Below are 257500 nucleotides of genomic sequence, written 5' to 3' on the forward strand. Positions count from 1 at the left end.
TGTTTACATCGTTCACGGGTCCTTCTAGGGTACCGGAAGGTGGGTGTCGGTGGTTGCCTATAAGCAGTTGGACGACATGATAAAAGGCAATTGCTTCACTGAATCATGTGCGACGGTATGCCGAGAAGGGTACAAGTTTCCTGGACCACATTGTTACTGGCGATGAAACGTGGACACTGTATTTCACGCCGGAATCGAAGCAGCAGAGCATGGTGTGGAAACATCTGCGCTTGCCTGTGACAAAATAAATCCGTTCATTGTCATCTATTGGAAAAGTGATGTTAACGGTCCTCTGCATGGGATCGCCGAGAACCGCTCCTGCTGGATTTCATGCCACAAGGTGCAACCATCAATAGCGACAGTTATTGTCCCACACTGTCACGCCTTCTGGCTGCCATAAGGCGAAAACGCCGGGAGATTTTCGATCTGGACAACGCTTTTATTCTCCACGACAATGCGAGGCCACTTGTGGCAATCAGAACCGCCGACAAGCTCCGGTCATTTCAAAGGAAGAGTCTGCGCCACCGAGCATATAGTCCGGACCTCGTCCCTAGTGATTTCCATCTTTTCAGTCTGCTGAAGAACTTCCTGGCAGGACAGCAATTCACTTGCAACGATGAAGCCAAGACAGTAGTCCGACGATCGTTCCACTGTCAGCCGGACGAATTCTACCACAGGGGCATCTCAAATTTAGTGCTACGATGGGACATATATCTGAAGCGGTGTGGCGACCATGTGGAAAAATAGTGTAAGGTACGTAGAAAAGTACGTATATTTGTAATTACCTGTATGTACCTTATTTTGGTTAATAAAAAATACGGGAAAAGGCTTTCTTATTCTCCCTCGTATTTTTCCAGAAGTGTATCTTTTGTGACAGGTAATGTATCCCGTTGTCGGCAGCATGCTCTCGGTATCAACTAAACTACAAATATGTTGTGCAATATTTAATTCCCACCTAAGCTATTGTGCATTGGTCTGGTGTACAACTACCAAAGCTAATATAAACAGACTTATTACCTTACAGAAAAAAATCATACGTCATATCGCAACTATGGGACCATTATCAACGACGAGAAATGCTTACTAATTGTTTATAATCATTGGAATCGAACGTAACTATATGTACCGTTTATTATATAGGATGCAATTTTCACACACACTTCTAACACATTTCATTGCACATTTAGCTTGTTTAGAATACTGTCAACGTATTGTCAATGCAAGAAATCTCCATAAATTGGTGATCAAACATTTCCGCGTATTGTGTTATCAACACTAGTCACTACCCTACAATATCTGGGACAGTGGCGTATCAACTATTTTGAGAGTAGGGGGCAAGCCCCCCCCCCCCTCTCTCTCTCTCTCTCTCTCTCTCTCTCTATATATATATATATATATATATATATATATATATATATATATATATATATGAAACATCCTTTCTGCCTGGGGTAGAAAGGATGTTCGACATCCGCCGCCTAGGTTGGTGACTGGTGGCGCTGGCTAACACTCCCAGGGTTAGTTCTAGTAGTAAAACATAAATACCCCAGAAAGTGGACGGGAAAACGGCGCCGCGGTCGCTCAATTGGTAAGAAGAGCATCGCAAGCGTAATGCGAAGACGTGGATTCATATCCCACCTGCGGCCTGTTCTTTTTATTCACTTTCATTTCCGTTAATTTATCATTTCTTTAATTCAATAAGTAAGCACAATTTCCCCTATGTTGTCCTTGGTGTCGGTCTGTTGGATTTTTTGCTATATACATGCGTGGGGGGGGGGGGGGGGGGGGGGGGGGGGGGGGAGGGCGAGACTAGAGGATTAGTGTTGTACGAAAATAGACTGAAAATGTGTCAGTGAGATTGCTCTTTGTCATTGAGAGATCTGATTATCATCATCATCAGCCTATTTTTATGTCCAGTGCAGGGCGCAGGCCTCTCCTTGCGATATCCAATTACCCCTGTCCTGCGCCAACTGATTCCAACCTTGCGCCTGCAAATTTCCTAATTTCATCGCCCCACCTATTATAGTTTTCTGCCGTCTTCGACTGCGCTTCCCTTCTCTTGGCACCCATCTTGTAACTGTAATTGTCCACTGGTTGTCCATCGTACGTATTACATGGCCTGCCCAGCTCCATTTTTTTTCTCTTAATGTCAATTAGAATATCAGCTATCCGCGTTTTCTCCCTGATCCACACCGCTCTCTTCCTGCATCTTAACGTTACGCCTAAGGTTTTCGTTCCACTGCTCTTCGGGCGGTCCTTAACTACTTCTTGAGCTTCTTTGTAAACCTCCACGTTTCCGTCCAATATGTTAGCACCGGTAAACTGCAGTGATCGTACACCTTTCTTTTCAATGGTAATGGTAAGCTCCCCGTTAGGATCAGGCAATGCCTGCTACATGCACTCCAATCCATTTTTAATCTTCTGTAAATTGCTTTCTCATGATTAGGGTGCCCTGTGAGTAATTCACCTAGATAAACGTATTCCTTTACAAATTTTAGGGGCTGTAAGGCGATCCTGAACTCTTGTTTTTTTTTTTTTGCAGTCTATTGTACCTTTATCTTCTGCATATTAATCTTCAACCCCACTCTTACATTTTCTCTGTTAAGGTCCTCACTCATTTGTAGTAATTCGTCCCCAATGTTTTGAACAGGACAAGGCTATCTGCAAACCGAATGTTGACATATTCGCCGTTCATCCTCACTCCTAACCCTTCCCAGTTTAATAGCTTGAATACTTCTTCAACGCATGCAGTGAATAGCATCGGAGTGATTGTGTCTCCTTGCCTGACCCCTTTCTTGACAGGTAACTTTCTACTTTTCTTGTGAAGGTAGCTGTGGAATTTTTGTAGATATTTCCCAAGATATTCACGTATGCATCCTGTACTCCTTGATTACGTAATGCCTCTATCAGTGCTGGTATCTCTACTGAATGAACTGCCTTATCGTAATCTATGCAAGTCATATAGAGAGGTTGATCGTGCTCTGCAAATTTCTCTATTGCCTTACTGAAGACATGGATGTGATCCATTGGAGAATATCCCTTCCTGAAGACAGCCTGTTCTCTTGGTTGACTGAAGTATTGACCTTATTCTATTGGAAATTATCTCGGTGAATATCTTATACAATACTGAAATCAAGCTAATGGGCCTATAATTTCTCCATCCTTTAACGTCTCCTTTCATGTGGATTAGTATACTGTTGGCATTCTTCCAGTTCTCTGGTACACTTGAAGTCGTGCGGCATTGGTTATAAAGGGCCGCAAGCTTTTCAAGCATATCTACTCCATCTGAGATTACTTCAACTGTTGTTCCATCTTCTTATGCCGCTTTTCCCCGGGTCATGTCTAGCAAGGCCCTTCTAACTTCATGGATAGTTATACAAGGAGCCTCTGTATCCTGTTCATTACTACTTCCAATGAAGGTAGCGTGACTGCTCTGGGTACTGTACCAGTTAGTATAGAATTCTTCCGCTGATTTTACTATATCTTCGAAATTTCCGATCATATTACCCTGCTTATCTTTCAGTGCATACATCTTGGCTTGGCCCATGCTAAGTTTTCTTCTCACTGATTTCATGCTGCGTCCATTTTTCATTGCTTCATCAGCCTTCCTCATGTTATAATTTTAAATATTCCTTGCTTTATTTTTGTTGACCACTTTTGACAGTTCCGCGAATTCTGTCTGATCTCTTGAGTTGGGGACTTTCATGCTTTGTCGTTTCTTTATTAGGTCCTTTGTTACCTGGGAGAGCTTACCTACTTGTTCCTGCCTACAGTTCCCCGGCAATGGAAGTTAAGTCGGCTGGTACCTTTACTAAAGCCGGGAAAATCTCCGTTGGACTTGGCATTATATCGTCCTATTGCTTTGGCCAGCTGCATCGGAAAAGTTATGGAAAGGATGGTCCTTGCGCGTCTAGAATGGTATCTCGAGCGTTACAATATCTACCCCGCTTCCATGGCAGGCTTTCGTCGGGGTCGTTCCTCAATGGATAGCGTCATTGACCTGACAACGTTTGTGCAACAGGAGAAGAGCCGTGAGCGCATATCAGTTGCGCTCTTTCTCGACGTGAATGGCGCGTATGACAACGTTGCACATGACGCCATCATCAACTTCCTGGAATCTATAGGAACCGTCGGGCCGCATGCTTCGCTGGTTATCCGACGACGTAACTCGCCGGTCGTTTTTTGTACAAACATAAGATGGCCCCACAGCTGAATATTACACCTACTGCGGCGTGCCTCAGGGAGGAGTATTGAATCCCACGTTGTTCAATGTGACACTCATTGGACTAGCTGAAGTTTTTCCTAAAACAACCTACGTCTCGATATACGCCGATGACATCTGCCTTTGGACTTCTGCGGTAACTCGCCTTCAGGTTCGCGCGCAAGTGCAGCGGGCAGCAGCTTTGACATCAGCATACCTTCAAGCACAAGGCTTGACTGTATCGACCGAGAAATGTGCATTGATTGTATTCACACGTAAACCTATGACACTATACCTGGTCTCCATTAATGGACACACTATCACCTATAGAAATACCCATCGATTATTGGGTGTAATAATCGACCGAAATCTTTCCAGGAGCCCTCATTGCACGTACCCGAAGAAAAAACTTGTCGATTGCCCAGATACTGAGATTCAGGTGCGGGAAAACATGGGGCACACCTGTACGCTCCATGCTTCAGTTGTACCGAGCTCTATTCCCAGAATATCTACATTACAGCCTTCTAGTGTTATCTAGTACGTGCAAGTCAAATTTTCGCTCATTCGAGAGCTTACAGGGCCAAGCAGTGCGCACGTGTTTAGGACTTCCTCGCTGTGCATCAACAGCTGCAACAATCGTGCTCGCCAAAGATCATACCATCCAAACATACTTTGCTGTGGATTGTCTCAGGACGCATACCCATCATCTTTCCCGCGTCCCCGATCATGGCTTGGCGTTCATGCCATCGCATAGACCTGGTGCGACGTTTTCTTAAGTTATCATCCCCTATACAGATTGTGTTCCATTGAGTACATGCCAGCAGCAAGGCCTTCATTGCCCTTGTGGTGTCTCCAACAGCCTCAGGTGAGCTAAAGTATTCCGGATGTAAAGAAGAAGGCCAATCACCCAAAGATAGCTCTGAAACAGATGCCGCTGTTATTAATCAACGAGACATACATACAGCGACCGAATACACATCTGTACCGATGATTCGGTCTCATCTACCAGCTCTTCAGGTGCCGTTGTCATTCCGGCTACGAAAACTACAATCAAATTCAAACTGTCACACATGACAACATCAACGATGGCAGAGCTTGCTGGCCTGCGTGCTGCCGTCAAATAACTCCTGCAAGACACACCTTAGAAATGGGTGATATTTTGCTACTCGAAGACAGCTCTTCATAGCCTGCATTTTGGCCCATACCATAGGACTCGTGAGCAGCTGACATGAAATAAGAGAAGATCACAATCTAGCTATTGCTAAAGGGCATGAAATTATATTCGAGTGGCTACCTGGACATACTGGCATTGCTGGTGATGACCTCGCCGACGAAGCCGCCCGGTCTGCCCATCATGAAGTCCGATCAGTTCCAATCCCCTTATCCAGAACCGACGCTGCAAGAAAGCTTCATATAGTGGCTAAAGCTATGACACACAAATAATGGTCTTCTCCCAACCTCCCGAAATGTCATATCCATAGGCTTGATCCATCCATAAAGCTACAAGTGCCACAATGTTTCACATTTTGAGGCGACAGTATTGTGCCGCCTCTGGCTCGGGGTGGCATTTGCGAAGGCATACTCGTTCTGCATTCTAATGGCGGATACGCCCACATGCGACTCTTGTGGAACTATGGAAACGATTGAAGACATCCTTTGCCTCTCTCCCCACTACGACGTAGAGCGTGAAGCTCTCCGGACAGCATTCAGCCAGCTGGACTCTAGACCATTTTCGGAAATGAAGATCCTTGGACCATGGTCGTACGCGTCGATGGCACAGAAAGCCACGAAAGTGTTGTTGAAGTACCTCAAGTCGACAGGTCTTCGCAACCGTGTGTAGACTCGGTGCGAATCTTCAAATGTTCGCGAAACTGTGCTTTCTCTCTTTTTTTTCGTCCCTATACCCCTTTCCCCAGTGCAGGGTAGCAAACCGGACGTGCGTCTGATTAACCTCCCTGCCTTTCCTCTCTTCTATGTCTCTCTCTCTCCTACCTACTGGTTGCCATGGCGCCTTACCTCCCACTTCAAGTGCTGCTTCTGAAACCAGCCTAGGTACGGTTTCATTCATTACCTCTATGTCATCTTCATCTCTCTGTTCTAAAGCTGCATATTTGTTTGCAAGCACCAGCTTGAATTGGTTTGCTTTTGTCCTTACTGCGTCTAGGTTGGCCTATTTCTTCTTGACTAATTTTACCCTTTCTCTCTTCATGTTGAGGGAAATCCTAGACCTAATTAACCTATGATATCTGATTATATTAATCATATAGAAGGAACGTTTACAGACAGTGTTGCCAAACCGTTTTGAAGCTGTTTCGATTCCTGGAACAATACGTATCCCACATATTTGCAGCTGTTCATACTACCACAGACAAGAGTTTTTAGAATCATGACGCATTCGAAATACACAGACCCGAGCAGACTTGCGCTTTACTCTTCCCACATTTTAACTATCAAATTTGTCTACATACTACAAGTAGAATTACTGCGAGTCCTCGTGTCCCCGTCCCCTTTGTATTTTAGTTGCAATGAGTAGCTCGCATGATTCACCATGAACGAAAGTTTAATTCATCATCATCATCATCAGCCTGGTTACGCCCACTGCAGGGCAAAGGCTTCTCCCATACTTCTCCAACTACCCCAGTCATGTGGGCTAGGTGACAGCAGTACCGGCAAGATGCTCACCCGAATATTTTTCTTCGTGCAGCTTCTCGATTGCCTGGCTGTTCCCGTTGAGTGCTGTGCTGCTCCCTTTGGCTGCAACATTTCTTCGTGTCCAGCTGGCCTCTGCTCTCAAGGTCGGCATGTGCAGTGCACCGACGATGCGCGTCTGAACTGCCCTATCACCTTGTGTGATAGCCCTGGCCCGTTCATCGGCGTATCTGGCGACCCCCTGCACGCCTTTGCCTACGCCTCGCTGGATCAGCCGGCTATCAGCGGTCTCCGCGCTGCTATTACGTCATCTACCGAGGATATAAAAGCGTTGCCCCCAGCGCCCTTCTTCAGTGGGCTAGGTGACAGCAGTACCGGCAAGATGCTCACCCGAATATTTTTCTTCGTGCAGGTATGTTACCGCAAAGGCGCCCATTGTATTAGATCCGACGATCGGTTTCTACTGCTGTTCCTATGCCCACATGATGTTGTTTCCTGTTCTTCACAAATGATGTATTGCTTGAGTCGCCTTCTGTTGAGCGGTGACGTGGAAGTGAACCCTGGCCCTCCAAAGAAAAATCCTGGTCTTCACCCTTCCCCCAAAATTCACATTGCTTCGAGTAGCCTTACGAGAACCGCGGCAGCCGCTGCTTCCACGTCACACGCCGACGCTACGGCTGTTGATGCTAATGACGCTGTGATTGCCAAAATGCTGTCTGAACTGTTAGATGGGCAGAAGCGATTAGCTCGTGACATAGCCGACATAAAGTCATTCCAGAAAACTGTCGACCAGCGTTTCGAACGTCTCGATTCTAGTGTGACTGCGCTTGAGTCTTCACCACCGGAAAACTACAACGTCTTACGTGCTCAACTTGATTCCTTGACTGTTGCTGTGGCGCAGCTGAGTAAGAAAAATGATGACCTCGAAAATAGATCTCGTCGCAATAACTTAATCTTGTATGGCATCCCAAAAGACCCAAATGAAGATGGGGACGACTTATTAAACAAGGTGTCAAACGTCATCTCAGAGAAATTGTTGATCCAATGTCCAAGAATCGAACGCTGTCATAGGCTTGGTAGGGTACGCGAGGACCGTCCACGTCCTGTTATTCTGAGAATTTTGGACTACTCCGAGAAAATAGCCATACTAAACAACGTGCACAAATTTAAAGACACTGGCTACCATGCAACCGAACACTTCTCCTTTAAAATTCGTGCACTCCGAAAAAAACTTTGGGAAGCGTCCCAGGTATATCGCAACAATGGCTCTGAGGTGAAGCTCTAAGGATGCCCTTGAGAAAGAACACAGGCAGTCCCTCAAACGCAAAGCCCGACATTCTACTACGCCTTCTGTTTGACGTCCTAAGCACAGTCATGAAAAGCTCTCGATTATGAATATTAACGCTAGAAGCATTATAAACAAATTTCCTGACTTCTTGTCTCTTGTGTGTTCGCACTCCCCACATATTGTGGGCATTACGGAAACGTGGCTTCACAATGGCGTCCATGATTCTGAATTCACTCCCCCAGGCTATGTGGCGATACGAGCAGATCGACAGAATAGCAAAGGCGGAGGGGTTGCTCTTATCGTTCGATCTGACATTAAGTTCTCCGTTATGAAGGCGCCAGCAGAAATTGAATCTGTCTGGTGCAAAATTTTTCTTAATGAATAGTCTATTGTAATCGGCATTTTTTATCGACCGCCAGGTTCATCTGTCGATGTATTACGCATCCTTAATGATTATTTGAACATACAAACATTCAAACTGTCTAATCTTATTTTGATGGGCGATTTCAACGCACCATGTATCCATTGGCCATCATTTACGTTTTCTGGTCGGGATACATCCATCTGTCAAGAATTGCTGAACATTTCCTTGTTCTTCGATTTAAAGCAAATTGTTAACGAAGCAACAAGAGGTGACTCGCTGCTTGACTTGGTCTTTCTCGGTTCAAATATTTATCAGTGTGGTTTTGAATGTGATATTGTTGATGGAATTTCGGACCACAAGGCTGTGGTAGTTACTATTAACTGTCCTGTTGTCGCGCCGCTGTCGACTTTCCCCACATTTCCTGATTTCGCTCGCGCTGACAATATTGCTATCACCGATTTTCTTGCTTCTTCTTTCGATGCATTTCACACGATTAGTCACATGGGTGACATCAACGAACTAGTCAGCAAATTTGAAACTATTGTCAGTGACTGCATGCAACGTTTTGTTCCGCTAAAAACAAAGAAAAAGAACCTCAAAGTACCCTGGATGACACGTGATATCCTTCACGTATCACGCCGCGTTGGACGCCTCAGGCGCGTGAAGCGTTTATCAGACCCTGATAGTGCCATCAGGTTTCGTAGGGCAAAGGAAGAACTGCGAGTAATTACAAAATCGGCAAAAGATCGTTTTTTCAACGTCCAGTTAGGAAATCTTCTAAAAACAAATCCTCGCAAATTTTGGCGCTCTGTCTTGCCACCAGAGTCTACATCGGCATCTATAATCGTGAATGATGAAACAACTAATGATCCGTTAATAATTGCTGATGCTTTTAATGCCTACTTTAAATCTGTGTTTTCATCAGATACCCACGAAGTTCCATCCTTTGACCCTCCTAAAGTGACAACTCCGATTACTGATATCATGATTAATGAGCATGGTGTACTAAACCTAATACTACAGTTAGACACTAAAAAATCAACCGGTCCTGATGGTATACCCAATTCATTTCTCGTTCGTTATTCATTGTGGGCTGCTCGCTACCTAACCATCATCTTTCAAAAGTCCCTCAATACCGGCATTGTTCCATCCTCATGGAAGCTGGCCAAAGTCCATCCATTATTCAAATTTGGTAATAAGCAGCTCTTATGTAATTATAGACCTATTTCATTAACATCATATTCATGTAAGATGCTGGAGCACATAATTCACAAACATATAGTGGAATTTCTGGAATCTAATAACATGCTTTCTAACTTTCAGCATGCTTTTAGGAAAGGTTTCAGCACCTTAACACAACTAGTAGAATTCTCACACGACATGTTTCTCGGAGAACATAAACATATGTTCTCATATGAACATAAACATATAGCACCACTACAGCATTTGCAGAATCAAGCCATCCGGATATTGTCATTCAGCTCATTCAACTGCAGTGCTTCTGATATGCTTTTCAACCACAGAATACTTTCAGTAAAAAATATTGTTAAATATAAATTAGCCATAACGTTATTTAAGGTAATACGTAATCCTTCTCCAGTAAATATATTTTCTGTGGCTACTTTGGTTAACTTGAACCGCACAAGGTTTGCAGCTAACAACAATTTCTTATTGCCACTAATACATACTAATTATGGAAAACAATCTGGATATTTCGCAGCATTATCCACTTGGAACAGCCTCCCATTAAATGTCAAGCACTCTTCGTCTTTGAGTTTCTTCAAGAAAACATTATTCACTTTTCTACTAGATAGCCAAAATAATCCACATATCTAAGCTATTCACTTCACTTCTGCTCATTTCCTTGCCGTTTTTTTCTCTTTTTTCTTTAGATTTTTTTTTCTCTCATTTATAGCCTTTATAAGTATTTTGGTTTGTTCTGTTGCGAATGCCTTAAACTACTGTTTTAATTGTACGACTAGCTATTGACTTTATATTACTTTACAGTTTGTACATATACTTTGAATAATCTTCCTCATTGTGACTACTGTATTGCTGTTTTATGCCTTGTATTTCCTTTAATGTATATATTTTCTGACAGGAGGTCCCCTTTCAGTCACGTGCTCTGGGACCTCCTTCTGTATACTTATGTAAACATGTATGTCTCCTCCTTATTAAAGAAATAAACTGAAACATCCTCTGCGCCCTTGATATCGGCCCCAGGTCGACACTATATTTATAGATTTTTCCAAGGCTTTCCATACTGTACTGCATTCTAATCTCTTAATAAAGCTTAACATGATCTTGAAAAATTCTCACTTGGTTAGTTGGATTGCCAGTTTCCTTTCTCATCGGTCACAATTCGTATGTTATAATTCAACTAATTCTTCTTCTGTAGACGTGTCATCTGGTGTACCCCAAGGGTCGGTTCTTGGTCCTTTACTATTTCTACGATACATTAATGACTTACCTCGAAACGTCACTTCACACATACGCCTTTATGCGGACGACTGTGTTTTGTATCGCGTGATTAACACACCAGAAGATCATCTTGCACTAAATTCCTCATTTGTCAGCTTCTGTACCTAGTGCAACACTTGGCAGATGAAAATAAATTTTACTAAAACTGTGATAATGTCATTTTCTAATAGTGCCTCTCCTTCATTGACCAATTACACTTTCAACGATTTATCCTTGCACAGGGTCTCAGAATACAAGTATCTTGGTGTCATATTTACCACTAACATGTCCTGGTCAAAACACAATAATTTCATTTGCACTAAAGCACTCCGGAAGCTCGGGTATTTGAGGCGCAATTTTAACACTTCTCCAAAGGCAACTAAGTTACTAATGTATAAAACTTTAATTCGCCCAATCCTAGATTATGTTTCTCCTGTCTGGAACCCTCATAAGCAGTGCGACATTAACTCCATTGAAAGCATACAACGAAAATCTATTCAGTTCATATATCGTCGCTATGATCACTATTATTCACCCTCTCGTGCCTTATCTTCTTTGAACCTAACCCCTTTATCCATACGCCGTCACATTGAGTCATTGAAGTTTCTGCATGGCATCGTCAATTTTTCTTATCGTGTCTCACATCCCATATATATTCCTTCAGACATTCCTCGGTCAAGTAGGAGTCACCATAACCTTAATATTAAGCCTTACTTTGCTCGATCTAATAAATTTAAATACAGTTTTTTCCCACGTACTATTGAATTCTGGAACTTAATTCCCGGAACAATTAGGTCACTGCCATTAAATGATTTCCTGTTAAAAGTTAACCACACCTGATTTTATGTATTTTTTTGTTGTTACAGTGTATTGACTCATTCTTGTTTTTGTACTGACTCTTAGTGTTGCTGTTATTTTGAGTTTCATTTGTGTCATCTGCCTTATTCTTGTGAATTTTTAATATGTTATTGTTTACTTGTTTTCTTGTATGACTTATTTTTGTCTAACCCACTCCTGCAATAGCCCCATAAAGGGGCTGCAGTATGTATAAATAAATAAATAAATAAATAAATAAATAAATGTACTAATTGTGGCCATGTCGTCCCTGCAAACTTCTTTATCTCATCCGTCCACCTAACTTACTGCCGCTCCCTGCTACGCTTCCCTTCCCTTGGAATCCATTCCGTAACCCTTAATGACCATCGGTTATCTTCCCTCCTCATTACATGTCCTGCCCATGCCCATTTCTTTTTCTTTATTTCAACTAAGATTTCATTAACTCGCGTTTGTTCCCTAACCCAATCTGCTCTTTTCTTATCCCTTAACGTTACACCTATCATTCTTCTTTCCATAGCTCGTTGCGTCGTCCTCAATTTAAGTAGAACCCTTTTCGTAAGCCTCCAGGTTTCTCCCCGTACGTGAGTACTGGTAAGACACAGTTGTTATACACTTTTCTCTTGAGGGATAATGGTAACCTGCTCTTCATGATCTGAGAATGCCTGCCAAACGCACCCCAGCCCATTCTTATTCTTCTGATTATTTCAGTCTCATGATCCGGATCTGCAGTCACTACCTGTTCTCAGTAGATGTATTCTTTTACCACTTCCAGTGCCTCGCTACCTATTGTAAACTGCTGTTCTCTTCCGAGACTGTTAAACATTACTTTAGTTTTCTGCAGATTAATTTTCAGACCCACCTTTCGGCTTTGCCTCTCCAGGTCAGTGAGCATGCATTGCAGTTGGTCCCCTGAGTTACTAAGCAAGGCAATATCATCGGCGAATCGCAAGTTACTAAGGTATTCTACATTAACTCTAATCCCCAATTCTTCCCAATCCAGGTCTCTGAATACCTCCTGTAAACACGCTGTGAATAGCATTGGAGAGATCGTATCTCCCTGCCTGACGCCTTTCTTTATTTGCATTTTGTTGCTTTCTTTATGGAGGACTACGGTGGGTGTGGAGCCGCTATAGATATCTTTCAGTATTTTTACATACGGCTCGTCTACACCCTGATTCCGTAATGCCTCCATGACTGCTGAGGTTTCGATTGAATCAAACGCTTTCTCGTAATCAATGAAAGCTATATATAAGGGTTGGTTATATTCCGCACATTTCTCTATCACCTGATTGATAGTGTGAATATGGTCTATTGTTGAGTAGCCTTTACGGAATCCTGCCTGGTCCTTTGCTTGACAGAAGTCTAAGGTGTTCCTGATTCTATTAGCGATTACCTTAGTAAATACTTTGTAGGCAACGGACAGTAAGCTGATCGGTCTATAATTTTTCAAGTCTTTGGCGTCCCCTTTCTTATGGATTAGGATTATGTTAGCGTTCTTCCAAGATTCCGGTACGTTTGAAGTCATGAGGCCTTGCGTATACAGGGTGGCCAGTTTTTCTAGAACAATCTGCCCATCATCATTCAACAAATCTGCTGTTACCTGATCCTTCCCAGCTGCCTTCCCCCTTTGCATAGCTCCCAAGGCTTTCTTTACTTCTTCCGGCGTTACTTGTGCGATTTCAAGTTCCTCTAGACCATTCTCACTCCCATTATCGTCGTGGGTGCCACTGGTACTGTGAAAATCTCTATAGAACTCCTCAGCCACTTGAACGATCTCATCCATATTAGTAATGGTATTGCCGGCTTTGTCTCAACGCATACATCTGGTTCTTGCCTATTCCTAGTTTCTTCTTCACTGCTTTTAGGCTTCCTCCGTTTCTGAGAGCATGTTCAATTCTATCCATATTATATTTCCTTATGTCAGCTGTCTTACGCTTGTTGATTAACTTAGAAAGTTCTGCCAGTTCTATTCTAGCTGTAGGGTTAGAGGCTTTCATACATTGGCGTTTCTTGATAAGGTCTTTCGTCTTCTGCGATAGCTTACTGGCATCCTGTCTAACGGAGTTACCACCGACTTCTATTGCACATTCCTTAATGTTGCCCATAAGATTGTCGTTCATATCTTCAACACTAAGGTCCTCTTCCTGAGCTAAGGCCGAATACCTGTTCTGTAGCTTGATCCGCAATTCCTCTATTTTTCCTCTTACCGCTAACTCATTGATCGGCTTCTTACGTACCAATTTCTTCCGTGGTGGTGGTGAATTGTAGCAACAGGCGGGTTTAGCCTGGCGAACAAGGCCGGCAATTGCTCCGCCCGAGCGTCTCGCACAATACCGCTGAAGGGTTTCACCATATGTCCATCGAACCAGTCTCTCTTAAGAATTCGATGAGGAGACGTGAAGTTTCTTTGCGGGCTATAACTGATCCGTCGGGAAATATGAGGTGTTGCAGGCGCGCATGCGGAAGGTCCTTGTTTTGCAGATTCTTCAGGAGAGTGTCTCTTTCATCTTGGAATTGCTGGCAGGGCCACAAAAAGTGCTGAATGTCTCCTGTCTCGTTGCATGCCGTACAGTTCGGAGAATTGATTCGCCCCGTTTTAAATAACCAGGCCGGTGTATTAGCAGATCCTGTCCTTATTCGATATAGAAGTGTGGCTTCCTCTCGGTGCAATCTCTTGGTTACGCAGGGCATATGCGGTGGAACCCAAAGCGACGCAAAGTGATCTCGAATGTCAGATTTTTGCACTTGTTTACTCTTTGGAGCCTTGATTTTGGGAGGATAATAGAGCGCTGCGTATGCAAGCGCATCAGCTTTTTCGTTTCCTGAGATACCAATGTGGGAGGGAATCCACTGAAATTTTACTGTGAAGCCTTTGTTGTTGAGTTCTTTCACGATGGCTAGTGATTTGAGTGGGAACTTGAGGGATGGCAAACCACGGTATACTTGTTGTAATGCGGCCTTGGAGTCCGTAAGGACAACCACATTCTGCGGAGGCAAAGTCTTTAATTTGCGCAGAGCAGAAGCTATTGCTACGCCTTCCACAACTGTCGACGAGGCTATACAGTCCAGACGGCCAGACCATGTATATCTTAGAGAGGGAATATAGAATGGGGCAGCTGCACAGCGGTCTTCGTCTGCCTTGACAGAGCCATCTGTGTATACTTGAAGGTGATTCGGGTAAATCGTGTTCAGGTATTCCAGGACTAAAGACTTGGCTTCTGCAGATGGAATGCAGCTCTTTGATTGCAATCGTGGTACACTTAAGTTGCATGTGATGTCCTCGAATGTCCAGGGTGGTTCTATTCTTTCCCTCTGTCTCGAGCAGCGCAATCCTAATACGCGAAGCATGTTCAATGCTGCATAAAAATGTGAGCGCGGCCTGTTACCTATACGTCGTAAGAGGGCTCTACCGGGCGTAGGCTCACTCAATCGCAGGAGCTGGATCATCAGAGCCTGGGAAGCCTGAAGTCGTAGAGGGCGTGACTCAGCTTCCTAGAGCACTTTCTTGTTTGACGCTGGCTGAGGGACTCCAAGGCAAAGCCGGATACCTTTTCTGTGGATGGCTTCTAAGCGCTCGTATTGGCTGTTTGAGGGTGACATCAGAGGTAGCTGATGCAGGATTCGACTGGTAACCAACGCTGTATGTAGCCGTAGCATCGACGTCGGGTGGTTGCCACAGCGTATGCCAGCGACTCGCTTGAGCACACATGTAGCCTGGGTTACGATGACGCCACAACGTGGTCAACACCGCGGCGCCAGAGTAGCCTGTGGTCTAAGGTAACGCCCAGAAATCGGACGTTGGTGACTTGTCGAACCTGGTATCCGTCCAAATTCAGCGTCAAGCGTGTAGATTTTCTTTTCACTCCAGGAAATAGTACAAATGATGATTTCTCTGCTGATAGTGATAATCCAATCGTTGCCAAGTGGCCCTGAATGGATTTTACTGCTCCCTGGGCTATTCGTACGAGGCGGCGATGCTGGTAGCCGGAGACCCATATGCAGATATCATCGGCATATATAGATATCTTCACTGGTATTCGATGGTTTAGTACTCTTGGGAGGCTACTCATGGCAATGTTAAATAATAAGGGAGATAAAACACTCCCCCGTGGCACACCGCGAAATATACGTATTTCATCGTTCAAAGTGTCGCCAAGACGAACTCTGATGCGACGATCATTGAGGAACGTATGTATGAAGTGCAAGAGATGACCCGTGACACCTATCACTTGTAACTGGCTGATGATGGCTCTTTGAGACACGTAGTCGTAAGCCTTAGAAACATCCATGAAAACAGCAAGTGTCGACAGGCCATCCGCACTGTAATGTTCTATGTGGCTTAGCAGGTCCAGCACATTGTCTTGAGCGCTTAGACGCTGTCGAAACCCAGTCATGCACGATGGTAGTTTTCGACCCTGCTCGACATACCGAGTCTTGCGCACGCCATCTTCTCCATTAGCTTCGCTGCGCACGAGGTCAGTGATACCGGTCTGTATGAGTCCAGAGCTGCAGGATTCTTTCCAGGCTTCAGAACCGGTACCACCCATGCTACCTTCCATAAATGTTGTATAGCCCCACTGGCCCAGACTTGGTTAAAAAATTCCAGCAAATCACGCCGTCTCTCAACCGGTAGGTTAGTCAGCATCTGATTACTGATAAGGTCAGGTCCCACCGCACAGTGACGTCGGAGGCTGCTCATAGCTAGTTCCAGCTCTCTGAGTGTGAAAGGAGCATCCATTAGAGACGACGATAGCGGCGGGGGCGGGTTGGTTGTGCCGGCTGACCTGCCGGAAGAGTATATTTCAGCGAAGGCATTCGCAAGACAAGCGGGTGTCTTGCCTAACTTCAATCCTAGGGCTTCAAATGGCTTGTTTGGTCGAAAGTTTCCAGCAAGGTTATTAACGACCCACCATATCCGTGGAACTGGCCTGAAGACCGATAGGCTTGCACAAAATGGTGCCCATTGATCTCTTCTTAGTTTCCTTGTATAACGTCGAATTACTGCGTTAATCCTGTTATATATAGTCTTCATTGGTGGGTCGCCCTTCGTCCTCATCAGCCTCCGTTTCGCTCTTCTACGGGCAGCGCATAGATTTTTGAGCTTTAGATCCGGAGCGGGGAAGTGGTCGGGTAGCTTCAGCTCAGCGATAGCCAATCTCTTGCTACGTAGCATGTCCGCGAACAGGTCTCCAGATGATTCGCTTAGGCCGTCCCTGTACGTATCCCAATGGGTCACAGGACAGGATCTTCGGCCGTTGGTTCTATATCCAGCAATGCATGTTAACGAAGACAGGAAAATGATCACTGCCCATTCTATCTTTACTAGTCGTTGACGATGCGAGGATGTCCGTTGAGTGTAACGTCAAGTCAATGACACTGAAAGAGGCCAGTGGTCGAAAAAACGTTGGCTGTTTGTCATTTGCCACGCAGAGTCCCTCGGTGTTTAAAGCACTAACAATTTGCTTTCCACGTGCATCAGTCGCCTTGTCGCCCCAGAGAGTATGGTGCGCGTTGAAGTCCCCACATCTAATCCTAGGAGCTGGGCAGCGGCTGCAGAGGTCTCTTATAATTTCTCCCATCGAGACCTTCAGGCGAGAGCTCACATACACGGAGGACACGCTGAGGCTTCCGTTTCCCAGCCGCACATGTACAGCAGTGACGTCCAAAGCACTGCTGCAAAGGTCTTGAACTGGTAGAACGTAATGTGGTATTTCACGTCTCACATATAGCATGGCGCTTCCGTTCGGAAATGTCGGAATACTTTGGTTTCCATGTGCGACATAACCAGCAATTGATCTGGAACTTGGAAGACCAGCCTCGGACAGGGCCAATATTGGCACAGGCATGTTGCGTAAGAAAAGCGACAGTTCAGGTAAATGGCACGCAAGACCCGCACAGTTCCATTGCATAATAAGTGGCACCGGTGGACGAGATGGTGAACATTGTGTCCTGACCGCATCCATATTGCTAGATGCTTTAAAAAGAGGCAGAGCTTAGAATCACTGACTCGAGAGCCAGGACTACTTCGAGCATTTCCTTCATCGAGCTCGCCGGCATCTTCTCTATGTGTGATCGCAAGGCCTTGAAGAGAGCACGTAGCACCTGCTGACAGTCCTCCTGTGGTGTGGTTTCATCGCAACGCGATTGGGGTCGCTGCAGTACAGGCACATAACTTCGCTGTTACGGTTGTTCAGCAGTCTTCTCGTCTACGGGGCTTCTGTTCATTGATTTGACTGCTTTAGCCGGGCCGCTGCGCGATGGCACCACTGTGTCCTGGATTCCTGGAGAAGGCTTCAGGCTTGGAAAATCAGTTTCACTCTTTGAGCTCCATTTCATTTTGTCTGACTCTCTGTGACTTTGTCTTTTTCTTCGTCGTATTTTTCTCATCGTTTCCTGTTGGCCCCAAGATAAACGTTTTCTTACGCTTTATTGCCACCGCCCGCGTAGGACACTTAACTAGCTGGATGACCACCACTATAGTTTGCACATAGAAAGTTCTCTCTGCACGCGCATGTTTTGAAATCGTGCGGTCCTCCACATCTCTTACACCGCTGCTCACCACGGCAGTACTTGGCCACATGTCCATAGCGCTGACACTTGAAGCACCGAGGTGGTGTCTCAACGTAGTCAATGGTCTCGTGTCTTGTGAAGCCCAAGTTGATCTTCTCTGGACAGTCTGTATTTGGAGCGAGCGTAAGAACCACGGAGCTGGTTCGCCTGGACTCCCAATCGGTTTCGGAAATTTGGACGCGTCGCGTGACTCTCCTTGCATGGTAAACTCCTTGTGGTTTTAGGTATAGCAACAGTTCCTCGTCAGTGTACCACTTCGGTACTCCTCTAATAATGCACGTGTTTTGCAAGTACGAATTGGGCACTCGTGCTGAGATTACAGTCCCTGAGATTGACTTGCAGCTGAGAAGGGAATTCACATGCTCTTCTGTCTGTACATCTAGAAGCAGGGCTCCTTGAGCAGTAAATCGGCTCCTAGCTGGCGATGCGCCAAGAATTTTTTCAATTTCCGTAGACAGAACAATGGGATTTACTTTTTTCAAGTCGGCTCCTTCTGTGGCAGGCCTAACAATCACTGGGATTCCGACGGTCCTCTTCTTGCGGTGACGCACAAGCCTGAAGCCTTCATCGTCCAGATCTGTGACGTCAGCTATGTCACAATCGTCAATAAGCGTAGACTGGTCGTCTGTTTCAGTAGCCTTGTATCGCTTACAGTCACGGTTGCTCTCAGGGTCAGTCGGTGGCCTCTGGCCCGTTGTCAGGTCAGGCGTAGTCATGACGGAGCTCTCGCCGCTACCAGATCGGGCTCTTCTGCAGGCCCCTATTGAAGCGACGGGAGGCGAAGGCCCCCCCCCGGCCTCCGGTAGGGAAAGTACCTTGGCGAGTCGTCTGACGTTTTCGACAAATCTATTTGACAAAACGTCGAAAAAATTCATCACACTAGGGAGCGAGACAGCAGTGCGACTGTGTCGAACCAAACTTCATCTTCTTCTTCTTCCAATTTCTTCCGTTCCCTCCTCAAGTCTAGGCTAATTCGAGTTCTTACCATCCTATGGTCACTGCAGCGCACCTTGCCGAGCACGTCCACATCTTGTATGATGCCAGGGTCAGCGCAGAGTATAAAGTCTATTTCATTTCTAGTCTCGCCATTCGGGCTCCTCCACGTCCACTTCCGGCTATCCTGCTTGCGGAAGAAGGTATTCATTATCCGCATGTTCTTCTTTAATTAGTTTAATTACCCTATGTCTAATGGTGTCTTCCCGAGAGAGAGAGCGAAACAACTTTACTGGCCCATAATGAAATGGAGTGCGTTAAAGGAGTACTGACACAACGAAAAAAATCCACGTGGTTTCTTCTGCTTTAATAAGTAGTTAATGACCCAGTAATCACGGCACGAAACCTCATTTACTTCAGAGCGCGACAGGTAATTATTTGCAATCTTGTTTGTAGCGACCAGTCCAAGTTTCGGTTTCAGAGAGCAACGAGACAGGAGAAGCGGGAATGTAAACAAAGTGGTCACGTGTTCGCAAAAAGCCATGACGTATGCTCTCACGTGCAGCCAGCGTGCGCACCGGCGCGCGAGCTTCGTTTTGCTAGTTCGTCTGCTACGCCTGCACGTGGCTTGCCATGTCCTCGCCATCATCGTCGTCGTCGCCCTCGTTTTCGTCGTCCAGCGGCGACGATTTCCTGCATGTGGGAGTCGCCGCCGTATTAGATGTGGCCAATCACTTAGCGACTCGGATATTGCGGCCGGCGACGGCGAGGACGAACCTCAACAAAACCCTCGCATCGGCCACGTTCAATGGTAAGACAACAAATCGGCGTTGAACGTTGTGGCCTGCACGGTATTTAACCAGTAGCGTGTATATATTCGTGCGGGGTCAGTGCAGCGCAGTCAAGCTGATAGTGTGGGAAATATCCCGATGGACACGACAAAAACTGCAGTTGCAGCGACACGGAGAGCGTCCCACTACAAGTACAGCAGCTAGAACAAGCAACAACAGAGGAGAAGAGCACATGTTAGCCGCATGGCAGCCAACGAAATTCCTTGACGTAGCCACATGACGTAGCGTTTTCTTGGTTATTTACAACCCCACCATGATATCAATGTCGCGAGGTGCTCCGTTTTGCGGTTGGCTGCGCGCACGTACTTTAAAATTGATTTTAAATATGTTCTACGCTATATTCGCCGCTGATATTCTATAGACGATGTGTGTGTGATCACCTAAATCGATCTCACAAGTTATCTCGACTACAAATTTTTGTGTCAGTACTCCTTTAAGCGTCTGATGGGGTGGCTCCCTCTTCACGGGCTCCATATGCTTCCAGGGCCGCCTGGCCCCTGTGGATCAGTCGGAGCTGGTATTGCAGGGCGGGGATGGACAACATGATCTCCCATCGCTTGTAAAGGGTGGGAATAGCAGGGGGTTAGCTACGGGTATAGGTGGGGGGTGGTCTTTGGAAAAATTGCACTCTCCTATGACGTGCCGAAGGGTGCCTAGTGCATTGCAGTGAGGACATGTGTTCTTGTATCTTTCTGGGTATATTTTGTTCTGGAGGCAGGGGTAGGGAAAGGATCCTGCCTGGATTTGCCTGTATATTGTTTGTTTGGCTCTGGTCAAGGAGTGGTGGGGGTGCGGTAATGTCTTCCTACCGCCCCTGTAATACCTGACTATATCTATGTAACTGGTGACGGGTTGTCATCCCCTTGCCTCCTCCTCGGTGGCCTGGAAGTTGAGCGCTCGGGCCTGTTGATGAGCATATTCGTTGCTCTCAACTGAGGAGTCGGCCGGGACCCAGTTAAACCAGTTCGATTGTTTGTTTATGAGGCATAGCTTTTCCGAGGATTTTTAGTGCCGCAAGGGACACCCAGCAAGATCTGTAGTTCTTGTATGCAGCTTGTGAGTCCGTGAGGATCTTGGTGACGTTAGGGTGCAGGAGTGCGAGGGCTGTCGCCGCTTCTTCTGCTACCTCCGAAGACGGAGTGTTGATTGATGCGCATGTGGGGGGACCAGCTTTTCTAGCCCGGTGACCACGACTGTTGCCCTCGTGGAGCGTTTGGTTAGAGAGGCGTCTCTATGTAGGACAGTGCCGTCTTCCTCCAGAGTCCTTGAGGTGGCTGTTGGCCGGGCGTAACGCAGTCCGGCGTGCCTTGTGGGATTCATCTTACGCGGTAGTGGTTTGCATTCCAGCTTCTCATTCCAATTTTCGGGTAATTGGCCGTGGCGGGTGTAGTGTCTTCCCGACACTCAAAAGGAACACAAGGGCTGCAACAACTAAGGTTTAACTAACCTATATGACGAAATACTTAAAATGAGAGACCACTTGAATTTTGTGGCGCTCTCGTATGGAATGAAATTCCCGATAATATCATGTTCAGTAAAAATTTTGAGCGATCATTTAAGCGTTATTTATTAGACCTGTGAAAAGCTAGGAAATTACTTAACGAAATAAAAATTAGGATTTTTCACTTATTTAGTGCACATCTTGAATATTTTAGTTGTGGAACGAAGCCTGAGTTTGTTTTCCTCGCTGGATGTCCAATTATTTGGTGTGCATGTCGTGTCTATTCCAGCCCTTTCGCTCTTTTGTATGCCTATTTTGCCATGCATCACCTACTAGTCTTATGGATATGGGTAGACACTTGTATGTTCTAATTTTGTGCAAAAATAAACAATACCCGCCGTGGTTTCTCAGTGGCTGTGGTGTTGGGCTGCTGAGCACGAGGTCGCGGGATCGAATCCCGGCCACAGCAGCCGCATTTCTATGGGGGCGAAATGCGAAAACACCCGTGTTCTTAGATTTAGGTGCACGTTAAAGAACCCCAGGTGGTCAAAGTTTCCGGAGTCCTCCACTACGGTGTGCCTCATAATCAGAAAGTGGTTTTGGCACGTAAAACCCCATAATTTATTATTTATTAAAAATAAACAATACTAAAGTCTGAAAAAAAAGAGAGACAAAAATTATGCTACAATTCTAGCTAAGACTGTCAAGTTGATTTTAAAACATTTAGACGTTTTGGAACACTATATTATAGGCTAACGTCAACTGAATAATTTGTCTAGTAGTTTCATGTTTCTCTACTGTGCGTGCAGATGACGATGAAACAGTTAATCTAGCAGGAGGGTGTAGAGGGCTCTTACCTTGCTAATATATTTTGATAATGGATGATGACAGCTTAACTTATGCGTTTGCCTTCAGATTGTAAGGTTAAAGATACGACGCGATCCATGAGAACACAAGTAACCTAGCTTTTCCAGCACAAAAAAAACACTTAGTCTACATTATCCCTCAATTATTCTGGTTCATGAACGTTCGTGGCTGAACTAAATTTTGCGGAACGCGCTTCGCAGTTGGTTAACACGGCTATGACAATCACGCGAGCTTTATACAAGTTAAATACTTTGCTTCCGCCCTTGATCCACCTGAAAGACGCTGTGTAGTATTGATTGGTCCGAAAGCCGTGAGAAACGGAAGCGATTTGTCCAGATTTGCGTAAACGAGCTCAGCCGCTCCGATGTCTACGCCTTTCTATGCGGCCGATCGGTGTTGTTTACCGGCTGCGTTCTAAATATGAACATCAAATTTGCTCCAGTTGGTTTTGGTCAATTAATTTACTCCTACGCTTGCGAACGTTCACCGGTCGACTGCATTTGGTATATCGGCCGCCAATAAAGACGCGGACAGGGGAAGAGAACACAAAGCGACGACACGGTCGGTATGTCGTCGCTATGTATACACGGTATATACCACCCGTGTGGTCGTTCGTGTTCTCTTCCCTTGTCCACGTCTTTATTAGCGGTCGATATGATATGCAGTAAGCACCAACAAGGCCAAACTCAAGTTCTTCTTATGTATTTAGTGATACTGCAGAACCCGCAGCGTTTACACCCATTCAAATCGGTTTTGTAACGAGTAAAGTCAACATGAATTTCGTGAGCGCAATGTGAAGTCTGTGATGTGTTGTGAATTGCACAAAAACGTGAAGACTACCACAATGAAGGCAGCCGTTGCTTAATCATGCACGGAGCCTATGCGTCGTGCAGCAAGTCACAACTTCTTACAAGTAGTTTTTGAATAATAAAGTGCTTTCTAGAAGGACATTTTTCAAGCAACTTTCCTACCTTCGACGTCGCTAAAATGTCGCCAGTGGTTCATTCAAGTTGCTAGAAAGTCGCCGGTCACTAAACCAGAAAACTTTGCCGCTAACAGAACGAAAAACGTTGCTAAATGTAGCGACAAAATTGCTAAAATGACAACACTGATCATTACAGACCAGTAAATTATCAAAAGTAACGCTGATTTTGTGTTTTCTGAGATATATAGGTTAGGTTTAGTTTCAGCTGTTGTTTCGTTGGATTTACCATGTGCAGCCGACAGTGCCGCCTTCAAAAGTGTGTGTGGGGGGGAATGGCATTCTTTGCCCCCCCTTCCCCGCTTTCAGAAGTAAATCTGTGACCTATGATCTATGACCTATGACTCCAAATAAATACCCAGAGGTTAGAGGATAGAATCGAAATCAACTTCGCTTATATTTTGTTCAGTCATGAGTTTCTTTAGCAATTTCTTCCTTTTTTAAGCTGAATCCCACGCAGATAATTTGGTGGCACTGTCCGCCAGCAAGTCGCGAGCGCTGTAACATACCAGCACAGCCTCACGTTGAAAACGCACAGCTGTGCACCCTTAGAAATAAATGCTGTAAATGTTCCAGAGACTCTGTCCCTTGGCAGTCAACGCGCTGATTCCTGGCCGGAAGGCTGTGCCGTAATTTCCGCGCTTTCATCCACATACAGCCTACGCGCAGCCTCAGCAATCACCCATGCTGCGGCCGTGTCAGCGAGCGCGCACCGATGGCCTGCAGTGAGTCGATCGCCGCGCGCGACGCAGTGGTCGGGTTGTTTAGGCAGCAGGTGACTCCGGATGGTGAAGCGCATACTTAAGCTCCCCATCTCTTCTCTTCTCTTTCCCCATCTCTTCTCCCCATCTTTCATCACCCCCATCCCGCTCCCATGTGTAGGATAGCAAACCGGTTAAGCTAAACTGGTTAACCTCCCTGCCTTCGTTCTCCATTTTTTCCTTCCTTCCTTACGCTCCCCATTGCGACATTGCTTGGCGGGAACTGGTGAGCCCTGGTTTCGAGCCCGTCAGCTGACCCCGCAATGGCTTAGCACCCACTGCAGGCGGACAGTGGCCCTCTATTAAATCTGTTTATGTGTGTCGTTTCCTTACTAATATTCTGTTTTGTGTCTTTGTCGCAGAATGAGCTGTCTTTCAGCTGCCGGTTATCTCTCCTCTTTCCCTGCAAGAAACCGTCACCCTGCAGCCTGCCTATTATGGAAGGGCAGCCCCATGCGCGTCCTCCTGACGCAGCATCGTCCGCGGCGGCCTCCTCCGGTCACAGGAACGGCGACGAAATCAATGACAAAACTGACGACAAGGTCTACTCGGTCGACAGCGCTTAATAATCCGACGACAACTACTAGGTTGTGCTGAGCCGCAGGGCAAAGAGAAGAATGATCAACGCGCCATTACGTTCGAGTATATCTTATCCTCAGGATGTGTGCAGAAAAAAACGTTGATACGTAGTGGAATGGGTGCGTAGTGGATACATAGCATTAGGATGCGTTTCACAGAAGAAACGATGCGCTGGAATAATTCTTTGGTTACCTGGGGAGTGTAATTTGAGCATTGTTTGCGCGGGTGGCTGCATGTATATGAGCGTTGGTTGCCAAAGGAGAACGGGCGCGGCACGAGAGAAGTGGTTCTTGTATGGAAAGGAGGAAAGGCTGGCACTATCTTCTGCAACCCTTGCGGGAGCATGGCTCAGCGCCAGCAGGGGGCCGGATATAGGAGTGAAGGAGATAGAAGGAGGGAGAAAGGTAGAGAGTCGCCATGACAGCGGCGGAGCAGTCCGGCCTGGAAGGCCCAGTGGCTTCGACCGGAGGAGTGGACTGGTGATAGACCATATGAGGTGGCCCAGCAAAAGTGAGGTTGAGGCGGATCAGGAGGCCCGAGGTGGTGAATAGCCGTTCGGCTATTCGTCTTTGAAGAAATTTCCTAGAGTCTCGCCGAGAGCCCCGACAAGTCGAGGTACTCGATGACGCTTAGCAAGGCTGGTAGCTGATTACGATTGGGGAAGAGGATGTCTTCCTGCGGTGAACATGGGAGCCCCAGGCGGGAGAACTCCTGCAGAAGTCGGCCCCGGTGCTGCAGGTGAGCAGGGCAGGCCAGCAGAAGGTGCTCAAGAGTCTCTGGGTCACCGCAAGAGGCACAGGCTGGCGAGGTGGCTTTCCCAAGGCGGTGCCGGCGGGCTGCTGTCCAGTAGTAGCCAATGCGCAGCAGGAGAAGCAACGAGGTATCCCTTCGTGGGAGGCCGTGCTGTGGAAGAGGCCGTGGAGGCCGTCCCAGGGATACCCGTTTATCCGGATGGCAGGCGATGATGTGCCGGCGCAGCCTGTGTCTTGTGAAGTCCGCGGCCGTTACAGCAGGGCTGAGGGGGACGCTTGGGTAGTGGGCGCTCTTTGCGAGAGTGTCTGCCTCTTCATAACCCGGGATCCCTACGTGCGCCGGTAGCCAGTGCAGGGATAGTGAGCATCCTGCATACTGAAAGACCGCCAGTCTTGAGGAGAGCAGTGCAACCCCAAGGCTAGCCTTGTCAGGGCTCTGCAGGCAAAGCAGCGCCGCCTTGGAGTCGCAGAAGATAGCTGCCGGAGTCGTTGGTAGCTCTTCTGCCAGTAGGTCCACAGCAAGGTGGAGTCCTGCTAGCTCTACTGCGGTAGAGCTTGCATGTCCCGGGAGACGGCACACCTTGCTGTTTTGTAGGGCAGGTGCAACGCAGGCTGTTGTGGATGAGCCCGTCTCCGGTATCACGGATCCATCGGCGAAGATGTGAAGGTGGTCCCCAAATTTCTCTTGGAGGAGAGAGGCTGCCGTCTGCTGTAGGGCACATGTTGGGGAACGGTTCTTTGAGACACCTGGCAGCTCCGCCGAGATAGGGATTGGTGGTCGGTGTGGTGGGTGAGGCTGTACGGCGTTTGCAGGCGTGTCCCCTATGACTTCCTTATAGATGCCACACGACAAGCAGCGTGGCGGATGGGGGAGCCGGGATTTACGGAGAACGCGTAAGCGGGCTAACTGAGGCGGGGCTTCCGCCATTCGGTTCCCGGAAACAGTGCCGTTGCTTCGCTTTGAAGTCAACTTCAAAGCAAAGCATTCAACATTCCGCGAACGGGCCAGACGCGCCCACGAGCGTGAAAGTATTTTCGCTCGGAGTCTATGTCTTGCGAGGCGGTGAGTGAAGAGGCCCACTGCACAGCAAGGATTTACGACACTGACCTCGAGACATTGGAACTCCGCACAGTGTCACCCTGGAGCCCCGTTGTGTACACGCTGCGTGCACCGCAGTGTGATTGGACGAACAATGGGGCAAGGTTGGTGTCGGGTAAGCGTTTTAATTACATGCAGAGCAGTTGGAGAGGGATTCGGTGGAGATTCGGTTAATATTGGAAGAAGACCAAAATTGTAAAATGATTTTAACTTATCACTCGTAGTCTTAGATGTCTCTGTAAATAGTTTCCATTATATCGCTTGAAATATCCCATAATAATAAACTACTAACCCCCTGCAATCAGCGTGACAGCCTTGCCTACTGTAATATGACCTCGCTACATCTACAATACCTTCAACTTGACCTCACCCACATCGAGGCGAATATCAACTTGGGGGCAGTGAATAAAATAATCTTAAATATAAAGGACGAGCACTTCTGCGGCGGGAAGCGAGCAAGGGAAGACACAACCGGGTTTTTAAATCTGAGACACTTGTGTTATAGGAGTAGTCAGAATGAATAAACCTGGCAGCTTGGGTTCTGAACCGGTACAATTAACATAATCTTATTAACTTGTTGGTTGTCATAAATAGCACAGGGATATTCTAGTTTAGATCGGATTAAGGTTTTACTTGCAAGCAATTTGACTGAGGGAGATGGTTGAAGACAAGTTACGGCGTAGATAACCTATAGTAAGCGATTGCAGGAATAAATTAACTGATTAATATGATGGGTACACATGATTAATAAGATGGGTACACATTGTGTTAAAGTACAGTTGATGAGGGTGTAGGAGGGCACTATACATACGAGGGAGAATAAGAAAGTCTTTGCCCCTATTTTTTTAGTAAAATTACGGTTGTATTTGCGAAGTCAACATATCCATTCCCAGAGGTGGACCTCTCTTGAACCGGCCCTGCTTTATCTGCCGGTAACTCCGCTGCTCGGCGCTGCTGTCAGTTGATGAAGATGGCGGTCGTGCTTCACACGTCCACGGCGTACAAGCGACGAAGTGTGATTCGTTTTCTATGGAGCAAGGGACGAACACCCATCGAAATCTACAGGGAAATGCAGCCCACGTATGGGGAAAGGTGTCTCGCTTTTAGAAGTGTGAGGGTTGTGTTGTAAGTTCGCAAAAGGCTATCCTCCACAACAATGCGAGGCCACATGTGACAGTCAGAACCGCCGGCAAGCTCCGGTCATTTCCCTGGGAAAGTCTGGACCACTCACCACACAGTCCGGACCTCGCCTGTAGTGACTTCAAAGTTTACGGTCCGCTGAAAGAGTTCCTGGTAGGACAGTGATTCACGTGCAGCGATGAAGCCAAGACAGCAGTCCGACGGTGGTGCCACAGTCAGCGGCACGAATTCTACCACAGGGGCAACTCAAATTTAGTGCTGCGATGGGACAAATGTTTGAACCGGTGTGGTGACTATGTGGGAAAATAGTGGAAGGTACGTAGAATAGTACGTATATTTGTAATTGCCTGTGTGTGCCTTATATTGACTAATAAAATATATGGGCAAAGACTATCTGATTCGCCCTCGTAATTACGACGGCGATGAAAGGACATGCGACATACGCTGCACCATGCCTGCATTTGCAGGAGGTCATCCTGAAGAGCAGAGCAGCCTAATGCATTTGTTATTGGTAAATATAAAACGAAATCATCCGTAAAAAGGCATATTATAGTTATTAAGCCAGTTATAGATGCAGCTGCATGTTATCACCAACGATTCCCACATCGGCAAGTCACGTTGCGTGAAGGTTATACTCAACAGTGAATCGCTTAGATAGTTCGTCTTTTCATACGAAGACCACTCCAATGCAGGAAATGCATGAAGCTCGGACACATTAGCAGTGTGTGCACAAATCCGACGGCGCGCTCCCGCTGATCCGAGCCTCACCGGCGTGATTGCTGCAACGTCACCCCTCTGAAGTGCCCTGTCTCGGACCCCATGATATGTCTACGAAGAAACGTCCCTTAATTCAGAAAGAAATGGCCATATTGTAGCGGGTGGTGTAGGACCACTCGTTTCACCGCGAAGTTACCGACATTGTTAGAAAACCACGCCGACGACGCTCCCATCGCCAACATTCATCAAGGACCTCCATAGCTTCTGCTTTACGCATGTCACGTCCGTCATCGCCCCCTCATTTGCCACCCAAGCCAAGCGGAATTGACACCAAGGATAAGGATGCCAAGGTGCAAGGGAGCTGCGGAGAGTGCGGCTGCTTATTCTTGGCCTACACTACCAGGGAGCCATCCATCTTCTGACTTGCAAGGCACAGCGCAGCATGGAACTGCCCATCAGTTTCTGAGAAATTGCCAGAGCAAGACTGGCAGGTCGTCGTCATGCTATGCAATCACTGGTTGATGGTCTTCGCATGCTTTTTACTAAGCTGCAGACATCGTCAGCTCGTACCGCCTTACAAGTACTGGATGCCCTGCATCCAGTGCTTGCGCATGCCTTCAGCAGCCCTCATGACTTGTCGTAAACGATGATCCATGACCCATGGCCGTGCGCGCCACTGGCGCAGAAAGCGACGTTAACAATCCTGTAAAACCTCATCGACAAGTACCTTCGACCGTATATAAACTTGCTGCGCATCTTTACGTGTGCGCGCAACCAGTGCTCTTTCTCTTCTCCCTCTGACTTTTCGTCCCTACATTCCCTTCTTCCAGTGCACTGTAGCAAACCAGACGTGCGTCTGGTTAACCTCCCTGAATTTCCTCTCTCTCTCTCTTTCTCTCTCTCGTATATGCTATTGGCCTCGAGCTCCACCACTGGAAAAGCTGGCGCCACCGTCGGCGTGACGTGCTATTAGGGATCACGTGGACATAGCGGCCGCGTCGGCTGCTTCGGGAGCGCCGAAGCGAGCTGAAAATGAGAGTTTAAATTCCCTCGTACGCTGCGATCCTCATTTAGTGGCGAGATTTTCCCGCTTCGAGTGTCTACTTTACAACGCTTGAAAGCACTACAATAGGTAGTGGCTGCCTTTGAAGGCGCGCTACATGGTAGGTTACTGCTCGGTGCCGCAGTGCCGGACGTACGCAACGGAGCCCGGTGTCAGCTCTATTCACACGTAGCCGCAGGACAAGAAGCTGCGTGAAGCTTGGCTCGCGAAACAAAACCGGCAAACAGTCATCGGCTACAACTCGGGTATGCAGCAAGCACAGACGCGAGGAAGATTTCTGCTACGGTGCCGGGTCTGCGATGTTCGGAAAACGCGCACTGAGACGCTCGCCCGCGTCCGCTGCCCGACTAATGCCATGACGGTTTGGTCTATGAACTTGCCGATGCTATAGATACTGGCAAGTTCACTGGAGTGGAAAGGGAGCGGTAAGACGCACATTAAAAAAAAGCATGGCATATGGTCATGTTTGTGTTATGAATTAATGCACTGGATTACAAAAAAGAAGCAGCGGGAAATCGCACGCTGAGAACACCGATAAGCATACAGTGCGACGCAACTCGAGAAATAATATTGAAACGTCCAAGAATTTAGGATAAAAAATAGATTGAATCGTCGCGACGGCACATCACAGTCCCCGTAGGCGTCGAAGTCTCTACAATGAAATTATCTTTGAATAGCTCTGATAGCGCCCACGCAACAATGGTTGCTTGTATACTGTCAAATACTCATATTCTGCCGCCTAAAGCTCATGGCACGGTGCGAAAACGCGCACGCGGCGAAAGCGAAACAGTGCGCGGACAAGCGTGCAGACGCGCAGCCGGTCGCTGCGAATCTGTGCAATCGCTGCATTGAGGCTTCATTCTATTACGCTCCATTTACTTATACAAACACGATAAGAACATATTTCAGATAGTTTGCTCTCAGTGTTTACCTACCTTTCACGCAAGAAGCCGGTTCGGGAGACTCCATTGCGGCGACCGCGCGCAGTGGCGTTCACTGTACGTATTCGGCAAAGAGATAGCGTCTGTAAACGATTCTGTGCTTTCAGTTTGCCCAAGATTATTATTTAGACAGTAAAAAACTTCTCTCGTTTCGAAAGTACTTACAGAAATGCCCGGGAGAGCTCCCGCGTGGTGTTTTCAGTGAGCGCTGACAGCAAAACATAGAAGGAGCGCGCCGCGTGATCCCTCATACTACGCCAGAGAGGCGCTTCCGATAGATGGCGACTCCGTAACTCCTTGCCGCCAATACCTCGTGGCATCAAGACTGCCAAATTCGGAGCCCTCGTTGTGCAATGAGCGCGAAGAACAAAGGGATCCGAGGGGCTACTTGTTATGTTAGTCAGAACCATACGAAGTGATTATGAAGCCAGAGAAAGCATAAGCGAAGCGTGGAGCAAAATAGTATGCGGTACGCATATGGCGTGCGAGAGAAACAATGTGGCACGATGTTCCAACCGCAGATGAACCGCGAAAGTGGAAGTCCCTTAAAAAAAACCGCTGCTCAGACGAGTGACACGCAGGCGACTACAAATACTGCGTGCGATGCCTGAGCGAGCGACATGCTACGGGTCACAAGGGCTCCTGCCAGGGGGGAGGCTTATGGGGCTTCAGCCCCCCCCCCCCCCCCCCGAAATTTTTTAGTGCTGTGATGCACCGCACCGCCGACCAAACAACCCCCGGCGCCGGAAATCATTCTGGATTTTGTCTAGAATGTATTTTTCACGCTCGAAAAGTCATTTCGGCGCGAACATTGTGAACTCGGGCTGGAGATCGTGGCAACGCCCATACACCTGGAGTCACATAACGCAAAGATCCCCATCCCAGCACAGTTTCAAGGGCGCTTTGATGGCGAGCGGACTCGTCGCGGCATCTCGCAGAGGCTGCGGTATCTACGGACAGCATAGGTTTCAATTCCGAAATTTTATGGGTATTAAGATCACATATCTTTTGATGTGAAAGGTTCATTGACATTTCCAAAGTCGTGCTTTACATTTTCAATTCCGGATCTTTGTGAGTTTAATGTTCTTAAAAACATTTGACGCAAAGCTGCATTGACTTTTCTAAAGTCGTACATCGGACCATATATAACGAGGCAAGCCAAATCAATGCACTATCACACAAGTTGACAAAGCACACAGCGAGGTCCTATGAGACGAAGCGTTGTGATGGTTCAGTTGTGCCATCATGTCACAGAAAAGGATGTCACCATTTTTTCACCTGCACCAAAGCGTCCATGCCAAGACGTTAAAGCCAGCAAAGGTAACTGTGTTCTTATTTATTTTTTCTACTTTGACTTTTATTCGCGAGGACACATTGAGCCTCTTCAGTTTTCTTGTGCTCGCTACCCGCGGGCTGCCAGAGCCAGACAGAGGTCATGCGTTTTTCATGTGTTGCCCTGACAGCCGCGCGGCGCACTTTGGTGCGCGTTCGTTTTTCTCTGGCCGAGTGGATTTTAGCATCCGAGAGTTTTGGTCGCTTTGTGGCTAGCAGACGACAAAAAGAAGCAGTGGTCGCTCGCCGCCACCATTGTGGGGACTCGACAGATTGCAACACGTTCGCTTGAGGGCGTCACCATCATTTCGATGTTATCGCAACGTCTACGGAAATACTTTTATCTCGCCAGTGTATGATAACGAGCAGCATGCATACGGTTCTCTGTGTACCACGCATCTCAGGATTTCTTCGATATTCCTTGGGTAGCTACATTAGGTGCCCCAAGTAGGCATTCGATTGTGGCCAACATGCTTTCCTTTGCGTTTCTTCATTTCGATGATGTCTTGATTGCACTGCTCCCAAGCGTTCCGCGCACAAACAGCCATAGGTGCGCTGCCGTTTAAAAAGTGACAGGGCAGCGACACAAGCGTTGGCTGTTCGATTTAAGCTAGCAACCATTATCTCCTGCGCTGCGTAAAGCGACTGACGGACGTGGTGGTGGTGATAGGTGGTAGTTCCAGACAGCGATAAACATACTATCGTGCATCGGCTGTTAAAGCGCGATCAATTTCATGATGCCTTTTTCCAACGAAGAAAAAGCAGACATTATCCTTGCCCTAGGAGCTGCAGGCGGACAGAGACAGCAGGCTGCAAGAATATTTCGAAGCTGGCATCCGGGTACGCGACCGAGCTCGATGACAATATTCAACACCTACGAGTCGCTGAAGCAAGCCGGCAGCTTCACAAGAAAGAGGCAGAGAGCTTCACTCAGAAATAATGAGGTTCGCTCCAACGTTTTGTCTTTCATGGCAGCTAATCCACATGCCAGCACGCGCAGCGTGAGCGCACAGCTCCGTGTGTCCAACTCAACTGCCTGGATGATTTTGAAAACAGCTGGACTGCACCCCTACATCTTCAGCTACATCAATGCCTGGAGTCAAGGGATCTCCAAAAGAGACTCGACTTTGCGAATTGGATTTTGATTCAGGAGGAGCAGGGTTCTGACTTTCTCACCAAGGTGCCCTGGACTGATGAGGCCAACTTTTCCCGAAATTGCCAATATCCACAAAGCACACTAATGGAGTGAGCAAAATCCCCACTGGCTAGGAAGATCCCGCCACCAATACCAGTGGTCTTTTAACGTTTGATGCGGAATATATGACAGCACAGTCATTGACCCAGTGTTTTTCAACAACACTCTGACGGGCAATAGGTATGTGAATTCCTTAAAGGGCCGGTTGAAGACTTTTGCTACAACATGCCACTAGCCCAGCTTTACGCAATGTGGTATCAGCACGACGGAGCCCCAGCCCACAACTGCAGTCAAGCACGAGCATGGCTTGATGTTACCTTCTCATGGCAATGGATAGGGCGAAACGGGCCTGTCCTGTGGCCTGCAAGGTCACCCGACCTCAATCCTCTTGACTTTTGGTGTTGGACATGCTGAGCACGAGGTCGCGGGATCGAATCGCGGCCACGGCGGCTGTTTTTAGATGGAGTCGAAATGCGAAAACACCTGTGTACTTAGATTTAGGTGCACGTTCAAAATCGCCAAGCGGTCGAAATTTCCGGAGTCCTCCACTACGGCGTGCCTCATAATCCGCAAGTGGTATATTAAGGATCACGTATACACGACGGAAACGACGACTCCAGAAGCCTTACAGGAGAATATAACTAAAGACTGCTACAGCATTTCACCGACGGTGCTCAAGGCAGCGACAGCAAGCCTTCTCAGAAGACCCCAGTGTTGTATCGCTGCAGAAGGTGACCTCTTCAAGCGCTTCCTGTGAAAACGGATGAAAAATAAACGTTAATTCAGTGAAAGACTGCGTCTGGTAAGTTAGGATACTCTTATTCTACCATTTTCAGCCTTCTGAAAGCTGAGTTTTTTTTTATTTAGGGATGTTAAACTTGCTTACAGCTATCGCGAAATGACGGACCTGTTACTTCCGGCTGCACAAGCGATAACCGCTGTGTATACTTAACGCTATAACAAACTTTCGCGAGGGGAGCACATCGCTGGCGTAAATGGCACAGCCAATGCCTACATCGCTGCCCTGTCGCCTTTTAAGCGGCAGCGCACCTATGGCTGTTTGTGCGCGGAACGTTGGGGAGCAGTGCAATCACGACGCGCAAGCGGGCATGTCACGTGGTGTTTTCTATTTCGCAGGCATGATCAGTAAGCTGGAATACACTAATACTTAACAGATAAATAGAAAGACAGAAACTGTTTATTCGGACGTTTTGCAAACCACTCTGCAATTTTCTAATTAGATTTTTTTCCTAGCTTCGTTACTTCAGAAGTTGGTTTAGTGATCTTGACTAAAAATCTAATTAAGCAAAATACAAAAATAGCATGACACACTACATACAAAAGTGAGCAACATGCACTTGGTCGCGTCGTTATGTTCTAGCCACCATAGCGTCGTCTTAGAGTGCACCGGCACATTTTTTAACTTTGGCTAAATTTAGCTGAAACACCTTGTAGTGACTTTTGCTTAGATACGTAGATTTATTGGACACTTATACGTATATTTAAATATCTTGTTGCGAGGTTTTGTGAATACATGCAGTCAACTTTGTTTCCAGAGACACTTTTTTGCTTTTTATCAAGTCTTATCTTCGCATTCGTGTATTCCATTGTACTTCGCGTGCTTAATGCATATTTTGCAGAACTGCTGCTTTTTATATGTGATCTCTTTTGCGACTACAATTTCGGTGCAATTACAAAACACGACCGGTGACAGCTGCTCCTCCGTTGCATATCTACAAAAATGTGAACAAGGTTCTTGAATGACAAAGTTTCATTAACGAGAAGAAAGGGGGTTAACCGAGGAGCCTGATCTTTATTAGTCATATCATAAGAAGCCAATCAAACACTTAATTAATTAAATTATGGGGTTTAACGTGCCAAAACCACTTTCTGATTATGAGGCACGCCGTAGTGGAGGACTCCGGAAATTTCGACCACCTGGGGATCTTTAACGTGCACCTAAATCTAGGTACACGGGTGTTTTCGCATTTCGCCCCCATCGAAAGCCAATCAAACACTGACACCAAGGACAACGTAGGGGAAATTACTTGTGCTTAATAAATGAAAATAAAGAAACGATAAATTATTGGAAATTAAAGTGGATGAAAGAACAACATCAAACAACAACAGTTGTTTTTTCATCCACATTAATTTCCATTAATTTATCGTTTTTTTATTTTCTTTTATTAAGCACAAGTAATTTCCCCTATGTTGTCTTTGGAGTCAGTGTTTGTTGGCTTCTTATGATATGACTAAAGTTTCATTAAGATATTTGTCCTCGACTTGTTCATTTCACGGCCTTTACATTTATCATATAAGCGGTATGCACTGCTTTGCTGGTTTCGCGCTGATATAGTTCTAAAGCTTGTCTGATATTTTCTTTCTTATTAAACAGACAAAAACATGGAAGCATTGATATCAGTTATTTTCGGCACAATTTTTGGAACATAAGAATATATTATTTTATGAAAAAATACACATTTTACTTGTCTTGACGGTGCGTAGCTTCCAAGAATTCGTTTGCAGCATATTTGGCAATGACAATGCAGTTATTATTCATGTACTTGATCCCTCGGCAAATTCTGCGAGGAGGCCGAGCTCCAACGTCATCTGCGAGAAACATTGGACGCCGGTGACGCGGGAAAGCGTGGTTGTGGCGCTAATAAATAGCCTGCGCCCGCTATGCGCCGAGCGACTACGATGCGATACGGAAGCCGCGGTTTGTTGTACCCGAGGGAGTGCATGCCATCTCACGTAGAGCTGCAGCGCTTGAGCGGCGCCGTGGGAACGCTCCCTGAAGCGCCCATCAGAAAAAGTGCTTGCTGCCGGTGGTCAGCTATAAATGTCCGTGTGACATGGGCCATTGCGCTCTCAGATACGCGTGGGCTTCTATGGGATAGATCGCCACCCCATTATCTGCACACACGAGCACACCCGTGCCTTCGCAAAACCGCGATTGCCGTCGACGTCAGCCGCCCGCTACGCATTGCACCAGCGCCGAGCATGACCCCTAGGCTTAGGGGCTCACCGTTCTCTGTCGGTTTTGTGCGAAAGCATGCCGAATCATTGAAACGCCTATGACAATATTTTCAACTTTGGCGCTCGGCCAGCTTCAATTAAATAAAAGGAAATTTGCGCCATTTTGCTGTCATTCAAACAGCTTTTCTTCATAACACTTCGAAACAAAAGGAATTATGACGCAGTGGCCACTATTTAAATTTTGTCGTGACTTACGATGCTATACGACTGACAAAAAGCACTGCCGCGAAATAGTTGCACCTACTTCAATTTCGGAACGCGTTCGCTGCGAAAAAGCTGAATTTCTTTCCTGTCTGGGCATGGCAACCACATATCTAGGAAGGCAAGCACTGTGGACTGTCTGTGTTTGACCTGGGCATTGACCAGCGCATATTTCGTTGGTGAGTGGTGCCCGTCATTGACCAACCACGTTCACTAATACTCTACGTATGTCCGACATCATGGCTGCCCAGACGAACAATTACGACTGTTCGAACATACGAACAATAAGACTGCCCATATGCTAAAACTGCTCTTACGAACAGATTTAGTGTAAGAACATATTGCGGGGGTGTGAGAATATTCGAAATTTCAAATACGAATCTAATGGTCTTTGCTATCCTATTCGATTTGTATTCGATTCCACAATTCACTAATCGAAGTTGTCCAATATTTGTTCCGTTGGCATACTACAAGGCGCAACAGTTCTTGCATTCTACAGGGATAAAGATTGGCGCGAATGGAGACCCGTCTAAGTGATTCTGGTGCAGGAGAACCGCGACTGTTGCGCAGACGATCTGGTTCCTAATAAACACATAGAGGAGGTCGCTTTTTTTATTTAAATGAAAATAAAAGAAAGGGACGTAGCCACCTTATAATGGTGACGGCTACTCCTATTCGCATAGCGGAAACAATATAAAAATTGTATGTAAGAAAATTAAATGAAACCACGTCATACGGTCAGAAATCCAAAGCATACAGTCATTTATTTATTTATTTATTTATTTATTTGTTTGTTTGTTTGTTTGTTTGTTTGTTTGTTTGTTTGTTTGTTTGTTTGTTTGTTTTCGTACTCTCAGGACCCGAGGGTATTACAGGGAGGAGTGTTCTAACAATAAATTGTTAATGGCAACTTTAAAGGCAGCAGAGTCTGACTGCAGCGATGGAGGCGGGAAGGTGGTTCCAGTCACTGCGTGATTGCGGCAAAAAAGAAGCATGGCAAGTGTTAGTGCGACATAAAGGAATTTTAAACTTGAGTTTATGATCTATCCATGAGGACACGTAATCTATACGGAGGAAAAGATCATTTTTAAGTGTTGGGTTAGTGTAAAAAATTTTGTGATAGAGGTTTAAGCGGGAACACTTACGGCGTGACCGAAGTGTCGGTAGATCTAAATTAGCTTTCATTGAAGAAACGCTGGCATAACGAGAGTAATTAGAGAGCACATATCGGGCAGCGTGGTTCTGAACGGATTCAAGGGCGGTCATTAATGCGGAGCTAGATGGGTCCCACATAGAGCAAGCACATTCTAATTTTGATCTAATTAGAGTTGCGTACAATTTAACCTTCAAAGCGGAGACAACGGAGGAAAAATTTCGGCGTAGAAATCCATGCATGCGATTAGCGTTGTTAATTACATGTTCAACGAGTATATTCCATGAGAGGTTGTGAGTTACATGCACGCCAAGATAGCGGTAACTAGTAACGGGGGTTAAAGCGGAGTTATTAAGGGTATAAGCAAAGTTGTTAACTTTATTGAGATGCATTGCTCTCATGACCTTACATTTTGAACTATTTAGCTTCATAAACCACTTGTCCCATGAACATATCACCTATGCACAATAGTTACCAGTCGTTGAGTAAGTATGACCGAGATTTTGTAGCGATGCTTTTCGCTTGTATGCCTCTCTTATCGTCTACCTTTAACGACGGGCTAACTTCAATGATTACGCGGACGGAGCGTCGCTCTGACCACTGACGAACTGCGAAAAAGAATAGCATCGGAAAAATCATCGCTGCAAAATCACGGCCCGTCGCCTTTGGCAGCCTACGACTCCGCTGTCTCTAATTAGACATAGTAATTTATTATTTGACCAGTCTCACCATGCTTGGATTCCTTCAAAACGATGCCCAGTGCTGTAGTATTAGCCTTGACTCCTTAATTCAACAAGTACTACAAACTACTTGATGTATCTCTATGAAACGGGCCTGGATGCTTATATTTGACTCCATTATGACGTTATGCCGCGTGGCAACCCAAGTGAAATAAAAGAAAGCATCTCGGACGTGCTGTCCCTTTTTTTTCATTTGTGTCTGTCACCGTGCAGCAGATATGATCGTACTTTGGTTTGGTTCTCATTTACAAGTTTTCCACTCGACCAGTCCAGTTGTTACACTGTATTACATGTATAAAATAACGTAAACAAGTGTTTGTTGCCAAACACACTCCACAGATACCTTTCAATTTTCTTTAGAAATTGGGAATATTCGATATTCGAAGGTCGTACTTTTTTTCGGTTATTCGTTTCGATTTGAAAATTCCGCTATTCAGAACACTTGCTTTTTTGTGAATACGGACCCCAAAATCCAGGCTTACACAAGGAAAAAGCATATCCACCTAACGGCAGCAAAATGCTGCAAAAGGAGATTTTGCATTATCTTTTCAAAGCAAGTTAGTTAAACATTTGTAGGGGTGGGTGTGCGAATATTCGTAATTTCGGAATAACGAATCTAATATTGTCCTATTATATTCGGCTTTCGACTCAGATAGTCGCTATTCGCAAATTCCAATATTTTCCGAATACCTTACATTATTCTATAAAGCATTGTGTGTTCGATTCGATTCACTTCTGGCACTATTCGACTAGGTCTCAATAATTGTACTTCGTACACCCCTAAAAATGTGTCTTGGGGTACTATTCTGGACACTGTCAAATACCGCCATGTTTGCTATCTGAGCCAATCAGAGGATGCGTAGCGCCCTGTGAGCAAATGGGGAGATGGCGAATTTGAGAATATTGCGGAATTTGACGGTTTCACGAATATCGATCGTGATACAAACATCGAAAAAGGATCAGCATCTTCCCGAAAGTCGCTTTAATGTTTCAGCTAACAAGGAGACAAGCTCAAGTCAGTACGAGAGTAGCCGACAACTCGAGCAGCTAGAAACAATCTTTCAGCACTTTGAGTTGTTGGCTATATACTGCGGCCTCGTGTTGGCCTGGGCTAATCCCCTGATTAGCTGAAACGGTAAAGCGATTGACCCGGGTGACGGTACACACTAAGAAAAAACTGCACCGTTAAGGGTGTAGTTTCTCGTGTCTATAACTCACCTTTTTACACCCACAGAAAATAGTGTTTAGACGGACTAATAAACTCATTTGAAAGGGCGATTATTTTTAATTGCACCCTTCCCCCAATATGCCGTATTGCCGAAATGCACATTACGTTTTATTTTTAAAGTCATATATTTTCTCTATCGCTAGCTTAGTCTTTAGGACGTCCGGCGAAGTAATCCCGAAGTGTTTTCGGAAACGTTTATTTAAAACAAATAACAAAAAAAAAAGGCACCCAGCCTGGATTCGAACCGTGGACCTCCAGATTTGCAGTCGAAAGTGTTAAATCTCGACCGCTCCATGCTCCTTTCTCTATCTTTTTTTCAGTCACAGTAAGACACACGATCACCAAAAGACAAGACCAATAAATTGATATTGTTTCCTCTCGACTACTTCGCCGACGTAACCACTATACAGCACCTTAAGAGTGCAGTAGCGCCTCTAGCTCCTTGGATAGGTTGACGGCACGCTCTTTAGTGCTTCAGTTAATCTATAAATCAGCACCAAGGTTAAACAATGTAAGCTAAGCTAGCACTAAGATGTCAAAGGCAGGAAGGCGAGAAGAGGACTGAGTAGTCGTGTCTTCCCACTTTACGACGAAGGCGCGCCACCTCCACAATAAATGACGTTTTCTTATCGGTAAAATATTGCTCTGCATGACCCGCCGTGGTTGCTTAGTGGCTATGGTGTTGGGCTGCTAAGCACTAGGTCGCGGGATCAAATCCCGGCCACGGCGGCCGCATTTCGATGGGGCTGAAATGCGAAACCACCCGTGGTACTTTGATTTAGGTGCACGTTAAAGAACCCCAGGTGGTCCAAATTTCCGGAGTCGCCCACTACGGCGTGCCTCATCATCAGAAAGTGGTTTTGGCACGTAAAACCCCGTAATTTTTCTGGTCTGCATGCATCTGCGAATGTTCATTCCAATCAATATGGTATGAAAGAGCGCTAGAATTACTGCGCATAATATTGCCTCGGACCCGTTGCTGCAGCAAAAAGATGCGCCTGAAGAACTATGATTGGCTGACGCGCTATGATTCACTGACGATTGGCAGCAGACAAACAAAAGAACACGGAGCTGAAACAACTTAAACGAAGCTAGTGATGAAAAGCTAAAAAGCGACAGTCAGGGTAGAAAAGAAAAGCTATGTTTTTCCACTTCACCACCGGAGACTCCATGCAACATGAAGTAGCAGGGGCCCTATAATGTAAAACTATTCCAATCTGCTTTTATTCCAATCCCCTGACGTCAAATTTACGTAAGCACCGACGCAATCATCGGGCGGTAACCCGCAGCGATGTTTGAAGAGCCCAATTAAACGCTCTCCTCGTTTATAGAGGTCACATTTGTTTGATTTCAAAGCAAATAAAATTGCCTACGTGGAGCGGTTTGTCTTATCTAATTGGCTGACAAGAGGCGAGCGGTACGCAAAAGTGGAGAGCGTTTTGGTGGGGCTGAGCCAGCGCAGTGAAATTAGATAACCGCATGAGGAGGATGGTGCCGGGGTCTGCGACTGGTCCGCTTCTTAGCTTGCGGTTGCTGGTCAAAACTCGTGGCGGCGTGCAACGGAAGGGTACACATGCCGCTAAAATGGATCCTCAGCGAAGAATTGGCAGAGCGATGTCGTATACGTGCCGAAAGGGCTCGATAACGTTATACTGCTATGCAATTTTCTTCATTATAAGCAAATAAATCCATGCGCCCCGGCAGGTGCGAGTAGCCAGTGCCACAGCATTCGTCGGGCAGCCATCTTCTGTTCCTTTCGGAACGGGGTAATTTCTGGATATTCAGAAAAAAAATCAGTTTCATTCGCCATATTAATGCATCTTTAACGCGTACACGTCACTTCTACGCACTGAGCTTTCGCAGTTTTGTGATGTCGCGTGACAGACAGGCAAAGCGGGCGCAGCCGAAGCTTTTGACTAATAGCAGAGGGCTCATCGTAAAGAAGGCGTCAAATCAGAAATAATTACTTTTCTTTTGTTTGGTCTAATCAGGCATAATCAGTATGTACACGTCATAGATACAGTTCTAGAAGCAATAGAAACAAGCCAGCGTATCGTTATAGCACCTCAGGTTGACATCCATAGCCTACTGTTACCATATGACTTGCTTTAATAATGATTTGGCGCCAACTGCTGGAATATAGACAGTTACAGCTTTTTACCTGCTTGAAACATTGAAGTGTCCGAGCACCCTTAAATTCTGCAAGATGATTCGCATAAAACACCCTGTTAGCGCCATAAAGTTAATGAAAAGGTACACCAGGGGTGTTCTGTTAACGAATGCGCCCGTTTTTTAAATATTCCACGGTAGATAAAGTTGGCCCGTTGTGGTAGCGTAATGGCTTTGGCGTTGGGCTGCTAAGCACGAAGTTGCGAGATCGAATCACAGCCGCGGCGGCTGCATTTCGATGGGGCGAAATGCAAAAACGCCCGTGTACAAGCAACTCGACAAAACGCAAGCGGTCACGTTTCGGCGACTTCAAACAAACACATACCCACACCCAAAATACATTAACAAAATCACAGGGGGCAGGGAAAGCGACAAATGTAGGCTCTGTTCAGAAACAGGAACACTCACACACATAATGTGGGAATGCACCTCGCTCCCGTTCTCTCATCCCCCCGTCAGCAGCGAGACTGACTGGACAGCCTGGCTCAGTTCCGGGGACGTCGACCGACAACTTGAACTGGTGGACTGGGCGGAAAAGGCCAAGCAGGCCCAGGGCCTTACTTGAGCCCTAACCCTCAGCCACGTCCCTCTTTACCCTTCCCCCTTTCAATAAAGTTTATCACCACCACAGTGCATTGGGTGCACGCTAAAGAACCCCAGGTGTTCGAATTAATCCTACGTACCCACTACGGCGTGCCTCATAACCAGATCGTGGTTTTGGCACGTAAGACCCCTGAATTTAATCTGAAGTAAGATGCAAAAAGGGTGTTTCGACATGCAATCGACCCTGGAGGGTGTAATTTTCCCGAGTAGGGCATAACGATAGTAGTTTCCAAGGTTCGATTCAGCGTTATCACAACAGAATTATGAAGAGGCTCGCGGTATTCTGTCTCTTTCTGTCTGTCTGTCTTTTCGTTGGGGGGGGGGGATGCGTGAGTGTGTGTGTGTGTGTTTTGAGGACGCGAATGTCACTGCGCGCAAGCGCCTTGTCACGTGGAGCTTTTTTTTTTTTTTTAGATTTCTTTTGCTTGCTTTGGAGCCCGAAAAACTGTAAACACGACAGCTATCTTCGTTAAAAAGATGCAATGGAACATTTCTAAACACGCCCTACAACTTATCCATGAAATCAACATCTTTAAACGGAACAGTGCGAAACACGGGACAAGGCGAGTGTCAAAAAACACGCAGAGCACTGACCCTCTCTTCCGTGAGAACACGGGAGAACTCCCGTCCACCATTCGTGCTGCTCTTCACTCTTGGTTTAGAGTTCTGTGTGTTTGTCTGCCGCTCGCCCTGTCCCATTTTTTGTGCTGTTCAGCTCGAAAATGTTGCCTTGACAACTATCTCGGATTCAGAATCTATAATTAGTGAATCAGTAGCTTAAAAATTAGTTAAATTTGCTAATTAATGACTCAAGCTCACTGTAAAAAATGCCTTGCATTGATTAAGAGGGCAGCCAACAACACTGCGTTGGTTGTATTTGCGTAGCGCACACCTGTTGCTTTTTTTTTTTTCTTTTTTTTTTATGGATTGGCACAAGTTAGCTGAAAGCGAAGCTTTCTTTTTCTAACAACCCCCCTGGCTACATCCATGAGGCCTTGCTTTAGAGGTGGGAGCATTTTAGACATGGAATCGGTATCGGTGCTGATCTGTGCAAAACTAGAACAGCCTCATCGTTGCGTCGATATCGGAGACACGCATATATATGTTAGTACTGTCTTGTTAGTAATGTTGCGTCCTCGTACAGTACGAACTGCCTCCTCGTTTCCAGCGCCGTTTATCACTAAGACGACCATCGCAAGCGCAAACAAAAATAAACGAAAATACTCTGACAACAGGGGCCCTTCGATCAATGCGCATGCATCGAGGCCTCGGTGCAGTGCTAATAGAGAGAGAGAGAGACGAAAAGGGAAAGGTAGGGAGGTTAGCCAACGACGTGCCCGGATGGCTACCCTACACTTGGTGACGGGGAAAGGGGAATAGATAAGAAGGAGACAGAAGCAAAATAATAAAGAGTCAGTCATTCACAGAGTCAGTGGCAGAGGAATGTCCATGGTCTCAAGCGCTCGCACAGTCCAGTAGCCTTCAAGATGTGCAGACGGGCTTTTGTGGGCTTTCGCATGCAAGAATACACAAGCCATGGTCCCAGGACCTTTTTTTCCAAGAGCATTCTATAACCTAAAAGGCTATGTTTAGCTTTTAGGGTACGTCGTTGAGGGTCAAAGAATGGGCAATGACACAGAAGGTGCTCTGGCGAGTCTCCTCGCACCCGCACATATAGCACGCCGCAGTGTTGTTCATTCATATTAGCAATGAATAGACATTTGTGAATGCGACGCCCAACCACAAGTTACACAAGGGTTGTCAGGCCATCTGTTGCCAGGTGAAAATATATTGCAGCAGAAAGATGTATCTGCGATTCTGCGTAGCCCATGTTAAGCAATTCAGTTATGTTAAACACTGTTTTCAAGAAGGCGAATGGGATGTATGCAATCATTAAGTGTTAAGTGAGCCTTATTATAATAGTAGCGATGGAGTATATAAGGCTCTGAAGATTCTTTTGACATTCGTTAGGCGGGCTGCTGCAAGCGCAAGGAATGGCTTTCTCACATAACAAAGGATGGCAAGCTGGTGGACCTCTGCGCAACTCTGCTCGCCCGCAAACCGACACACACTCGCGCACACTAAATTTTTGAATAGCCATCCTATCTTTCTCGGAAACATATAGAACTAACTTTGCGTATACTTTACATACGTGTACAGTGCTCACGGAATGAAACGCGTCAATTTAGGGCTAAGTAGTGCGCATACTTTCGTTTCAACCGGCTGCAGTTCGTGTCACATCGAAGTAATTTTGGCGCGAACGCTTACACCGGAGTCCTTGTCACGTTTGGTGACCAAATTCCTAGCGACATGACATGGTGCTCTCGCGTACTTTGCACATATGTAGGGTTCTACTAAATGCTCCGTGTCCTATTTCATTCCGTGAGCACTGTACATGCAACTTCATTACAAGGCTAATGTTTGCAAAAAATAATCGCAAAGCCACGATGCGACTCGCAACCGCAAGTGTGCTGCCATTACAGCTGCTTTGGTACAACTTTTTCGCCCAGCAAACCCTCTAGGTTACTCGTCGCGACTGTGTGTGCATAGGACAATTTAAATACAATCTGAAGACCAGGAGCTGGTCAAAAAAAGTGATATTGCTGTGGTACGTCTTCATCATTATGCTGATAGTTGAAAGGCAAGACGAAAGTCAAACCACGCACAATATATAAAACGAGTTTGTATTCTACTCGCTAACTTAGGTCATTTTATTTCAGGAAAAGTGGCCCGCCAAGCCAAGAAACGACGAAAAGAATGTCAAGGGCGCAGACAAGGTAGTGAAATAAAAGTGAAAATTTGGCCTTCGAAGTTTGGTGCCATAGGTATTTTTACTACGGAAAGAGGGGGGAGGGAGGCGGTAAGGGGGCATTTCTCCCCCACTGTAAAACGTGGAGAGCGGAGGGGGGGGGGGGGGGCAAAGTATGCCATCCCCCCCCCACACACACACATTTCAAAGCGGCCACTGTCACTTGCACGCTGCCGAATCCAACAAAACAACATCTGATGCCGTCGTCTTTCAGAATAGCGGCCACGTAAGTAATGCTTTTTATTGCGAGAGCAATTATAGGGAAACTCCACATCCGCCGTCGTCATCACCATCGGCGTGAGATTCCGAATAAAGTCCAAGTGCAATAAAATACTATGGCGCCTCGCGCGCCGTATGCTGTAGGTGCGAGGAAAAGCGTGCGAGGGTTAGGTGCAAATGATGGCGGCTTGATCAAGTAGGTTTTAAAAAATATTGCTGGAGTAGAAGCTCCCGCAGCTTCTTATAAGTGGAGGTGAAGCCAGCGCTTGCCCGTACTTCTCCTCTGAAAAAGAGCGGTGTCGGGTTGGGTTTGCTTACAGAAGTGCGTTTGCTCTGTTGATGCAACTGCTAGGTTAATTAGAAAATAAAATTTTGTTGGTCCCGACGACAGTATTATCTTTGGCTTAACCTCGATAATGCGAACAAGAAACAGTAACACAAAGATACACGTCGAGCAATATGTGTGCGGCAAAATTAGCCATAATAAACTCGCGAACAGAGTGAGAAAAATACTTTTATTTTCCATTTCGTGCACCTGTTTGCGTAACACAATGTTCTATTGTTCAATAAAAGGTCCATTATTTACAAGCTAATATTTGATCATTCCGCTTCTAAGATGGCGACGGTTCGGCCTCGCTTTCGGGACATCATTTCCACTCCAGCAAATTTTTTAAAACCTCATTCGGCTTGATATGCGCGTCGTCTTGCCGGTCGCCCAGTGTTGTGCACGCAAAAGGGGGCAGATGACCACGCGTCTACCCTCTTCTAGGCCGGCTATAATTCTAGTACACTTTAGCCCGCCCTGCACATGGTGCGGGTGAGCACGTGCCCGCGCGCCCTATCTTGGAGGTAACCTGAGGGGCTGCAAGCAATAGGCGAGCTGAGATGGCTGGTAGCTTCGTATGCGCTGTGTCTTACGCACCTAGCGTTACAAGCCGCGTAATGAAGTTGCGGAGACGCGTTGAAGCGAGAGGCAGTTCGCTCACCGCTGCTGAGGCGCATCGTTGACAGCGTCTGTCCGCGGTCATGAAGTGGGAACTGTTGTTGCTTGCCACTCATTTAATTAGTACGCGAATATTCACTGCAATTCGTACAGTTGATAAATCTACGACCATTACATCGTTAGTAGCCTAATACTTCGCTATCGCTATCTATGCTTCGCCGTTCGGGCGAAACTGTGACTTTCTTTAAATACATGCATATGCCGTGTTTCTGCAGCGAGAATTGTCTTTCGTGCTTGGCGGCGACATCACTTGCGTTTCTTGTAAAATAAATATGATTGTACATCGCCCTATTTGTCAGAATTGCGAGTTTTCTGGGGACTTCAAACCATTCCTTTCTTTCTTTCTTTCTTTCTTTCTTTCTTTTTTAAATATTCAAAAAATAGCGTTGTTGGGTCTAACCTAAAAGCGGGGGATGGGTTTGAATGAAGCCTTCTAATTTACCGGTCTCTAAGGTTCATCATCTTTAATCTAAAAATATAGTATTCTAGGTGTTTACGTACAAAAAAAACCACGATAGAATAATGTATATATAAATAATGTGAATACCCAGAACCCTATTACACGCCATCCTACAGATGAAAAGACACCTCAAGCCAAATTTATTGACACAGGTGCCACATAGTAAATAGGCTGTAGTGATCACTTGCATGTTCAATAGAACTACTAACTACTGATGTCTACAAAGCTTGCGCCTGTTGTGCAAAGCAGATGTGACCACATACTAAAACACAGCAGGCGCAAATAACAATGAACAACCCATGCTCTCGTTACATAAAACAATAAGGTGCTCTCCTTTCTCTCTCTCTTTTTGGAAAAAGAGTTTATTTATTAACTCCGCAGGTCTTTGTCACAAATCTGTGATCGCGTGTAGCCATACTCTGTATTCTAAACTGAACTATAGCCACATTTGGTAAGCAGAAAGCTCAAATGACCTGCAGCTGAATGTCTGTTTTTTTTCCTTGAACCACTATGGCATACACAAACCTGACTGGAGGGACTATTACAAAGACCCATCCTTCAACCCAAAAACTATATAATGTCAAGACTGTCAAGGCTCTAAAACCTGTCACTGAAACCCAATTAGACCACGTAAATGCAGACATAATGTTCACCTTTATAGTGAGTGAGTCAACCTGTGATCAGATTTGGTCACCCATTCTTCACTACATTTATTATTGCAATTCCCAAATTTCGATCTTGGAAAATGAACCAGCCATCACGAGACATTCAATCAGACTGGCAGATGTGTTCTTTATTTGGCAATATTGCAGATGTCACAATCTTTTTCACACACCTTTAGGCTGTCCGAGTCCTGAAGGTGAACAGGGGCAGCAACACTACTTTTACTCTTTCATATACCTAGACTTATACTTTTAGCTTACCCTGCATAAGATCTCGCATAGTAAAGAAAAGAAAAACAAAATGCACTAAACAAAAGATGCACTTCTCAAAGAAAGAAAATATTTGGCAGAATGAGACAGTAACAGAGCAACCATTGTTCAGAGCATGATGAATGTTTGAGATAATTTATGTACTTGCTGCAAGTACAACTTTGCACCACACCAGGCTCTGAGGAGAAGTAAGTGATGCTACTGGCACTGAAGTTGCAGGAAAAATTGCTCTTGACAAAGCAAAATGACATTTTTGTCATCAGAAGAAAACCTAATACTGTACATTTCAGTAAACAAACAAAAGGACTTAGGAAAGCCACAGCTTCTCTCTGTGCAGGTGTGTATGTAAAATGGAACACAAATGTCTCCTAGTATATGTTTATACTGTGGCCACTTTGGCGCAAATCAGTTGCAAGCTCAGCTTCTACAGTGGCAGTCGCCGTTGCAAGACAGATCTATCAGTCGATGCATGACATAGTAACTGCGAGAAGACACTTCTTGGAAAATAGATCACAGGGGTTTCAGAACAAAAAACAAATAAATAACCTTTCTTACTGTACAAAAACAAATTGGCTAACAAAATGCACCTGGCTTAAGTAACTTCACTTGTTCTTGGCCAAAATGTGCCATGTCTGCAAACAAACCACACAAGAGCTGTCTTTGTTTAGAGTTGCACTTCATCTTTACAACTCATCAACAACATTCAGCCTTGGAGAACAGGAGGGCAAGAATATAAAGATATGGCAAATAGAAGCAAAGTAGAGAGAAAGAAACTTGGCAATCACTAGACTACTCAGTATAGTACAACATATTTACACTGAAACTAACACATCACATATGGAGTGATTGGTGAACCACAAGAGTATGTCTCACTTGCTTCTTAGCCTATATGCTCTCACATATTCTCCATGTCTGCTTCTAAAAAAACATCACTGAAAAAAAAAAAAATCCTACAGACTATGTGTCATCAAAGTACTCAGATGTGGCCAAGAAGGCAATCTGCATGTGAACACTGTAGAAAATCGAGACGACACACATGTCACACTCTAAACAGAATTGCAACTTGAGCACCACAGAATTGAAAAAAGCTGATATCACACATATTCTGTCACTTCAGCACAAGTGTCAATTCATGCCTCAAATGAAAAACTAAGCATACATGTTCTAATCTGATCACAATACCCCTTACAGTCTCTTAACAAGTGATATCCAATCTAAATGACAGAAATGTCCCACTACAGTGCCAAGGGGAAAATAAGGCAACATAAAGCTGCTTACAGCACCTCTTGAGATCAGCTATTTTTTGCTAATTCTGTCATGCTAAAGTCATTCAACAGTACTGCTTAGTGTGAACACCTCCTGCTACAGGGGTCCAAGAATGAAGCCCACTAAGATGACATTGCAGCCAAAGAACGTCGCTCATCCTCGGAAAGATCCAGCCCACTCTTTAAGGTACGGCGAACTGCATATGGTAAAGTAAAAGGAGGAGAAAATAGCACTATTAATGCTCCTAGTTCTCTATCTGCTGAAATGCTACCACCATAAAGTACCATAAAGTACCATTAAAAAAAAGTGAGTTGAAAAGTTGCTCTTCATGAAAGCAAACAAAAACAATTCAATCTAATCACAACTAAATGAAGTTGTCACCAGTACTGTGCTCAATGAAATTGAGCACAGTACTCGTGCTTGTTTGTAACACATCGCAAACAGATGAAAGCGACGTATTCAAATGTGCTCTACAAACCTTATATTGAAATTGTGGACATAAAGTAGATAATTAAAAATAGTGTGAATTAATCAGTAATAATTCCTCTATTGATAAGAACAAAACATACTAGAGGTTGCTCCAGAAGGTTGCTAACATATAGTGGGTTCCAGACACACGGAAGGCATTGCTTTTTTTTTTTTTTACTTGCTCCATGTTAGTTGGGGCACCGGGTTAATGAGTAGCAAAAAGGTGTAATGTTCCAATGGCCTATTTTAATTGCAATGAAGCTACATAATGAGCTTTACACAAATCAATAAAGTATATATATATATATCAGGGTGTCTACCAAGCTGACGTTTTCAAGTTCCCCGAGTGCCTTTGCAAAATTCCTCGAGTGATACAGAACTTTGTTTTATGTCAAGACAGGCTGACACCATGTCACCCGATGTAACTCTCTAGTAACTATGCTAAAAAATCTTTAAAATAACTTAATCCAGTTTGCATAGTAAGGAGTAATGTTTACATTATTCAAAAGAGAAAACTGAAGGGAGGGGGTTAGTAAAATGCACAGCGAACAAAATATATTAAAAAAAAAAAACGGTAAAACTCATTGCAAATCGAGTCAAACATTTTCAAATACAAATAAAAAGAGATGCATACAGAAGCAAATATTTTCGAAAATGAGCTACTTCCATCAATTATTCATAGCAAGCTCATTGGTATTAGGCCTGAACTTTCTCATAAGAGATTCTCTCAGCTGCTGGAAAGTCAGCCTCAACTGTCCTGACATACTCTCAGCCCACGCACAATGCATCAGCGTTGCGTTTCACTACTTTAAAGAGTTTGTTTTGGCTTGGATGAGGGTCACCTGCATCTCGGCGTCAGCCAACACTTTCCTTTTTGAGCTCAAGCTCCTTCAAAGAAGAAGCAGCACAGTTCCTTCCTTGATCATTCCTCAATGCGACGGTTCTTTCTGTTCTCGTCCTCGTTCTGCCGCGCGTTCGCCCCACGGACCATTTGAAGCATCTTCTTGGTCAGTTGTACAGTCAACGACCGATCTTTCGGACTTCCTAGAGGCCGCTAAACCTTCCGCAAAATCGGATAGTCCGAAAAAATGAATGCATGTCTTTTACTGCCCTTAAGGGCTCAAATCGCCACAGGCACATCCGAAAAAGCTCTTAAGGCCTTCCAGTACACTTATTATGCATATCGGTGCTCGTACTATGACCGGAGACGGCGGGTGCGCACGTGTATAATCAGAGAATAAGTACTGTGTCCCGTGACAATTGCCCCTTCCCACGCTGGGTAAGCTTCACCGCAATACTTAACATATGCTTCACCGCGTAACATTTCTGTGCTGAAACGAAGCTGCCTTTCGGGAACCGGCATTTTGCAACGCGTCGTGCTTTCTAAGCTTCCAAGCCAATCACGAGGACTACAGAGGCGGAGTCGATGCCATTCCTGGCAGCGGCGAGTTCTTTCAATTAAAAACACGGCACCTAACGGCAAGAACCTTAATAGGGAACGTTAAAGCAGTTAGGTTCCGCGTTGCCACGGTGGCGGCCACGGCTGCCAGCGGATATGCGTGCGAGAGCGCCGGTTCGAGGAAGCGAGATAATCAAAACGGCGGTGTTGGCTTTGATTATTGCTGTTTCCGACCTGCGGTCGCGGCAAAACGTCCGGAAAATCGGACGGCGAAGTGTTCTTGTGTCCAAAATTTCAGACGTCCTTACATTGACTCTAGGTATGTGGTGGTGCCGCGAAGCCGTCAGCATAATCGGGTATGTCCCAAAAATCTGGCGTCCGGTAAATCGGTCGTTGACTGTGCACTGGCAACCCCACCAACCGTCGACATGGCTTCAAAGAGAATTCGTTACGATTCCTCTCTTTTACTCGAGCCAGCATTAGGGTGACTTTCGTCCCCTTTCAATAAAATGACAGCTAATTTATTTTCCATGATAGAAGCACAAATTCCCTGAGTTTTCCCTGAGTATTTCCAGGCAATTCAATATCCCTGAGAATTCCCGGTTTCCCCGGTTGGTAGACACCCTGATATATATATATATATGTTGTGAACACACACTGCTCAATGCACAAGTGAAATGCAGCTTTGATAAATGTAAAACATACTAATGCAAATATTAGTCAAAAGTAGCTGTCAATTACTTGAATAGCAAAATAATTAAACATGCTGAGCGAAAGATGAAATAATGTTCAATAATTTTCCTCCTTAACATGAAAAATGTAGCACACAGTTTTCTAGGTGTCTTGTTCTAGTTGATTGTCAAGCGTAAATATCTTGTAACTGCATTGGGCATATATATTTTGTACTACAGTTTCAAGTAAGATACAAACAAAAAGCATTTGGGGTATCCTCCTAAACAGCGAAATCTGTAGAACTAACCTCTACACGACACAAAAGGCCATCAACAAAATGTATCATGGAGAGACATGACAGCTCACTTAGTGCAAAAATATGACTGAAATTTGTTGTTTGTCTTGAAGCAGTAAAATAGTTTACACCAAAATCGCAACATATAAAAGACTTGTGCTGAAAACAAAGATAAAACTCTAAGTGCCTGCACATCCAGCTTGTCTTTTACACTACACGGCCAAGATTCGACACTTATAAGCACATGCTCTCATTAAAGTTTGCAGATTGTAGTACAAACATACAAGCCACAGGCCTCAGCACTGTGAAGGTGCAAGACAATTTTTCCATGGATAAGTGATGACACAACGTGACAAGGTAGGGGTGCCTATGCCCGATCCAATTAATAACATGTGCATGGTACAAGATACTGTAAAACCCTATCATTTTGTGATACCAATTGTTCACAAATTGGGCACTTTGGCATATTCACAGCTCCTACTTTTTGCAATGTTCCATGCAGCTCCTGTGGGTCACGAAAACTCCGTGCTTTTGCACCATTATTCTCTTTTTTTAAACAGTGCAGTTTGTTTAGCCTTCTACATGAAACTTCAGTCATATGTGTTCTCCATGCATGACTTCTCATGAATCACTTGTTGTCCAAGGGCTTGTCTGTGCTAAATTGATTGTTGTGCTGCACACACAATCTTGTTTCTTTTGTGCACTATCTTGTTTATGACATAGCAAAAGCTTGTGCAGCCAAGTAAATTGAATGCACCGTATTCCAGGAGGTACAGCCAGGACAACTAGCCGGCAAAATAAATTTACAGTTTGCAGTATAGTATCAATATTTGTTCCTAAAAAATTTCATATGCCCTTACATTTTGCAACATTTTCGAAGCGTGAAATTCGCACAAATTAAGTGTATGCAAAGATAAAGGCTTTTACAGTATTATCAAAAGGTATCTGGCTAGCAGCACTGATTTAGTGCATCTTTGTTTCAAGTGATAAAACTTCAGGGGTGCATGATCACTGGTACCACTTACGTGACTTTCTATCACCGTAGCGAGCTTTCTTGCGAATGCGTGGCTCATTTCGTGCAGGCTGTGCTGTGGCTGTTTTGACAAGGCTCTCTAAGATCTCATCATCAGCATCAGTCAGGTTATCATCCCTTGTTGGAGTACTGTGCCGACCAAGGGTCCCCCCAGGGCCTGCGGTACATTAGGTGTTATAGTGCTGCTGAATCCTCATTTCACAAAACTTGATATTAGAAGATCTACAGACAGCAAAATTTGATTTCCCAAATAAAAGCAGGCCATTGATTTCGTGTAAACGTTTTCACAAAATCAATATAATGAACCAACGGTTATTATATGGAACTGATTTTACAGAGTTTTTGGTAGGAAAGAAAAACGAAGTGCAAGAATAATACACAAGTATTTATGTACTACATACATCAAGGAAATAAAACAAAAACACACGACAGTACAGGCAGCTGCAGAGAAAATAGCACTTAGTCATGTTTTTCTTTTTGTGTTTTGTTATATTTACACTGGAAATACATGCATACAGCCAAGTTACTCTGCAAACTGTGATAACATTTCACAAGAGATATCTGTTTTCCCCACCCAGGCACATCATTGCTTGCCTCACGGAATCCACATCGTCTTGTGATTACATGTGACACAGCATAGTGTGTACAATCATAATCATAGCAACTCTTTCATGCAGGATCTTTGATGTACTGCTCACACATATGCTGTCTCTAGATGCTTGCATATTAGCACACAGGTATTGCATACATGCGTGCTTGATTTTTTTCTTTTTGAGCAACAAGTAACCTTCCAAGAGGATTTCCTCGGTGTCATTAAGCTTCTAAATTGCCTTGAACAAGTTTCATAATGTCAATCCTGACAGACTGCACAAAAGATATACCTAACTCACATTCTAACTACGAAGCAAAACATGAGACAACCCATTGTTTTTCCATTCGCAAACTTATTTATTTTATCAGACATTTATGCACCCAGTGACATTATAAAATTCAATATTTACTGTGTTTCACTGTTGTATGGTTGTATGGTTGTAGCATGTATGGTGCAAATGCTATAAGTACACTAGCCAAAAACTGAAAGCCCACTCTAGTCAGGGACTACCACTTCGAGCCGAAAAAAACATCTTTTCATAGGGCATCCCTTGTAACATTCCAAACAATCTATGGCAAAAACGAAAGGATGTCCAAATTACTTGTTCTAAATTTAGCCTCATAAAGCATAACTTGTGCTTCCAATCGTTTTTGAGGCATAAAAGCCATCATAAAGAAACCATTTCAAGGAAGTGTAAACTAGATGTTCATAGTAGTTATTCTTTACAGAGCACAAGCCATTACCTCAGGAAAGCTGCCAACTGAATTTAAATATGTACAGTGCTCAGCGACTGAAACGCGATACTCAGACAGTGTGGCAGCCGGCACTTTCTGCACCACCGGTGATCGCTGAGGAAGCCGAATGCAGTTACAATGCATCAAAAAGATTCTCGCTTTCATTTGACACAAAAATCCATAACCTCAGTGTCGCCAGCGCCCACCGGTGGCGCAAAAAAAGTACCGGCCACCATGTTGTCCGAGTATTGCGTTTCAATCGCTGAGCCCTGTACATATACATGTTATACTAATTTCATTGCAAATGTCACGTGTAGATTATGCAAAGGTCATCGCTAAGACTAACTAGATTCAGACCAAACCTAAAATTCTTTATCATTTCAAAGATGTAAGCTCAACTAATTACCATCAGCTACAGAAAAATTGCATTAGAAAATGGCACTGACATGGGACTTACCTTGCGGTATCCTTGGCCGAGCCCGCATACCAGGCACAGTTCCCCATTTCCCTCCTTTGGGCTCTTCAACATCAGAGGTTCCATTTCCAAGGAGCTGCCTCAGCTCTTGGTCAGCCTGCTGCTCTTTTGTCTTGAACTTGTCCATCTACAATGGTGCATTCAGTAACCATAAGCAAATGGTACTGAGAAACCCAAAGCCTACAGATTCCTGCTGATTCCAATGTATAAGTATACTAGAAACGGTTACAGTCTACGCTCATTACAATGGACCCGTGTACAACACTTTCGGATATAACGGACCATTCTTCAACCTTAGTTTGGTCTGCCTATTTTATTAATGCAATGAAGTTCGCTTTTAACAGACCACACTACAATGGACTATCGGCTACAGCAGATGAAATTAGTGGCAATTTTTGTCAAAATCGGGCGTATAAAACGGACTTTTGCCGTGCTGACACGGGCTGACTTGCAAGAGTCAGCCGACAATCGCGGCTCAATATCTTGCGTGCGAGGGAGGGAGGAAAGCGGGGCGGAAGCACACCGTCTTTCGCTGGTGAGGCAAGGGTGGGAGGCGAGGGAAAGAGGGGCGGTTCTACTCCGGTGGCTGCTGTTAATGACGTGGCCGCACGGGCACCGTATCTTGAAAGCGATCTGCAATATGGACAAGTGCATGCCCGCATGGTAGCTTAGTATGTGCTGTGCTTTCGACGTTAAGTTCGCGTTGAAGCGAGAGACAGTATGAAGGTCAATTTGCTCGCTGTTGCTGCCACACTTATCTCAATTTGCTATCGCAATCGATGCTTTGACTTTCGGGCAAAACTGCGACTGTGTTTGTTTTTTACCTTAGACGTTCGCACTCACTCTTTGCAATAAAGTTGTTAGACATTGCAACGAAAGTTTCGGAAGTGAGGCATCTCAGATATTACGGACTCTGGATAATATAGATGCTTTTTTGTCGGATTATCAGGGTCTGTTGTAACGAAAGTCGACTGTACTGTATATGATTTTGGACACCCAAAATCTCTGTGCACTTTCTGGTTCACGAAAAGGGCATGCTTTCTTCCCAATTATATGCTGGAAGCTTTTCAGACGTTCAGCTTATTAGAGGAGTCCTGACTTTTTTTTTTTCTTTGCGTTATATAGTACTAGCTCTCAACTCAGTAATCATGGTATGAAGGTTCAAGTGCTCCAGTGTGCAAAAATATGATCCTTCAATGCAACCAATTCAATATGCAAGCCAGCACTAGCACAGCTTTGAGGAACTCGACCACATGACAGTGATAGCACCTGGTGATCATGTGGTACCCCAGACCACTGGTGCCAGCCAGCAAAATATGAGTATATACTAGTGGCTTCAGGGCATACTGTGTCACTGAAAGCAGAATCGGCCCATTCCTTTCAGCCCATTCACTGAGTTTTCAAATTCTACATGTGATAAGCGTGGCTAAGAGGTTTATCCATGACTGCATATTGTATCTTGCCTCAAGCACTCCCTTTCACATCAGCTCCTCTGGACACAAAGTGAAAGCAACATGCTGAATGAGGCCAGAAAGACAGATTTTGCCCAACAGAAAACAGCTTGAAACACTAAGCTTCCAGTGGTTAAATGTGACAACCATGTAATATTGGCCGTATAATATTACATAATAATACTGACCATGTAATATTAGCCATTAACATTGCTAGCATCACTGTGACATGGCTTATCTTCCATGATATCACATTGAAATTGGCCCTCATTTTGAAAATGACTGGACTATGGGATGACATACTTATAAGTTGTGAGTAAGAAAAGCAAATACAAAATACAAGAGTAATACAGGAATGAATAATGAGAACAGATGTCCAGTAAACATCGTTATGAAACCGAACATTAAGGCATGTTAGACAACAAGGTAAGTGTAAAACAAACTGCGCGACAGACAAGGTACTATCGCGCTCAATATGAACTGTAATGCAAAAGCGTGTGACAAAATGCTCGCGCATTGTAGCTCATACTGAGCACAATAGTACATCATGTAGTGCTGACTAGTGCTGCTTCATGGAACTGGTCTAGATTAGTGATGTTTACAAATTCGGCAGACAAGTGGTTTCAGTCATGACTTGTTTTTAGCATAAATGAGCGGGAATAAGTGTGTGTTTTTTGAAGTGGTATGTCGACATTATGGTAATGATCTACATACTGCGAGATGTGAAGTGGAGATCTTATCCAGAGTGACTTAAGATAATGATTATGGTGATATATTTTCGTAAGTAAAGACAACCATGATATGTAATTTCCTGTGAATGGTTAGAAGGGCAAGGCCTAGAGCAACTTTTATGCTGGTAAAACCGGCAAAGCAGTTATTACTACCTAGAAATTAACCGTGGAAAGACCATATTCCGCATCTTCCACCGATGCTACACTTGCAATATTGGCGTTAGTGGAATAGTATATGTTCTGTAGAACTGACAAGGATAACAGGGCTAGCTACTTTTGACATGAATGAATGTAGCAATATATATATTTTTGTAATCATGATATACACCATGATGCTTTCAAGTAACATTACATAATTAATTGCACCAATGAGAAAGAGAGCTATTTTCCACCAGTAGAGCTCCAGTAGTTGGTCCTCTTGTTGTCCTTATATTGTTACTGATGAGAACAGTAAAACAATGAGCAAAACTGGTGTGGCTTTTGGTGTCAAATAATTAACCATTAAGGTTAAGTCTTAAACCTTGCTGAAATGGAATGCAATTGCAATGTAGTGGGAGCTGCCACTAGAATGTGAGATCACCTCACCTCAGTGATCATTTTTCCACGAGTCTTGTTCCTTTCACGGTGGTTTGCTTTCTTCTCAAACTGTTGCTGTACACGTTCCCTTGTCGTGCGATACTCCAGAGCAAACTCACTGATGACTTTGCATACTTGCTGTGCTTTGGTTTCTCTAATTGAGTGTGGTGGGCATCCCAAGTACACCAGCAACTTGTGAAATCTGGAGAAAACAATAAGTTTTCTATTTTTGATGCCATTATAACTGCCGCTAAGATTGCTAAGGTAAAATACATAAAAGCGCTTGCTGACAAGAGTCAATGCATTATATCTACACAAGTCCTCTGAAAATCATGAACTGTTGGCTCAAGTTGGCTTTGGCATACCAAGTGTCTCAGCGAAAATTTAAATTTTTACAGGGGCCCTGAACCACTCCTCGGGCTTGGTGAAAAAACACAGTCTACGGATAGCATACGCTGCTGTGAATATCTCAGCCAAATTTTGCAGTCATGCATGGCACGTGGATCTAGCAAGTGGAGGGAAAAGTCACCTTTCTCTTAAATGCTCTCTTTTCAACGGTAGCCTGCTCCTCACTCTTTTCTGGACCCTTTATTTCATAATATAGCAGATTCCCATGCGCGGCTGCTATCGGCCAATTAGCTGACATCAATCAAGAAGGGTGTTTGGCTCAGTATGCTTCTTCCTGCTGTTACTGTGTATATTTATCGGCTTAGGTTAGCTTAATAAATAGGCTGAAGTAAACAAAAATCTGCTTACGAATTTCGATAACAATTGCGTACTTCCAGAAGAAGCCGACTATCATCTGCTCAGGTACACTCGGCCGCGGCTGCCTGCATAGGAATTAAACTTTGGCCATCCTACTTATCAGTGTCGTAGCCAACGGGTCTCGCTAATTTCGACTAGTTTTGAATGCTGAACTAGCCTCGAACCACGCGAAACCTTAATGTTAGATCACACGCACACTTAGCGCACACTCACTCCTGGCCGCTCCTGGTTAGACGCCTTGGCAGACTAATTCATAGAGCTTCAAGATGCGTAAGTTGGATGTGGCTACTATCCGTCGGTCAAGGTGGTGTACAACAATGTCGGTGCGCATCAAATAGCACATCCAGACCGGAACATATGAGCACAAGCGTGCACTCTAGCCCCGTTGTGCACTAAGCAAACGCTGCAGTTTAATGTAGCTGCAGTCTGCTACGTAGTGCAGTTACCATGGCCGCTGCAGGATGCCGTGACGAGTCCACTGGTTGAACACACTGAGGCTCACTGTGGAAAACCATAATTTCGCATGTCATAGGTGCCAAAATCCGAAATATTGGTGTCTACTTGAACATCCAAAATCAAATTTGAACTGCGCGCCATGGTGACGTTCAGTAGGCAGAGTATTGTGGGCACACCCTGATCCGCTGTAGCCTTCGCAATGCAAACCATTTAAGAAGGAGCGGAAGCACTGCAAATGGTATGTTTCATTACCAATAACTCCACTTCTGCTGAACGCATTGAAGAACTTTTTGCAGCAAAGTATTTCTGAAATAGTCTAATTTAACTTCAAATGCATTTCTCGACTTCAATAAAAAGTGGTTCAGGGCCCTTTTGAGAACAGTACATTAAAGATGAATAGGTTATTTGATGACAATCCATTATTTGCACTAGCCAGCATAGAAAATTTGTGATAATCCTCCATTAGTAAGTGCTAAATTAACATGTAATTATCTCTGTCTTAGAGAATGTGCTGCAATTGTGGAATTGAAGCCAGTCAGGCTTTGAGGCATGTCCGCTTAGTAGTTATCCCATAAGTAACATCAGTTTGTTTGTTTATTTTACCTTCAAGGCCCAAAGAGGGCATTACAGAGGAATGTGCTACAAAAATACAATCAGAAACAGCCAATCAACAAATAAGCAACAGATTACAATACGGAATATGCGAGAATTATTGACAAAATAAGAGAGAGAGAGAGAGAGAGAGAGAGAGAGAGCAAATAATATTCAGGACAGAACAGCATAGGTCTTATAGCATGACTATGTTTGGCTGCTAAATTTGGAAGTTAAAAACCTTATCTACACAACTTGTTATCACAAATGGACACCAGTGGCTTAAGAATACAGTTTGTGCAGTTCATGGCAAAAAAGTAATGACAGAATGTGTAAGTGTTGCAGAAAACTGGTCTGACATCATGACGATAGCCTAGGTATCATGACGTGTATGGCAAGCTAGAGAGAAGCAAGTCATGGAGTGCACTGTGCTAAAAAATTTTGTGAAACCCACATAAGTATTTTATTTGGCATCAAGGCAATAAATTCAGAAAGATCAAGGTTCACTTCTTGTCAGTTATCTTATGCTAGCTCGACAGTGATTGTCGCTGGGAATAAATAGAGACATACCACCGTATTCTAGAACATTCCTCCACTAAACACTCCACCTCAACTCAAGAAAGTAAATAGCAGTGCCACCCCTTGACATAAGTGATCACTGCACTTCATGATCTACGGAAAATCTTGAGAAGTGTAACATTTTCATCAATCTGTGTTCAACTCGTGTTCAACTCGTTGAAGAGGGGAAAGAGCTTCAAGTCGAGGGTCATTTGAGAATACTACGGGGAACACTTCGGTACGAATTCAACTGCCAAAGCTAGTGATTCGAAGCTGCATATTCAAGCTACACGCAAACAAGCATCTCATACAGCTGCAGGTAAAAAGGAGCACTGACATAAAATTTCAAACTTGAGATGCTTGCATCGTTCATTGCTCTTTATAAATGGGTATCTCTGACTGAATATTGTTGGTAAAAGTTACTGATAACCCATTTTAATATGAAGTTAACCCTTTCAGAGTCGGCTTTTTTCGGAGCTGATGCGCCCCCAGTGTCATGTTTTTCTCTCAAGTATTATAAAATGAACACATCAGTTTATTTTGGGTTATTCAGAAGGGAAAAAATTATGCGGGTAATGGCAAATGCATCCTTAGTAAGGTCCTCACATTACTATCTTTGTTTTCAATCCTCTCCTGCCTAATTTCATTCTGATGCACGGAAGCGATAGTGCCACTCTATCAAAGTTTTTCTTTTTAAACCTTCCAATTGTGGATGTGTGCTCTCTGCATGGAGCAACTGTGCCCACAAAGGGGCGTGTTCCACAGAGAAATAACAAAAACTTGGAATGAGCAAATGCAGAGGGATGAGGAAATATGCTTCTAAGAACATGCAACAGATGGTGGAACTACCTCGGAGCTCACCAACTTTGTATTACTGTGCACATCCAAGTGGAGAGAGCGCAGAACGTACGGGTACATTAGTGCCATGGTGGGACAGAAACACGGAAACATACTCAGTGACACAGAAAGGGTTATGCACCACATCGGTAGCTGACATTAAACTGAAACACCTTGCGGCATTAACATCAACTTGACACATTCTGTGGCTCCTAAGCTCTCTGCAACATCCGAAGAAGATTGCTGGCTTCACTGATCGGTGCATGGTACTACTCTGTCCCTTGAAGCAAAGGGATGGCACTGTAGTAGCATGGTGTTTCATTTGTTTCCCCATGTCAGGCCCCAACAGCAAATGTGCATTGAGTTCTTTGCAACAGTGAGTGCAAGGGATGCACACTGGGGAGGTGCAGCTGTATTTAATTTTACAGCAGCGTATTACCAGAAGGGAACAGTGCAGAAAATTTAGTGGCCACTTACCTGTTATGAACACGCCGGTGAATGATGCCTAGGATGACTATCCTTTCTGCACAATCGTTGAGGAATTCAGACAGTCTGAAAAAAAAAAATTATAAGTTTACCAAGGTAATTTCACAACAATGCATGGAGAAAATGCATTTGATGGGCTCTCTTTAAGTCATGCTGCAACACAGATGCCTTCAATGACACATTCGAGATCAAATAATGAGAAGTATGTAACTACAACACGAAATTATGTACTGTAATAGCCTCATAAATGGGAATCCATTAAACAGAATGGCCACTTAAATGAGACAACACGGTGAGAAGTAGTTGGTTTTTATATTTAGGTAATGTATGCCATCCTTGTCGCCAATTGTGGTGTTTAACTTGGTGTTCAATGCTACAGATCAAGGGAGGCCGTGGATACCATCATGCTTTCCAAAACGACACTGCCTTTATTCTCTCTTTTTGTCTTGTCTTGAATTACTGCTGGCTTCTGGGTTGTCATGGCTTGGCCCACTACACTATAGTAGGCAAATAAAATTATATGGCAAACAAAACTAGAAGGCAAACAAAACCAGAAGGTACTCAAAGGTACTAAAAACAGGTGCGCCTTTTTAGTGCCATTGTGCTTGAATTTAGCATTATTTATTGCACTGCATTTGCATTGTTCTAGCTCTTGGATTCTTGCGTTCCTTTCACATATGCAAGTTGGAAATTCTGGTGTGTGTGTTGGCAAGTCTGGTGAAGAAGCACAGCAGTGACTGCATTATGCATTTTTGCTGAAGATGTTTTCACCAGAATGGTGCATGCAACATGATACATAGCTTTAGAGCACAGCACTGTAAGGATTCCCTCAGAAAAAGCTACAAGGCAACTAAGTTGCAGAGCAATCAGTTCCATTTATCGCATGTGGAGTTTGGCACGTTGGTGCCCCCCAGCTTGCTTCATCCTTGAAATAATAATTAGATGTAAATTTACACCTTATTAAGTCCTGCGCATGGCCAGATTTCCAGATGGCTTAAACTGAAACATTAGTTTAAATCTAAAATTATTATAGACTTTTAACAATGGGAATAGCAATCCAAAAGCTATCACCATCATCCGTTAGTGCAAGGCAGCATTGTACCAATGATGATGACTAGTGTTTTGACTGCTTTTCTTCAATGTTTCAAACAAATTCAGTCATATCCAATAAGATAAATGAACATGTAGGGTAGAAAGTGTACTTACAATTAAAACAAGCCACATTTTTAAACTGCTCCTTTTGATGAAACATTCCACTTTGCTTTCAGCTATTTTCTGACACACCATGCCATTTATTTGGATTTGCTTTGGAAGGGCTAGCCACCTATTGGGCCAAAATTCATGCGTTCACTCTGCTAGGAGGCAAAGCAATGAATTGTTTTGGCAGTTCAAGATGTTGCTTTATGTCTTACAGGTTGTTAGTTTATGAGTGTGCAAAGATGGATATGGTTTCTCTCTTTATTAGTGTTTGCCCTTATTTTATACCCTAAAATCCTACACCTAATATGTAACTGTTCCTCTACCCCTTCCCACCTTTCCAGATTTTGGCACGTTATATCTGCTTCTTGTGTTATATTTGGGTGCCAAAGTTTGTAAGGCAGATGGGGAGGGGGGAGTGTTTTTTCTTTTTTGTCATACTGTTCCTGAGCAATTTTTTTCATTGTATTCTCTTCTCAGAACCTCAAAATTTACCCTCGTATTACAATCAGGTTTGTAATATATGCAATCTTTTACTGCACATTTGCAAATATTGTGCACTTTAGAGCCTTTTTGTACGAAATTCTGTCAGAAATTTAGCTTTCCTTTAAATAGAAACAGTGCTTATAGTCCAGCAAGGTTGCATTTAGCAAGATTCTTACTGTACACACTTTCACACCGGAGGCCTTGTGAGCTTGCATGCAAATGTTAGTTCAAATGGTAGCTAAAGCAAGAAAGCAAAGGTCCACTTTAATCATGAATAAATAAACAACTCAAAGAAGCTCCATCACCTTCGCATGCTGTGATACAGAGTGTATGCAAAGAATATTGAATAGATTTCTTGAACTTACAAAAAAGATGCCTCAGAAAGGGTGAGACCTCATCATTAAAGGGGCCCTGAAACACTTTTATAATTAATCCTATAATTACCTCACTATTAAAGGATGTTGTCTAATAAATCTCCTGCTACGAAAACTTTTTGAATCCTTCAACTATAAGTGGAATTATCGCCCTGATACCTGGCTTTCTCTCTCTTTTCGTCTCTGCTAACACACTGGAAGCTACACAGTGGAGAAGTTGAGAGGGCAAAGCCCTGCCCAAAAGTTAAGAGCCATGGCGACAAAAGGGCTTGTCGCAGAACCCTGTGGTGGCTGTGATAGACTACACTACGCAGCACAATGCTGCTTCATTTCTTAGTGCTCTCCTTTCCATGACTGATTTCTCCTTCACTCTTCCAGAAATTGCAATGACCATTAGCACTTCGCTTCTGTGCTTAGCATATACTTACTCATGCCATTACAGCAACAAACCAACAACCTTAAATTTTCCTATGTTATTGGGCAATGCAAAATCAGTAGGGGAGTTGCTGCATACAAAAAAGCAGGCTAACATTGTAGTCAATTTCTAAGGTCTATGCTCTGCATAAAAAAGCACATAGCCATAAGCTCAAAAGGCTCATGGCTATCTTAGTCTTTTTAACTGCTATGCTAAAAAGGCATTTATGAAAGAAATGCCAGTAAATAATAGTGGCACTGCAATGCAGCCATGATATTATTTTGTGGTTAGTACTAGTACACTAACATGGTTTGTGCCAGCCACTAAATTATAATAATGGTGGAACTGATGGGAAGTATTATTGGTGAAAAGGATCCATGGTGTGCGCTAGAAACAAACATTGGTTCCAGCCTAGTATGCTTACTCTTGATAAAACATGCTTGGCATGCTTAGTTTCACAACAGTTTATTGGTTACTGTGGAAATATTTCACAATGTGATGTAGCAGTACACTCACTTGGCTTTCATGGCTGATCCATCATGCTTAGCAATAACCTTCAGGTGCTCCCATGACGCCTTGCAATCACTTTCCATCTTGCTCAAATTTTTCGCAACCTCATCATAGTCAACCTGCATTCGTACATCAGAACCCGTACATTATATACATGCAAAATTTTCATTTGTACAGTTTTTAATTAAAATGCTGCATTATTTTTCATTCTTTATAGATTCCTTGCACATTTGCCTTCACAGCTGTCTTTAACTTAGCATTTCATTTAGTGCCTTTAAACACTCACAGCGGTAGTAGATTTTTCTATATGAACCAGTTTACAAACAAAATTTTATATGTGAATTCAGAATTATCAGTTATTTTCAAAATTTTGACTTACTCTTTTTGGCACTTATTCAGGTTTTCCGTGCCCCCAAGCAACAAAATTCTTCAATGGGAAGCTTGTTGGTGTGTTTTTTTTTTTTCTTTGAGAATATTTGTTCACATAAGGGCATAAAAACATAAAAGTGTTTTTGATCAGTTTCAAAAGTACTTCCCATTAGTGTGATAGCTGCCCTTTGCATCTTTTTATCAGTATAATATTACTGTAGTAATTAAAAAAGAAAGTGTAGTGGATTTGAAGTGCCACCATTGTGGACCACATGCAACCATAGTATGTTCCGCCAACCAATTCAATGAATATCCAAGATCTGGCAACAGTGTTGCCAAGCAGCAACATGATGACTACAGTGACCAGTAGTATGTCTAGACTTTCATTAAATGCAATAAAAAGTTCAGGCGATTATTTGCACTGCCTCAACTAAACCGTAACTGGAAAAATCAAACATAAGTGGTTTTAATTTTTATTTCAATCACAACCAATTTATACATGTTCTAAGCATAGATTTATCGACATTATTGCCAATTCTGTGCCACATATGTAGTGTTTCTATGCTATAACACTACAATGATAAAATGACAATGACTGGTTTATAGTCACCAAACAATCCCTCTAAAGCACTAGAGGAAGGAAAATTAAGGAGAGGCCCCAACAATCCTACATGCGTCACGAAAAGTGTGGCGGAAGTGACGCATCATTTATAGCACAGATAGCAACAATGTTACTTTTGCTAAGGGAAGCAGTTGCTCTCTGTGGCTGAAATAACATTACCATGACTAGGGTGGATGTTGTAATGGCACTTGCTGTGACAGCCAGGGCAAATGCCATACAGTGATCAGTGTATGGATGTCAACAAAGAACCTGACCAAACAAGCTCACTGTGTAAGCAAGATGCTCTAGACAGGAAGCTCTGCTCCCTCTAGCAGCATTCTCCCTAGCAACACTTAGAGCCTTTGATGGCCTTGGTTAGCAAGTGTGGAGGATGCCTGCTAAGAAGCTGGCAGGCGAGGAGAAAAGGAGCTGCCTTGCAAGCATGAGTGCTTCAGTGCAGCATTGTGGACAGCAACATCAAGGGCTCGCCTCAGTTTTTTTGTTCCTCCTTGCTAAAGCAACATTTTTAAACTTGTACATGTACGTGAGTGATTTCACTTCCAAAAGTGTCAAAAATACCAAAGCTGATTCTATCAGAGAAAGAGAGAAAACAAAGGGGTCATTCAGCAAGTAAAAAAAAAAAAATACCCCATAGATATACGTGGGGAAGTGGGGCAGCCAACTGAGATCTGACCATCTTGATACAGATATCAATGATGGACTTTTGAAGGATATCTAGGGGATATTTATTAGCGAAAATTTTTTTGGTTCAATATATAATGAACATCCTTTAATGAACGTTTAAGTGTATACACATGTATATGCAAGTATAAACTCTGCTAATTAACATTCTATTCTTGACAAGTGCCAATAAGATATGAAAGGTAAAACTCAGCAGCAAATATTTATGTACATTACACACTGTCTTCTTGAACACAACACGCTATGGGCAGAAGCTTATAAATCCTTTCACTCAGATACAACATCAAAAAGAGCAGCCCAAGTGACTCACTTTAGAACTTCTCGTGACAGCTCCGATCTCGGAGTATAGATCAGTAGTGTCTGGGTGCTTTTCCATGACCATATGGCACAAATGATGCAATAATGAGTGCTTGTGAACAGTGTCCTTTACTTCAGGAACTTTGGCCAGGTAGTCAATCTGAAAGCCTTTCACCTAAAATAAACATAATTCAGTTTATTTTGAGAAGGTGTGGTGTGAAATGACCACATCACAGGTGCTGCAAACCATGCCACTGGGATGATACGTTCAGCTGAAGTACATAAATATATCACCTAGTCACACAACAAGTCATTACCACATTCCAGTACATCCACAGTCATCCCCGTGCAGACATATCATTACAAGGGTAATGTATTTAGATTCCCAAAGTCTGAAATTGAAGAAACATTAATTCTGGTCTGGTGATTAGCTTACCACAGAATTACTGGTCAATAAAATAAGATTATAGAATTGGAAAAGTGCATTAGCACATAAAATGTTCCTTCTCAAAAAAGGAAACAGAAAAAAATGGCAGAAAGAAAAATTAGGCAAATGGTACAATGTGTCAAAGGTCACCATTGCAAAATCAACTTGTGAGGACAATTTACGTCATCACCGGCTTAACTCTTTCTTTCCCTTACCCCAGATAAACAGCAATGATTTGAAATGTCTCTTCAAAGTGCGGTGGCCTGAAATTATATTTTTCATTTAATGACAATCTGCAACATCATGCGAAGGCAGAAGGTTAATGCGCATCTTTTCTCCTATACTCCAGCTGCAGCACCAAAGTGTAGCTTATACCCATGCCACGCGGGCGAGGTTAATACCATTAAAAGTTTAAGACCTTAAGTTTCTTAATGTCATTATATTTTGGTCACTGCTACACATGCATACTTAATGACATTAAATGTTGCGATGGCGATAGCTGCAGTGAAACGGTTGAGTTTGCTTGCCAATCGTAATACAATAAAAAAAACAGTTATCTAGGGAGTAGATATTTAAGAAATGGCGTGAGAAACATTAACAGGCGTAATGTATGTAGTTTACTTCAGGAAGGTCATTGTTGCACCCAGCCGTAAACTGTTTGAAGCCAAAGCTAGCTCATAGCTAACCCATAGTGTAGCCAAATAATTGAAACTGGAAAAATAGCGCTCACAGCTTCCAAGCTCTCAAGCAGCGATCCTGAAGAATTTGACCATGTGCTCCAGTTTGTTCTGGCGTATGTGCTTCTTCAAGCCAAACATAGTCCAGAAATTCGAAAGCTTCAGTACGAGGCCAACAAGGCATGGAGCCACCGCCATGCAATCGAACAGCTTCTCCTGGCTAACGCGCTCACACTTAGTGCTCTAGCCATGCGTAGCGGCAAGATCGCCTGCTGATCTCTACGAAAATAAAGAGCTCCTTTTAAAAAATTGAAGAATACATTAGTTGTTTTTATCTACAAGTTCGCTTAATATCGTCAAAATGTGGTCACCACGGCCACGGCGGGGACATTGGAAACGAAAGTACGCATCCGACGGTCAAGTGAGTTGTGATAATGGTAAGAACGCACTACGCCGCAAGAAAGAGCAATTTTTTAAAGAAAGTGATGCATATATTAATTGTTATTCATTAAGAATCCGTTTAGTCTCGTCAGAATGTGGAGACATTGGTAACGAGAGTACGCATTTGATGGCCAAGTGAGTTACGAGAACGCACTACGTCGTGAATGGCATTAAGCTTTAATGCCATTAAGCATGTCTGTGTGGCACCCTGTGAATGACATTAAAGGTTAAGGCATTAGCTAGTTAATGTCATTTTCTGTGCCCGTGTGGCTGGTGTATCAATCGCTGTTTTTTATTTGATAAAAGAAATTTAGATTTATTCAGTCAGGAAGCTTTTAAACAGTTATCTTCTCAGATTAGCAATGGCAATTCACACAAAAAGGTATCAAAAAGAGGAATCAGATGTGGTTTTAACTTCTGTAAGTTATTCTGCACTAATATTTTTTTAAAATCATTGTTGCTTTCAATGGGCAACAAAGTTAGCCAATGTGATGGCTGTGACCAGTCGTCATTCGAAAGGTTAGGCGTAGAGGGCATGCACACAAGAACAAAAAGGACAAAATAAATGCGTTGTCCTTTTGGTTCAGAGCATAGCTTTTATTTTATTTTGTATTCCATTCCTTAGGCTTATGATTCGGTTACAGTAAGCGTGGAATGCATGCCTAGTCGTTCTCTGCAATACAGTGTCCCACCTAACATGCAGCAGGTTTAAAGAAAGTAAGATTCTAAGCCTTTTATTCAGATGTAACAAAGTGTAAGTTGTTTACAGCCAATTGAAGAAGCCTTCAATGTCTTCTTCATGTTCTTTGTAATTAAATATTTCCTGATTAAATAACTTCTTAATGATTAAGTTTATGGCCACTATGTCAATACTAGGCTTTTAGAGCACCTATGAAAACCTTCGTTTCACTTCTTTTTGGTGCACTACCTTCTGTAAAGCTTCTTTTTCTAACAGTGCAAAATTCTGACATGACAGCATTAAATGAATAATTCAAGGGTGATTAATGGTGTAGGTTATTATCAAAAACAGCTGGGTGAGAGCGAAAGGCATGCAGACGTGAAGAAAATATGTCAATGGAGGAAGAGGAGTGCAGAACCAGAGGGTAGGCGGGCGAAGGTGACTACGCCAGTGTCATATGAAAAAGTGCAGCAGTTAATTATTTAGTACCAATAATTTCATAAGAGGGCCCCTCACCAGGCCCTATTACAAATTTCATTTATTTGACGGAAGTTACAACGCATTGCCTAGAGAGTGTTTTATTCAAATAATTTTTAAGATCAGTTCATTATTGGAAGAGATAGATGAAAGTAAACTTCCTGTTACTGTGTCACCAGGAAGCAAGCATCACTGTAAACACACATTCCGTCCCTTTGCCTCGACTAGCATCTGCAAACAGTGTTCCTTCCCTGCCTTCTCCCATACCGAAGCCAAGGGACTACGTTGGCTTCACGTGATGACTCCCGCCTCCTTTTTTTCTTTTTCCTTTTTTTTTCTCCTCTTTTTTTCACTGGATGATTAATCGAAATCGTGTGCCACAGCACAGTGACCTTGCAAGGAGTGCGTCTTGCAACAGAGAAATTTGTGCATGTGACCTTGACTCTCTCACTCAAGAGCGAGGGCATGCAGCCTTCTGTTTGAACTTTCAACCCTTTTCAACCCAGCTGTTTCATACTTTGCAGATGTGATAGCCATCTGATCCATGAGCCACACTTGTTTGTTTGTAATGCCCAAGCCTAGTGAGGGGCCCTTTAAAAGCAAAAATACTCAAGGCTATTTCAGGTGGCTGCTAACAACATATGCTAGTTTATTTCATCTGCATAGAAGGCTTCCCTTGAGAAAAAAAGAATGTTAGCTTATACATCCTGATATGCTGAATCAGTAACTCTCGGCAGGCAAGTCTAGCCTGACAAATTGAGCTAAATCAGAAGGTTCCAGAAATTTATATGGAAAATGAGCATGATCATTTAACCAAATAATGAGCATGACCATTTGCGTGCATAAATAAACACAAATTCAGGAAAAGAACAAATTTCTTGGCAAGTCATTGTGGAGAATCATCGTACATGAAGAACAAGGCTTTCATCCGGGCAATATTGTCACACAACAAAGCATGTTCATGTATATTTGTTGTCAGGATACTAAAGGTTAAAGCTGCACAGTGGAAGCAAAAATGAAGCCTGCGGTCAGTGTCACTGCAACATAAAAGGAAAACTACACCCACACCTAAGCACACATTGATAATCAAGTTATTTCACACAATCTACTGAGTCTCTGCTGCTGCTGTCGCTAAAAAACTTGTATCCAAAGCAGCTGAAGAGCATGATCTGTGCCATTAGTCTTGCCAAGTGTGACACATGCTAGAGGCCATGTTTCACAACACTTCCACTTTTACTATCAAGGCTACGCAAGTTGTTAGAAAATGACTAGGGGTGTGCAATTATTCAAAACATTTGAATAATGAATCAACTATTGTCCTATTTGATTCAGTTCTCAAATCAAATAGTCAGAACTCGAAAATTTGAATACTATTTTTCAAATATGTTTCAAAATTTTACATCAACTGTACACAATCAAGCATGAAATTAAAGCAAAAATGCAATAACTCTCATCCCATCCATAGTGGACATAACGTACTAGAGCATGCATACTAGAGCCAGTCTTTTCCACTTAAACACGATCACTCACAATAAAATTCTGTTTAGACACGGCATTTGGCAGTTGGTAATATTCGGTACTATTTAAAAATGCAGCACCTGTGTCCTCTCGTCGGATTAAACAAGAATACCTTTCACTGCAACATACCTTATACAATAGCGGCACCATCTGCTGTGACCATTCCAACTAGAGAACAAGTTTTTTTTTTTTTTTCCTCCCTATGCTATTGCTGCAGACGACACGTATGTCTGGTGTGGTCACGAAGGTATACACAGATAATAGAGCCTTCTAGCCTGTCCGCTATTGCGGTAAATGGAAGCGGTTTGGGCGGATTGCCGGATTTGCGGGGCGTAAACGTGAGCGGCCAGAGCAGCGCAGCCGCCTGGTAGCGTAGACTTCAACCAGACAAACACAGTGCTAAAACTGCAGTAACCCACTATATCCTGCTTCGCTAGTGGTGCAAATTTTTGGCAGCGGCGTAATTGTGAACACAATTATGCCACTGTCAAAAATTTACACCAGCAGCTAAGCAGAATATCATAATTAGCTTTGTGTTTGTGTGGTTGAGCTTTGCGCCACCAGCTGGCACCACCAATCTGGCCACTCACGTTTACGCCCCCGCTAAACCGGCAAACCATCCGCGCTTGCCGGAATACCGGACACGCTAAATGTCTCTGTTAATTGGCCCGCAAAGTTACTTATAAACTTTATATGATAATGCATGACTGCGTATACTCCAAGGAGCTCCAAGTTTGCACACAATCTACTTAGTTTAATGCTCTCTTTATGCTTTTAATAAAGCAGGCTTCATAATGTGCAGTGTAATGACAGAAACTTTCCATTGTTGTGAATATCAGGATGTGAAAATTGTTGGTGAGAAGCCTGTACATTATTCACAAGCTGTTTCAAAACATTCTATATTAGATTTGATTCGATTCACTTCTGTCATTAGTCGATTCTCAAAAACTGCTGTTCGCACAACCTTAAGAATGATAAATGTGACAAAGCATAAAGGAAAAGCTTCAAGCTATACAAGAGATGGCCACATGGTCAGTTTGACATATCTTATGTGTTGCAGTAAAAAAATAATGCCAATACTTTTTGAGCTACTTAAAAAGCAATGGCATGCAGTACCCTGACATCAGTTATTTTATTGATGTGAGAGAACTACATGCTATTGCATTCTTATGTACCATGTTATACTGCTCTGTGCTGTTCTCTTAATGTAAAACTTATGCTGCACTTGATTCTTCTTATAAATTTTCCGCTAAGGATGGCATTCATGAAAGCATTAGAAATATTATTTCACTCTCTCCACACAATTTTCCAGCACATTGTACTTACCTCCGCACCATTGAGAAAGTTTCCTATGGATAGCAATGTGGCCAAGATAACCCTGAATGTCTTGTTTGTTTCAATTTCCTCAATTGCTTGCTTTAAGTCCATAAGTGGCTCGGCAACTTCCTGCAACATATTATTACAATGGCTTAAGCAACCTCTACTCAGTAGAACAACTGAATAGGTTGAAGCTAACTGATAAACAGCATGCATCAGTAGGATAATGTGTGGACAGGAAGAAATGATTATTTTAAAATGTTGCGCATGTGGTAGTTGCTGCATGGCTGCCCCATGCTTTAAACTTCAAGCATGATCACTGCATGCAATCACGAACACTATAGGAATTAATCAGCATCACTATTCCTTTGATCCTGAAAGGCCCCAAGAGGAGTATAACATAAGGATAAAAAATTCAGACAAATCGAAAACAAGAAGGAAAAGTACAAAGCAGGGCAACACAAGCAAATGAAGAGGGAAGACAAAGCATGTAGCATCATAATATTTGAACAATCTGGCATTATTAACATTCGGAATAGCTTGACCAACTTTATAAATCTCACAGTGATGCATTAGTGCTGATAAATAATATACCATTTTGTAGCTAATATGATGAATCTTCTGGAATTCAGCTGGATTAAGAATTAGGAATTTCACGAACCTCTCAATAGTAACAAAAAGCTAACTAACCCGCTCCATAACATCATAATCCAAGCGGAAAGCCCAAAGCCTGAGTCGAGCTTCAAGTTCACTAATGGATGCAAGTGTCAGTAGGAACTGTTCTGCATTGCCGAGGGGAACATCCGGGTTTGCCATCTGTGCTTCCATGATTTTGTTCTTCTCGTCTTCTCCTGGCATCATCGTTGTCAATATTTTCTGAAAACATAAAATCAATAAGGCATCTCTTAGGCATGTGAATTCTACTGTTTGTTGCATGCCAGCACAAGTCATTCTCTCTCACGTTGCACATACACAAGCTGTTTTACTGATCTGACATAAGTATAGGTGTGCCCACATGAAAAGCCATTATAAGAAACCATTGACCTTGGCAGTGGAATCTTTATTATGCAAGCTGTCCACATATGGAATTGGCAACAAGGAGTGCTGTTAATAGTCCAAAGGCTAGGAAACATTCTTTTCAACAGCAATAGGCAGACGTGCATGGTCCCATTCTCTTCCTCTTGTGTGTCTGAATCATGCTGTTCAAAAGAATGTACAGAAAGCCATACCAACACTTCAACCAACAAGTTCATTTGTACACACAATAACCATTTGTACGCACAATAAACACAGTTACATACACACATGTATACAAGTGCCCTAGGAACTAGAAGTGGGGACATCTGCTGCCATAGCTCAACTGATAAAACAGTGCAAGTAATGTATGAAGGTCATAGGTTCAGTTTCCACAGCCAGCAGAGTGTCTTCCTCTAATACAAGTTTACTCTCCCCTGCAATTACTAGGCATTTTAATAATACAAAATCAGTTCATTTCCTCCTATATTTTCCTTGGCCTCAGTGTATGATGGCTGAATTTTCAGTCCAGAATACTATGAAAAGCACAGTACACTAACTCATTTGAGGGCTATGAAGCTTCTGAAGCAAGTAACAGAGCCTATCGAAGCCTAATACATGTGAAAGCACAACGTTGAGAGTTCTGCTGCTCATTTTGTACCCACCTCAATGCCTTCTTTGTTCATAATGGTGCTGTCCATCTTTAGGATAGCTGTTTTGATTGTTCTTGGAGGTGGAAGCTTGGTCATGCCAATGTTAATGGCATTGGAGCGTTTGGCATCAAGCACTATCACTTCATTCTTCTTTCCTTCTTGATTTTTCTGTAACCGCCATAGCATAGAGCAATGAACAAAGTAAAAAAAAAGGAGTAAGCTTGAAAGCTTATTTTTAAAGGTTACAACAGCAATGTTGAGAATTGATGTAAAAATGAAAACCCATTAATTTCATTTCTGTATGAAAATTACAGATTTAAGCCAGTAACTTTGCAAAGTGAAAGAAAGCACTTGTCTCCGTTGAAATTCAAGGTCACAACATTTAATTTCAGGAGAGAATGGTGTCAATTGGTCAGATACCCTTTCTGCATGCCAATGAGAAAAAGAGAGGCCAATAACAGGGTGTCTACCAAGTTGACATTTTCAAATTCCCTGAGTGACAAAGAACTTTATTTTATGTCAAGACAGGTGGACACCACGTCTCCCGATACTGTCACTCTCAAGTATGCATTTAAAAAATTTTTAAAAAAAAACAATCCACTCTGAATAGTAAGGATACAGTAGTGTTTATTTCATTCAATATAGAAAACTGAAAGGAGGGGATAGTAAAATGCACAGCAAATAAAATATCTTCGAAAAAGAAAAACGGTAAAGCCCATTGCAAATCGAGTCGAACATTTTCAAATACGAATAAAAAGAGATGCATACAGCAGCAAATATTTTCGAAAATGACATATTTCTATCAAGTCTTAGCAATATCATTGGTATTAGGCCTGAACTGTGTCACAAGTGAGATTTTCTCAGCAGCTGGAAAGTAAACATCAACTGTCCTCACATATTCTCAGCCCACGCACAATGCGTCTGTTTTGCTTTTCACTGCTTTCAAGAGTTTGGTTTGGATGAGGGACACCTGCATCTCGGCATCAGCGAACACTTTGCTTTTTGAGCTCAAGCTCCTTCAAAGAAGAGGCGACACAGTTCCTTTCCCGATAATTCCTCAATGCGACGGTCATTTCTGCTCTTGTCCTCGTTCTGCCGCGCGTTGGCCCCACGGACCATTTGAAGCATCCTCTTGGTCAGTTGTACAGTCAACGTCCGATTTTTCGGACTCCCTAGGGGTCACAAAAACGTCCGAAAAATCAAATCGGGCAGTCCGAGAAAATGAATGCATGTATTTAACTGCCCTTAAGGGCTCAAATCGTCACATGCACCTTCGAAAAAGCTCTAAAGGCCTGCCAGTAAAATTATTAAACATATCGGTGCTCGTACTGCGACAGAAGACGGCGGGTGCACGCGTAGATAATTATGGAATACGTACTGTGTCCCGTGACAATTGCCCATTCCCACGCTTGTTAAGCTTCACCTCACTACTTCACGTGCGCTTCACCGCGTAACAACGATGTGCTGAGGCGAAGCTACCTTTCGGCAACCAGAATTATGCAACGCGCCATGCTTTCTAAGCTTCGAAGCCAATCGCGAGGTTTATAGAGGCGGATTCGGTGCCATTACTGACAGCGGCGAATTCTTTCAATGAAAAACACGGCACCGAGTGGCAAGAACCTTCATAGCGAACGCCGAAGAAGCTAAGCCTCGCGTTGCCGCGGTGGTGACTACGGCTGCCAGCGGATCTACGTGCGAGAGCGCTGGTTCGAAACGGCAAGATAATCAAAACGGCGGTGTTGGCTTTGATTAATGCCGTTTCGGACCTGCGGTCGCGGCAAAAAGCCCGGAAAATCGGACAGCGAAGGGTTCTTGCGTTGTGCCGCGAAGCCGTCCGCATTATCGGGCATTTCCCAAAAATCGGGCGTCCGGAAAATTGGTCGTTGACTGTACATCGGCAACTCCTCCACCCGACGACACGGCGTCAAAGACGATTCCTCTCTTTTACTCGAGCCAGCAGCAGGGCGACTTTCGTTCCCTTTCAATGACAGCTAATTTAAATTTCCCTGGTTGAAGCACTAATTCCCCGCGTTTCCCCTGAGTATTTCCAGACTATTACATATTCCTGAGAATTCCCGGTTTTCCCAGTTGGTAGACACCCTGTAATAACCTGAAAACATGCCAATAAGCTAAAGTAATGTTGCAGAGCCTCAGAGAGAAAATTTCAAAAAAAAAAGGAAAGAAAGAACGAGAGAGAAAAGCAAGATGAAGAGAAAATGCGGAAAAGCTTTGTACTGGCAAATACCAAATGTTTGAAGAACACTTTCAGTACACTGCTGAAAGACGATATCTACGGCCTGTGCATTATATTACAATTAAGCACACAAGCTTGCAGAGCTAATACTAAAAAGGCCCCATAAAACCACAAGTATAGTTACATGTAGCCATCTGTGCTTTAGGAAAAATTAAGGCTGACCCACTCAAAGCCTAAATCAGCAATTCTATAGAACTGTAACAGAATCACAGAATGTTAATCAACATGTTGAACAAACATTAAAAAAAGCTTGAAAGGATTGCTTATTGAAAATAAGATATTTCACAATGCTCCTAATGACAAGAAAGTGCATGCCATCATTCTATTTGTTGTATTGCACAAAATAAGTAACAAAATTTCAGGCAAGAGTTACTTGAGAGACAAGTCCACTTGTCGAAACGTTGGCTTCTGCTTTCATCTTGTGCTAGTTTTGCTAATCGTCTAGAGGGAATATAGCAATACTGTTGGTAGGAGCCTAAAATGTGGTAGCTCATTCACAAGGGACTACTACACTAGTACATCGATTTTCTCGACTTGCATTAAAGTTGGCTTTAAATATCCTTGTGGCTTCTTGTTAAGTGTCTTAAAGCCAATATTTAATCATAAGATCATCACATGACAATGATCAACTTAATTCAACCTTTGCAAGCTACCGTTTAAGTGTCTCCAGAGCTTCCCACAGAACAAACTGTTTAATGCATGGCAAGAAAAATTTACCCATGTTGTTTTACAGCCCAAATATCACCTGTATTCGAATAATACATGCAGTAAATAGTCGTCATTTACTGGATGTACTGAAAATTTCATGACACAATAGTTTTTAATGTTACACATTCAACTGTTGTACGGGAATGCTAGAAGACAAAAGATTTGATACTGCAAGAAAGAGTACTTTAAGAAAGCCACAAGTACATTCTCCATGAATATTATCGACAAGTGAACAAAAAGTGTAGTACTGCACATGAGTCTCATGGTGACCGAACTGCAGTGACAGAATGCCCTAATATTGTAATGTTGTAGTTTTCGGCCACAGGAAAAAGATAAACTATGTATGTGTGTCACTAAAGTCATTACATGAAACTGTAAACAATTAGTAGTACAAATAGAGATTTTAAATTTTAGGTATTGTTCCTAGCCACATAGGAAATTTCACAATGTGAAGTAAAATCTTACAACTCAGATACAATTGATGCAATAAATTTCTCTTGTAGTTTTTGTTTCGTGTCATGAATTAACCAGAATGGTACTGGATCATTAGAGATCTTTTGTGTTCACAGCATCCAGTCAGGTGTGATCATGTTTAACTGGTTAGATGGCAAAGGCTGGTACAGGCAAATGCCAGTAAATATAATGGGATAGTGTGCCATGTCAATTCAATCACGTGTCTTTTGTTTACCACCAGTTCGAGCAAGTGCACCAACTTTTGTTGAATTCATTCTCCACATGAGGCCTTGCAGAAGGGGCTTCACATAAGAGCTTAGCATCAATTAAAAAGGCTGATTCCTGGCAAGACAGTCACGGTACCATTTGTAGCCCACATCATAAATTGTCACTCCTCCCTTTGCTAGAAAGTAAAGCAAGTAAAAAAACTGCTCATTAAGCTTTCTTGCAATCATGTACTGGGTTATATTCTTTCTTATTCTCATATAATCCAATATAGGGTGCCACATTCTGTGGCATCAGTCTGGGAGCACCATGGTCACCAAGCTGTCTGCAGTATATGGTATGATGCAGACGATGCCCTCCCCCCTCCGTTCTCTAATCAATCGGGGTGTGACCAGCGTACCCTCCCCGTCCATCTATTGAACAATTCCATCCACCGATAAAAATATTCCTCCACATTGCCCAACTGATGCACTACGCATATGATAGTGTTCTGTATGTGTTAGCCAGCCGTCATGGTATGCAAGATGACTAATTGTAAACTGAGCCGGTCATCCAGATTATGCATCAGCAAGAGGATTATTGTGCGCTCAAAGGTGTGTGGTTATGCTTGCAAAACTGGCTTTGCCCAGCAGAAATAAAGAAAAAAAATGGCAGCAGGAAATGTAACCCTGCTTTATTGATCCTGGTGACATGCGAGGCAGCGGAGAAGATAAAGAACAAAGCCTGTCATAGTTCTTACCTCCTGAATAGAGCACAGATTTCCATTGCAGGTCATCAGCCCAAGCAGCAGCAAGTGTGTTGCAAGGAGAGACGCCTTGTGTTAGCAAGCATGCATACCCCGCAAGAATGAAACCACAGCCCAAACCTAAGCCTTGAAAGCCCAAATCACTTGAGTACTTTAGTAATAAAGAGTAAGAGAGGACAGTAATAAAGCAAATGGCAACTGTTACAGAATGAGCAAGCTCCATAAAGCTGTATCCTTTAGAGAAAACCGAGAAAGAAAACAGGAGCTGTTCTTTTAAATACAAATGATGAAGGCTTCATTCACACAGTGATGATGCTGCTTGGTTACATTATTAAAAGCATTCTAATTATTATTTTACTACCATGAATGAAGATTTGAGCTTGCCATGCCTGAAAAGCACATTTTAACATAATAATTTCTTAAGCAATCTAGTAAGTATAAACTAGATTATATTTAATGCTAGTTTCATTGATGACCGCAGGCTAATCTTGCATGAGCCTGCAATATTTTGTTACTTTTAATGGTATAGAGGAAATGTGCAGCAATCACATATTTCATAGGAGAAAGAAAAGGGCTGCAAAGGTAATGAAAATTACATAAGCTAGAAGTGTTGCAACCTGTGATACAATAACCCTACAGGTAGCTCTTTCATGTTCTGGCTAAAGTAATTTTTTACAGGCATGTGGAAGGGAGAAAACTGCAACAGGGTAAACTGCTTACTCCAAGTAAGAAAACAGAGGCTAATCATACAAGTTCTTACACTTCTTTCTATTTTGTAGACAAGAGGTAAGAGATGTGGGCATCATAAGCATCATTGTTTATCCACAACAATTACTCACAGCAGAGTTCAAAAATGCAGGAATAATAAATGTTGATAGAGAGAGGCTCAAAGAAGCATTCCTTTTATTACTACAAATTTTTCACAGAAATTGTTCATAAACAAAGTGATCTATTTTGTTTATTGAAATCTTAAAGTTTCATATATTTATCACCATTTCTGCAGATATGCAAAAGGCAAGCTTTCTTGGTGATTTCTCAAAAGTACATATTCATTAATTTCCCAGGAATACCATATATGCTCTCTGTTACGATACAGGCAACAGGTATCCTGTTTCTACACATGCAGCTGCATAAGCCCAAAATGGTCGTCGCACAATCAGGTCACCAGCAAAGGTGCAGCAAGGCATTAATATGCAATGAAAATAGAATGTCATGTAGACTGGCTGGCTTACCCTGTTCAGGACTTCCTTGGCCCTGCTTTCAAACAGGTGTTCCAGCTTCTGTGTGTCAACATGCACCCTGTTGAGTTCATCCCAGATGGTCTTCTTCTTGGCCATCTTCGACAACATCGCTGGATCTACCTTCACTTCCTTCCAAAAAAGTTTCACTGTCTTTTTGCTCTTTGGAGGAAGGGCATTGAGGGCTTGCTGCTGTGCCTGCTGCTGCTGCTGCCGCTGCTGCAGCCATGATGGAGCAGCCGGCGGTGGTGGAGCAACCTTTGTGGGCCCACCAAAAGAAGGACCCCCCATAGGTGGTGGTGGAGGAGGTGGCCCTCCCATGGGAGGAGGTGGCCCTCCCATTGGAGGTGGTGGTGGAGGAAGTCCCCCTGTGGGTGGTGGTGGTGGTGGTGGCTGGCCAACACCACAGTTCATTGGCTGGAGCACATCTGCATCATCATCATCCCTTAGGTCTGTGAAATCAAGGTCATTGATGAGGAGTGGCCGCCTGATGGACCGCACTAACTGTTCCCACTGCACATCATTGTCAGCCTTCCACAGCAAGTCAGGAATTGAAGATGAGCTCGTCTGTGGAAGTAGTGATCGGAAGTCAGATCGTGAACGTGATGCTGCAAGCCCTTCCTTTGCTCTACTGACAGCACCAGCTGTGGAGATGTCTGTGGCTGGGCCGTCTGTTGTCCTTCCGCTGATGCGATCTTGAAGCTCTCGAAGACCATCCTTTTTAAGCTGTTGCGGTGGTCGAACTAACTCCTCCTCACGTGAGTTCTCCTCTTCCTGGTTTTTCCCATACATCATGGAGAGCATCCAAGACTTTTTGCTGGGGTCCCTTTGTGTTGGACTCATGTAAGGCTGTGGTGATTTGTTTGGGCAGACATTGAAAGTCTTTGGTGGTTCAACATGCAGATTCGTAGGCCTCTGAAGTGGGGAGAAGTTAGGAGCTGCAGGTGATTGCTGTTGTTGCTGCTGTTGTTGAGAAAGTTGTTGATTTTTTCTATTTTCGTCTTCAATGCGGCTTTCAAAACGGGAACGGGTGCGTTCGATGAAGGATGGTCCTGTAAAATATATAATCAATTTTCTGGGTAGCAAGAAGACTAATCTTTCCTACACATATAGATATTAAAAAAAAGTATACATGTTGGACTGTGGCTAGGCATAAAATCAAGATGCCTATGTGGACACCTGGATATTATGACTTAAATAAGTTATCTTGTGCAGTTCCCAGAAGCAATCTCATACCACATGGTCTCATGTCTCATATATAGGGTGTCCCAACTAAAGTAGCCAAACTGTTAAAAGAAAAAAAAGGAGAAAAACACACTGTGCAAGATATGATTACAAGACCTACTGTGTTTAGTAGTCAGAGGTCTGATGACCGAACATCGCAGTCTTATAATTGCATCTTGCACCATGTTTCAGAGCGCAGCTCTTAGGCAACCGTTCCTGCGAGCATCAGCGTTGTCCCTCGTAACTGAGCAAACGAACACAGCAAAGGATGAAAATGAATGCGGAAGGCAGTGGGTGATGAAAGACGGCGATAGCGAAGAGAGAGCAGGGAGGAAAGTGGAGGAGGGTGCAGTGGAACCATGAGGTGGAAAGTGGAGAAGGAGGGTATGGCAAATGTGTGCAATGAAACACTTAGTGCCGCGCAAGGCGGGCTTTGCAGCGACGATGGCTCAAGATAGTGGCAGAGTAGTGTGCGCCATCGGTATGGAAACAAATGCGCTGCACGAGCAAAGGTCTGTCTGCAGCGGCTGCTGTGAGTAACACCTATCTGTCACCCATGCACTGCCTCTCACGATCTCCCGATTAGCGAGGCAGTCGTGCGACACTTTGCCCCGTTTGCAATGTGCCGCATGAGACATATTGTCCACACCAGCCAATATATCGCGAAATGAAAACACATATATAGAGCTACCCTTAAATTTCAGATTAGTGAGTAGCATATAATCGTCGGTGAATTTCTTTTTCTTCATTTCTTTCTTTTAACAGCTTGGCTAAGATTAGGTGGGACGCATGGTATATGTACCATACAGACAGTAAAACGCCTATGTTTATTGCTACATGATATGCAAAGGCAAACTGATCATGCTACAGCGCAGATGAATTTAGGCATGAAATTCAGATAGGTGCTCCAATGCATACTGTGTTGTCCTAGAAGTATGGTCACATTCATCATAATTTATTTAGTATGCATAATATGCTTGATAGTGCTTGCACAAAAGTTTTTATGAGTAGGGCTGTATATAATTAAAAGACAAGTCATCTCTCTTAACTCTTTCTTTACCACCAGAAATTTGCTAATTTCCTGTGCTTTGATGTTTTAACATTTTATTTCAAGACATATTAAAGGCAACATATACTATGACACATGAAATTGTACCCTGATCGTTGCTGTTTTGAATGGAGGTAAAGCTGAAATAATTGTTCAGAGCTTTTGAGAATTTTTATGTGAAGCTTTAAAGAAGCACCTCAAGGAGCATGAAGTAATAGCTGGCTACTTTTAGTGTAAGTACTAAGAGTAAAAGATATCCAAATAAATTAAAAAATATGCACCTTCCTCCTAGTTCCCAGCTTCAATAAGCTGGACCCCGCAGAAAAATATTATGCAGATTTGGTGGCATGAATACTAGCTACAGTGATGCTCATGCATTGCGGGAAAGCCTTGGGCTCTCAAGAGTATGTGAAAACGAAAAAGCGTCTATTGTGCCAGGAACATTTGCTTTTCCTCATTCCAGCAAGCACCTGGTGCCTTTTTTCCTGTATTCCTTAGGCTATCGAAGCAATAGTTTTCAGACTGCTAAGCATTCACAAGCCTCCTACTTGAAAATTGAGTTCGATAAGTTTTTCTGTGCAAGCAAGCTAGTCTACTCATGCACCATGAACTGGCACTGGAGCTGTCACATGCTTTGTAGAGTTCTTGTACAGGACTGTACTCTCTTGCACAGTGTTACACAATAATGAACAAGGGCATTTCCACAGGCAATGTTCAAAAAGTAAGAGATTAGACTGCTAGTCAAGCTCCTGCTGAAGGCTGTTTTGAAACTGACTGCATGCTCTCGTCCGAGAGAAAACTTTACACGAAAGAAAGGATTGCGTGTAATAAGTTACGTACACTGTGGAAACGCTGACTGATAAAAGCAACCCACCACGGGAAAAAATAAAAGTTGCACTTGATTTAGTCAAACAAAATTTTCAAAACAACACACACTCCTAAGCATGTAGAGGTGTTTCAGATATTGGTAAAATAGCGCAGACACTGGATAAGGAAATTAGAAATCCTGATATAAGCTTCTGTGGCTTTACTGCTGCTGTCATTTAAAAATTATGTTGCCGAGTCAACCAAAGTGCAAATTTTGCATTGTTTGATTGGAGAATTGCTAGGAGGACTGGGGGCTAGTTTCGATGATGCCTTTTTTCAAAGTTCTATTTTTCCAGACTCTTGAGAGAGCCAAAAATTATCAAATCTAACGAATAGTTAGTGTTGTCATCATTTCATATGGTGCCTTGCTTGTGGAAGAATTTCAACGGCAATGTTTAACACTGTATCGAAAAACTGTCAATCAAATCGATCATTCTCTTTCTCATTTTTTTTTTTTTTAGCCTGGTAAGGAAAGAGTTACGTCCCTGAGGCCCTACAATGATGCTTGTTTCTGACAAGCACTGTTGCTTGCCAGAAACAAGCATCCACTTTCTAGTCGTTCCAACCAGAACATATTTTGTATATTTTGATACTGAAAAGTAAGTTTGACTCTGTGAACTGTGTCATAAAATATTTATTTTTGGTGTTCAGAACTGTTGCTTCACAGAGTGTGAAATTCATGAAGGGATTCTCCAGCACATAGACTGAAGTTTATGGAGCATTTTATGGAGTAATAAACTACATGTTTTCAGCTAACTTTGTTTCATTAACATGTAGTGAATTTCTGCTGGTCTTGTCAGAGAAATGAAGTGTGGTCTATCCCCTAGCTTTCCTTCATAATGAACATTTATCTCAATAAACTTTGATTTCATTGATTTGTGAATGAAAGCACAGCTTCTTATTTCCTTTAGTGGAAATCCTCTGTCAAATGTGCAGGACATCTAAAAGAGAAATAAAACTCTTGTCTTTGATGAAGCAATTCTCACATACATAATTTTCGCACAACTTCTCGACAAAATTTATATGAAAGGAGGTCACCATGATCAACCACAATGCCAAATGCAATGTGCACGATCAAGTGAACCACTCATACGGTGTCTTGTTTCTGCATAGAGCCACCTCAAACCGTATGAATGGAAGGGCTATGAGAGAGACTGCAGTTGAGGGTTCCAGATTATTTCTGACCACCTGGGATTCTTTAATGTACACTCGAAGCACGATGCATGAGCATTTTTGCATTCTTCCCCCATCAAAATTAGGTAAAACATTGAGAACACATGTTTTAGTGGCTTCCAATAGATAGTGCCACAAATCCAGTGAGAAGATAAATGGTAACTTCATGATTAAGAGGCATTCAAGAGTGCATGGCTTTGCTGACAAGATATCCGATTGCAAACAGATAACGGAAATCCAATGTCATGCCTGCTAACAGAAACGGACATAAATGTACTGCTACAACGAACCTTTACAGCGTGCTCAACCTTTGCTAAGCATATCAGTACATAGTAATTTTCTGGGACTAAATGCATCTTTTTTGTGCAAGCGTAGTTTGTAAATGGCCAGGGCTCATGGATTTGCCAATAGCACACAAGACAATAATGCAACAATAGCCAAGGCATCAGAAAAATCTTTAAAACTACTGAAGTAAGCTGGCATATTTTGTGACACTGGCCCCTGCTCTCTAGGCAGAGAAAAATATACATGACTCAACAGAAGCTCATCAAACTCATACAGGAAAGAAAATGGCATGAAAGCAAAATTTAGCACACAGTAACATAGAGAGTGCAAAAAAGACTCTTTAGAAAATAAATCTACTTGATTCACATACCTTTCTGAGGCTGCTTCTCGGTGAAGTTTGTAGGTGGAGATGGGACAGGTGGTGAAACGGTTGTCTGATGATCACGTCCATTTTCCTCCTGTTCTCTGATGAGGCAACGATTACGAGCATCCCGCTCTCGCCTTCGCCTTAATGCAGGAGTAATGCCATTTACAACATCATCTACAACAGCACAGAGAAAAGAGAGGTAAGTCATGTATATTTGTCACTACAACAACATTCCTCCATAGAAAAGGAATTAATTCAGCTAGAAAATTACAGGAAAATAAAACGATGCCAGTCTCTTTGAAATTCCATAAGTCATTGTAAATGGTTTGCATTACGGAACCACTACCTTTCAGAGGCGGTATCAGACAGATGATGAATAACACTGTGTGAGGTTGCCTTTTTTTCATAAATGAATTGTTTTGCAGTTGATGAAATTTATTAGTACATAGCTGTGGTTCTGTAACATCTCCTTAAGTGTAAACGAAGAGTTTTAGGAAAAGGTGTCTTTCCTGGAGGCGTGTTGCTGGGTGGCAGTAAAATATATCGAAAAAGTCAAGTGTAAGCTTTTCAATGCGCATTCTGCACATAAAATACTTCAGAATACGACTCAAATCTGCGGTTGGAGCAAGTTCTAAAGCCCCATATTGCATATGCACAACGTTTTTGACCTTATCAATGTCAGATAGCAAGACCAATGCAACTGCACTAAGGTGGACACTAGAAAAGCAAGGTAAGCACTTACAACAATAATGTAATGAGCAATCTTATGTCACCTTAACTGCCTCTAGTTATATAAACAGCCATATTGCAGTGCAATGTAGTGAATACAGTTCTCACACCATAGAACCAGGTTACATTAGTACAAGCCCATATAATGGAAGTCAGAGGAAACTGACGAGTTAGTCTGCATGTAACCAAAGATATTCTCTTCTTCTCTGTTCCACATCCTATTTTCCTTCACAGATGGATGCATCGACCAAGCCTCCTGTGCTAAGAGTGTGCTACAATGCCCAGCAGTTAGCAAGCAATTGGTGTTCAGAGGGCAGTAGTGCCCCAGCAGCTGGCACACTGTGCCTGTGGTTCTATGCTGACTAATGTTACACATGCAAAGTTTTGCACATGTTAAAAGCTTAACCTTAATTTATCTGATAATGTGCAGCAATACACCACCATGAAACTACTTCACAATGCAAATAATTGTAATTAGAAGGAGAATGAGCCTTTATGGGTAGCTAAGTGAGACCTCACGTTTTGCACAATGTTACCATGGGCAATTTCACCCTTAAAGTAGCATCCAGAAACTGTGGGTGTAACTGTTTGCTGCTGGTTATTCAAGAGTTTCATTTATTTGTTTGTAAAAACAAAATTAACACATATCACGAATCCATGCAAGATATCATTCGAATCATAAAGTTACTGGCACATGTGTAATGGTAGAATGCAAGCAGGTTTATTACAGGTGAAAGAAAACAAGCAAAACAAGCAAAGCTACAGCCTTGTCCCCTTCCCTCCCAAGATAAAAGCGCCGAACTGCAGTTTTTAAGTTGTAAATATGAAAACAATATTGCACAGCATTTTTTACCATTTTATTAATTCTAAATGAAATTGAATGTCTATGCACTGCTGTTCAAAAACAGTAGGTCAACCTCAAAATGTATGTTACCTAGTACGTACTGACATGCTTTCACAGCTAGATCACAACACTATAATGAGATAAGAGAAGTTTGACCCACAAAAGAGATGAATTTCTTTACAGCCTGAACATGCAGCCTTTGATCATGAAAGTTCCGGTCAGCAAAATTATATGTGCAGTCAGCGAATTGCATCTTAATTGTAAGCTGTGCCAACAAGCTAAAAAGGAAGCAAGTTTTACAGAGCTATTAATTTGTCTTTGATTGCATATGTCCACATACAACTGTGCATCTTTACATATTCTGAAATGCAAAAAGTAATAATTATGCTTCCAGGGCAGTTGTGCACACAGAAGGCTCCCCGGAATGACTATTGTTTGTACACTAAAGATCTTCATTCTTTGCACATTTAGCAGTTCCCAAAGTTATGCTGTTCACATCATGCCCTGCGTGCTTCATAATGAAATGAACCAAAACATAGTTTATTTATGCAGAAGGAACAACCAAAAACTCTGTTATTCATATTTGTTAGTCTAAGGAGTTAAGTGTACACTCAATTCACCTATTTCTGGGGTATCAACATCATTGTGAGCAATCCCATTCTTTCCATGGTCAGGCGTTTTTACTGGCTCCTCATTTTGGTTCACATCCCTGCAAGTACCAGAAAATTATTCATGTCTACATCGTGAAAACATGCATAAAAGTGCACCACAGCATAAGTACTGAAACATGAAGTCAAGCAAGCAGTAACACATAGACTACCTTAAACAGCACACTTAACAAAGGATCTTTCAAATAAAGTTATCATTAAATAAAATTGATAGTTCTATGAGCAACTTTCAATAACATTTAACACAAGCACATTTCTAACTTCAATGATCCAGTTCACCCTGATGGGCTCATTTGAACAATATTACGCCATGTGAAAAACTGGCACAATATACTCTAAGCCATGCATGGTGATGTTTCCCAATCTGGAATCGTACTGAGCAAGGCAAAGATTAAGTACACAATCTATTACTTTACTGAGACAGGACGTAATAGTCATTAAGATGACTATCATAACATATGAGATCACTAGTCAAGTAATCTGTTCTCGTTATTTGCCATCTGGCAATAAATAGGCTGAGGGTTTCAAGTAAAAGTCTATCTCTGACTTTGACCTGATATACTATGATGGAACTTGATGAAGCAGTTTCCACTGAAAATTTCCCTTTTATGGAGGCCACCATAGTGCTTCTGCCAAACAAAAGGACAGTATGTCTAAAAGGGGCACTACAATGCATCTATCCAATTTCATAACCTCACCTTAGAACTGTTTTTCTTGGCGAAGACCCATAAGCAAGAGATTCCTTTTCGTGCTATGGTGTCAGAGAAAGGGACATGGCAGGTCTGTGTGGCTAGTTACCTACAGAACTGCTTAACTTCACTAGTTCTTTCAGACCCCTTTCGCTTGCGTAACTCTCAGGCACTAGATCAGTTTTTAACAGAGGAAGATCCTGGTGATTGTACAGCTTTTAGTATGGATATCGAAGACCTGTATTACTCCTTGCCGCATGACGGGTTGCTAAATTCTGTAAATGAGTGCATTAAAGAACAAGTACAAGAGTCGGCTTTTATAGACAGATGCGGTGTTTCCACGGGTACTTAAAGTTGACGCTGGTTGGGTGGAGAGATGGCGCGTTTCTGCAGAAATCAGGAATTTCTATTAATTCAAAGGTTGCCCCTATTCTTAGTGATATATACCTGAGCGAGATTGACAGCTGCTTAGAGAAGGCCTTAGGCAATTGTGTTATTAAGGTTTTTCGTTACGCTGATGATTACCTGATTTTCTGCAATAGTGACGAATTTGATTCTGCTGCTACCTCTGTAAGTGAGCAATTTAAACTTAATGGAGGAGGATTAAAGTTTACGAAGGAATTTCCACAGGAACACGTAATATAGTTTCTAGACATTTCCTTGGTCTTCAAACAAAATCATGTGTGTTGGCAGTACTCCCCTAGATCTTCGAAGCCATTGTTAAACTTTCAATCCAAGCATTCCAAAGTAGTAAAAACTGGAATTGCCATGTCGTGCCTTAAGTCTTCTCTCACCAGATCGTGCATGCGCAAATTGAGTGCCAGTTTTAATGCACAGGTCCGGCGCATATCAGAAGCAGGTTATCCTAGCGTGGCAGTGACTACTGTGGTTAGCCTAAAGAAGTCGATTTCTAGGGGAACGGACGTGATTACAGAAAGCAGCAATAGCAAGAAAAGAGTAGTGGCTATTCCTACATTCATTCAGTATCGCACTGGCTTAAAAAAGTTGCAAGTAGATATGGTGTTAATGTTGTTTTCACTGCTCCCAATAAGATAGGTACAATATGCGCTGCACGCAGAGGAAAAAGGAGAAGGTGAGAGGCAAAAAAAGAAAATATATTCTTCCGGTGAAGCACATCAAGAACAATTTTACTGGCTTTCGTATGGGTGTGGTATATAAGGTTCCCTTTAGCTGTGGCCATTTCTACATAGGGCAAATGGTGCAGTGTATCAATCAGAGGCTAATGGAACATAAAAGGTTGTTAACCGGTGGATCCCCTTTTAATCTTTCCTTACATTGCCAAGACTGCCAAGATTGTAACTGCACGCCTGAGTTAGATGAATGCGCGATATTGTATAGGCATAGGAATGAAGATATGCGTCTTATGGTCGAGGCATGGCATATCAATAATGGTGGAAGTGCGTGCGTGAGTCAGCCTCCGATTAACTTACATAAGGAAGAGATCAATTGCCTCAACAGTTATCTCTCACGTAGACCGGCTTTGTGCATACGATCGACACGTAGTTTTGTGTCTTCTTTCTTTTTTCGCCTCAGTGCTTCCTTCAGTTGATAGTCGGCGTTTGTGTTGTCCACGTCTCTTCTCTTGTGTCCGTGTCTGCAGGCCTTACCCTTTTCTGCATTACGAATCCTTACCAACTAGCTCAGCTCTCTGTCATTCTAAATGAATATGTTTAGCTGTACATACCTTCTCCTCCATTGTGGAAATGTGCTGGTGGCTTCAGGTGTCTTGGCAAGTGGTGAAGGCCGCTGCTTGAAAGGACTCGTGCTATTTGGAGCAAGGTTTCCCAGCGAGTGGCGTCGGCTTTTCCGCCTCTCATTTTCATCATTACTACTTGACTTGCGACTACGAGGAACTTGCCTGAGTTGGAGAAAAAAAAAACTACACGTAAAGGATGCCGTCTGGTACATGCACCTTGTCTAGGCAGGAGTCAATATGACAAAAACCAGCATGGATGTTAACCTCATCTGGCTAGTTGTCATGGTTTCATTAAATATTGACTCTGATCCCTTAAATCAGGACAGATGCTCAAGCCAGAGAAAGGTGCTTTATAACATTCTGTGTAGCCATCTGACCACAACACGCCAGTATGTCACCATGTATCCTGTGCAGAACAACAGCACATATGCAACTGTATCTACTCATGTGCGTAAATTTTAAGGTTCATGGCTGCGAACTAACCATTCGAGAAGGTATGAGAAAATGCAAGACGGTACCCTTTCTAACTTTCCACACCAACGTACATATTGCAAGGGAAACAAAGAGTATATAAAGGCATTTGTTTGTTTGTTTGTTTGTTTGTTTGTTTGTTTGTTTGTTTGTTTGTTTGTTTCAACATACTGCAGCCCCGCAGGGCTAACAGAGAAGTGGGGAGTAGAAAATACAGAGGTGGCAAAGAAGGAAAAGAAAAAAGACAATAAAACAAGATGCAATAAAAGTCAGTGGTTAACAATATACAATATGAATTTGGTAGGTGATGAAGATCGATCATGACCGGGTAAAACATTCTACAGTTCCATAGTGTGGACAAAGAAAAAACTGTAAACTATTTTGACACTTGACGCCATTCGTGTTTTTAACAATACCACTGATTTCATTCTGATCAAGAAAACAGTATGAAAGTATTCTTGAATGTTCTCAGAACACACACAAACACTTAAATGCAATTCAAAGAATTTATTTCAGCAAACAAAAAAGAATGTTTAAAAGAAATTATAGTGCAATGCAATTCAAAGTTACATAGTTAGATGCCAAGAAGAAATGGAAATTTAGCTTTTTTTTGTGTTGATAGTATACAAGCACAGAAGCATACTAAACAAATCTAGCGGGAGCACTACCCATCCAGATAAGTAAATTTTCTCCACTTGATCCACTTTTTAAACAAAAAAAAAATATAGGGTTTTACGTGCCAAAACCACAATCTGATTATGAGGCACGCCGTCGTGGGGGACTCCAGAACTCTGGACCACCTGAGGTTCTTTAACGTGCACCTAACTCTAAGTGTATGGGTGTTTTCGCATTTCGCCCCCATCGAAATGCGGCCGCCATGGCTGGGATTCGATCCCGCGACCTCGTGCTTAGCAGCCCAACACCACAGCCACTACACAACCACAGTGGTTTCAACGAAAAAAGGGATAAGAAAAGATATTCTGAGTTCAGTGGAACAATGTTAAAGTATAGGTGGTGGAAAGACAGGAAAGAATAGCTAAAATGTGCATGCCATGGTTTAAAAGATCAAATTAAGAGTTGAGAAAGTCAGGAAAGGGATATTTTTGCATTGAACGCTAAGCTGTGACTTACATGCCCACATAATAGTGAAGCTTTACTGCAATGGTAATGACAAATTCAAAACACATGAATCCAGAAAGGTGGCTATGACGTATGATAGTCTGCAAACCATGACCTTAATATTAAAAGAGAGGCAGTGGGTTGAGAGTCATACATCAGGAAGTGTGTTTATGCCTGTGTTAAGTGACATGGAAGTTGGAGCTGTTCCCACACATCTTCGTTGTACTGAAAGCACAAGCAATACTATAATACTATAGCAGTCACCAGCTGCACTGTTAAAGGAGATTCCAGATAAAATAAAGGTAATGGCACGATAACCAATCAGGATTTGAAAAAAAAAAAAAAAAAAGCCCAAGGACACCTAAGCATGTCTTATGAGTTGTGAGTGCGAAAGCACTAATGCCAAATTGAACGCTGCTGAGCGGTCCTTTGAGATATGAACTCCTCATGGGCAAGCGAGCGCGTTGAGACACCTGGTGCATGTTGATTTGGGCCTTACCGAGGCACAGTTAGAATGCAGGTGAGAGCTTGCTCACACAAAGAATGCACAGATAACTTTACAATGCAATAAACAAATAAAAACGTGAAAGGATGAAAGAAAGTGAATGAATGGATCAGTCAGTAAGTCACTCATGTATTTTAAATAGAGAAATAAACTGTAAAATCAGATAAAATAAGGTGGATGACAATGCCAAAACCTATTATGCTTTACATAGCTGCAGCAGCCACAGTCTGATGAAAAAATACTCATACACTAAGCATTAGGCAGAGATAAATAAACTAGTTGGTCAAAATTAATCTGAAGCACCCCAATATGGCATTTCTCATAGCCACGGCATTCCTTTGAAACATTAAAGGGAGAGAGATAATGAAACAGCTTAAACTGATAAAGCATTCTTTCAAAACACCATTTTACTTAAACTTGCAGTAAGAGGTTGAATATTATAAGAAAAATGAAGGTAAGAATTCTATTTCTAGAATTTCATGCCGAAACCTCAGCATCGGCACACAAGTGTGACGTCACAAATTTCAAACTATTTTCTCCTATTTCAGCTGTTGTGGCGTATAAATGCTCTCCGAACTTTCTAAGAGCAGTCTTTGAATCTTTGCAATACAATGCAGTCAATTTTTACACACAAGAACTTAACTAGGCCCAAGCAGAAGCCGTCGAAATCCATCATCATGGCTGGATGATGCGAGAACATCAAGGCGGCAGTGTTACCAGTCTTTTGTTATCATGCCTTTTCTGGTTTACCAAGCCTCTTCTCACACTAAGAGCGGCTTTTTTTGGCATTGTGGAGGGATAATTTACTACTACAGCTGGAATTATTTTTCTTTTTAGTGCCCTTTTAAACCACCGTCCAACAATCAACCATCTATCAATTATGCTTTACAGATGCTGTCCCCCCCCTGCCCGCTTGGGTTGCTACACAGCATAATGTCAGCATGAAACTAAATATAAGCATGCAGGCCCCTTTCATAGAGATACTGCGTACAGATGCCGTTACACTGAAGGCTTCTCCTCCACAGGTGATTTTGAGAACTTTGACATAATAAATACCTTCAGTTTAAACCTAGGTTCATTTCAGACAGAGGGTGTAAGTAGCATATTGCTTGTGCAAAGTCACGCAAGACACGTGAGTGTTTGTATTTTTTTTTGTGGTGCAGAAGCTACACACCTTAGCCGAACATCAAGAGGCAGAGCTTTTCCATCCCCATCTCCATCTTCGTGCTTGAGAACAGCCTGTGGAGCAACAACATTAGGCACACATTTATGTGGTATTCTGCAAGATAGGAAACAGAAATTGACAGCTTTGTTCTTCTTCATCACGTGAACAGGGTGATTAATAGTAAAGGACTGAAATGCACGACATACTTATTTTTGTTCTCTCAAAACTGTATTCTGTTTACAAGTATTAGATATCAGACACATTGCATAGCTCACTCATAAAACAGGAGCCACCAAACCAACTTGAAAAATCAAAAATGGAAGAATGCAGCCGCAACCAGTCCACTAACATTCAAAATTCTGTATTTCCTCAAACTGGAATTTAACTGAATATAAATTGAAGCACCTTGCACCTTGAACCGAAACCCAAACTGAACCAGTATGTTTATTTTTTGGTTCTAGACTCTGCATACAACACAGCCTAGTAACCCCACTAAGCATTAAAGATTTAACAGTTTACCTGTAATTACTATTAGGATGCAAGTAGTATGCATTTTGCATGCACCTGAGCACGTAATGAAAGCATATTAAGGTACACGGGAAAATGCGACGGTACTTGACATTACATGTTAAAGATGTGGAGTAAATTATACGTACCTCGTATATTCGAAATTGCTGAAGCAAATCCAAGTCGGTGCCTTGCTTGGACATGTAGTACTGTATAAGTCGTTCCATTCCCTGCTCTTCTAGCGAATCAACAATATCATAATAGGTGTCCTGGTCAGGAATACCATTGAGAGTCTAGAAAGCACAGGTAAAACAAGCATCAGTATCACAAGTCATGTAAACAAAAATAAACAGCTTTTTGAACAGTAGTTCTCAACCACAGAGGAGCCACGAGCCCTATGTACATTGTAAAGCTCTAAGAGCAGTGATATCTTGCTAAATAAAATAGTATACCTAACTCCCTTACCGTGCTGACAGAAGCTGAAAGCCATTAAAATGTATTTGTAACTTTTCTTGCAAAGAAATAAATGCAGGAGTGTGCAATTACTCAAGAACTTTAATGCATTTTTCTTTATTTATTTCTTTTTGAGAGATACAACACACATGCACACACATGCACACACACAGATACACACAAAGAAACAGTATAATCAAGAATGTCAATTGGTATCAACATCATGAGATCCAGCAGTGCAAGTTTAATGCATAATTATAAGGCTACAGGTATGCACCTTGTTGATGAGTGTCATGGAGTACACCAACAGCTCCATGTCTGCAGAGTCCCTTTCATTCAGCAACATCATTATGTTGGACCATGGTCTTGCACCTAAGGATAAAAGTATTAAACTATTAAGAGCAAAAGTTTTGTTCTCTCCATAATGAAAACTATAGGGCGAGTTGGCCTTCAGTCAAAGGATCAAGTAGCTAAAGAAAGGAGATAAAGTTACACACAGCCAGCTGTTGCTTTTAAACTGAAGTGTCAGTATACTTAAAGGTATACATAGCAAATAGTCCCCCTCAGACAAAAGCTCACCAAGTGTGTGTGTATAGAGTTTAGTATTCCGATTTCATTTTTAATGCGAAAGTATTACATGACCCACGAAATGGAAAATCTGGCCATTAACATCCGATGGTACCAAAACCCACATGACCAAGTAATGACATCACATTCCCTGCACTGGAACTTCTGCGGCTCACGCTGCGAACTCCCACGGTGAACAACCATGGTGGCGGACGGACACCGTGGCCCACAACCCAAAAAACTTTACTTTGCCCAATTCAAAAATTGAGTTTTACCATGTTCAAAACCAAGCTGGCCCACTCCCACACTTGACCTGGTCCACCCCAAAACTGACTTTGCCCAATTCAAAAATTGAGTTGACCAACGTTCAAAACAGACCTGCCCCACCCCCAAACTTGGGTGGCCCACCCTCAAAATTGACTTTGCCCAATTCAAGCCCATGACCAAGTGAAAAGTATCACGTGGAAGAAGCGTACTGCTTTCATATTCAATGCACATAAGGAGACTTAAGAGCCTCGGTAACATTTTTGAAAATCAATGTAATTTTAGCTCCTCTTATTTCAAAAGAGAATTTTTGGTTGTTTAGTCAATATTTGGTCAAATGCAAGCTGACCAGATTTCCCATAGTATACGCAGCACACATAGTTTGCTTGGCACATGTAACCCTTCTACTTCTAGCAGCAGTAAATTCCATTGGCTTCCTCCGCCTACCAGCACTCAGACATCAGTTTAAGAGTGATGCTGTCATAAGAAATGTGCCACTGCTATATCAAAATGTGCCAGTTATGCAAGTAGCTGGTGGAACCAAAGGTACATACAAACAACTACATGTTTACATGGAGCATGCAGGCAGTGTGCTGTGGGTTTGATATAACTGGCCTCAGATCTCGTGCAACAAAGCAGGTATCTTTCCTGCACCTGGCCAGTAGCAGTTCCTACCCTTCCCCAGTGCCCAGTGTCAGATACACAACAGAAACGGCAAAAACAGCCATTTGCATAATGGCACATGGTAGTGTTTAGCACAACAGAGTGTATATGTGGCAGCCAGCTCTACACTGCCGTACCTGCTAATGTTTGCTGCCATTTTCCTGCAAAAACATTTGCCCAGCTAGACAGGAAAGCTGCACTGCACCATAAGAGTAGAAACAGCGCTATGAAATCAAAGAGTAGGCCAGGAAGTGCCTCCTTGCAGTTTAGCTGCTCACAGTATTGAAGCCAGTACTACATGGCAGTGTTCACACGACAAGTACCACACAAATGACAATCGCGTAACTATGCTAGAAAAAATTTTTATAAGCAAAATGAATCATCTTGACACCATCAAAATTAACTTATGAGTTGGCACAATGACTATTATATAATGCATAATATGATTCCTTCTATAAAAATTCAATTCTCACCAATTTCATCTCTATTTCACTGCTTTCATAATCTTAACTCTAGATCATAACTTTCATGCGTATGACTTCCTGTGCACTGTGCATCCCATCATAACTAACATTTTCCAATTAAAACTAATATTTCATAAATAAGTTACACATACCTTTACTAATATATTTTGCAATTCTGACCAGGAATGCTCATTGTACACATGTGACATTGCCACAAACCAAATAAAGATGAATATTAGCGAATGAACAATACAGCAGAGCTTACCTCTTTCATGGTCAACTACATTGACAGCATTCATAAGCAGTGCACTGTTGTTCTCTGTGTACTCCACAAAGACAAGAAGAAGTTTCAGAGCTGTCTTCACTACCAGACGGTACTATATGTACAGAACAAAATGGATAATATCAATGATAAGCCACTGTGCAAACTAACAATGCAAATGCGAAAAAGGATAGAAAGCACATTTAGGTGCCTATGATAAGAACCCCAATACAGAAAAATAATACAATGAAAAAAAAAAGCCCTTGCCATAACAACTTGAAAGAGCAATGCAATACTATATGCTAGCATTCATTTCAATACGCTACAAGCAGTTCATATTTTTCAGACAGTATAGATAGTCAAATGTGTGCAATTTCAGCCTAAACAGAGTGCAACAAGAGCAACAAATGGAAGAGAAAAAAAAAGGGGGGGAAATGCTTGAAGTTAAAAGGGAAATCGTGGACAATATATACATGTGTAGTTGCTCCTAAAGAGGCAGAAAATACAGCCTGCTCCTACATGTGGCCACACAGGACAATTACTGCCATCAAATACTCTTATACACAAAAAAATTGTGTTGTCAAGCCATAAACAATGACTTTCTTATTCAGAAATATCAACCTTAATACTTCCCATAATTGATTTATAGGATGGCCGTGGGTGTTCTAAAGCCTTTTATTTCGTGAGCCTCAAATTTTTGTTAATTTTGCCAAGTTAATAATTTGTGACACATTAACGAAGTATATCTGAAATTCTAATGACACATTAATGGAGTATATCAGTAAATCCTAACACTTTATGCGAAGGAAAAGTAAAAACTCAGTAACCACAAATATGTATGCCCATTTCACACATTTGGGCTGTAAAATTATAGGGCTTTGGAGAAACACATACAAGAGCAGGTAGCAGTCGTTTCAAACAGTACCAGCAATCTAGACTCTATGACATGCAGTGTATCTTTTTTTTTTGCACAATGTGCCTAAGATGACAGTGCACATGCACATGACTAGAAGGTGAAAATGTTGATTCTTGCAAAAGCAACAGAAACGAGCCCTACTTTTGTGCACACAAATCCTATGATATTCAAACATTGCAGAAACTGCATGGCAAGCAGAAATAATGAAACATGAGTGGCACAAAAATGCTTGCAGTGGTATTGTGTATGGATCCTCACAATTATGTTGCACATAGCACCTCCAGAGTGCAGCATTGCCTAAGGCTTGGGCAACTTCGGTTAGCAGGACCAGCAGAGTGCACAATGAAGCCCTGTAAACCATGTGCAGCCCACAGGCTGCATATTTGAAGGCCCTACTCTACATACTCTAGAATATGTGCACTCACTGTGTATTAAGCTGTTAATTCTATTTGGGATTATTCACATAATGGAGTACTATCAAAACTAAACAATATGACTGAAAATCAATCAATTTAATTGATTTTATAAATGATTAGAGTTGCCTACACAATGTTTGCAAGAGTGAAAACACTTACATTTTGTTAAATATTTAACTTGCAGCTCCCATAGGTACTCTAAAGCCTCTATGGTGAATATGAAACCTCTGATATTTTTCTTGAACAAAAACATCTGAATCACAGCCAAATGAATCCAGCATTGCTATGATGCCAACTACTTGTGAAGTGCCTCAGCTTATGTGAAGAGCATTTGATGGTAGCAATGAGTTTGCATAGTGGCAATAAGCATCACATAGTGGATTCTAATAACTATGGTCAGGTGCAGAGCACACATAGGTGCAGATTCCAGTCCTCGCATGCTCTTTTAGGAGTGTGCCAAAACCGTGAACATACAGATTTCATTATCCATTTCTATCAATCATTTTTTTTCCTGTCTACACCTTTAGCACAGATATTAAATGTAAGCGGAATGTCATTAAAATTAAATATCCCATTCCTTTCCTACATTCCATCCATCCTTCTTCCACCTGTTCATGTCAGTGCAAGTTTGCTGAAGTTTAGAATTGCGGAAAAAAAGAAAAGGAGGCGTGAGGTAGTGTGGCTAACTGTGCCATTAAGCTATAAAAAAGTGGAAATCAGCACATATACAAACAGCGCATCATGGCTGAAGGAAAAGACGATAATTTGTATGCAGCAATGATTGTGCTTTGCGTGTGCAATGCCCCAGCCAAATGACCATTCACAAAACAACTACACGCACAAGTAGAAAAAAATAAAACCACAAAACCACACAAGGATAATGCCAAAGCACTGGTACAGTACAAATAATGACACACACGAAAGCAACCAGCACCAACAGCTCAGTTTGCATTTGGCACAGCAGTGCAAGCAGCTGCAAGAAGGTCAAGCCACAAGACCCGCCAGGAACAAGCAAACGAGTATAGCAGCTGCACACCCAAGATATGTGACACGCATGCATGTGACACAATATGACAAGAGCATAAAGGGACTCACCCATCTATAGTACTGAAAAGTGTTACCAAATGTCAAAGGAAAAAAATGGGGGAGGGATGGGCACAGGGAAGAGAACAGGAGAGGCTCGTTAGTGATGCATGTTCATAGCTCAAGCATGTATGCATAGGACTGCTACATGCTTTGCACATCAGCCACAAGATGCCAGCCCACTCCACTCACTTTACAAGACCATGCACAAAAGGAAACGAGAAGGCCACAGAAACAGAGACCGGCAAAAACTTACACAGTTGCACTCACTTGAAGTGGAGAGTTTTGCCGATTAGCTCAATTCCATTGGCAAGCAGCATAGCCCATTTTCCTGGTTGTCATTTGCTATTTAAGTCTTATCTCACATTTTACTTTGCAAAACAGCTTAGTGCAACCATGAGGGAGGTTGCTCACGGTCTTCTTGTGAACAATATCTATTATTATTGCCCTTCAGATATAAGGGATATATCCTGATTAAACTATGTGTCACTGCGCCAGGGCAAAGTGTCACAAGATACTAGGTTTCATACAGCACTTGGCATTTGGTCTTCTCTGCTACTAGTTAATTTCCTTGCTCAATGCCGATACAGCAAATGGCATGGCATGAAAAAATTTTTTTTGCTAAATCGAGTCCATATGAGCCTAGCTTTAAGCTACAATATCTTCAAGAAGAGAGATCAGGTAAAATGTATCATACCTCAGTCACAACCAAATTCAGATAACGAGAATCAGCACTTGAGATAGAAAAAGCGTTATGGAAAGTTGGAAGGAATATTGTGTTCATACTTATAGAATACATATACAAAGAGAAAGAGAAGTCACAGCACGAATTCTCTTAATTTTGTTGCTGGATTTTCCTAGCGAATGCTCATCAAATTGTGCCTCCTGCCTATATACAAATTAGATACACAGTCCTCACGTAATATCCTTTAGTCTTTGTGCTTATAAGTTAACTATAGCCATCTGGGACTGCCACGCACTCTATATAAAAATATATACATAATATTTGGCTAATAATATGGCTCTATACATAATATTTCAGTCTGGAAAATCTATTTGGTTGAGCCAGTCCCAGAGCACTGCTACTGCATATATGCGAAAAAAAAGTAGTGTGCGTGTAGTGTATTTCTTGCACGTACACAACGGATGCACGTCTAGAGACACGGTACAACAAATTTTGGAAAGTGAAGGCAGGAGATAAAGAAACTGAGAAGCGGTATCACACTCACGCCACGGTGTAAGAGGCTAGCCTTTCTTTTTTTTTTTTTTCAGGGTGGCCATTGTATATTGTTTACGTACATGCTCATGGCACCAGTTCAGGCAGGAGATGTATCTGATGAAACTACAGTGCATGAATTTAAGAAATACAAAGCAGACATAAAAATTATGCAGATCCCACGCACTGTGGGAATTGATGTAAGCGAAGCTTTCTGTGCTGTTCGCTTTGATTGACGATAATTAGCACTCATCTCGACAGCGAATGTTTAATTTCTTCAAGGTTCAGTGCAACACAAGAGTGGTGAGTTGATGTTAAACAGTACCTTGCGTGCACCGCTGCTGTTTATCTCCCAGTACACAGAACACACAAGGCGAGGTGTTTGCTTGACGCATTGCTGTGCACCATATTTCATAACCTCCGAGAGGGTTGAGCATTGCCATTGCCTCACATGGCAGAAGTTATTAAACATTAATTGAATTATGGGGCAGTACGTACCAAAACCACAATCAGATTATGAAGCATGCCGTAGTGGTGGACTCCAGATTAATTTTGACACCATGGTTTTCTTTCACGTGTCCCTAAATTCAGTGGTTATTTAGCGGTAAATGCGAGAGAAATGCATTAGACATTATGTCGCACCTCTTTGAGACCCCGGATCCATAATTTAAGCTGCATTCACCACATTGCAGAGTATTGTTCAGGAGCTCACTCGACACACGTCCTGCCTTTTCGAAGAGCTAAGTGCAACTGACAGTGGTCCGGAGCAGAATACCGTCAGTTGCACTAGATAACAAAAGTCCAGCTCCTCGGTTTCCATTCTCTTGTTGACATATAATACACACACACATACACACACTCTAAGCTCTCCCCTCCCCTCTCTACCTCTGCCATGTGACTGGCTTCCCAAACTTCACACACATACACTTTTTTCCACTTTGACACTCCTAATGCTAACGCATCACAAATTTGGCAGTTTCGCTTGAAGGACGATCGGAGCATTGACAGTGATACAGCAAGGTTTGGCATTGCGCTTGAACTCCTCGGACTTCCGACTATAGACAGCTGCGACATGTCACAATGCAGCATGCAAAGCAACTGCTGATGGGCAGAAGGAACAGCGCCCTGGCCGCTGCCAGGCGTCTCACAACGCTCGCGTGATGAGCGCCGCCAGTGGCGTTCCAGGCGTCGAACCTCGATGGTACACGAGGTGAGACCAACGCGTTGGCATTAGTCAGTGCCCAGATAAATATCAGATAATGTTAGCTAGGTGTTTACTGCTCAGGCCAGACACACCAGCTCAGCAGGAACGCTAGTATAAAGTGCGTGCGCACACCGTTCAAGCCAGCAGCGTAAGGCAGAATGCCGTCCCTGCTCCGCCATTCACGCGATTGGGCGTAGCGTTGACGGTGCGTCCACTTCGCTTCGTCGTTACATGCAGCCAAACTCAGTCCGCATGTCCGGAGAGTGGAGATCCTTCGTACGCCGTCGATAGCGGGACAGCACGACAGCAGTTGCGTGAATGCGACTCGAGCGTCCGCATAATTGCTATCGCAATAATACCCAAATCAGCGCCGCTTTGATATTTTACACGATTGGGGAGGGAGCCGGCAATGATATATGTCCCGACAAAGGAATTGTGTAGAATTGTCGCGCACAGGAACCCTGGCTTTCCTCGACGCGAGAACACTGCGCGGGCCCCATTGGCCACACAGCTTCGAGGAACGGTCGAACAGGACGGCCAAGGGTGACTCGCGGCCAATCGGCTAATCCATGCGCGGTTGCCTTGGCCAAGAACGAGAGCGTCCCTCGCGCCTCGAGAAGGCGCCCCGCTGCCCGCGCGTGCACGGAGATTATCGTTAGCGGCCGTCATTCCGGTGGCGCGCCTGCGTGCCGCAGCTGACGAGACACTCTGAGTTGATGGAACTGTCGGGGTCTGCCCAAAGCATGCGGGCCGACATCAACGCACACTGCACAGGGCCGCCCAATGAAAGCTTTCCACCAAGATTAACCTGTAACAAGGCGCTCACCGCAGCCCAAACGGCAGATTCGGGTCAGACGTAATCCGCACGATTTACCCGCCGTCATTCGGAGCTAAAGAACTTACGGCTTTCTTCGCCCCCACTCCCCTCCCGGGACCGGCCCCAGCATACTGGCGCACGTGCGCCGGTGACACTCGCCACGGACACGTCGCCGCGACTGATCCATCTGTGTTTCATACGAAAAAAAAAAAAAAAGGCGATATCTAAATATATAGCAAACCGACGACCAACAGAACAACATCTGTGCAGAAACCATCGACGATGATTGTCAACGTAAGCGAATTCAGACGCTTCAAGAAAGTAGAATGGTGCGCAATGAAACAACAAACGCTGCCTAAATGTCCTCACTGCAACAAATATACGCTGTCAAGCTTGACAGCGTATATTTGTTGCAGTGAGGATATTTAGGCACCGTTTATTGTTTCACTGCGCTAATACCGTAGAGAACAGAGCCGTTAACCAGCACATCTGTAGCGCTACAACAGTTGGCGTTCGGCAGCGAAGGCGCCCAGCAATTCAGGTGCGCGAGTGCACGCGCCCTATGCATCGGCGGAAAGTCCAACCTCCCGCCACAGAATACGACAGCGGGCGAATGAAATTACATTCTGGTGTTTTACGTGCCAAAACTACGATCTTATTATGAGGCACGCCGTAGTGGCGGACTTCGGATTAATTTGGGCCACCTGGGGTTCTTTATATAACGAGCTCCTAAATCTACGTATATGAGATTTCTTTTTTCTCTTTTCGCCCCCATCGAAATGCGGCCGCCACAGCCGGGATCGAACCCGTGACACCTCCAGCTTAGTACGACTAAGCTACCGCGGCGGGTCATGAAAACGGGCGAAAGAGCCAAAGAAGTCTATTCACTTTAATATGCCGGCTGTTAAGTCTATCCTTCGGTGGACTCGATCGTGACATTTTTGTGCGGTTAAATTGCTCAGCTGTAGAGAAAACACGCAAGACAGCTAAATATGGCGAGCTGAATGTCGTCCAATTGACGCAGCTTCCCTCCACCTCCCACGCGCGCGCGCACACACACACACACACACACACACACACACACACACACACACACACACACACACACACACACACACACACTTTCTTTTGCCTGTTCGCATAAAATGAGTCGACCTGGCCATTTCAACTTTGTAGTGGCCTCATGCGTACGGGCGGGCGACAGGGAGCCAAGCATGCGACCATGCCACGAATACTGAGCGAAACAAAAGGATCATGCATAGGACGCATGCGCCACCCCATGCGGCACCCATCGCACCAGGGCCGAACGACGTGCGTGCCGGTCTGGCTGCGCTCACCTTGGACGCGATGAGAGAGTAGAGCCATTGGATTGTCTCGTTGTGTTCCACGACGCCATTCATTCCGTCCACGTAGAGCATAACCTGCCCCAAAGCTGGTGGGCGGGGAATAAGCACATTGTGTTTGATCGAAGGATACCCGCCCAAGCACAATACACGTTAGCGACCTCCAACTGCGCCATCATTGCCGACGACCGTGGACAGCATCCGTCCGTCGCCGATCGCATGCTCGTTTCGAACGCATACAGTGTTTAGTTCCAGACACCAGCCGCAAAAATCAAGCAACATAACTAAACCGCGGGTTCATAAACCAATGCACCGCCGAGGAAAACCTTTCGTTATTGCGCACGAATGAAGCTACACAGTGATGATAGTTTTTAAAATAAATAAGTAACGGCAGAAACGAATGTAGCTAGGGCTGTTCTATCGTGTCTTCATCACGAACATAAGATTACCGGTATTACTTACTCACTAACGACTTCACTTTTACTTTTCCTACAGCCGTGGCACCCGAGGTAGCATGCGCCGGGGCGATCTCGGTGGCCACGCTACAGCAAATATAAAGACATTGCGACAACACACTTGATACCCCATTAACGTCGGATGCATTGCGATGGGAAGGAGAGAGCACACTAAGCCACAATCACACAGTAAGCGAGGAAAATGCAGAAAAGCGTCACCAGAGGCAGCGGGCAAGCTTCCCGCAGCTGATTTAGACAAAAAATGTTTACGGCTGCTTCCCCCCTCTTTTTCTCTACCCAGATAAAACAACAACACCACCAACAACAACAACAACAATAATAATTATAATAATAATAATAATTGTTGTTTTCTATTGTTTCTGCTTTTTTCATAATTATCGTTTTCTATTTCATGTTTCTTTCCTGTATTTGCATTTTGATTTTTTTCTACCCGTACAGAAGCACTCAGACCTTAGGGTTGTTCCTGGGTACGTTAAATAAACGATTTATTTATTTATTTATTTATTTATTTATTTATTTATTTATTTATTCGACAGTACGTTAACCTTCTCTGCCCCCTCTAAGCACTAGCGTCACGAGGCCTGCGCGCGCTCGGTTCCGTCTGCAGACTTGCAAGAGATTTGCGTACTCCTCTTCCCGTTCTCAAATTGTTCACATCCATCTGTCTAACATTACTTGGATATGCTTCAGTAGTTTGGAATGACTCGAGCAGCTCAAGTAACATTTTATTTGAGTGCGTGCAGAAAAAGTTCATTAGTATATGGGTGATCATGCTTAAATTTTACGGAATTTTTAAATATCGTCGAAGGCAGATATATAATTCTTGTGCTTGAGCTGTACTATTCGAAGTGGCGGACATACTTGCAGGCGAAATTGAAACACATAATTAGCTGATTAACAGAAATTCATTAATTATTAATTAGCTACTTTACAGCACATATTGTAATTTACGAATCGTGGCCAGTGAGTTTCCAAGGCGTATCCACCTGAAGTGAATTTCCAGGAGGACACCAGTTTCGAGACAGTATTTCCCAAAGAGTGGGACGAAATACATGGGCGTTCCAATGACTTTTGCGCTTCAATACATAAAAGAGCCTTTTGTTAAAAAGTAAGTTGAACAACAGCGCATTTTTACGGCGAGTTTGATGGCGCATATCTCGAAATTGGTGTCATTCTGGAAATTCATTCCAAGTGGATACACCTTACAAATTCACCGGCTAACATTCGTAAATCGCAAATATGTGCTGTAAAGTAATTAAGAATTCGTGATAATTTAATTAGTTGGAAATGTGTTTCGATTTCTCTTCCAAGTAATACAGCTCAAATACTATAATTATCTTATCTGCAACAGGCGATTTTTAACAGTTGAGGTAGACTTAAAACTGATCACCCCGTATACCTAAACATCGTTTACTAACCTCTAGCACCAACAACTTTTGAAGTATGAATAATCATTCTAAACTTCCGCCACTTAGCTGCAGACGTAGACGTAGCGACGTCATCTTTTTAAACAAAATCATACATGGAATAATTACATGTTTGGATCTAATAGCTTCTGTTTCACTGCGGGTTCCGAAGAAGGCTACCGGGGAACATAAGCCTTTCCACGCTTCTGGCTATTTCAGCAGATGCTCGCCTCTCTACAGAATGCGAAATCTTCACAAATGTCAACGTCACCAATCCTACGTAATATTCGTTACCACAGCTGGAATAGATGGACAAAATTCAAATGAGTTAATGCAGTGACACGTTAGTGTAAGAAATATTGTGCGAGATTCTCGCTTGAAACAATTGGGCTACTCTCCAGCCGAGGTCATACTCCTGCGTGCACAAAGTTCGGCCCAGAAAACATTGCATTAGGAAGGTGCCTTGGAACCCTACCTCTAAGGATGTAATTCTGGTAATTCTGGTCTGATTCAGAGCCCACTCTGATGAGGCAAGCAAGGCCGTCGTTCTGCACAAACTCGTGCACCAGGTCTTTGTCATCCTGCGACGGGAAGCAAATCACACTGTCAGCCACTGCGAAGCCCAAGGGACCGTAACTCGCTCTGAGCTAAGCGGCAAATGATGAGCACCCGATACATGCATAAACGCTTAACCAAGGGCCGCAATGCTATGCAAGTCCTTGGAGAGCACCACAGCGAAAGAAAACAGAAACAAAAAGGGAAGCGCGTGATGCCGCATATCCTGTTCGACATGGTTGCTAGTAGTCGCAACATTACTAGGGCCACTGTCGCAAGGTTCCATCGATGGTCACATGAATGCGAGAAATGGCGCGAGAAACGTGACACAGCGAGGAAAGCGCTGAAGCGGGTATTACCGTATGCGACCAAATGCTTGCTCGTTTAGGTCCGCGATATTAGTGACAGAGCGAACGGACAAGAAAAAAAAAATTAAATTATGGGGTTTTACGTGCCAAAACCACTTTCTGATTATGAGGCACGCCGTAGTGGAGGACTCCGGAAATTTCGACCACCTGGGGTTCTTTAACGTGCACCTAAATCTAAGTACACGGGTGTTTTCGCATTTCGCCGCCATCGAAATGCGGCCGCCGAGGCCGGGATTCGATCCCGCGACCTCGTGCTCAGCAGCCTAACACCATAGCCACTGAGCAACCACGGCGGGTACGGACAAGAAAAGGAAGCACTACAAAAAATATCGCAGTCAAGGAAAACAGTCAATGGCACGACGAAAAGTAACGAAGCACACAACTATCAAACAGTGCCCGTGCACTGCACTTTCAGCCTCATGGCAGCCAATTGCGCCTGCGCGGAAATGAATGACTGCCCGCCTGACCCCATATACTTACGAGTCTGCAGCCGCAGCTCCCAGCAAAAACGCAAAGCCAGGATCAAGGGAAAACGAAGCATAATGATAACGAATACGCACACACTAAACACGCAAGCGTGAACAGCAACACGGCATCGTATACGAATGCAAACCAGCGCCCGCCTTGAATCTTCGTGCTGTCTGCCGATCAGGCGAAATCCAATTCCACTGACTGATTAGTGAAAGCGTCGTTCCATCTCAAGTTCATGAGCTGTTTTCTTCGCCATCATGAATTCCTTAAAAAAAATGAGAGATATCTACATCGCTTGAAAAGCCTTGCCTAAAAAAAGGCGCAGTTTCGCCCGAAAGCGAAGCATCGATAGCGATAGCAAATTAGTAGGCAGCTATAGAGAGTAAGGATAGTGGCTTTATCGGTCGCATAAACTTATAAAAATTCTCATACTAACTTAACAAGCATGGTGTCTCGCACGCACAAGCAAACATGAACACATCTCCCTCGATGACCGCGCACACCCGCTGTCAAAACGCTGGAGTGAGACAGCGCGGCAGCAGCAGCGAGAGAATTTACCTTCGTGCTGCCTCTCGCTTCAACGCCAACAAAGCGACGATAACACAGCGCACACGAAGCTATCAGCACTCGGCGCACTCGTCCCCGTCGCAAATCGATTTCAAGATACGGCCCACACGGCCGCGCCATACGCAGCCGACGCCGGAGCAGAACCCCCCTCCTCCGCCCCTCCCCCAGGTGCCTTGCGCGCGACGGAAGACTGCACGCTTTCCCCTGCTTTTCTCCCTTGCGCGCGCTAGATTGAGCCACCATATTCGGCTCACTCTCGCATGTTTTCACTCGCACATACAACATACTGCGCACAGGCTACGATGTTATCGCCCTTGGACTTTATACGGAACATGGCAGCGACGGCAGAAATGCGCCTAGTGTCCATATAATTGCTATCGTAATAATTTTGCCGAACACACAGAAACACACAAGAAACATAGGCGCTGTTTTAATTGCAGGCTTAGACGAACCTACAAGTTGTGCAAATACTTATAAAAAATATTTTGCACAAACCACCACTAACCTTACTTCGCATAATGATAGAAAGGATAACCTTTAGTTATCGCGGTACAATTTATTAGGTCCGGTTGCATTTTGAGTTTTTTATATATACACTCTTATGCAAAATTACACCCTTGTGTCACACAGTACTCATCTGTCTTGTCCGCATTTCCTTTCTTTACCGCGGCGAGCTCGGTACTTCCAAGTCACGAACGGCTGTTAAGAACGGCCCAGCTGAGGTGCAAGTTTTGCCAGCCACTTGCGACAGCGACGGCAACCTTTCTTGGAACGCCACCGCCACCCTGGTCTGCCGCGAGCGGAGGAGTGCTCGCGGGAACGTAGTTCAAGGCTCCTTTCCACGCGCCGTCCAAGAAGCAAGACAACGGGCACCCGGCCGCGCTGCAGGGGTCAGCTCGGGGAATAAAAGGCACCTTTCCTGACACAAGTCCCGAGTTCTACGAAGTCCGTCTGACGTCGGCTCCGGACCGTGAACCTCGCGCAAGGAAGTGTGTGTGTGAGTGTGTGTGTGTAAACCGTCCCGCAGAGAGGCGCCTTGTTTACGATGACTGGACGGCCGTTTCCGTCACCTGGGTATCGGGGGAGGACCGTGTGTTTATAAACCGCTGTTGTGCGGCTGCTCAGTGCACTTTCTCAAGCAGTCATGTTAGACTGATGCACTCTATCTCAAGCAGTCATGTTAGACTGATGTACTTTCTCTCGCAGTCATGCTAGACTGATGAACTGCATGTAAATACTGTAATAAACCCATATTCCTCGTTCTCGATGAGAAGCAGTCCTTCCCTTCATCAACGTCCTCAGCGTGGATAAGTTGGACGACGGCATGGGCCAGCTACCTTCTAATTCATGCCGTACTCCAATCTTGACAACAGGTTACGAGCGATGGGATTGAGCCCCCAATCCTAACAACTGGTGGCAGCGGTGGGATGGACTTTGCGACGTGGTGCTGTGTCTGCGGTGAGTGCTTGGTTCTTGCTTTGACTCTCTAGGCTTAATTTTGTGGTTCTTCTGTTTAGAACAGTAGGGAAACTAGATTGTTGAGTGTTAGCGAGGTTGTGTTTTCCAAGCTAGATTTAGCGAGCAGGATCAAGGCAGTAAAGCAGCAATCATGGAGTTAAGGACACTGCTGAGAGACGAATTGTTGATTGTTGGTGGGGAACTGGGCCTAGATGGACGCAAGGAAATGCTAAAATCGGAATTATTGGAGCTAATTTCCGAACAGGCCAGTGAGCAAGAAATTGAAATGGGATTGGAACTTCTAAAAAAAGAGAGAAACGGGATAGAGTGAGAGAAGAACGGGACAGAGAAGAACGGGAAAGAGAGGGGAACGCGACAAAGATCGCGAGTTAAGAAAAATGCAACTTGAACTTGAAAGCAAATGTTTGGAGTTGTCTAAAGGAAGTGAAGGGGCTCTGGGACGATCAAGTGAGGCAGAATCATACCGCATGGACAGGCTATTAAAGCCATTTGAGGTCGGGACCGACATAGCCTTGTTCCTAAGCAATTTTGAAAGGACTTGCGAGAAGATGAACTTCGGTCCGAGTACATGGTCACAGCGGTTGCTGTCTATGTTGCCGTGTGAGGCGGCGGAAGTAATCGCCAGACTGAGTGAACAGGATGCATATGATTATGCGAAAGTTAAGGCTATTCTCCTGAAGAAATACCGCCTTTCAGCCGAAGCTTTTCGGCAAAGGTTTAGAAGCACAGGCAAGAAAGATAGCGAGGGGTATCCGGAGTTAGCATACGGCTTAAAGGCCAACCTAGTCGAGTGGCTGAAAAGCGCGGAAGCGTACGACAGCAGAGACATGATCATTGAATGCATGTGTCTAGAGCAGTTTTACAAAAGCATCCCCCAAGCTGTGAAACTGTGGGTGCAAGACAGAGGGAATGTAAACACTGTGGAAAGGGCGGCTGAATTAGCCGAAGAGTACGTAACGCGTAGAAAGTTGAACGCCGAGGACGGAAATTGGGACGGTCGAAATGGACTGCGGAAACAGTTTCTGTTCAAAAAGGGTTCGCAGACTCGACAACCGGAGCCTGTAGAAGTGCAGGAAAAGCCCGCAGAAAAGAGCGAGGAGAAACCTAACGGGGAAACCGTACAAAAAGTGCAGAAAAGAAAATTCGTATCTTTTAGACCGATCCGCTGCTATAAATGCCACAAACTGGGACATATCGCTGTGAACTTCGGAAAGCCTAGCGTAGTTTTTTCCTACGTAGATGAAAAAGACGAGAATATGGAACTTTTAAGCCCATATCTTCACGACCTGCAAGTTAATGGCAAAGCATGCCGGGTGCTAAGAGACAGTGCCGCCACGATGGACATTGTCTATCCGTCTTACGTGACGGTAGATGACTTTACTGGAGAAGTAGCATGGATCAAACAGGTTGTTGAAGACCACAGCGTGTGTCTGCCCATGGCCAAAGTCAAAATCAGTGGACCATTCGGGGAGCTAGACACTGAGGCTGCAGTTTCCAAATTTTTGTCACTGCAGTACCCTTACATCTTTTCGAATCGTTCTAATCAGTTACTGCGTGAAAAAGGGCTTAAACTGGGAGAGGGCATAGTACAGGCATCGACCCGCGGCCAAGCTCGTAAAATCTCGTCGCTTTCGGCTGAAAATGCACAAGCTGCTCCAGCGGAAGCAGAAAAATGTATAACTTCAATACCCGAATCCGAGCTAGGCCCGAGAGACAACAAATCAGTGGAGGAGAGCCTGCCAGCTGACCAGCTCAATGAGAGCGTAGCACTAGAGTGTCAAAGTTCAAGCCTGCAGGAAGAGCAAGCTGACGCAATCGCAAGCGAGACAGGGTCGTTATTATCACCGGCCTCAAAGAACTTTGATGAGCTCTTACGTGTGGATAGAGAGTCACTGGCAGCCGAGCAAAAGAATGATGAGAGCTTAGCTAAATTACATCACACAGCTTAAGAAGGCATTGCTAGGCGCAACGTGACGATACTTGAGAGAGGAGGATTGTTGTATCGGCACTACAGAGATCGAAAGGGTAGGATTTTAGATCAGTTAGTCGTACCTACTAAGTACAGGGAGGACCTTTTGAGTCTCTGTCATGGAAATGGGTGGTCCGGCCACCTAGGCATAAACAAATCAAAGGAAAGATTGCTTATGGAATACTACTGGCCTGGCTGTTTCAAAGACGTAGAAAACTGTGTAAGATCATGCGACGCCTGCCAGCGCTCGGGTAAACCAGGAGAGACATGGAAAGCTACACTAAAGGTAGTGCCCTTAATAACAGAACCTTTCAGACGACTTGTGATAGACACGGTAAGGCCTCTACCAAAAACAAAATCGGGTTACAGGTACTTATTTACCATGCTGTGTCTGGCTACAAAGTTTCCAGAAGCAATCCCTCTGAAAGAGCTGAGCTCCACCGAAGTAGTAGATGCGCTTTTGAGTGTTTGCACGAGTTAGGTTTCCAGCCGAAATTCAGGCGGATCAAGGGTCAGTATTCACCAGCGCACTGACTTCCACATTCTTGCAAAAGTGCGGGGTAAAGTTAATACACAGTTCCGTCTATCACCCTCAGTCAAACAGTGTAGAGAGGTGGCATTCAGTGCTTAAGCGAGTTTTCCGTGCGCTCTGTTACGAGCACAAGGAAGACTGGAAGAACTGTCTGCTGGCAACTTTGTTTGCTTTGCGAACGGTTCCACATGAAGCGACAGGGTTCTCGCCAGCAGAACTAGTGTATGGGAGGACACTCCGTTCTCCACTAAGAATGTTAAGAGAGATGTGGGAGGAAAGAGGAGAGAGTCCAACAGTGGTTGAATACGTGCTAAATCTTCTGGAACGGCCAAGCGCATCCCAAGAACTAGTCGAAAAGAACATGGGAGTAGCTCAAAAGAACGCCAAATTCTATTACGACAAGAATGCGAGGCTTCGTACGTTTAACCCTGGAGACACGGTAATGATCCTCAAACCTTCAAGAAAGAACAAGCTTGAAGTTCACTGGGATGGGCCTGTTAAAGTGTTGCACAAACTTTCAGATACTAATTATGCTCTGAAAATGACCGGTCGCAGGAATGAGGTGAAGATATATCACTGCAACTTGATGAAGCCGTATATAGAGCGGAGCGGAGTCGTTAACTATACCATCAAAGAGCAGGAGGGCACTAGTACCAAATTTAAGGAGTATAGGGCGACCTCCAACTCTGAAATCGGCCTAGAAAAAGTGGTAAAACATTCGGTAAGCTCACACGCTCTAAGACCCGAGCAGCTAGATGAGCTACAATGGGTGTTAGGGGAATATATCGACAGGTTCAGCGATCGGCCAGGTAGAACCGAAATAATAACGCATGAAATAGAGCTGACATCAACCGAACCCGTAAGATCAAAGCCTTACAAGGTGTCTCCAAGACAGAGAGAAATTATGGAAGCAGAGATACAGCGCATGCTAGAGTTAGGAGTTATTGAGCCCGCTGAGAGTGACTACACGTCACCGCTAATACTGGTAGAAACGCCTAACAAGGACCCTCATCCGTGTGTTGACTACAGGAAGTTAAATGCCATCACTAGGGATCAGCTGTACCCGACACCCAACATTGAGGAACGTATTGAAAGAGTTAGCGCTGCTAAATACATTTCAACTAGAGATCTCGTGCGGGGGTACTGGCAAGTTCCCCTTTCAGAAAGTGCCAGCCGCTATGCCGCATTCATCTCACCTGTAGGCACGTTTCGCCCTCTCGCACTCAGCTTCGGGGTGAAGAACGCGCCGCTTAGCTTCTCTAAGTTAATGGATATTGTCCTAGAAAACTTGCAGGAGTTCGCATTGCCATATCTAGATGATGTAGCAATTTTTTCGGACAGCTGGGAACAACACGTATCGCACCTCAAACAGGTGTTCTCACGGTTGAGGGAAGCCGGCTTAACGATGAAAGCGGAAAAGTGTAGATTTGGTTGTTCACAGGTTACTTATCTGGGCCATGTTGTCGGCCAGGGCACGAGACGGCCGGCCGAGCTGAAAATAGCTACGATTGGAGAATTTTCTCAGCCGCGCACGAAAACAGACCTTAGTTCATTTTTGGGACTTGTGGGATACTACCAACGGTACATTCCGAATTACTCGCAAATGGCAAGTCCATTAATGGACGCCCTCCGAAAGGGAGGACCGAGTAGCGTACACAGGGATAAGGACAAAGAGAACGCTTTCCAAAGTTTGAAAACGCTATTCGTTTCTCGTCCTGTGCTTCGCGCGCCAGACTACACAAAGGAATTCATAGTTCAATGCGACGCAAGCGACAGACGTATGGGCGTGGTACTTAGTCAGGTCGGCGACGATAACGAGGAGCATCCTATCCTCTATGCCAGCCGTAAACTAAATGTAAGAGAGGAAGCCTACAGCGCTTCAGAGAAGGAATGCGCTTGTTTAGCTTGGGCCACCCAGAAGTTGTCGTATTACTTGTACGGAGCGAAGTTCATCTTCGAGACTGACCACTGTCCTCTGACGTGGCTCAATCAAATGTCACACAAAAATGGTCGCTTGCTCCGATGGAGTCTCACTCTCCAAGAGTACAACTTCTCCGTTAGATATAAGAAGGGAAAGTTGCATAGCAATGCGGATGGTTTGAGCAGACTAATTTGAATTCTGCGTTTAAGGGTCCCGCCAAAATGTTAGGGTTATTATTGTTAATTTTGTGAGGCCAAGAAGATCCCTTCTCATTTAGCAGGATTCCTTCCATGATTGCTGAATTTCTCAGCACGAAATCGCTTCAAAAATTGGCATATCGAAATGCAGCATCTTTTTTTTTCTGCACTTATGTTTTCTTTGAAGCCTAGCGGGTCTAAAGTGAGCCAAGGTACGTCATCTCGGCGCAGAGCCGTTCTCGGCGCAGAGCCATGTTGTGGGGTTCGTTTTGCAGTTGCCTGTCCTTGTTGGATGTTTTGGGGCGGTGACATCATCACACAAGTGGTTGCTGCGAGCCAAGGCATCACCCCCTGGCCACCAACCGTTCTCTTCCTGCTCAGCGGTTGTCAGCGCTGGACAGTCGAGATTTTCCAGGCCATGGAGGCGCTGTTAAGAACGGCCCAGCTGAGGTGCAAGTTTTGCCAGCCACTTGCGACAGCGACGGCAACCTTTCTTGGAACGCCACCGCCGCCCTGGTCTGCCGCTAGCGGGGGAGTGCTCGCGGGAACGTAGTTCAAGGCTCCTTCCCACGCGCCGTCCAAGACGCAAGACAATGGGCACCCGGCCGCGCTGCAGGGGTCAGCTCGGGAAATAAAAGGCCCCTTTCCTGACACAAGCCCCGAGTTCTACGAAGTCCGTCTGACGTCGGCTCCGGACCGTGAACCTCGCGCAAGGAAGTGTGTGTGTGAGTGTGTGTGTGTAAACCGTCCCGTAGAAAGGCGACTTGTTTACGATGACTGGACGGCCGTTTCCGTCACCTGGGTATCGGGGGAGGACCGCGTGTTTATAAACCGCTGTTGTGCGGCTGCTCAGTGCACTTTCTCAAGCAGTCATGTTAGACTGATGTACTCTTTCTCAAGCAGTCATGTTAGACTGATGTACTATCTCTCGCAGTCATGCTAGACTGATGAACTGCATGTAAATACTGTAAATAAACCCATATTCCTCGTTCTCGATGAGAAACAGTCCTTCCCTTCATCAACGTCCTCAGCGTGGATAAGTTGGACGACGGCATGGGCCAGCTACCTTCTAATTCATGCCAGACTCCAATCTTGACAACGGGTTATGAGCGATGGGATTGAGCCCCCAATCCTAACACGGCAGGCTCGTTATCAGCATGACGGAGCATTCTCGACAGGAAAGTAGCGAGCGCAGCGTTTTCAAGGAAGGAAACGCAAGCGAGACTGATGACGATTATTGTTGTGTAGCAAATATACACCCCAAAGGGTGTACATTTGCTTAAGAGTGTATACAAAATGTCAAAAAGCGACTTATTAGTTTTCTTTTTAAGCACGATGACTATGATAAAATTGAATGTTTTGTATGAGGAGATTAGTAGTTGGTAAAATATATTAGGGCGTTTCATAAATAGTATATATAGTGCGTAGAAAATATAGTACATATATACACTCTTAGACAAAGGTACACCCTTTGGGGTGTATGTCTGTCACACAACAATAATCGTAATCTGCTTTGCTTGCGTTTCCTTTCTTGAAAACGCCGCGCCCGCTACATTCCTGTCGGGAATGCTATGTCATGCTGATAACGCGAAAGGAAACGCAAGCAAGGCAGATGACGATTATTGCTCTGTGGCAGATATACACCCCAAGGGGTGTGCCTTTGTCTAAGAGTGTAGTAGAAATCTTTTCTTCAGTTCTCTTGTACGCCCGGCGGTCTGCGTTCCCTGATTTAGGGCGCGCAAAATCTAAAACTCCTTATTATGAGGTCGAACAAAGGAAAACTTGTCCATAAACAAACATAGGGCAATTTTCTGAAAAACAGCGTTCTTTCCTATGGCATAAATGACAAACTGAAGCGTTTCTGTTAAAAATGTTTCGGACAGAAGTTTTTATGCCGTGGTTCACTGGCAGTTGATTCGGAAAGCTTTATTGGAGTAAATGTTTCAAATGGGCACTGCTACACTTTTTGAACACGATTAGATGACGTCATCTGTCGTGAACTTGTGAGCAAAATATTATTCCGCTGCAGGAGGCCTGCAATCAGGACTCTCGCTCTCTCGTGAGGGTTTCGCGGCCCCCTTTCCTTTACGTCTGTCAGTGACGCCATAGAAAGCCCATGGACGCCAGTCATTGGGCGGTGGTTCATGACTACTCCCGAGCTCCAATATTCTATACCAAACGGGTGATGCGACGCCGTTTGTCGAAGCTCGACCGGCGTCACTATTGGGTAGCGTGGCGTTGTCGGCAGGCTGCAGGCGTCCGGTAGACCATGGCAACCAGGCAAGGACGAGACGATTTCTAGTGCGAAACTTGCACTGTTTATTCAATGGTTAGTGAAGGATAAGATGAAGAGAATGAAGTGAAAAGGTACATTGCGGGGCCCTTTAAATAGGCCCACTAAAATCATAGGCGGGACCTTGCTCACGTCAACGTCACGTGACATACACTGAGTCCCGTCGGTGCTTTGCGGCTGCTCCCACATTCTCAGGTGAGCCTGGACGGGCCCGCCTTCGCAGGTGGCAACCCGCAGGTCCGGGATCGTAGGCGCTTATCCTTTCTTCTAGGCGACGTTGTTTCGCGGAAAGGGCGTCTGGTTGTGGGTGGGCGGCAGACCTAGAGTTGGACAGCTCGTGGAAAGGGTTCTTCTAAAGTCGCACACACGCAAAGGGGCCTGTAAGCACTGCGGCGCGCCAGCCAGACCGGCAACCCCACGAGACAACCATAACAAATTAGGAATCCACACTCCGTTTCGATGAGGCATGGTGGTTGAGCATTCTTTTTGCTCGGGGTGTTACACGCCAACCGAAACACGGGGAAACGTCGTTTCTTCACGTGTCGCGTCCGTCCAGGCATCCTTAGTTTGTCGCTCTCGGACATTTCTGCCACACGCCAACCGTGAAGGGTTGCCATATATGCACCGCGTAAACAACGAAAAAGAAAGAAAGCAGCAGTGGGCAGGGCAATGCTATCGACGCCGCCCCAGCTGAGAGGAAACTTTATGCTGAGGAGGAATAGGAAAAGTGAGCAGTTCGCTCTTTTTTTTATCTCCATTATTATTAGGTCCTTTCTTAAAAAGAATCTCTCTCTCTCTCTCTCTCTCTCTCTCTCTCTCTCTCTCTACATTTATACACACACGCACACACACAGGGTGCCCCTACTGTCATGCACCAAGGTCTAAATATATACAGATGTCACGTGGCTGGACAGAACAAGGTCACGTTGTTTGCCGTCGCTTGGAGATACTAAGGTTATTTTTGCATTCCGTCGAATTACACAAGTAGCCTTAATTAATCAACTTCCCAAAGATTATAATTAGATGAAAAGTGTAAATGAGAAAATTGTAGAGCGCATGAAAAGCTCCCGACACAGCTTTTTGTTGCTCAATACGTGCTACATAAAACGTTTTTCCGAGCGTGAAAGAAGCCCGCGAATACATGGAAAATTGCCGCGCGACTGGCAGTTCGAGGCACTCGAGATGGCGCTCTAGCCTGGAGACTAAGGGGAAGAGAGTACGACTGAGTCGTAGTAAGGTTTGAGTCGCTGCACATGCACCGGATGGCGTGAGTGGCTCGACGAAGTAATTGACCGGGGACGTCTGTTGCATGACGCGGTAGGGACCGTGGTACTTGGCTAGGAGTTTATAGCAAAGACCGGGAGTAGTCGAAGGTATCCAGAGCCAGACTAGAGTCGGGCTGATATGTGCTCGTGGGTCGGTCGTCATCGCGACGGAACTTTTGCTGTCATTGGTCTTCAGTCGTAAAAGAGCGGGCGAGATCGCGGTATTACTCGGCGTATCTGGGGGCTTCAGACAGCAGCTTGCATTCATGTGGGTCAGGTCGGTAAGGGAACATCGTGTAGAATGTGCAGGAAGGTTCACGGCCATATACGAGGAAGAATGGCGAAAAGCATGTCGTGGCCTGTGGGAGGGTGTATGCGTAGGTCACACATGGTAAAACGAGGTCCCAGTCGGTGTGATCGGACGCAATGTACATGGATAGCATATCGCCCAAAGTGCGATTGAATCACTCAGTCATGCTGTTAGACTGCGGGTGATAGGCAGTAATGGTGCTATGGACAGTACGGCATGCAGTAAGGAGCGCGTTAACTACCTCGTAAAGGAAGCACGTCCTCTGTCGTTGAGAAGTTCCTGGGGCGCGCCATGGAGAATGACGAAGTGTTGCATGAGGAAGGACGCAACGTCGCGGGCTGTGGCGGTTGGTAGGGCAGCTGTTTTTGCATAACGCGTGAGGTGATCTATGGGAACAATAACTGAGCGGTTTCCCTTAGGTGTGCAGGGTAGAGGGCCGTAGAGGTCGATGCCGACGCGGTCGAATGGTCGAGAAGGACAAGGAATTGGCTGCAAGGGACCACAAGGACGGCGAGCAGGAGACTTGCGGCGTTGGCATGCTGAACATGAGCGGATGTACTTCTGGAGAAAAGTATACATCCCACGCCAATAAAAGCGCAAGCGGAGCCTGGTGTACGTTTTGAAGAGGCCAGCGTGGGCGCATTGTGGGCCTGCATGGAAAGCGGAGCACACATCTCCGCGGAGGTGGCAAGGGACGACGAACAACCACTTGCGACCGTCGGAAGCATGGTGGCGGCGATAGATTAGTCCATCTCGTATCGCAACGTGAGAAGCGTGACGGCGGAGAGCACGGGAAGGGCGAGTCGCCGGGGAGTCAGATAGGCAGTCCAAAGGAGCTGCAACCTACAGATCTTTGCGCTGCTCCGAAGCCATATCATTGAGCGCTGGTGACGAAAACACCGAGTCGATGACAGAAAGGCAAGTCGTGTCACTTGACGTGAGGGAGCGAGAGAGAGCGTCTGCGTCGATGTGTTTATGGCCACACCGATAGACAACGCACATCTCGAAGTCTTGTAACCAGAGGGCCCAGCGGACGAGGCGGCCCGATGGGTCTTTCGATGTCGACAACCAACATAGGGCGTGATGGTCGGTAACGATATCGAAAGGGCGGCCATGCAGGTATGGTCGAAAATTTCCAAGGGCAGGGCCCAAATGACAGCTAAGCACTCCTTTTCTGTGACAGCGTAATTAGATTCGGCCTTGGTTTGTGACCTGCTGGCCTAGGCTACTGCGTATTCGCCGTATCCACTTTTGCGCTGAGTGAGCACAGCACCAAGTCCTACGCCGTTGGCGTCCGTGTGGACTTCTGTGGACTTCTGACGGGGTCGAAATGGCGCAGTACGGGCGGCGACGTGAGCAGACGGCGCAATGTTATAAACGCGTCGGCAGAAGCTGGGGACCACGTAGAAAGGCAGGTGTCGCCTCGCAGGAGTTAGGTTAACGGAGCAATGATAGAAGCAAAATTCCTGATAAAATGACGAAAGTAGCAGAGCCCGATGAAGGCTTCGAAGTTTCTTTAGGGTATAGTGGGTTTCGGAAAATTCGTGACAGCGCGAAGTTAAAAAGCATCGGGTAAAATGCCGTCTTTGGGAACCATGTGTCCAAGTATCGTTAGTTGCTTGGCTCCAAGGCAACCTTTCTTCATACTGAGTTGGAGGTCGGCGTTAGTTAGGCACTGCAAGACCTGCTCGAGACGCCACAGATGAAGGTAAATCAGCAGCAAAGACAACCACGTCAGCAAGGTAACATAAGCACGTCTTCCATTTGAGACCACGGAGGAGATTGTCCATCATCCGTTTAAAAGTAGCATGGGCATTGCAAAGCCCAAACGGCATAACGTTAAATCCATAAGGGCCGTCTGGCGTTACAAAAGCTGTTTTTGGCCAACCGGCCGAAGCCATGGGCACTTGCCAATAACCATAACGTAAGTCGTGTGAGGAAAAGTATACTCCTCGCCTTACAAAGAATCGAGACCGTCGTCAATGCGCGGCAAAGGATCACGTCTCTACGCGTTAGCTTGTTGAGACGGCGATGGTCCAGGCAAAACCGGATGGATCCATCTTTCTTCTTTACAAGTACTAGAGGGGACGCCCGAGGACTGTTAGAAGGTTGAACAACTCCGTGCTCAAGTATATATCGCTGACTTCGTCTTCAATAGAGATTTTTAGTTCGGTACGCAAGCCGCTTGCGTCCCCTAAACTAAACTCTCTAATAACTCGGCACTCTGTGGGTGATACGCGATAAGGGCGCTGACGCAGCGTAGCGTGGGTGCCCGGCATCGATCTCGTGATACACCGTCGTTGTGCGGCCCAAAGTCGCTTGTTGACAATCAAATGTAGAGGAGTACTTGCGGAGTAGGTTGAGAAGCTGGGACCATTGTGCGGGGCTCAGGTTGGTATCCATGTTGAAGACGTCCGACCCAGACAAGGGGCAAGCAGAGCAACAAGCCAATGTACTGATCCCGGAGCAGGTGCCATCAAGAGGTGCATCGAAGATGGTCATCGAGTCGATGGGCTCAAAACGCCCGAGGCACTCACCGGGACGCAATCTGAGGGGCGAGCTAGGCATAATAGTTGGAGACAAGCATATGAGTGAAGCCCCCGTTGACAGTGATGACAGCGAAGGGAAGACGAGAACATCGTTGATGAACAAAAATATGCGACGGTGTGAAAAGAGGAGCGGTATTCGTAACACAGCTGGAGCAGGTAGTCGCGATCACAGACGAGTCGAAGGTATAGTGCCGTCAGCAACGAGAAGCGCGTCGCCGGAATCATCAGCATCATCTATTTGGGCGTCAAGAAGCGGAGAAAATTCGAATTCGGCGCGAGAACAGTCAATTACGGCCTTGTGATCGGGAAGAAAGTCCCACCTCAAAATGATGTCGTACGAGCATGAAGACCGAACAACAAACTCGACTGTGCACGTGAGTCCTTGAATGGTGAGCTTTATACCTTCGAGCGAGGCGTTGACGATGCGCCTGAAGCACACGCCTGTCTTCTTCGCTTCAATTTATTTATTTATTTATTTATTTATTTATTTATTTATTTATTTATTTATTTGACATTCCAAGGTGTACGCCAACCAACAGCAACCGAATTCAATCGTATGCTCTAGTCTTCGGAATTCATGAAACAAACGTGACTGGTACAAGCTCGGGCGTTCACAGGACCCAATCGTACATTGATGCGTTTAAAAGCCGCAATTCCCTTTTCAAATCAAATCATTATCAAACTGTTTCCAAGTTCACGGGGCGTCAAATTTCCCTAAAAGTGCGCAACACGGCTACGCTTCGCCGCAGCCAAAGAGGACGATCTCGAGGAAAATGTGCTCATTTCAGTAAACGCCAGTGCACGGTAACAACGTGCGACTGCCAGACCGCACAATTGCTGATCACAAAAAAAAAAAAGAAAGAAAACTGCGGCACAAGAATTCAAAGCGGACCGCTCTCGATTGCAGAATTCCCTTCGATCACTTGATTCACACACGGCCCGGCGGCGAAAACTGGCGACCGGAAAGGAGAAGAGCTAGGAGAATAATATATGTATGAAACGAATGCGCACAGACGAAGTTTCTCAACCGTGGCATCGCTATCGGAAACCGTATTGCGCGACCCTTCCTGTGCCTATCCGATGCGCCGGGTGGCGATGCGCCCGTGTTTACACAAGCTTGTGCAAGTTCGGCTGGCGCCGCGTACCAAGAGTCAGCGTTCCTTCAAAGCGCCTGGGGCCTGTCACTCGCTTTTGCCAGTGCCGAATGACGAAGCGCGGGCGCCGGATGCATCCCGGCCCTGATTCCCGGGCGCCACTGCGGAGGAGCTTTCTTGAAACACCCACACGTGCATATACAGGGTGTCCCAGCTAAATTTAGCCAGAGTTAAAAAATATGCGAACGCCACGTAACTGGACAGAACAAAGGTAATGTTGTTTTTCCGTCGCTTGGAGATACTCAAACAATTTTTTTTCATTCCGCCGAATTGGATAATTACTCTTAATTATTCAATCAACTTCTCAAATATTATAATTGGATTAAAAGTGTCAATGAAGAAATTGTACAGCGACATGAAAAACTCCCGATACAGCTTTCTGTTTCTCAATACGTCCTACATAAAAGTGTTTTTCCGAGCGTGAAAGAAGCCCGCGAATACAAGCAAAGTGCCTCGAGCGGCCAGTCGGGCGGCAATTCTGACACTTTTGAAGTATTGCAGTCCTCTCTATTCCAGTACAGCAAATGTTATGGTAATGCGAGTTTAATGCAAAACTGAATAACCAAAACTATTTGTTCAATTTGTCGCTTCGAAGCAATATTTTAATCGATACTTCCACAATGTTTTTTTCTAGCTCTGATACTATATACTACACTACATTAACCATACGCCATGCAACTCTGCACCTGATAATGTGTCACTGTCAGGTGTCGTTTCAACGTTACTCAACCTCAAAACTAAATCCTCCCCAGGTCCAGATGATATACCTAACGTTTTCGTGAGGAGGTATGCCGAAGCATTAGCACCTTTTATAGTTATTATATTTCAGGTATCCTTGTCTTCAGCTACCCTGCCTAGAGATTGGTTCTTGGCACGCGTGCTGTGCCTGTACTGACAAAAAGTGATGCCACACTAGCAACACATTATTGTCCTATATCACTAACTTCATCATGTTGCAAACTACTTGAACATAACATAGCTAATGAAATAAATAAGTTTATATGTGATAGCAACACACTTTTTTCTTGCCAATACTGTAACACAATTAACAACAGTTATTCATAATTTCGCCGCTGTTCTTGATAGGTCCGGACAAGTTGACGTAATATTTTTAGATTTCAGGAAAACGTTCGATCTTGTATCACATAGCAAGCTTATTAATAAACTACAATCATTAACCTTCCAACCTACTTCGTGAATTGGGTAGCTCCTTATGCGACTAACTGCATGCAGTTAGTTTCAATTAATGACCACTCATCCAAGAAACTTCCAGTATCACCTAGAGTGCCTCAGGGAAGTGTACTGGGCCCTTTAAATAAATAAATAAATAAACTAAAAACAAAAGAAAAAACAGCAGGCGGTGCGGAGAACCCCGAGTTGAGTTGAGTTGAGTTGAGTTGAGTTGTTGTAGGCTACTGGTGGGATTAGCCTTGCAGTTGCTGCCGGCAATTGCTCCACGGTAGCGACACTTAAAATAAATAAATCACATAATCAGACACAGACCTCACAATTACAAATGGTCACTCCTCAGTTCACCATGTGGAGGCCAAATCCGTGTCCTGTAGAAGGCGAGAGACCTCCTTCCTACACAACCGGTTCCCGCGCGGGAAAACAATGTCCTGAAGATAACTGTGAGGAACTCCTGTCTTCTTGAGGGACCGGAATAACACCCTCCTTTCCGCGTTATACACAGTACAGCACATTAGGTAATTTTCTATGTCACCGCACACACCACACGTTGAACATAATGGTGATAACGCCAGGCCAGTCTTATACATCCACGCAGGGGTACGAGCAGAGCCCGTGCGAATGCGGAGCAGTAAGGTGGCTTGGTTCCTTTTGAGACCCTTGATCACACATGGCTTGTGAGGTGAGCTCCACAAAGAACTGAAGTGGCACAACACCGCTTCTCTGAAGAGTCTGTTGTCCTCTTGAGGCACTCTTCTCAATGGATTCCCAGACAACGCTCTATGGGCGAGGCTGTCCGCCATCTCGTTGCCTATGATACCTATGTGCGAGGGCACCCATTGGAAACGTATGGAGAAGCCTTTGATATGGAGATTGTGCACCGAGCGTAGGGAGCTAAGACATAAGGCATCAGTAGGGAACCCGTGCTCTAACCTTTCAAGGACAGATTTTGAATCTGTAAGAATGACAACAGGTTGAGGCGTACAAAACCGTAGTTTCTTTAGAGCTGCCTCAATGGCAACGCTTTCGGCCGTTGTGGAGGACACGACTGCAGTGAAGCGAACAGACCAATCATACTTCAAAGAGGGAATGTGAAAAGCAGCTGCACTAGATCCTTTGACCTAGTCCACAGAGCCATCAGTAAAGATTTGAAGATGACGTGCACATTCAGTCTCAACCCCGTTCGTCACTTGTCCAATAGAGTGCCTAATGTCCTTAAAAAACTCTTAAGAAATATCACCAAATGTGGACTTACACTAGAAATAAAACACATATGTAAGCGGGTTCCTACAGCGCCCTTATAGTTGACAACTTTTGCCGACTGAGCAACCCAACATGGTAACGACATAACATTCACCGCAGCGATCGGTCTCCCTTGCGATGTCTCGGACTGGTACAATTGGCATGAAAGCGAAAGATATAGTGAGGCCAACTAGACGGAAGGTCTATGGGCACGCGAGTGGACCTGAAGCAGCGCCAGCTCATTCAAACACACCGCGACACTAATGATTCAGTCAGCCGTAACCGGCGTTCACCTTAGTCTACGGGCGCCGCACAATGAACCAAAAGAAACAAACGCCAAGCAATCATAGTAAATCTATTACACGAAACATTTCAGCTTCACAAACGAAGGCAAAATGACTGTTGTCATTGCATATACATTTCGAGAGAAATATAAGGAAGTGTACGCACTCAAATCTATACGAAATTCCTAATAACACGCGACTCACCTGAAAGATCTGCTTGAGAGAGAACAGTGCCCGTCGCAGTTCTCGTCCTGTCGAGTTGAGCAGCTTCTCTGCAAAGTACGGAAAGTACCCCTGGTTAATCGAACAGAAATGCCAAACTCCGCTAGCTTGAATCATTTCTTGGTTAAGGCTCACTTCGTGTTATCAATTCTGAGTGCACGGAAAAACCAAGAGAGCCCGAAAAATTGCCCGAATGCAGCACACAAGGACCATCTGAACAAGCTTCGGGAGAGCATTTTATGAACATAAATGTAAACGTAACAATTTTCTTGGCCAACATAAGCTATGCACCTGTACAAGCCGCACGGCGACGATGCCTCATGAACTGCATGCGATGCAAACAGACACAGCTGTAAAGGAGCATTGACGCTCCCTCAAAAACTACATTACCACAGGACTATATACACAGACGAGCTCCAATCGACTAAATGAAGTTTCCCCGTGGTTAAAGGGCTGTGCTCAAAGTATTTTACTTTCTTTTAGCAGGCATCGGAAACTTCACAGCGCGTTACAGGTGGTGCCAGCCGTTTATAGTTTCCCAAGTGCTGAACGATGAAGGGCTATTCACGTGGTTTCAGTGCGCGAGACACACTAGACGCGTTATGAAAACATATTGCACGCCCTGTTGAAGGTAGTTTCGTCTCGCAAGAGCTTGGTCAAGGTCTTGACACAAGTTACACAGTTGGACTCTGCGAGAGAATGAAACGCGCACGTTCAGTCGCGAAGCACGCTTTCACAACCTATCAGAAATGCCAAGACTGTCCTATAGACAGAAGAGGCGCACTTACTACCGACGTGGCTAACATGTCATGCATCGCTAGTCCGGGTAAGACGCCAGAGCTTGGTGATCCGAGAATGCAGACGCACATCATTACAAGCAATAAGCTGCACGGGCCTCGTTGGCGCCGTCGAGCATATTTAAACGGCAGAAGGTGAACAGGCAATTAAGTATGCGATGCACAAGCGTGAATAAAGAACAGGACGCCATAGCTACGGTGCAAACATGGGCCGCGAGGCTTGTGGAGTATAAGCCCATTTCTCTTGCCGCACCATTTACTGTGCAAAGCTACTACGTTCGGTCTCGGTTTATGCTTCGGGCGACAGGCACGCGACACAACAGGGTTTTATATTGGAACTCCAGCTCAGCAGCCGGTGCGGCCTGGCGTTTGACAGAAGCGATCAATCCCCAACGGACATACAGCCGCTGAACTTAAAGCGCACCAAGCCTGCACGTTTTCCCCTTTTCCGCTTGCAGGTCCCGTCGACACCGTTGCGGCAGCTGGCCTCCCAAAGCCAATGGAATTGCGGTAACTTTCCACTAATGACGATTGCGCGGAGGAAAACCAGGCAGGCCTGTCGATCTTAACAACGACAATGAAACTTACCCGTGATGCATCGCGTTGGACCAAAAGGATCCCGATGACAACGCCCACTTGTGCGCATGAATGATGAGTCTGGTCGGCTTATGAGGTTAGCGCGGACAACCACCGTTAGGCTGTATTCAAAGAGAATGTCGCTCGGAGAGAATGAAACGGAGGAATTCGTGACCAGGTAGGCTATTAGTGCAGACAGCCACAAGAAAACGCTCTCCGTTCGTCCGCGCGTGCCCAAGGAGGCCAAGTAATTAAAATAAATAAATAAATAAATAAATACGCGCACGATAGTATCGATTTCGCTCATGCCTCTAATCCTACATTTTTATTATCCAGGCACGACATCTCTATCGCCTGCAGTAATAGGTTGGAAATGCTCTCGCATTATTGGTTTCTGTCCTCGTCTTTTTAAAGCTCGTTTCCGCTTTCTTTTTTTAACACCGCAAGACCGCTTCATATAAATATTCATTTCATGTTAAGGACATAGAAAAGAGTCAATTTTCTTCACGTCACGGGTAAGAACACGGTAAGCTATGAGCGGACAAGTTGCATGAGGTTGCGGTTTTCTGGCTAATACGGCAGGAGTGCGGTAAAAATTGCACTTACCTATGATCGCGTGAACTCGGACGGAGAGTTGAGTGCGAAGCAGGACTGCGTTCTTCCGGCTGCGAAACGAAAACAGTGCATATCGTAATCCGGAAACAAAGGAAAACAAATTGCAGACAGAGCGCCACAATATTATCATCATCGAAGTTGTCTACATTACATGAAGAGCTAGCTCAAACATGGTTCGCGATCGTCAACGTATGAACAACTTTCAACAAATGTTTCTTCTGCAACAAGGAGCAGTACAACGCAGTGTATATATATATATATATATATATATAGACAGAAATTTAAAGTCGGTGCCTATGGCACCGGCTACTCTTCGTCGTAGAGTAAACAAAAATAAGAAGGACAAAAAGTACTGAAAAGCACTCAATACGGTCTCAGAGCACGAACACTTGCGAAGTTCAGTACGCAGTTAAGTAAATGAAGACAGGTATAAAAACACTCAGAGGGAATAGAGCGAGTGGAGATATGTGATCAGCGTGCAGTGCACAAGTTGATGGCACTGCTGCCAGTACGCACATTTCGTACTTCGAGCAGAGTGTTGCTTCCGAGAGGAAAATATTCTCGACAGTGAGCACGCCGCAGTGAGAAATGCTGATAATGCAACGACATATGTGTGTTCTGACACGCGACGCTACCAAGCGCCTCAGTCGGCCGATTTCGGCGACACTCACATCCAGTCAGCGCACAAAACGAAAACGAAGCGAATGTTCCTGCCACGCAAGTATTTTGCCACGTCCGGTTCCACTCCTCCAGTTATCAGCATGCAACAAAAGCGATATCATCCATAATAATGATCGGATAGGAGAGACTTTGATCAGAAGTGGGTGTTAGACTATAGTATTACATGCACTTTGTATAATAACATCGAAGATTACATATAAAGACAAATGAGAGATAATCAACATAGGAGAAAATTATACACGCGGTAAAAGGCACACGCAGAGGCAGACAAAACGCACACGCAGGCGCGAACACGAGGCATATTACAGTGCTTGATTAAGGACTGCGCCCTACTTCTGGATTTTCCTGCAGAAGAAATCCGAAAAAATCTTTAGTCAAATCTCCCCAATACAATATGTAAAGTTACAGTTATTGTATATGTTCACAAGACACGCTGACTAAACATTACCCTTAAGGGTGCTAAATGGGTGTTTTTCGCGCTAACGCCCTCCAATATACACCTATTTAATTCACCAGGTATATACATAACATCCCGCAATAAGGTTGCGTGTGAGAACATCGCCGTGTCAGAAAGATCATGCAGTAACTCTATGTTTAGTCAAAGGAACCTGTATGCGGACCCAGTATAGATGTATAGTATCGCCGTTCACAAGCTGCTCAAGCGAATGTGCCTTTTTCTAATTGCACAAGAAAAACATGATCAACAATCCTAATATAATCTGACGCACTACGTAATGCACATTGCAAAGACAGTCCAAGCTTAAAGGGACCCTGAAAACGGTCTACGCTAAAGTTCCTTCATCAGCTTGAGTTTATGCCTCCATCCCTCGAAACGCCCAGCTCGCCTGCGGTTACCGGAATACCAGACACGTTCGGCGCTGCGATAGCTCTCGCTTGAGGTTGACTGCCAAGCAGCTGGCGGAGAGTTTGGAGAGGCTTCGCGCGCTCGCTCCTAGAGAACCGGAAGTCGACGACATGACGTGCCATCATGACGCAGAGCCAGTGAAGGCGGAGCTTAGCCCCGATCACTAGGCGAACGAGTTGAGGAGAAAATGCATGACTATGGAGGAGGGTAACTTGTAATCGTCCGTAGCTCTCTTAATATGAGACGCTTCACACAAATTGTGGTGCAAATGATTAACTTGAGCTGTACCCTACGCGTCTAAAAAATTTGTCCGAACCGTTTCAGGGGCATTTTAGCACAAGCGCAGTGCTTTCATATTGCTCAGTGGCAATAACCAAAGACCCACCGTGGTGGTGTAGCGGTTTTGGTGTTACGCTACTAATCCCGCGATCGCGAGATCAAATCCCGGCCGCGGAGGCCAAATTTCGATGGGGGCGAAATGCAAAAGCACCCGTGTACCGCGCATTGGGTGCACATTAAAGAACCCCAGGTGGTCAAAATTAGCCCGGAGTCCCCCACACAGGCGTGCCTCATAATCATATGGTTTTTCGGCACGTAAAACCCAAGGAATAATTTTCTTTTTCATATAACCAAAGGCCGGTACCAATAACCTTCCACAACACGGGACGCCGACCACGTGAGTGAGATGTGCGGCATACGACCGCCGGCGCTGCGCGGGTGCAGGGCCGTGGGTGAGCTCTGGCAGAAGCCGCACGGCGTGATGCTTCCGGTGATCGGCCGAGGCACCGCCGTAACGAGCTTCCCCCGCTGCTTCTGTACGCAGCCCACGGATGCTCCCGCGGAGGCCGCACCACGCCGTGGGCAATGCCACGGCCGCGAGCGGGGACACGTGCGCGCCGACGACGGCGCGTGTTACCGCGCGCTTCCCGGGCAGCTGTAGGACTGTTCCGAGCTATGCCACGGTTCCTGAAGCGAGCAAAACAATGCTGCTTTCTTTTTATTTTTATTTTCGATCGCTTGGTCAGTACGACGAGTTCTGCGCGCTTGAATTCAGCGCAGGTGCGAGAATTTGCCACAGGTCCCTGTTCAGTACCGCGCTTCCATGAAAAGGGCACTATTGTCATCAAGCACATAATTAAATAAAGTGTGGGCCGCAAACACGTGAGACTCGGATGCAGAAAGCGAGCGAGAAAAATAGCTTTTTTTTTTTTTCGGCAGACTAATAAACATTTAAGGCATTGCCTATGGGCGACAACCCAGCGCGCATAAGGCGCTTTGCGGCTGCACAAGTCCACAGGCGCCATGCCCAACCGCAACGGCCGCATTCCGACGGAGACAAATGCCTCCAAAAACGTTCCGGGGCCGATATTACGGTACACGTCAAAGAACACCAGGGGCGCGATCGGAGTTCGTTGTTCGAAGCGCGCGTTCAGCTTCGCCTCAATACGACTGGCGGCAGCCACGTTGGCAGCCGCGCTCGTCGGCGCGGCCTAGGCCAGTCGCCCGTGAGGCGAAACTGAACGCGTGCTTCGAACAACGATCCCCGGTCGCGCCCCTGGTGATCAAAATTAACCCGCAGCTTTCAACTAGCTTTCCATGTAGCCAGTGATTATAAACGGTACTCACGCTCAGGAGGAGCGTGAGCACTTAAGCACGACAGTCGCGCCACGATGTGTCCCATAACATCATAACGCACCAGTTATGCATTACAAGTTTCTTGCTACGTTGCTCTTCAGAGGAAGCTTTAGCTCGGGCCCGACTACGATTACGCCTATTCCAATACATGTAAAACGCAGAAACGCTTTTCTCAGATAACCACTTGGATGATTTTAATAAAATTTGTTGTATTTGAGCGAGAAAGTTAAATTCTAGTGACTATCGAAGCGTTTCTATTTAGCGCCTGAGTTTTGTAAATGGAATTTTCAAAAATTAGTAGGCTTGAAAAAAATAGAAGCACGAAGTTTACAAATTCGCACCTCTGTACCTAGAACAGACATCGCTTTTCTGTAAACTGCATCCATTAGAACATCCAAAGCAGACAAATGTGATATGTCAATTTCTATGTTACGTGAATTCGTTACATTATTTACAAGGGTTTTGCAAAACTTCCGCTCACAAATTAGTGGTCTATTTGAGAGCCACGCATAATATATCAATTTTGTCCGCTTTAGATGTTCTATTAGGTGCCATTTACAGAATTGTGATATGATTTTTCATTGCTGAGTTACAGAACTGCAAAGGTGATAGCTTCGTTTTTGAAAATTTGCGATTTTTGACAATTTTTTATTAAAATATTGACGACCTAAGTCATAAACTCGCAGCCAACAGTCAATAGATTTTAAGTTTTCTTTTTCAAATGGAAGAAGCCTCATCAAATTTGGTGCAGTGGGTGCCGAGAAAAACGATTTCTCCTTTGCCGTGTATTTAGATAGGAGGCCCGGAGCTAAAGTTCTCTCTTAAGATCAGACCAATATCATTCGACACTTTCCCTCCTAGTGGTCGTACATAGAATGCGAGAGGGCGAAACCATGACACGCTATCGCGCGTGTCGGCTGGGCACGAAAGCAGGTGAGCGCTGAGCAATCCAGAAACGACGCGCGCGTTTCGCTTTCACTTTCTTTTTGCGAGCAGTACAAGCCTGACCATTTCTAAGTCCAAGGACATCTAACAATAGTGAGAAAGTTCCAGCTATATAGGTGACGCGTGCTAAGGGTTGTATTGCGATATCGGGAGGCCCGCAGCTCTAATATCGGCTGAAGCGCACCCCCACTCTCTCCCCTCTTTCTGCTCTACAGCCTTTACCCCATTTCCACCCCTTAACGTGCTGAAGTGAGCTCAGTCGCACAAATGGATATTGCCGCCGCTCCGAGAGCACAAATCATGTACACGGGTAGAAAGTCATAAAGAGCCACAGGTTATTGAATTCTGCCTGAACTATCGCCCGAAATGGCACTTGGCTTCAAGAAATGTATTATTAGCTTACATGTTTCTCATGCAGGCAAAAAATGAACGCGCCGTCTACACCGCCGCTCACAATGCAAGCCTTTAACACACGACAACTAAGAACTCGCACCTCACCGCACGTGCATTTGGTTAAATGTGGACGCAGTATACGTTGCGCGCACAATCATTAATGCTCAGTCCTGCAATGCGCAAAGCCTCTGCATACAGGGCGCGGAGCTCTGCTGCGCAAAATCGCACAATTCCTTCCACAAATGTCTACAAGGTTCCAAGCTGCTAAAGCAAAAAAGAAAGAAAAAGGAACGTAGCAAACTAAAATATGACTGAATGCTCTTTCTTACTCGTGCAGAGGCATCCTGGGGCGAGTGCTGACGAAGGAGCTCGGTTAAGTAGAACTTCCATCACTCAATAGAGCACCACTAAGACATCCGCAATGTACGCGGCTTTGAAAAGCAACATTGTTGTTGAGTAGCACACGTGCCTCCAACAAAGCGCTTCCGAAACGTTGGTAACAAAGCGCATTTCCTTACATAACCATGACGGGGCTTCTCGCAGCAATTACTGACGTAGCACGTGAACGCCGCGTTGCAGACTGGACCCTGCCTAAGTGAAAACTGCGCAGTAGATCGAATGCCGCGCAAGGCCCTCAACCTCTTTCCCGTTGGGAATGATCAGATACGGCGGAAGAGCAAGAAGAAACTACTAGACAGTGGAGATACGAAATGTACAAAAAAAGAAAAGGAACAGCGTCACTCAGCGATGGTCATCGATAAGGGTGGCTCGCTCCGCGGGCAAATGCGGATAGAATCGGGCAGGGGCGCACAGCGAAAAGCGCGAAGAACGGCGCGCATGCCCCGTCATGTCTAGTCCCAGCACTGTAGCGTAATTGGCGCGGTTTTACGCATCACGGGCAGTTTGGCTGTAGTAATGAAATTATAGGTGGAAAGCTCTGGATTAATTTTTACGGCATAATTTTAGGCCACTAGCGTTGCATTGCATTCCACCATGTATGAAAGCGGAAGCCCCAGCGCAAACTTCGATCATGTTTCTCAGTGTCACATCTTACTCGGGAAAGTCATCGCAAATGGTTTCCCCCCCAGGGTTATATCAAGTGAACCTTTCTCTCTGGTATTTGTTGGCATCACGAACGGGAACGATACAATATAGAAGTATCAATGTGGTCGACGGTCACTTTATTGGGAAGATGCGCCCCTAAAGCGTGGCACGTCAACCGGGCATACCTGAAGGGCTATGCTAGGGTGATACATACTGCAAAAGTGTTTGCTAGCGCACGCACGCATGCTCTTGCGCAACGCCTGAGGCCAGGATTTTCTTTTTTCGAGAAACAGCGCCCTGGTGACTTGTCTCGCGTTGAAGCATGGCGTACGCGCAAAGCCAAGAACGACATTACAGCTGAGACGGCTCAAGCCTGCGTGATGACCACGACGCTGCGGGGCGGGAATAAGAGCCCGGCGAGGGGCGCATCCGGCGGGGTGCCCCGCTGGGGCCGAGCGGGTTGGCGCAACCGGTTGGCCGGGGCTCCCTGGTGCCATTGTCTCGCCTCCATAGCCCTACGGCAGGTAGTCTCATCGAACCGCGTTTACAGCTCCCAGCGAGGGCCAAGGGCAAGGCAGTCTGCGCGCGCATGGCAGAAACTGTTCTTTCGGGGCAATTTAAAGCGAGGGGGTCGCCCTTCCTAGGTGTCTTGGTTCCGCATAGGCAGAGCCCCCGCAGCACTTTTAGCACCACCGAGGTGCTTTAGGTGTGATCGGCGCCTGACGGGGCGCCGCGTCAGCGCACGTGCGTTCACACAATGGAGAACCGCGCTGATGGGCCTCGCAAATGACCGCGCCGTGAACCGTTCGCCTGAAAGCAAGTACGAAGAAACAAACACACACTCTTGCGGCATGTGCGCGTGAAGGCAAGCATCTGTAAGCAAGTGCAGTAAAGATGCTGTCAGAGATGAGCGTGCCAATGTCGCTTCCGCGGTCGAAGTTGGCTCGAGTCTCTTTTGTCCTGGGTTTTTTTCCTTAACGACCGTTCGCTTTTACGCTTGGCTGCCGTATCACAAATCTTTCGAGAAGAAACAAGACTCAAAAAAAGCCGAACACCGTCCATTATGGCGAGCAGCTGTCGCTGGGTGTTCTAGTCCGAAAAAATAAAGACCCAGACGTGCCCCTCATAAACAGTCGATAACGTCCGTCGCTGTGAGAAACAATGTTCAACTATTACCTTTTCTCAACAAAGATACACCCATGGCCATTTTTCTTCCACCAGCTGTTCGCTCGGCAACCGGGCGGCGTCATGCCACATTTTCTGCAGACTAGGTCGAGGCAAAGTGACGTCCGCGCAGGCCGGCCACAGCGCTGCGAGATCGGGGCCACGTGGCACATAACTCAGCCGGCCAAGCGATCCGGCCAGTCGCTCTGCGCGCCCGCAGCGCGGGGAACCGCGGCAGAAACGCGCCGCAACCTGTCCACCACGACGGCAGGCCGCGTGATGTAGTACGGCCCGTGCGCTATGCCGCGCCTCTGCGACCGGCTGCCACGGATATGCGGCGACGGGTGCCTCTGCGCAGCTGAGCGCCCACTGACGCACGCGGACGATGAGCCCCGACTTCCTTCTTTTGCAGCAGTCAGAAATGCTGCTCCATAACGTGGTCAGTGCTCGCCACCTGCGGGACGCTTGTCAGCACCAATATACAGGGTGTTTCACGTAACTTGCGCCAAGGATTTAAACAGAAGTGCTTAGACGCAGCTGAATGAAACCAACGGCATATGGTTTGCCGTGATGTGGCGCTCCTTAGAGTAGTTTTTACATTCCGCTTAATTAGTTGAATAAGATGAATTATGCAAAATTTTTAATATTCACCTTAGGATAAAGTACGTTTCGTTGCGCTGTAGAGGGGGTTGAGAAACGACCGATCCAATTTTTTGTGGCAACGTACATGCTGCGTGCGATCTTTTTCGGCGCTTAAAGAAGCCGAAATCTTGACAGCTATTGGGTGGTTAAGATTTTGCTGCCTTGTTCTCTCCTTTTGAATGGCGATAGTTATCAGCATCTCCTCGTGTGTGAAGGCCAGTTTTCTTATCGATTCGGTGCCCGCGCGATTAACTCGAGATGTGTTCAGTTGTCACCATCTATTGAAACGGTCACGCGCATCGCTGTTGCTTCGTAAGTTCAACCTTCTTTGTTTAGACTGAACCAGGAACCAGGAAAGGAATTCGGTTCGTAGTCAGCTGGTCTGTGTGCTCGAGGAACGAGTTGCGGCCGGAGAAAACGCCAGTTGCGCTTAACTTTCTTTTGCATCATTATTTCCTCGAGTGACGGCTCGCCGCGACGCTGCCATATCCTCGGAACCATATACCCGCGATATGGGTTAGATAAGGAGGAAAATAAAAGCATGCGAAACAGCGTCCATTATGAAACCCTATACAGTAACTATTAAACCCATAAGCAATATGAATATCACCCGTTACTTCGTCTCGTTATTCCCTAATTGCACAGCACTTTTCGTGAAAAGTTGGCAACTGGAAACAAGAGGCTCAAGGAGTTGAGAAATTAAGCGATCTACTAAGGGAGAAAGCCGAGGCAACAGCCAAAGAGGAAGGAAAAACGAAAATTAACAGATTTACCGTTGTTTGTGAAAATATTTATGGATCAACATCTTTTTATTTAAAAAGGAAGTAGAGAAAACACTGCCGGAAGTGGAGAATGATTCTGTGTGCTTTGAATGACGCTTCTGCAGTTATCAGTGGAGCCGCCTGACGCAGCCACTTCTCTGCTATGCTTATGTGGGTGTTTTTCTAACCTTCCGCGGTGGGCGCAGTACGTCTTCAACCGCAGCGTCCTGCGCTCTACGCGACTGTACGGGACTGGCGGCCACGCATCGTTACGCAATTTCCCAAATAACAATACGAGTCGGTTGTGGCACTTGGTAGATCAGTAAACGAGGGATCCAAAAGAACTGTAACTGTTTCGCAAATATGTATTTCTCTATCATTCTTCCTAAGCTAATTTCAAAAACGCTAATAGAAATCTTAATTTTACACTATCGCTTGTTTACTTTTACTTGGCAGTGTTCTTCCTGCGCTTCTTTCATGCGCGAGTCCATTTGAAGTGGTTCCTTGTTTGTCAAGTAAAGGAGAGGTCTATCACACAGGCGTACCTGTGAGATACACCTTATTTCATTTCTATTTTGCGGGTTTACGCGTCTTTATGGCCAACGGTGGGCATTATTGACATTTGCACTAGTAAAGGTAACCCCTTCACCCTCATTTGCATGTAAATATTACCCTGGATTACCCCCCCCCCCCCCCCTACGAAAAAAAATCCTGGATACGATCCTGTCTCCTTATGTGACCCCTTTCTTTATGGGTATCTTCCTACTTTTCTTGTGTAGAATTAAGGTAGCTGTGGAATCTCTGTAGATATTTTCCAAGATATTTATGCAAGCGGTCTGTACTCCTTGATTACGTACCCGCCGTGGTTGCTTAGTGGCTATGGTATTAGGCTGCTAAGCACGAGGCCGCGGGATCGAATCTCAGCCACGGCGGCCGCATTTTGATGGGTGCGAAGTGCGAAAACACCCATGTACTTAGATTTAGATGCACGTTAAAGAACCCCAGGTGGTCCAAATTACCGGAGGCTTCCACTACAGCGTGCCTTATAATGAGATCGTGGTATTGTCAGGTAAAACCCCATAATTTAATTCTTGTTTTCCTTGATTACGTAATGCCTCTATGACTGCTGGTATCTCTACTGAATCAAATGCCTTTTCGTAATCTATGAAAGCCATATAGAGAGGCTGATTGTATGCTGCGGATTTCTCGATTACCTGATTAATGACATGGATGTGATCCATTGTAGAGTATCCCTTCCTGAAACCAGCCTGTTCCCTTGGTCGACTAAAGTCCAGTGTTGCTCTTATTCTATTGCAAATTATATTGGTGAATATTTTATATAGTACTGGGAGTAAGCTAATGGGCCTATAATTTTTCAATTCTTTAACGTCTCCCTTTTTTGTCGATTAGTATAATGTTTGCATTCTTCCAGTTTTCTAGGACCCTTGAAGTCGATAGACACTCCGTATAGAGAGCGGCCAGTTTTTCAAGCATTACGTCTCCTCCATCTTTGATTAAATCGACCGTTATTCCATCTTCTCCTGCCACTTTTCCCCGTTTCATGTCTTGTAAGGCCCTTCTGACCTCATCGCTAGTTATAGGAGGAGGTTCTGCAACCTGTTCATTACTGCTTCGAATGGAGGCATCGTGGCTCATCTGGGTACTGTACAAGTCAGTACAGAATTCTTCCGCTGCTTTTACTACACCTTCAAGATTGCTGATTACATTGCCCTGCTTATTTTTCGGCGCAGACATCTTGGTTCGTCCTACCCTATTTTTTCCCAATATGAAGGCGGCTGTATCTGCATCCAAAGGAAAGAAATCTTTTATATACACAAATCAATTAGAAATTACCTCACGCTACTCACTAGATTCGCCTAACGTTTATTTACTTGCGATTTGTGCGCACGGCTGCTCCGGCGCCACAACGGCTGTCTCTTGCGCTTGCGGAATTTCAGCCCAAAAACGGCCAGCTCTTGCCGCTACTGCAGCCGGCAATCTGCTAAATTCAGGAAAATATTCTATGCGCAATGTTTCACTACATACGTGCTTCCGTTGCAGTTGAGAACTTGCTAAATCTACGAAGGTGTCCTGCAACAATGCTTAAAAAATCCATTTGATTGTCCCTGCCTTCTCTCTTAACCGGCAGAAGAACTCTATATACATACCGAGTGTCACTGACACACACTACGAAATGCTTCCTTATCTGTGATGTGATAAGCTGAAAGAAGCGAGCCAGAGGAAAGCAAAAACTAAAGGAAGAGCAGAGGATTCGAGAGAGAGAGAGAGAAAGAGAGAGAAGGCGGAAGCTGCTCGCGACACGAAGAGCTTCCAACGAAAGCACAGCACCGCCGAAGATAAATACCGAGCCACTACTCACCCGCTACCCAACCCAACAAGTCCTGCTCCTTGCGCATACACTGTAGCTGTTGAACAGGACTGGCAACTCCAAACGCGGACCGAATTCGGCCCATTGAAATAAAGCATCGTACATGCGGGATACGTTTTCTTGTTTTCCATTTAATCTTCCTTCTCCGAAACACAAGATCGGTCGGCGAGACTCCCGCAACGTTAGTGATCAACCTACAAACTAAGAAAACCCACTGAAGTGCGGAAGGCCGCTATGGTGGGCGGACAGCGCGTCTCTAGGTATGCGTTATTGAGTTTGTCGTGGAGCTTCCTCTAGCGATACGACAAATTCCGCTGAAACAGTCGGGTTTAGCCTGGCAGTTTAAACCAGCAAGATGCTGCAGCGCAGCAGGACTTTTTCCTTTTTTTTTTCTTCTATGACAGCATATCGCATGGTCATAAAAAAACTGAAGCACAATTAAAAACAGAAATATACACGGCAAAATTCTTCCATTCTTAAGAAAGAAAACGAAGGAAAGAAAAAGAAGAGAAAGAAGAAGACGCAAGAGAAGTGGGGTTGAAGCGGTGTAGCCACTGCGGAGCAGAGCGTGTCCTGAGGGCCGGCGTCGAAGTCTTTTGTGTACACAGCCGGAAAGTCGTACGCTCTGCCGCGACGGGTGCACCTGTCGGGACGCCACCAAACCACACGACCAGCAACGCCGCCGCCGCGTCCCCGCGCTGCGATTCTTGGAGCCGGTCAACCCCTTCGCCTGCTCTCGTGTCGATCGTTAAAAAAGAAGCGCTGCGAGCGGCGGCGCCAGGGGGCTACTATGTTCCGCACTATACGATATTGGGTGCCATGCCGTCTGGCGATGGCCGCAGGCTTTTTCTTGCCGGCGGTGCGTCCCGCACGACGCTCCTAGTAGGCTCGAGAGCAAAGTCAACCACCTAAGTGGCACGGCTCCATTTGCACGAGTAGAGTCACGAGCAGTGTGCAGCGCCGAGCCAGGAATGCGCGGCGGTGCTATCGCTGAACGCTGCCGAGCCACTTTGACCGAAACGCATTCCGAAGCTGCTCGTTGGGGAACAAATGCGGAGGCCGCCGGTGCAGTGCAAATATCCCAGGAGAAGAGACGAGCGCCTCCAACGACCAGTTTGCTAGCCATGCGACGAACCGGGGAATCGAAGAGGGAACGCGAATTCACGCGTAGACGGCAAAAAAGAGGCAACGGGGCTCGCCTAGAAGGCGACTGCGCCGCGCAGCAGAGGCGCTGCCGCGACCCCCATTCGTGCGGCGGTCTCGGACGAGGGGCGCTCTTTGTTTCCGCCTACCGCCAGCCGGGCACGAAGGGAGGGCCCGCGGAACCAGACGCCATTACGGGGTAATGACGCCGATGCCAGTCGTTTAGACAGCGCGCTAAACAAGCCGAGGCCGCTGAGGGCAGACCGCTTAGGTGGACCGTTTCCTGCCTCCTCCCGCTGCCCCAAGGTGCGCTTCGCACGAACTGGCCCAGTTACATAACCCTTGCCTCGCCCCCAGCGCGGCGCAGCCAGAAAGAGCGGCAAGAGGCCGCGCATTCCCTGTCCGCGCGCGACGCCACTAGTACGTTATAGTAGCAGCCCGAGGCACGATTACGGAGCCAGAGTGGCGATGGCCACGAGCCGTGCAAAGTGACCGCTTTATTACTCTGCCATTACACCGCGAGCTAAGCACTCTCATCAGACTGCTCGCTTCTGGTCGCCTCAGGATCGCCCCGTTATGGCCGACTCCTGGCGATCACAAGTGATTCGAATCGGCTGTAGCCTGTGGCCGATGTCGACAGGGCGCCTACGAGCTTCAGTCTACTGCCTGCCAAGAAACATCCGAGACGTCCTACTGCTAAAGGGCTTAAATGCTCACCCTGTTCTGAGGTCTGGGTCACGCAGCGTTTCTCTCTCCTGACCTTGGGTGAGAACGGGTTCAGAAAATGCGACCCCTCAGTTCGCCGTCGATGGGCGTCGCCACCTGGAATACCCTGGGCGGCTAGTGCTAAGTTTAGGAGTTATTTTACACCAAGGTCTAGCATATTTCGCCGTCTTTAGCTGGCATGCCCCATACGCCCATGTGTATCACCTATATAGTGCGGGCGGTCAGTTACTATGGCTTTCTGCTGCTGCACACGAGGTCGAGAGTTGGATTGCCGGCGGACGCATTCCGAAGGAGGCGGAATGCGCAAACGTCATGGGCCGTGCACTGGGTGAAGAGTAAATCCGGAACTTTCAACTAAAGCGTGTCTCATAGCTCCTGAGTTGGACTTGAATCTCAACAGTCATCGTACCTTGCCTCAGGTAGCATAGTTAATATTTGCTGTTCACAGCACAGGGCTCAGCTTACGCATTCTGTTTAAAACATTTTTAAAACGTAGTGCAGTGCACACAATGTTGACCGCTGGCTACGAACGACCAGGATGAAGCGGGAATGAGCGTGCAGCTTATAAATGCAATAAACGCTAACCAGCGCGCACCAAAATGTTTCTGGAATCACAAGGAAGCAGAGGCACGGATGCGCTCGTGTGGTAACTTAACGTGCGTAACGGACAGTGCACAACAGTGTCACAATAACGCCACACAGTGAGCACAGGAGATAGCACTTGAACGTTTACAACGGCGCCAATTAAGACGTGCTTATTCACTATAACACGAATTATTCAGAATCGTGGGCGACAAAAATGGTTTGTGAGACGGCGAAGAAGTGGCATTTCGAAATAAAAAAAGAATGATAACCACTTGAGAATGTTATGTTCGGTTACTTGGCGAATATTCAGTAAACACGACGCACGGACAGGACGAGCGCACAAACTGCCTACATGCGCCGTACATGTTCCTTTGCGCAGTGAATTATGTTACTGATTGATAACTGTAATGATAAATGAGCTAAGCGTATATATATATATATATATATATATATATCTATATATATATACTGTAAGAAGCCAACAAACAATGACACCAAGAACAACATAGGGGAAATTACTTCTACTTACTAACCGAATTAAAGAAACGAGAAATTAGCGAAAATTAAATTGGAGGAAAAAACAACTTGCCGCAGGTGTGGAACGATCCCACGTCTTCGCATTACGCGTGCGATGCTCTACCAATTGAGCTACCGCGGCGCCGTTTTCCCATCCACTTTATTGGGTATTTAGGTTTTACTGCAAGAACCCTAGGTGTGTTAAGCAGCGCCGCCACTCACAAACCTTGGTGGCGGATGTGGAACATCCTTTCTGCCGCAAGCGTCACGAGTACGTGATCGCTGTGGGTGAAATCAACTGGTCAATAAACCCACATATGCTACCTGAAAGCATCAGTGTTGCCGCATTCGAGACCCTCGTTTTAGTATCGCACAAGTAATGCGAAGACGTGGGATCGTTCCCTACCTGCGGCAAGTTGTTTTTTGATTCACTTTCATTTCCACTAATTTATAATTTCTTTAATTCAATTAGTAAGTAGAAGTCATTTCCGCTATGTTGTTTGTTGGCTTCTTACGATGTGATTTGTGATTAATAAAAATCGGGCCCCTCGCTTAACCCCCTTTCTTCTCGTTCATTATATATATATATATATATATATATATATATATATATATATATATATATATATATATATATATATATATATATATATATATATATATATATATATATATGTATAGAGAGAGAGAGAGAGAGAGAGAGAGAGACCACGCACTTATACAAGCGGCTACGAGTGGGGTGTCGGCTGGCGAATGCCAGTCTGATCTGAGATAAGCCTGAGCGTAAAAGACGAGAGGTAAAACAGGGGGCGTGCGAACAGCCCGCGGACAGACAACTCAGCCAAGCGTCGTGCAATCCGTGTCGCCGTCTGGTCGACGATTGAAGGCTCCCCGCACCGTCGGCTGCGTCGATTCATGCCGCTTTCTATTTGACGTCTGGTGGTCGCCTGAGAAACTTAAAACTTCCAAACCCGTGCGTCCCTCACGCGCAGCTGCGTCGCCCCTTCGCAGGATCGAGTGTCAGCGGCGGCAGTGCGGGCTCACGTAGCCAACGGGTACACCGTGATCGCTTGCTCTCGTTCCGACAGCCACCAGCAGCAGTGTGCAGCTGCGTCTGCAAATCTTTTCCCGTCCCACGGGTCCATCAAATATAAAACGGTCCAGTGAAGAGGGCGTGTTTTTTTTTTTTTTCGTCTACAACACGCCATCGTCTGTTCATTACAAATCCTTACTTTTACCTACGCAAAAGCCCCAACGCATATGCCCGGCAGTAAGAGCGCAGAAATGTCCAGCACACGTGAGCTGTTCCCTTGCCGAGACCGACAAAGTTCCTCGACAAGGCACGACACCTGCCGCTAACGCTTGATCAGTGCCTTTATTTGAGAACGGGGCCGTGTGCAGTCACCCAGTGTCCCCTCATGGCAGCCCACACTGGAGGACGATGACGGGTTTGACTTCTGCAGACAGCTCAATCACAATATCTGTATACACTAGACCATTTACCTCGTCTTTCGTTAGCAAGAAGGGTTTTAAGACGCCGCCCGACGACGAACAGATCTTTGCCGATACGAACCTGCTTGTCGTTAAAACTAGAACTTTGTGGCAATGGGAGAGAAATATTTGCAGACGTAACTATTGCATCATATATCGTATATGCACCGATTAAAATATGCTTAGCGTCGTCATGACTCCCTCGAAACTGTTACAAGACATTTCTGGAGAGTAGTTCGGCCAAGTGACACATAATATACGAATGTTTAAATTGTAGCAAAACAGTGTTTAGCGTCAAAAGGCGCACGCAGGCGGCAATGTGGTACAGTTGTCAAGGTACGTGCATCTTGTTCAAACGTTGTCTTAGAGAGCATGCAACCCAACCGAGAACGTGACTGCCAGTAACAAACAAGAACAAGAGCACCGCGCTTTCAGTTCCGCGTCTCGCAACATTGGCATATGAAAAAGGCAGCGTCTATTCTCCCGGCAGACGGGAGAATAACTTCCCGGAACCCTCACCGGCAGTCGCTTCTCAACGACTAGCTCACGATTCCATGAAAGCAGCTGCCGCATTTCCGAGGCTGCTTTCCCATCCCCTCAGTAATGGAATGCTTTTGTGCGGACTGATGTATAGCAACCCGTGCAAATGGAGCCGGTGAACGTGTAAAAAAATCATGCCGTAAATGCTAATAAGCTGGTTTCAGTGCCACAATTGGCCCGTTGTTGCTTTGTTATTGTTGTTGTTATTTGTTGCCATTGTTCACTAATATACCCGCATATCTACATTTTAATTTGCTCTAGAAAAAGTGATTTCCGTGTTACCGATGCCTGACCGTAAAATCTGTGCCGCACCATTAACAGCATTTCTGTATCTGAGCTAAAAAATATACAAAAATATATCCATACCGGCGTCTATGTACATAAACTTCGGAGAGAGAAAATGTAGGCTACAAATGGACAGTTGCCTTTAATTATCACGTCAGCAACTTTGTTGAGTGGGCACATCAAGCATGTTAAACGCACCATGACGAAATCATAAGCCCAGCTGCGAATAAAAAGAAGTTTGTCAACGTTTTGTGACAGTCCTATTACCGGACGCGTGAGCATTCTTAACGCGTCATCGGCCCTTGTGCAACGCTCACGCACAAGCAGGCGCTGCAGAAACTTGATTTCTCATCCGGGGGCTCAAAGTGCAGCGCATATACGTATGTGGATGGCTTTCGTGCTTTGAGACTCACCGGCACCGTCATCTGTCGGAATATTGTAGCTGAATGTGTCGTTACGAAAATGTCGGTGTAGACACTTGCCTTATTTTGCTGATGCGACCTCAACATATTCATTGCATGCAAAGCACACACAAGAAACGCCGGCAGTATATTTATTTACCTCACGTCGATAGCCACAGCTAGGACGTTCGCAGAAGAGATTGTCACGCTGGCCGTATTACATAATAGCTGCTCGCTTTGTCTAACCTTGCTGTAAACAAAGAAAAGAGAGAATAGAAATACCAAGGCGCCTTCATGTTCATCTGAGGCCGAATTCACAACGCTTTTCGTTCGTAAGCGCTGTTTTTCATTGGCTGATCGCCTCCGCTAACAATATGTCCTACGTCACTATTGGCTGGCACGAACGCTTTTAGCGTAAGAACGTTTTGTTAATACGGGGCCCCAGATTTCATTTTGTCTTATTTTGACCTCATTTCGACGCCAAGTCCAAACTAAAGCTACAGCTCGCATGTAAGGGACGCTGCAGTCGAGTGCTCCAGATTAAATTTGACCACTTGTGCTTCTGTGTAGGGCGCGCAGAAATCAAAGTACGCGGGCTTTTTGCGTTCCGCCGCCATCCGTAGCTTGACTTTGACAGCACGGCTCATGGAGCGCTGCATACAGCCTGCAAATCCCGACAAACCTCCAATGCGCCTTTACCCGCATTCTTACTTCATGACACTCAGAGTGAGCTCAGGTAGTATCATATTCGCACAGTGCGCGTGGCCCCGTAATCGCGACAAAACATTAAAAAAGATACGAATAGGCGCACGAGCGCTCCTTTGGGCGCTGCGTCAATAACCACGTGTCTTGCCCGTTTTCCATCTTGAACGAGACCCATCGACAGGCAGCACTTCATTCTCCCAGGCCCTTACTTGCCTTTTTCAGCAATGATTCAGCAGCGCAAAAAAAATCTAAGCGCGCGCTTATACTATAGCTGCGCCTAAGTATTTACGTCTGCCTCGGTCATGTACCAGGCAGAGGTCAGAGGTCATGTACCTCTGCTCGTAAAAAGTAAAATCGTTAGCAGCTGGGCAACGGTGCAGTCGTTTTAGCGGCAGGCTGCCATGTCGGCAATTCGAAAATAGCGGATAAATTATTTTTGCTCCTTCTTTTTTCTTTTCCTTAGCAAGGCGCTGTCGGGCGAGGGAGAACCCAAAAGCAGTAACGGATACCAGGCAAAAGCTCAAAATACCATATCGAGGCATTAACATACGCTAACGCAATTAACAGCAAAAACTGTCGGTGAAGACACCTCCCAGACACAGCCTCGCTCTCTTGCGTAACCGTGCTGGATGTGCACTTGATGGAGTTGTGGAGGAGGCCCCAAAGAAGACGATAATTGATCCACACTTACTATTGGCTTTTCTGTGAACAGTGTCTGGAACGGAATCGACGTAGAAGGCTGCGTGCGCAAATTTGCATACGGTCAACAAACGTTACAGCGCGATCATAACATAACACCACGCACTGGCGCTCTGAATGAGTTCCGAATGAGCGTCACGTACACGCGTTTGCGTAATCGTATGTAGTAAGAGTGCTTCCACCTAACTAACATCGAAACATGCAGGTATTGGTGCACCGCATATCATCGAACACAAGCATATATTTCTTTTCGCGTGTATTTTCTTTCTCTCGTTAGTTTACAGGAATTCCAGCAAACTAGGCTTTGGCACAATTGTGTAACTGCAATCAGTTATAGTTAATCTAAATTTGCTCATACAATCGTGCAATCAATGTGCATCTAATGTGCGTGTACTCTCCGTCGTGTATTCGCATCAACGTAAAGTTTCTCAAAGATTCGCAAGATTCCAATTCCATACCTCGTATTTTTCAGAACAAAGGAACATGCGCACTAGGCGGAAATGAAAAACTATGCTTCGGGTCGATGAAATGAACAATGAACATTTTCGCTACACTTGGTGGTCACATTTCTGCAACGTTCCGAATGCGGTCAGGCAACATTTCTCTCATCCACAAACGCTGGTCACCGATTTCAAGCGCGCCCCTATAGTGCTGCAGTAACCATTCATTGCAGCGCCGGAGCCATTTGTCAACGATCACGTTATTTGAAGCACTGCGCAGATAATTTCCAGATGGAATTATTTGGTTGCAACAGAGGCGTATAAACACTTCTCTTTAGATATCTCACCCCTCGGTTCTTTTTTTTTTTTTCTTTTCCTGGTGGACGAGGGTGACTGGCTGTTTCACAGTGGCTGAACCCCAACTCGGTAGGGGACTTCAACCATTTACCTAGTTAGCCCCATCCCGCCCCTGTTACACACCGCTGACCTGTGTGTGTCCCTATGTGTCTTCTTTTGTCCCGTCTTTTAATCGCGCTACCGTACTCCCCTTGGGTTGCAAGTCCTGAGCACTTCCAGAGCGCATTTCTTTGGGTGCATCCACCACGGCGCTTCTTCGGGCGGCTGAACCCACAGTCGGATCCGCCGTGCGTACCTGGGGGCTTGCGGCCAGTTGCAAGCAACTATGGTGGAAAGCCCGGTGGCGCACACGGCCGGCCTTGGAACAGCGGCAGAGCCTCGCAACAGCCGCCCGGCGTTAATCTCTCTGTTTCTCTGGGTATGCGGGGCGACCGGTCAAGCGAAATTGATCGGCAGCAGATGACCGCGCCTGGGCCATCTCCGCGCGATTGCGTCGTCCCGCGATAATGGCGCGCAAGCGGCCGGTTCCCCCCGCGCAGGAGGGACGGCCGCTGGACATGCACGTCCAGACGGCCAACGCTCCAACTCCATCTCAGTCGAAACAAAGCCGGGAACAACGCCTACGTCTGGGGCTATGGCGGCGGCGGGTTGTCGAACCAGTTTGGGCCGCACGCGCTCCGCGGGCTCAGCTGCGCGCACGCCTCGGCGGCGCGGGGCATACTGCGCGCGCCGTCCGGAAATGTCGCCGCACCACAATGATCCACTTTCGGCCGCGCCCCATCAGGAGGGCCGGCCCGACCGTTTTCCGTTCGCCGCGCGGCACGCCAAGCCGCAGGAGCGTGCCTACGAACGGAAAGCAGCCACTGGGCGGAGAAAGGACGAATTTCCGTAAAGAGGACCATCCGCCAGATGTTCAACCGCCGAGACCGTTCAGTGAAGTGGCCAACACGTCTAGTTCATTGCTGATAGAAGTTCGATTCCTGGCCAGGCGATCGCACCTAGACGAAAGCCGAGTCCTAAAGCGCAAGTGCACAGAAGGTTCGGTGCATGCGATGGTATAAGTAGGGTGGCTTTATTGCGCATTACAATATCCTGCATGACGGCATGCCTTGTAGCCCACATGGTGCTGATTTCATACCGAGCAACATGCTACGTTCATAATTTCACCACTGAAACAAACGTATGGAACACAAATAAGAATAGGATGCAAGCCAGCTGCTGGCCACCTTTTTCCTTCAGCCTTCAAAGAAGTGATCCAGGCAAGGAAGGAATGGAACATTCATTTACACCCGCTGGCAAACCCTGCCTTTACAAAGGGGTATCGCCAACTACCGAGAAATGCTACGAGTAAAAAATCAGGAATCTCTTACTCCCATCAGGAATCTATTCACAATTGCATGGTCCCCCTGCAGCATGCTCAAGAGAAGTGGGAGCGTTTAAACAGAAGGTGTAATTGGAAGCTTTAGGCAACGTGCTTGCGTGCTGTGGGACTACCTTGGTGTCCAAAAACCGCATCCGCCCCCTCATGCCACCACGAGCTGTGAACAATCATAATTGCGCAAGACAGCCCTTGAAACCCGCATAAACTTCAGCGATGACAGTTTTTGTATATAACAAAAGATATGGGCCTCGGCCGCACAAGAGTACGTGGCGATCACAACTACGCGGTCGTAACGAGGAACGGGAAGGTTGGTGGATACAAACACTGGATCTATACCCTTGAAAAGGATTACGAAAAATCGATGCAGCTGAACGCGAAGTTTTAATCTGCCAGGTGCTTATATAGCATTCGGCAAATAAATGCATGCAAATGGGGACTGCGTGGCTAACTGCTGAACGCGCAGAACACGGGGAATACTAACAAACGCAGTCAGACCGAACAGGGCACGAGCTAACTCACAGCGCACCTCCAACTCACCACATGACCAAGCGCCTTCCAGAACAATTTGCTATCCATTACCATCCACTAATTAAATCGAGGTCAATGAGAGATTCGAGAAGGAGGCAGGGCCGCTAGCTCCTAAACATGTGGGACACCTATAGTTCAGGAGCACTGTCTCCGGTTCCCTGCGCTTTAATTTCATCACAGAGAGCCTACCGTTCCGCATCAAATACACAACATTCAAACAACGACGAGCGCTACGAAAAGCTTGCGCTATGGCAGCTATACAAGAGACTAATGCCAGTGAAAGCTCGAAGCAACCACTGCGGTAGCTTAGTATAGCTACGGCAATGCGGTGCTCAAAATGAGGTCGTAGGTTCGATCCCGGTTGCAGCGGCCGCAATTCGATGCAGGCGCACAACTCGCGTATAATGAAATTTCAAAACTCGGGAAGATATCCTTACCTCGTTACCTAAACGTAAAATTTTACTCGTTCCGCGAAGCGAAATTAGACTCAAGAAATGAAATGAACCCCCTCCCCCCCATAGCAGGCATTCCGGTTTACGCTTGCACGGCGTGCAAGTGCCAGACACAATGCTCGAGAGCGTGTGGCGAACGCACGGGAAATTGCCGGCGCTCGTTCCCGGAGGCTGCACCGGAGTGCGGAGCACCAGCGCACGAGGTTCTCGTGCCGACATGCCGTGTTCCGCGGGATCAGTCGCACGGCGGCTTCGCGCGCTCGGTGCGTGGCCGCACTCGCTCGTGAAGCGGGCGGCGGCGCTGCACAGCGGGCCACGACCTCGCTTTGAAATGCAAACGAGCGCCACACGCAGAGGAGCGCGGTGCGCGACCTCGACAATCGCGGGACAAGACGGCGGCCGGACACCACGTTGCACGTGCAAGCGCGCACATGCGCGCGCAAGGACCCTCGTCATGTTTATGCAACGGGCACGGCGACTGCCGTGACAGCAGCCGAACCGACGACAGCGCCGGTGTGGCGCACGGACGACGCCGTCTGCCGCAGACTGCAGCGTTCCGGGATAGGGACGAGTGTGGGCACGCCTTTCGGGGCGCGAAGGGCACGGGTACCTCGCGGCCACACGAACGTAATCGCACCGGCACGCCTTGGAGCTGAAAATGAAAGCGCTACTCGACACTAGGTTTTCGCGTGCGTACACGAGTGAGGGCTAAAAACAATAAAAGTGTATTTACAGTATATATACTGCAAGAGCCAGATTTGGCTGTTCTGCTCGCGTCTAAAAAGGTATGCACTCGTCTTACTTTCTCTTTCCTTCTTTTTGTTTTCTTCCTCTAATTTTTTTTTTTCTTGAAGCATCTACCGCAGACGGTAGATGCAGAAACGTTACGCGTGTTAAGTGCAATACTATCTCTGGCTCTAGTTGCTCCGTCTCATATAGAAAAAAGTCTGAGCAACATCACAAACCTTGATGTACTAACAAAATCCGCGAAAATAAGGACAAACGCGTCAACAGACGTAATGCATGTGTCCTCGCACAACAGAGGCAGATTCGCCAGTGAAACTTGAAGAGAAAACAGGATATACGCACATAGAGAAAGAACGAGACGCAGCAAAAGCAGGAACGAAAATAAAAGCTAGAAATGCAGGCCGGACAATCTTCGCAGCCGCGGGCAGAGGCGATCACTCATGCAAGACGTCCAGCCGAGTTTCACTTGCGCACTCGCTCCATCTCTTTCGGCGTTCGTTTTTTTTTTTTTTTTATCCTTCCTTTCGAATTCGATCCCCGCGCAGGATGCCAAGTTTGGTCCCTTCACTTGAGCGCCCGCTCTACCTTCCTTTCCTCAGGGGTCATCGCTGGTCACTGCTCGTTCCGGACGATTCTTGTTCTCGCGTCCCCTTGCGCCAGTTCCTATCCGCGGCTCACGCGTCCCCCTGCGGTGGCTGAACACCATTCGAGAACGCCGGCGGCGCATCAACCGCAACTAACTCGCCGCAGCGTCCTAGCAATCACACGAGCCTCGTCCGCATATCTAAGCGTTAAATGATTAATAGCGAAGCACCGGCACCGAAAGAGCACGCGAAGTCCATGCGCAGGGTGGGTTTGTGAAATTTCTCACCTGGTATCCTGAGGTGTCGGCAGGCGCGCATCAGGCGTTGCTCCTATGGCGAATGTGTACGAGTCTAGCGTGCTCTGCTGACTCCTCAAGAATGGAGCCACGATTACGGCTCAAAACGTAAAAAGCCTCATCGTATTATTTTCTCTCTTTCGCAGTCAGGACTACCGCGTTGCAAAGCTTGCTTAAGAATACGCCGTGCGCTGCTCGCTCCTACATATACGAAGGGCTCAAGCAAGCTTTCGCTAGAATGACCATCAGAAAAAGTAGTCTATCAAAACAGCTAGGTGACAAAGCGGCATAAAAACGAATACATTCAGGTTTTTAAAAAAAAAAATGTCTGTTCGTTTATTTCTTCCTTTTTTTCTTTCTTTCCTCGCACGCACGTGTCACTCACACAAATACGTAAATGCCACGACATACACTTTCATACTAAGATGCTTATGAATATCTATGATCCACTGCTGTCATCACCGGAGCGTGTCAGCTTACGGTCACCGGCCTTGGTCGGACTGAAAAGGAGTGTCGGTGAGCGTAGTACGCCAACGGACATATAAGTAGCACACTCCAGTGACGAAAGCGATAGCCTACATGTTCGTGATGGATTCCTCGTAAAACAACACAAAAAGAAAGCGAAAAAGAAAGAGGGGGAGGGAGGAACGGAAGAGACAAAAGAAAGAAATGAAAAGGGGTCTGCAAGCAATATGTGGGACACGAGAAGCCGTGAAAAACGTTCTGAGGGTGTCCAGGGAAAAATCTGAATGGCGTGAGCAGTAACATCGTTCATAAAAGTGAAAAGAGGTGTTCACTCAAGGAGCGCATTAGGCGGATGTCTGCAGGTCCATAAGCCCCGGTGGCGCCTCTTACATGTCCGAGGCCACAGCGGGTCACCGCGACTACGCACTGGCCCGCGCCCAACCACTCCGCAGCAGCAACGAGGCAGCCCTCCCGGGGAAGCCTGGGTCCAAGGTCGGCCCAAGGCCCTCGTGCGCCGGACTCTCGCGCTCATGCGCACGCGCCACAAGTAGGCCTACACCAGCACCGCTGGGCAAACAAAGACGGGAAGCGGCCGGCCATTTGGTTTCACTCACCCGCTCGGTGTGGCTCGACGCACGGCGTTGCGGGCAGCGGGTGAAATTGGTCGCACGGGACACGCGCGCGCAACCCGGGCATGCCCGACGGAAGGCCCCTCGTTGTGCGTATGCGCACGTGCCGAGCTGACGTAATCCACGCCGAAGAATAGCGTCGGTTATACGGACAGAACGACAGCCACGGGGGAAGCAGAGATTCCGTCGCGTGCTTTCGACCGAGTAATCCGGCCCTGGAGCAGCGCGGCCGCCTGATCATTCCCAGAGCACGCAAACGGCACGGATATATCACACGACCGTTGCACAACGAGCGCGAGCGGTGCGCAGCACAGAAGCGCGATTGACGCAGGAAATCAAACGGACTTTAAGAAAAACACACCGGCAAGACCTGTCAAGCGCTTCATGCGACCATAGTGGCGGTCAGACGGGCCACGCGGGCCGCTTGAAGCGCCGCAGCTTCATCGCAGGCAAGTCAGCACAACACTGCGTGAGCTTGTCCAGTAAGGCAAAGAAAGCAAGCGGAGGCTGGCTTTGTTCATTTTCTTTCTCTGCAAGGAATGGCGCAACACAAACGTCAGTGCAAATAAGTGCAAAAGCACTGTAAGTAAATGAGGAGAATGGTGTTATACGGGGTGATCATTTTTAAGTATTGCGAAATTTTAAAAAATCGCCTGTGGCAGATAGCATAACTCTTGTCCCTGACCTTGATTAGCCGAAGACGTGGACATTACTAGCACGAAAAATCGGAACACATTGTTAAATAATAAACAAACATTCAATAATTAACTTCTCAATTAATTACTTTGCGGCACATATTGCAATTTAAGAATTGTAGCCGCTGAACTTGCAAGACGTACCCATGTGAAATTAATTTCCAGGATGACAAAAGTTTCGAGATATTTCCCAAATTATGGAACGAAATACATGGGCGTTCCAGTTACTTTTGTTGCATAAAAGAAAGTTTTGTTAAAAAAGTAAGTGGAACAATGGTACTTTTTTAGGGCAAGTTTGATGACGTGTATCTCCAAACTGGCGTCATTCTGAATATTCATTACAAGTGGATACGTCTCGTACCCTTGTTCAATAGGTGATCGAATCACAGGATGTCACCCTAAGAGCTGGTCATTGCATAAGGTTTCAGTGGATTCCGGGACTTACATGGAAATGAGCTCGCCGACGCGGAGGCAAAGATGGCCCACATTAATACCACACCAGTGTCCATCCAATTTTCACAACCAGACACTAATGCCCTAGTGTACAGACTTGTGTGCGATAATACCGCAGTATATTGGGCCTCGCCAGGCCATCGTCATCGCCGCCTTCACGAACTCGACCCAGAGATGAAAATCCGAATACCGCTCACCATGAAAAGGTGTAATGCAAGCTTGCTGTACAGATTACGATTAGGTGTGGCACTGCATCTCATTGGCAGGGCGGATAGTCCGAATTGTGAGGAATGCGGTATCTCTGAGACGACAGAACACCTCTCGTGCATCTGCCCGAGATTTGATGTACAGAGGAAATCGCTGACAGACATCTTGTCAAAGCTCGTCGTTGCACCATTTTCTGGAAAGGTTCTATTGGGACCTTCACCTGATCCTCGTCATCAGCCTGATAGTCTGAAGGCTCTCAACAAATGTTTGTATGAGAGCGGATTGGACAAGAGACTTTGAAGAGTCTTGGAGCGTGCAAGACTTTTACCACCATCTTCATCCTCATAATCAAGGTCTTCTCTGTTCTTTCTTCCCACATCCTTTCCCCTTCCCCCACGCCGAGTAGCAGCAGGTCAGAACACTGATTCAGGCCAACCTCTCAGCTTTTCTCTCATTATAAATACCTCTCTCTATACATATAGCCTCGCAAAGGTATGCACACAAGCATTCGCAGCGATAGCCAGCGCAACAGTGGAGTACCACTGCTTGTGACTCCTTTTCTTTATATTCCTCAGCTTCACACCATACAAATACGAACAAACAATAACAAAGACTTCGTGATGAGAGACCGTGTTAAAACGGTAGATGTAGAGCCTAGTACACTGTAAAATAATTTACACCATTAAAATCGAAAAACGGTGTAAAGGTGTCTATAACTCACACCCTTAGGGTGTCAATTATATAAATCACACCCTAAAGGTGACCGTTATAGACACTTTTACACCCGTTTTCCCCTTTAAGGGTGTAAGGGTGTAAATTATTTTACAGTGTATAGTTAATGGCACGGCGCACCGTGCCAATGTTTCGTGTTCTTCCTATTTACGTCGTCTTCGTCGTCTGACAGAAATGATGTGTACACACGTGGGGGACCGGCAAGGCTTCGACACGGAAACAACCTGCAAGAACCTCATCTCGCCGCTGACGTATACATTTGCAGAAAGGTGCTCGGTTCGACAATGGTTAGATTTGAAGAGGCGCTGCCCCCAATTTTGCCAAAAGACCTAACCTTTCGTGGCGACAGCTGCCTCAGATTAAAGGCGGATGTACTTATGGCTTGTTTACTTCCTCCTTCGCCTTTTGTGTTTGTGCTTCTGCCTTTGCCTTCCGCCGCTTTGACTTGAAATAATGTCTAAACGTAAAGAAAGGCACAACAGATTTGCGCATATATGAGCAGCGTCGCACTACTCTGGTGCCATATATGCTACAACGGCGACTGGGAGGCTGTTACAGGCTGTAACTATCAATTTTCGTAGCTTTCTCGCTGTTCGTACTAACGCCGCTTGTCAAACGCGGCAGCTCCGAAGCGCGCTACATCCCACCTGGCAGCACAACAATGCATGCATCTTTGTAACACAAATAATATTGATGGCGAGGATAGAGTTAAACCGGGGCGCAAAAGGCTGAGCGCCATCCATTCCACGTCGACCCACACGGTTCAGCATTATATCTCTCTATCAATGAGAAATTTTAATGAGAAATTTTAGGAGGAGCCGAAGCACCTCCCTCCTAAATATCCAATGTCCTCGCGTGAACAAATTGTCAATTGAGTTTGTGTACGAAACCCATCTTGCGCTTCGTTCCATCTATTAACATTTTACGTTTTGCGTCGAATTGAGGACGCTCTAACAAATAATGGCCGATGTCCCCAAGTGCTTGACAATGCACACTCGGACGATAACGCGCCAAGTCTTGTCTGGCACCGCGACGATGGAGAGAGAGAGAGAGCAAATGATAAAGGAAAGGTAGGGAGGTTAACAAGGACTGAGCCCGGTTGGCTACCCTACACTGGGGAAAGGGAAAAGGGGACGGAAAGATTAAAAGAAGAAGAGAACGTCTACTGGGGATATTGTTCGGTCACTCAGTCCGGATCACAGACGCTGACTCAATCCAGTAGCTTTCAAATATCGCAGCAGCGCTTTTGTGGCCTTTTGTAGCTGCGATATGCGAGGCCATGGTCCCAAGATTTTGTTCATGGTCAACGGTGTTCTATCTAGCCGATTGAGAGCTGTGCAGAGGTCATTTCTTTCGTTTTTAAAAGATGGGCAGTAGCACACTAGATGTTCTATAGTTTCCTCGACACCGCAGGCATTGCAGTCGGCGCTATCAGCCATTCCAATCAAAAACGTATATGCATTGGTGAATGCGACGCCCAAGAGCTGGAGTTCGCGTTGGCCCTGTGCGCATGCAATAAAGCAGAGCGGCTTCGATTCTGCCAAGTCCTAGTCACACAAGGTTGGTGCGGCGGAGACCACATCGAATGGAAGTAGCCTTGAGATAGCCTGCTTCATCACTCTTTCTTTACGTCCTGAGGAGCCTTCTTCGTTGGACTCGAGAAACTGCAACACTTTGCGCTCAAGGCTGTCAGCGGCCTTGTTACCTGCTACGCCGATATATAAAGGTAGCACCTAGAAAACGATAGTAAAACCAATGTTTACTAATGCTTTAACAGCGTGCAACGTACGCTGAATACTTTTGCCTAGGGGCAACCCACGTTGTAATAGCGCAACCTTGCCGTCTGAAAAGAGAACTGCAGGATGAGGTTCGTAGAACTTCGGATTCCGCAAGGCTGCTTCAATAACGACAGTTTCACATGCCGTAGAGGCGAAGAACAACGCGCATAAAGATGAGCATCGGAAGCACATCCATTCCACAAGCTAATCACTTACTTCTTGGCTTCGTACTCGGCTCCAGGACTGGACTTGCGAAGCGCTGTGGACGCCATCGTTTCGTATACTTTTCATCATGTACACGATATATGTGTTTTCAATAAAGGGGTGTTATATCGATATTCCGAGCGCCCAGCTGAGCGCTCATTTAAAGAGCGTGCAGTGTTTTAGCGCTGACATCGAACCGAAGCAGTCGTTTCGCAGGTGTAACGTATACGACCGGCTACTACTTACCGCTCGGCGTCTATGATAATCAATCAATCAATCAATCAATCAATCAATCAATCAATCAATCAATCAATCAATCAATCAATCAATCAATCATTATCAGTAATAGAAGTAGTAGTAGTAGTAGTAGTAGTAGTAGTAAATCTGATGTTATTATAGTGACCAGGAACACCTACGGAGCCTTCGTATTGGTGCACTTGAAAAGTACAAAAGGTAGAGAAAAGACAAATGTGGTAGACAAACCATTGTGAGATAGAAAAACAAATAGGGAAACAGAAAACGAGGAGGCGGGCGTGAAAGGGAGTTAAACGTACCACATGATTATCTACATTGGCACAGAACGCAGAAAATGAACTCTGAAATAGCGGGTGTTTGAGCGACCACTTTGATTTTTTCTTTAAGTTGCCTGTGGCAGATAGCACAGTTCTAGTCCCTGAGTGGCGTCTTCATGAGACGTTTTCACTCGGCGGTAGATCGCTGGAGGCCGGCATACACGAGGCTCGTCCGAAAATTTCGTGCAGTATACGTTTAGAAAGATATGTATTTCCCAAACTTTCAAATAAATCAATGTGGTCATCTTCAAAATGATCCCCATTAGACACTGGTTCCACCCATTCTTCCAGTGCTGGAAGCACCTCATATGTAAGGCGCATCAAAAAAAAAAGAAAGAAAGAAAGAAAGGAAGAAAGAAAGAAAGAAAGAAAGAAAGAAAGAAAGAAATTAAAAGATCACAGCGGGCTAAATTCGGCCAGTAAGGAGGCTATTCCGGCACACTAGTGGAACTGCGTACAAAATATTCACGCATGCACTATATAAATGCAGAGTGTGCAGACCCATGATCCTGATGCAGAATCCCGCGTCCCTCTTTCGGCAAATTTAGTCGAAAAGTGTTCGCAAGAGCTGTACATAAAATGCCAAGCCAAAAATTTTTGACGAAACCTTTGCTCTTTCTGAAATTTTGTTTTTCGGCTTTCTTTCCGAAAAAAAGAAGGAGTGTTTATTGTAATGTGTTATTGTCATTACAGTTTCATTGTAATCTATTTCGATATACCCCCTGTTACGAATTAATTTTATCGCATGCGCCGACTTCCTTCGGCGCGCCCGGGCCGGGCTGGGCTAGAGCCTCAAACTACGGGCAGGCCCGTGCAGCGCTCTACCGCACGACAAGCATCATTAAGCAAGGGTGTGACGCTTCAAACTTGTACAAGTCCTAGATGGATAAGAGTCCGCTTCCCTCATGTTTCCTAATATATCACCGCAGGAGCGAAGCCCTCCGGCTACCCTGTCCACCTACCACAGCGACTTGAGAGAGCGCGCTGCACGGCGCAGGTGGCGCGCGCCTAATGAGCGGGGGTCGAAGAATCCGCGACGCCACCGCCTCGGGAGCCGGTGACCTCCAGCACGCCCGCGGTAAGCGGGGACCTGCGCCCACGCGATGACCGCGAAAAGGTGCCGTCTTCCGCCCTGCACGGCGTCATCAGCCACCGTAGCGGCTGCGGAAGCGCTGCCCATGCGCGAGGATACGGCTCGAAAACAATAGGCGGGTCACAAAGCCTTCTGAGGGTCCAACCAGATACGATATAATAGAAGGGATGATGCAGCTACACACAGGCGTGCGCAGGAGTACCCGCCAGGGGCCGGGCATAACTTTCCGACAATGCAGCGAACCCCCCCCCCGTCGCCCCCACCGCGATCCACCTATACCCCCGTTTTCTGAGCCTTCACGGGCTCCTTTTAGCCCTATACTAGAAAGCTCCAGATACACCCATTTACGAATGTTTCCCTTTCATCCCAACTACAGGATTAGTAAACTATGACACTCATAACAATGTTCCTGACTGCTTCTTTTTTATTTTTTGTTACGTGAGGCAAGACGCAAAGATGCATCTCTCTCTCTCTCGAAACCCTTCCTTTTTCGCACGCCTATAAGCTGCAACAAGTCGGACTGCTGATGAGCAACCTTCAAAAATACAGAAAAGAAAAACATTTGCCCTGAATATTTCCTTTGGTTTGTTTAGGGTTCAGTGTTACTCATTTGAAGAATGTCACCTATACGTCTGTGGTGCGGAAAAAGAGCACCATGCAGGCTGCAACTCATCGTACGTATATTCATTTATTTAAAGGCGACACGTAAGTTTCGAATCTAGAAAAATTAATGTTCACCGACTGTGCTGCCGGTCACAAGCACCACGGTAGCAACACGTTCCAGACTTAAGCCCGCGTGGTGCAGTAAAACGGGCATGGAAACAACGCCCGGTGTTTTGTTTTGAGTGAATATACCCTGGAGTTGGCCCATTCGGTTGGCGGATGAAGCGACGAGAGCAACCGCAGATTAAAAAGAAATAAAAAACAAAGAAGGAAAAACAAAGGGAAAGAAAGAGAGAGAGAGAAAAGGGGGAAAGGGAGGAAGGTTAGCCAGTGTAAAACGAAGGAAAAGACGTGAGCATAAGCTTTTGGGGCATGCATTTCATTTCAAAGGAAAAGTCAAGCGCGAGGAGCGAGCGGCACACGTAGCCGAGCGCAGATCGGTACCTCGCAAAGCCTATAACAGCGAGTACCACAACACGGTTCGCGGAATCTAGCCCTCTCCTTTGACAGAGTAACACTGGTAAACGGTAAGAAGTAACGCCGGTAAAAAGCCGCGCACTGCTTCGAGCGCGCACTGCCCCGCAAAAGCCGACTCGCCGGCGCGCGCGGTGCCTTCCCGGGCGCGCGCAGGAGCTTCCGCATTTAGAAGCCGCGCCGCCGCCGGCGGCGGCATTCCGGGCCGCGCACGCACTCACTGGCGGCGACAGGGTCGCCTCCTCGGGTTCGAACGCCGCCTCGGGCGACAAAGGACGCCTGCTGCGCTTCCTGTTGGTCGTGTTTGCTCGGCGTGCGCGCGGGACTCCAGCTGTTGCGTGACAATCTTCCACGAGGCGCGTCTCCAGGAAATGCTGCCGCGCCGCTGAATAGCCTCTCCGGTCGTGCGCGCGCGTGGCTGCACCGTCGCAACGCTCGGTTTTGCCGCGGCACCGAGGGTCGAGCGGTACGCGCGCCTGGCCCTCGGTGCAGCCGCACGGAATGGGACACTACAGTCCTCGGGCTGTGTGGTGCACTGCAAAGCAGCAGCGAAGAAATAATACTTCAAGAGTAGCCCCCGGGTTTCGGATACCAACGCGCGCGGTGTCGGTCGCTGGGGTACACTGGCACGTATGGCAGCGTACTTGAACTCAGCAGCCGTATTCTCGATCAATCATTTTCCGGAACGTTACTTTCAGTTCACGCTCGCTATCTATGCAAGCGGAAACAGATGTAACAGAAGTAATGACACAAAGAGTTATTTTCACGTCGCATAGCTCCACGTAGCACTTATTCGCAGCACGCCCGTCACTCCAGTGAGGCGTGGCACTGCATGTTATACGCTTTGCTCTTTGCTCTTATACGCAATGCGCTTTGCTCGGCAGCACATTGCTCGAGTGTTGTCGGCGGTACTGACGCGCTCAGTGTGCGACAAATGAACGAAAGCCAGCGTGTGTGTGCGGCCATGTCGCTCGTGAAAGAATACAGTGCTTACCCAGTGCCCTTTGCCATAAAGAAAGACAGCACCAAAACAAAACAAATGAAATATACGCGCTCGCGCGGCGTGTCCGCGCAGATTGTCGATACAAGCTGCGATAACAGCTATGCTATAGAGGACTACCGTTGGCAACCTGCAGTGAGTTAATAACGAGGAGCAGAAGGAGGAAGAGGAGGAAAGAAAGAGAGAAGGCAGGGATGTTAACCAGAAATACGTCTGGTTGCCTGCCCTACAGTGGGGGACGGGAAAGGGGGAATAGAAAAATGAGATAGAGAGAGAAGTGGAGGCAAGGAAAGACGCGGTGAGTTCGCGCACGCACGCGAACCAATCATACGCGTTTACACATGCCAGTCGCCCTCAAGAAAGACAAAAGTGCCTTCACAGCTTTGTGGGCCGATGAGCGATGGGGATGGTCTTCAAGTATCACCTGTACGGACAACAGCCGATCGTCCAGTCGTCGCAATGTGATAGGCTTCGTAAAATAAGAGGACGCTATCCAAGGGCTGACAAGACGCTCAAACATTGCGAGAATGAGACCTTGGTACGAAACGTATTATGTAAATACGATATGCCAGGATGTGGACTGAGGACGGCGACAAGCCTAACACATCTGTTAAGCTGACAATCCTGGAAATGATAAAACTGTTGTGCACTTAACCTTGTATTAACTTTATACGCTTCAGCTTAAACATAATAATCGTTAAACTTCAAGTTTTAACGTCCCACGTCGAATCATTGATATGCAAGTCACCATAGTGACTTGCATATAATTGATATATCTGATATAATTGATATAATTTCGACCACGCGGAGTTATTTAACATCCATCCCAAGGCACGGTATAGAACATATTAAGCATGAAATGCATTTAGCTCCCGTTGTCGGCAACCTTCAAGTGACCTTGAGCCAAAAGCCAGAGCCGTTATCCGGGCACTCAAACGAGAACATCCGGACAAGTTGCGGGAACAAAACCGAATCATCCAGGCAACCAGTCAAAACTTTATATGCGGTCTCTGGCCCTCAACCCTTTGTACAGGACAGCATTGCATACGCTAGTTACTGCCCAAACAAGTTACAAAAAATATTGCTTCCGAGTTCTTTATGTATGTTCACAATATCACTGAAGCTGTAACTTCTAGTTCGCTGAAGTTTTATTCGTCATTTACAATAACAACGTTCAAAAGGCAGATCCGGAGCACGATGCACTTGACTGTCATCTTTTTGCGCTGAGACAGGGTTGTGTGTTCAACGCCAGCGGTCCGTGAGTTCCGCGGCGCGGGTTTCGCGCCGGCTGGAGAAATGGCGTCACGCTGCGTAACCAAGCCAGCAGCGTCCGGCGCGCCGCGGATGGCTGTTTGGCCGAGACGACACTTGCAATGAGGTTCCGTTCAAAAGAGGTTCGTGTGCTGTGCTGTGGTGTGGTCTGGTGGGGTGTGCCGTTGCGAACATGCACTATGCCCATTTTAAAATTGTGGATAGTATCATCTCCAACCAATCTGCTTTGCCGGTAGCCATTTCATGGTTACATTTACTCTCGATTACGGGACAGCCATAATTATTTTTTCTTTTCTTTTTTTCACTCCGCCCAATCGAAATGCGGCTTCCACTCCTGGGAATATAAACCAGCGAAGTCGTGCTGAGCAGCATAACGTTACAGCCACTGAATAACCGCGAAGGGTAAATGCTTGTCGTCAAATGTTTACAACCTCAATGCTTTACAAAAAGCCTGCACTGCACAAGATTCACGCGTTGTGTGAGATGACGTGACAACGCTGAGGTCTGCGCGGCAAATGTAAAACCTCTCAGCGACGCTAATAGTTCAGACGTATGACAAACATAATGCAGCAGGAGGAGGAAGAAAACACCTGCGGCTAAACGGAAAAGATCTGCAGGCGAAACGATAACACAGCCAGCCGAGTTCTCGACCTCTGAGAGAGAGATTATACTCAAAAAGCGCGTCATGTGCACACTCCGAAAGACGAAAGGCACGAAGCGATCGCGCCGACCCGTTTGTGCCGCGAAGGCTGCGCTTTCCGCAACTCTTATTGTGAGCCAGCGACAAAGCCGCCAAACGACCGGAACTGAGCGCGGCTGTATAATAGGGGCAGTTTACATATGCGCCATTCAAATGGGCCAGGCCGTTGCGGTTCGCTCGGGCGCCGTTCGGCGGGCGAGCGAGACACAACAGCGCGCGCTGCACGGGACGCGACGGGTGCGTCCCGCAGTCGTTCTCCGGAGAGCGGCGTGTTTGCATAACCCCCTGGATGAATCGCAGCCGATATGAGTGGCACGCGATAACGCACCGGCCGACCCTCCCGCTACTGCTCCTATTATAAGCCCCGCCACTGATAAATGCTTCACACGCTTCCCCCGTTCGTCGTATCAAGTTACGGAAGCCGACGTTTGAAGCGCCTTTCGCCTCATGGCGCCGCCACAGCGTCCGTTTCAACATAATGTGGCGCTGGAGTGGAAGTCAGCGTCAGCCTAACACGCGTGCGCCTGTGCTGCGCGTACGACACTCCGCGTCAAAGTGCCGTCTGCTTAGTCTCTGGCGTCAGAACACGCTCCGATAGTTCCAGTTAACGCGCCAGTGCCAGAGTGTTTGAAAGAGAGATGCGTCGCCAGAGGAGGTCCCCAGGAGTTCGTTATCGACGCTAACCTCTTAGCAACAGATTCCTCGCATCAGAGGATAAATCAAGCCCTCGATCCTGCTCGATCCGCTGCCATCGACTCTCTATTTAATGCCATTTTACCATTCCTGGGCAACTATGGGCTGTCCAGAGGGCCCACGATGCGGCGGTCGGGCAAGGCCTGACTGACCCAACGTGGGAGCGGCCCGCAGCGCGCTGAGTCGCGTATCTCAGGACCTTATTAAAGTTTTGCATCCATCCATCCATACCACTCCTGCAGCAAATCCATGACGGGTTTCTTCAGGCGTGTCAACTCGCCGTTCCACGCATAACTCGGTAACTATGGCGTTGTATTTCTAAGCACGAGGCGGAGGGATAAACTCTCGGCCACGGCAGCCGCATTTCAATAGTCGCAACGTGAACTAAATGCCCCTGTGTTGACGTTTCTGTGCACGTTAGGGAAACCCCGGCTGGTGACAACTAATCCCGAGCCGCCCTCCTCCCCGCGGTCAGCACAGATGTAACTTTCGCACACTTAACTGATTGACGGTATATTTTATGTCTCGAAGTTGCGCGGCAGGGTAGAGTTGCACTGCTGGGTCTGTTGGTACAACATGCGTGTTGTGAGGTGTACAAAAGCAATACAAAAATGGCGAAGGCAGTGGCGACAGGGTGTGTCCTGTCATCTTTGTGCCTGTGCTCTTCATTGTTTCATTTGTTTATTATACCTTGCACAGCAAGCTATATATATGAAAGAAGACGATAAATTTTTTCTCCTGCTGTTCTTACGGGGCTCATTAATGTACACCTAAACTTAAGTCCCGCAAGAGTTTCTACACACCGCCTCCATTGGAATGGGGCCCGCAGCTATGCTCTAATTGAATTCTGGGGTTTTTTTACATGCCAAAACCACGATTTGATTATGAGGCACGCCGCAGTAGGGGATTCCGGATTAATTTTGACCACCTGCAGGGGGATCTTTGACGTGCCCCCAACCCACGGGACACGGGCGGCCGCCGCGGCAGGGATTTGACCCCGCGACCTCGTACTTAGTAGCCCAACACCATAGCCGCTAAGCCACCGAGGCGGGTAGCTTCGCTCTAGAAGTATATGACGCCATATGACTACCAGTGTGCGGCGGGCATTGTAGAACGACCGATATTTCTTCTTCTTATTATTATTTTTATTATTATTATTATTATTATTATTATTATTATTATTATTATTATTATTATTATTATTATTATTATTATTCACAGGCTAGCAAAATGCCTCATCAGAAGTGCACATCCACTAGAAGTTCTGCTCCACGGGTACGCAGATACCCCGGTACGATGCAATCGACGTCGGTTTCTGCTAGTTGCTGCGAGCTCGCAAAAACGAAAATTCGGTATACCTGGTAAATCACAGCCACACCTGAAATACTGCTAGCCACGACCAACCTTCGGCGGCACAACAAAATTCGCTGCCGGTATATCTCGTGCGAACAGAGCAGCAGACAAAAGAGAGGCTTGTCGGAACTCGCGTAGCATAATTTGCAAACAAGCGAGGTCTCACGGCAAAGGCGAACGCGGAACTTGCCACAAGCCGGCATATTATCCAGTCGACTTTACACCGGTAGGCCGAGACAATGACGCGCGGGAGACAAGCTTGCATCGCGGTTGCGAGCGGGCACGCCGCTGGACAAAGCCGCGCACGAGCAACGCTTCACCGACGACCTACACAAAAAGAGCGCGGGTCAAGAAGCAAGGCGAAAATAAAAGGGTAGAAAAGACGAGGTGAAGAAAGCTAGGGCATAAGAAAAAGCAAAAAAAAATAGAAAATATGCAGAGGGGCCACCGCACAATCATTCACGCCGGCGTTCTCACCACGAGGCGTGCGTGCCGCGAACAGCACGCGGGATCCGTCGCGCCGTTAATCCACCCTCACGAGTGCCGCGGGCGAAACAGTGAGGAGAGAGAAGGGGGGGAGGGGGGACGAGCGCAGCAAATGCGGGCGTCGAATTAAGAGGCGGCGATGACGTGACGGCTCTTACGTCAGGCCCGGCGAGAACTCTGGGACGACCGCTCCGGCTGCAGCGCGTGCTGGCTGCTGCACGAGCGGCGCCACGTCCGACTTGGCCGAGATCTGTCTCCTGCCATTGCGGCGACAACAATGGACCAGAGAGCGGCACCTTCTCTCGCGCGCTGCTCGCGTGCGACCTGTCAGCGCGAGGAGCGTCGAGGTTCCAACGCATGGCACAGCGCCGACCTTGATGTGCACGAGGCTATTACCCATGATTGATTGATTGATTGACTGATAGATAGATAGATAGATAGATAGATAGATAGATAGATAGATAGATAGATAGATAGATAGATAGATAGATAGATAGATAGATAGATAGATAGATAGATAGATAGATAGATACGAGGACGATTCAGGAAGTAATGCCTCCTAGCCCACTACTTTGCCAATAGTACTGCAAACATTTTGAACCCTTTATCATTAATGCACTGATGTTTAAGCTGCAGAATGTCACTTGCTTGCCTTCCTATCTCTTCTCGTGTCAGAGTAATCAAGCAATCCACGGCATCTAGTGACGTCCGGTTGAAACAGCGGGCTGTAAATGAATTTGACTGCGGAAGGTTGCGCGCCCATCAACATTCATCGCCGTCCGACTGCAGTTTACGGGTATGCCTGTGTTGACGTCAGCACTGTGCGGAGGTGGGCAAGGGCTGTGAAAGACCGACATACAGCCGCACCAAATCTCCAGGATCAGCACCGAAGTGGAAGGCCCGCGACGGCCTCTGATGAGGATCATCAACATCAGGTGGATGAGTTGATCCGAGCCATCGCAGGATCAAGCAGCACGAGATAACAACACTCGCCATTTCCATCGGTTAAGTGAACCACATCATTAAGGACCTCCTGCGTTACAAGAAGCTCTGCCCTCGTTGGGTACCACAGCAACTGACGACTGACGTGAAAGAGTCGAGGAAGCGTACCCAGCTCAACTGAGACCCCCTGGGGTCTCAGTTGAGCCGGTTTCTTCGTGGACTGCCCTCTCGGAGTCGACAGCGCGGCTGAGCTTCGTCATAAAAGCTTTTAGACCGCTAAAAGCTTTATCGGCGCCCATTGATAAAATCTGATCTCGCCGCCAATTCTGTGGTGAGAGAGAGAGAGAGAAGGGAAGAAGGAAAGGCAGGGAGGTTAACCAGACTGAGTCCAGTTTGCTACCCTACACGTGGGGATGGGAATGGGGAGTGAAAGAGAGAGAGAGAGAAATTAAGTGTAGGATGTCCATAGTCGGGCACTCAAGTCTGTTGCCTTCAGGTAGCGAAAAAGCGCTCGAACTGCTTTCTGCGCTAATGAACTGTGAGGCCAGGCTCCCAAGATCTTTGCTTCCGTAAATGGCCTGTCATCCAGTCTATTCAAGGCACACTGGAGAGTCTCACGTTGATTATCGAAGCGAGAACAGTGGCACAGAAGGTGACTGATGGTCTCTTCACACTTGCACTTAGCGCACATTGGTGAATCCGCCATTCCAATACGATAACTGTAGGAGTTGGTGAATGCTACTCCTACCCACAGCCGACACAGCAGTGTTGCGTCACGTCGTGGAAGATTGGCTGGTAATTTAAGTTTCAGTGATGGGTCGAGGCTGTATAAACGACACTTAGAGTTCTGTGGTGTATGCCAGTAACTTAACGTGATGGTACGAGCGAGACCACGAAGCTCTCTTGCAGCGTCGACTCTCGATAAAGGTATAAGGAGTGTCGGTGAGCCTGCCTGGGCACGTCGGGCAGCGTCATCTGCGAGGTGATTACCAACGATGCCACAATGTCCCGGCAGCCACTGAAATATGATATGATGTCCTCGTTCAGAAGCGCAATGGCAGGTTTCATTGATTTGCGACACCAGCTGTTCATAATTGCCACGTCGTAGACTTCGCAAGCTCTGGAGGGCTGCTTTCGAGTCACAAAATATTGCCCATTTGTTGGGCGGTTCTTTTTCAATATATTCGACAGCAGCGCGAAGAGTGGCCAGTTCGGAACCTGTAGATGTCGTTGCGTGTGAAGTCTTAAACTTGATGACGACCGATTGAGATGGTAGAACAACGGCGCCCGTAGAATTTTCCGAGACGGAACCATCCGTGTAAACATGGATTCGGTTAGCGTATGAACGATGCAAAAGTTCCAATATGATCTGCTTGAGAGCCGCGGTGGTCAGGCTAGCTTTCTTCGCTATTCCTGGAACAGCAAGGTACACAGGAGGTTTTTTCAAGCACCACATAGGAGATGGCGTTCCTGTTGCGGGTGAGTGCCTCAAAGACAAAGAGTGCCGGTTAGCCGCAATTGATCTGGAGAACGCTGCCTTGGGTCTTTTCTCAGGCAAGCGAGCGAGATGGTAGTCAGGCACTCTGGATATATGGCGAACATGCGCCCGGAGTGCGTCGAAAGCTATATAGGTCAATATTGGGTGGTCTTCCGCGGTGGCAATTGTAACCACAGTTGAAGCATTTCGAGGTAGCCCCAGACATGTTCGAAGGGCTTGGCCTTGAATGCTCTGTAGGACATAGATGTTAGTTTTGTTAGCATTGGACAGCACTGGTGTGCTGTATCGCAAGTATCCTAGAAAGAGCGTCCTGTATAGTTGAAGCATAGATGCCACGGATGTGCCCCACGTTTTACCGGCAAGAAACCTTAGTATATGGGAGATAAGTAAGCCTCTTCTTCAAGTATGAGATGTCGGGGCTCCATGAAAGGTCTCTGTCTATAATAACGCCTAGGAATCGGCGAGTTTTTGCGTAGGAAATTGGTTGGTGGTCAATAGAAATGGGGTACCAGGTCATGGGCTTGTGGGTAAAAGCGACTCAGGCGCACTTCTCGGTCGAAATGCTGAGGCCTTGAGCACGCAGGTACGATGATGTTAGGGTCACTGCTTTTTGGAGCCGTGCACGCACCTGGAGACGCGTAACTGCCGAGGCACATATACATATGTCGTCAGCATATATGGAACAGTTTACTGTATGTGGTAGAACGTCGGCAAGTCCAAGGATTGCAAGGTTGAACAAAGTGGGGCTAAGAACCCCACCCTGAGGGACGCCACGGCAAGTGTAATGGTCAGCGGTTCGGCCATCTGCACTGTGCACAAAGAAGGATCTTTGGAATAGATAGCTCCGAATCCACCGAAACATGCGTCCACCAATTCCATTATTTTCCAGGGCATCTATGATGGCTTCATGCGTTACATTATCATAGGCGCTTTTCACGTCGAGGAATAGTGCAACCGATATACGCTTGTGGTGTTTTTCTGATTGCACAGACGTGACGAGGTAGATGACGTTGTCAATAGAGAAACGGCCTCTTCTAAAAACAGCCATGGCCTCGGGGTATACGTTGTGGCGCTCAAGATACCACTCTAGGCGGGTGAGAATCATTCTTTCCATGACCTTCCCAACACAGCTTGACAGCGCAATGGGTCGGTAGGACGCCAGGTCAAGTGGCGACTTTCCCGGCTTCAGGAGTGGTATCAAGCGGCTGGACTTCCACCGCTCAGGAACGACGCCATCATTCCAAGACTGGTTATAACATTCCAGAAGTCTGCTTCGGCCATCTTCACCTAGGTGGCATAAAGCAGCGTAGGTGATGCCGTCTGGTCCTGGCGACGATGAGCGCCTGCATGTGGCCAGAGCAGCGTCCAATTCCTCAAGTGAGAAGGACACATTCAATTCTGGGAAGCGTGTCGCAGGAACCTCACCCAGAATTTCGCTATTGATGGTGACCACACTGCCCGCAATCTTCACACAGAAATCTTCGGCTATATCGACCTGTGAGCGGCCTTGATGGAGGGCTAGGGCTGAGAACGGGTGTCGTTGCTGTGGAGACGAGCCAAGGCCGCGCACCGTCCTCCATATGATAGACAGTGGCTTGTGGGGGTCAAGTGATTCGCAGAACGTCTTCCACCACTGTTCCTCCAGCCTGTCCATACGACGTTGGATTTTCTTCTGTATACGTCGAGCGACTCTAAGCTCATGAATTGACTTCGTGCGCCTGTATCGCCTCTCGGTCCTTCTGCGAATCGTTCGAAGTCGCTCAAGTTCCATGTCGAAATCCGTACGTTTTCTTGCGGATGTAAATGTGTACTTAGACGATTCCAGTACACTTGTAATAAGGTTCTCAACGGTGCCGGTAAATCCTTCTTTGCATGCCTCTTCCACCTTTGTCTTATATGTCGACCCCCTTATATATGCTTGTCGGGAAGTAGAAAAGGAGAAGCTTCCAAATCCAGTGATACTTAAGTAGGTGGGAATATGGTCACTGCCATGAGTCTCGATGTCAGGGAACCATCGAACATTTTGACCAAGTTGCCGTGACACCAAAGTTAAATCTAAGCAACTGCTATAGTTCAAACCACGCAAGTACGTCGGACTGCCATCGTTCATAATGCTGAGTTCATGGTCGGAAGCAAATTCCACAAGTTTCCGGGCCCTGGAATCTATTCTGGAGCTTCCCCAAGCCAAGTGATGAGCATTAAAGTCTCCCGTGATAATCCAGGGTCCAGAAGTCGCCGTCAGGATGTCTCGCAGTCGGTCGCCGTCGAGCCGACTATATGGGGAGATGTAGGCGCCGATAAGGGCGAAGGCCACTTTATTCTTTGTAATGCGGAGACACACGCATTGGTTTCCATCATGAGGCTGCACCGAGTGGTGAATGTACGGATGTACGGAGTTCTGTACGGATGTATACAATTACTTTGCTGGATTGCCCGCACGTCGACGCCATAAAAGCTTCGTATCCAAAGAGTCTTAGCGCTTTTGACACGTTCGGTTCACATATTACCACTACAGGAAATCGGTTCGTAAAAACGTATTGGCGGAAACATGAAATCCGTGATTTAAGTCCTCTGGCATTCCACTGGAAAATCGTCGCGCTACGCACTTCATCACGGAGTGAAGGCAGTGGAAGAGCCATTGTGCTTACGCAAGATTTGCAAGCAGTGGGCTCAGGGCATCCAACACTTACACTGCGCTTCGAGCTGTTGGCGTATTCGAGTTGCCCACAAGCGTGCGAATCGCATTTATCAAAGACTTCAGCATTGTTTTTACAATTCGGCGGTCATGCTCTGTCAGCTCATCTGGGTGAGGGGTGAAGCATTGTGGTGCCTCTCCTTGTTGGGGTTTTTCCACAGGGCTTATCCTTGGCAGTGGTGGCCATTCTTCATCCACGGCATTCTTTTCAGCTGCTCCGTTATCTATACGCGGTTTGTACACATTCTGCACTGGGGTTGGAGCAGATTCAACTGCAAGAGGCTTTGCGGCACGCGTTTTCTTTGTCCGGAGAGCAGAATTCCATGATGAGCATCTGCGACGAGAACGACGTCGCCTGACGTCAGCAGCTGCTTCACGATGAGTCGACCGGTCCCTCACCATTGTCTTCAAGATGGAGAGTTTTCGCTTAACTCTAGGACATTCCTTTGATGAGGCACCGTGGGGCCCTTGACAGTTCGGACACTTATAAGTTTTTGCCTGGCAGTTGCCTGCAGAGTGCTGTGCTGCACAACGGGAACATATAGTAGACTTTCCACAGACGGCGCTCACGTGACCAAATTTCTGGCAGTTTCTGCACTGAAGCGGCTTGGGAACAAAGGGCCGGACAGCATGTCGGAAATGACCTACCTTCAGATGCGATGGAAGACAGTCACCTTTATAGACAATTTTTACGCATCTGGAAGTTCCGAGACGGGCCACCTGCAGTATGTGGGTCCCATGATTGGCAGGCTTTATCAAAAGCGGTAAATCCTCGCCTGAGGTGGCCACATCAATGTCATATATGACGCCTGTAGTAGCCTCTTTTCCCATCAGGATGATGGTACGGACGTTCATGCCACCGAGAACAGTGACAGCTCGCAGAGAATCTAACGCCGACGCATGGGCGACGTCTACCGCGACAACATTCTTCCGAGGGTTGACTCGTACGTCCTCAATGCCATTTGGCAACAGTCTCTCGAGTTCAACCGATGCAACTTGCCTGTTGAGGAACCTCATGTTGTCGGAGGGTAGCACAGGTAGGAAAAGAATGGTGCACTTCGGCGAACTCTGCGGAGTCCTCATCGTAGATGTGTCCACAGAGGCCCTAAGCATCCGCCGCTTTGCTTTCTTACTCAGGACAGTCACGTAGTCGTCGTCGGAGCTGTCGTCGCTCTCGGTCGAGTCTATCAGGGTAGCCTCGCTGTCGCTCGAGAGGCTGTTCCGCTTCCTTGAGGCTGCCGACGCAGGCGCCGCAACATCAGGTGGGAGTGCGGGTGGCTCCACTTCCATTCCCGTCGAGCAGGGAACAGTGTTCCCTTGAAGAAAGCGAGAATTACCACAAAATACTGGTCTGTGGTGATGTTTATGAACGATTCGGCAGGTGGGACTATACGCTGCCTTGTTGCACACTTTATGTTAGCAGTGGTGTAGGTTAAAATATATAATATAGCAGATTTTCACGCATGCCTTGACGCAATTTCTTAGTTTAACAGAGACGGTAATACAAATCTTGCCGCGCGCCCTTCTCTTTGGTCGATGTGCACAGCACTCAGTGCCATGAGACTCCTCGGCGAACGCCGATGTTTGCGTTGAGCGGCAAAAACGACATCCCCGGTCGCTGCAAGCTCGCGCTAGCGAAGCGGGGGGGAAAGCGTGCAACTATAGCCCGGATGCGGCGATCGAAGGCCGGCGACCAACATCAGCACACGCAGCCTTGCCGCCGGTATAGGCTGGCATCGCCCTTGAGGCTGAACCGTAGACGAGCCTTCTCGTAAGGCTACGGGACATAGGCAGTCCGTTTCCGACGCGGCTGTCAGAAGCCGTGCTGTACTTCACGAGGCTGCGATCAGCCACAAGGCCCGCTTGCCCGTGGACGGGGAAGCCACCCCTCACCCCAATCCCCTTTATATAATTATGCGGCCCGCCTTTCCCCCTTTTAATTCAAATATATTCTTATAACTCATTGCCTATGTGTGATAGCGATTTCTACACGAGGTGGCGGATTAAACGGTCAGGCGGATGGAATATGCGCACATCACAATGATCAATCAGCTAACTGACAAATTTTCACTAAGTTACTCTTACTGAGATTAGGTCACACGCATATATTCTGTAGCTAAAACGTGTTATCATTAAGCCGACACTTGGTTAATATGATCGAACTAGGAAAAAAAAAGAAATAAAGAAAAGAGAACGCTGTAAAGAACCACACGACGCACACAGTCGATGTCTTGCGCTTCACTTGGGGTCTGATGTGTGCTTCTATAAGAAAAGATGTGTGCTTCGATATTCCGACCATTGCAACCTTTGTGATGCATTTAGTGATGTGCAGCACCACAGACAGTCATGGCGCCTGAACAGGTTATGTTCACCTACCTGCATAACATATGATGGCAATAGGACGAAACACTGCGAGAGGCAGCCTTGACGTCATTAGGTAACCTGCGAGGGTTTCTTAACCACGTGCCTGCTCTCCTAAGATCACGGTTACGTGACGCCATCGGGCAATAAATGATGTTCCACATCCACCCACCTCGGCTTTGAGTGGCGCTGGCTAACACTCCTAAGGCTAGATCTAGTAAACATAAATACCCAAGTTAGTGGACGAATTGATAGCCGTGCCGTAGCACAATTGGTAGTGCAACGTACGCGTAATGCGGAGATTGTGGTTTCGGCTCCCACCGGCGGCATGTTATCTTTCCGTCCGCTTTCTTTTCCCTTTTCTTCATTATTTTCTACATTCCAATTTAAAGCCACAATTTCCCCGATGCATTCCTTGGCTTCATTGTCTGTTGGTTTTATGCGGCCATGACAAACAAACTCGAGCCCCTCAGTTCCCCTTCTTCTCTGCGAGAGCGAGAGTAACTTAATACCATTTCACCGGGACTAAAATGATGTTCCATGGGCTCAGACGCAGAGCTGCGATCTGAGCTGGAAGCCCCCTTCTTGCGTTGGTTCAGGAAACGGAGGCGCAGCGTCGCCGGGATCCCAGTGGCCGCTCTAAATGCGGACTAGACGGGAATCCAGGGCAGCCCTATAAAAAGGGACGCAGCTTCCGCGCCACTAGATGGTCCTAAGGAGTGCGCGCCGTGTTATGCGATGGCCCAGTCGCCCCTGATACGCTGGGCCCAGCACGGCTCCCAGTGCCCCCCCACACGCCTGCCAAGCATTTCACTAATAACGGCGCAGCAAATAACGAATGGCCAGTTCACTTCGAGAAGCGATACCCTGTTTCGCCCAGTTCACAGTTTCCGTGCGGCCCACGTCAAACAAATGTGCGCATATATAGGTAGTATGCAATGCGGCCGACGAGACGCTGGCGCCGCTAAATCTGCTCTCGATAAGCAGCAGCGGCTGCACAACGTACAACGTCACCCAGTGAGGCGCGCGCGCACACGTTACACATCACTTTCGGTGCCATACTTGTCAACCCTCCCGAATTTTTGCAAATGTTTACGAATTTGAGCTCGTTTTACGATTTTACGGAAGTTACGTCAATTCTTTTGAAAAATTCTGTTCGGGAATATTTTTGCTCTTCCGCCTTCGAAGATATTCTAGGAAATCTTCAGACAGTCAAAGGTCAACAGAGGGACACTGACTTCGTGCAGGTTCAGTCAGATGAAGCTTCTATACCAGGTAAAATCTGCAAGATGAAATTCGCTGCAAAAGTCACTGTTATCTCAAAAATAATGTGCTGCTTGCCAGTTTAATGCTGTTTAATGTGAGTTGCTGATCTTGTGCTGCATACAAAGGTAAATCATTGTAATAAAACGCGTAAGTATACCACAAAAGGTGCACAACCAGGGGAAACTAAACCGGCAATAAATTCTCTCAGCTCAGCAATAAATTAGAATACCTCCCCCCCCCCCACCTCTTATTTCCGCCCCTAGTCGTGTCTGTGGGATTTTACGAACTTTTTTGTTCACAGAAAGGTAGGTATGCTTTCACTAACATGGGCATATTGAGTGCCTTGCCTGTCAAAACAGGCGTGCAGGTGACCGAGTGAAATGACTCGTGCATATAGCTATTGATGCATATTGGTGCCTCTTATTCGCATTATACTGCATTTTGTCACAAGCGCGCAATAAATTTTGAGTTGGTAAAACTACAGGGAACAACAGTTATAGGTCGCTGACCACTTTTGATTCTCTGCGCCGGTGCCCCATCCGCTGAGAGCACAATCTCTGCTCACCGCATTGTCAACACTGGATGCTGAAAGAAAGCAGCTTCGGTTTTTCTTTTCTTTATTTTTTTTTTCCACGGGAAATCGTGCTGGCTGGCCTGGTCAATCCTGAGAACTGCAATCGTCTTTTAAAACTCGTTCCGTCTCGAATCAACAGTTACCAGTTACCACCTTTACCACACAGCCTGCACGTGACCACTGCTGCGTTGGCAGCGGCCTTAGAGTAGACTCAATGAGTTAATTCATACTAATTTCTGATAGCGATAGCCCCACGTGCTATCGCTGTAGATGAGCCACTACGTGATCTGTTACTGTTCTCACTTCGACGCACAACGTCAATATGCGTTGACCCGTCTGTATACGGGCTGATCATTCTTAAGTTTTATGGAATTTAAAAAAAACAACCTTTTGCAGATAACATAATTCTAGTCTAAAAAGCGTATCCTCCATGGAAACGAAAGTAGAAAGCATGTAAAAACTTAAGAGCTCTAAAAACCTGTGGACATTGATACCACATGCATTCTGAAACCTAAGAACACCGTAATTTCTTCTTGAGGTAAAGAGTAATATAAGTCCTTGATGTCCACGCGTTGACTGACGCGCAGCCTGCTGCTGCTATAATATTTGACCTGTTCCGCATAGTTTTAGATTCCTTTGAATTGACCACGGAGCATCCGTCAGACAACAAGCTGCGCTTCTTACACTTGGAGCTATCGTTCTCAAGCAATCATGTATGTTGGGGTTACGCTCCTCGGTCTCATAAGAGCCTTCTTCCCTTTCCCTCCGCGAACTCAAAGATAGCCAAGCGCGGTATTGCAAGATCTTGCATGAAGGCGGCCCTCATCAGGTCTTGTGACTGCCAAGTGGATGCAAGCTTCGAAATGCAAGTATATAGCCAGGCTGAAGCTCGCAGGTTTCCCGGTACCGCTTTTAACCAGCATCACTGAAAGCCTCACAACAAGCCTTACAAGAAAACAATCGGCAGCTACTCAATCTGAGAATCGCTCACGGCAAATGGTTGCGGTTATCCCATATGTGCACCAGGTTGCGCATGACCTCAAAAAGGTTGTCAGCAGGGCAGGCGTTAGGTTGCCTGTTCTCTGCCAGAAATAAGTTAGGTAGCCTGTGCCCTAGCTCAAGTCAATCGGGTGACCGCGAACAACAAAAAAAGTTGTGATAAGCCGCACAGAAAGAGGTTTGTTGGTAACTGTTGTGACTGTGTGGTTTATAAGATTCCTCTTTCATGCAAGCGTTCTTATAACGGTCAAACGGGGCGGTGCATCAATGACCGCGTGCGCGAACACTCAAACAAAGCTCAAAACGAGCTAGAGATAATCAGTTATCACTGCATTGCAATGAATGCGGCTGCAAGCCGTCATTTAAAGATGTGACCTATCTGTCAAAATACCGCGATGACCGCGCACATCTTATTTCCGAAGCTTTCCAAATTCATGTTAGCGGCGAAGCATGTGTAAGCGTTCCCTCTATTTCGCTACTTCTGAAGGAGATTGCCTTCCTATTGCACTAATTGCATTTTTCTCCCCTGCGCATGCTGATTTTCTGTTGATTCTGTGCTTTGAGATATCGGCGGAGTGTAGATATGCTGAGTGAAAGAATAAAGACACTTGGTTGTTAGTCAGCGCTGTAGTCTGTGTCCCTCTCCTTGTCCTGTTGTTTAGCGGTTTTACTGCTCGTAATCATGAACCAACCAGCCCAAATGCGTACTCTTCTATAATTCTAGTCCTTGAGCTGGATTATTCAGAGAGGCGGACATCAGTTGCACGAGAAATCGAAACACATATTGAACGAATTAACAGAAATTCGCTGATTAACTTATTAATTAATTACTTTACGGCACATATCAACATTTACGAATTGCGGCCGGTGGGTTTGCAAGGCGTACCCATTTGGGATGAAATTTCAGAATGACGCCAGTTTGGAGATACTAGCCATCAAACTCGCCGTAAAAATGCACTGTTGTTCTACTTGCTTTTTTAACAAAACGCTCTTTTACGTATTGAAGCACGAAAGTAAATGGAACTACCATGTATTTCGTCCCTCTCTTTGGGAAATAGTATCTCGAGACTGGTGTCATTCTGGAATTTAATTCCAAATAGATACGCCTCGCAAACCCACCGGCCACAATTCGTAAATTCCAATATGTGCTGTAACGCAATTAATTAAGAATTAATTAATAAATTTTGTTAATTAGTTGAATATGTGCTTATATTTCTCGCTCTAGTAATGTCCGCCTCTTCGTATAATCCAGCTCAAGGACAATAAATATGCTATTTGCCACAGCAAACTTATAAAAATTCCGAAATGATCACCCTGTACATAAAACCATTAGGGAAGCGATTATCCTGGGAGAGTGGCCTCGACTTTACTCGACCCAGGGAGCTCTGTTACTACTAATAGCTTCGAAATTACTGAACTTAAGTGCCTATAGTAGGCATGGATATTCCGCAACCTTGCCTGCGTGCTTTGTTACCTGTTACCCTCATGTATTTTTAACGTCCGTGCCCTTCCTTGCTAGTCTCTGTCCCCTGGTCCGATAGAAGCAACAGGTTTGTGTCGGTGACGTCGCAGAGCATCACGACTCCCACTGATTGGCACCGAAGGCGCGAAACGCGCCTGCAGCCGCTGAGGGGTAACGCGTATAGCAGCACCTTGGTCGCTCCAACAAGGCCGCCTGAGGGGCGACGCCGTGACAAAGGAGAGCAAGTGTGGCCAACGCTGACTGGCGGGTGGGCTACAAGGATACACAAGGCCTCGCCTTCTCTCCACAGGCCAAAATGCCGAGAGCGTAAAAGCTCGGCGAGACGACGCCGTTGTACGGAGTAAACAAAGGAGCTCGTTCTGCAAATCCCTTTGGTGCTATAAGACCAGCAACCACACTCGACACCACCTCCTAAGAGCTCTGTCCTTTAAAATTGCTCCCTCATTTAATTTAATAATCTCATTCGTTTACTGGTCATGTGTCCTCTGCGCACCCACGAGATATGCGCTCGGAGTCAGCGACCGTCGTGTCGTGTGCACGTGCTACTAACTCGTAGGTTTCCGAAAGCACCTCGTTTCCAACAGGCTCCGACGACGGAGCGCATCGGGAGCAATGGCACTGTCACCGTTTCAGTAGAAAGACCGATTGCCGTGTTACCGAGCCAGAAATAAACGGAGTCACGCGCTACAAAGCGCGCACTTTTGGCGAGCTCCGCAGGGAAAACCGCCAGCAAGTTGCGACACGTTGGCACGGTGCGCGCTCGGTTTGACTCGACGCTTAACGCGCGCCTGTATCTCTCGCTTGAAAAGAAGCCGACGTGTTGTGACGCCGCCGGGAGACGTGAGGACGGCTCGTCACCTGCGCGGCTGAGCCAAAGGAGAACAGGCGCGTGAGTCATGCGCGTTACCGTGACGCTCCCCGCGCGCCAGATGGAAGACGCGCGGCCGCGGTCACTATCGCACAGCGAGCGCGCTAGACAACCGCGCGTCCGTCAGAGATTTTCCACGCGCCAGCCGCAGGAGGCCAACGGGACGTTGCTCATGTCGCGAGCAGCGCGACTGTGTCCCTCCACAAGTGGGCTCACTCGGAGGGGGACAAAGGAAAGAGGGCCGCTCGCACAAGCCCGTTAGTTCCGTCCCTAATTGAGCGAGACTGAAACTGATGCAAGTTCACTAGAGGAAAAAAATTAAAAATCCTGAGAGTCGTTGGACATGCGGTCGTGGTTAGAGAACACGCTTTTTCCGCTCTCTTCCTTTTGTGGTCTCCTGTTCGATGTCTGTCCAACATCCAAAACTAATACTTTAGATGTTCACATTACCGTTTATAATACAACTAGTCGTTATTGTCGCTGAATTGCATATTGCCATCGACTTGAACAGTCCCTGCCATTCATATTTTGTGCAATATTATTGTGCTGTTAAATCACTTTTTCAACGCTTCACATATTCTCTACTGCACACAGGTCGTGAGCTCTTGAGAACCTGATAAACGACTCTTTGCCTGCACACCTTAGCGTAGCATCTAAGTGCTGAAATAAGCTAGATTTGGAGTTCGCACATGTACTGCTGATCATTAAATCTGACTGTTTCGCTCCCGATAGCCAATAACAACATACACTGTTTCTAACCAATCCCGTCATCATGATAGCCCATCCTACATTTTGCATAGTCAATACATAGTCAATCCTACATCGCGGTGCCGCGTGCGTAATAAGGTAAACAGAACGAATAGTTTGACGCCAGTTGTTTCGGTCTACATAGCCACGTTGAAATGTAGAAGCTCGCAACTAGACTCGTATGGCGATTGATTGCCTTCAACTTTCCAATATAAACATGTGCCGTAAAGTTTGTAACAAGGAAGTCATTTAAAGCAATTAATTAATTAATTAATTGTTGTAGGCGTTCTTTTTTAATGGCGTCGGCCTGGGCAGATGCGATTCGAGTAAATTTTATACGCTTTAAAAAGTTTTCGATCTACAAAAGAAAAGAACACTATAAAATTGTAAGTCACATTAGCCGCTACGGCGGAAAAAAAAGATGCCACAGAATGAACTGTGGCGCAAAACAACAGTTGACTAGAAGGCAGCACCTATCATCGTATCACATTGCAATTCTAATTCGTTTATGATGACGGTGAGCATGCAGCGTACGCGTAGTCTGCGCATGCTTATTGAGTTCGTTCTATATATTCATTCACCTTCTTGATTATATTTTGTTCAGTTACGTCACTTTCTTCTCCATCCACTGCCTAGTCATTCAAGCGGCCGTTTGATGGTTGGCAGAGGTTCTCATACAAAAGCAGCTGGAGTCAATCACTGCTCTTTGTTCGTTCATGAAGTGCATAGCTTCGCTTCATTTACCTCACCGAGGTCTCGACCAATGTTTCTTGCTTCAGCTGAACTCAAGCCTACTGTTTTCATTGATCGCACTCTCTGTGTATGACTGCGCAACCACCGTGGCCGTATAACGGAAATGCCACGGCATCAAGCGGACACATCGTTCGACGCACCTACACCCCCGCCCCCCGTCCCTTCACATCCCACTCCCACGAAGGATAAAACTTAGCGCCAATGTCGCGTGTGGCTCGCACTCCGGGCATAATGCATTACGAATCGAAGAAGCCCTGTGACCTTCACTCCAGAGAGACAACGGCGCCGAGACAAGGCAGGTCCAGGCCGCGCCGCCAACCACAGGTTGGCGGTCCCAGATGCCAGCTCATGTGTGACGGCCCTGACCCTCTGCGCTATGTAGGTAGTATGGCCGATGCGCTCATTTGAGCGCGAACAGAGGATCGATAGGCCATTATATCAATGGCGTTCGCGCCTTTGAATAATGTCGCGCTCCCATGTCAGCCGTCCCGAATAACGCGGAATAGGAAGAACGGCTACGAGGCAGTTGTAATGTGGAACGACAATCCGCCAAGAATGAATGGGCGATGCGCCGAATCAAATAAAGCTACTAATAAGCGGAACTGCCCCACGTGAGTAGGAGCGTGTTTAAAAGAAAAATATGTTCATCACATAGTATATTACTGTAATTGCACATCCCCTATTCATCGTCTCGAGCCGGTAGGAGACTTGTTTTATTGCACAACATGCGAACTAATTAATGTCGGCCTAATCAACATTTCGCTACTCAAAGTAACGACCTGAATTTTTTTCTTTTTTCCCCATTTTTCTTCTGCCCACCTTCTTAGGGCATTTCTTTTCCTTCGTCCCATTCCCTGCAGAGTAGCATGTAGGCGAAAATACGTCGGCTAAACCCTCTGCATTTTCAATAAAGAGCTTTCTCTCTCTTTCCACTCAAAGTAAAGATGCAATTTCGATCACGCGACCCATAACGGCGAAATTTCCTAGCTGTCTTTGCTGTGAAGTCTCAGAGCGCATGCACCACCCCTTGGCAACTGCCAATAAGTGGAGCAGCAGGCGTGTGCTAATTAAGGTCCCTAGATAAAAAAAGGTTTCCAAGGTAGCGACACTCATTGTTCTTGGCGCCGTCCTCCTCACTCTCGCGCGATTAGTCTCTCTATATTTTCCTTCATTCGCGTCTGTGATTGGTGCATTGCTTGCATGTGATGTTCCAAAAGGCTAGAGGTGATATTCATTATTTTGCAAAACGTTCAAAACTAGTGCGTATGCGCCAATGATCCGGTCTGAAGGATAATCGTAGCCAAGAGACAGAACGTGTGCCACAGCCGCTGCATAAAAAGGAACACGACGTTGTACAATTCAGTACGAGCAGCTCCGTACAGCTCTGTGGAAGCTGTACAAAACAGCAAAAACTCACCACGTCAAAGTGACGTGTACGCGTTAAACATGCAGTAATATGCCGAACAAAACTGAATTTTCTTCAGAATAGCCGCAGGCTGCCCCATTTCGAAAGGAATAAAAAATGGCTGCCGGCCATCACTCAGGCACTGGCTACTCGCACCTGCCAGAGAGGATGGGTTTATTTTCACATAATAAATCTTTTTGCGTGGCCGTGTAACGTTTTCGAGCACTTTCGGAACCTCTACGACCTCGTTCTGTCAACTCTTCTTTGCTGGGGATCCGTTTTAGCGTCATTCGTAAGCTTACGTTGCACGCCGCCGCGATTTTCTACCAGCCACCGCAAGCAAAGTTAGGTGTAGAGGACCAATGCAGACGCCGGCACCACCCTCTTCATCCGGTTATCGATTTTCAGTGCAATGGCTCTGCCCCATTGAATTCCTCTCCACTTGAGCGGGCTCCTCGCCTCTTGTCAGCCAATTAGACAAGACAATCCGCTCAGTGTAGGCAATGTTATTCGTTTTTCGAGCAAAACAAAAGTGACCTCCTACGAGCAGAGCGTTTGATTGGTCTGTTCAGACAACCCTGCGGGTGACCACCCGACGCTTGCGTCGGAGGTGGACGTCAGGAGAATGGAATAAAAAACATATGGGAATAGTTTTACGTTATATGGCCCCTAATTTCAATAATAACGACAAAACATACATAATGTCCAGCACTCAGCATAAGAAGAGACTAAGCGATGGCTTATTTCACCATGTATTTCTTGCCGTCGGAGTGGACAGCAAGTAACAGGGGTGAATTTGGATCGAAGCGGGCGCATGCGCGGGCGCATGCGAGAAACCACGGTTAGTGGTGTAAAATACAACCTGCACAGTGTAGGCAGTTAGACTACACATATTATGCTTCTTTATATAATATACCTTGTACTAGAAACTAAACGAATACTTACTCTGTGTGTGAAATAATGTATTTATGAAAGAAGTAATTATAACCAATATGAAAGCAAATAACAAGTACTCCTGTTTTTCTGCATGCCCTTATTAGTTTTGAGCTTTCTTAGGGGCGCTTCCGTACAGTGACAGGGAGGAAGTTCTAGGAGGAAACAAGCAGGAAAGGAGGACTGGCGATACCCTGAAAACTTGTTTTATCCAGGGAACTTATAAAGTGCTAACTGTATACATGTGTATGTGTGTGCGTGTGTGGGTACGTGCGTGCGTGGTCACTGAGGCGAAGGCCGGGTCGACGGTCGTGACGTCAGTGAGCTAAAGGTATTTTCATTTCCACGCGTCGACTTCTCTGTGTTTGTGTATGTTCATAATCCGCGGCCGGATCAGGAATCGCGTCTGAGGTTATGAGCTCGCCACAGCCCCGTAGCCGAAAATGATGGTAGATGTAAGTGTGGATTAGTGAAAAGTATGAAAAGGCCACTCATCGAGAGGGCATGAGAGGAGAAGGTATGAGAATCAAACCACGAGGAGAGGGCGCTCCGCGGTTACAAAACACAAGACCAGCCTATATTCGGCGTACAAACGCCACATAAAAGCAGCCAATGTCTGCGCAGGAAAGCCACGCCCTTATTCCGGCAATGCCAAGCGTGAATCTCGACGCGATCCTTCATGAGCGTGGCTGAGACGACGTTCATAAACGGAACAGCGAACAGTACAGGCGCGGAGATGCGCGACGTGTGAAGGCGCCGCTGATGACGCCACGGCAATGCCATCACACCAAACGAATTTACCATGCGTGGCTGACGTCAGGCCCATAGTGCAGTGAAGAGGAAACCGAACAGCACACGCCCGGCGATGCACGAACGCAGCAGAGCGTTAAAAGGGGGCAGGAGGTGAAAATGCAGGATAGTGCACCATGCCGCAGCAATTCACCAAATTAACGCTACGCAATGCCACCGCCACAAATACAGTTAGATGGTCTTTTTTGTTTTGTTTGTTCCTTTCTTTCTTTCTTCGTCCCCGCTAGAAGACAGAACTTGTCCTTCCCGTGCTGCACGCGACATGTCGAAATTTTCTTTTACTATGCAAAAAGAGTCGGAAAGCGAGCTATGTCATCTGCATTGCTTATAGCGCGGGCTCGGCGACTTTTGCCGTTAATTTCTGGCTTAGCTGACATACTTTCTTTGCTCATATAATTGATTTATTTAGCATGTTTCCGCAGCCAAGCAAGCGACGACGCGTGTAATCTAAAAAAAAAAGCAATAATAATGCCCCCCCCCCCCCCCTCCCGAACCAACCGGAGGCTGATGCGCGCAGGCTACACACACTACTCGCCCGCGCAGAGTGGTTCCGTTTACAAGTGCCAGCCGCGATTGGTCATCACCACGGCGGGCCCCTCCCCCCCCCCCTCCCCTCCCCCCCTTCAACCAATGAGGAAACACTGTTACGTAAGAGGAGTTTTGTGAATATGGGTCTACAACTGTCGTTGGCAGTGGCCCCGTTCTTAGCAGCGGCAACACCCCTGCAGGCATGTGACACGTCAGTGCTACCCGACCTGACAGCCGTGTGCTCAACCGTAAAAAGGTTTTTCCCCACGTTTCTTAGAACCGGGCAAAGCGCCTGTGAGTGCTTACAAGTGAAAAAGCAATCGTGAGGCAACGGGAGCCGATGTCATGACTTGTTACGGGAACACAAATGGTGCGACGCTCATAACACGAATGAGTGAAACAGCAAGAAGAAAACTAGTGATAGCAGAGAGCTCGTGTGTTGACACTGTCTTTCAGGCTCCTTGCCTATAAATTCCGTTTCTCAATGAAACATTGCACAAGTTATTGCTCCACGTGCTCATGAAGTACACAACATTCATTTATCATGAGAAGGAGGAAGTTAAGCAAGAGAAGAGAAACGTCGCTCGCCATGCCACGACGACTTCCCGGAGAACAAATATTTGCAAACCCCGCTGCCAGTTCCATTTGAGCGATACATATTCACGGAGTCTCTGGCGTAGTTCATTATTTCTTTTTCCCTAAGGCAGCCCTCACGGCACCTCTAGTGGCTCCTAGGCCCTCGCCCCTGTGTAGTCCACTATATCTCAAGACGGCAGCACGAAGGTTGTCTATTTCACGCAACAGTTTACCTGCAGAAAGGCAGATCTGCTCTTGACAACGGTACCTGCCGTAACGCACTCTCGCACTGCAAGGAGTTATTACCTTTCGATTGAAAGCGAACCCATTCGCTAGCTAGTACCTAGCGCAACTCGGGGCCCGAGCCCCGCTCCTGCGACCCCGCGTCCCGCCGCGTGGCGCCGCCGCACGGCGTTCCAGCGGAGCGGCTCAGGAATGCGGTCGCCACCTGCCAAAAAGCGCCGCCCCCAGTTGGTTCTTTTTGCGTTTCCACGAGAGGAAACGACGAGGCGCGGCGGGCAAGGGTGGCGGGGAAGGGGACGTCACCGGATCCGTGCGAGCCACGTGTCGGCCGGGGGCCACCAATCGCGGTCACCCGTTGAGCCGCGGCTCGTACCCGCAGTTTCACAACTCCGCGGCTCGTGCCTTCTAGCAGCGCGCTCCCCGCGCACCGGCGTAGAACAGCGCGCGACTGGCACACGGCGCTTGGCGGCTGCGCAGCGACACGCGCGCGCCACTCGGCGCTGCTATTTCCGTGGCGCGGCGAAGCTCGAGGGCCTGCATCCCCCCGCGACCGCCGCGGGTAGCGCAGGCTTTGTAGTGGTTATCCTTACGTCACTTTTCGCCCTTTGTCATTGGCTCGCACGCCGCTGTTTTCGCCGGGATCGGCCACTCAGCGCGAAGTGGTTGATTAAAAGAAGAAGAGTACAGATCAAAGGAAAAGACTTCAAAAAAAAAGATAGAATTCTGGGGTTTTAAGTGCAAAAACCACGATTCGGTTATGAGACATGCACGAGGGACTCCGGTTTAATTTTGACCACCTGGGGTTCTTTTAACGTGTACCCAATGCAGGGTACACGAGCGTCTTTGCATTTCAACCCCATTGAAATGCGACCCCGCGCCCTCAGGCTTCGTAGCGCAACGCCTTAGCCACCACGGCGGGTAAAGGAAAATACTCACTGCAAAGTACTATCGCGAATATCGCGCTCAGCATGAAATACAACACGAAAGCGCGTGGCCGCGCTGTAGCTCGTACTGCGCGCGATTGCATAGCGATAGCACATCCGCTGGACTGCTATAATGAGACGATTCCTTTAGCTCGATTCTATAAGCTTACCACCCACGGCTGACAATCGGCCGATTCTGGTAATAAAGTAAGAGGGGCACCGCTCGGCGCAATGACGAAGTGCGAAAATATTATTGACGTAATCCATGCCCTCCTCTGTCGTTAAGAACGGACGAGCGGAAGTTGAAATAAAGGTTTGGTGGCTAAAAACATGCAGAGATAAGTGACTAGAACAAAGGTATTACTTAGCATAGCAGTCTGCGCTATGAGAAGTGCTGTTTAGACCGTCAACCTCAGCAGCATAACGCCATAAGCACCGATGCACCACAGCGGATGGTTCACTGTACACTATGCGCCAATATGAAGGGGACCGTGCACTTCATCTGTTTTCAAACGGCCATTCTCGCAAGCTTGTAAGTCAGGATCTCATTCACTGCCGCTTGCTATATGAATAGTTGTCCAGTTCAAGAATCGTGCTCATGAAATCCCCTTTTCTCTTCTTCTTCTTTATTTAGTGCGCACACGAGGACAATTACCGGTTCTAAACGGAAATCTGGTGTTCGCTTTCACATTGGCAATCGTGTAAACGTGTTAGAAAGATGAAACAAGAATCTCTGGCAGAACCTGCTGCAGTTCCCTACACAAATCTAAGTACACGTATGCCTTGCCATTCAACTGTGACTGGCCACACGTAGCAAGAGGGTGGAATCACTAGCTACTTGTTCTGACGAACGTCAGACGGCGCCTCTATCATTAACATCGTTATCATTGGCTGGCTCCTGTTCTTACGAATCCTCATCGCGTGAGAACCTGGTTTTCGGCCTGTCCTTCGCCAGTAGCCCTTCATCAGATCTTTTTTTCTTCTTTTTCGTGCGCAGTTGCCCCGTTAGAAAAAAGCGAATTCGCTTTTATAAAGGAAGAAAGCTGAAACAGCGGCCCATCTGGCACCAGGGCTGCCTTATAGGCCCCATGATGGCGACATAGCGCGCGTCCATTAGGCGCATCGGCTGCGCCTTAATGAACCCCTCGCCTCCCTCGTGCCGGCCACGCGCTGCTGCCGCGACACGCGTCCAGTAATGGTCGCGCACAGGACCGCCACCGCGCGCTCTGGTCGTTTGTCGCCAAGACCGAATGCGTCGTCAGATGCTGCGCTGGGCTATTGCGCATGCACATGTTCACCGGGCTTAATGACGGGTAACCTCGGCAGGCCACGCGCCTGCCAAGGTGATCCTCCTCGTTGCCCAATGACCTGAGAAAGCGCACCGGAGAAGTGTGACGCCTCACAACGTGCCGCATCGGTGAACCATTGACGGCACAGATGAGTACGTTGCGACACGCGACTTGGAAGACGGACAGAGAGCTCCCTGACTACCTTCGACGAAAACACGCAAGTGCAAGATAAAGTAGACGCAGCATGCACGATTCTGCGGCCTGATTCTTGAGAGCAGTGTGACGAAAATTATGAGAGATGGAGGGCTCACGTGCAACAGCGGCACGTGTACGAGGCAAAGCACGGCTCCTTAGTCGAGCCAGATAGCAAGCAAATGCTGTCGCCCCTCAGCACCGTGTAATTCGTATACCGTTTCGCATCCCCCCTCCACCCCGGCTCCGAATGTCCGTTAGAGACAACCCACGCAGACCATGGTCATGCGTACTCTACGCCCACTGTTTGTTTGTGTAGCTTCGAAACTTAGTTAAAATACGCGAAAAATTGGGCCCAAGACATCAGAACAAGATATATATATATATATATATATATATATATATATATATATATACGAACTAAGCTACTAGTTTGCTAAGAAGGTTGTAACACTCGTCAACTTAAAGTGGACAAGAAAGCTGGCCTAGTTGGTAATTAGAACTGTGCGACATTGTTAATCAACCAACGCTAAATCTAGACAGGAAAATATAAGTGCATAGGACGAACGTTGCACCTGCATTCGTCTTGTGCACTTGTATTTTTGTACAATCAGTATCTAGCGCTGCTTATTCATGGTTGGCTCATATGGCCATTTACGGCGCGCTCAAAAACAAAGAATGGCTTTCGCCTGCCCAGAACACCGGAGCGCAAGAGCACTTTCGCTAGTGTAGAGAAAAGGCCAACTCAAGTGTCTTCCATGTCTTTCCTGATTTCATTTTTTTTGACATTTCTGTGAATACACACTGCTGATGCCTGATAAACTACACTTATTCACTGTGAACCGCAACAGACAAAACATCGCAACTTGATCAAAAGCAGACATGAAAACCCCTTTAAAGTCAGCAGCAGGCAGTGGAGCTGGGTATAGGACTTAAAGAAAAAGTTCGTTCCGATATACGTTATAGCTTGTCACCAGAGCGCTGACTCGCAGAGTACACGTCGTCTATACATTTTTTTTTTATTTTTTTAACTCTCTCTTTGCCTTTTGCGCAGCATATGTTTGTATCACGGCGCAGTGTTTGGACGCACTCCCGTGCCGCTGCTCTCGCTGCGATCTCCCGCGGGATACCCTGTTCCCGCACTTATCAGTGCGACAGATATGCATATCAAACAGATTCATCGCCGCGGCACTTCGTTCGACATATGCCATCGCCAGGCACTTGTATGTCTCTCTCCTTCGAGACTTCCTAGTGCAGCGGTACGCGCGAAGTGGATCTCGGTACCTGCCACTGATCTGTTCTAGCTACTTTTTCGCATAGCGCGGGATAAATGTGGGGCCAGCTACCAATGGAGCCCTTCGCCTCTGATCGCCACAGCTCCGCTTTAACCCAGCAGTTTTTCCCGGTATACACAACGCTCAGCGCAGCGAACAGCTAGACGAATCCAAGCGGCCTCGCGGCATATATGTTGCGCAGCCTGGCCTCAGATCCAACCTGCCGCACATATGAAGGTATATACTAGAAGAGCGCGTGCATAGGCGGGCGATTGGGGCGCCGCAACCGCAAGAGCATGCGCGAACAAAACAGCCGACTCACTTGTCCTGGAATCCTTCGAAGTCGTCGCCCTGCTCGTCGATTGTCGACTCGAGGTCCAGGTAGCTGCCATAGTCGTTGTCGGTCGCATTGATCTTGTACAGTTGCAGCGTGCAGTCGTCCAACTGCGCCAAAGTGGAAGCAAAACATGGGGGGGGGGGGGAGGGGGGGGGCGTGAAAATCGAACCTAGGCACGCCAGCTGTTCGTGGACAAAACGGCGCATATATGAACAAGTAGGCGTTGTGGTGGGCAAAAGCCCAGCCGTTCACTGGTCTCACCTCGACTTCCATCCTCAAGCTTCAGTAAGAGCATGCTTACAAACAAGTTTAAACGATAGGCTGACAAACAGCACTAAGTTTTGTACTTGAGAATCCGTAGCTCGCGATCTCCTGTCGTAGGAATTCACAAGCTAGTGTTATTATCTTACGCAAAACTGCAGTTTTTAATTGTGATGACCGGTGAAATGACGGTTTGCTGCAGTGCCAGCGCTTTACTTAAAGACAGCAGGAGCAAGAGTGTTGGTTGCTGCAGGCCTTGCAAAAGCTGCCGCCATCTTACTCCACCCGTGGGCCACTAATCAAGTGCGGTATTGCGTGAAGCCCGTCACAACACATATGCTAACACAAGGCATGTGGCAACAAAAGACTAAAGGTGAAGACGGATTTACACAGAGGCGCAACAGGCTGCGCGCCATCCATTCCACGGCTCACTATTCACATTCTAGCTCTGTATCACGGAGAAATTAGACGAGCTAGGTAGGAGCCGAAACAGCCCTCTTCTAAATGTCCAGTGTCGTTGCTCGAACAAAATGTCACTTGTTTGTTCGTGTGAGGCCATTTCGCGCTTCAGGCTATCTATTAACACTTTTCGTTCTTTATCAAATTCAGGACACTCTAAAAAATAATGGTTGGCGTCACCAAGCGCTTCGAAGTGCATACACGACGATAACGCCTGTCCTGTCTAGCATCGCCACGTAGTAGTTTCCGCTGGCCTTGTGCGGATGCGATATAAAGCAGGGTAGCTTAACTTCTGCAAGTCCCCTAGTCAGACTAGGTTGGTGCGGTGGAGTCCACAAGCCAGTCAGTTATTTCTCTGTTATATATGAGCGGACACTGGTCCTTTTTGGCAATAGTTTATGACACAAGCGAACTACTGCAGGTTTGAGAGTATATATATATATATATATATATCAAGTCATTGTCAACGTCGAGCGCCTCAAGCTGTACTATGATCCTCATATAGTGAGGAGCTGTTAGGTCGCCGCATGGCTCCCTTTTCGTTCACGGGGGTCAATGTAGCGAAGAAGAGGGTCGCTATAGTGGGCCATCCTCTTCAGCGCTGGTGACTAATAAACACCTTTACAACATGTATATATATATATATATATATATATATATATATGCGGGGTGTGTGTGCTAGCGCACGCTACATGGAGTTCACGTAAAGCGCAGCGTCGCAGAAGGCCAACATTAAGAAACCGAACATCGTCCTGCAATGAAAAACAATAGCTCGCGGCAGAATACTGCGGAAGCACGGAGCTCTTCCCGCAAGCTTTTAAGAACGCGGCCCCTCGCTTATACATACATTCCGACACTGCAGCAAGTACCGCTAGCCTTCTGTTTCACGACCGCAAATGCAATGAACGAGGAGCGCACCCAAAACGCAACGACGGGCCTTTTATAATGAGAACGCGACGGCGGCGGCGCGGACAAGTGCACTTGTGCCGCCGCGTGCGCGAGGTCGATGCTGAAGCACCGGCCACGTGCAGACCGGCGGCTCCAGCCTTGCGCGGACACTCGAGGCCGTGCGACCAGCTCGCCTTCAGTCAACACGCAGAGGGCACACAAAGCCCGAGCAGCAGCCGTTCACGAATGAGGCGAGCACGCAACGCACGCCGCGGTGATCGAAGCAGCGGGCGACTCGCGCACTCAGCCATTTTCCGGTCGACTGAGCCTGCGATGCTCCACACGACAGAAAGTGTGTGTGTTTAGAAAGAGCTTGAAGGGGTGGGGGGGGGGGGGGGGGAGGGGGGACAAAGAAGCCTGCCCGAGGGCTACCGGAGTGCCACAGCCGTCTCGAGTAAGCGCAGCTGCCGAAAAAAGCAAAAAGGAAACGAAAGATCCTCGCACACAAGGCTTATAAATCGGCAGGCCGTCGAACGCTGCCCGACGCTGTTTCATAACCGAGAAAACACCGACAGAAGGAAGCATGTCTCGCATGGTCACCGATGTGTGGCGACGACCTTTTTACAAGGCGCGCCAGTCGCCGCCGAACCTGACCTCGGGTCATGGGAATGCAACCAGACGAAAGCGTGACTGCAGGCGGCGCCTAATACCGTAAAATGGCAGAGCTAACTCCCAGCACGAAACAAAGCGTCCGTCTATGCTCTTTAATATCTCCCGACAACTCACGGAGCCGCAAGCGTGAGTTGCGATAGCAAGTCGCATATCTGCTGTAATGACCGATATACCACACGTGAGCGCCTGCTTTCTTACTTTTTCCTCCCTGGGCCAGCCGTTGATTAAGAAATACTAGTAGATAATATACACCGAACTATAGCAACAAAAATTTACCTTAGAAAGGGTGACAAGGAACGGGTAATGCATTACCCGATTTCATTAAGGGGAACTATAAAGCGCCATATTGGTGCGGCACATCACTACCTGGTAATATTGCACTCAATATTCGAATCAGGCGCACATGTAGCCTCAGTCTAAAAAATCGCGCACATGCACAAACCAAATATTCATTTCAAGAATTCAGGCACTATGAATGAGACATCATTCATAAAAGCCGTACTGAAGTAAACGATGCCTTATGCGCGTTGAGTGTATTTCTATATTGAGACAGCCGCTCATTTTAAACATACAAGGTGATCATTTTCAAGTTTTACGGAATTTTTGGAAATAGCCTGTTGCAGATAACATAATTCCGGTCATTGAGCTGAATTATGCAGAGAGGCGCACGTTACTTGCGCGAGAATTCGAAACAGCCATTAAACTAATTAACGAAAATTCACTACTTATCTTCCGAGTTAATTAACTTACAGCAGATATTGCAGTTTACGAATTGTAGCCGGTGAGTTACCAAGGCGTATCCACTTGGCATGAATTTCCACAATGACACCCTCAGTTTGGAGATATATGCGCCATTAAACTCGCCGCAGAAATGCACTGTTGTTCAACTTACTTTTTCTAACAAAACGCTCTTTTATGCATTCAAGCACAAAAGTAGCTGGAACGCCCATGTATTTCGTCCCACACTTAGGGACATATCTCGAAACTAGCGTCATCCTGGAAATTCATTTCAAGTGGATACGTCCTGTAAGATTAACGGCTACAAATTGCAATATGGTCCGTAAAGTAATTATTTAAGAAGTTCATTAATGAATTTTCGTTAATTAATTGAATATATGTTTCGATTTCTCGTGCTAGTAATGTCCGGCTCTTCGAATAATCCAGCTCCAGGACAATAATTACGATGCCTGCCACAGACAACTTTTAAAAATTCCATAAAACTTAAGTATGATCACCCGTTATATGCAGTTCACTATTCGACGCAATCTAAACAATGAGAAAGCAACAAGCGCGCTGAGCGTTGAGTAGATTAACATGATGTAGAATAAGTCACTCGAGCGCATCATTTAGACTCCTCTGACTATGGGAAAGGTAGACGCTGTGTCAATGAGGATGCCGACACCGCTTTTCGGGCGCATATAAGCATAGAGGGGGAGGGGGGGTACATGCCGCTTTAGCGCTGTGTTGACCGAAATTGTGCACTTGCTACCGTGACCGCTTGTCTCGTCTGAACAGTTTCCTTCTGAATCCTTTGAATTAATGAGCTAACCTAATAAATTCCATGGGTCGTACGGGCGTGCCGTTTGGCAGCAGTCTCCTGATGGTTTCCTTTCCTTAGATTTACTTCAGTTCCTCTTGTGTGTGTACGCATGTGTGTGCATGGTTCTTTTAATTCGAAGAATTTGCCGCAAGGCCATAAAGCGGAAAAGAATCTAAGAAAAGCGTTGGCCATTGTATCGAGGACTATTAGATTTATTTTTCTCACAGTGGCATCACTACGTCACAAATATTGGGCATTGGTTATACATGCGTCGCTGGCACAAATGTCCCAGCTCAGACGCAAACGACCAAGCTACTTGCGCATAAGTGCAGTTCTCGAAGCGTATACCGGCCTGAGCGTCCGTTTATTTATAGTCCTGCGCATTCTCCTGCGTGCACGCTGTGTTCACTCTCTCCCTATTTTAGTCTTTCTATTCCCCTTTCCTTTACCCCCCTGCGTATGGCAGCAAACTGGACGCTCGTCTGGTTGACCTCCCACCGTTTTTACAGAACAGACGTTCGTGAAGAGCCTGTGACTGTAGCCTTGTGCGTTTGCAATGTAAAAGCCACCCAAAGCGCTGCCATACGCTTGAGCTCCACCAGCTTATGTGGACGCCTGTGACTGACATAACAATGAACGTTTGTACATGTGTGTGCGTGCAAATACTGTGAAGTCTCCTTCTCTCCTTCTCATCTTTAAGACACGTTTCCCCCTTTACCAGTGAAGGAAAGACAACCGGGCTCCGCATGCTTAACCTCTATGCCTATCCCTTATCACTCTCTCTCTGTCTCTCACTTACTAAGAAAAGCATGCAGCTGACGCCGTGCAGGAATTGTATCAGTCTCTATGAGAACTTGTTTGTCACCCGACAAATGTAGTCATCCAGTGCATACGGCATCTTATATCTTGAGCATGATGGTACGTGTTCCAAGGCACAGCCAAAGCAGATGTCGCTCATATATGCCGTAACCACAGGAGCCAGATTGTGGAGTCAGTGGGTTTGTTGGCGGATTGACAGCAGCTTAGTCTTGGATCTTTGATTGCACAAAGCGAATCAGTGTACATCTGCACAACCGTGCTGTTGGGTAAAGTGCTGATAGACTTGACGCCATCGTGTATCCACTGTAGCTGACGTACCGACGAGTCAGGCGGTTCTGTCTAGTGAGTGCTGGAGATCGAATTGCGGGATGACATCGACACACGAAGGTGGCTCATCCTTTTTGCGAAAGAGCCGCTGCATCCCTGTATACGACAAATTGACTCTCGGGGACAGTAGTCTCACTAGCCTTGTAGTTGAATTTGTGGTGCTGGGTGTAAAGAACCACGGAAGAAGATCACCTTGCACCGGTGGTCTGCGCGGGCCGTCCATGAGACTTCGATGTCGCTACCGCAGTATTGTGACTTTAATAATCTCGCTTGTTCAATCTGTGTTAGAATCTCTGATATGGTGTCGACCTGAGCATGCCCTTGCAAAACTGGAATCGGCGTGACCCAAGGGGGATCTGTGACTTGTCTCATGCCGTCGCTTGTAACACCTAGTCTGGCCCACTGCCGTGCGTGGACACGTCTGTGCAATTGCGCTTCATAGACAATGCGCGGCGAAAGAACTGAGCCCACAAGGCACCGACCGAGCTACCTCAGTACGCGCACCGCCTCGGCGTAATGCAATTTTTAGGTGAATATTTATACTGCCTAATTCCCAGTAAAGGTCACTGATTTGAAAGATCTCGCTGTCGGGACCGCAGCTTCACGTGCATGCTGCTGGTGCAGACGTGCGTGGAGGCCTGACAGCAGCGCCCCGAAGACACACGACGATGCCCGAGATCAGGAATTGCGATTTCTCAGAATACAGGAACTCGAACGACGCGTGCGAAGTGGCGGAATCTTCTTCCAGACTCTGCAGATGCCATGGAAGCGGAACGAAGGGGAAGGGGCAGTACGGGAGAGGAGAGGGAGTCGGAATGGGGCAGGCTAGACGCTGTTGGGCAGGCTGACCGACGCACAGCAGCGAGAGGGATACACACGACATCCGGGGCGCTCGTCGCCGCGCGTGAATGCGGCGCGCGGAGATGAATCGGAAGCAGTTCTATCGGGATCCGGTTTGACGCGTCGCCATGGAGGCTCCCGGACGCCGCGACGGTCGGGCCGCCCCTAGACAGGAGGCGCGCGGCAATGCGCTGGAGGGGGCCCACGCAGTGTCGCGCAACAGTTCTTCCCGCCGACCGTCAAGCCGGACAGAGAAGGAAACGAAGCTTTCCCTCCACTTTTAATTTTGCAAAAAGAAACGAAAGGTATATCGCAAGCGCAAATGTCCGAGCAAGGATACGCGCCACGAAATAACCACAAGACAACCTGCATGGCGTGGTGCCTAGATGGTAGCATGCAAGCAAAGACAGGTGTCAGGGGGGCTCGTCTGAGCGGGAGAGACGCGGCTTCGACACTGGCGCGTGTGGCTGTCCTTTCGTACACCCGCGAACATGCGCAGACAGCTTGACACATGCAGGTCGGTGGACGGTGGATAAGAGGGGAGGGCCAAAACAATACACAGCTGACACAGTTGTTTCTGCGGACGTTCAAACGGCATAAATCTCGGCGGGGAAGCGGCAACAGTCATTTCATGTTCACTGTGGAGTTGACCAAGACCGCAGGCGGACGCCATTCCTCAGCGCACACGTTCAGCGTCGTCGCGATACGCGTCTGGAGCGTCGGCGCCGCTTTTGAAGCAGAACGTGGAAGCGAAGGGAGAGTTGTCCAAACCAGAGTCAGCCGCAGGAGGAGCGACAAAAGGGAAAGAGTAGCGACCGGAGAACCGGCTTCGGCACAGCGTCGGCCGGTGCGAGGCACACTCGCCGCGGTCGGCCGCCGTTTGCTGGATCCTTTCTGCCCCACGGGCGTCGCGCGGGAGACGCCAGCAAGTGGACGACCTTGGCCTTGCGCGCCACCGGCCGCGGCAAGAGCGGCGGCCATAAACTGCGCTCGTGATACGCGGCTCTCCTCCTCCCCGCGGGCCCTGCAAATCGCTGAGACTACGTCCCTTGTTTCCACGCGCAATCTAACGGTACCGAGGGCCCCCGCTCAATAAGCACGTGCTACGCGACACTGTGACACTACAAGCGCTGCCGTGCGCGCAGCGGAGGGCGAATGTTGCAGTCTCGTATGCTGCATCCGCGCTTTCCGTGATTGTAGGTCACAGGTGGTCAGGCTGCTCGCGAATGTTCCGCGTTGTCCAGGTGGTGGGAGCCGACGACCCCGCTTTCTTTCTTCCAAAACATGATTACTATCAGTTTCGCAGATATATGTATGTGCTGAGTAACGCACCATCAACAACAAAGCAGGCGATATATAAGCAGGCAATAGATGCAACGGTCACCACATCAGCACGGCAAGTTTCAGGTTTTCAAAACCAAATCAACGTAAGTAATGCTGAAGGAAACTGCTGCTCAAAGATGCAATATGCCGAATGCAGAATGCTTGTCGACAGCCTCCGTGTGCGTCGTTGTAGGCACTCAGCACACAATGTGAAGACACATTTTGCCATCGCCTCTACCAAATGGTACTCTCTTAAAATTGTACACTATTTACGGCGTAATTCTATCAACCGACAGTTACCCTCAAAAACTTTGTGGCCATTTTATACATACAAGGCTGGTGACAATGTCAGTTCCGGCGTTGACGGATTTATTAAGTGATTAATTGGAGGAAGTGATAACGTCCGGAAGCAACAATGGCGAGAGATGTCATAGGGGTACTGTCCAGGCGGCGCTAAGGCAAAAATGCCGTGGAGTCAACAGCGCCCTTCATACCGCGTTCATGGGTTTCAAGTAGCATAAAATCTGAGCTCGGGCTAAGGAATGCTTGAAGCCGCGCTACATGTGCTCGCCTGAGATTTCGCGCATGAGAGGCTTTGTGTCACGCGATGCAAGTCGCAGGGCCACAAAGATGCTGCGAATACGAAAGCGGTGTGCGAGAAAGTCACAGTCATAGTTTCGCTGCTTTAGACTAGAGCACATATGAAGTCACACGACGTCAACCTGCAACGAAATGTTGCGATTTGTGTCCATTCGATTTACGCGCAGCAACACAGCGGCCAGAGCAACACAGTGTATTTTGTGAATACGGGCCCGCATTTACAAAAGTTTTCTTGTGCTGTGCTGTAAAACTTCGTAAGACTATACAAGTCAGCCAATCGTGATGTTGAACATACTAATGAAGACGGCTGCCTAATGTCAGAGAGCACTTTCCAACTAAAACTTTGGTGAATTCGTCCCACAGTCCTCAAGTCATGACATCTAAGAACGAAGCGCTCTGCTGATCAAGCTAAGACAGGGACAAAATCAGCGGCTAGCGTTCGCACCGTGTTGGCACTAACTGCCGTTAGACAACAGACTACAAACGTGCTTGCGAGGCAAATACAGAAATTCCCTACAGTGACCATCGCAAATCGTGCGACTGAGTATCTGGGCCTGCATTCGCAAAATGATCTTACGCAGTAATTGTTCGCAAAAGAAAAACTCAACCAATTCTGATGTTTGACACATCATGAGCGAAGGCGGCTGCCCAATGGCAAAGAACCCTTCCGAAGGAAAAGTGTTGTGAATTTGGCCCCTGTTAGCTTGTGTGCTCCCCCGCAGAAATATTTCCAGCGGCCATATTCGCAAAGCTTTTCGTTTAGGAAGTACTGCTTGCCATTGGCCAGCGGCCTTCGCTAATAATTTTTTTATTAATTAATTAATTTATTCATTTATGCAATACTGCAGGCCCAAATGAGGGCCCAAGCAGGAGGGGCAGAATACATAAATATTTACATATGTACACCCGGCCACAAAATATTACGGACCATGAGATCTGAGAAAATGCTGATTATCTCCGCGACCGCACAACGCAGCCTGGTATTTGCATTTCGGGCCTCGACTAGAATATGTTAACAACCTTGCCGTATACAGTTTTACCGGCTACTACTACAAACTGCCCGGGAATCGAACTTTTTCTGAGATCTCGTGGTGCGTAAAGTTTTGTGGCCGGGTGTACGTATATATATACATACACACGCACATATGAAAAAGAAATACAAAAGCAATGCAACATTTGTAAATATCAGAAGAAAATATCAGAATAAAACTAAAACGAAAGCGACGACTAATAAAATTAAGAGAAGGTACACTGAAGGAAGACAACCCGACAAACATTAGAACAGTAGCACACGCATATATGAGCACTTGCAACCACTATCGTGAGATAGTGGTTGCAATACGTACAACATAACGATTTGCTGACACCTGCTCTTACGGACAGATGTGGCGTAATTAACAACGTTTTTGTAACATTTCTATGAATATGGGACTCGTTACGTAAGTGCTGTCCGCTATTGGCCTTCGCCGCGGTGCACTGAACGTCTCGTTTTCAAGCCATCTCTGTCATGAGCTGTAGAACTACAAACGCTGGTCCATGAGGAAACGTTCTTGATTTCGCAAAGTTTTGTTCACCCGAGCCTATAGAAGGCCCAGTCAAGCGTATAGCTATCAGAGAAAGCTACAGAACAGACAAAATTGCTACTAAACTAATGATAAGCGAAAAAGCAGAACTAATAAAAAGCTTTTCGTTGCTAAGAACAGTTTGCCATTGGCAGGCCGCCTTCGCAAAAATAAGTGAAGATGCAATTCGGCCCAGTTTACTTATACAACGTTGCAGAAATTGCACTGTTTCACACAAAACCAATACAGGAATTACTAGTGAACGGGATCGGCACACGCAGAGCGCTTTGTGCGGTGTGCCGAATTGCGGTGTTCGTGCCGAATTGGAAGTCATTCTTGGTTTTGTGCGAAAGAGCGCGCTTATCAAAAACACTCCGAAATAATATGTCGAGCATTAAGATTTACTAGCACTTTCACTTCTTAACAGTTCCAACGTAAAAAACGTTTTCTTTGTGTGCGTGTGTGCCATGGAAAGCGAACCTTGATCTTCACTACCACTAAATTTAGAGTGTACTAGAATATGGTCGTTTTATTCTAGTATACTTTACTAAAAGATCTGAAAGTATAACTTTCCGCGCAATGAAACCAACAGTGTAGATGACTGTCGCAACACTCGTTGAAGTAATAACGATGGAAGCGGCGAAAAGCAGCGAGTTCACAGTCGTCCCATCTCAAAACATGCATGGGCGGCTCTTGGCTTCAACAGGCTTACATCTACATTTCAGCTAAGCTTTGTAACTATGCTTTGTAAACAGCGGGGCAAATTTTTACATCGAACAGCTGTTACATCGGCACCACGCGCCAAAGCTCTCCAGCCGTGTTCAGTCCGAAAGAAAATCATAGTGCATGTCGCCATGCGTCTAATAAGATGAAATGCAACAGTACCAAGAACAGAAGGAACAGAAGAACACCCTCATTGAACCTGAGAATTTTCCTCCTGAAACATATTTACGCTCTAATTACCTTCGCCGCGACAGCGTTCGTTCTTTCTTTCGTTTTCTTCCCCCCCCCCCCCCCCTCTCCGAATTGCGAAGTTACGCGAAGCTAACAAAGCTGCACGTACACTAGCAATGAGATGTAACAAAGTCAATTGCCTGTCAAATTTAGGCGTAAGATTAAAAATAAAAACCTATTTAAGACAGTGTTCAAAGAAGGAAAACGAATTGAAATAAACGCTAGTTGGAAGTTATAAGCGGCCGTCCTCTCGTTTGCGTACTTTTCGTCCTCGTCCGTAGCGCTCTTCCGAGCATATATGAAATGTCAAGATGAACCAAGTCGCCCAAATCAAGGTACTGCTGCTAATTAAGAGCATCGATAGAGCGCGCGTGTACCCTGCGTATGTCAATTATCCGCTTCACGAAGAGGCTCATCGTTGTTCGCGGTGGTTCAGCGTTCCTGCTAATCGTTCTTGCTCTCCGAAGACTACGTAAGCATATAAAGCCATAATGGAAAATAAGGTCCTACGGCGAGGTTTTGCCTCTGGTTACACAAAGGAACCTAATTTTGAATGGGTTAATGCCGAAGTCCTTTTACAATGCTCGCTGTGAAACATGTAAAAGTAGAAAAAAGAAAAGAAAGAGAACACCCGTGTCACAAGGAATCCATAAAAACAATTCTGCAGTTTGTTTTCAAGAGAACAAAGACTCCTTCAAAATTTTTGACGTCTTCATAGGAAGTGTATATGAAGTGTAAAAAAGGTTTTTGCTCCCGGAGACACATACATTTCTCTTTATTCTTTAACACGATTCAGGGCATCAGACACGGACCGCCGTGGTGGTGTAGTGGCTTTGGTGTTTCGCTGCTAAGCCCGAGTGCGCGAGATCAAATCCCGGCCGCGGCAGCCACACTACGATGGGGGCGAAATGTAGAAACACACGTGCAGTGGGTGCACGTTAAAAACCTCCAGGTGGTCGAAATTAATGGGGATATACCCTGCTACGGCGTGCCTCACAGTCATATCATGGTTTTGGCACGTATTAGCCCGGAATTTAATTTTTTTTTTCCCATCAGCCATGGAAATACATACATTAACAACATCTCTATTAACGGCTTGCGACTTGTACTTAATCCAGTGAAAACCTGGCTTGGAGAAATAAAGCAGCATTAATTATTCCTTTTTTGAATTTGCGCCAAATATATACATGCATTTTCCTAGAACAAAAAAAAAAACAGAAGGCAAAACGAAAAAGAAAATAGAAGAAAAAAAATTTGAGAAGGTGCTGTATCACTTCGCCCACAAATACGTTCGTGACACCGGCCAAAATACAGGAAACGCACTACACTCTTAAACAAATGTGCACTCTGGGTCGTATCTTGCCACACAACGATAATCGTCACCTGTCTTGCGTTTCCTTCCTTGAAAACGCTGCGCTCGCTACTCTCCTGTCGAGGATGCTCTGTCGTGCTGATAACGCGCATACCGTTCGTGACTTGGAAGTACCGGGCTTGCAGCGTTAAATAATGGAAATGCGGACAAGACAGATGACGATTATTGTTGCGTGACAAGATACGACCCAAAGGGTGTAATTTTGCTTGAGAGTGTAGTAGCTGTGAATAAACAACCACGCTATATTCAACACTACCCCCTTTGTCAAGCGAAAAGAACAAGTTATCACGCCGTGCCGATTACCAGTGCTATGGGCAACCAGCGCATGACGCTTCGCCTGTCAACAGCAGCGCCGTAACACGCAGCCTAGCGAGCGGTGGACACAGTTATCAGTAGCACATACTGCGATTTCGTGTCAGCAAATTCGCCGATCATCTCGAGACACTTTTCACGGCTCCTCCCATGACAGGAAAGCGAGGAGCTAGGACGCAGCAGCGCATGTGCTCAAACAACGCGCATGGTGGCTGGGCGCATCGGGCTAAGCAAACGTTGATACAGGCGCACGTCTGTTATCGTTAAATATGTTGTGCCATCTTCATAGACTCCTTACGGGACGGTGTCAGCAAATTTTAGTTGCGCACTTAAACTGTCGTAGCGCCTCCTGGCCAGTGCTGATTCCCCACAGATGAAGCGCGGCGATCTTGTGAAAGAGCTGAATTCGCCTGTGATACAAAACTTCGCCAAGTAGATAAAAACAGTACGCAGTACAGTGTTGTCCTTTGTTTTTTTCTGCAACAGTCTGCAATATTTTGTTTTAGCTGCCAAGATTCTTTATGCGCTTCAACATCTGCGCTGTTTGCGGAAAAAAAAATATTTAGCGCCACGACAGCACCGCAAGAGCGCGAGCGCTAAAAGAAATGGCTCATGACGAAACCTTTGTGGTTCGCGCCACAGTGCACATGACCATAGAGTTTCATATAATCATTGCTAGAGGGAACTATGGCGCTCGTGTCCCGTCATCGTTCCCATCATTCCCATGATGGATGGACGATCGTAGTGCCCGAGTTCCCTCTGGTAATTATTGTATGAAACTCTATGCACATGACAGTCTTAAATACCAGCAACGAGGTGAAAAAAGCGAAACGAAGGAAATGCCGTGTTGCCGTGAAAAGATGTTGCCGTGGAAAGTAGTCCGGGGGTCCAGACTCGCAACCTTCTTGCCGGCTTAGAAGGTGTCGAACGTTATCACCAATGCGCCAGTGCTGCACCCTGCAGCACCGTAGCATCTGAAAGTTGCGCAGACCTCCCTGACTTCACTTATATAACAAGGCTGTCCACTCGTGTACGGGGAACGCGTCACTATAGCGCTTACGCCGTTTCGTCTATACTTTTGGGAAGAAAGTGGCATGTATGACGAGTAACACAAATATAAATTAACAAAGGATTATTCCGCAGGCCTTAATTCATTCCAAATTGCAAGCTGTTAAGAGCGCTTTTTTATTAATATAGCGCTGTTTTGAAGTAATGAAAGCTGAATCATTAAATTATGCACAACTGTTCAATTCAAAGTGACATTGTATTCTTCGTAAGTCGCTCTTCAGCGCCAAAGCCTGACATAGCTAAGTTTGCACGCGTCTGGACGAAAAAAAAAAAAAAAGACGATGAGGCGCGCGATGTCAGCCGCAAGAAAATGGCCCCATGGCATCTCTGACGTGCTGCAGGGCGTGCAAAATTTATGTCCTCCAGTCATTTCTAGTGCGTCCCATCCATGTAATTGCACGTTAGCGAAAGATTGCGTCTTACTGCAGAAGCCACATCTGCTTGCTGATTGCGGCTGCTAGATGCGTTATCTGTTGATGTCTAGAATTTTTCGGGTTTAATTCGGAAAGGTTTTCGTTCCTAAGTGCTGTTTGCCGTCGGATCGTTTCTCGATAACCTCACGATATGTCCGACATCACGATTGGCTGGCATTCGGTCTCACGAACATTTGTAACGTAAGTACTTTTTTTGTGAATACTGGCATTGGTCATGACTTACGAGGAGTGGATAAACTCGTTGCGATAGGTGTACGCGTATAACCAGTGTGTGTGTGTGTGTGTGTGCGTGTGCGTGTGTGTGTGTGTGTGTGTGTGTGTGTGTGTGTGTGTGTGTGTGTGTGTGTGTGTGTGTGTGTGTGTGTGAGTGTGTGTGCGTGCGTGCGTGCGTGTGTGTGTGTGTGTGTGTGTGTCTTGCAGCAAGAACAAGAAAGATAAGAAATCATATTGTTCGTCAAACCTCCCTTGAGGTGCTTCTTCGGATACGAGAATTTTAGGCCAGATCAGGACTACAGAATGGCTGGTCAAACTCTTGAATCACACTCCCGGAGCAACGCGAAATTTGCGAACCGGCGCGCTGTCGTGCAAGAGATGAACGACCTTTCTCACCAACCCTCGTCGTTTCTTCACGACGGCCGCAAACAGTTTTCGGAGAGACTTGGAATAAACTTTTTTTTTTATTACCGTCCTGCTGTTGTCCAGGAAATCAATCATCAGGATCCCGGGATCTTTGCCGTACCAGGAAATGGACGCCATCATTTTTTCCCCGAGCGCTGGATCTTGAATATTTTTGCGAGGGGAGGCGAGAGGGGACACGGAATGCCTGCGTTGTATAGACTGCTGCTTTGTTTCTGGGTCCCACTAGTAAAGTTACATCCCATCCCCGGCCACAAGACAGGCGGGAAAATCTTTCAGACGCGAATGAAGGCCCAAAAGCTCCCTTGATGAATGCACACGGTGGTTGGTCTTGATAGCGAGGTTTCGTGGCACCCACCGTACCTAGACCTAAGGCATGCCAAAAACGTCATGAATCTTTGTGCACGCCTACTGCCATAAGAAATCTTCATGCTAAGCTTTTACAGTATCTCCACTTGATAGTGCATACTGTCGGCCTTCCGGCGTGACAAAGTTTCAAAGCGCGCCGTCTTTATGTTAGGTGGACGCCGGACACTGCAGCCACCGAACCGCTTAATCCTACCGAATAAGTGAGTAACAACGGCCTTACAATGTCGCTAGCCGCTGCGACTTTACGGTGATCTTCCACGTTTTTATTCCCGACTCATATTTTAAGTTAGCTTCACTGCCTAATAATAAGAAACGATTTCTCTCTCTCTCTCTCTCTCTCTCTCTCTCTCTCTCTCTCTCTCTCTCTCTCTCTCTCTCTCTCTCCTTGACGATATTTTACAAGAACATGTGGCGACTGGTACACACCGCCAGTGAGCATTTCGTGATTAATTTACGACGACTTCACCAGAGCACGAAAGCGACGAAGTGCACTCAGCATCCGCAGACTGAAGGTATCGCTCGGGTCGTGCAGCCAAGCGCTACTATACGGGCGATTTGGCTTTCAACGCTGGCGTGGGTAGTAAACATACTACGCACGTGGGCTCATTCGCTGGTGTTTACAGCCGCCGCGCGTCGTTCATCAGCCCCGGCGGCGCGTCCTGCAGCCAGGCGCGAAGGAAATGCGCACGTGGAACGGTGGCAAACACGCCCCGCGCAGAGAAAACCGTGCCCGGCACGCATAAGTACGCGCACTTGGCAGCGGCTCCGAACAAACGCGCGGCCGCGCCGGCCGCCACAAGGCAGCGCTGCCCCACACGCTTATCCGCATACGCCCCGAGTGCACGACGTGCTTGTGTCTCGGGCAACCTCGCTTCGGAACCACTCGCACAGCGCGCGTCACGTCCAACGTATGCGAGACCCCTCTAAGCCGGACTGAACAGCAATGTTTGACCAGAACAGGACGCCAAACGGGAGATAGGAGAGAGCACATGCGACACGTGATCTGGACCCTCCCCGCACACCGCGCAAAAAAAAAGAAAAAGAATGGAAAAGGACCTGTCTTTGTGAACGGCTACAACGGTCAACCTAGGTGAAGTGGGGCCAGCTCCCCTAAGGGAAAAGGCTCTGGAGGGTTGGCTTAGGGGAAAGTGCTGACAGCGCCTGTGAACAGGGGTAGATGGTGAACGCTACCTCCGGCATCGTCCGCAGCGGAACCCGAATCTTGGAATGCTCACTAAATCTCTCCCTTCAACGCAAACCTCTCCACTTGGACATGTTAATGCAGTACCTGCACCTCTAATAGCCTTCTTTCGTTTTCCCCATAATTCACCCTGCCACCCTGTACCAGTGCTCACCGGAGATGGCTGGCCCAACAGCCTAGTATTACAGTAGCCGCGGAGTCCCTCAGGGCGGAGTATACTAAGCCCAACGCTATTTAATCTAGCCCTTATTGGACTACTCGAGGACCTGTCAAGCAACGTTCAACTTTCCAAGGATATGCCTTGGATTACCATGCAGTACGTCAATGACTGAAACTATTGCCATTGCTCAAGATTATTCAATCACGACGCACATCGCCGCCGAGACAATGCGTCCACATGGCAGGCACACAAAGACCCCGCACGTCATTTAGCATAACTGTCAGTGCATATCGTGCCTCGCTTACATCGGGGTACACAGCTGCAGCCAGGTTGGTGTCTCCATCATGGTGTTTGTGCCGTCCTAAAGTACACCTCAGAATTCCAGGACTGCAAGAAAGTCAGATCTACCACCGCCTGCACTAAAACAATTCAGCTTACCCCTGTTGTACGAGAGGTACAGTAGCCGCGTACACATCTATACTGACGGATCGACCACATCGACCAGTTCTGTGTTCATACCAACGAGAGGTATAACACTGCGATTCAAGACGTCACATATCACCACGTCCACGGCTGCAGAACTCACGGCTCTGCGCAGTACGCTTCAATTTATTGACACAGAGAGTCCTGGTACATGGGCCGTGTTTTCCGACTCAAGACCGGCTTTACACAGCATGCAGTCAGTTTTCCGACGTGTAGTTCACGAACAGCTAACATACGAAATTGTCAAACTTCATCCAGACGTCAAACAGAAACTCCACGAAATTATTTTCCAGTAGCTACCTGGCCATTGCGGGATCAGTGGAAATGATCAAGCAGACAAAGCTGCCCGAGAGTCACATCAAAAACAACACAGCGTTCCATTCCTCTTTCCAGGACAGACGCCGCAAGGCAGCTTCGTCACCTGGCACGCAAGCTCTCTTTAACAGAGTGGAACACCCTGTTACGTTTCGCCTACAACGCGCGGTATTGCCGGCGCGGATGCAACGGACGCCGGGGCTTTGTTCAAAGCGGCGGACATTTTGGCCCGTCCGACGCCGCCGCAACGCCTACCCGCCAAGCGTGTCCAGGCGTGTTTCAGTGCCACGTGTCTTTGTGTGTGTGTGTGTGTGTGCCCACGCTTGTCAAAGCGCGGCATCAGGGGAGCGGAGCTCCCCAAGTGAAGGTTGGCGATGCGTCACTACACTCGGTTCAGCAGGTCTCTCGGCTCGACAGTTCGCGCCGTCGTGGGGTCATGCTCCGCCGTCCCGTGACCTTCATCCCGTGACCTTCATCCCGTGACCTTCTCTTTTGGACCGCGACGCCGAGGGTATAAGAGCAGCTGCCCCCGGACGCCAGGAGAGAGGCTCCGATTTGTACTGTTGAGTTACGTGCTCTCCCGTCTCTCCACTTCGGTCGAACTGACCGGCCGCTCTTTTGCTATGTTAGAATAAACAAGTTGTTCTGTTACCAGTCTTCTCTTGCTTTGCCGGGACCTTCGGATGCTTCCAGTGCCCCAGGCCGCCAGGCCAACGCTACCCTTGGGGCTTGCGACCCATTGGCAATAACGGGCGTCAGCACCGAGACCCCAACAACTCGTGCCAGCGGTACGATTACAACAACCCCAAATATAAGGCACACCAGGTTGCACGAACTGAACACTTCGCTCTAACTCCGACCTCCACCCGGGCTTCAGCGACGTGAGGCATCGCTTCTTACCGGCTGTAGTTGGGAGTGACTTTCATGAAGGCGTACACTATCTTGAGTGGAATGACCGACAGTGCTGCATGCGACGTCTCTGGCGTCGAAGAGAACATAGAACATTTATTGTGTCATTGTCATCGATTTCAGTCGGAAAGACAAACGTTATCTACCGCACTGCGACGACTGGACGATCGGCCGTTGTCTGTACAGGTGCTACTTGAAGACCGTCACCATGGCTCGTCGGCCCACAAAACTGTGAAGGCACTTTTGTCTTTCTTGAAGGCGACTGGCCTATGTGGACGCCTTTCACTCGCTCAGGCCCTCCGCGTGCTTTCACCGCGGCTTTCCTCCCCTTCCCCTCCCTCTATCTTATATCTCTATTGCCTCTTTCCCGTCCCCCAGAGTAGGGTAGCCAACGAGATGCAGTTCTGGTTAACATCCCTGCCTTCTCTCTTTATTTCCTCCTCCTCCTCCGGTACCAGTGCTGACCTTGGCAGCTACTTTCCTTTTATCTGTTGGTGTCGTCATCACGGCCGGAGTGAGTACGCACGCGCTCTTTGAACTCCAATCCTGCCATGTCTTATCGATAAGCGGCACCATTCAGTCGCTGCCCATGTCTTGGAGCCGCGCAGTAGTAAGGCTGCAGCCCTACTGCAGCCTTACTACTGCAGGACGCTGCAGCCCTATTTTTTCTTCATGCCCTAACCAGGGAGGTTTTCCACTGACATGTTCACTGTCTATTTCATAGTACACTTACATATATTTGCTAAGTGCGAAATTAGGCACCAGTTGAAAGTCTACCGTGTGTGCTGTTCATGCCTTTTCCGAGTAGTACAATGTTTAGGCAGTGTGGAAGTAACGGCCCCGAAAACCTGGACCCCAGCTAGGGTTCGACTTCTACCACATTAGCACTCAAACTGTTTTACAACACGGCTCACTGCAACAGTCCCCCACAAGAATCAACCAGAACCGGCAAGCCCAGATCTTCACATTTACTATTAAAGGGACCCAAAAGAGCAGCGCTAAATATAATTTATAGACTGGCAAATAATTCTATTAAAGTGGTGTTCTCATTCGATTGGCGGGAACATATTGATAATTGCTGGAGAAAATGAAGGCCTAACTATTTGGCTTTTGCGTCCGAACCTCAGAGCCTGTTTTCTGGTCTTTTCGCAACCACAAGCGCCATGAAAACGTTTCGCAACCCAACTCACAACATTAAACTGGAAGATTCAAAACGAGTTGTATAACTCACTGGCCGAACGTATAGCTTGCTTGGTATACACCAAAGCCGTCGACATGAAGCGTAAATATTTGCCTACAATTCGTAGTTGCCAGAGACAGACTTTTGCAGCAGATCGTTAAGGCGTTAAGAAAATTAGGAATGCAACATGAACGGCGTCAGAAGACGTTAAGTCTCCAACGTGTGACAATCATGTACACATGAAGAAACAGATATGTACAATTACAGACGCGGCTCCAGTAGCGCGAGTGAGCGGACAACGATAGTGCTCCTTTATAATTCGTGATCAACATTTTTACCTTTCAATCCAACATGCAACGCGGCAGAATCTGAAGTTAGACGACATTCAGCCTTTCAAAAAGCGAATAACAATATGTTTACAAGCTTTCCGCGTCTAAAGACCCAAGCAAATGCGAGAATTAGATTGCCTTGTTCCGCATACAGCCCGTTGTATCACCACTTCTAATGGCCAGCTGAAACAGTTCTTTTATTTTTAACTTGTCTATGTTATTTCTTTTTTTTTCCTCTTTCCTCTTTCTTCTTTTTTTCTCCGCTGCACTCATTTCTCAGCAGGGTCCGAGTATCTACGCGGCTGCGATACAAATTGCTTGGAACGTCGAAAGAAACAAAGGGGACACGGGTTCCATATTATACGGGGAGACAGTATGGCGCTGCATGTCAAGGGGTATATACGCCGGGAAAACAGCCCTGAGAGGCAGTTTATCAGTCAGAGCGGCAACGTTTCGCGGTCAGAGTGGTCAGAGAGCGAGAGGCGGTCGGTTCGTACCAAAGGCGAAGCGCAGACTCGTTCCGGCAACACCTGGCGACTGCCGACGGCGGGTAGGCCTCGGTACGTATTATACACGCCAGTGGTGCAAGCATACTACAACATTCCTGACGGGCCTGCGGTGAACTGGAATATGATCGAACCATTTTCGCGGACGCTGGGTGCATAGTGCCGCATTGCGGCTTCGACCGAGATGCGGAACATTTCGCAACAACACACGTGCTACGCCTGAAAGAAAGTCAATTAGGCCGAGACGATAATTAGAGAGTCGAAAGGCTAAATGATCGATCTCCGTGTGGCGTAACGTGCGAGGAGAGCGAAAATGAAACCCTCTCCGGTTCGGCCGGTGTTCCACGAACACAAGAGCCACGCATCTCACTCGCGTTACGTATAAAGGCACTCGCGCTGCAGCACTCTGTGTGCTCTGTTACCAAGGGCTGAAAACGACACTCTTTCTGTGCCAAACGCAGCAGCCGACAAAGCCGACATTTGCGAATTTTATACGAAACTCTGCCGTTTTCGCTGCCTTGTTGAATGGCTTCGAACCAACGACTTCGCATGTGCCACTGTATAAACGATATTAATCTCTGCATATTTCGTGGCATACACATGTTGCATTTCGCCACTCTGGCCTCAATATATGTGCGAATAAACCCCCTTGGTACCACATCAGACGAAATCTCCTGCCGCAAGATGCACGCGAGAACCACAACACACGTGCGTTCAGGAAACGGCAATCATCACTCGTCTCCCGCATAAGTTACTGAACGATTCCTTACCATGCACGCGCACTGCAATAAGTTTTTCGAACCAAAACGTAGGAGCCATTCGCTCCGACTTATGCTGTACTTTCATTAGATACCTTTTTCCCAGAAACGCCTACGGCATACATCCGCGACTTCGTCATTGATGTACATCCAGTCCTCTAATCCCGCCTAAGATTAAAGAAAGAAACAAAGAAAGAAACAAAGAAGAAAACGTTCCTCAAGATCGCCGTTCTTTCAGCGTTTCCGGATAATACCTCTCGGCTTTGCCCAATCAAATCCAGGACAAATTGGTGTGCAGCAACAACTATAGCCGGTCGGGAGACAAGCTGCTATAGGAAACCGGCGGTAAGAGCGACAGCGGTTGGTGCCGCCTCTGTACGCGGCGGAGACGAAACGCGCACTTCCTGGCCGCACTATACGTGTACTAGCGCGCGCAGCACCACCTGAAAATAGGCGACCTTGCAGGCTCCGCCAGCGAGCGCGCTGCCGCGGCCTCCTGGGGCAGCTGGCCGCTGCGCCGCCTGCGACCGCCTCGCACCGCCGTTGCTGAGAACGACGCCACGCTCGCTCGCTTCGAAGGCCAGTTACAACACCTAGCCCTCGAACTTTCTGGTCGACAGCTATACCGTGGCTACACGTTGATCGGCCTCGGTGTACACGCGCTGCGTCTTATTGCTTTCGCCGCCAGCACGGCTTCGCATGTGCTGCATGCATGTAAGCTCAGAGCGGTCACGAACAAGTGGCGAAGTCGGGCTCAAGCGCGCGTACCGATAGGCGTTGAAGAGGAAGAAGGAAGGAGAACATATATTGACCACGACACGTCCAGCTCCTCAATACGGCGAATCTTTACTGGCGCTATGTATTACTTCGTGCTCTTCTACCGTGTCACAGCATAGCCAACAACGTTCCCATATTTCGTTTTTTTTTTCTTGCATTAGCCTACGCTAGGGCTGTACAATTAAAAACCAGCGAGGGCCAAAAGCAATTTCTCCGCGAGTCACACGGGTCACGTTAAAGTGAGAACCATTGCGTGTTTTGCTCGCGGAAAAGTTTGTCTATGTTTGGTGTCATCGTATTTAAGTGTTGCTGTCCTCAACCTTTCTTGTAGCATCAGGTCGGTCATTAAAGGCAAAGGCGGCTTTTCAGAGTCGTAAAACAATGTCTGCTCACAGACGCAAGTGCTTCCGAAGAGAGACGCCAATTTCACGGCATTGTTAGCTGCGTCTCCCCATTTGTTCTAATCGAGGTTCTCATAAATTCGAAGGAGAGGCTGCTGCGTGTCTTTCAGCTCCAACGAAGCTGCAGATCGATGAGCTTAATTTAGCTGTACTATGGAGTAGGTCTTCCGGTGTCAACGAGAAAGAGTTGTGAAAAAGATTGAAACTCTGTTTCTAACCTTCGAATGAATTTGAGAAGCTGTTGGAAATGCGTCAAAATATCCTGGACAAGTTCTTAAGATTCAGTGCAGCGTTCTTCTTATCTTTCTTTACTTACCTAAGAGCTTTGAATTGAAAAGCGTTATAGGAAGCAAGAAATTAATGAAGAAAAGAAAAAAAGAACGTCATTACTATTGCACTTTATAAGCATGAGACGGACAAAATCGGTGGTTGCGCCTTTCGCTAGAAGGGATGAGAAGTGGCTGTCTGTATTCAAGTATCCATATTGTGAGTGGGTCTATAGAACCATGTTAAGAGGTCGGCCCACCAGGCTTTCGTCATTTTATTACGAGCTTCTTAAAATGTCTTCATAAAGAGCAAAAGAGCGGCTTGTTAATTATATCGGCTTAATAAAAGACTTCAACCCCGTGTTACTAGAGAGAGAGAGAGAAAGGCAAAGGAAAGACAGGGAGGTTAATCAGAGAATATCTCCGGAAGGCTATGCTGTACCGGGGAAAGAGGAAAGGGATGCGATAACTAAATGAGCGAAAAAGAATACGAAAAGAATGAAAAAGCACACACGCAATACAGAACTGGTTCTGTGAGCGCTGTCACACAGTCAGCTAAGGCGTTACATAGTGTTACACCGCGTTCAGTCAGTGTTACTAGATCCAACTGATGCCCTGCCGTATGAGCAAATATTTGTGAAGATTGAAAAGCGGCAAACACCCTAAGCAAAAACATCGATTCGCAGGCGCTGCCCCTGCGCTCGACATTCAATAACATGCAATGGGGAAATCACGTGCTCCATTCGATTATATGGACACTGCGCCCATAATGCCATATTGGCGTTGATAGTTTCCTTCCTTTCTTTCCTTTTTTTTTTTTTTGAATCTAATTGAGACCACCAACTGCCGGTTCATTGCGTCTATGGGTCGTGTTTGGCGAAAGAATTGCTGTTCTTTTTTTTTTTTTCTCGTCATATGGCCATGCGCGTATTGCAGCCCTAGGACACCACAGAAGTCCGAATTGAGACGCGGGCCGCCAAGGATCCAATCGCGGGCCGTGTGCGAGATGAAGAATACCCCGAACATACCGCTATCCTGCCTGCTCGCAGTTTTGTTTTCTTTTCTTTTTTTTTTTAATCATCGCGCTTTGTTCAAGTGACACCGAGGTGCGCTGAACACTCGCTGAGAGATACACTCAAAGGCAGTAGTTGTTGGTTCGTCTCCGTTCGCCTGTTTATAGGCACCTTCTGTCGGCGTCACCGCCGAAAACAACCGCTACGCTGACGACAAACGACAATGTCGTGGCTGCATATCCACACACACACACACACACACACACACACACACACACACACACACACACACACACACACACACACACACACACACACACACACACACACACACACACACACACACACACACACACACACACACACACACACGCACACACACACGCACACACACACACACATATATATATATATATACGGTTAGTTTCATGAAGTAGAGGTAAAGCAGTTGGTTTATGTACTCATCCTTGATTCGAACCCCGCTGAAGTTAGTACATTTTTCCGGCTTTGAGTGGAGCCCTGAATGCAGGAAAAAAAATGAAAGTCGTGCTAAGGGCCAGTAGGGCTATATAGCAGCACAGGTACAACCACATTATGGTTGCCTTCCGATTGGCCACCTTGGAGCAATAATTTCCCGCTACCGCACTCGTGATGCCGTAGCTGGACATCAATACCCAGCGGTTGCCGAGCATCTGACCAAGGCAGCGGTCAGACGTGCGAGCAGCAGAGGGTGCTAAGAATGCCTGAGTACGGAAAGGCGGCCACGGGAACCTGAATCTGGCGACGTCAAGCAGGCCAACCCTACGGACAGAAGCTGGAGAGGGATACATTTATTATGAGAAGTCAGCCTGAATCAAAGTTCTGACCTGCTACTCAGCATTGGGGAAGGGGAAGCTAGCTTAGCAGGGCTCTTTAAGGAGGCGTAACCTGATATGTAATAGGGATCATCGAGGTTAGGAATACTTGAGGCATATACACCATCTACCAATGTAGGCACTTTTTTTCTACAGTATTTCTGGTAACATAAAATACGGAGCAGGACTTGTAAAGGATTAAGCATATAGCGGGGAACATCGATGGATACTACAGCGTTAACGAAAGGGTGGCGGTCACTGTAACATAACCAAATAAGAGATATAAATAAAAGGTAGCGCAGGTCTATGCGCCAGCGTACAGTCATGAAGGAAAAGGAATTAACAATGAGAAATGTCAACACTTAGTATATATACTGCATACTCAGAGGTGACTTCAGTGCCAAAGTTGGGAAAGGGCATGCTCAAGGACAGACAACTCGTAACTATGACATCAGTTCTGGAAATAGTAGATGGTATAGGTTGGTAGAGCTGACAGAAAGGGTAGACCACGTCAGCGGAACTTGCGTGCAGGCTCTGGCGTCAGGAGCACAGGGCGCCCGATCGAGAGCATCCCTAAAGGTATACCAGGCACGAGAGAGAACGCTCAGCTTTGTACGCACGGAGCGAACCGTCAACATCCGTTCCACGGCCCCCTTGGGGAACAATTGACCTCGTTGCACGCGCAAAAATAATAAAAGAGAAGGAATGCTTCGGGGACAAGTTCGTGCGGCGCCGTGTGCTCCAGCTATTAGCGCACAGGGCGCTCGAGTGTGTGTACTCACGCTCTCCGGGCATGCCGCGCAGCGCCTAGCGAGCCCCCTGACCCCGGTCTGCCGCGCGTGCAACAAACCACAAGAAGGAACGCTACAACGCCGCACTTTCGCGCTGGCCGTCACGCTATTTTATCGTCCCATATCGGCGCAATTGTTTCACATCATTCTTATCTGATCCAGCAACTCGCGCGAACGCGTCAAGAACCCTTGCGCGTGGAATGGCGAGATCAGTGACCCAGGCGGAGCCGACCCTTCTAAGTCTGCACCGAGCAACGAAGGCGTTCGCGTCGCTGGCTGCGCCGAGGGCAACACAACACACCGGCAGAAAATGACTGACAGGCGTTCTACAGCCGGGAGCCGTCCCGCGCAGAGAACAGCTCGTTTGCGGAAGCCCGCACCGCACAAGCACACCCGGACATAATGTTCTCAACCTCCACCTGGAGCATACACAATAACTCTAACCGCCGCAACATTCGCGCACCACCCCGGCTGAGCACGCCAAACGAGCCGACAGTCGTATTTACTTAGTGCTGGACGCATCACCGCCGATGGGTGCAGCACAAATCGATGGAAACTACGCGCCCTGTTGACGGTGTAATGTGTAATTGACGGTGTAAGCTCGTGGCTGACACGAGCACACTGGCTCCGAGTAGGAGAGCAAGGTAAAATGGCACTGATTTCCATCGTAGAGCAAGGGCAAAAAACTGCTTTGTTTAGCGCTCATATCCGGGGCATGTAGTCAAAATATAAATTGTGCAGTTTAACGTCCCGAAGCAACACTGGCAATGACGGAGGCCACATACAGGGTGTCCCAACTATCATGCAACAAGGTTTACAGATATGCAAATGTCACGTAGCTGGACAGAACAAGGGTAATGTTGTTTGCCGTCGCTTGGAGATATTCAGATTATTTTTTTTTCGCATTCCGCCTAACTACATTAGTATTAATCATTTAATCAACTTCTCAAATATTATATTTACATAAAAAGTGTCAATGAGAAAATTGTAGAGCGACATGATAAACTCCCCGATACAGCTTTCTGTTGCTCAATACGTGCTACATAAAAGTGTTTTTCCGAGAGTGAACGAAGCCCGCGAATACACACGAAATTGCCGCGCGACTGGCCGCGCTCGCGGCAAAAAAGTTGTGATGGCGACAGCGAAGGAGAATTCGGGAAGAAAAGTTCAACACATGACTGCGGCACTGATAACCCCGCCAGCCTAGTTAGCGTATGACATATACAAGGCACTCGAATCATCCGTTACCACATGCGGAATTAAATTGCTTGCCTGGCTAACGAGAAATAAGTTCTTGAAAATCGACGGCACGTTAATGCGCGTAGCAGAACTGTCCGCTTTCGCGTGTGTGCGCAGGACTGGCGTAATGTTCCTTCTCAGCTACTGAACTGCTCCGTCAAGCGGGTCTAATGTGTTAAGCATATATGAGCGGCAGGCAGACTTGACGTTCGGCACTTGTAAAACGTTAAATATCACACGCTTTGAGTCAAAACGCACGTGTTAGTGTGTTTGGATTCATCTGTATAAAATTCAGCGAAACCGTGGTATCTTCCTTTCAGACTGTGGGACTCTTGATTTAAACGTCCAGGTGCCGTCTCCCTTTTGCTCATTTTTGTTAATGTTGGGCTACAGAGAGGCGCAATATTGTTCGCCCCCATTACCACGAAGGTAATGCGACGGGACTTTTCAGAAAAAAGTACGTGGAGGGAAGCTGGTGAGACACCTGACTTGACATATTTTTCAAGTCTAAGACGAAGCGGTCTCGCAGCAGTACAGTTGTTAGTATAAGATGTACTGCATGTGCACTGAGCGCGAACACATCGTTACGGGAGTAATGTGATGATCTTTAGTGTGTACGCTTGCAAAAGTAATGAACTCAATCAGTCTTCCAAAGAGGGAATACTACTTTTTACGTGCAGACAAGGTATACCAGGGGCGTTCTGTACTTTCCTGTGGTAAGCCGAAGGCCAAGATTCATCGTGTACGGTACACCCAGTCTTGGAAGGAACGAAGGCCTAGCTGAACCACAGACTATTAAACAGTAATCTGAAAGGCCGCGTAGTAATGACCGTATGTGTAGGACGCGTGCGCGATCGAATCTCTAGTTATTCCGCGATGGGACTTTTTAAAACACTTGTCAAGCGCTTTATTTTCCCTTACTTCATGGGACGTCGCCACGCGCGTTTAGTTTGGCCGTAATTTATGGCATTCTGTGAAGGCAGTAAGATTGATCCATTTTCAATTCGAGAAGTGTAATCTGTCTTAGCTTAATACGTTTATACGTATAGCTTAATCCTTTTGTTTTTGTTTTTACCTTAAGGGATGAAAATTACAATGTGTGCCCTATTGAAAGGATCACTCGAAAGTAAAGGGTAGGAAGGGTGCGGTAGCGCTGCACCATTTACTAGCAGAGCACACTTATTGGGAGAAATAAATAACTACAGTCTTGTCAAGGAAAAAAACAGAACAACCACCTGTACTGCAGTTTGTCACTATAGTCCAACTCTCCAATATATACCATTTATTTACACAAGCGTATTTGGCTACATTGAGAGAATGAGAAAAAGCAGGAGGTCAGACATAATTTAAGCAGGTAAAGTGCGCGCAACCATGCCATCCAGAGCAGCGCCCTCAACTGTGTTGCAACCAGTGTACAAGCATAATAGCCCCAAACTATCGTGCCTTGTTGGCGCGCGTGGGCAGCGTGGCCGCGCAGCTCCCGTACGTGTGTGTCCAACGCTTGGCGAACAGCGTGTGTTTACAGCAGATATGTCTATACATAGACCGCTCCACACGAAGACCCGCATACTGCGGAGTAGACGCGGAGGCTTCATGGCGAAAGATGCGCGCCCGTTGTTGTCCGATGCATATGCGAGCAGCGAAGGAAGCGTTGCGCGGTAGCAGCAACTGTGTTTTACGCTATATTGACAACGGAAAATTTGAGAGGCTTCACGTCCGCATCGAGCCCACGATGAAATGTGTAACGGCTTGTAATTGCGTTTTACTTATTTGGCACGCATACGCTCTCGCCATTGATATACCAGTTCGGCACCTTGGCCAGGAGGAAGAATACGCCGGCAGTCCGCCGACGCTCGCGTCCTTCCTACCGCGGAGGTAATAAGGGCTGTTAACCCCGTGTTTTCCCACTTTCATCTCCCGAAGAGGTCGGGTGGCGCAAAGCAGGCTGCTCAGATAGCAACCTCGGCAAGTATTTCTTTTTCTTGTTAGCAGCTGATGTGCGCAGCTCTTCAAGACCCCATGTGCAGCGCGACCTGCACATGCACGTGGCTATAAGGCCCTGACTACACGTAACGAGAGCTGAGATTTCGGCGAAGCAGCCAAGAAGTACTTTGGGAGCGCGCATGCACTTCCGCGACTACAAAGCACAGAGGCCGCAGAGCCGCGCAGAGGCGTGCGCGACTTTTTTTTAGACGGGAGGCGCGGTGAATAAAACTCCTCTTTAACCGCAAACACAGCCAGAAAGAAACGGACTATAGAGGAGCGATGATATGACCGTTGAGGCGACCGGAGCACACACTGATGGTGGGTCAAAGCCTATCTACCCCAAGCTTAGTCAGGAGCGCGTTTACGGCGTATCCTTTCAGGACAGAAACTGCGGAGGAGCGCCGTCTTATACTGGATAATATCAAAGGGGGACTCTGAAGTCAGCCGTGATATTAGCATGGAGAAGAAAATAACTTGGATTATCGCTAGGGGTGGGCGAAGATTTCCAAGTTTCGAATACGAATCAAATATTTCGCACTAATTACTCGTATTCGAAGAGGAACTATTCGGTACGTATTTTGAATATTAAAGAATGTTTAAATATTTTTCAAGAAACGACTGTTAAAGTATCGTTACTATTATTTGTCTGCTAACCAAAGTATCGCAAATTATCAGTAGTGAAACAATCCGAAACTTTTTTGAAGAAATGCAGCCCTAAGTAAGTAACGCAAGCCTTGTTTTAGGGTTTTGCGGCAGAAGCTAACCTGACAACGTGTGATTTTTGCTTGTATTCTGTCATTTAGTGTTTCTGGCCGTGTAATAATTTGGTTTATCTTTCTCTTTCTTTTTTTAAAGCTATAACTAGCGGCGTTTTCCTTGGGAGAACTCATTTTCACGCGTCTCGGCACACAAGTTGCGAAGAAAGAAAAGAAAGAGGTGTTCAAGGACTTCTAATATTTTTTTTTTTTTTTCCCCAGCAACCATTTATCTTGCAACTTCGGGAAGCTAGTCATACAGCAGCCATTCATTCTTCGAGAGCTTGTTTGCAACCAGGCTCTACAAGTGACTGAGAAAGTATACGTGCAGTTTCTTTAATGACAAACTGGCGACCTTGTGTTTAAAACTCATCATTTGTACCTGATATAGCTAGTTTTTCTTTCTTTCTTTTTTTCTTTAATTTTCACTCGTCAGTACAGGTAAGGTACCTCACTATACCAGAATACATAGTCCTCCTGTAAATGTACTTGACTATTTGACTATTTCATATTCGATTCGATATTCGACAATTACTATTCCTATTTGATTCGTATTCGAAAATGCTGATATTCGCCTACTTCTAGTTATTGCCCCTTTCCCACACTGTTCAGTTCCTCTCGTGCAGTCCGTATAAGTTCGGCGTGTCCAATTTTTCAGTACGAGCTCACGTTATTTAGCCTGTGAAACGATTCACGCACGGAGTGCTCGAATACTGCCTGTTACGTGACACATTGCGGAGCGCACCGCGGCCACGCCGTGGCTATGGTGGTCCACCCGCCGTGGTTGCTTATTGACTTTGGTGCTGCGCTGCTGAGCACGAGGTCGCGGGATTCAATCCCGGCCACGGCGGCCGAATCTCGATGGGGGAGAGACGCAAAAACACCCGTGTACTTAGATTTGAGTGCACGTTAAAGAGCCCCAGGTGGTCAAAATTAATCCGGAGTCCCACACTACAGCGTGCCTCATAATAAGATCGCGGTTTTGACACGTAAAACCTCATAAGTAATATATTTATGGTGGTCCGCTGCAGGGCTCGCGAGGTCGTGGCCGCATTCCGGTGGGGTCGAAATGCAGAAACGTTCGTGTATATACATAGATTTACGTGCCTGTTAAAGATCTTCAGGCGGTCGAAATTAATCCAGAACACAGGCTCTCGCAGCCCGTGCGTTGCTTTGGGAGGTACAAAGCCTATTTCGTTTAAACACGTGAGCGTGCATCAAGCCGAAAGCATCGTCTGGTCCAATAGCAGGAACGAATGCGACAGCTTTACTGACACTGACAACCGCAAACGTACTGCACTGTACGATAAATGGTTACGCGTCCCATTTGTGTCATACTCGATATAAGCAGAGAAGAGAAAACGGACGGCGTCGCCACGTATACGTCAGTAGTCCCACCACATGGCCAGAGCCCTTCATGCGCCAGCCGAAAGACAACCTGCCGTTGCTGTCATTTGGGTTGTTGTCCCATCAGCACACAAAGAACGACAGACAGGAGGACAGGCACTAAAAAGTGTCTTTCGCGGACTCCAGGTACTCATGTCTTCGTACGAACCCAGCCACTCGGGGGAAAACTTGCTCAGCCGATTCGCAAGATTCAGGCGATAGTGTAGGCTATGTATATTTATACATCCTGGCTCAGCGCCGAGAGGAGGGATGCAAAAGCCCCACCAAAGACGACGAAACGAAAATTAAACGCTTCACAAACTCACGCGCACACTAGGGTCTGGAAACAAATAAAACAGTAATAAAATAAAAGCCAAAGTAAAATCAGTCAGCAGGAGAGGGAAAGACAGACGCATTTCCCTGAACTTGTGGTGATCGGCAGCGCTTCTGGCGGGAGGAGGAGAAAACGAAGATCCGAAAATAGGCGGGCAACTACGCGAACGCAAAACACACCGCTTGTCAAGTTTACCCCCTCCCCCTATTTTCTTTCCTCCAAACGACAAAAAAGTACATATATCACGGAGAAACAAAGTACGCTGCGACGTTTTATGGCGCATGGTGGTTGAATCACAGTCGAGTGTTGCTTGTTATTGTTGCTGAGACCCGCGATTTCAATATGCCAGGTTGTTGGTCTTATCGGTGAAAGTCGTGAACAGCATCACTAATGAGACTGGCAAAGTGAGCTTGCAATAGCGCATGCACTCACACACACAAACGTAGGGACCAGCGTTCGACAACGACAGGCGACCACGGTGGCACCGACCTTTCCGAAGAAGGTAGCTGAAAGACGTGGCGATGCGACGCGCGCGCGGCCTTGCCTGAGATGTCTTTCCCCGTTTCACAGACGGCTTTTATCAGCTGACCCCTGCCGCTTGCCCGCCACCGCGCGCGTGCAATCTCAGCGTGGACGGCGCGAGAAAGCCCTCGGTGCTACCGGGCAGAGGCACGGAGAAGCGCGGTTGCAGGAATTAACACGTGGTTGTACCCCCAACCCGCGTCATATACACTACGGATGCGCCAAGAACTCACCGCTGGAAAGCGATGTGCTCAAACTATTTCTTTGTTGAATAAGTAATAATGACAAAAAGGTAAAACAGGTGAAAGAAAGTTCGCAGATTTTTATGTCGTGCGCATTTCGACAGAACTCATTTAACGGGCGAAGTTTTAAAAGGTATACCGCAACGAAAACGGTGCAAGCAATATAAGCAGGTTACAGCAGGCGATTCAAAAGAATCGCTGGCCAGTGTCGTTAATACAACGGAAGCCCAAACTGAGAGACTGTCCGTGTGCATCCAAGAAAACAAGATTAGCTGACAAAATACGCAGGAGTGCTGCCCTAAGGCACGGGTGAATGCGAGAAAGCAGACGGGAATATTAAAATACTAATAACAAAATTTCAAAAGCCGTTTCTCCCAAGCCGGGCAGTGGAGCCGCGCAGCGCATCTCCGCTGCCCGGCTTTAGGTCGGTAGATTCTGTTGCTCACCTTATGCGGCGCCTTGAGGAGACGGTGTACGCCAGCGATTTGGTTGATTAAAGGGATGTTTACATTGAACACGTATGTTGGTGGCCGCGCGGGCTCGGGAAAATTGGTGCTCGCCGAGAATGGGTCGATGTCGTTGAGGTACTGGACCCTGCACGTGAGCGTAGCCATATCCCATGGAGAAACCCGTCACGACAACCACATGACAGGCCGATATAAAACTTCGATTGGCAGCAAGCGTCAAAGGCCGGACACTTGGCTTCGACGACAACGGCTGATGCCAAAGAACGACGCGGCAGCACCGGGTCACTTCGCCAAGTCTCCACGCCACAACAACCACTGTCGCACAGACGGCTCCAGCATGTGGATGAGGAGGAAGGAAGACCGGTTGACGGAGAGACGGAGGCTTCTGCGCCTGCGCAGCCGGCGCGAGAAGCGCGCGCGTGCGCCATGACGTCATTTTTAGACCGTGGAACGCTGCTGCCATCCCACGACGATCCAGACAACTGCTCGTTCACTGGTTTCGGTTTCGCTATTCACAGAACTGGCGGGCGGCGCGGGAAATGGAGGGAGATATCACGGAGCGGAATAACACCATGGAGGTTTTTTGACAGGGCTGCGATGCACGTGACTAAAGTGAACAAAATAATTGCTTTATTCCACTTGTGCTTATGTGTACACTATGAGCAGAGCTCTGCAGACAAAAATTTAATGTGAAGCATACTGCGTCGCATCATTTAAGTAATTAAATGATGCCGTTCACGCAACGCGCTGAACAACGCTGAGATGTGTGTTCATTTATAACTGAGTCTGAAAATATTTACGCGTATTCAAATGACGAGCTCACTCTCCGGCTCCCCTGAAGAAACGACGGCACCATAAGAACCAGCGCTCCAGCAACTCGGAGAGTGAGACATGGGAAGCGGTCAAAGGTTAGCCTAGGCGCTCGCACCGGAGATGTGCAATTTGATTCCGCTGGTTCAAAAGGAGGTAGGCTCGGATTTCGGCGTTTCGGAGGAGAAAAGGGGCGAGAGTGCAAGGCCCTCGGGGGACGCGGAGGCAAGGGGTTTATTCCAGGGCTGCCGAGGGAGCCACCGGCCCGGTTCCGTCGGGTTATTTATAAGTGACGAAGGAAGCCTTACTACCCTTCGCAAGAAGGACAATAAAAACATCTCTGTGTGCCTGCCTCATTCCCGCCCTGGAGGGAGAAAAAAATAGAAGGGAGCAACGCAGAAGCCATGCCAGCAAGATGCGTGGTGATTCTTTTCCGTGCGTCCGCCTCTTGGCAAATCTTGGCAGGCATACAACGGTGTCTTTAACACGAAACGAACGTTTTCTGAGATCACACTTCACTTTCCTATTTCGCCTCCGCAATTCCTTTTCATTCGCAACCAGCTGTCTAGCACAAAAGGCCACTCCAGTGCCGCAACTTCAAAAGCCGCCGCGGTGAACAGACAGAGCAGAAAATAAGCAAACAAAGCGAGTAATGACAAGAAAGTGACCTAGTCGCTGACCAGGAAGAGGCTCTAAAAATCACATACGGGAAAAAATAGCATGGCTTGTAATCGGAGCCTCTGCCGGGCTTCTGCGGAAGATCGATTCGAGCACTGGCTGTCAGAGTGTTGAACTGGAAAACTTGCAACGACACAAACGGCTGTCGCTTGCCAAACGCCGATTTTCCTCGGCACAAGATAAATATAAAGGGGCCAGCTGAGATTAAGATTTCGGTGTGTCAGTGCCCATTGGCCGCGAGGACTTCTTGCACTGGGTCCACGCAGCGAGGGAGGAGTGCTGCATCTGTGCGCTGACAGTATACAGGACTGGTGATCGAGGCGACCGGGCCTGGATGAGCAGACAGTGAGGAGAGCTACTGCCGCTATCTAGTGTCCGCTATCCGTCACCCGCTCCGCAGCGCTTTCACCGAGACACCTAGGTTAGGCCGGCTCCGCATCGTAAGCGCGGACAGGGCTCGTATCTTGCAAGGAATATTTTCCTCCGACTCGATATTCATTTCTTGTCTGTCGCTCCGAGTGAGCGATCCCGGCGAACGGAGGTGTGGCGTCGTACGAGCCAATGACGGAGGGCAAAAGTAACGGACAATGAAACCAGGAAAATGGACCCAGGGCCCGTATTCTGGATCAAAGGTGGTCCTCCTGATCGAAAGCGATAACCCCGAAAGTGAACGATCCAGAATACGGCACCTGGGGCCATGTTCGAAGTCATTCACTCTACGGGAGATCACTTTCAGAGAGCGCCGATTGCCACGCCGGCGGCAAGAATGCACCTCACTCCAGTAAGACGTCACAAGGTACGTACAGTATCATTGAGTTGTCTTTTACCTAGAGACAGTTACTGTGCTGCACGGACCCTATGGCTTTTACCTCACAACAAGAAACTATATACTGTTGCTACTGCTGCTGCTGCTCCTGCTGTTGCAGCTACTACTACTACTACTACTACTACTACTACTACTACTACTACTACTACTACTACTACTACTACCACTACTACTACTACTGCTACTACTACTACTACTACTACTACTACTACTATAATACACGTCCAAGATAAGCGGAAATATCCCCGATAGTGATCAGTCGAGAATACGGCCCTAGAGAGCGTATATTTTACAAGATTATTTTCCTTCTATTCCATTCATTTGTCATCATCCACCTGGCCGAATGGCCAATCACGGTGATAGCGGGGCATGGCTCCGTGCGAGTGAACGACGAAGGGTAAAATGAATGAAAAATGAAAGAGTCGTCGTACAATACGGGCTCCTGTCTCGGCGAGCCCGGCTTCCTTCCTCGCGTTCGAAGAGAAGCGCGGAAAGGGGAAACTCTTTTCCATGCGCCGAAGGAAACGGGCCGGCTTTATTTTTTTGTCTTACGTCATCGTCCTTTCTGGCTGCTTGAACCAGGTCGGCGGCGCCGGGCAGGTATGCACGATGAGGCGGCACTCCTGTGCGCCCTCGTTTCCGGGGCAAACAAACACGGAAACTGCGCACGCCCGCGTGGCGCGCCGCCGCTGCTTGAGGACCCGCGCATCATTCTCTTTCCTCGAGAAGTTACAAGGCGAGATGTTGCAGGAATAATGCCAAACATCATCTCTGCCAGCGTTGGACAAGATAGACAAAACTGCAGCACTGAAGTTAGTCCGAGTGCTACCCTCTGGCGGCCACACACTGCGTCGATTTTGGCTTTTGGCATCGTTTCATCGCAAAATACGTGGACGTGATTCACACGAAATAACAGTCTCGAAAGAAAGGATGAGTCAGGGGGACCGGGGGAACAATCATGCAGTTCCAACTCACTGTGGAAATTGGCGTGAGCGGAGATTTGGCGAGCCGGGGGCAAGACTTTCGCAGCACATCAACGCGCCGCGGATTTAGGCGACGAACACGACCTGCAAAACGACGCGGCGCTGCCACCGAACATTTAAACCTCCGCACCATACAATGAAAGCCTCACTATTAACGCGGCCTCACAGCCGCTTTTGCCGCACAGAAACTGCAGAATTATGATTGGGGTTCAGCAAATATGGTTGCGAATGATCGAATGACAGCGCAGTTTCATGGGCTGCTTTTTCAGGCGAAAAACTTCTGTATTTATTGATGATGTGTGGTGTATTATGGCGCAAGGGCCAGGTATGGCCAAAGAGCTTCTGTATTTATTGTGAACGCGCTTCTCACGCAGTGGATCGAATCGGAACTGAACCGAAAACCGAAAAAAAGAACGTTACTTTTTGCTCGAACCGGAACTGAACCGAAACGTTAATTTTTTTAATTTTATTTTTTTCATTCCGGAGTAAAACTGACAAGAAAAAATAACGGCTTTCGGTTCAGGCTCGCCACCTTTTCTGGAGCTTTTCATCCATGTATTGCCAGCACTTGCGGCTCAACTATGCTAACTCATTCCTAAATGCGCGCTCATTACTACGGTTTTCAACGTATTGCGTCACGGGGCATACATATTGCCACATGGTGTGGCGCAGCGAGGCTGAAGAAGAGGAGAACGAGGTTCGTCTCGTCATCGCGCGTCGCCGCTTGCGTTTTCGTAAAGTGCAACCGCCTGTATCTTGATTCAGCTTGTATACTCCAGCAGGGTATACGCGACAATATTAGTAATACACTCGTAAACGTTTGAAACTGATGGCTGTCAAATAGCTTTTCGTTAGTTCGCGACATACACAGTCATCATTTTTAAGTTTGACCGAATTTAAAAAAAAAAAATGGCTGTTGCAGATAACATAAGTCTAGTCCTTGAGCGGGATTAGACAGAGAGGCGGACAATACTTGCACGAGAAATCAGAACACATATTCAACTAATTAACACAATTTCACTAATTAGTTTCTTAATTAGTTATCTTACAGCACATATAGCAGTTTGCGAATGGTGACCGGTGAGCTTGCAAGTTGTATCCTTGTAAACCTTCTATTCTTGTATCCCTGTATCCTTGGCCTCCCATCAGCGGGTTAACCCATTCGACAAGCGCTTGAGGTGATTTAATTATTACCAGTAATGCCTTGTGAGGAGCAATTCCAACTCTCCAATTTTTCGATTAATGATTTAATAGCGATTAATCAGCTCATATGGTATGAGCAAAAGCAGGGAAGCAGGTATTGTCTTACTGCTACATGCATTTCCCCGAGGCACTGCACATGACGGTCACCACCCTTCTTCGACTAATGTTCTTGGCACAGCATCTTGGTTAGGTTAGGCACATACATACATACATACATACATACATACATACATACATACATACATACATACATACATACATACATACATACATACGTACGTACGTACGTACGTACGTACGTACGTACGTACGTACGTAAACACACACACACAAGCAAATTGTTGTCATGCCTCAAGAGCGTCTCAAAACGATAGCATGTGCAAAGTAAGCTGGTGAGTGTTTTCTGTTTTTCTATGCAAGCCATATCCAGCTTTTCTGGACACGTACCAACTAGCGCCCCAAGCGGGCCCGGCACGAAGCTAGCGCGTTTTCAATGGAACAAGCGGGTTTTTCACGAATAACAAAAGCCGCAGGCCGATTAATGAAAAACGCAGGTGACAAACGTGTTCTGGAAGACAATCCACGCGAGCCAAAGGCAGTGATCACTCTATGGCACGTAAGAATTTTGTTCCCACAGCGGTTAAAGTTCTAGCAATGGAAGCCTATGGAAACGACGAAAATTTGTGCTCGATTTTTGAGGCAAGAACGATGACTGTAATAAAACTATCCCGTCTATCGTAATACGCGGTGCAGCGTATGTAGTCCGGAGACTCAGCTTTCGATTTATGCCTATCTCGACTCTCCACATATGGCGTAAGACTGTTCCCGAAAGCGATTTTTCTAGCAGTCATGAAAATTCACTTGGTATCTATAAAAACATGAGCGTACCGCTTGGCGAAGCCTCGGTAGCCGTGGCCGAGTGGTAGAAAAGCGAGCACCTTTAGTCCCGCGTCACGGCGGCCGCGGTTCGATTCCCACTTCGCACCATTTTTTTAAGCCGCATAGTACCTAGTTTTGTAGTCTCTCACTAGATGGCGGAATCACAATACCGAAGATTTGCTTTCGGTTTTGGTTTTTTCAGCAGCGCATTTTTTTAAAGCCGCGTAGGACTTAGGTTTATAGTCTCCTACCAGAAGCAGAAACACAAAACTCAAGATTTGCTTTCCGTTCTGGTTTTCCAGTGGTGCTCTTGAGATACTATGCGTTCTATTTTTCCTTCATAAAACGTAGCAATATCGTGTTCATTTGTTAAGTCATCGCTTTTATGAAGATTTTATTCATTGGACATCATAACCAGAAGCTTGCGCATGGCTTTGTGCTATGAAAAAAAAAACTTTCTTCCTTTGTAGCGTGGAACCTGGGAGAACAAAATGGCTATTCTTATTGCGTTCTTCTGGAAGTCCGTTTTCTTCGACTTTCGGCTGTCCGTAATGGCAGACACTCCGAGCGAATCACGTGCACCTGTGCCACAATGCTACCCGGTGGCCAGTGCCATTTCCATGCAACATTCGTGTGGAACAAAGGGTCTGCTAGGCTGAGTCGCTGCCCGAGCGTTAATTATTTCTAAACATTCATCCAAATAAGAAATGCACCAACTAGGAGATGTGCAGGGTCTGGATTAATAGGTGCTGTTAATGTGTTCCCTACAGCCAGGTGGTATCAATCCGTAGGTGTGGCCGTAAAAAACCATTTGAATAAATGTCCCGTGCTGTGTCTGCCCCGGTCTCTCTACAGAGAAGCTAGCTTGGCTAACCTAAATTTGGGAGTGATTTGCGGTGGGCCATCCTAAATTTGAGGTGATAGAGGGGTGGACCAGGCTAAGTTTGGGGCTGATATGGAGGTGGGCCAACCTGGATTTGGTGATGATATGGGGGTGGGCCAACCTAAATTTGGAGGTAACATGGGGACGGTCTAACCTAACCGTGGGGGTGATGTTTGGCTGGGCAAAACTGAATGGGGGGGGGGGGGGGTGATGGGTGGACTAACTTATATTGGGGGATGATTTGCGGTTGGCCATCCTAAATTTGAGGTGATCGAGGGGTGAGCCAGCGTTAGTTTGGGGCTGATATGGGGGTGGGTCAACCTCGATTTGCAGGTGGTATTGGAGTGGGCCAATATAAATTTGGTGGTGTTGGGAGGTGGGCCAATCTGTATTTGGAGGTGATATGGGGGTTGGTCCTACCTAAATGTGGGGGCAATCCGGGGTCTGCCAATCTGAACTTGGGGGCGATATGGGGGTGGGCCAATCTAAATATTGGGGTGCGTCGACTGGAAATTTGGGGGACGATTTATGGAAATTTGTGGGTGGACCAACTTGAAAATTAGGGGTGGCCCAATTGAAATTGGGGTTGGGCGAACTCCAAGTTTAAGGCTGGGCGAAAAGAAAATCGGGCGTGGCCGACTTTAAATTTGGGGGTGGGCCAATTAAAATTTGAGGGTGTGCCAACTTGAAATTTGGGGGTGGGCCTATTTAATGTTTGGGGGTGGGCCAATTGAAATTTGCGGACCTGTTTACGAATAGTTAGACAACACCAGTGGTGTTTCTACATCTTTTTCATCATCGCAAAGTACGTATATTATTAAGTGTTACTTAATACTCAAGGTGAGCTACCACTCGAGCCTTCCCAGCCCACTGGGCTAATAATGTCACAGAAGTACTCTCATCGTGACAACTGCGACGTTCAATGTGGAGATCACAAGAACAAATCGCAGACCGAGCTGACCATTTTCACACCAGTGTCATCGCTAACACTACTCGCTCGTGCTAGAGGCAACACAAGCTTACAACGATCATAACTCAACTTTAACTCGCACGCTGGTCGACACGCTTGCACAATTTCGCCAATCATTGGATAGAACCTTGCTGGATGTTTTACTGTCGTGTTGCGTCGTTTTTCACGAAGGCCGTCTCCCGAAAAGAGAACACATTTTTGAGATTGACGAGGCAAGCTAGTATATAACTCATACGAAGCAAATGTATAAACGGTTATAGTGATTTTTCAAAAATGAATATAAGTAAATAAGATTTCAGATGGTATTGTTTCGACCGGGCATGACAACGAGTTTTCCCGCATGTCACAGTGCTTTGACCGAAAACCTAATCATTTTGCTCAAACGTGTTGCCCCAATACCACATGTGCTAAATGTACAAAAGTGCGGTGCTTGGTCACAGCTTCAAAGCCAGTCTATCTTGTGTACGGTTGTTGATATTGTAGTAATGTGGAGTTTTCTTCTTTATAAGAGCACAAAAAGAAAAATATAACAGATGGTAGCTGAGCGCAAAGTACATTGGAAGATCTGAGACCAGCAATTAATTTTAATTTCTGGGTTGGTCTTCTCCGCCGGTAGATCGCTGTCCGATCACTTCAAAGAATTTTGTTTGTGTGCAACTGCAGCAAAAACGAAGATACTACCATTTCATTGCCAGGAACTTTATGCCCTCCACACACACAAGAAGGACACCAGATAATTGGCAATAATAGTTTATAAACTGACATTGTTTTGCTAATTTCAGTGTAGCATGGTGCCTGCGGAAGGGGTATTCTCTTAGTATCAGTCCAGTGTTAGCAATGAGAAGCAGTTCGGTCTACCATTCCCATGAGGGCATACTAGCCATTGCAGCGCTTTACTGTAGGACAAGTTAAGTGCTAAAATCTTGGTGTGCCTTGTCCTTTCCGCAGGTCGTCCATCCATTCTGTTATGGTGACGATCAACGTTGTGTCCGTCAGGCCTCCTCCTCATTTTTAGCTTCATCATCGCGAGAGGGGACAGAGAAAGGAAGCTTTCTTCACAATCAGCCCCAGCGGGATTCCACCACTCGTAACTGCTGCAATTTGCATTCAGTGGCTGGGCATGCTAACCACATCCTTAGTATCACAATGACTAGGGTACGCAGAAAAGTAGAGCTTTGGTCGCTATCACTACCACGAACCAATGTCAATGCAGATATAAGTACGTGCAGGGGCTGGTTATGCTAACTTCTCCGCTACCACCTGCTTCCACCACCTTAGATTTTCCAGGCATACCTGCTTCTTGTTTTCATCGCAGACGCATGCAGGATAAACGCGGATAACTAAAAAATCTCAGTGCCCTTCCACTCTGTGAAGAAACATGACCTGCAAAGCTGTGTATGTGGGCCCCTTAATGGCGAACTGCAGCTCCACCGTATGTCGGCCCCACATTGCACTGTCTTCGGGATCTGTCCACGTATGGGGAGTGCTTAACGCCTGCTTCATCTCCGCCGCGGGTCTCCCCGGCATGGCGTTATATTCGGGATCAGCCCACGTATGGGGAGCACTGAATGCATGCTTCACCACCGCTGCAGATCGGGCCGGTCTTACGCTATCTTCAGGATTTGGCTCTACACGCGGACGCGATAGTGGGGAAAGTAGCCCTTAAGAGGAAGCTTTAGCTCTGGTGGTCCTATCTAAATAAGTGTAAAAGGAGAATTCGTTTTTCTCGGCAGCTACTGCATCTAATTTGACAAGATTTGTTGCATTTAAAACAAAAACTTAAAATCTAGTGTCTGTTGGTTTCGAATTCTTGATTGAGGTCATCATTTGTTTATTCAAGATTGTCAAAAATCGCAAATTTTAAGAAAACGAAACCATCAAGTTTACAACTCTCTTACGGCAATGAAAACTGATATCAAAATTATGTACATTGCATCTAACAGCACATCTAAAACAGACAAAATTGATATATTACGCATGAATCTAAAAAAATTTAGTAATATGGAAATACAGCTTCTCCACAACGCTTGTTCACAACGTAACGACTTCACGTAAGATATAAATCGGCATATTGGATTTGTCCGCTTTGAATTGTCTAATGGATGCTGTTTACAGAACCGCGATATCAGTTCTTGGTGCGGAGGTAATAATTTGTAAACTTCGGGCTTGTGTACTTTTCGCACTTTCGAATTTTTGAATATCTTTTACCAAAATTCAGGCCCTAAATAGAAATTCCGCTTCCAATAGTCACTAGAATTTACCTTTCTCTCCCGAATCCAACAAATTTCATTAAAATCGGTCCAGGGGTTATCTAAGAAAAGCGTTTCGGCGTTTTAGATCTACTTGAATAGGCCGAGTCGGAGTAGGGCCCGTGTTAAAGCTTCATCTAAACGACTTCGCTCTAAAAAAAGAATAAAAGAATAAGAACGCTGCAGCCATCAATATCGCCGCCTCAGATTTCGTCATGATGGCACCGTCACCATCCGCAGGGCTCCGTGAGCAGCTACGAAGCTGTTCACTTTCGTTATCTTCCTTCCCTTGGCGGCCGCGCATTGTCTTGATGCCAGCGACGCGCTAAATCTGCACCATCATTCCGTCATGCATCGCTTCTGCGACCAAGCAAGCTTTCGGCGGCACACGTACACTGCCGCATTGACACCAAAACTATAAACTGCTTGCCTTCGAAAAAACAGCATGAATAAAAATGGAACGCGACTATAAGGCCACGGGGAACATGTCCGCGGGGCCATACTATTGATGATAGCATCCCAAAAGGCTAGATGTGGTCAGGTTGACTTTACAGGTTTGGAAGGAATGACTGACGGTTTAGTTGCTTCATTATCACATAAAGAACAGCGCTTGAAGTTGTTAGCGCAGTTTGTGTATGGTTCCTCCTTTGTGTCCCGTCGTGAACTGCTGTTCTTTCTGTGGCTTTACATATGTTCCCTTTGTGCGTCAGTTAAGCCTTCCAAGAGTGTTTACTTGGAAAATTTTTGTTCACCTGGCTCTTACAGAAGCATGTTTAGTCGAAAGTTTTTCGCTTAGCTACATAATCTCGAGAACGGGCTCCAAACTGTTCATTTTCTTTAGCCGCGTAAGAACCATTACTGAAAATTTAATTAACGTAGCTTTGTTAATTACGCAAACAACTTCTCAACTTACTCCGCATCTAAAGATTACCAATCTGAACACTCGAATGATAAAATTATGTTAACATTGTATCGTTTCAATAGTTTTGTTTCGTGCAGTTAAAAGCAGCCGGCATATTGATGGTGCTGTAGACTTCTTATAAAGTAAGTGTGAAAGCTTGGACAGGTTATCTTGGCACAAATCAACTTCATGAGCTTAAGCAGATGTGCCCAACCTTGTACGACTGCCTTTACAACCGATTCTCCCACACTATACAAGAAGCACCTCAGCGCTACGGTACATCCCACAAGGTGTGCGAGAACATTGTGCGTGCTCCCGATTAGGTTTCTGAGCGTTGGTGGCATCAGGCTCTGTTTTCTGGCAACATAATGAACAAAAATAGCTGCCTGGAGGAAAGCATTGGGTACATTTTCAGTACTTTGTAACATATGGATGAGCACGGATATGTACGTTAGAACGAAAAGTACTGAAATATTAAAGTGAAGATTTCGCTGGATGTATTTTAGCTGTCTGATGATAAGATCTAAAGAAAGAATACTGTGATTTTGTGACAATTAATGCTGACATGAAATATGAGCTCCGACACAGTACCCGTGGTGGAACTGGCCCCTGGACTACGGGGCTACAGTGAACCACGATATACGCTGGTTTGATAAATACCAGTAATTGGAAAGTCGTTCGCGCTTGAATTTCCTGTATGTCGGCGCCGCTGTGCAGTGTTGGAGGCCCTTTTTAAACCACAAGCACTAATTTTCAGCTAATATTGAAAGCAACTGTATTCTTTCTTTTTTTTTTTTGGGGGGGGGAGGCTTTCTTTAGCGTCTAACCACAGTTACAACGTTATCAGTTAGCTCAAGATGCGCCTGCATGTGTTTCTAATATCCAGTATGTTGTCACGGATTCAATAGCGAAAGAGCGTTATCTTATCAGATTGCGCGCGTGAAGCGAATACTGGCATACATTCTCCATCACATTTGAGGACCCGAGATTGCGCTGCAATGTACGAGCATTTCAATCTGACGAAGTGACGCCTTGATCCGTAGATCGGAATCAGAGGAAGCACTTTGCGCGCAGCCATCGTTATGTTTGAGTGTTATTTTCTTTTCCAGTGCAAGCTCATCTTATAATGAGTAACATTCGTGACTGACTCTTTTGGAAGTGTTTTGTTCTTGACATTACTACAACGTGAGAGTATAGAGGTGCTCCATCTTCGTTGAGTGAATACTGGCAAACGGACTAGGCCTTTTCTTGCGTCTGCGTTTACACATTTACCGCACCAACTTATTTTTCATAACCTACTTTTTAATTTAGGGGGCTGTAAAGTACAGCAACCTTTTATGAACAGGAGGTTTTAATAACACATAAAATTTAAATGCTTATTAGTCGGCTTTCACCTCATGGTAAGGAATTTTAATAAAGATATTCTTATGATAATTAAAAGCCTATCCTCTTGACAACGTTTAATCTGAGTTCCTCTTTGCAAGCTGATACAGACTTGCAGGTGGTTCATATCGGTGGCCCCCGACATATGTCCAACCGTCAAACAAAGAGTTATTCCGAATGTTTCATTTCAGGAAGGCGTGTTACCCTCCTGTCTTTCATTCCCGTTCGCAAACACGCATAAGACGAAAGTGCTGCATGAAGAGCGTCGTTAGTCCAAACCAACGAGCTACCGTAACTCACCTCGCTTATATCGCTGTCATTTAGGCTTATATAAGAAATATATATATTTTAAATCGACGCATCACGAATCCAAAAAGAGCTGTCCGTGACCAGCCCAGCTAGGTTTCTTTCATTTCGTACTTCGTAGCAGTAGCTAATAGTAGCTCACGAAGCAGAGCACTGAGTGTGGATATGGCAGAGAAGGTGTTCTATATACTGTCTCGTCACTCACCGAAAATTGCCCGCCGTGCTACTGGTGATTCCTAGAAAATTGTATATGTGACGCCCAACCATTTGCAACACCGCATCTTTGTTTTGCGATTGGAGAGTTCAGGTGAGAGACAGGGTGGTTATGGATATAAAGACACGCTATTTTCTGCAGTAACTTAGGAATGCATCAATGAATGCCTTCATTTATTGAGAAAAAAGAAGAGCAAGCATCAGTGGTAGCACGTCTCAGCAGATTGGGAAAGAAGCGGGGGACAAAGAGGAAGAGCTGGAGCCCGGGTGGTAGGCAAAGCCGCGGTTTAGGGGCGAGAGAATATAAGCAAGAGTTGGTGAAACCAGTTGAATTCCAGTGTAGATGTGTGATGTGGCGAGTAAATGATTGGAGTCACCGCCCAGCATCCGTCCTTTGCGATAGTATAAACACCCGCCGTTCTTGGTAACAAACGTTTACTGAAAACCAATCTTCGCAATTAATTATTCATCAGCCATACCTCGGCACGTATTTCTTAGTGGCAGGGTCAGTGGATTACAACTGCGCTGTCGCGACAAGTTACGACCATAACGTGACGCTTGCGGTTACGGATGCCATACTCGGGACTCTTACTATTGCGCGAATACTATAATCATGGGTTTACTGCACAAGTTAGTGAACAGACATTTTAGAACCGCGTTTCTCACCTTACATACGCTCAACGCAAGCACCATTGCAGCATGTTACGGTGCGCGTCCCTTCAAGACAGAGACGAAAACAAAAGAACGCGTTAGAAGACAGGGTACCGATTTGGGCCTCGGGCCAAACATATCCAAGCCAACAATTTTTATTTTATTTCAATACCCTAAAGGCCCAATGCGGGCGTTACATACTTAACAAACAAACTTAACAATATACAACACAGAAATAAACGGCTGAAGACAGGAATAAACAAGTTAATAAGCCAGGTACAAGTTAATAGGGGAAGAAATGGCTAGGAACAGGTACTCAAAAAATGTACATGTAGCAAATCCCACAAAACAAAACAAAAATCGCACCTTCAGAAGTTACAAAACATGTCATCTAACATTCCACAGAACGTTACGGCCCACACGCACACACTGAAGAAAAAAATGAAAAAAAAACGCACATCATTCTACAGTGGAATTTTCTAAGTATGACCAAAGAGCTGTTTGAAATGATGATGTTCCAGCAATAGCCGCAATGCTAGAAGCAAGGGAATTCCTCTCTTCAATAGCTAGGGCCAAATGTGAGTATTTCTATCGTTTTGTCCGAGCGAAAATGGGTTTAGTCTCCTTCATGTGATCTACACGAGCCGTTGTGTGCGGCACCGGGAGCAGATGTGAACTTGCGAATGGTGTGTTGCTGTGGTAGAGAGTATGGAAAAAAGATAAACGGCTGAGTTTTCTGCGCATGACCAGAGGCGGGAGATGTAGCGATATTTTCGGTGCTGTTACAGTTTGATACCGAGAGTAACGGAAAAGGATGAATCGAGCAGCCTTGTTTTGTATAGATTCCAACATGTTAACAAGATAGGTATAATGAGGGTTTCAGATCACGGACGCGTATTCTATCACAGCATGTTGAATGCGTGTAGTTTTGTGTCCTGGTTGGCTTGGTGTAGTCGGCGTTTAAGAAGACGAAGTTTTTTTAAGTCTTTGGTAGTAATCAGTTCAATATGAGCGCTCCTGGATAAATACGAGCTAAAATTTACACCGAGGTATTTTAACGACGCTGAAGTTTCAATGATAGTATTATTAACTGTGTAGGCATTAGGAATCGTCTTAGCAGCGGAAGTAAACTTGAGATGTATAGTTATGTCTGCCTTAATTACCATCTGCCCTGCCGCACCAATGAGTTAGCTCATCAAGATCAGTCTGGAGAGCAATGTTGTTAACAATCATGCCGTCGTTGCTATGCAAAGAGGTTATGTATTTAAACTTCTGGAGTGACAATCCAATCCGCCACCTACGGGAGCGCGTGAAGCCGCCGGCGGCCATATTGTTAAAGGAAAAGGAGCCCGGCTACAGTACGTGGCTGCGGTATACGCGCGACGCAACTCTGCTTGCGGTTCTGCGATGAAAAATAAAATGAGACCCCTTTAGGAAGTATATCAGTCCGGCATTGTGTGTCGCTGTTGTCAAAAAAAAAAAGGCATGGTACTGGGTGCCTTGTGTTCTGTGTACAATATGTTGCGAGAACTGAAAAACAGTCGTTTCCTGTTTTCCTCATTCAGTAACCTGCCGCGTGCATCGGCACTGTGATGCCCTTTCGTCGATACGTGGTGCCGGGCCGTATTGACAAAACATGACCTTTAAATATAGTACCCTTATGCCATTTCTTAGAAAAATCACTATTTGTGTAAATAAGCGTTCTTGCTTTAAACCTAGAAAACAAGAAAAATATTCAACGGTAGGTCTCACTTTTGTCCGGCGTTTCAGTTCAGGCTGAAAAGAGTTGGTGAAAGCAAATTTACAATAAAGCTAAGGCGACCCACAATCTGCACGAAGCCGCAAGCCTTCATACGCTCCAATGAGGGTAACCTGCCAAAGTTAAGGTCATGCGTCACTGGCGGCTCAAGCAATCTTTATTTTTTTTTTCCGTTTCTGCATCCGTTCTTCCTGCGTCTGCGGCAAAAACGAGAAGTGGGAAGGCAGATAAACGGAAATTCGTGGAAGCAGGTGGTAGCTTAATGGTTAGAGTGCCCATCTCCCAAATGCCAGATGCTGCATTTGGGAGATGGCTCGAATCCCGGTGGTTTGTTTGGGAAGACAGCTTTCTGTGCTCTCTGGTGACTGCGAAGCTCAGAATTAGGCGGCAGCCTGACGACAACGGTCGCCATCAACGTAACAGAATAAGCGGGCGTGCAAGGTCACACTTAAAGCCGAAAGTACATTCAGAGGAAATACGCTATGTTCTTGTCGACAAAAAAAAGTGATGAGTAACGAGCGGTGTTGTTGAGCGAAGCTGTAGCCCGATAATGTCACCATAGACAGGACCACGCTCCAATCCCGGTGCTCAGCGAAAGTATACGTCGACAGCATGTCAACTAGCGTGTTACTGATACTTCATTAAGGTCGTTGCGTGTTTGTGTTGTGTCTAGCAGGAGCGAGTAGTATAGGAGATGACATTGGAGAGGAGGCGGTGAGCGAAGTCCGCGAAAAGTAATTGAGGATAGCCATATTGAACGTCGACGCCGTGTTGAAGAAAGCCTGCGACTTTAGTTGCTCAGCTGCCAGAAAGGCTTGAGTGGTAGCATACCGCTGGGCGTATTTGGTAACCACAGCGATAAACACACACTTCGCGGAAGTAAACAGAGGAAAGGGACGTAGTGATCTGGCCGCCCTTTTCGAGCTCTGGCATAATTTGAAAAATGAATGTGGCGAAGTATGACGCACAAAATAGTATATGTCAACCCAAATGAATCAGCGTGGTCATACTTGCGCGACACGCCGTGGTGGCCTGCCACCAGGACATCATGAAGTTGCAGCGACGACAGTTTTCATTGGGTAATTGAGAATAAAAACGAGCACATCAGAGACGTCCGAGGGATGTTTCTACGGTATAAAAGCACATCGCTCTCTCTCCCCCCCCCTTCCCCCCGCCCGAATAACTAAATCACGAATATAAGCTTACGAATAGGGGCATCATAAGATCGAGCAGTAGGGCGCTTGTTGATCTTGTTCAGGATGACGTCAGCGTTTCATTCAGCGTTTATTTCTGAGAAAATTAGTTGGAGTTACGTTTATTTGCATCACAATGGCGGGCGTAATCAGGCAAACATTGACATCATTTCATTAGAGGGTGCCTGACTACTCTGTGGAGATTACGTTTAACAATGTCAACAAACACAGAAAGCTTTGCTTACATCGATTCGCACATACGTGGGATCCGCATAATTTTGTGACTATCAATTTAGATGGTTCAGAATGGCGCTCATTAACGCAATATTTCCATCTACAGTGAGCAAAAGCGGCTGTCGTATCCACAGTAGAATTAATTTATATGGCTTTAATCCCATGGACATTATATCGTCGCCAACTTTCGTGGGATTGGAGTCGTCAAAATGGGATACAGGTGACAGGGAAATCAGGAGGTTGATTAACGGCAAGAAGGCAGAAGTTTGCACATGAACTCAGGGATATAAAATGACTTTTTGAGCAGCTTGGTCAGGGGGCCACGCTATGGTTTCCACGTCTAATAAAGATCCTCCGAAACATGAACAGAGGCCGACAAAAATTCGGGCATTTGGGAAAGGTGAAACCGCTGGAAATTTCAGGACAGCATTAGTCTAAATATAAAAGATGACTTAAAAATAAGAAACCATAACGTTGAAAGGGTGGCCAAATTTTGGCACAAATAAATTGGCTGTTGAAGCAGTTCAGCGGAAACGCAATGGTGCGAAATAAGGCGAGAATGTCGGCAAGAGTTGAACAAAGGTCAAGTAGGTCCTGTGGCCGAAGCCAGCGCTCGGCAGCTGTCAAGCGACTGCACGTGTTAGCGAGATGCCTGGTCGTCAGTCGTTACAGTAGGATTCGTGTCTGAAATATTGGACGCGGACTCCATCGCATTGAACACAGTGCATTCTATGGTGTCATTCTTCGACAGATGGTACCGATTCTCGCGCAATGAGGATGGGAACAAATTGTCTCACGTGCCGGCTGTCACCTTCGTCGAACTGCCAACATTCCTTCCTCTCCGTAGTTGCTTAGCTTTTATTGGGTTCGGCTGCTAATCATGAGGACTCGGGATCGAATCCCAACCACGGCAGCCGTATTTAAATGGGTGTGAAATGCGAAAACACCCGTGTACATATATGGTAGGCGCACGTTAAAAAATCCCAAGTGGTCTAAATTATTCCGAATCTTCAACTACGGCGTGCGTCATAATGAAATCGTGGTTTTGGCAAGTAAAACCTCATACTGTGTTATGTAACGTTCGCTAAGGATATCTTGGGCAGTCGCACAACTCCTGAATACAATTATGTGTCAGGAGTTCCGCGCCTGGTCTTTGAGTATGTGGGTAGCCTTTATGGCGCTCGATATCTGCTAGTCTACATTGCGGCGGAACGGTAAGATGGTAGAGAGTGTGGAGAACATTCACATCCCGCACATATTACTGCACAATAATTTTAAATAGCGTTCTTGCTTCACGCACGTGGATAACCGTCATAGGAGACTACTTTGGAAACTAACTGCAAGTATTGTATATGTCATACCCAAAGGTGTACCTGGCCTGGTGGCCAGTAAATGTGACGTAGTATTGCGAGCAACTTCGGCCATAGCGTGCTAACGGATGACTACACAGACTGAAGTGACTAGCGCAAGAGTGGACAGGGGACACTAAAGAGGCTAGGACAAGCGCCCGGTTGGAAGTTTGCGCTTATTCTTGTCGCCTCTTTAGTGTCCCGTGTTCACTCTTGCGCTAGTCCCTGCAGCATGGAATACCAACTAGCCCGGTCTCACACCCTGCGACGACACAGGGACAGTTTGCTGAATTATTGGGTCGTGACTTTTATGTCAAGGTGAAAAACCAACATATCCATGTATATGTCTTAATACTTAAGCACATCTAGATGTGCAGCTGCGGCGGTAGCTCATGAGTGCGCATTGCAAAGTCGCTAGTGAAATAATTGTGTACACCTTAACGAATTCGATAGGGCAAAATCAAAATCCGTCCACGACCGCGCCTCTAGTAAACGCTGTGCGATGTTCGGAGGTTAACCATGAGTGCCGACTGACGAAAGGCTGCCACGAAGTGCTTCTGACGGAAAGGCTAGCTTCGTTGCTTCGTAGAATCAAAAGAAAAAGAAAAAAGAACAAGAAGAAAAAAAAAAAAGCGGTATCGAAAGCCCAGAATCAACCATTGCTCGTCGCGACTAAACGCTCTTAGGATGACGAGTAATTTCCAGACGACGAGCGGCTACGCTTTATCAAGAACACTGATAACGCCGGCGGGACAAGCATTGTGGCGAAGTTCAATGCGCAGGGATAGCTTTTAATTATTTTATTTTTGTTTTGTTGGCGTCATCACGCGTCACCGCGGGAAGTTTGAAAAGTTTAAGGTCAGTACGCCACGTGGTGGCACTCAAGCGAACTAAACCCTTCTGTCCAGAAAAGCTGGATACGCTTCTGTGGCCTGGTAGAGTATCGGGTGCGGTGTTAGCTTACCCGGGTTCGAAACCCACTATATCGGCGCATTGTCTTTATTTGTCGTGCCTATATATACTTGGCGAGACAGGCGACGACTACTGCATGCCAAACCCCGGGAGATAGGCAAAGAAAGCTTCGTTTTAAATATTCGTCCCCGTAAACGAATAAATGTGCAACGACAATGCATTTCCGCTGCGTCATCGCTTCGCGGGTATATCGCATGATACTGCGCTCCAAAACTTTATACACTTGTCAGAAAATCGCGCATGATATTACTGCTGGATGTAGTATAGATGCTGAGGAGATACCTCACTGCGTCAGCGTCAAGCTAGCCTTCGCGGGTTAGCATTCGCCACTGGGAAACGAGACGAACGGTTTCCCACATTCACTGGTTTCATATAGAGAGAAAACAAGGAAAGCAGGGGTGTTAAGCAGACAGAGGTCTGGCTATGTATATGCATACACGGGGAATGGGTATTGGGAATAAAAAGAATAAAGACAGAAGAACAGAGCTCGCACAGTGTAGAAATCACGCAGTGTATATATATGGGCGGTTAAAAACGTCCCACTGATGTCGACAGCGAAAGTATAAACCCCTGGAACCGCGAAAAAAGTTAAATTTCTTCACAGCTTGGACATGCAGCCAGGAATTGGGACATGCACTGCATCTTGTACTGCGCAGGGCCGCACCGTACTATTTCAAGCCTAGACTGCGAGAAAATTCGGCTTTATAGCAGCAGGCTGAATATATCCAGGCAACTTTTGTGCTTTTTTGTCCAGGCAACTTTTGATAACATCATTGTTTGAGTTCACAGATTTCGTGATATTCGTGTATTTGAATCCCTTTCGTGCAGAAAAGGCATACAAACTTTCCTTTTTTTTTTCTTCTCTTTGACTGCTACGTAGTCTCTCTATATTGTTATAGACAATTGGCTGTCCTCTTCCGGACCGGGCCGCAACTAATGACATCACATGCACCACGGCTTATGCGGCATCTAACCTAACTAAACCAACTCATCGGTGAGTTGAGGGAGGGTAGCGAGTATAACAGCGCATGAGTTCCAGCGGCAGTCCTATATCGCTTGTCTCGCTTGGCGCAGGTTTGACTGCCAGTTTTCCATCATGTGATATACTTACCAGTGCAACTTCTTAGCATTCACCGCACATGCGCCGTCTCGCCCTTCAGTCGAAGGACGAAGAAAGGAGTCGATTCGCGATAATACAAACCGCGGTAAGCGAAGCTACAGAGCTGAGCTGCTGTCGTAGGAGAAACGCGTTCGAACAAATCTGACAACCACGCAGCAGTGTGGCCTGCGCGCGCGCTCCGATGGTCGAGGCATCTTGCCAGATTCCAGTGACTTTATGTCATACTGCTGCACTCGTCTCCAGTAACCCGGTGTGTCGTGACACGTAATACGTACTACATGGACAAGCTGAAACTCTCTATAGTATTTATATCCGGCGACTCGTAAGAAACGCCCACTAATCCAGCTAAAACGCAAGCGCTGTGTGTTCCGCGGATCAACAGGGCACGCCGTTGTCACATAAACCTGGAACGAAATATCTCTGACTAAATCGGTTATAAGTGTGTGGTAAATATGATTGAAGCAATCTTACCCGCCGTGGCTGCTTAGTGGCTATGGTGTTGGGCTGCTAAGCACGAGGTCGCGGGATCGAATCCCGGCCACGGCGGCCGCATTTCGATGGGGGCGAAAACACCCAAGTACTTAGATTTAGGTGCACGTTAGAGAACCCCAGGTGGTCGACATTTCCGGAGTCCCCCACTACGGCGTGCACAATAAAGTGGTTTTGGCACGTAAAACCCCGTAATTTAATTTTTGCAGCAATCTTGAAAAAGCTGCCAAGGCTAATACTTTATTCATTTATTTCTTAAAAGCCTTTAAATAGCACCTAAACAGACGAAACCTGGTATAGTTCGGGAATATGACGGAAATCACGGCACATTGTCTTCGATATTTTCAGCGGGCTGCGGACGTAATTTCTGACAAGAATTACCAGAGGGAACTCTGGAGCTGCAGTGTTTCATCTACCATGAGAACTGTGGGTAACACATGGATTTATCTGATCTTCGTGCGTGTGGCTTAATGCGTTCTTGTGGTGTTATATATTAGGCTTTATCTTTCTAAATTTCCAAGCTATCATAGTTTTCTGAAGGCTTGAAGGCGATAAGTTCCTGCACACATGTGCCATCATTGCGAATTTATGTTGTATTTATGTTGCATTTTAAGGCGATATTTTGGAGAATAAGATCGATTTTCCAAGTCACAGAGCTATTTGAATACATGGCAGCTACGAGCGCGCAAATTCACATGAGAATAACGAAAATGATAAGGAAAAAAAAAACGGACAGAATGTAGATATAGCACACTGTCGTTCTACGTATATTATAGGAGAGCCGGAATTTTGAGTCGTATAATAGCAAGCAATTCAATATGTAGCAGCATACACTTGATACCCGACAGACACCGTTTGTCCACTCAAACCTGCTGGACCGAAAGCTGAGGCTCTAGCTGTTCAACGTGAGAATAACGCCCTCACATCGATAGCGTTATGAGCGACTGCATAATGCTGTTGCAAGCGGTCGTTCACCAAACGTTCTGGGGGTTCCACGCTCATCCTCGCCCGTCGTGCTCGTGCACACATAGGAGTATGCAGACATGAGAGGATTAAGGCTCAGTGCCGAACTATTTAACCCTTGGCCCAGCCCCTCACGAGACCTTTTCTTTGGACGGTGCTTTTAATAGGCTTTCCGGCGTGACTGCCGCTACGCACTGCAGCCGCGCCTTCGGCCACATTCAAAACCTAATGACCCTCTTAAATCCTTGCGCGGTGCGCTTCGCAACCTCAGAACGAGTGGGAAAACCTGAGCATTTTCTCCCTGAACTGCTGCCCCCGAGCAGACTCCATTCGCTCATCTTGTCCTTTTCTTTATTAAGGCGGCTCCACAGCCTGAAAAGTGTTCGTGCTGCCGCGAGAACTGATTTAACGAGGAGCGAAACAAAGCCTACGGATGCTGGCACACGAAGGCAGGCACTAAATGCGCGCTTGCTCGCCGGCAGTATTGGTTCGTGGACGAGGAAGAGAAAATAAAAACAAGAAGGACAAAAAGAAAAACGGATTGAAAAAGCCAAGGAAAAGAGCGAGACTCGGGTGCGGTGCATGCCGTAACGCCGGGAGGGCGGTTGGGGAGGAAACGACGCATGAAGCGCCCTGCCGAAGGAGAGGAACCAGCGGTGGCTTCGCGGCTTCGTTACAGCGCGCCTCGCTTCTCATCATCATTCTTCTTCCACGCTTTACCCCCTCCTCCGCTCTTTCCTCCCCGCGTTCACGAGTAAATCAATTGTTGCCGAGCCGGACGACTCCGCTCCCTTGATCTCGCTCTCACCTCGTGCGTAGCCAGCCGCGCAGTGGACAGTCATCAGGAGAAACGCGCAATAAGTGCAAAGAAACGGGCCAAGAGAGAAAGTTTAGTGTCCCGTGAAAGACGAAGGTCCCTCCCCGTCCGAGTTCATGATCGCGAGGCGGCCCGCGTAGGGTGCACAGGGAGGCATTTCCGCTTGCGCCGCCAGCAGTGGTTGCGTCGTGGCCGGTCCTCTCTCGCCGACCGCAGCCCGTGACTGGACGCTCGCAAAACAGAACGCCGCCATTGTCTCCCCCCGCACGCATTGCCCGACGCGCTCCGCTGGGTCGTGAGCGCGGCCAGGGTGCGCTGGGCGCCACAGGTGCAGCGGCGCCTGCCCGCCATTCTTCGCTCGCCCGCCAGACGAGCGGGGCTCCTTGGTGAAGATGACGCGTGATTTCGGTACATGACCGCACGGTGCTGCAGAGCCTGAGACACTGCTGGCGCGCTCTCTCCTGGGGCAGTTCCCCTTCGTCGGTGAATAATTACGTGCGGCGTGTTGTTCGTGGATGCACATATAGAAAACACGCGCCCCATTCCGATAAGTAAATAATCATCGTTTAGACGAAAATCTGTCTTTCACTGCCGTTTGTATTTCGAGGCTGGTTGGTCGCTTGCTTGAAACGAAATGAAAGATGAAGTGACGCGATCGCGTCGGGTAGCCAGGGAATCAGATGACAGGAGGATCCAGAATAAGGCAGGAACTTAGAAGAACACATGTAATGTAACAGAATGAAAGAATATTTTGTTGACTTATACTGTTCCGTTTACGATAAGTTTTAAATGTAGTGTATACGCAAGGTTGACAACGATTATTAGCCCCAATGAATGCTTTTTTTTTCTTTTTTTTAACAGTGCAGCGTTCGCGCTCATTGCGTTCGTTGTCACGAGCAAATGGTTATTTGACCAGTTTGTGAGCGCAAAAACGATCGCACGGAAGGAAATGGGTGGACACGGGACTTTACTTTCGTGATGCGTGTGTTTCTTGCTCTCACTAACTATGGACCAACTATAGGCCATCAGCAAGTCTTTAAAAGGGTTTGACTTCACGCTCCTATTAGGCACAAATCACGCTGTCACGCAATACATGCGTAGTTACTTGACAGGTGGTGTTTGGTATTTATAGTAATAAAGAAATCCGCGCTCGATGGCCTGTCATTAACATTTACGTATTTAAATAGCGGGCTGTGTTCGCAAACACTTGAGCCGTAATTCGAAATTATTGTTCTTAAAAATGTATTACTGTATCATATTTGGCCTCCGATTTCTGTGTCGATTAGGAATGTTATAGCTTCGTCAGAACACACAGTTATTACACACAACGAATAACAAACGCTGAAAAGGTTCAGTATTCATCGGTACAATTATGTACCGAATATAGGATGTGTTGAGCGCGCATCCTGAGGTTCACTTTGAGCGGGTTTGACTGAAGCACCCTAAATCATTCACTACATTCGAATATTTATTGCCCTCCCAGTCATCGGTGAGCAGACGTTCGGGCCAGATCACGCTTTTATTAGGGTGGCAAAACCTGTACCTTGCCCGCCACAGCCGCTCCTGGTGCACCTCACGCGATGTCAGTGAACGTTCAATGCAGATGCCGCTCTTATTCTCGGAATCGCTTCATCGACGTTGGTTATCTTCCAAGACCAACTTGTTTTTTTCTGTTGTGTTGTTACCCCCCTTACTCGATGCCCTTCAGTAGGCCTGTAAGGTATGATTGATTGATAGATAGATAGATAGATAGATAGATAGATAGATAGATAGATAGATAGATAGATAGATAGATAGATAGATAGATAGATAGATAGATAGATAGATAGATAGATAGATAGATAGATAGATAGATAGATAGATAGATAGATAGATAGATAGATAGATAGATAGATAGATAGATAGATAGATAGATAGATAGATAGATAGATTATTTTCTTTCGACACAGAAGTTCTCCTTTAGATGGAACTGCCGACAGCGGAACTTCTTTATCTATAGTGTGTAATGAGGGCGCTGAGAAAATTCCTAAACAAATACCTGGACCAACTACCCGGACCAGAGCGCTCGCCGAAATACGCACACGTTGACGGTCTTAAGTGAGATAGGTGCTCCTTACCTTTCTCGTTGGTCTTTTTGTAATCTGTCCCTGCATCACTTTGGGCTCCCTGATACGGACTGCACTGGAGTCGATCTCTTCGGTGTATGCGTCAAGTCGAGGCCGTATTGCTTGCTTAGATTCGTGTACCTTCACTGAGGACACCTTGACCTCTTCGAGAGACGAATCACCCGAGGAGTCACTGTCCTCCTGTTGCGGCTTTTTTGCCCAGCTGTCGGCGAATGACCGTTCGAATGGGCTGCGATCACTGGGGCTTAGTGGGAAAACGGGCATAGCTGCTGCACCCAACATATCGTCAATGTCTTGAAATTTTCCAATGAAGTGTTTCACTCTGTCCCCTGGAGAGTGCTTCTTGGACTGCATGGGAAGGGGCGATGATTTTTTGGCCACGCCTTTCTCGAACTGGTCTTCGAACTGTTCAAATGTCTCCGGCTCTTCGTCGCTACCGTACTTCAAAAGAGAGTCGATGTCCTTGCAGGAACCTATAAATTTGGTCACTGGCTTTCTGCCGTTCTTCGCCTGATCGTTATGCCTTGAAGGCACCTGCTGTCTCCTCACTTCCTGTTCGGTTTTCTTCGCCTCCGGGGGTTTTGCGGATGCTACTGATCTTCGACCTGGAGGAGGAATTCCAAACACTGTTCGTGTCTGCTCAGACGAGTTCTGGAATTTACTTTTTGGAAGAGGGGGCTCACTGGGGGGTTTGCTTGGAGCCGTAAAGGATGCCTTAGGCACTTCTGTTGGCTTCTTTTCTACTGGCGTTACCTGTTTTGCATCTACGGAAAGAAGCGTTCGTTGCGCTGCGAGAACAGAAGGACTTTTCAGGTGTCCCGACGAATCACTTTTGCTAAGCTCTCGTGACCGCCTGTAACTTTGGAGAAAAGAATCCGCTGATGGCGCCTTGTTAGCGCTTTCTTTGCCTATATCCAAGGATGTCGGTCGCTGAGCAGGTGCTGGCAATGGAAGAGTCCTTGGCGGAACTAGCTGAGCTTGCGTTTTCTCTTGCATTGCTGGAAACTGTGGTAATTTCGACGTTTTTGGTGGAGTTGGTACGACATGCGTTTTTTCTTGAGCTGCAGGGTATATTGTCGGTGTCTGTACAGCTGGCTTAACTGGAGTTGTATGAGCTTGAGTTTTTCCTTGCGTCTCCATAAACCTTGCCGGTGTGTGTACATCTGCCTTCGCTGGGGTCGCAGTGACGGGCGTCGTTTCTTGTGCTGCTGGAGAAGACTGCGTTGACGCTCCCGACTTCGCTCGAATAGGTAAATGCGTTTTCTCCTGTGGAATTGGAACGGATACAGCCGTTGACTGGGGCACCTTCGCAGAAGATGCCGGAGGTTGCGCTGCTGATGATTCCGGAGGCGGTGGCACAGGGAAAATCCGGACCAATGACACGGGAGGTGGCGCCACAGGAACGGGCCTCACTCGAGTCGGTGGCACGGCAGCGGGTGGCGGAACTGGCAGAGGCCGCACCTTAGCCGATGAGACCGAAGCATTGGTCATTGAAGTCGGCGATGGCGTCGGCACACTACTCTGCTGGTTCGGTTGAACTGAAGAGGTGGGCCGCTGGCGGCGGATCACAACTGCCTGCGGCTGCGCTACGCTTAGAGTTTTGTTCTCATCAGCCTTTGAGTCACTAGAGACGGACGGTGTAGGAATCCCGGAATGTGCCGGCCTGCTTCTCCTCACTGGTGGAGACTGGGCTGTGGTAGGAACAGAGGAAAACTGGGAAGCTAACCTGTTCACTGAACTAACGCTTGGACGGCTGAAAGGAGACAACGGCGATGTTGCAGAGCTACTTTTCTTTTCTTCAGGAGGCGTTTCTTCGACAACTGGCTGCTTGACGTAAGGCACAGCTGTCCTGTTTGTGACCACTGGGCTTAGCAGCGTCGGGCTCGTGATGCTCTGAGAAGAAGGAGTCTTTGCAAGCTGGCAGGTTTCTGCAACAGTCGGTTTAGGGAAGCTCGAAGACAGGCTTATCTCTTGCCGGCACTCAGGAGAGCGTGCGTCTTCAGTACAAGTTTCTGACTTATTTGAGTTAGCGGTCACTTCTAACGCGTGCCTAGGAGAAACATTTGTAATTGCGTGAAAAACATCAGGGAATGTGCTTGAAGAGGCTAACTCACTGGGCAAGGAATCAGGCTGGTTATCTGCGGTGGTGACGCGTGATGACGCTGCTTTGTAAATTTCGGTAGGCAGATTTGTCTTATCGTCCTCTGTTTCATCAACTTTGTTTCTCTCTTCAGTTTCTTTAGCTTGTTCAGGAATTGCCCGTGCGCCGTCATCTGGCACCGAAACAGCATTGCCATTCTCCTTTTCATGGTTCTCAATATCACTTTCTTCTTCTGTTTCGTCAGACGTTTCCTCATCCTTAACTTCGTGCTTCGTATCTTGCTGTAAATCACCTGAAGGTTCACAAATTGTATTTTGCGCCTCTTCGTCTTGTCTTCTCGTACTGTCACTCTCAACTTCCTCGTCACTTTCTTCGTCTTCATCACTTACTTCAGAAGCTTCTTCCTCACTTTCTTTTTGCCTTGACTGTTCAGGTGATTTCTCCTTGTCGCATAGGCGCTCAGATTCGACTTTTTCCGATATATCTTCCACCTCCACTCCTTTAACATGTTCAATCTCGACCGAGTGCTCTGTCGCGTCTTCATCCACTGCCTCGCTCGCAGTTTTTTCTTCAGTTTCGTCTTCAGTGCTGTTTGTTTGTTCTATCTTTTCTATTTGCAAGTGTATTTCGTCGCCAGCCTCTTCACTTTTCAATTCTTCAACTTCTTCTACTTCTTCCTCTTCCTTCACGTCCTCCACTTCAGGCATTTCTTCATTTTCTTCTTCGTCCTCTTCTTCGTCTTCCTCTTCCTCTTCAGATGTTTCAGATTTTTCAGGCTCAGATTCAGTTAAAATTTCTTTAGTTTCGCCATCAGGAATGTCGGTGCTTACAGCCTCTTCAACGTGGCACTTCTGTTCGCCTTCGGGCGCCTCTTCCTCGCTAGTACTGTCAACATCTTCGTCTTGCCGAACAGTGGTTTTACCTTCCACCATGTCACCAATTTCGTTGTCTGATAAAGCACCCGCGGCCCCTTTTTCATCCCCGCTAAAGTCAAGAGTCTTATCCTCTTCGTCTTCCTCTTCTTCGTCCTTTTGGCTGTAGTCAGATGGCTCAGCCTCGTCGTGCTCTTCTGCTGGGGCTTCATCCTTCACGGGAGCTGCCGCAGAAGGCTCTGGCGACAAGTGGTCGGCTGAGGGAACGGGTGTGACCGCTAGACTGGCTACTCCGTCCTCATTGTCCTCATCCTCTTCGTCTTCGTCTTCGTCGTCCCCTTCGCTGGTCGTGTGAGTTGAGACGGTAACGTGGGGAGCACTTAACTGTGGAGGATCAGCCGCTTCCGATGAACTCGTGGTTGAGGAGGCAACAGAGCTCGTCGACTCTTGTCTGTCATACTTGACTGCAGGCGCAACGCTGGTTACGGGCTCGGCATCCAGTATGTTCTCTTTCGAGCCCTTGCGACGCAGGGGCCGGCGCACACGTCGGCTGCGGGTCTCTGACACGTCTTCATCGTCATCTGTGGTAGTAGTCGCTTCCAAGAGATCTCCGCCCGATGCACTTCGAGATCGGTCTTGAAGGCGGTCGTTGCTCTGGCAGCTTTGCAAAATGTTCTCTCTGCTACCTTTCTTGGACAGTAGTGTGTTCTGTGAAGAGCTTCTGGCCACAATTACCTTCGAACCACTAGTGCGGAGCCCGGGCTCCGGCAGAAGTGACTTTGAGCTGCTTCTCCCAACAGCCAAAGACGCCGTCCTTGAAAGGGCGACCGCACCTTCGTCTTCGGACGTCTCTGTCTCTGTGGTCGTGGTTGTTTCAGCTGCGTTACTAGACTCCATTTTGTACTCCGTTTCTCCGGTATGACTACATCGCTCGCGTTCTTCACGTTGCCTTGACAGGTACATTTCTCTCTCTTCCTCTGTAAGGTTCATGTTGAGCACAGACTTTCTGAAGTCTTTATTTTGTTCGGTTTCGCATTCCTCTTCACAAGAGGTGCTTGTGGTAGAAGAAAGTGCCGCACCCCTCGGTGGGCTTGGAGTTTTCTTCACTGTTGATCCGTTGAGCACTGGAATTCTGGAACATGAATTCGTCAGGAACAATGTCCTTGCCGGGAGTGATGTTGCTGGACTAAGGGAGGTGCTGCTCCGACTTCTTGCAGACAGGGCATGGCCCCCTGAACTACCCCTCCTGGATATTTGTCTCGGTATGGCAGAATTAAATGACGCCAGTCTTTTAGGTCCGCTATACCTGCAAAGAAAGGATATTTGCCTTAGCTGCACGACATTATTCCAGCTATCTAGTGTCTTCGGGTTAGTTTTCTAGGAAACCGAAGCAAAAGCAAGTCAAATATTCGTGAAAAACGCTCGAACATAATTTATTCTATACACCTTAGAACATATGGAATCATTAGCCAACTCTGATTTCCCTGTTCAAACATATGTAAAAAGCAGAAATGTTCGCATGAGACAATCGCGGGACCCATTCGAATGAAATTTGTTGCATTTATTTATTTCACATACTGCCAATTCCTCATGGGATTATAACAGGAAGGGCAAGTACATATGGTAGTATTTGTGAACAAACAATATAAATACATTATACGATCACAAGTGTGTTATTGCAAAGGTTTTGGCTTCGCTAAACAAAATAATTAAGTACTTCATCACAAATGCAATATTTGGGTACAATATACTATAACGAAGAAGAATCTGAGAAAAGAAGAAATCAAATAAGAAAGAAAAAAAACGACCTGAAAGCACATGTGATATAAAACACCCAATGAACATGATAAACATGCAGTCATGCGTATAATGCATCATACAAAAAGAACACTTATAGATTAAAGTGTTAGGCTATGAAGATCGGTAACAAACTGGAGTAAGTAAATCAGAGCAGTAAGGCGAGGAGATGTTTTTCCACTGAATTGGCAAATGTATCTGAGGAGCTGTCACTAATGGATTCACTCAGTTTATTCCACTCTCTTATCACCAAAGGAAATAATGGATTCTTCAAGAAATCGGTATGAAAAGACAGAAAGACAGTATTTAAGACAGAAAGAGAAGTTCTAGCAACGTACGAAATAGAAGTTTTAAAACAACTAAAACACGAAGTTTGCACGTCTGTAACTCTGCACCAAAAACAAATCTATATAGCAGTTACTGTAGAAACTGCATCTGTTAGAGCATCTCAAACGGACTAATTTCATATAGGAGTTTGCAGCTTACTTGAAACTTACAATCCTTACCTACTCAGAGACCTACTCTCAAATTAGTGGTATGTTTCAGAGCAGTGTGTAGTACGTCAATTTTGCCCATTTTAGATTACTTGACAGGGAAGTTTACAGAATTTCAATATCGTTTTTATTGCCGCGTTACGGAGTCGTAAACTTGATACTTGAGTTCCCCGTGAATTTTGCGATTCTCAAATATTTTTCTAAAGAAACGTACGGCATAAATTTAAACAAAACTTGCTTCCTACAGTAACTAGATTTCAACGTAGTCTTAATTTATCCTAAGCCCTCCCACAGTGGTTTTGTTTCCAGTGATGTTTCATTGACTCGCAAACGAGGGACTACAAGTACAATCACACACTTACTCGCGACATATGTGCGTGCATCCATCCGTTGTTACGTCGTGTCGTCAAACACGTAAAACATTGCCGTTCCTCAATTTTGTTTTGCAGAGTAGATAAACTGCGTCAAGTGTTATTGTGAAGCGTCCGACAAAACCTCGCACATATGCATTTTTAATATACAAGACAAATATTACGTCAATGGTACCGCCAGGTGTTGTCTCCTGTCCTCACTGTACAAGCGCTGTACAAATGGCGTTGCCTTGAAACCAACTACGGGAGTCTAATTTCAGATGACATTCTAATGATAACAATAACCTTCTTTGGCGCCTTTAGGATTTTGATCTGTATAGTCGAGGGTAGGCAAGATGCCAAGGTAGGCAAGAAGCAGGCTGGAGACAAGGCAGTGGGGGAATACGGCATAGGCACTAGGAATAGCAGGGGAGAGTTATTAGTAGAGTTTGCGGAACAGAATAATATGCGGATAATGAATACCTTCTTCCGCAAGCGGGATAGCCGAAAGTGGACGTGGAGGAGCCCGAACGGCGAGACTAGAAATGAAATAGACTTCATACTCTGCGCTAACCCTGGCATCATACAAGATGTGGACGTGCTCGGTAAGGTGCGCTGCAGTGACCACAGGATGGTAAGAACTCGAATTAGCCTAGACTTGAGGAGGGAACGGAAGAAACTGGTACATAAGAAGCCGATCAATGAGTTAGCGGTAAGAGGGAAAACAGAGGAATTCCAGATCAAACTACAGAACAGGTATTCGGCTTTGACTCAGGAAGAGGACCTTAGTGTTGAAGCAATGAACGACAATCTTGTGGGCATCATTAAGGAGTGTGCAATAGAAGTCGGCGGTAACTCTGTTAGACATGATACCAGTAAGCTATCGCAGGAGACGAAAGATCTGATCAAGAAACGCCAATGTATGAAAGCCACTAACCCTACAGCTAGAATAGAACTGGCAGAACTTTCGAAGTTAATCAACAAGCGTAAGACAGCTGACATAAGGAAGTATAATATGAATAGAATTGAACAAGCTCTCAGGAACGGAGGAAGCCTAAAAGCAGAGAAGAAGAAACTAGGAATTGGCAAGAATCAGATGTATGCGTTAAGAGACAAAGCCGGCAATATCATTACTAATATGGATGAGATAGTTCAAGAGGCTGAGGAGTTCTATAGAGATTTATACAGTACGAGTGGAACCCAGGATGATAATGGAAGAGAGAATAGTCTAGAGGAATTCGAAATCCCACAAGTAACGCCGGAAGAAGTAAGGAAAGCCTTGGGAGCTATGCGAAGGGGGAAGGCAGCTGGGGAGGATCAGGTAAGAGCAGATTTGTTGAAGGACGGTGGGCAGGTTGTTCTAGAAAAACTGGCCACCCTGTATACACAATGCCTCATGACCTCGAGCGTACCGGAATCTTGGAAGAACGCTAACATAATCCTAATCCATAAGAAAGGGGACGCCAAAGACTTGAAAAATTATAGACCGATCAGCTTACTGTCCGTTGCCTACAAAGTATTTACTAAGGTAATTGCAAATAGAATCGGGAACACCTTAGACTTCCGTCAACCAAAGGACCAGGCAGGATTCCGTAAAGGCTACTCAACAATAGATCATATTCACACTATCAATCAGGTGATAGAGAAATGTGCGGAATATAACCAACCATTATATATAGCTTTCATTGATTATGAGAAAGCGTTTGATTCAGTCGAAACCTCAGCAGTCATGGAGGCACTGCGGAATCAGGGTGTAGACGAGCCGTACGTAAAAATACTGAAACATATCTATAGCGGCTCCACAGCCACTGTAGTCCTCCATAAAGAAAGCAACAAAATCCCTATAAAGAAAGGCGTCAGGCAGGGAGATACGATCTCTCCAATGCTATTCACAGCATGTTTACAGCAGGTATTCAGAGACCTGGATTGGGAAGAATTGGGGATAAGAGTAAATGGAGAATACCTTAGTAACTTGCGCTTCGCTGATGATATTGCCTTGCTTAGTAACTCAGGGGACCAACTGCAATGCATGCTCACTGACCTGGAGAGGCAGAGGAGAAGGGTGGGACTAAAGATTAATCTGCAAAAAACTAAAGTAATGTTTAACAGTCTCGGAAGGGAACAGCAGTTTACGATAGGTAGCGAGGCACTGGAAGTGGTAAGGGAATACATCTACTTAGGACAGGTAGTGACTGCTGATCCGGATCATGAGAGTGAAATAATCAGAAGAATAAGAATGGGCTGGGGTGCGTTTGGCAGGCATTCTGAAATCATGAACAGCAGGTTGCCATTATCCCTCAAGAGAAAAGTTTATAACAGCTGTGTCTTACCAGTACTCACGTACGGGGCAGAAACCTGGAGGCTTACGAAAAGGGTTCTACTTAAATTGAGGACGACGCAACGAGCTATGGAAAGAAGAATGATAGGTGTAACATTAAGGGATAAGAAAAGAGCAGATTGGGTGAGGGAACAAACGCGCGTTAATGACACCTTAGTTGAAATCAAGAAAAAGAAATGGGCATGGGCAGGACATGTAATGAGGAGGGAAGATAACCGATGGTCACTAAGGGTTACGGACTGGATTCCGAGGGAAGGGAAGCGTAGCAGGGGGCGACAGAAAGTTAGGTGGGCAGATGAGATTAGGAAGTTTGGAGGGTCAACATGGCCACAATTAGTACATGACCGGGGCAGTTGGAGAAGTATGGGAGAGGCCTTTGCCCTGCAGTGGGCGTAACCAGGCTGATGATGATGATGATGATGATGATGATGATGATGATGATGATGATGATGATTATAGTCGAGGGTTGTTTCCATAGGGGGCGAAGGGTGGTTTTACTCTTCATAATGAGCGATCCTGTCGGTCCCGCTTGAGTCGTGCGAACATTAAACATTAGAACGCTTTAGTGCAGTGTTAGCGCTCTACCGCTATCGCATCGATAATGTGCCAGCTGCGCGCCCGCCAGCTTATCTTCGCGGCGCACGTGCAAGCAGGTGACACCTGGCACAGGCAGTAGTGTTAACTGGTACAGCAGCAAACATATATTAAAACAGTCTCTTGTGTCCTAATTTCAACACTCACTCCGACTGCAGACTATTCGCTCGCTATAAACTATTTTTATATCGTAGAGGCATCAGCATGGTGCATCGTGGCATTTAGCGTGGAAACCACGCAGATGTATTCCGTTTCCTCAAGTCCTTATAGGACAAAGCCAACCTTCGCTCGCTTTATCTGAATTACCATAGAGGCATGATTTGCGTGAGAAACAGAGAGATAAAGAGATGTGTAATGACAGCAAGTGTAGAGAGGTCGGAATGAGGTACAATCATATAACCAACTACTAAAAGAAAGAGGAATAAGATGGGGTGGAGATGACGAAAGTTGCAAGAGGCGAAGTACATAACGGAAAGCTTTGCTGGGAGCTTAGAGTCCGGACTCGCCCTGCTTAAACAATCAAGTGAAGGTTAGATGACCAGCAAACTAGATTTACAGTCCCTAAAGAGTGATCCCGAAAGATCCTCTGACGACGGTTGTCTGTCGAGATGGGCAGGGAAAATAGAAAACATCTGTCGATGTTGCATGTATTCAGGGCATTCGTATAGTACACGGTCTATAGATTCAGTCACATTACGTATATTAGAGTCTGGCGACTCAGTGCCTCCCACGAAGTCTGCATAACGACGTGCAGCCGCCACTTCGAGCCTAAACATCTGTAGAAGACTGGCACTGTCGTGCTGAATGTTGGGTGGTAGTCTAAACGACACCTCTGGAGGCGATTTGCGGATGGTCATGGAGTCCTTCCGTCGCTTTTCGTACAAGTAACCGAACGCACTTGGTGTCCTGTCATGGAAAATAAAATCGTAAGCAGTGGCTCTTGGTCGTCGAGAGCACTCTTTACTTCGCATTGGCAAGTTCATTGCCACGCAGGGCAGTGTAAGGAGATACATTGACATGCAATATGATGGCCGTTTATTGCAGCTAGAGAATGCAACACAGTAAGCAACAATCTGTACGGGTATCCTTTCATTGCACAAGTGGGGTCTTTACACTTGTAGGGTCTTTTTGCGCCACTGATGCTCCCCAGGCTTTCCCGTCCTGCACAAGTGCAATCCTCACCTACAAGTGCCCTGCGTGTACATATCTTATGTTTAATACGCATTTAAATGAAACTTTCATCCCCCGGAGTGACATACCGAACGCTACGAGCCCAGGGGAGGCTTGAGAACGCTGTTCGTCCTAATGGGCGACAAGCTTCTGTAAATGCTGCTCCAGGACCCGGATTTACGAAGCCGCTTGTATGGATAAACGATCCCTAAGAACGAGCCGCAGCTAATTGCGAGAGCTAGCACGAAGACAACGAGGGTGTCAACAGCACCTCTTAAGAACCAGAAGCTTCGTTAGTCAAGCGCCAGATTGGACGGGCTGAAAGCGCGTTCATTGAGCCTAACAAAGGTTATAGACAATCGGGGTCTTTGCAAGAAGCCGCGAGGGCCACGGCTCATCTCGCCGCGTAAATGAAGGAGACGCTAGCGCACCTTGATGATTCTAAGTCTGCGGAGTCCACTTGCAGACTGGCGGCGCGCCGGACTGTCGCCTGCTGCCTGGACGCCGGCGGCCGGGCCGGGCCGCTGTCACCAGCAGCATCGGGCGTCGAAGTGCTTCGGCTCACGCCGTCGTCTGCCTGGTTTTCCTCGTCTTCGCTCTGGTTGTCGTCGCTCTCCTCCGAGTCGGACGTTGACGTAAAGTCGGCTGGAGCCAAGCCACGCTTGCCGCTCTTCGATTCGGACTTGGCCAGATTGGCATCGTTGGTTGCCTGCGCGAAGATACGGAACAGCTCATTCGACCACTCAAGTGCAAAAAAGACACTGGAATGCTTCGGCACTGCTAAACACTCTTCGCCCCACCACTGAACGGCCTGCCTTCGTTCGAGCTTCAACATTGCTTGCAGAACGACTGATCAGAAAGACTGCTATGAGCGTTCGGTTAGATATAGCCGCCATATTGCTATAGTAAGCTGGCTGCTCTAACAAATTAAGTACTCTAATGCTCTAATTCTTAAACTAGAATCATTTTCGTTGGCAAAGACAAAGATTCTTACTAAGGACTGGACACATGCTTACTCGTGCTGGTAACATACAAATGTTAATTTAACGTGACCCGAAAAACGGAAACTACTACAAATAACATCGTAGCAGTGCCATCTCTGTCACTACATTACCAATATAACAAAGGTGCGTACACCCTTTCACCTTTATTAAGTCATAACTGCTAAAACTACTCTAAGAATATTTGTGCTCTTAGGGACCTATATTGTCCCCAAGCAACGTTAACCTATCTTGTGTGCATTTCCTTCCTTTAACGCTGCGCTCCCAGTACTTACAGGTCAGGGACGACATGGGCGTATCAGCGCGATCTATTGTTCCAGACAGGAAAGTAGCGAGCGCAGACTGTTAAATAAAAAAGCGTAGGCAAGACTGACGCCGATTATTGTTGGGGGAAAAGACAAACCCCAAAGAGTGCAAAAACATTTTAGAGCATATTCTTTCTTAGACCCTTGAATAACTTAAGTTATAGAGTCTTTTCGTCATAGTGCTTTCGTCGGGCACTTAGACAAGCTTCTACGTTCTTCTTTTTTTTTCTGTTTCATATATGTGAAAAGGGAAAATCCAGAATAAAGTGAGGTTGAAATAGTTAGGCCCTTTGCCAAGATACTGCCAAAATTAACCGCATGTCTTGAAGGTTTCCTGCAGCATTCTACTCTTTCGAGAATAAACTTTCTTTTGCAGTATTTTTTCATTCAACTACGAGCGAGATTTTCACGCACACGCACGTACGCATGTAATGCACGCAGTGACAAAACCGCACATTAAAATAAGCTGTTATAGTTTTAACTTTTGTTCTTTCTACATGATTCTTTTTCCAGTTTTCAGTATACACCGACAAGGAACGAGAACGATCTCTCTCGCTCTCTATTTTTCACATGGTTGACTTGACATTGCTACACAATCGCTACGCTTTCAGTAACTTGAGCTTTGTGCCGTAAGCATGATGCCACCCCTTGACAGAGGCTACTTGCTGCGCTTTGGCTCAAACCATGTCTCAAGCAGTGTGTCAGCGCACACATTCCTTATTCTCAAACTGCTGAAGGAGAAGAAACCGGTCTGATTATGTCCATAGACACTCGCTGACGTCAAGCCGCTATTCGCAAGAAATTTAACTTCTGTTCTGGTGCAGGAGCTGTGTCATCATTCGTGAACAGTTCACAAAACATTGCAAGAAAACTTTCAAACAGAAAACACTGACATGGAAGAAGACATACGATACGAGAAGACATGCGTTCACCCAACGAGCTCAGGTAAGCACTATTGTCGTTTCTTGCAATTTCGCTGAGCCCTTCTTCTGTGTTCCTGCAAGCATTTGTCGCCAATTCATTGAGCCTCGCCATTGCCACCATTCATTGCAGAGCGAGAATGTTGTCCCGCAGCGTCAAGAAAAACATAATCATCGATGAACTCTTGAAGAAGTTCGGCGTAATACCCCTTTCGGAAGAACATGCCTAGCGAGTAGCGAAGATACTGAAGTCGGAATTGTAGAGGCAAATTCATCTGCTAAAGGAGTTTCTGCACGTGAAGTGCCCCATTGCCGACGTGTTCTTTCGACAAGTGAGGTCGGCCAGCCACGCGACAAAGCTGCTGTGGAACAGTACATTCCTTGCTGCCCTGAGGCTGTACATTGCATATTTCAAGTCGTAAAAGAACCTGTTCCATCAAAACTATCGGAAACGCGAACCTGTGTCGTCTCGTGTGACCTAAATATTGGAACTAAGTACTCAGGCCAACCAAGACTTTTAGAGACTCTGTCAAAATTACATTTGTTCAAAGGGTCGCGAACCAAACCAGCGAAGAACACCCGTCAAGGATTGTTTCGTATGGCATCGACTGCCTTGGAAAGTTAAGGAACCCAACACGACATGGCATCAGCTTCAAGTCTAACGTGCGCGAAATAAAGGTAGAAAGCCTAAAGGTCTGCCTCACTGATAAAGAGGAGGGCTTGTCATAAACTTGTTGATCTAGAGACCTTCGTAGTCGAAGGTGGCACATGGCTTTGGAAAAAAAAAACTACCTCCCAGTGAAAAATTCGCGGTTAACGAAGGCAAGGAAGAATGTCGTGCATCTTTTAAACCACGCAACTTTGCACAGTAGTCAAGAAGTCAAAGCTAGTGCTCTTTCTGTCTGTTATAACATGAAGACCGATAAAGAAGAAATTCCCTTCAGAATCATCATGTCTAAAACAAAAGAAGCAAAAAAAGTGACGTATTATTACGTCCTTCATGCGGGGTTGCCGTTGCTACGAGGCAGAGAAAGGAATTTTACCATTTCAGAATAGTGCTGGTGTTTCCTTAGACATATTTCCAGAACTTCTAGCCGACTACCTTAATGCGACAGTCATTTTCCTTGTGAAACACCCAATATTCAGAGAAGTGGAATGTGCATTGGTTAACAGGTTGCACCGTACTTGTGTGACCTGTTCCTCACTGACGGTGGGCAGAATAATTGAGATGAATTAGAAGACAACAAACTTCTAGCTATTTTTCGCTATGTAGACAGTTTGCTTGCCTTATACAATTCGGTGAATGAGCTAGAACTAACCAAATCCAGTGAATGTGTGTTTGCACGAAGCCATGTCGGAAATAAAACTTCACCTTTGAAATGCCAGAAAGAAAAATAATTATGTTCTCGATTCGACCGTCACCTCCGAAGAGAACCACACATGTTGGAAGTACGAAACACTGTCATGCAGCGCGTTTCTACCATATGATTTCGACCACTGCCAGAACGTAAAACGAGCCATCGTGACTACCAGTTCTGAATTGAATTCTGGGGTTTTACGTGTCTAAACCACGATTTTATTGTGAGGCATGCCGTACTGGGGGACTGCAGATTAATTTCGACCACCAAGGGGTCTTTAACGCGCCCCCAATTCACAGGACACAGGTGCTTTTGCATTTCGCCCCCATCGAAATGCGGTCGCCGTGGCCAGGACTAGATCCCGCGACCTCGCGCTTAGCAGCGCAACACCATAGTCGCTAAGCCACCGCGGCGGGTCCTCCAGTTCTACAAGCCGTTCTCAATAAGTCATGTCATCATGTAATAGAAGGAAACTTCACGCACCAGTTCACCACGCTTATCAACGCAGGCTACCATAAGGGCCTGCGTACAGCGGCAGCTGAAGCGTTGCCAAGAAACACGAGACGCTGGAACAGTAAAGCCCAAGAAAGAAAGAAAAACAAAATGAAGAAGACACCAAGCAGGGTGTTTACCAAGTTGACATTTAAAAATTCCCGGAGTTCTCCAGGTTTTCCCTGAGTGCCTATGCAAAATACCCGGAGTGACACCGAACTTTGTTTGATGTCATGACGGGCTGGACACCATGTCGCCCGGTGCTGTCGCTCTCTAGTAAGCATGCTAAAAAATAAAAAAAACGACTTAATTCAGTCAGAACAGCAAGGAGTAGTATTTACTTTTATTCAAAAAGAAAACAGAAGGAGGGGGGGGGGGTCAGTAAATTGCACAGCGCATAAGATATCCTCGAAAAAATGGTAAAGCCCGTTGCAAATCGAGCAGAACATTTTCAAATACGAATAAAAAGATATGCACATAGAAGCAAATATTTCCGAATATGGGCTACTTCCATCAACTGATAGCAAGCTCATTTGTTACTTAAAAGGAAGAGGTCCGGATACTGACCAAAATGGTTTAAAAAATAGCTTAAAATGTGTTTACGTTTCGGCTCCCCGACGGGACCCTTGTGCACAATGAAAATATAGAACGTAAAATATCCAAACGTAAATATATTTTTAAACTCTTTTTAAACTGTTTTGGTCGGTGTCCGGACCTCTTCCTTTTAAGTATGCATCATCTCGACCAGACGGGCTTCCGTTATACTCTCGACTTCAAGCTCGTTGGTATGAGGCCAGAACTTTGTCACAAGTGAGATAATCTCTCAGCAGCTGGAAAGCCAACTTCAACTAGCCTGACGCGCTATCAGCCGGTGCACAGTGTCTCAGTGTTGCGTTTCACTGTTTTAAAAAGTTTATTTTGGTTTGGGTGAGAAACAAGTGCATCTCAGCGTCAGCCAACAATGTTTTTTGAGCTCAAGCTCCTTCAAAGAAGCGGCGGCACACTTCCTTTCCCGTTCATTCCAGAATGCGTCGGTCCTTTCTGTTCTCGTCCTTCTTCCGCCACGCATTCGCCCCATGGACCATTTGAAGCATCTTCGTGGTCACTTGTACAGTCAACGTCCGATTTTTGGGCTCGCTATGGGCCACGAAGACGTCCGAAAAATCGGGCAGTCCGAAAAAATGAATGCATGTCTTTTACTGCCCTTAAGGGCTCAAACTGCCACAGGCACAACCGAAAAAGCTCTGACGGCCAGCCAGCACACTTATTAGGCATATCGGTGCTTTTATTGTGACAGGAGATGCGGATGCACGCGTGTATAATTAAGCAATACATACTGGGTCCCGTGACAATTGCCCCTTCCCATACTTGTTAAGCTTCATCGCGTAACAGAGCTGTATTAAGGAGAAGCGTTCTTTCGTAAACCGGCATAATGCAACGCGTAGTGCTTTCTGAGCTTCGAAGCCCATCGCGAGGACCACAAAAGGCAGAGTCGGTACTATTGCTGACAGCAGCGAATTATTTCAATGAAAAACACGGCACCGAACGGCAAGAAGCTTAATAGCGAACGTCGAAGCGTGCTAGAGCGCCGGATCAAAATGACGGCGGTGGTGGCTTTGATCAATGCCGTTTCGGACCTGCAGTCAGGGCAAAAAGTCCGAAATATCGGTCGGCGAAGTGTTCTTGCATCCCACATTTCAGACATTCTTATACATTGACTCTATGGGGTACGTGGTGGTGCCGCGAAGCAGTGCGAATTATCGGGCATGTCAGAAAAATCGGGCGTCTGGAAAATTGGTCGTTGACATGTACTCTGGAAACTCCTCGAGCCGACGACATGGCGTCAAATACAATTTGTTGCGATTCCTCTGTTACTGGAGCCAGCATTAGCGCGACTTTCGTTCTTTTTCAATAAATTTACACAGCTAATTTTCTCTGATAGAAGGAGAAATTCCCTGAGTTTTCCCTGTGTATTTCCAGACTATTCAAAATCCTTGAGAATTCCCGGTTTTCCCGGTTGATAGACACCCTAACCAAGAAGAAATTCGCCGACGATTACGATACTGCCTAATGCGAAATTTGAGCGCATCCCTATACGTATTTTCATTTCACGATGAAATGAAAACACAGTGAGGAGAATCTGTCTCGTGCGGCGCGTTCCAAACGTAGCGAAGTGTGGCGCGACAGCCTCGATAATCGGGAGATCGCGAGAGGCAGCGCGTGGCTGTAGCGTGGGCACGATCCACAGCATGCGCCGCAGACAGACCTCCGCTCATGCAGCGCATTGGTGAACAGGCGACGCGTAGAGTGCCTCGATGCGCGCGCCATCGCGAACGAAGCGGAGGCGAGCGAGCGCATCGAGGCAGCCTAACGACGCGCGCCACTCTGGTGCCATCTCGTAGCCATTGTCGCCATAGTCCGTCTTGCGCGGCACTACGCTTTTCTTCGCACGCTGTTGCCATACCCTACTCCTCCGCTTTCCAACTCAGGGTTCCGCTGCACCTTCCTCCTCCGCTTTCCTGCTCGCACTATCTTCGCTCTCACCGTCTTACATCGCCCGCTGCGCTCCGCGTTCGCTCTTATCTTTCGCTGTGTTCGTTCGCTCGGTTACGAGGTACGCGCCGACGCTCACCGCAGGAACGGGCAATATCTGTGCTGTAAAAGGCACCCCTTGTACCGTGTATACGCGGCCACAAGCTAAAGAAGATAGCCATCAAAGAAGGGGTCACGGTGGTATGCTCAGCAGCAAACAAGGCTTATTCAATGCGTGCACGGGTCAACAATTGCCCAGAAAAATAATCAATTCACACAAAAAATAATAACAAAGAAAAAAAACAATGTAAGCTAGAAGTAAGTTACCTGAAATAAAGGGGTGATGTGCGATATACCTTACTCCCATGGCCGATCATCGGAGAAACAGGACTAGAGAACATGCAGCATCCTCAGAATGCACCCCCGCCGGGTACCTCGCTTTTCATCAACACCATTGACATTACACCTACCCGCCGCAGTAGCCAAGTGGCTATGGCGTTGTACTGCTGAGCTCGAGGATGCGGGTTCGAACCCGGCAGCGCCGGCCCCACTTCGATGGGGGCGAAGTGCAAAAACACTCATGTACTTAGACTTAGGTGCACGTTGGAGAACCCCAGGCGTTCATAGTTAATCCGGAGTCCCCTCCTACGGCATGCCTCATAATGAGATCGTAGTCTTGGTAAAACCCCAGAATTAATTTTTGTTTGGCGATTTCACGACATCAAGATTTTATAGAAAAAAATAAAGACGAGTTGACGAGCGAAATTCTAGAAAGCATGGCAATCGAGGGGAGCGGGCTGTCTTGCATGAGTGTACCATCAATTTTACTGACAGAAAAAGGATACCTACGCAAAACCGGTCTGTCAGCCAAAGAAATCAATTATCGGCGTGTTAAGAAAAAGAAAAAAAGGCTTTGCATTGGTTGTTTTGTGCCATATTAAGTGTCAAAATGAATATTAAACGCTCAGTTGCCAGTGAAGCTGTGTGCGTGTGCTTATATATATATATATATATATATATATATATATATATATATATATATATATATATATATATATATATATATATATATATATATATATATATATATATATATATATATATATATATATATGTATATATATAGGTAGCTTTTCACCTGAATTACGTTTATAGAAGCATAATCGACGAAAGACTGTTCCCCAGCAAATCCTGGAGACATGCCACCTGACGGTTAATGCACGGGTGTAAATAAACTACCTGCGGTACATCAGTGGGAACTTTGGTTGCCACAAAGTCGGGGCTGATGATGCGACCACTCTCTATATAGTACGTTCATCCTTCGCGAGACGGCGTTCGTATATGCACGAGAGCCACGCAGGGAGATCCCGTAATGCTGTCTTCCTGCTGAGAATGCTCCGTTTGTGTGTTCCACTTTGGGCAGCAAGTGGATAGCCGTTGTCAACGAGTGGTTCGTGGTGTAAGTCTCCAATCAGGAGGAGCGGCTATTACGACTCATTGCGCGAACACCTACGTACACTCGGTACTCGTATATCGCTCCGTGGACACCGGGCGCTGAGCATGGCGTCTTGCAGCCCAATTCGGATGCATAACATAATGTGGTCCTTCAGTAGCAGCTATAATAAGCACCCAAGCAGACCACCACGATGCGCGATAAGCAGAGCAACAGCGCACATGACCTTTTAGTATAACCAATGTGATGGATGGCGCGCTGAGGAAACCTGTGTATGCGCCTCGCTGGGAACACATGAATTCGCTGTCAGAAGCCTTTGCTTTGAAGAGAATGCCAATATGCAACTGCTGCAGGAATTAAGGGTCTCATATGGGGCAGCAAACGGGAACACTAGCAACTATAGGAGAGATAAGTTTTCCCTCGATTCTTATAGATATTTACTTTTCTGTTACTTGTAAAGGCTCGACGGAGTATCCTTTCGACGCTTGAACGCATAGGATCGAGGCCCGGGCTGCTCAAGCGTCAGTCGATTGAGGCACGAGCTATAGGCTCCGGGAAGCGCCACCCACAGTCCAGAAACCGTATGTGCTCCGCTGATACAATTGTATTATAACTTTGAAGGTTATGGTGCACAAATCGGAACCTCGAATGTTTTCGGGAGACCAAAGCGACAACCAAGCGAAGCGTGTTTCCAACATATTTGAAACCCGACGCCGCGTTGTTTCCCATCGCGCAGCTGCTACGCTGTGAAGTTGGCTCAGTGGCATTCAGTAGGCTTTCACCCTTAATTTTAATTTGTGGCAGCCGCCGAGAGCGCATATAAGCGGGATTGTAGCGTGTACAACGCACAGAGTATAGACATTGCAACGGCAAGCTGAAAATATGTCGGAAATGCGCTCTTCGCTGTTCTCACTCGAGGAGTGCTGTTGATCTCGTACCACGAAAAAAAAATAATCTGGCGTCGTGCAACCGTTCTGGACTGTGTAATGTGCTCAGCAAGGTGCTTGTCCAACGAAAACGTGTCGTCCCCTCAGTAGCATACAATTCATCAAGAAGTTACATAACGAGGTTGCCCGCGCCAAGGCAGTCTTTTCTGCGTCCGCTTACGAATTCTGCAAATGATATAACCATGTACTTTCTCACACTCCTGAAGTCGCATACATAATGACCAAGTAAGGAATTTCTGAAGAATATATGAACCGCGGTATCAATATAGTGGAGATACGCACGCAGTGCCTCACAAAACATGGAATCGATCTAGCCAACCACACAACTCGATGCTCACATCCATATATGTTAGCTGGTAGCTCGAAATGTCGAAATAATGGTTTCGTCGGGTTGTACAGGTATCAGATGCTTAGCGGTCTCAATAAGCAGATGCTGCTCTCCGATTGTAGCTCATTGTATCTCCTCGACTACTTATCACCATAAATCTCCTTGCAGATAAAACGTGGAACTTATAGCTCTGTCAGAATACCAAATTCGTTAGCGGTTTTGCAACCGATGCAAAGTGTTCTGACGAATCTTGGATTGCTTTATCCCTTGACAGATGCGCACGGTCTCTGCGATGTCTTTCCAGTCACTGCATGTTATTCCTGGTACCGCATTTATCAGTGCTCAGGCGAAAATTGCGAGTAACACGAAGGTAGCATATCCTGGAACGATCGCATTTAA

General features: G+C 46.3%; 1 protein-coding gene and 1 non-coding gene across 3 annotated transcripts; both read right to left on the reverse strand.

Moving 5' to 3' along the window:
- Positions 1-47418: 47418 nt before the first annotated feature.
- On the reverse strand, positions 47419-242024 carry Fhos (Formin homology 2 domain containing). Of its 2 annotated transcripts, none has more exons than XM_072287961.1 (24): positions 238041-242024; positions 182768-182889; positions 124214-124272; positions 122217-122284; positions 104144-104249; positions 101781-101875; positions 94795-94906; positions 92849-92943; positions 92268-92411; positions 91621-91685; positions 88340-88513; positions 85898-85986; positions 83708-83878; positions 78735-79792; positions 73130-73285; positions 72141-72326; positions 71460-71579; positions 65928-66089; positions 63952-64064; positions 60955-61029; positions 57280-57472; positions 54495-54639; positions 52704-52868; positions 47419-49040 (listed from the first exon to the last, which is right to left on the reverse strand). In XM_072287961.1, the coding sequence occupies exons 1-24, from the start codon at positions 242010-242012 to the stop codon at positions 48967-48969; spliced, it is 7719 nt and encodes a 2572-aa protein (XP_072144062.1). In that variant the 5' UTR covers positions 242013-242024; the 3' UTR covers positions 47419-48966. The 2 variants fall into 2 exon arrangements, with proteins under 2 accessions (XP_072144062.1, XP_054918654.1); XM_055062679.2 differs by lacking the exon at positions 238041-242024 and adding an exon at positions 214072-214422.
- TRNAT-CGU (transfer RNA threonine (anticodon CGU)) lies at positions 137782-137853 on the reverse strand. Its single transcript has one exon. It is a non-coding gene; the product is annotated as a tRNA-Thr (tRNA).
- Positions 242025-257500: the final 15476 nt, after the last annotated feature.

Source organism: Dermacentor andersoni, chromosome 1, assembly GCF_023375885.2.
Source record: "Dermacentor andersoni chromosome 1, qqDerAnde1_hic_scaffold, whole genome shotgun sequence".
NCBI lineage: Eukaryota > Metazoa > Arthropoda > Arachnida > Ixodida > Ixodidae > Dermacentor > Dermacentor andersoni.

What these genes read in the sequence shown, in the direction of transcription:
- Fhos (XM_072287961.1), bottom strand. Translation starts at nt 242,012, where the DNA reads ATGAACCTTACAGAGGAAGAGAGAGAAATGTACCTGTCAAGGCAACGT. An exon ending in CAAAAAGACCAACGAGAAAG is followed by an intron (nt 182,890 to 238,040) that starts GTAAGGAGCACC and finishes ACTTTGGCGCAG; the next exon opens with TTGGACGACTGCACGCTGCA. An exon ending in TGTAGTTGACCATGAAAGAG is followed by an intron (nt 92,944 to 94,794) that starts GTAAGCTCTGCT and finishes TTTTATCCTTAG; the next exon opens with GTGCAAGACCATGGTCCAAC.